At 40.0% G+C, this 243,793-nt stretch overlaps 4 protein-coding genes and 1 long non-coding RNA gene across 18 annotated transcripts; 4 read left to right on the top strand and 1 right to left on the bottom strand.

Annotated features, from left to right (window-relative positions):
• The first annotated feature begins 9,128 nt into the window (after positions 1-9,128).
• On the top strand, positions 9,129-44,102 carry ENTPD3 (ectonucleoside triphosphate diphosphohydrolase 3). Of its 3 annotated transcripts, XR_013162840.1 has the most exons (12): positions 9,142-9,367; positions 9,934-9,985; positions 12,844-12,971; positions 21,199-21,316; positions 28,843-28,993; positions 31,096-31,255; positions 32,232-32,465; positions 39,379-39,651; positions 39,815-39,925; positions 40,372-40,509; positions 42,583-42,666; positions 42,799-42,910. XR_013162840.1 is itself a non-coding variant. In XM_077129720.1 (11 exons), the coding sequence occupies exons 2-11, from the start codon at positions 9,946-9,948 to the stop codon at positions 43,033-43,035; spliced, it is 1,590 nt and encodes a 529-aa protein (XP_076985835.1). In that variant the 5' UTR covers positions 9,129-9,226; positions 9,934-9,945; the 3' UTR covers positions 43,036-44,102. The 3 variants fall into 3 exon arrangements, 2 of the variants coding, with proteins under 2 accessions (XP_076985835.1, XP_076985834.1); XM_077129720.1 differs by lacking the exon at positions 42,583-42,666 and having other exon boundaries at positions 9,129-9,226; positions 42,799-44,102; XM_077129719.1 differs by lacking the exon at positions 42,583-42,666 and having other exon boundaries at positions 9,145-9,367; positions 42,799-44,102.
• On the bottom strand, positions 12,467-127,827 carry LOC143657392 (uncharacterized). 2 transcript variants are annotated; one of them, XR_013162841.1, is made up of 5 exons: positions 127,573-127,827; positions 83,511-83,640; positions 51,032-51,156; positions 35,561-35,596; positions 12,467-12,992 (listed from the first exon to the last, which is right to left on the bottom strand). It is a non-coding gene; the product is annotated as an uncharacterized LOC143657392 (long non-coding RNA). The 2 variants fall into 2 exon arrangements; XR_013162842.1 differs by lacking the exon at positions 12,467-12,992 and adding an exon at positions 28,471-29,090.
• Positions 74,747-78,722, top strand: RPL14 (ribosomal protein L14). The gene is made up of 6 exons (XM_077129734.1): positions 74,747-74,825; positions 75,307-75,408; positions 75,998-76,092; positions 77,558-77,657; positions 77,741-77,794; positions 78,396-78,722. The coding sequence occupies exons 1-6, from the start codon at positions 74,823-74,825 to the stop codon at positions 78,678-78,680; spliced, it is 639 nt and encodes a 212-aa protein (XP_076985849.1). The 5' UTR covers positions 74,747-74,822; the 3' UTR covers positions 78,681-78,722.
• On the top strand, positions 100,787-125,376 carry ZNF620 (zinc finger protein 620). 3 transcript variants are annotated; one of them, XM_077129722.1, is made up of 5 exons: positions 100,787-101,057; positions 101,215-101,261; positions 117,323-117,449; positions 117,930-118,043; positions 120,391-125,376. In XM_077129722.1, exons 2-5 carry the CDS (start codon positions 101,238-101,240, stop codon positions 121,395-121,397), a joined length of 1,272 nt encoding a protein of 423 aa, XP_076985837.1. In that variant the 5' UTR covers positions 100,787-101,057; positions 101,215-101,237; the 3' UTR covers positions 121,398-125,376. The 3 variants fall into 3 exon arrangements, with proteins under 3 accessions (XP_076985837.1, XP_076985838.1, XP_076985836.1); XM_077129723.1 differs by lacking the exons at positions 100,787-101,057; positions 101,215-101,261 and adding exons at positions 115,585-116,005; positions 116,323-116,443; XM_077129721.1 differs by lacking the exons at positions 100,787-101,057; positions 101,215-101,261 and having other exon boundaries at positions 116,763-117,449.
• Positions 127,719-137,560, top strand: ZNF621 (zinc finger protein 621). 9 transcript variants are annotated; one of them, XM_077129732.1, is made up of 6 exons: positions 127,792-127,955; positions 128,396-128,482; positions 128,663-128,748; positions 133,301-133,427; positions 134,370-134,477; positions 135,865-137,560. In XM_077129732.1, the coding sequence occupies exons 3-6, from the start codon at positions 128,725-128,727 to the stop codon at positions 136,923-136,925; spliced, it is 1,320 nt and encodes a 439-aa protein (XP_076985847.1). In that variant the 5' UTR covers positions 127,792-127,955; positions 128,396-128,482; positions 128,663-128,724; the 3' UTR covers positions 136,926-137,560. The 9 variants fall into 9 exon arrangements, with proteins under 9 accessions (XP_076985842.1, XP_076985847.1, XP_076985843.1 ...); XM_077129728.1 differs by having other exon boundaries at positions 127,792-128,010; XM_077129729.1 differs by having other exon boundaries at positions 127,792-128,010; positions 128,396-128,555.
• The last annotated feature ends 106,233 nt before the right edge of the window (positions 137,561-243,793 follow it).

The following is a 243,793-nucleotide window of genomic DNA, read 5'->3' as shown; positions in this document are numbered from 1 at the left end:
TTTTACACATACAGTAGAATGGCATTCAGCAATAGAAGCAAATTAACACACACACACACACACACACACACACACAGATGAATCTCATATGCACCGTGCTGAGTGAAAGCCACTAGACTCAAAAGTCACGTACTACGCGATTCCATTTACATAATATTTGGAGGAGGCAACATTTAAAGAACAGAAAACAGATCAGTGGTTGCCAGAGATTGTGAGTGGGAGAGGGGCTGACTATAGAGGGGCAGCAAAAGGGAATTTTAGGGGATGAGGGACCTGCTCTGTATGTGGACTGTGATAGTGGTTACATGACGGTACCTTTGTTAAAATTGATAGAACTATTCACCCGAAAGGGTGAATTTTACTGCATGGTAACAAACTTTTTCAACTGAATTTTAAAAACTCAGTCTTTCCGAGTTCAATAAAACAGGTTCAAAATTGGTCAAGTACATGGCCTCAACGGCTAAACAAATATCAAAGATCAACATCATACACATCAAATTCTCTCTAGTGGAACAAAACACTAAATCGGAGGTGGGGGGGAGATTTAGCCCCCAAATCTCATCCTCTTGGAAATGAAATCAAGTCTTTTCATTAATTAATGGGTAAAGAAGAAATCATAATGGAAACTCCAAAATAGTTAGAACTGAATAAAAACAGAAGCACTAAGTATAAAAACTTATGAGGTGGCTCAGTGGCAGATGCTGGAGACCTGAGTTCCATTCCTGGAGCCTGACCATGCGAAAAAAAAAACCTTATGGAATGTAGCTGAAGCAGCACGTGGAGTGAAGAATCTAGTCTTAGATGCAGATTTAGAAGACAGGAACTTTTTAAAATAATAAGCTAACCATTTTCTCAAGAAATTAGAAAAAGAACAATGAAAATAAATAAAAGGAGAAAAAATGGGGGAATTAATAAAAATAAGAGCAAAATTAGTTGAAATTGTGAACAAAGACACAGTAGGGAGAAGATTTCTAATAATATAACAATAGAACCGTGGCTGAGAGCCAAGCTAGAAAATCACAAAAGATGCGGACTCCAATCAGATGGGAAAAGATCAATTGAAGCCTGTCAAGTAGAGAAGAAGTACAGAATTTCCAGCTAGTACGGACAGATTTTCATTTTTCAAATCAGGTGATAAAAAAAAAGAAAGAGGTTACAATTAAAATTGGTCTGGATAAAACATGCAAATTGCCCAAGGACATGGGAGATGCCTGTTTGTAAAACTCAATTCTACCTAAAAGGCTTTTGCTAGGCCTGCCTGAGCCTGCCTCTCCCCAGCCTGACCAGGGGCTGATATCAGCTCAGTGTGAACTAGTCTATATCTCCAACAGAACTGGCCTAAAACAGCAGTTCTCAGGACCTCTGGGAGATTTTTTTCTGTGAATTTTTGCTATTGATACTTCCCATATTAGAATAACCATAGGGATTTTTAAAAATATTTTTTAATTCATTAAAAAATTAAATAAACCCACTTACATCATTGCTTATTTATTTATTTTTGTTAAAATGAGTTTAATACACTTTAAAAATAAAAGAGGTGTGCAAGTAACAAAAGAAAATGTGTATAAAGCATTAAAAAAATGGGAACAACCCAAATGTCAACAAATAGGGAAAAGCATAAGTGAACAGGAGTCTATTATACAACAGAATACTATATAGCTTATTTTTAATGAAATCTATAGATATCAATAGGGCTAAAACTTTTTGAGTGAAAAGGGCAAGTTACAAAAGAATAAGATATGCAATATATTTTAAGTAAATGTTTTTAAAAGTCTGAAAGGAATTCATTGGTAGATGTGGATCTTTGAATGCCGGGCTGAATGTGGACTTGTTTCAGTAGGCAATGAGAGTTCATTGTTGAATGAATGAGTCATTAGAAGATATTGGGCAGGAAACCCACAAGACTAGGCCCCTGCTACAAGGAGATTAGTCTAAGAGAATTCCTAACCTAGGGGACAGAGACAGAATTCAGGGGGACCATGTCCTTGAATGGCAAAAAAAATGCATCTTTAATTTCAACCACCTCTAACTATAATGTAGTATTTCCTTCAACTACAGGGAAAAGCAACAATACACAGTCATAATAGGGGACCTGGGACTTTGTCTCCAATAAAAATCACAGATACTTTTATATCACAGTACGATTGTGGTTATGTCTAGGAATATACTTTAAGCTCATCACCCTTTAAAACTAGAGGAGGTGTAAGACTTTGTGCTGGTTTGAAAGGATGTATGTCCCCTAGAAAAGCCATGTTTTAATCAAAATCCCATTTTGTAGGGGCAGAATAATCCCTATTCAAAACTGAATGTTTGAATCTGTAATTAGATCATCTCCCTGGAGATGTAACCCAATCAAGAGTGGTTGTTAAACTGGATTAGGTGACAACATGTCTCCACCCATTTGCGTGGGTCTTGATAAGTTTCTGAAGTCCTATAAAAGAGGAAACATTTTGGAGAATGAAAGAGATTCAGAGAGAGCAGAGCAGAATGGTATAATCACAAGAAGCAGAGTCCATCAGCCAGTGACCTTTGGAGATGAAGAAGGAAAACGCCTCCTGGGGAGCTTCATGAAACAGGAAGCCAGGAGAAGAAGCTAGCAGATGATGCCATGTTCGCCATGTGCCCTTCCAGATGAGAGAGAAACTATGAACTTCATTGGCCTTCTTGAACCAAGATATCTTTCCCTGGATGCCTTAGATAGGACATTTCTATAGACTTGTTTTAATTGGGACATTCTCTCGGCCTTAGAACTGTAAACTAGCAAATTATTAAATTCCCCCTTTTTAAAAGCCATTCTGTTTCTGGTAGATTGCATTCTGGCAGCTAGGAAACTAGAACAGACCTGTCACTGGATCTCATTATTTAGTGACTTACTAAAGAAGCACACACATATTATATCACAAATTTGATTTTTAAAATGTTTGCTAATGCATTTTGATATAAAGGTTTACATTGTGATTCTGTTTCATTTTATACATTCAAAGACATTATTCTGGGGATGTTCTGTAAGCTTCACCTGATTGCCAGACGGGTCTAAGGCACAGAAAAGTGAAGAACCAAGGAAGATGGCTAAGAATGGGGAACAACTGGAGGCTGATCCCCAGAAACCTGTTGCAGGAGCTAATCAAGTGATAACAGCGCCCAGAAGAGGACGTGTGCAATAGGGCAGGAATGAGCTCCATCCCTTGAGTACCTGACTCATTGCCTGCCCGCCCGCAGCACCCAGCACAGTTTTGGCACACAGGCACTGCCGAGTCAAATATGTCAAATACATGCAACATGGAGCTGATGTAGGAAACAACTGTGTAGTTGGATAGACTGAGTTGGTCCAGTGAGTGGTTTGATGAGGCTAGAAAGAAGGAATGGTCAGAAAAGACTAAAGCTGGTGCAGCATCCCCAGATGTGTTCCCGTGAGGCCTGGCACCGGGTCAGGTGTAGGAGCTCGGCAGACGCACAATGAATCATCAGAGGAAAAGGCTCACTTCCCCTTCCACACCTCTCAGACTGCCCGGAATCACATATTCATCTTAGCTTCCTCTTTCACTGATAAATGTTCCACATTTGCCTTTTTTTCCTTTATACAAGGGACTCTGCTGAGCCGTTGTCACGGGCACATTTGTCTGGCCTCCTGGATGTCTTCCACAAAGGCAAGTTGGGAGGAGGCTTTTCCTGGCCCAGAGCTTCCACTGCAAGTGACAGCTTGACCCGTAGATGCCACCCAGGCTGGACCTGACATGGGCCCAGAATCACAGAATTAAAGAAAAGGCCATTGGATTCTTAAAAATAGCAGATGGAAATGATCTCTGTCTACAGTTCTCCACTTAACAAAAATGTCATAAAACTATAATTTTAGGGTTTTTTTCCTGAATCACAATCTTAGAACAAAACAGCTTGCTCCTTGTGCTTTGTTAAACCTGCTGGACCAACAAAAGAACATCAGGAAAAGTGAAGAAAGTAATGAATTTCAGTTGTTGTTAAGTTTGGCTGAAATAGTGAGGCTGAAGACTGCTTTGTAGGGGAGTCTGCCCCCCCACACACACACGTACACACATACACTTACATACACACACACGTACACACACGCACACACAAACCTGCTCCATTACCTCCTCAGCCTCTCTTCCTAACCTCTGGCAGTCTGACCTCCACCCTGAGGCTCCACCTTTTCTTATTCTTTTTTTTTTTTTGCATGGGCAGGCACCAGGAATCGAACCTGGGTCTCTGACATGACAGGTGAGAATTCTGCCACTAAGCCACCATGGCCCACCCCTGAGGCTCTACCTTAACGCTTTACTCTTTTGGTCATCTCTGGTGTCCATCCCAAGTTCCAGCTATTCCCACTATGCTAATAATATACATCTTTAGCTTTGAGCTTCTAAAAATACTGGAATAATAACCAAGAGTCTGATTCAGCCCAATGGTCATTGCACAGACGAAAAAACCAGAGGTCCTAGAAGTCTAGAGATGTGTCCAGGGTCATGAATCTGCTAGTGATTAGTGGAGTCAAGACTACATGTCAGGTTTCTAAACCACAGTCTAGCACTCTCTCTGATAACCCCATTGTCCCTCTGGTCTCTATTCAAGTCAGCTATTATTTTAGTTCCCTTGGCTGCCAAAGCAAATAACATGCAGTGGGTTGACTTAAACAACAGGAATGTATTGGCTCATGGTCGTAGTTTAGGAGAAGTCCAAAATCAGGGCGTCATTAAGGCCATGCTTTCTCCCGGAAAACGGTGACATTCTGGGGCTGCCTGCAGAGTTCTTGGTCCTTGAGCCTTAGCTTTTATGTCACATGGTAGCCTCTCCTGGCTTCTCAGTTCCACTGACTTTCAGTTTCTGTGGCTGCTCTTGCAGCTTTTTCTTTCTCTGTGACCTGACCTAAAATGCATTCAGTAATAGGATTAAGACCCATACCAACTCAGCTGGGCCATACCTTAATTGCAGTAACCTTATTAAAAAGTCCCACTTACAAGAGTTCATACCCACAGGAATGGGCCAAATTTAAGGACATGTTTTTCTGGGGTACAAAGCTCCAAATCACCACAGCTATAAAGAATCTCCAGTTAGATAGCCTCTGCTCAACTCAAATACCACAAGCTTCAACCTACAGTCAAAGAGACAGCAGTCACTTGTAAAAATGTTCCATCTTACATGGAAAACTGGGGAAAATGATTTACCATATAAGACAGTCAAAGGGTTAATGTCCTTAATATATAAAGAGCATCCCATTCATTCCATACGTATTTAATGAACGCCCACTTGGTTCTCTGTGCTAGGCATTGAATACAAAGGTGAGTAAGAGCAGCGCGGCTCCTGCTTACATGGGGTTTATTCTGCTGGTGGACAGAGACAGACTAGTCAGAGAATTACGTAAGGAGACACTAACCAAAGGAAAGGCATACCTGCTAAGGGAACTGACCTAGGTTGAGCGTGTGACCCAGATTGGCGAGTGAGTCAGGGCAGTGTCAGTGAAGTAGCTGAGCTGAGATAGAAACTTTATAATCAGGAGCTAATAGAGGAGGACGGAAAGAGGAGCAGACACCTCAGGCAAAGGAAATATCATGCAAAGGCCTGTGACAGGAGAAACCCGGTACATTTGTAAAACTGAAAGAAGGCTGGTATGCTCTCAAGGCATACTGTGAGAGAAATCTGGGGCTAAAAGAGACTAGAAAAGGAGGTAGACACCTGCCCATGCAGGGCCTTCTAGGTCATATTGAGGATTTGCCTCTCTATTCAATGAGAAATGCACAGGAAGCTGTTGACACAGTGAGTTTTGTGTTTTAAAGAGACAAGGTTGGTAGTAGTGGGGAAAATGGATCAGAAAGGGAGAAAGTAGACAAGTGAGGTTTTTATCAATGTCCAAAAGAAAAAGAATGATTAGACCAGTGGTTCTCAATGGGGGACAGTTTTGCCCTCCAGGAGATAATTCAGCAATGTCTGCACAGGGGAAGGGGAAGATAGTATTGGCATCCAGGGGATGGAGGCCAGGGATGCCACTAAACTTCGTACTATGCACAGGACAAATAATAATAGGGCCCAAAATGTCAAAAATACCTAGACTGAGAACCCCGGGTTTAGACCATGGTGGTGGTAGAGATAAAGAAAAGTAGACATTCTGGAGACATAATTAAGAAGTTAAAATCAGCAGTAATTAGTCATTGATTGAATATGAGGAATAGGGAAAGGGTTATCCAAGCAAACCCTCAGATTTCTGGCTTGTTATCTGGATGAGTGGTGATGCCATTCACTTAGACGAGAAATGCTGGAAGAAGTGACAGTTTGCTGGGGAATGATAAAGAGTTCAGCCTGAGACCTGGTATCATCCAAGAGAAGGCAAACAGGCAAATCTCTAGGTCTTCACCTCAACAGGGATGCCTGAGCAAAAGACGTGTTTTTGAGATTATTCTGTGACTAGGAGAACAGGAGTATAGATGAGAGTGAAGAGAAAAGAGGACTCAGGGCTGAGTCTTGAGAAACTCCTGGGAGAGGAGCATGAGCCTGCAAAAAGAGAAAAAAGAAGGGAGTATCCACAGAGGTGGGAGGAAAATCAGGACATGCCACATCCTGAAGCGTGGAGAAGGCCTATTGCCCCATATCCTTACCAGTACTAGTGATCTTTTTAAGCTTGCTAAGCTGATCAGTTTTTTAAAAAGAAATTTTCTTTAAAGATATCAAGATTTTAATTGGCAAGTCCTTGATAAGTAATTATACTAAGCATTTTGCCATGTTTATTGGCCATTTATATTTCTTTTGTTAATTTTTGCTTAATTTTGGACATTCATGTTTTTTCTATAGATCTACAGAAACTCATAATGTTTGATAGTTTTTAATTCTTTGTTGTCACATTCTTAAATATTTTCCTACAATTTATCCTTTTATGTCTTTTCCACACTGTGGTTATGAATTTTTATTGAGTCAAATTTGTTGACTTTTTCTTCCAGCTATGATCTCATGATAGAAGAGCATTTTCCTTCCCAAGGATCATGTTTGCCTGTATTTTCTTAGAACATTAAATCTTCTTTGTATTTAAACTTTAATCCATCTAAAATATTTTTGTATGATGAGCAATCAGGATTTTTTCCAAATGGTGAGGTAATAGTTTCAACACCAGTTATTGAATAATAAGTTCTTTCTATCTCCTCTTTATCCTCCACTAAATCCCAGATTCATTAGCCTCATACTGGACCATCTCTTCTTTAGATCTCTTTCTCTCTATGTGTATACTCCTGTGTCTGTGCCAGGTTGTTTTAATCACTGTAGCTTTATAACATATTTTCATCTCTGATAAGGCAAGACTGTATTATTTTATAATCAAGAAAGCCATAAAGGTTTTTGTGCGTGGGTGTGTACATGTGTGTATTTGTTCTTACATGTGGAGGGTTGATGATGACATGTCTTTGAATGATTAGGGCTGGTCTGGGAGCTGTGAAGACAGTGCTGTTTGAGACAGTGCCTGGAGCAGAAATATTCCAGTGAGGTCTGGAAAAATGAAAGGAGAATTGGAGACCTCAGAGTACAGAAAGGAAGCTGGTACTCATGCTTAGGAGGCCTGTAGATCAAGACAAGCAGAAAGGAAAGCTGGGGCATGGACTGATCTCTGCTGCTTTTAGACACTAGTGTCAGTTGCATTTCAAAGCTGTCTAGGCCTGGGGACCTTCTCCCAACTTCAAGAAAATCACGGGGAGTGCCAAGGTCAGCCATTCACCCCCTTAGGATTGATACTACTGACCTCAGGTCTGGGTGCAAAACCAACAGCGGTTTGTGGGCTTCTGGCCCCTTGGGAGCTCTGGGTCATAAATGCCATCTCTCTGCCACATATCTTATCTTCCATTGGCTCGCCACTTTCAAAGAAACAAGTCTCGCCTTTCAGCAAGCATTTGTTGACTGGCTGGCACCCCAACGTGGACCCTGTACAAATACCCCATCACTACCCAATTCTGGGGAGTGACTGCAGCGCTTCTGCAAATACTCTTAGACAGGAATGTGCCTGTGTGTGCACACATACAAACACACACACACAACTGGCTTGGGAACCTCTTGTTGGAGCTCTGAGGCAGAGGCGTTCCTCTCAAGGCCTCCTTAAGGTAGGCCGTCTGGTTCTCAATTGCACAGAATAAGAAACTTGGAACACCAGGCCTAGATCTCTAGGAGAACTTAAGCAAGCCAGACGGAGCCTGGGCCTCAGCTCTGTGTTCCCAACATTTAGAAGCCACAAGAGGAATGGTCCCATTGGAGCACTCTTAGGCCCCTGGCTGGGTCATTGCAAGAGTCCCTGAGGTCACTCAGAGGAGCTAGGAGGCTGTCTGCTGCTGCATTAGAAACAGACTCCTGGGAATTTGGATCATTGCACCCCCATACTGCATTTTTTGATGTCTTTCCTATTTGGCCTCTTCCAGCCTAACTATCTTGGGTTTTTACCTAATGACACACATGTATAATGGGGTCTGGGAGCATTGGTCTCAGAAACTAGTGAGAATGCCCCTGAGAGTGGTCAAGGTGGTTCTGCTTGAGAAGGACTATATGTAAAGGAGTGTCACTGTGTCACCTTGAGCTCCTGGTCCAGATGACCCACAGATGAGCCCACCTGCTTGTCCACCCCAACCCCAACCCACCAACACTGCAGGTGTTTCCCATCTCCACCCCACTCCCAAGGAGAGTTGGGGTAAAGCCTTGACACAGGGGCCACCCACACGGTGCCCCACGAAGCACCTACCTAGAGCCCACTCTGCCGGATCCCTCCACTTGAAGTTGAAGGGATGATGTGTGAAGGGAACTGGAAGAGAGGAAAGCCAAAGGTTCTTGGCTTTGACACTGACCCAAGAGGGAGGTGTCGCCCCTCCCCCGCACAAGGCAGGCATGGTCAATTTCAGGGAGCGAAGCCTCATCCCCTCCACTTCCACTGCGGGTGTTCTTGATGGTGGAGGGTACTGGGAGAGGGAAGGTGAAGTGCTGCTTGGTCTGGACCCCTTGGGGCAGGCAGGGCAGGCGTTCACTCCTTCCTTCCCCCTCCATGAAGGCCGGGGGATGAAGGTAGGAGGAACCAAAGGACGGAAAGTGGAGAGGAACTTGGCTTTGACATCGACAGGGGTGCGGCCCCGGGGAGACCGCCCCGCCCCCGCCCCGCCCCGCCCCTTCTTCCCAGCGACCCGGCTGACGCCTCCTGCGAGCAGGCCACCGGCTGCCACTGCGGCAGCGCCAGTCGCCTTTCCCGACCCGCCGAGCACAGGTAAGGGCAGGGGACCCGGTGTCGGCGCCGCGGAGGAAGGAGCGGAGAACTGGGCGGGATTGAGAGCTGAGAGGGAGAGGACGGAATCGGGTGCACGTAGAGGGCTGGAGGACGCGAGCCCCAAATCCTCCGGCACAGAAGGTGGTCCCTGCTATGCCCCGGAGGGGAGGACCTGTCTTTACCGAGCGCTTCTGCGGGCCGGGAGATGCGCTGGGTGCTTGGATGCTTTTGGCTGAGTAGGCACGCAGGCCAGAATGGGGTTCCCCAGATCCTTTGGGTGCTGGACTCTGGGGACGGGACTGCCCTTTGCAGTTCATTTTCAGCCAGCGGCTGAAGATACCCGTGCTGGTGTGTTTTGAAGAAAATCCTTATTTCAGACCGTGAATATTAATAGCAGGAGGAAGACTTGTTCTAGTTGTGTACACTGGCCTTGTAGAGGTGGAAAAAGAAAAAGAAAAAATACTGCTTAAAAGATAGGATTATTTTTGAAAATGTTTTCTTTTTTCCATCCTCGTCTTTGGATAGTCTAAGCCCTCACTTTGGGTCTGTCTCGGAAGTTCCATCTTCGGGCTCATTTCCTCCCCACCCCCCCATAAGGTTTTGATGTGGAGGGAATGAAGTGGGTTTGGGTTTTAACGTGTGCGGGTGCTTTGAACTTAAGTCAGGGGCCAGGGACACGTTGCCATTCTTTGTTTTCTCACCTGCAGCTGGGAGCAAAGATGTTCACTGTGCTGACACGACAACCCTGCGAGCATGCAGGTTAGTATCTCCCAGCAGGCAGCAAGTGTGGTTTTGCCAAACGTCATGAGAATCCCAGCTTCAGCCCACAGCTTTTCGTGCATGTCCCCTGCAAAATGGGTACTTAACTTCGTTGGTTTGGGAGTCAGATGCTCATGAGGGTTTCACCATGAGCATTCCTCAGATAAAAGTAATGCTTTTCATCAAAGCCACACAAAACAAGGATAATCGTGCATGTTTTGAATATATGGCTTTTCCAGATTGTATTATAAATTAATTTGGCTGCGATGATTTCCCCTTCATAGCCATGTGTAGGGTGTACTTTAGAATATTGTTGATTTTGTGATATATTGTAAAGTACTTGAGTCTTTCCTGTATTTCCATTCATGTGTTGTTGCTGGCACAGTGCCTATAGCACCTCCCCGTTCCCCCATGTGTCAGTGTTATTATGGTTAATCCTGCAGGCACACATCAGAATTCACACACACAAACACACACACACACACACACACACACACACACACCGCCTGCCTCTGAAGCTGTATTTGCAATTGCTTATGTGGAAGCCCAGAGACTCTGGCCTCTCCATTTTCAGGTCTGCACCTTGTAATTATAGTGTTTGTCTCGCTCTAATGACAGCACAGCTCTGAGCCATGTTCTTTAAATGAATGGGGCCTGATCTAATTCAGTTTGCTTTGTTAACAACATTTTCTGCTGGGGAAAGAATTTGTTTAAGGTAATCATAGCTTTTTACCTGAAAACTGCTGAAGCCCTGAGGAGTTCCAAGGCCAGTCACGTGGCTGTGGTCAGGCGACTGAATACACATTGTTCTTTAATTGTGTCTCTTAATTGGGTATTATGGTATTCTTGTCTTCCGAAAGGAGATATTTTTAGGATAGCAGGGTTAATTTTTATGAATTGTTTTGTTTTTGTGTGTTTGTTTTGGTAAGGGAAGTTGTACTTAAGGAACTAGTTTACTTTGATTTTCCAGTTTTCTCCAAAATACTTTAAAATTTTACCACATCACACATATATTTTGACTTGCTTTGCATTATTTGTAAAGGACAAGTTTAACTTAGCAAACTAAACCTCAGGTCACCTACCATGTGTTGTTAGAGGGGGGAAAAAACCATAAACGTTTATAACTGACACTGACCCAAGCTTTTTTAAAAAGTTGATGCAAAAAAATGCCTCTGTTCCTGACTGGTTCATGTACTTTTATTCAGACCCACAGAAAAGTGGTCAACTTTCCCTGTCCCTCCAGTTGTTAATATAAATGTTGCTCCATGAGCAACCTTGTGTGTAAGTCCTTTACACACATATGGCTAGTTCTTTGTGATAAATTCCCAGAAGTGGTACTAGAAGTCAGATGGCACTTCGATTTGCAATTTTGCTTGACATTAACAAATTGTCCTCCACTGATGCCCTACCAGTCTACACTCCCACTGAGAAGGTAGGAGAGGTAAAGTGCTATGCGACCACCTCTGGCCTCAGGAAGTATCTAGCTGCAGCCATACTGCAGGAGAATCAAATGGGGCAGAAATAAGTTGACAGCTGTGAGTCACTGAGACCCACCTAATGACTGCCCTTCCAAGTTGCAGGTATTGAGATTAGCTATTAGGGCTGAATCTAATTCTACCATGGTGGCATATGTGTATCTTTCTTTTCTTCCAGGAAAGTGCCTCCTAGAAGTCCTAGAAGTTATGAAGGGGTAAAACACAGGTTATGATGACCAAAAGAGTAAATGTTCTGGAATAGGACAGGATCTTCCCCATTGCTATTCAATAGAACTTTCTGTGATAATGGAAACCTTCTATAGCTGAGCCATCCAATATAGTGGCCATTCACCATATCTGGTTGTTGAACACTTGAAATCTGGTTAGTACGACTAAGGAATTTAATTTTTTTATTTTATGTAATTTTAATTAATTTAAACTTAGATAGCCAATCGGTGAGAGATGCAGTTGTGATTAAAGTACTGGTCTCCTCTGATTACGGTGATTTTTCTCTTTTGCCAGTTTTTATCACATTTCAGTTATTTGGGTCACACCATTAGTATTTATTTATTTAGTGGTTCTACCAAGACTATTATTTACTCAATATTTTTAATTGAATGTCTTTTTATCTTTTTAAAAATTGGGTATAATTTCATACACTGAAATGCATAGATCCTAAGTTGTGCCCCTAAATTGGGTGTGCTTGTGTCCCAAAAGGAAGTATTTTTAGGAATTAAGGCAATCTATAAGAATCTCTCTTTTTAAGGGAAATTGTACTGAAGGAGCTGGTTTTCTTGGATTTTCAGGTTTTCCTCAAAATATTTTGAAAGTTGTAAAGAGTTTTGACACAATCAGAAATAGCATTTCCATCACCCCAGAAAGTGCCCCATGCCCCATCCCAGTGAATCCCTCACATGCCGCTGCAGGTAACCGCTTTTCTGATTTCAGAAGTTCTCAGAAATGGAATGATTCCAGTGCAGTGAAATATGTACTCTTTTGGGGAAATTTCTTTTTGCTTAACTCAAATTATATTTTAATGAGATATTTGATCACTTCCTTTAATGGAAAACCCGTATTTTTCTAGGCCACATTAAAACAAATCTATGGTAAATCATGTCAGGGACGGCCAGTGATATGTGTAACACACTTTGGGCAACACCAAAAAAAACAAGACCATGCATGCCTTCTCTGCAAACACTTTGGGGGAAGGATAAATGGGTATTGGAGCCCAATTGCTGCTCCACCTTAAACACGGGGATTTCATGAAAGCCAGAGGAAGTAACCTGTGCGCACAGCATCAGCCCAGTCCACGGATTCCACAGAGAAGGCCAATGCCTGGTTCCTACTTTCCTCTCATTTGTCTTATGGGTTTTCCCCTTATAGGCCTCAAGGCCCTCTCCCGCACTCCAGCAATTGTTGCTTTGGTGGTCTTGCTTGTGAGCGTTGTGGTGCTTGTGGCTATCACACTCATCCAGATTCACCAAAAAGAGGTCCTCCCTCCAGGACTGAAGGTAAGTGTGTAGGGATTGGCACTAGAAGGAAAAAAAATAGGCTGTTCAGAGGTCAGAATGACATCAATTATTTTAAAACTGTGAATTCGAAAAAAAGAAACCCCTCTTCGCGCTACCTCTGGCTAAAACTAGCAGAAGATGGTATAACGTGCAAGAGAGAAGGTCTGGACAAGCTGGATTTGTAAAATTTGAGGCCATAGGTTGATGGTGTCCAGACCATCTCCCAGGATTGCATGTTCTTGCTTTGATTCCAAACTGAGGGAACCAAACCTAAAATTTGTGGCCATGAATTGCAGATGGCTACCAAAATTTTATCATTCAGTCCCAAGTCCTCTTTTTACCAGTTTGTCCTTTTCCCCAGACCTCACAACTCTATCATGAGTAGAGTCTGGAAGACCCAGTCTCCTATTCTGGTCTGCCCCGGGTGAATAAAACATTGAGAACTTTAGAAGGTCTCCTGGCACTGTATTTGTGCCGCCTCTCTTGGGCCTAGGACATGTGCCATGAGCCTTCTGACCTTCTCCCACTAGAATAACTCAGGACCTATGGTCTGCCTCAGAGTCCTTTCTCAGCCCTTGATGAGCCTAGGCCCACATAGCATCATAGATAATGACTGGTAGGATCAAAGTCATCATCCTTCACCTGCGTGGACCCCAGTCTTACCTCTGAGGATGCCCTTGGAGATAGGAAGTGATCTCACAAGGGACTGTTAAATGAAAGCTGAGAAGAGTCAGAGTCCTCAATTTGAACAGGGGTTAGCAAAGTTTGAGAGTAAATATTTTGGCTTTGAGGGTCATTTATAGTCTCTGTCATGTATTTTTCTTTGTTTTTGTTAACTCTTTATAAATGTAAAGCCAATTCTTAGCTAGAGGGGCACAGGACCAGGGAAATCAACCAAGTTATTTAAATGTCACTTAGCATTTACATTTGACTTCAGAAGTCCTTTCTACATCTTCCTGCTGTTAGTGACTGTTCAAAAGCTAGAGCTGAAATAGATGTTTTCAAAAGATAAGAGGGAAATTAATATTGTCTTGGCTCTGTGGATGGGTTTCATCTACCATTCCCAAGGCCACTTTTCTAAAGGATTAAAGTAAAATCTCCTTTAGATAATGGCATTTGGTTTCTTGCCAGAACATTTTACTTCAGAATCTCAGGTCCCATTAATAATGTGTATTAACAGTAGAAAGTAAGAGGGTGCAAGGGTAGTTCAGTGGAAGAATTCTTTCCTGCCATGTGGGAGACCCAGGTTCGATTCCTGGCCCATGCACTTCTCCCTCCCCCCACCCCAAAACACGCAACAAATGGTGCTGCAGTAACAGGATTGTCACATGGAAAAAAAATGAAATGTCACCCCCACCATACAGCATACAAAAAAAAAAGTAGAAAAGGAAAAATCTATATGCACTGTCCAATTATGAAAGGAAAACAAATTATCTGGTTATCCAAAGACATTATCTGAACCCTAGAGAAGATGCTTTTTCAAGTTCCAAGCATTGCCTTCCTAGGTAAATTATGTAAAATCAGCACTGCACCCTACACTTTGTAAAAAGCTGGTCAGTTTAGTGGGCACTTTTCTCTGCATTATCTCATTTAACCCACAGCAAGCAACGTGACTGCCATTTTGAAAATGATGGCAGCACCAGATCTGAAACTTGGTCCTTCTGATCTCAAGGTCAGGGCTCTCTTCACTTCACCTCCCATCTCTCCCTGATCCTGAACTCTAAATAGAGAACCCAGGAAGGCAGGATTGGCCTCTGATAGGAAGAAATACATCCTCATCTGCACAGAAAGGAAAGTAGGGAAGATGGGAAAGATGCCAGAAAGTTTGTTGAATTGGGGATGGAAATGAGACCCTGGTTACTGGAGCTTTGCCCTGGACCTCACACTTTAGAGGGCCCAGCTCTCTCTCTCTCAAACTTCTTTGCTGTCCTGGAGACAAGGAAATGCACCTACCCTGAGCCCCTTCTAGAACACACGGTGTTCTAGAACACACCAGGATTCCCTGCCCTAATGACCGTGAGTCCACTTCCAGGGACCATGTGGGGCATCTCCTGAGGGTGGACCTCACCACTGGTCTGAAGGGTAGCAGGGGGCAGCCGCTTGCAGGAATGGAGGCAGATCTTAGATGCATGGTCTGACTATCCATATGCAGATGCATGAGGCTTCTCCCTCTGTGGATTTGCCAGGGGTGAGAAGAGAAAGCTTTGGGGTGGGGGTTGGGGTGAGGGCAGGGCAGATGTCTCCATTAAAAATTTTTGTCTCAGGCCCTATAAATGTTAAAATTGAGCTCATTAAGGTAGTTGCCAGCTGATGGCTTCCACTTTTCCTGAGATGTCAGAGGTAAACCCTCAGTCCATATGGGAGGGAGATGGAGGAACTAGTTAAGATTAGAAATGTAAACTGAGTCGAGAAAAGTAGATCCCAGGGCAGTTTGGAGGGCACCATTGAAGGAGGGGACCACATACATTGAATACTATATTCTTCTAAAAACAAGCCCTAAGACAAGGCCATGGGTGAATGTAGTTTATCTGGGACTGATCCCAGGAAGCACAGATAAGGGAGTGAGAGGTCTAGACAGGAGGAAAGGCAGCTGATAGAGGGGATGTTATTCAGCAGATTATCACTGTGGGCAACTGGGTCTCAGTCTTGCTGGGCACTCTGGGAGTCAGTGCAGAATTCAACTCAAGAGGGGTATAGAAGGCTCCTGCCCAAAGGGGGACTTCCATCAGTCATTGATTAAAGGTTATTCCCTGGGAGACATTAACTCTATCACTTCTGGCATACTGTGTGCTCAGTAGGCTGGGGACCGGCCATTAGAGAAAACAGGTGGAGGTGGGAGGTAGATGGGTGGGCATCACAGATAGAAGGTAAGTTCTGAGGGGACATGGACAGGAAACCCTCGTGGCTGTTCCTTATACATACCATCCTTATTATAGCCATTTTGCAGATGAGAAAACAGAAACAAAGAAAGCAAAAGTCTTCCCAAAGTTACACAGAATGAAAATAGTGGGGCAGGTATAGAGGGAAGGAGAGACAGCAGAGGAACCGCCTTAAGTTAAGGTTTGGATGGATCAGAAGAAAGAACTCCTAACACTTTGGAGATAATTCAAAGAGGCTTTTTAAAGGCAATTTTATTGAAATATATTTATATACCATATAATTATCCGAATTATAAAATCAATGACTCACAGAATCATCATATAGTTGTACATTTATCACTACAATCAACTTTAGAACATTTTCATTACTCCAAAGAAAAAAATAAAAATTAGAATATAAAAGAACACCCAAAACATCCCAAGCCCCTTATCTCCCCTATTATTTATTTACTTATTTGTCTTTATTTTCTTACTCATCTGCCCACATGCTGGATAAAGGCAGTGTCAATCACAAGGTTTGCCCAAACACATGGTCACACCATAAAAGCTATGTAGCTATACAATCATCATCAAGAATTGAGGCTACTGAATTACAGTTCAACAGCTTCAGATATTTCCTTCTAGCTCTTCTAATACACTAGAAGCTAAAAAGGGATAGCTATAGAATGCATAAGAATAACCTCCAGAATGATCTCTTGACTCTATTTGAAATTTCTTAGCCATTGAAACTTTCTTTTGTTTCATTTCTTTTCCCCCTCTTGATAAAGAAGGATTTCTCAATCCCATGATGCCAGGGCCAGACTCATTCCTGGGGTCACGTCCCACCTTTCCTGGGAGATTTATATCCCTGGAGTCATATTCCACATAGCAGTGGGGAGGATAATGAGTTTATTTGCAGAGCTGGCTTAGAGAGAGAAAGGCCATATCTGAGCAACAAGAGAGGTTTGCTAGGGATGACTCTTAGGCATAATTGTAAGTAGACTCAGCTTCACCTCTGCAGGAATGTTTCATAGGGGCAAGCCCCAAGATCAAGATTTTGGCTTGTTAAATTGCGAGAATATCAGGAATTCCCCAAGTGGGGAAGTCTAATATTTCCACATTTTTCCCCAGTCCTTCAAGGGGACTTTGTAGATACTTTTTAAAATTTTCTGCCCAAATTACTCTGGGATGTTTCAGGTTATGGCATTAATCTGTGCAAAACAACAAGAACGCATTTCCTACTCAAGGTTTTGTGCAATTATGTTTGAATAAATTGATCATACAGGTTAAATTAGATAGTGTGCTACGGGAAATATAAATTTTGTACCAAATAAACATCTTCAGAGAGATTTTTAATCTCTTCAGAATCTTGATATCCTTAGTCACAGCAGTAGGGAAGAGCAAGTTTATAACGTGGGAAGATTGACTCAGAAGGCACTAGGTGCAAGAAAAGACAGATGTCTGACCAGTTGAAGCAGGGACAGAATGCTGGCCATGGAAAAGACAGTCCCACATGAAGCTTTTCCAAGGGCATTTCCTTTGGTTTTGCAGAGGGTCCTAGAAGCAGGGAAGGGCAGTTGTGGGGGTGAACTAGTATGAATATGAGGGCCTTTTGATATGTTTTTAATGCTTATGTTTTCATACCTCAGCCCTGTTTTGGCTCTTTTTTTTTTTTTAAGCTGACAATTGATTATGAAGGGTCAGTCACACAGCTGTCTGGCTGGAGGACCCTGGAATGTTCATCCAGGCTCTCATGAAAGCTCATGATATCTGACTATTAAACTCAACCTTGGCTTATTCAACCTCGGTTTATATGAATTTAAGAACAGAACTATTAAAACTAAGTCAACAGTCAAAAATGTCCCCAGTCCCTTTTTCCTTGTGTTACTAGTCTGACCTGCTCCACCAGCTTGAAGAGTAAACATGGTGACATCACTTCTGTTTTTTCACTCAGCCCCCCACCTCCCCTATCACTACTAAATCCAATAACTTCCTCTCAAGGCTACTTCCTCCCCACTCCCAATCACAATTGTCCCAGATCCCTGGAACTTCTCAGGCCACTTTGATCAATACCCCATTGCCATCAACTCTTCAGTCACATGGTGTCACCACTGAAGATGTGTCCTGCACAGTCTCACGATTTCAGGGATGGGACGTTTTTACTATGACCTGCTCAAGCCATATTAGATCCCCATGTTGACTACTGCAGTTATAGGCCTTTTTAGTCCACGCTCCCATGCTCAGTCATTGCTCTCCACAGCACAACCACTAGAATGGGCTATGAAACGATTATATATTAAACTACTATATGAAACTCTTCCCTTCCAACCTTCATTTTGAACCTTGGTCATTTCTGGTGCCTTGTGGCCCATCCTCATCTACCCTTTGGAGAACGAGAGTTGGATAATTGATTTCTTCCTTTCCAGCTTTCCAGAGGGCCCTGGGCTACTTATTCAAATTGGTCCATCTCCTCCCCAGCCAAATCTGCATACTGCTTAATTATGTGTTTGCTTTTGAGGGGCTTTTTGTCTGAACAATGAATCTGTGATGCTGTATTAGGAATCTTAATTCTAGGTAGTCACCCATTCACCCCATTAGATTTCGTTTCCTTGGGACTTGGTAGAAAGCATGGGGGCTGTGAGTCCAGGTTCAAGGTCAGCTAGATTCGGGCTTGATCCCCAGTCTGTGGCCTTGGATAATTACTTACCTCTGTGAGACTCAGTTTCCCCATCTGTCAAATGAGGATGATGAGAGTAATTATCTTGTAGATGCAATAACAATTATTAAAGCACTTTGTGCAGTACCTGGCATAAGTACTCAGTAAGTGCTCATTGCTACTACTATTCTTAGTATTATAGTCATAGTAATAATAATAATATAGTCATAGTAACAAATCTAAGAAACCTGACTTTATGACCTTTAATTTGTTTTTGTCAGAAGATAACCCAGGCCTTACGTTTTAGACCAGGGGGTTCAGTACTGAAGACTGTTTCCTTTTTGTTAACCCATGGAGTGTGTTTTCAGATCCACATTCACACTATGTGTGTTTTGTCTTTATTTTTTTGACACTACATTAAACAGAGGATTACTTATTATTTTTCATCCGCACACTACCCACTGAGCTGAATTAATGAAATTTGTTTCCATCCCCTCCCCAATGGGACCATAGTGAATTCTACTAAGCTAAGCAAATGAGCTCTGAAAGCTAGTTAAAGACCAATTTTCCTGTGTTGAAAATGTCAATGAACAATGGTGGAAGTAGGTAAATGTTAGTCCGAACATTTGGCCTCAAGGCTGGACGCTGTCTCACATCAGCACGGGCCAGGAGGGGCAGCCGTTTCCCCATGCTCACAGAGCAAAGTCTCTAGCTACCCCAGACCTTGATGAAAGCTGGATCCTAGTCTGAGTTACAAACGAGAGTGGACACTCTTTCTGCTTTCTGATCTTAGCCCAGCATTCTGGGGCTTCGTGCACAGGGAAGGCACACATTCTTTGTGAAAGGGAGAAGTGAAGCTTTGGGAAAAGGCGGGGACCTCTGGAGGAGTTTGTTCTTTTAGTCTCTCTTCTTGTTTTTTGGATCAGCACCAGCCATGGGGTGGGGGTGAGGCGGTATGGGGGTGACTGGGTCACCAGTGGGGTGGGGGGTGGGGAGAAAGCAAACTGATAATGTGGACATCCAGCCCTCTCCAGTGCCTGTCTTCCTTCTTGCCTTCAGTTTCAACTTGCATTTTAATCTCACTGTGAGTGCTTGCCAGAGACAGATTGTGAACAATGCCCACCCTTGTTTGCCTTGCGGGGTGTCATGTCAGGATTCCAATCAAGAATTGAGACTAAGAAACCGTCCAAGTTTAAATACAATATACACAAGATGTTTTATCTTGAAACAATGGAGAAGCTTTGATTCAGGGCTGAAACAACATTTTTTTAATTTGGTCGCATTCCAAATGAAGCAGTTATCTGTAATAATAGAAAGTTGGGGATCTCCTAAATGTCTAGAATCAGGGAATTGGTTAAATAAATTATTCTGCTTTTCACAGTGGTTATGATGAATGTACTGAAAATGGTGATAGTTTGTTTTTATTGTCAGGGAAAGATTTTCGTGATATACCTATTAAGTAAAAAAAGGGAGTCGCAAAAGACGTTGAGTCTATGCATAGTTTCATGTTAATTTAAAGATAGATATGTCTAGAGTTGTCTAAAAATGCCCAAGAGGTTAGGCATTTTACCTAAGGTCGCAGACGTGGCCATGCTGAGAATCCATAACATTCAGCCTGCCTCCAGAACCCAACATCATCTTCCTCATTGGTACAAACTGGAATGGGGACAAGCCAGTCCCAGAAGGCCTCTAGATGTCCTGGGCTAACTCCAGGCATTACTATATGCTGGGCTTAGACCAGCATTAAACTAATTCCAATCCCCGGAGATTGCTAATACCTATTCTTTCCTGGGCAAGTTTGAGACCTAAATTGGGCCAAACCATCAGGTGAAGCTCCCTGGTGCCTGCCTCAAGCCTGGCTGGATGGTCCAGGACTCCCAGCTTACTCTGCTGTGCACAGCCAGCCCCGGCAGTGCTCCATTGCTTCCCAAACTACACCCTCCTGTCTGGTTGTTCACGTACATAATACCCAAGTGGGAGCAATATAGCACTGTTATTTTGTTCCGTGTGTTTTTCCTCCTTAATATGAATATTTCAATTCTGAGGACTGGTATTAATGTGTCTTTCCCTTGTGAGAACTTCTTACTGATATAGTTTCCCTTCGGTGGTTTATTCCTTGTCTGGATAAGCCAGGATGTCTGATGGAGACTAGAGGGCAGCCAGGTGACTAACCACACATTTCCCTTCTGGAGGCCAATATCTGAGACTCATCTGGCTACAGTCCCCCACCTCAAGGGTCTAGATGAGGGGGAAATCAGAGGACTAACATTTGTATGCAAGATCTTTATAGTAGTAATTCTCGATATTGGCTGCACATTGGGACCACCTGGGGAGCTTAAAAAAAAAACCTTGGTGTCTGGGTCGACTCCTGGAGATTCTGGTTTAATTAGTCTAGGTGATGGCCTTGGCATTAAGAGTTTTAAATTTTTCCCAGGTGATTCTAATGTGTGGCCAAGCCTGAGAAACACACCCTAGAACACCTGACCTACTACACCCATCCCATTCCCCCAGAATCCGAGGAGATGCTCATTTGGAGAACATAGTTTTCCCTTATTGGTCAGCCCTACTTAAGTTGAATCTGTGGATTAAGCTGTCATGGGTATTTGTATTTCTCAGTGATCTGCTGGGAAAAGCAGTCCTTGGAGAAGCCCAGCTAGCCAGGCTGCTCTGAGGCCCAACCTGTTTCTGACTCTCTCTTCCCCTTTTTGTTTAGTATGGAATTGTGCTGGATGCCGGGTCTTCCAGAACCACAGTCTATGTGTATCAGTGGCCAGCGGAGAAGGAGAATAATACCGGAGTGGTCAGTCAAACCTTCAGATGTAGTGTGAGAGGTAAGTCCCAACAGTGTCTGAGAGGATCAAGGAAAAGCAAGGTAAAGTTCCAGCTCCAGAGGCCTGCATAGGTCCTGAGAAGCTTCCCAGGGGAAGGAAATGAATTCTGGACTGGAAATCAGGAAAATATGAGCTCTTGTACTACTGCTAGTACTCATCAGTGGGGTGACCAGCCACTTCCTTCTCTGGGCCTGAGTTTTTACACCTGTTGACATGGGGGGCATGTCAAGAACTGTGAATGGTCTGAGATTTTACCCTGCCACATTTACATGGATGCTGACAGAAGACATGAAACTCCTGGATCGGAAATGAAGGACAGTTTATTATTCTCAGAAATAGCCATTGCCAGAGTAGCACCTTTTCCTTGTGCACAGGTTCTCTGAGCTCCAGTTTGCACAGGGTGATGTGAATAGGGCCAGAAAGTACCTTCTTATGCAATGGGTTGTATTATAGAAGAGGATCCTGAAATTAGGGAATCTGGAATTAGCAATGGACAATTTTATAATTGCTCTTGAGGGAGACACTCTCTCTGTCTTCTGAGATTGTTCATTGTACAAACATCCTTGAGAAGACAGTCCGGAATAAAGACAGTTAGTACCTCTGCTTGCAAGACATACAGAAACATGAGGCCCATGGATAATTGTCTTCCAACAGGGGCAAGGAGTAGCTGTGTATGTGAGGGAGTGGGGTCGGGGTTGGGGTGGCTAGAATGAACAAATGGGCATGGCTGTGTTCCAACAAACTTCATTTATGGATGCTGAAATTTGAATTTCATGTAATTTTCAAGTCATGAAACACTGTTCATCTTTTGATTTTTTTCCGACCATATAAATATATAGAAAAGTATTTTAGTTCATGAGCCATTCAAAAAAATAATAATAAGGCAGAAAATTGGATCTGACCCATGGATCATAGTTTGCCAAGCTCTGAAATAGAATATTATCAGCATATTTAATGACTCTTCCATGCTACTCATTGATTGCACCTTCCTGATTGCAGCTCCCTGCTTCCCCCACAACATATCCTGAATTTTATAACTGGTTTCTTTTTCTTCTTTATGGTTTTGTCTTTATTTATTTTTTCCTGTTTTTGAAAATGGCATCAAACATATATTCTTCTGTAATTTGCATTGTTCACTAACATTGGGTTTTTGAGATTTATGGATGTGGATTTGAGTTGCTATGTCTCACTCTAATGCACTTCTCTGTTTACTAATAAGGTTGAGCATCTTTTCATATATATATTGCCATTTCTGTTCTTGGTGAAATGGCTATTCATGTCTTTTCCTCGTTTTTCTATTGGATTGTTAGACTTTTTTCTTATTGATTCACTGAAACTCTTTATATATTCTGAATATAAATCCTTTGCTAATATTATTATTCTATCATTGCTAATATCTTCTTACAGTTTGTAATTTGTCTTTTTAGTCTCTTCATGTCTTTTGATGGATAGAAGTTTTAAAATTTTATTTAGGTACAATCTTCTTCTTTAAGCTTTGCTCCTTTGTATGTTTTAATAAAGAAATCCTTCCCTATAAAATATTCTTCTATCAAAAGTGTTTTTCCTGTTACAGTTAAATCTTTATTCCATATAATCAAGCCCTGTAAGCAAGTGTGTATATATATGTCTGTGTGTCTTTTTAAAATCTACCCTTTTTAGAGCATTATGATCTTTGAATTGGCCTGGAGATTTCCAACCAGCATGTTCCAAACGGGTTACAGGACTACCCTCAGCGCACAGGGCAACAGGTTAGAGTCTGAAGCAACCAGAGACTCTTAACTGGCCCTCCCAGTCCTAGGAACCTCCTTCCTTCTCTCATGAGCTCCACAATATTATAATGTGTATGTGGGGGTGGTGGGGGGAGTGTCATGACATTTTAAAAAGTTGGAAAGCATAGTTGTGGCTTAGACCAATGGCAACTCCCAAGACTGCAGTCAGGAGCGCGCTGCCCCTGATACACAGGTGTTGCAGGTTAGGTTCTATAGACGCACATGCTGAGACAGAGTTTGGAATACAAGGTATTTATTAGTGATCCACACCTGTGGAAGGGAGTGGGCAGAAGAAGGATTGGACAGAGGGAGAAGTAGAATGCAGTACAAGCCTAACAAAGCTTCAGCCAATCAGTCTTGTCCTGTGTTAGGCTGAAGTGGCTGTGATATGATACCTCTGTCTCGATCATTGGCTGTTTGCCACCCAGGGAAAAGCGAGGCCTTCCTTGAACAAGGCAGCTCTCTGCAGCTGAGGCAGACCCTGGAGGCTCTGACAACTGGAACAAGTCTTTCTTTGAAGGGGCATCTGCAAGGCACGTCTTTGGGTTCACCACAGCAAAGGGCTGAGGCATTTTCTGAGTGCTGCTCGCATTGTAGTACAGAAGCAGCAGAGCTCCCTGTTCTGTTCTCCTAAGTTCTGAGCCATTTCCTCACTCCCAAACATGAAAAAAGGCAGCCAGATGCACCTTTAGAAAAGAGAGACCACCACTTCTAGAAAAGACTGGACAGTGTAAGATAGTCATTAAGACTTCACCTCATCCCTGCTGCATGAGCTCTGGAAAGACCACTCTGAGTCTTAGCCTCCTCATCTGTAAACTAGGAATAATAACAGTCACAAGGACAACAATAATAATAATACCTTTCCCAAAGGAATGATTTGAAGATTAAATGACATAATATTTTTAAAGCATATGTTTACAAATATATAGCAAATGCCTGGCATACAGTAAGTACTCAATGAGTGTTAGCTATTACTTTAATTCATGGCGCCCCACACCCAGATCCCCTGGTGAATCTTCTTGCAAAACAAGTACTCTAACCGACTGTTAAAAGAGCTTTGTCTTTATTTCACAGAGAGAACTTCAGCTAAGTCAGTTCTGATCGACTGTGAGAAGAGGTGGACTTTCATGAGGAAGGATCAGGCAGTCCCTTAGTGAAGTGATCCTTTGCCCACCCTGCATGGCATATGTGATTTAGGGGAGGGACAGGGTCATGGAACCCATTCCACATCCATAAATGGATCTTCCCTTCTTTGATCACAAGTCACCTCAGGCATCCAGATATACTTGGAATGACCAAAAGACCACAAACTAAAGCTTAAATTAGAGAGTTGAAGTGCGACAAGTGCCATCCTACCAAGGGCACATAGCTTCTCCAAAATGATTTGGCTTTCTGGTTTGTCCACAAGCAAATTCCCCCAGGACTCCTCTGCTTTGGTCAGTGTGAAGGAGTGGTGAACACTTGCTCACCCAGCAGTGTTTTCCAGGATACTAGACTCTCTGAATTCCTTTCTCTTGAAATCCTCAGTGGGTATCAATCCTTAGTTGCTGCCATTTTCCATGAGTTCACTGGGCACCACTTTTGCTATTGGTGCCTGTGCTGGTGTCTGTAGCTCTGGCTTCTTGTTGCAAATCCATCCCTTTAAGTGGCCTTCTTCCCTGTATGCCTTTCATCTCTTTTGCTTTGCCCATGCCTACTGCTGCTTCTCATGCAAGGGACCTTCAAGATATCTTTCCTTTAAATCAGTGGTTAAAAATTCTTTAAGCTCTGTTGGAGCCTAAATTTAACTATCTCTTCCATTGAAATATCCCAAGGAATTGCTTCCGGGGCCAGGCCCCCACACTGTTGAAAAGCATCCTTTGCTAATAGTCGGCCAGAGCCCAAGGCCAGGAACGTACATGTCTTTTGCTCCTTTTCCACCACAAGTAGGTTCTGTGCCATTTTTCCAACCTCCTCGCCCAATTGAAAGGGGAACTTCTGCTCTCTTTGGTTGGGATTGTGAATTCCAGTATCACCTGAGCTTTTAAGCCACCATCTCCATTTTCCCTCCAAGTGGCTTAAGGGACCTTTTGCAAATAGACCCATGCAGACACTCCAGACTTCATTCAATCCAGCTCCTTGCCAGCTCCTATCCAGGCACCAGTTCTCCAGAAGATATTTCATTTGCCCGAGATTGGATTACATGATCCTCTTGCTACAGTATAATCTTATTGAGTGATTCGTTTATTCCATTAATTAATATTTGTGGGGTGCCTGCTATTTTCCAGAAATTGTACTTGGCACTGGGAATTCAGAAATAAAATATGGAACTTACATTCTAATGAAGGAAATAAATGGGCAATAAATAAGTAGATATACTGTGAAGAAAAGTCAAGTGGGGCAGGGGTAGATCATACTGAGGGGTAGATCATGCTGTTTTAGTCAATATGGTCAGGGGAGGCCAAAGAAGGTGATAGTTAAGCAGAAATATAAATGAGGTGAGAAAGTGAGCCATGCAGATGTATGGGGAAAGAGTACACTGAGCAGAGGAGGGCAAAACAAGGGAACAGCCCCCAAATAGAAGCTGCCAGGAATATCCTAGGCAGAGCAGAGGCTTGTGTGGCTGGAGCTGAATGAGTAAGGAAAGGAGAGGTGAGACAGGAAGCTAAAGCTGTAGCCAGGGCCAGTTCATGAGGACTCTGAGAGTGTAACAGGGATTTTTACTTTTCTACAAATGAATTTTCTTAAAAATATTTTGGGATGCCATTAGAAGGTTCTGAGCAAAGAAGTGACATAATATGACTTAAAATTTTAGTTGACAACTCTTGATGGAGAACACACAGTCAGAAGTTAAGATTTAAATCAGGGGAACTAGTTAAGGGCTTTTAGAACAGTACAGTATGAGATGATAGGATGGTGGTTTGGCTTAGATTAATGGTTCTCAAACTGGGGAGATTTTGCCCCTCGGGGCACATTGGCTGATACCTGGAGACATATTTGATTGTTACTGCTGAAGATTGTGGTGCTATTAGCATCTAATGAATAGAGGCCAGGGTTGCTGCTATACATGGTACAATGTACAGGACCGCTCAGTACAACAAATAATTATCTGGTTCAAAATGTCAATAGTGCGGTTGAGAAAGCTTGCTCTAGGATGGTTCTGGTGAGAAGTGCTTTGATTTTGAGGTATTTTGAAGGTAGTGCTAGCAAGATTTGAAGATGGATTGAATATGAAGTGTCAGGTTGATGATGCCAAGATTTTTGGCCTGAACAATTGCATAAATGATGGTACCATTTATTGAGCTTTGGAAACATGGAGAGAGAAAAGGTTGGGGACAGGACAAGAATTATAAAACTGTGTTTTGGACATATGGCTTGAGATGCCTATAAGACAGAGGGGTCATTTTCCTTGTGTCCTCCTTGTCCTGCACATTTCCTTTCCTGAGTTGGAATTTACTTAAAATCAGATTCTGAACTGATAGGATGGATTACATTACATTCACACAATGGCATCCAACTGTAAAAAGAAATGAGGAATCTGGATATACTGTTATGGGGTGATCTCCAGGAATTGTTGTTAAATGCAAAAAACAAAGTGGAGAATAGAATATTAGTTAGCTACCATTTATCTAAAATGGGGTAGAGGTGATACAAAATATATATGTACTTGCTTATATTAAATAAACTAAAAAATTGAAGAAAAAAGAAAGCTCTACCTCCCTCTAGAGGGAGAAAACAGGGATGAAAGCTAAATGTCTGGTTATATTCAGTTTTGTACATTTTATTTTAGAGCCACATAAATATTTTAATAATTATAAAAAAAAATTAAGTTGAAAAAAAGAGAGCAAGCCCTAAAATTCAAAAGCATACCAAAAAAAGGAATCTAATTTTGTATCAAGTTGGTGGTATAACCATATGGAAAAGAATTGTTTCAAATGATTAAACATGGTAATTTGATTGGACATCCCTAGTGGGAGATAGTATAAGGACAAAAAGAATGAAAACAAAATAAAACAACAACATTAAAACCTATTTTCAATAATCATATAGTTGGTGATAGTGCTGATATTTTACTCTGACACTGTTGTGTGTGGATTATGAAATAAAGCAAATGAGTTATTTGCTGGAGTTGCTTGGAAACAGGATTTTTAACTTAGGAAAAGGAAGATAAAGATTAAAGAGGTTAAATAAGAACTGGTAGTCTTGAATTTGAATCAGAAGTGTCAATAAGAACTCATAATATATTTTATCTTAAAATAAGTTTTTCCCTAGTTCTGTTCTCTAAAAAGGCTTTCAATGAGTACCTTTGCTTCCAGGTTTGGGAGAATGAATACCATTTCTCACTAAAAGGTACCATGGTCCTTGAAGATATGGCTGTTTCCAATTTGAGGCAGGAAATTTATAAGGTCATCTGATTCATCATATTACATTAGAAAGCAAAGAAGCTCTCAATGTTTCCTGGAATCATGTTCAAATGACTCAGTGGCCAAAGTGATGGGGACCATTTGGGCATAAGACTGCAATGAATTGAAACACATGAATGTTACTTTAAATTCATAGGTTCCTAAAGATCCAACAAACAACAAAATCCCTTCTTGGTTAAATTAGGAAGATGCTAGAGATTCAATTTGTATTTTTAAAGCTTGTAAAAAAGGGAAAGAATCAAACATCCTGCCTTTCCTGTACGAACTGTACCTTAGGGTAACCAACTAGTTAATAAGTGGAAAGTTTTACTCTTATAAAAGTATTTTAGGTAATAAATGGAAGAATGATGGAATTAAAATATCCCCATTTTGCAGCTCCTAATGGAATAATGATCAAAGTGATAATTGTTGATAACTAGAAACATCACAGAAAGAGAGAATACCAGACATTATGTTCACTCTGTTGGAAGGGTAGATTAGTCCCTATAAGGTATTCTTACCAAAAAACTTCAACCTGAATTTGGTCAAATGTCTACATTCAATTATCAATTTATAGTAAATACAAGGAACTGAGCAACATGTAAAATGAACTATGGGGATGCAATCAGCAAACTCTGGACTGCATCAAACTCTACATGGCAAATGAAATTGCAAGGTTTTTTTTTAATTGCAAGGAGAAATAGATAAAAGGGATGAGCAGAAACAATAGATTAAAATAGATTTAAGAGATATGTCAACCAATTACAATGTATAGTTGGTATTTAGATCCTCGAGCATACTAGAGAGAATAAAAGAAAGGTTGGGGAGAGAGAAAATATGAATATGCAGGAAATATGAACCTTAACTAGATATTTGATGATATTAAAGAATTATTTTTAATTTATATGGTATAGTAATAGAATTTTGGTTATACTTCTCTATAAGGATTCTTAATTTTTAGCAATACATTACTGAAATTTCAAATATGAATTAAAGTGGGAAGAATAGAATAATAAATCTTCATGCAACCATTGTAGAAGCTGAGAGATAGAGGCATAAGGATTTACACCATTCTCCTTATTTTTATTTATATTTGTAACTTCCAAGATGAAAACTTTTTGCTTTTGTTTAAAAAAAAAAAAAACAGAACAAAACAGGTCCTGTCTCATTTTTTTCACCTTTTTAATTCCTTCCTTCCATAGATTGAGAGGGAACTGACTGATCAGTGTGACTACATGGAACTTGATGCATCTCCTGGTTTTCCCCCTACCAAAGCCCATTAATTTTCAAAACATAATTGTTTTTTAGTTTAAAAGTTGTATTATGATTGTTGGTTCCTGGGAATGTTGAAAGGCACGGGCTGCTTTCTCTTCAGGTTCTGGGATCTCCAGCTATGGGAATAACCCCCAAGATGTCCCCAAAGCCTTTGAGGATTGCATGCAAAAAGTCAAGTTGCAGATTCCAGCCCAGCTCCACAGGTCCACCCGCGTCCACCTGGGGGCCACGGCTGGGATGCGCTTGCTGAGGTAAGGGCTGGAATGGCGCAAAGCAGCCCCTTTGACCAAAATAGCCAAGAATTTGTTGAACCTTGCCAAGAATGTGGCTCTGTTTCTGGGAACAAATCTGAAAGAAAGAAGCCCATGTTCTGCCATTAATTTAGGCTCACAACTTTGGGAAACTTTCAGACTTTATTTTAGTGCCCATAAAGAGGCAATTCTAAAATTGATTCCCTTTCCCATGGTGATTTTACTGAGAATTCTGGGAAAAAGGGGAGGGAATGTGAAATCTGCTCATGGGGTACCCCTCCAGTTCCTTAGAGAAGTGGAAGCTACTTTTGATGCACGGTATTTTGACACTGGTTAAGTAACTCCACCACGTACATCCCATAGCTATAAAGCTCTTGCCCATATATGAAATGTCACTGAAATCTGTTTCTAAATAGTGGAATGTTTGCCCCTCAAATTAGGCAAAGCCTTTGGGATTATGATGAAATGAACATCTCATTTCATTCAACTGAGCAGTTTGTTCTAAATCTGTAGCTATGTTTCTGAATGCTTTCTCTTAATTTTTCCCCTCCATTTCAGTAATTCCTTGAAATAAAAGAAACATAGTTCAGAGAAGAAATCTCAAACTTAAATCTATTCATGATAAAGCCTGCCCTGGGCTGTGGAAATAAGGCTTTAGCAGAAGAAGACACTCATTTGCTTCAAAGTCACTTTGTCTATGACGCCAAAAATGTAAAATTATACATGTGCAGGCATGGAAAAGAAAAAAAAAAACATAAACAGACAGAGCCACCTTATGTCCGATCATATTGGGGAAAAAAAAAATCTTTAAGTGCCCCTTCCATTTGATTTGGCCTTTTCCTTGAGTTTTCATATCCTTGTTTCTATTCTGATGTTTTGGTAGAATGTGGAAGGCACTCATCTTTCTCTGCTCATTATTGGAATCTTCAGTATATTTCAAAGTTACTGAGTTTCCCTGAAATAGAAACAATCTGAAAAGTCCCTCTTTCTGCCCTTTTTTTTTTTCTTGCAAAAACAGTTCTAAGGAACCCAACTTTTTCTCGGTGGCTTTTTCCCCCAGTCCTCTCCATGAGAAATAATTAAAAGGCTCTGCACTTTATAGCCCTGGACACAACCCATAGAACAAGAAAGCTTACCACCTGGGAGAAGAGTGAATATACCATTTGAATAGATTAAATAGTGACTACTTCTTGTATAACTTTTCTTATGGTGATCAATTTCCTCAGAGGAACTAGCTGAAATTTTAATTGCCAGAAAAGTCAAATGTAGAAAAATAATTAATGAAAATCAGTTGGGATGGGAACTGATAAAACTAGGAAAACAGAATTCTTTTCTAATCAGTGATAATTTGCCACCAAATTAGAATGGACTTCTGCGTTATAGTATTGTTCTTTCCTCTTCCTGAGTCAAGAAAAAAGGGGAAACCCAACAAAAGGGAAAACAATCTCCCAAGTGAGTTTCTTCCATAGGGTAAAAAGGCAGCAATTGAATGTTATGGGTGGTATAATAATGCTGTATTGCCACTCTTCTGTGGATCAGAACACTGATTTTTTCAATCTAACAATGGCCATTTGTCCCAAAGTAGGTATCCCCCATTCTGAAGCCCTCCTAAAGAATGAAGAAGGGGCAGCTTAAAATCAACCCTCTTTTTTTTGCCTCCTTCCTCCTAAGCTGCCCTTCCTTCTGGACTAATGAGAGCTTCTTTATATGGTGCCCCATGACATTATTTCTGCCACTCCTATGCGTTCACCAGTCTCTTCTCAACTGCTGAACTGAGATAGAGGAACAGTGGTTAAGTAAGGAGCTCCTTTGAATAGCTGGTTGCTAGACAGTAGGACAAGAACAGGTAGGATGGGAGAACAAGTGATATTTTTACTGGATCTCTTTTCTTTCTTGGCAGTTTGACAGGTGACAAGTACATCTTGCTTTCGTGGTTGCCCTGGGAAGCTTCAACTTGCAAAAGGGGTTGCTATGTATTGCACACATCTGGAAAAAGTCCCTGCCATCAGGTGGGGGGGGGGGGTGTATTTTCACCAGAGTAAGACTATTTTAAGACTGTGTTGTCAGGGGACTCAGTCTTTTGTGTTCTGTGCCTTGCATAGGTCGCAAAATGAAACAGCAGCTAATGAAGTCCTTGCAAGCATCCAAAACTACTTCAAGTCCCAGCCCTTTGATTTTAGGGGTGCTCAAATCATTTCTGGGCAAGAGGAAGGGGTATATGGATGGATTACAGCGAACTATTTAATGGGAAATTTCCTGGAGGTGTGTGGAAACAAATGCATGGTTTTTGATCTTGCTCTTTATCTTGTCCCCTGGGGGTGATAGCTTGAGCAGAGGTGCATGCCGACAGGGACATCTATCCAGTATCATTCCCATCATGTAATGTATTAGGGAAATACCTATGAGATGATAGCTGAGAGAAGACACATATCTCTGTGTATAGCTGGAGCAAAAACCTGGATCACAAACAGAACCATCACTTTAATAGTCTGTAAGAACTGGTGTTAGTGGTGGTGGTGGTGGCTCTAAATCTAAAACTGGACTAAGGGTCTCTTTTGAAGGGCAGATGGAGCATTCCTAGATGCTCCATGGCCATCTGTAACTTAGAGAGCCCCCAGATGTTCCACTTTCCAACTCATTCTGTGTCCCTAGGGCTCCTTATCCTCTGTTCCCCATACTCCCTCCTCCTTTGATGCAGAGGAAATTTGACTTTAAGAGAAAACCCCCATGTTGCAGAAGGCACACACTGAGGGCACCCAGTCTACATCTAGCCCAAGATCTGTTTTGTTCTTCTCAAATGTATTTAAAAATTTAAATTAATTTCCAACTGTTAATATTTGGGAAATTTCACATAAAAATCCATATTCTAGTCTCTTGACCCCCAAAAATTAAAAATTGGAAGAACCAGTTACAATGGACTCACATACTTGTATAGCAAAGAATCAGTTGGAACAGAGTGCCACTCATGTACCCTCTAGTTTGCCGCAGTCCCCACTACTCTCTATTGTCCACACCTAATCTAATTTACTCATTATTACTCATTTACATTGTCTGCCCAGCCCCTGTAAGCATTTGAGTTCTGAGTTCACTACCCTGGAAACAAAAGGAGGGGCATGGCCATGAATGCCCCCTGTGCCATATTTTGTAGTAATGGGAAATAGATCTTAGATGGAGAATTCTGGGTAAACAGAGATGGTGCCTTTGGTCTTTTTCCTCGCTTCCTCTTCCCCCTGTGCAGAAGAACCTGTGGCATATGTGGGTGCATCCGCATGGAGTGGAGACCACAGGTGCCCTGGATTTAGGTGGCGCCTCCACCCAAATATCCTTCGCAGCAGAAGAGAAGATGGGACTGAACACCAGTGGCCTCATGCAGGTATCCCTGTATGGCTACGTGTACACACTCTATACACACAGCTTCCAGTGCTACGGCCGGAACGAGGCTGAGAAGAGATTTCTGGCAAGGCTCCTTCAGGTACCTGGGCCGGGGGTGGTAGATGGTCCCTGAGCCAAGGGAGCATATCCTCCCTTTTGGGTCTGTCTCTCTCTTCCACTGAGAAGGTTAATGGAGAACAACAGCATTTCCAGTTTACTCCCAGGGATGCAAGCTCTAAGTCTGTTTTACTGACCCCTTCCAGTACTTTTTTTGTATTCCTTTTATTTTTTTTTATTGTGAAAAATAACATATATACAAAAAGCAATAAATTTCAAAGCACACCACAACAATTAGTTATAGAACAGATTTCAGAGGTTGGTAATGATTATAGTTTCACAATTTTAGGTTTTTCCTTCTGGCTGCTCCAAGACACTGGAGACTAAAAGAAACATCAATAAAATGACTCAGGAGTCATACTCATTGGTTAAATTCTATCTTCTCTTTTATAATTCCACCTTCTCCTTTGCTCTTTTTTAAAATTATTTTTATTGCTATATATTAATTATTCACAGACCATGTAATCATCCAAAGTGTACAATCAATGGTTCACAATATCATCATATTATAGCCGTGCATTTATCATCACAATCAACTTTTTTTCTTTTTTGTGAAAAATAACATGTACCAAAAAGCAATAAAGTTCAAAGCACATCACAACAATTAGTTGTAGAACAGATTTCAGCGTTTGGCATGGGTTACACTTTGACAATTTTAGGTTTTTACTTCTAGCTGCTCTAATATACTGGAGACTAAAAGAAATATGAATATAATGATTCAGCAATCATACTTATTTGTTAAACCCTACCTTCTGTGACTCCACCATCACCTTTGATCTTTCTCCCACTCTTTAGGAGTATTTGGGTTACGTCTGTTCTAGCATTTTCATGTTGAAAGGGGCTATTGATAATATGAAATGGGGGGATGGAACTAGTTGATGCTCTGGAGAGGCTGGCCCCTCTGCATTTCAGGACTTATCTGGTCCAGGGATCCATCTGGGAGTTATAGGTTTCTGGAAAGTTACCTTAGTGCATTGAACCTTTGTAGAATCTTATATAATGCCCTAGGTGTTCTTTAGGATTGGCAGGAATGGTTTTGGTTGGGGGTTGGCAAGTTATGATAGGTAGCAATGTCTAACTGAAGCGTGCATAAGAGTGACCTCCAGAATAGCCTCTCAACTCTATTTGAACTCTCTCAGGTTGATACCTTATTTGTTACACTTCTTTTCCCCCTTTTGTTCAAGATGGCATTGTTGATCCCACAGTGCTAGGGCCAGGCTCATCCCTGGGAGTCATCTCCCATGCCACCAGGGAGATTTTCACCCCTGGATGTCATATCCCATGTAGGGGGTGGGACAATGCTTTCACCTGCAGAGTTGGGCTTAGAGAAAGAGGCTGTATCTGAGCAACAAAAGTGGTCCTCTGGAAGGAACTCTTAGACATACCTATAGGTAGGTTAAGCTTCTCTGCTACATATATAAGCTTCACAAGAGCAAGCCTCAAGATAAAGGGCTTGGCCTATTGATTTGGGTGTCCCTAATGTTTGACACAGTATCGGGGGTTTCCCCAGTGGTAAAGTTGAACAGTTACATAATTTTTCTCCCATCCCTCAAGGGACTTTGCCAATACCTTTTGATTTTCAGCTTAATATACTCTGGGATGTATCCAGGCATTGCATTAAGCTATATACCCTTCTATCACATTTGAATGAGCAGTTCAGAAAGTCTCAGAGTTCTAGATGCTTTGTAAATGATTCAAGACCTGAGCTCCCTTTATGGACACAAATTGTTTTAAGCCAATGGCTAAATAAGCCTGAGAATTTTGAGGCTCCCCTGGGTGTAGACAAAATAATAAAAGTTGCCACTAGAGAAATGTTGCTGGCAGGGGAGAAGTCAGAGCTGTCCCCAGGCTCAGCCTCCCTTAAGACGGACCTATATTAGGCAGGCTTGGTACCCTTTACATGGTGGGATTTTAGAGCAACCTCATTCCATCACATAGATCAGTAATTCAGCTGGTGACTATTCTGGGGCACAGATGGCTGGCTACCTTCGCTGTGAGCTGAAATACTGCCATTAATATAAACTCAATGTCGGTGCAGGGTGTCAGCGAGGGCAGTTGTTTCAGACCCTGTCCCCAGTGCTCAGGAGACATCAATCCCAGCCATGGCTGGGCTGCTGTGTTGGAGGGGAGATCCTTGACTACTTAGGGGTGGGAGGCCAACCAAGGGCCACAGATCCTGACTGGAGCAGGGGACTAGGGCCAGGTCTGCCTGTGTGCAGAGCAGGCACAGCGTCAGTGGGTTTACCATCCCCTGCAGCCCACCTTGGTCGTGGAGGAGGGGAGCAATATTTCCCAGCCATTGGCCTGAAAATAATTGGGCTGGTTCACAAAAATGTTAGTTCCAGCAGACTTCTTTGACCAGACACCTGCATTTACCAAGTCGTCATGTAGTGTGGGTTTTGGGAACTCACCCTCTAGTTCTGGCCCCCCTCCCTAAAACTTACCTCTGAGCCTTGCAAGAAAGCCTGGAGCCCAGTACGTATGTGAGTGGCATTTATCGTGGAGAGAGACTGAGCACTCCTCCGAGAAGGACCAAAGTGGGAACCCTGCAGGGAGCCCTCAGACACTTTTCCATGGCTCGAAAACTCAGCAACCATCCCAGACTCTCACACCCCACTCAGCCAAACCATCCCCACAGGTAACCTGATCAGCCCTCCTCAGCTTAGCCATGTAGCAGTTATCCATTGTTGCCCAAGCACGCTCCTGGCAGGGATCTTAGTATCCCTGCCATTCTCCCTACTTGCTTATTAAAATGTTTCAACCAACATGTTTCTTTCTGGGAGAAAAGGTCTGGCAAACCCTGTTTTCTCCATCACCTTTAATTTCTAGGGATGCTTAATGCCCCAGCCCCAACTTTGACCCTGGGGTGGGGGTGGGGCTCTCTGAACTTCAGAAAAGGAAGTAGAAACATGTGAAATCATCCATTTTCCAAGGAGAGTGAGGGCCAGAGAGCTAATGTCTTAAATTTGGGTGGCTCTGGGTAATGAATATATATATAAACACACACTCACCTATAATATTTATTAAAGAATGATTATGGACAGCAGTGCAAGGGTAGCTCGGTGTTAGAATTCTCACCTGTCATGCCGGAGACTCGGGTTCGATTCCTGGACCCTGGACATGTCAAAAAAAAAAGAGAATGATGACGTCTATTTCCAAGAGTCTACAGGAGAGAAGTAAATACTTCACCTTTCTGAGGTCTCGATTACATTTGGAAGCACAGGGCTCAAGGTGTGAAACCAGGACAAGGAGCAGAGGAGGGAGACCCCAGCCTCTTACTCTGGGTGGTGAGCTCCCCGGGTGGGGGCAGGTGGGGAGGAGGGAGTGGCTCTCCCAATGGCCCAGTCACCTCCCGACGCCTGAGAGGGTGCCTCTGTCCCAGAGCCCTAGACCTCTGGCTCAAGTAAAGGGGGGAATCCATGTGTGATGAGGTTCACCCACAAATGCATGGCCAGACCTTTCATGCACCAGATATATGTGTTACCAAGCCTTGACTTGGAAGGCTCATCCCGAGAACTGGCTGAGTAATTTAAATTCCAGCCATCTGGTTAGGTTTCCTCATGTAGAATAAGAGGCTGCCTAGTGTAGAAAGAATGATATCTGAGGTATATTTTGCAAATATTTAGCAACAAATCTCTAGCTGCCCCAGGTTCAAGCCTCATCTTGACAGGGATGTTAGATATTAAGGACGTGAATTTACTTTCTTTCTTTCCCATTTCAAGTAAGATTTTTCTTCTGGTCTTAAAGTAACATATGTTTGGTGGGAAAAAATAAATAGAAAACACATACAATAAAGTATGAAGAATGAAACAAAAAAAACACACAGAATTAATTTCTATTAGCAATTGTTCCATTTGTTTTTTCATGTAAGTGCATTTGTATTTACAAATCTGGCTTCATGTGGTATATTATAGTTTTATATCTAAGTTTTTTTCTCCCACCTAACAATGTATCATGAGAAAGTTCTGGTGTTAATCCTTTAAATATCCTTTGAAGTTAAGATTGTTATAGGTACGTAATGTTCCAAGCAACATCATTTCAAAAGAAAAGCTAGATTGACTATTTTATTACAAAAGAAAGTGCATTATTTTAAGTATTTCAAAGCATAGAAAAGGGTGTTAGAATAAAAATCAAAGAACCTCCTTCCAATCCCATTCTTTGAATGTCACCATTGATCACAGCTTGCTGTGATATTCTATACTTGCCAGGTCAATCTATAATGTACTTTCTTTATTGTTTACTGTTTCATGATTTGTCAACCATTCCCCTCCTGATGCACACCAGGCTATGGCCTGCTTTGTTGCTATAAAAATAATACAGTAAACCTTCCTGTACATATAAGTTTATGTACTAATAATTTTTCCTCTGTAGAAGAGGGTCAAAAGCTACGTGTATTTCTTATATTTAAATGTACAAAAGCCAGGTAAATTTCCAACAGATTAAAACCATTTAGATTCCCATCAGCATATTGTGATGACTTACTTCTGATTCCCTATAATATCTTATGACTTCAGAGATTCCTAGACATTCCAATAATGAGAACTTGGATGACGAGGATCTGTTTCTGGATTTTCTGGTCTGTTCTGTGCATTCATTTGTCTACCTTGGGCTAAAAAACATACTGTTCTAGTTGCAATAGTTTTGGTTTTTTTCCCCCACTCGCAGACATTTAATTTGAACTTCAAAATCATTTTAAATAGTAACAAAAAGAAAAAGATTTTCATTGAAACTGTTTTCAGTTGCATTAATTCATAAATTAATTTGGTTTAAAAATGGTTTATTAAAGAGTCTAAGTATTTCTATCCAGAATTATAGAATATCTTTCCCCCAGTTCTTGGTTTATATCCTTCAATAAAATTGGTAGCTTCCATCATTTGTCCTGCACCTTTTTAGTTCAATGTAATTTCTATGTATATTTTTCAATAGTTTCTGTTACTATTGAGGATAGTGTATTTTTTTTCTATTTATAACAGGTATTACCTCTAAGATTAGATTATGCTCTAGTTTCCTAGTGGTCTGTTTTGTCTCTGAAGCATGTGGGTTGACCATTTCATGATGGTGCCCTGCAAACACTAAGTTTAGTAAAGATTTGTTGAATATTGCATGCCTAAATAATTTGACACATTGGCAAATTATATTTCAGGGATACCAGAACAAATAATTCAAACTTGAATGGGAGAAGATAACTACTATTTACTGAGCTTCTCTCTTGGGCAAGCTAGAAATAAAATAATACTATTTTAATCAATAAAACATGTCAGATTTAGAGGGAATACTAAGTAACTAGTTGATTATTTTTTTCTTTCAACCTATATTTCAGCCATAGGGTGGCCCTGGTGTGATATGTTTTAAATTAAACATATTTCTATTGTTTTGGAAATAATAGATTTTTTTCACAACATTACGGCAAAAAGGGGCCTATTTACCTCCTCTGCAGAGTCATATTTAGACCTTTCTTGAGAGACGTTCAGGTGAATTATAACTGTTGGATTGTTAGAGGGTTCTTTGCAGAATCCTGTCACTGATCTTTGTTAAATGAGTACATTATTTAATGTGTACCTCAGCTTTCAGTTTCCTCAACAGTGAAATGAAAAGTTTGGGCCAACTAGTCTGAATCAAAATTTTCTGTAAGGGAAGCAGTATGATGACATGGTGACTTTGAAATTAGACACACCTGAGTTCAAATCCAATTCCTTAGTAAAGAGAATCCCTAAATAGAACCAAATGCATTTTGGAATTTAACATAAGATAAAAAGAGTACTTTGCACCAATGGATAAAAGGTTGGGTAAATATCTTGAAAAAGCAGAGTCAGATCTCTCCTCAGACTTTATACCAAATAAATTACAAATGGATCAAAGATTTATGTGTAACAAGGATATTCATTATAGCCTTGCTTGTAATGGCAAAAAATATAAAACCACCTAAATTTTCATCTTGAGGAGATTCTCTAAATAAATTAAGGTGCATTTGTACAGTGGAATACTATGCAGCTGTTAAAAAGAATGAGGCTATATCTCCAAGATAGATTTTAAGTGAATAAAGTAAGGGACAGAAGAGTGTGTCTAAAATACTACCATTTGTGGTTGTTTTATGACAGAGAGCTAGGGGAGGAGGGAGAAAATGTATTTGTATATGCATAGAAGATCTCTGGAAGATACACATGAGACTAAAAGTGAGGTTGCTTCTGGGGAGGGGAACTGGAGGCTGGAAGTGAGTTGGGGGGAGACTTCATTTTCATAATATACATATTTATGCCTTTTGGGTTATTTAACTAAGTGAATAGATAGCCTATTCAAAATGATACATTAAACTAAAGACACCTTGTTTTTTCATTAAAATGGAGTTCATCAAAATGTTAAAACAAATTCAGTTTGAAATAGTGGTAAATGAAAGCGAGGGGTAAGGGGTATGGTACATATAGTTTTTTTTTTCTCTATTATCATTTTATTTTTCTATTGTCTTTTTATTTCTTTTTCTAAATCGATGCAAATGTACTAAGAAATGATGAATATGCAACTACGTGATGATATTAAGAATTACTGATTATATATGTAGAATGGAATGATTTCTAAATGTTTTGTTTTTTTTTTTAATTAATAAAAAAAGTTAAAAAAATGGAGTTCATCAAACCTACTTCATAGGGCTTTTTTAAGGCCAAAATTAAATAGTGAGAGAGAACCTAGCATTGTGCCTGGCACACACGCAATAACTGTCACCCCTGTCCCTGCCTTCCCTTAACTCATCCAAACAGCCCAGAAAGTGCCTTCAAGTACAGATTTCTCTCTTGACATTCAGCTCAATGGAAGCAATAGTGAAAATCTGCTAAAGGGAAACACTTGGTCCTCTATAAATTAATGTTTTGTTTTTTTTTTTTATGCCTCCCTCATACCTACAGAATTCTCCCACCAAAACCAACCTCACCAACCCCTGTTACCCTCGGAATTATATTACCACCTTCCCTATGGGTGACATATTTAACAGCCTGTGCACATTAGACCTGAGCCCAGCAAGTTTTCACCCTGACGACGACATCACTTTTGAAGGAACTGGGGACCCACCCCTGTGCAGGGAAAAGGTGGCTGCCCTATTTGACTTCAGAGCTTGCCATGATCAAGAAGCTTGTTCCTTTGATGGAGTTTATCAGCCAAAAGTTAAAGGGCCATTTGTGGTAAGAGAAACCCCCACTGAAAATTTCCTTTTCCCCCCTTATCAAATGTTTATTGCTCACCTTTCTGTTTCTCTTCTGCTGACCTGTCTCCCATTCCCTATTCCCCCTTTCCATATTATATCCCATTCAGAAAACTAATTTCCTCTGTATTACTTACTTACAGGCTTTTGCAGGATTCTACTACACAGCCAGTGCTCTAAATCTTTCAGGTAGCTTTTCCTTGGATGCCTTTAACTCAAGCACCTGGAATTTCTGCTCACAGAATTGGAATCAGGTATTGAAAAAGAAAGGATCCATGTCAGTACAAAACAGTGTAGCAGGGTGTGCTCTGTGGGCATGTGAGTCCATGTGTATTCTGAATTTGGGCTTTATGCTGTTTTACTTTTCAATTGCATCTATAAAATGGGGGTAGAAAGGGAACCCAGCTCACACCCATGGCGTGGATTTATTCCCTAACCACATACACAGTGGCTTGAACAATGTTTGGCCCATAATACACACTGGATAAATTGTAAAGGTTACTATTACATGCTATTGTATAGTGATATTTAATTACTACTTATATAATTGTATTATTTTATAATATAGTAATTTTGTATTATTAAATTCCAGATTATATGATTCTTTAAAGTACCACAGCTGACCTAAGATTCTCTAAAATGTGCATTTTAAACCAGGCCTGCCTGCCCTGCCTTTCACATGCTTTGAACTCCTTTTCAGCTCCCGCTGCTGCTCCCAAGGTTTGATGAGGAATATGCCCGCTCCTACTGCTTCTCAGCTCACTATATATACCACTTGCTCGTAAATGGATACAGATTCACGGAGGAGACCTGGCCCCAAATAAGTTTTAAAAAAGAAGTAAGTCAAAGCACAAATTGTGTTCTCCTCTTCCTTTCAAAATAAAAGTTTTGTGCATGTGCATGGAAGAAATGTATGAGATAAAAGGTGTTGGTGATTTAAACTCCCTGGTGGACACTGACCAGAGTTTGATCACTTCTGAGCTTCTCAGGAGAAGAGATAGCAGAGAATTCAGAGATGATGAAAAGGATTTGAAGCCGAGAGCCAGCAGACTGTGACTCCTCCAAGGCAGGGACTTGTTTTAATATTTTTGTATTCTTTAGCACACAGACTAGAATATAGCAGCTGCTTGGTAAATGTTTGTTGAATAAATAAATGTTAAGTGCCTGAGACTTTTTTCCTGAAAAGATGCAGCAAATATAACTTAATACCTTTTAAGATGATAGTAATTAATTGCTCTCCATTTTATATAGATGTCAGAATAAGCTGTAAGCTTTAGAGCATGAGGAATTTATTTTAGCATTAAGAATTTCCTCTTTGAATGAGCCTGAGGTCTCTGATGTTACTAGAGAAGACTTAGGGTTTGGGGAGGATCTTCTTTGCTCAGGGTTACATACAGGGTATGTACATACAGGGTAGACTGTTAAGTGTCCAGAATGGTCTGAGACTAGAATCACAGCTGTTACCAGGTGATTTGGGGGGAAAGTAGCTTCTGGGCCCTGTTTTCAGGAGCGACTCAGCCTTGCAAATGTGTTCAGCCAACAATATGTTCTCCAGGTTCTGGGGGAGTTTTCTTGTTTCATGAATATCTGATGTGAAGCCTGAAGGATATAGGAGGCAGTCTGTTCAATACCAGCTTCAGCAATAACTAGATTAGACCAATCAATATCCAGCATAAGTCCTGTAACTGTCTACTTCTATATGAATAAAATTGAGTAATCTACAAAAAAACCAAGAATGTCTGGAGACATATAAGGACTGTTAACGGCATGTGCCCTCTAAACTTTGCTGTAATGAAACTGAGTACCAGTAAAGTACATTATACAAAGGGAGGATGGTTCTCCATTGAATACCAATTTGGGTGGATATAAAATTCTAGGTTTAAAGTCCCTTTCCTTTAATCACAAGGCATTTTATAGCTAGCCAAATTGGAATTCAAATGTGAAGGTATAAAATGACTTCAGAAGATTTGCCAAAAAAAGAATTACACTAAAATATTTTTGGAGAAAGTAATCACATATGAAGAGAAATAAATCCATGATATACTGTAAGAATATAGGAAGTAAGAGTAAATTATATTGTGACCTAAATTTTAAATTAAAAAAAGAAAACAAACATGAAAAGCAGAGAAAAGTTCATCCATAACAACCCAGAATTCAATGACAGATAATATCCAAAATGATGGGGCGAGGTAAGTAAGTGGTGGTTATAGGATACAGGGACATAAGAGTGGCCTAAAGTTCCCATCTTGTAAAGGAGGAGACACAGCTATCATTTTTAAGGCAATAAAGGACAAAAAAGAAAAATGGAAAAAATGGTACAAATTGAATATTAAAAGTAAGATGGTAAAAGAATTCCAAATAGACCAATAATTATAATAATCATAAATGGATTAAACTTACCAGTTAAAATGCAGATGTTGTCAAATTGGATTTAAAAAAGCAAGGTAATAGCTGCATATGAGAAATACTTATACTTGAAGCATAAGGACATGGAGAAGTTTAAAGTAAACTTAAAGTAAAAAATTAAAAAAGTTTTTTAATCTAGTAGCAAATACTACCCCTCCAAAAAAAAGCTGGTATCTAACAAAATAATCTTTAAGACAAAGAGCATCGATCAAGACATAGAGGGTCACAATTTAATGACAGAGTTCAATTCACTAAGGAGATTGCAGGTTTCCAACATTTATATAACTGTAACTACCAGAAAAAATAGAGTCTGTTTCCCATCTGGACTGATCCCCTGTACTTAGAACTAGTCCTGGGTTCAGTAAACCAGACATTGCCATGTTCCTTTTGCTACAGAGAAATTGTACTCTATTGTACTCTTGGACAATAGAAAAACTGTGCCTCCTTCACACTTGCCTGTGACAAGGTTATGAGGATTTAGTTCTTTTGACTGTTTTCTCTGCAGTGCTGGAGGTGGGATTCTTGAACCTCTGTGGTCACCGTGACCTGGGTTCTAGCCCGGTCTCTGCCACTGCATTTCTGAACTTGGGTGAGTCCTGTGACCTCCTTAGGCCATGGTTTCCTGTGGGAGTTTCATGAGGGTGACAGTGGTGTGCCCAGGTATATAATCCCTTATCCTTTGCCCTGCATTGAGAACTGAGCTATCTGTTTTACCCCACAGGTGGGGAACAGCAGCATTGCCTGGTCTCTTGGGTACATGCTCAGCCTGACCAACCAGATCCCAGCCGAAAGCTCCCTGATCTACCTGCCCCTGCAGCCACCTGTCTTTGTGGGCATCCTCTCCTTCTTCGCAGGGGTGGCCTTGCTGTGTCTGGCATTCCTTGTGTACCTGTGTGCAGTTTCCAGGATACATAGGAGCTCCCGGCATGCCTTCGACCACGCGGTAGATTCTGATTGAGCCTTGTGAAGCAACTTCTGGAGCCTGAGGGCTGTCTAGAGTCAGGGTGGGTGGTACCAGACAATGCAAGAAAAATGGCCACCTTCAAGAAACACAACTGAAGTTAATACATAGGGCATGTGCCTCTCAGTTATTGATTTCTGCCAAAGCACCTCTTGGGGAGGCCCTCAGATTGCTCCTTCAGAGATTCCACCACCTACCTGCTCATCTGCTAGGGAACAGAGGAAAGACAAGCTGTCAAGTTCAGGTTCTTTATTCCAATCCTCCCAGAGCAAGTAGAGGATATGATAGTTTGATGATGAAGAATTGACCTCAGGGCTCAGTTTCCATTGTCCCTCCTTCAGCATTCTTCTAGTTTAGAAACTGGTGGACAACCATTAAGACCATCTGACCCAGTCAGATGTCTCATTGTATGGGTTCCTCCCACCGGTTCTTAACTAAGATCTTCCTTGAACAGTCCCATAAACATTGATCTTCTTCAGATCTGTAAAATATAGTATCTGGGGAACAAAGACTCCTTTACCCCAAGGGAAGTAGCCACTGCCTGACTCTTGTCATGCAGGTAGAACCTGAAGCACAGAGATACACAGAGTCTCTCAGAAAATTTCAGGACATTTCTTAAGTGGAACACCCACTCAAGGTTCTGATCACTAGATTGCAACCTGTGAGTGTATCATTATCCCCATCTCCCCATCACAATGCTATGCCCTCCAATAAAACACATTTAGTCTTAGCAAGGTTACTGCATTCTGGATCATATTTCCTTTGCTAGACTTTGCTAGGGCTTCCTTACCATTGCTAGCACAGTGCATATATTTTGTCTGCTGTTTCTAGAAGTATACTTGATGTCATCATGAGACACCCTTACCTGTGACCTTCCCAGATTGTAGGCCTCTCGGCATAGCAGCCATAGGTTTTTATTTTTTAAAAAAGGAACTGCAGGAACCCCAAAGTGGGATGACAAAGAACTCTAGCAAGTACACCGATTACAAACTAAAACTGAACATTTCAGATTGCTGTTTGTGACATTGTCCATATATGGAATAAAGGACTAATTTTATTCTGGCTTACAGTGTGTGTGTCTGTTAACTTGCATATGACACTCTTTTTCTTAAGGATTCAAAGTATTATTTATAAGAGCAAAGCTTTAAATTAAGAAAATGTTTTCCCTAAAATTAAAAAATTATGCATTAATTTCACTGGCATTCTATAAAGTTCAAACTGCTTTCACTTTGTTAATCCTTTGGCAATAATTGAATCAAAATTTTTTTTGGTTGTTTGTTTTTGACATTCAAAGTCTCTGTCACAGAGAGCTGCTGAGAGCCCAATCTGCCAGCAGCAGAGACCAACACTGAGTCTCTGATATGGAACCATTCCCTGGGTGATCAGCCAACTACCTGGTGATAGAGTGATCACATTGGATGGCTTCCATCATGGAAGGGGCAGAACTGTGTTCTAACCGGAATAGACATTTACTCTGGATATGGATTTGCCTTTCCTGTATTTTTTCCAAAACTACTGTCCATGGGCTCACACAGTGCCTTATCCGCCATCAAGGCATTGCTTTTGATCTAGGAACTCACCCTCAGATCTGATTCTGTTCTTTTATATCCAACATTTACCAAAAATTTGCTCACATGGTCCTCCCTACCTAGACTGTGGGTTATCCTCCCACCATCCAAATAATAACATATTTCTCAAGGTCCAATTCAGGCTCTGTATCTTCTTCCCCCTTACACACACACACAATGATCTATCCCCTGGACCACTTTTTAAAATTCATGTGCATTAGTATATTGTTATTTATCTTTGTGTATCTATATAGCTTGCTTCTGAAAGATACTGTAGGCTACTCAAAGGCAAAGCCTTGTTATTCATCACTCATTTATTCATTAAACAGAACTCTAAGAAAAAACTACTAGGTGCTTGACACCATGCCAAGTGTAATCTTGTATTTGGATGAGTACTATGCATGTGGTAGATACCCAACACATTTGTAGAATGATGTGTCCATAAATGATTGAGGGGTGGGCAATGAACTATAGAGATATCAGATAAAAATAGCATTCAAAACACCAAGTCTGCAAGAGATTAAGGACATTTGTGCAGAAAAGAGGGCCAAAGCTCCACTAAGACAAGTACTAGTCAATGTTTCCAGCCCATTTGGGGATTTGGCATAAAATGATGAAATATTTTAGGTTTTGTAGCATACAGCAAAGAGTTCTTATCAGATGGATCATCTTGAAATCTGTAGTTCAAGTAATATACCTAGAACTACCATGGTCCCTATGACCTTACCTCCTGGTATTGCTTCTATGATTGTGTTGTTACATGGCAAAAGGGATTTGCAGGTATTATTAAGCCAACTAATCAGTTGACCTTAAAAAGTTATCTAGATAAAAGGATTAAAGGTCCTCATTCTTAAAGAAAAAAAAAAAAGAAGTTATCTAGGAATGTTTGATAAATAAAATTTTTTTGAATAGTTATTTAGATAGGCCTAACTCATTACATGAAAAGGCAGAGCATTTTCTCCAGAAGAAGAAATTAGAAGCATCTGAAGCATGGGAAGGATTCAGTGAGCCATCGCTGGTTTGAAGATGAGAGGGTCATGTAGATGAGAGTTGCTTTATGAGCCAACAGCCATTCCCAGCTAGCAGGCAGCAAGAAAATAGGGACCTTAGTCCAACAACTGCAATGAACTAAATTCTGCCAACAACCTGGATGAAACTGGAAGTGCATTTTTTCCCTAAAGCCTCCAAGATAAGAGCCCAACCCAATGACGCTTTAATTTTGGTCTCATGAGACCCTAAGCCAAGCACTTAGTTGAGCCCATCTGGATTTCTGACCAGTAAGTGGACGTTGTTTTAAGCTGATAAATTTGTGATGCAACAATTGAAAACTGATACAACTACAGAACTTCAAGCATCAAAGCTCCAATCAGAACAGGTCATTGCATTTGAAATATGTGGTGAAGATAAAAGTGATCAGGTATCATAGATATGACTGTCCCTCAAAATAACCATGCAATGTGGGGGAATGGTGAGAAAGAGGCAGAATTCAACTTTCCCCTTTGGAGAATTCCTGATATTCTTGCAAGCAGAATGAACAACAAAATCAGTAGGCCAAGACCTCAATCTTGGGGTTTGTTCATATGAACCTTATCCCTGCAAAGGATAGACTAAGTCTATTTAAAATTAGGACTAAGAGTCACCTCCGAGAGAACCTCTTTTGTTGCTCAGAGGTGGCCTCTCTCTCTCAGACAACATGGCAAACTCACCGCCCTCCCCCTCTCTATGTGGGACCTGACTCTCAGGGGTATAATCCTCCCTGGTAATGTAGGGCACAATCCTAGAATGAGCTGGGATTCAGCATCAAGGGATTGAGAAAAACTTTTCCACCAAAAGGAGGAAGAGTGAAATGAGACAAAATAAAGTGTCAGTGGCTGAGAGATTTCAGAGTCGAGAGGTTATCCTGGAGTTTATTCTTAACGCATGTATTAGTTTTTGTAATTCAGGTTAGACTTCTGTTCCCTTGACCTAGAACTCTTTTGTTTATACAGCTCCAACAAGAATTTTGTAGACTGCCCTTCTATTGTATTTCTAGGCACCCCATGACTTACTAGCCAATGCCACAAATCTCTGCGTGTCATATAATTTTGATGCCTCCTTTGAGTTTGTTGTCTATTATAATACCCACGTCTACCCTGTCTTTGGTGATTAAGTGCTGCCACCTGGCTTCTGCCAACTCGGGATCCTGTCATCCCCATTGTGTTTAAGGATTCCAGCTCAGTGACAGCAGTTCCTACAGTAATATCTGACCTACAGAGAAGTGCAACCACAGAGCTCTTGAGGGATGATGGTGCTAGTCTCACAAATTTATTTCTCACTGTTCTGGTAAAAGGTGCATCCTCTGGACATTCCTGGGGTGTAAGAGCAGGCTTTGCATGATAAATCCACTCTAACATTCCAATCTCTCTAAGCCTCTGGATCCCCTCATCTACATTATACCAGGGCAGTTCTGGCATTTCAACCTCAGGTAATGTTGGCCACCTTTTGATCCATGTTTCAACCAACCACCCAAACAAGCTGTTAACACCTTTTCTAACTGCTAGAGCTATACCACTGAATGCAGAATCTCTGCTTAGTGGGCCCATATCAATAAATTCAGTCTGATCCAGCCTTATATTCCTCCCACCATTATCCCACACTCTTAAAATCCATTGCCACACATATTCCCCTGATTTCTGTCTATATAAATTGGAAAACTCACACAGTTCTTTTGGAGTATAACGTACCTCCTCACGTGTGATACTTTGTACCTCACCTTTAGGGGCCTGTTGGGACTTTAGTCTAGTTATAGGTCTAGAAGAAATGAGGGGTGGTGGGGGTGGGTCATGAAAAGAATTAGAAATATCTTCCAAGCCATTTGCTTCAGGGCTTTCATTTGCAGTTTCATCTGGTGAAACAGGATTAATAACTCTAGGGCTAATCCCTTCAGGAGGAGGTTGGGTGGCCAATTCCTCAAGGCAGGCTGGAGGTGGGGCAGCTATGTCCTCAGGGCAGACTATTACAGGGTTATCTAAAGAAGGCTCAGCATGGTCTAGGGTTTCAACCTCACCCCCAACATCATTATCAATCCATATGTCACCATCCCATTTTTCAGGGTCCCACTCCTTTCCAATCAATGCCCTCACTTTAACGGCAGACACCATGCAAGACTGAGATTTCAGTTTACGTTGTAAAGTTGCTACTCTAACAATAAGATTCTGAGTCTGATTTTCAGAGATCTCAAGTCTACGGCTACAGGAAATAAAATTTTCCTTCAGGATACTCATAGAAACCTCTACATCTTTCAGACGGCACTTAAGCTTCTTGTTTGAAGCCTTAAGCCCATCCCTTTCACCCTTTAATGTAGACAGTGTATCTAACAACAACCAACCAACATCTCTATAACTCTTATTTCTACAAAACTCTGTAAAGGTGTCAAAAACATTATCCCCCAGAGTCTGGCTTCGTACAAGCGAAGCATTAGGAGAATCAAATGATGATATTTTGACTATCTCCTTTGCCAACTCAGTCCATGGATTGGGAGTGTCATTCTGATTACGGGAATCAGAGTCCTTAGTGTCTCTGAGCCCAGTCAGAGTAGAAAACCATTCATAAAAACCCATTTTTAAGATTCTGTTCCTTAAGAACCACTCCCGGTACCAAGATGTATTAGTTAGGGTTCTCTAGAGAAACAGAATCAACAGGGAACACTTGCAAATATAAAATTTATGAAAGTGTCTCATGTGACGGTAGGAATGCAGAGTCCAAAATCCACAGGGCAGGCTGCGAAGCCGACGACTCCAATGGATGGCCTGGATGAACTCCACAGGAGAGGCTCACCAGCCAAAGCAGGAATGCAACCTGTCTCCTCTGAGTCCTCCTTAAAAGGCTTCCCATGATTGGATTTAGCATCACTAATTGCAGAAGACACTCCCCTTTGGCTGATTACAAATGGAATCAGCTGTGGATGTAGCTGACGTGATCATGACCTAATCCTATGAAATGTCCTCATTGCAACAGACAGGCCAGCACTTGCCCAATCAGATGAACAGGTACCACAACTTGGCCAAGTTGACACCTGTCCCTAACCATGACAACGCATTTTATAGATATCCCCTCTTTAGTTTAAGGTATTTTAGAGAGGCTAGAGGGAAGTGCCTGAAACTGTAGAGCTGTGTTCCAGTACCCATGCTTCTTGAAGATGATTGTATAATGATATAGCTTTTGCAAAGTGACTATGTGATTGTGAAAACCTTGTGTTTGATGCTCCTTTTATCTACGATATTGACAGATAAGTAAAAAATATGGATTAAAAATAAATAATAGGGGGAACAAATGTTAAAATAAATCGAGTAGACTGAAATATTAGTGAACAATGAAAGGGACTGGTAAGGGTTATAGAAAAAAATAGAAGAAACAAAGGTGGATGGAAATACTAGTAGTCAACGAGAGGGAGGGGTGAGGGGTATAGTATGTGTGTTTTTTCTTTTTTACTTCTTTTTCTGGAGTGATGCAAATGTTCTAAAAAATTATCATGGTGATGAATATATTACTATATGATGATATTGTGAGGTCCTGATTGTATACAATACATGGAATGTTTGTACGTTAAGAATGTTCATGTTTGTATGTTGTTTGGGCTTGATAGTACAAAATAAATTAAATTAAGAAAAAATAACCATGCAAGAAAGATACGGGCCCAGAGGTAAAATAACTTACCAACCTCACCCACTAATAAATGTTTGCAGAGATAGGGATTGGGAGTTGAGAATCTGGCCTGGTGAACTCAAAGCCCTTGATCCTCCATTAGAACACATTGCCTTTTACATAGAAAGGCGGTATTGTGTGGTAGTTAAGAATTTTGTAGTCCCACCTATCCATTCATACAGAGGCACCTGTTTATGACAGAGGTGTCCCTTCAGAGCAGTGGGGAAAAGATGTGGAACAACTGAATAGTCATATGAGAAAAAAAAAGAAATTGGACTCTTTCCTCACACTTTTGGTAGAAATCAATTCCAGGCAGGTTAAAGACCTATTTGTGAAAGATAAGCCTATAAAGGTTTTAGAAGAGAATACTGGAGAAAATTAACCATGAGAGAAAAATTGGCATTTTTGATTACACTAAAATTAAGAACTTCTGTTCATCAAAAACACCATAAAAAGAGTAAAAAGACATGCCACAGAATGGAACTAGATGTTTACAATGCATATAACCAATAAAGAACTAGTTTTCAAATTATATAAAGAACTACAAATCAATGACAAAAAGGCAGAAATCCAATTTGTCTAATAAAATTGGCAATTCCAGTCCAGGATATAAACCTTAGAGATATGTGTTCTTATGTACACCAGAATTCATGTGTAATGAGGTTCTTAGCGTCAACTTTGATGCCTGTCAATAATAAAATGGATGAATAAATAGTGATATATCTGTTCTAGAAAATACCAAACAGCAGTGAGAACAAGGGAGCTACCAGATACATGCTTGATATAGATAGCTTTTATGAACAACATATTGAGTATAAAAAGAAAATTACTATATATATAGTATAATTCCATTTATATGAAGTTCAAAAATAGGTAAAACTAAACACAGAAGGTAAAACTTCTAAAGAAAAGTAAAATGATTACTCTAAGTTTGGGGCAGTTGGGGCTTGCGTTTGGAAAGGGATAAATGGACTTCTAGGGTGACAGTGATGTTCTATAACTAAGTAGTAGTTTAGGTGTTCCCTTTATTCAACCATTTATGCACGTTCATATGACACTTAATAAAATTACAGATCTGGGTTAACAATATGCCATCTTTGCTACCGCTGTGATCTTCATAAAGACTCTCAACATCTTTAAGCTTTAACTTCCTCATACATAAAATGGGGATAATACTCAACTTGCAGAATAGTTATAAGAAAAGATAAATATAGCATTTAACCATTGCCTGGCAGAATAAAGCCAATAATGCAACAAATCAAAGTTTTTAAAGTATTTACTTCACTTATTCATCCATTCGCTCATCCTACATTTACTGAAAGTCTACTATGTGCCAAGACTGAGCTAAGTGACAGAAGTTACAATTATGGGAATACTTATAACTTATTTCCTCTTGGAATGCATGAGACATGAAGGCCCTCTGCTGGAGCCATGGGGAATATCCTTCCAAGGTTTAATTAAAGATGCTGAAAAAAAAAACTAAAAATAATGTTTTAATATAAAATCATGAGACAATTGTATCTGAACATCTGACTATTTGATGATGTCAGGAATCAAGGATTACTGTTCATTTTTGTGTAGGTGAGTTAATGGTAAGGTAGATGGTTATGTTTTGTTTTTAAAGAATCCTTATCATTTAGACACTTGCTGAACTATTTCCAGATGTATCTAGTGTATCAGTCACAGAAACAGAACCAGTAGGAGATACATATTAAGAGATTTATTGCAAGGAATTGGCTTACCTGATTGTGGGGCCTGGCTAGGCAAGCCCAAAATCTGTAGTGCAGGTGGTCATTAAGGGCAGGCTGGAACTCTTGGGCAGGAACTGAAGCTGCAGTCCACAGGCAGATCTGTAATTGTGGTGGAACTGACAAAAGAACCATCAAAAAAATGAAAAAGAGGCTGCTGATATGGGAGGAGGCCTCTTCAAGTATGCCTGGGTCCTGGATAAACTGAAAGCTAAGCATGATTCTGGATCACCACTGATATCTTCCTATGAAAATCTGAGACTGGCATTTGTTATGTGACCATCACTGGCGAATGAGGACAGAGACTTGATTAAAAACATGATTATAGGCACATCTCAGGCTGTCTTGATTGTTGCTGACAATGTTGGTGAATTTAAAGCTGGTATATAGAAGAATGAGCAGGCCCGATAGCATGCCCCTCTGGCTTACAGACCGGGTATGAAACAAATAATTGGTGTTAACAAAATGGACTCCACTAAGCTATCCTACAGTCAGAAGAGATATGAGAAAATCACTAAGGGAGTCAGCACCTACATTAAGAAAACTGGCTCCAACCCTGATACAGTATAGCATTTGTGCCAATTCCTGGATGCAATGGTGACAGCATACTGGAGCCAAACACTAACATGCCTTGGTTCCAGGAGTGGAAAACAACCTGAAGGATCGCAATTCCATTGGAACCAAGCCGCTTGAAGTTCTTCATGGCATACTGCCACCTACTTGTCCAGCTACAAGCCCTTGTGTCTTCCCCTCCAGGATGTCTCCAAAATTGGTGGTATTGGTCTGTTCCTATGGGCTGAGCAGAGACTGGTGTTCTCAGACTAGGGATGTTGGTCACCTTTGCTCAATTGTTATTGATAAAACATTACTTCAGCTATGTAATGTTGAAGTAAATGCAACGTGAAGCTTTGAGTGAAGCTTTTTCTGGGGACAATGTAGGCTTCAATGTCAAGAACGGGCTTATAAAGGATGTTTGCTGAGGCAATGTGGCTGATGACAGCAAAAATGATCCACCAAGGAAGCAGCTGGTTTCTCTGCTCAGGTGATTATCCTGAATCATCCAGGCCCTCCCTGCTGGGTTGTTACACAGCTCACATTGCTTGCAAGTTTGCTGAGCTAAAGGAGAAGATTCATCACTACTCTGGGAAGAAGCTGGAAGCTGGCCCCAAATTTCTGAAATCTGGTAATACTGCCATCGTTGATAGGGATCCTGGCAAGCTCATGTGTGTTGAGAGCTTCTCTGACCGTCCTCTTTGGAGTCATTTTGCTGTTCCTGATGTGAGACAGTTGCTGAAAGTGTCATCAAGGCAGTGGACAAAGGCTGCTGGAGCTGGCAAGGTCACTGAATCTACACTGAAAGCTCAGAAGGCTAAATGAATATTACCCATAACACTTGCCACACCAGTCTTAGTGGTGGAAGAATGGTCTCAGAACTGTTTGCCTCAACTGGCTACTTAAATTTTATAGTAAAAGACTGGTTAATGATAACAGTGCATTGTAAAATTTACCTTCAGAAGGAAAAGAATGTTTTGTGGCCCATTTGTTTTGTGTGGCAGTTTTAAGTTACTAGTTTTAAAAATCAGTACTTTTTAAAATATTTTTATTGATAAAACTGATACAAATACTTTTTTAAAAATTTATTTTATTTATTCAATATACCAACATACAAACATATTCTTACCATATGATCTTTTCATTCTACACATATAATCAGTAATTCACAATATCATCATCATGATCATTTCTTAGAACATTTGCATCAATTCAGAAGAGAAATAAAAAGAAAACAGAAAAAAAACATACATACCATACCTCTTACCTCTTCCTTTCATTGATGACTAGCATTTCAATCTACTAAATTTATTTTAACATTTGTTCCCCCTATTACTTATTTATTTTTATTCCATATGTTTTACTCATCCATCCATAAGGTAGATAAAAGAAGCACCAGACACAAGGTTTTCACAATCACACAATCACATTGCAAAAGCTATATCACTATATGCAAACAGTCTTAATACACAAACATTTCATACATGGTGTACAGTCAATGGCTCACAATATCATCACATAGTTGTGTATTCATCACCATGATAATTTTTTTGTATATTTGCGTCACTCCAGAAAAAGAAATTAAAAAGAAAAAAGAAAAAATTCATACACACCATGCCCCTTACCCTTCCCTCTCATTGCCCACTAGTATTTCCATCTACCCAATATATTTTAACCTTTGTCCCCCCTATTATGTATTTATTTATTGGCAAGTGCAGGGTCCAGGAATCAAACCCAGGTTTCCTGCATGGCGGGCAAGAATTCTACCACTGAATTACCCTTGCACTGCCGTTCCCCCCCATTATTTATGTTTTATCCGTATTTTTTACTTATCTGTCCATACTTTAGATAAAAGGAGCATCAAACACAAGGTCTTTACAATTACAGAGTCACATTGTGAAAGCTGTATTGTTACACAATCATCTTCAAGAAACAAGGCTACTGGAATGCAGCTCTACAGTTTCAGGCACTTTCCTATAGCCACTCCAATACAAAAACCAGTACTTTTTACATGGAAACAACCTGACTAAAAATCTGTTAGGATTTTCAGGCCCACTAAAGCAAAGTTTAATGAGAAACCTGTGTCTTCTTTTGAAAGGTCAACCCTGAATAGCTTAGGCAAAAGACTTAGAGTTGCCTGTTATCTATTTTTGGCGTTCCATCTGCTGAAATCTGATAAGAATTTGATAGTTTGGGGTTATCAAATTTTTTAGGGCAGGAATTGAGGTGTTTTTTTTACCTGTGGCTTAGGGTAGGAATCCTTACTTAAGCTGATACAAGTATTGAGTAAAAAGCTCATGGGAATGATTGTCATTTGCAACACCTGGTTAGGACAGAAAAGCAAAGCGTAACTTGTAATGTTCATAAGCTATCTTATAAGAAGGACATGTTTGATAATAAAGGCACCATGTGTTGTATATAGAATTTAAATTTAGTATAGTTATATTAATATTGAGTAAATTTGATCCTAATTGTATCTGGAATCTAGGAAAAATAAAGTTACTAGAAAGTGAAAAAAATTTTAAATATACTTTAAAATACACTCAGAATCTCACTGCTTCATATTTTATATATTTCTGTATCTTTTTATCTACACATTTTTACATGGGTAAGATTATGCTAGACAGAATTTTATATTTTACTTCTTTCATAACATCATACCATTAGCACTTTTCCTGACTCATTAAGGTGATTGCTATTTTATGCTAGTAGGTATAAGAAAGTCTTTTCTGATAAGGTGACTTTGAAAAGACTTGAAGTGAAGGAGTCAGGCATTTGAAAATCTGGTTGAAGAGCATTCTAAGCAAAGGAAACAGCTTATGAGTCTACCCCGAGGTAGAAAGTTGTTTGAGGTCTGACAGGGAGGCCATCTGATTGCAGCTGAATGAACAATTGGAAGAGTAGCAAGAGATGAGAATAGAGAGTTAACAGGAAGTAGACTATGCAAGGGGGAGCCACTGGATGATTCTAAACAAAGAAGGGACAACTTGCTTTTGTTTTAATGGGTTTACTCTCTAGCATCAATGAGAAAAATAAATGAAGGAAGCAGAGAGATCAGTTAGAAGGTGGTCGGAATAATCCAGGCTTGGATGAGGGGGTGGCAATAGAAACTATGAGCTATGGTCAGATACTGCATATATTTGATAGTAGAGCCAATAAGATTTGTTTATGGATATATATGGAGTGGGAGGAAAGAATGCCTGCTATCACCATTGCTATTCAGTATTGGACTGGAAGTGCTAGCTAGAGCAATTTGGTAAGAAAAAGAAATAAAATACAACCAAATTGGGAAAGAATAAGTAAAGCTATCCCTAGTTGCAGATGATATGACCTCATATAAAGAAAATTCAAGAGAATCTGCAAGACTGTTAATAGAACTAATAAACAAATTCAGTAAAGCAGTGGGGTACAAGATCAATATATAAAAATTCCCGTACTGTTTTTTATATACCAGCAATGAACAATTCACAAATGCAATCAAGAACAGTTCCATTTAAAATCACAACTAAAAGAATCAAATATCTATGAATAAATTTAACCAAGAATGAAAGGACTTGTATACTGAAAACTACAAATCACTACTGAAAGAAATTAAAGAAGACCTCATGGATTGGAAGACTTATTATCATTAAGATGTCAATATTATCTAAATTGATTAACAGATTTAATGAAATTTCAATAATTTTCTTTGAAGAAATAGTAAAGCTATCAAATTAATTTGGAAGGGGAAGGTACCTTGAATCACCAAAGCCATCTTGAAAAAGAAAATCAAAGTTGGAGGGCTCACACTTCCCAATTTAAAAACTTATTACAAAACTACAGTAATCAAACCAGCATGGTATTGGTTGTTAAATAAAAATAAAATAGCCACCTGCCAGGAGTGGCCCCCCTTTCCAAGACATTGCAGGAATATTTTTAAAGAGAAAAACTGACCAAGGATGGGCCTTTCCATGAGATGATTGGCTGGTCTGGATCTGGTAAGGAAAGCCTGTTAAACGTGTGCATATATACCATCTATTGTAACCTGCCAAACCCCAACCAGGACCATTCCGGTCAATCCTAAAGAACATTTAGGGCAATGTATAAGATTCCACAAGGGTTCCATGCACTCGAATAACTTTCCAGAAACCTACAACCTCCAGATGGGCCCCTGAACCAGATAAGTCCTGAAACCTAGAAGGCCCAGCCTCTCCAGAACATCAGGTAGTTTCATCTCCCTACCCCATGACAGACTCTTTCAATATGAAAAATTTAGAATTGCCACAGCCCAAACACCCCTAAAGAGAGGGATGGAAAGATCAAAGGTGATGGTGGAGTTATACAGTGAAGATAGGATTTAACAAATGAAAATGAATGCTGAATCATTAAATTGATATCACTTTTAATCTCCAGTATCTTAGAGCAGCTAGAAGTAAAAACCTAAAATTATGGAATTGTAACCCATGTCAAACTCTGAAATATGTTCTACAACTAATTGTGGTACTGTGCTTTGAAATATGTTGCTTTTTTGTATATATGTTATTTTTCAAAAAAAAGAAGGAAAAAAGTCGATTGTGATGATAAAAAATATTTAAGTCTTCTAGCCTCTTATATTCTAGAGTAGCTAGAAGGAAAAATCTGAGAGGATCGTATGGTAGCCCATGACAAACTCTGGGATCTGTCCTTTAACTACTTGTTGAAGAGTGCTTTGAAAACTATTGCTTTTTTCTTCCATTGCTTTGTATATATGTTATACTATACAATAAAAAAGTTTAAAAAAGAAAAGTGTGTGCGTATATCACACTAATCAATGTATACCTGTTCCCCACTTTATAAGATTCCCCCTGCGTAAAATGGAAACACCACATCAGCAGATCAACACTTCCTCACCTGCTTCTACACTGGTCCTACATAAGCTCCCCCATTCCACCCCCTTAGCAAAGTTCAGTTCTCTTTTCTGAATGGGGTGCTCCCTGATTCATAAATTGCTGAATAAATGTGTGAGATCTAAATTTTCATGTTGTTAAAATGTTTTTCACTTATCCTGGCACAAGAACAGCCATACAGACCATATGGAATCAAACTGAGAATTTAGAAAAAACTCACAGATCCTTGGCCAATTGATTTTTTACAAGGAAGTCAAGTCAATGGGGAAAGTATAGTCTCTTCAACAAATAGTGTGTGGAATGGCATATCTGCATGAAAATAATTAAAGTGGACCCCTACCTCACTCTATATACAAACAATAAATTCAAAATGGATCAATGACCTAAATTTAAGAGCTATGGCTATTAAAATCTTAGAAGCAAACAGTGAGAAATCCCTACAGCACTTTTTCTTAGGCAATGGATTCCTAGACTTTACACTGTACATATAAGCAGCCAAAGGGAAAATTAGATAATTTAGACTTCATCAAAATTAAAAACTTTTTTGTATCAAAAGACTTCATCATGAAAAAAAAAAAACCCTAGAGAACAAAGGTTTACTTTCCAGGGTTTATAAAAAAATCTTATGTATCAATAACAAAAAGACAAACAGCTTAATAAAAAAATAGGACTTGAATAGACATTTTTCCAAGGAAGATCTACAAATGGTCAAGACACACATGAAAAGATGGTGAAACATCATTAGCCATTAAGGAAATGCAAGCCAAAACCACAGTGAGATACCACTTCACACCCACTAATATGGAAGCTATTAAAAAAAAACAAAACGAAGTATTGGAGAGGATGTGGAGAAACAGAAACACTCCATTAGTAGAACTGAAAATCGTGAGGCCGCTGTGGAAATTAATTTGGCAGTTCCTCAGAAAGCTAAGTATAGAATTACTATATGACCCAGAATTCCCACTTCTAGAACTATACTTAAAAGAATAGAAAGCAGGGAGTTGAACAGATATTTGCACACCAATGTTCATAATGGCATTATTCACAATTGCCAAAAGGTAGAAGCAATTTAAATGTCCATCAACAGATGTATGGATAAGCAAAATGCATATATGTGTGTGTGTGCATGTGTGCGTAATAGAACATTATGCAGTCATGAAAAGGGACAAAGTTCGCAAAATGCATATATGTGTGTGTGTGTAATAGAACATTATGCAGCCATGAAAAGGGACAAAGTTCTGATACATGCGACAACATGGATGAAACTTGAAGACATCATATTGTGTGAAATAAACTAGACACAAAAGGATAAATATTGTATGATCTTACTGATAAGAAATAATTAGAATAAGCAAGTTCATAGAGTCCGAAAGTAGACTTAAGGTTACCAGGAGCTGGGGAGGGGGTAAGAAATGAGGTTTAAAGCTTAACTGGTACAGAGTTTCTGCTGGGTGTTGTTTCAGTTTGCTAAAGCTTCCAGAATTATATATACCAGAAATGGATTGGCTTTTACAAAGGGGATTTATTAGTTACACATTTATACTACTAAAGCCGAGAAAATGTTCAAATTAAGGCACCACGAAGAGGAAATCTTCTTAGAAGAAAGGCAGCTGGTATCTGGGGAAGGCATGTGGCAACATTTGCAGTCCCTATCTCCAAGTTTCTTATTTCAAACTGCTCTCTCAGCTCCTGTGGGTCCTTCTGACTTCTGGGGCATTTTTTTTCTCTCTTAGCATCTTTGAGCTCTCTCTTATAATCGGCTCCAGTAAAAGATTAAGACCCATCTTGAATTGGCTGTGTCGCATCTCCACGGAAACACCTAATCAAAAGTCCCACCCACAATAGGTCTACACCCACAAGAATGAATTAAAATAGCATGGGGTATATATCAGTTTCAAACCAGCACAGAAGTGATGGAAAAGTTTTGGTAATGGTCAATGGTGATGGTAGTACTACACTGTGAATGTAATTAACAATACTGAATTATATATTTGAATGCGGTTAAAGGGGGAAATTTTAGGTTGTATGTATGTATGTATGTATGTATGTATGTGTGTATGTGTGTGTGTGTGTGTGTGTGTGTGTGTGTACATATAAAACTGAAAACAAAACACCACAATGAGATAATGCCTCACATCCACTAGAATGGCTATTTTTTTTCCCCTTTCTTTGCATGGGCAGGCATCGGAAATTGAACCGAGTCTCCAGCATGGTAGGCAAGAATTCTGCCACCAAGCCTCCATTACACTACCCTAGAATGGTTATTATTTTCAAAAACAGAAAAAAGTAAGTGCTGACAAGGATACATAGACATAGAAACCCTCATATATTTCATACATATGATGGAATATTATGCAGCATTAAGATGAAATGACGTCCTGAAGCACATGACAAGATGGCTGAAACTAGAGACATAATGCTGAGTGAAATAAGCCAGACACAAAAGATTAGATACTATATAATTTTGCTTTTACGATCATAGTAAAGTCAGAGGCTTATAATACAGAATGTGGGGAACCTAGAGATATACAGAAGCTAGAGATGGGTGAATGGTTAGCTAAAGAGGTTAAACTTAAATGTAGGAGAATAGATAGATGTGAAGGCCGTTCACCAGTGGGTCTATATTGCCACAGTGAAGGTGAATATGATTGAAAGGGGTTGTATAGAGCCATGTATCCCACCAATTAACACTAGAAATATAAATAAATTCTTGTATGAACTACTTCAAAGGTATGAATCTTGTACAAAGAGTTTATAATTTCAGGGGATGGGGGAGAACTACCACTGCATGCTATGGACTATGCGTAACAGGAGGACATCAACAGTACCACAGCAATACCAGAGATAAATAACGGGGTGGGGGGGGGGGGACAACAGTTAAAGAAAGGTTTGGATTTTCTATTTGGTAAGTGTTCTGGTTTGAAAGGATTATGTGGCCTAGAAAAGCCATGTTTTTTTTTTTTAATCTTGCTCCATCTTGTGGAAGCAGACATTTCTTTTAATCTCTATTCAGTACTATAGTTTGGAAACTTGGTTAGATTATCTCCACAGAGATACGCACCTAATTGTGGGTGTTAACATTTGATTAGAGCAAAACATGAGTCCACCCATTCCAGGTGGGTCTTGATAACTTTACTGGAATCCTTCAAGAAGGAACCATTTTGGAAAACACTTCAGAGCCACGAGAACCATGAGAGTCCATGCAGCCTTTGGAGATCGAGAAGGAAAATGCCCCCCTGGGAAGCTTCATAAAACAAGAAGCCTGGAGAGAAAGCAAGCAGACATCACCATGTTCACCATGTATCTTTTCAATTGAGAGAGAAATCCTGAACTTTATCAGCCTTGCTTGAGTGAAGGTAACTTCTTGGTGGTACCTTAATTTGGACATTTTTATAGATATGCTTTAGTTGGGACATCTTTATGGCCTTAGAATTGTAAATAGCACCTTAATAAACTCCCCTTTTTAAAAGTCATTCAGTTTCTGGCATATTGAATTCCAGCAACTAGCAAACTAGAACAGCGAGGGTGTGTTTATCAGTTATTTTTCTCTTGAAAGCAATGAAAATTGTCCAAAATTTAGAGTGTTGATGGACTGTTGATTTTGGACATTATACATGATGCCCAATGGATAAAGGAGGCTGAAGGATACACTGACTGAGAAGTAGAATGATGAACGTGGTATATACATATAATCAAATATTGTGATGCTACCGAAAGGAACAAAGTTGTGAGGCATGCAACATTGTGAATGAACCTGTGGGATATTATATGATGCAAAATAAGTCAGAAACAAAAGAGCAAATATTGTATGGTCTCATTTAGAAAATTGGGGCCTAGATTGTAAGCTCTTATAGCAGTCACATTTAGTCTAGAGCAGTAATGGTTATTTCTAGAATTTGAGAGGTTGTGCTATTTATATATAAACTGAACATGTGTGACACCTAAGACTCAGAGTAGGAGTTCTGTAGTTCTGAAGGTCACATTGCCATATGCAACAACTGTTAAAGAAACTGAAAAAGAGATCAGTATTCAATTAAAGATAAAAATGAAGCTGATCTGGTCAGGACCAATGTGAATCAGAATACAGAGGTAAGGAAACATTATCTGTATTTTAGAACTTCACCTACTCTATGAGACCAAAGGAAGAGAGATTTATTTTGTCCAGAAGCTAAGTTTTCTGCAGCACATACTCTAATTCAACTTGTTTGGATAGATCATTTAAACAACCCAAACACAGGGAGCCCAGAATGGGAATGAAGGCTTGTAATTTTGTACAATTAATGTAATGCCCAGATACATCTCAGAGTATTTTGAGCAGATAATTAGAAAGTATTGGCAAAGTCCCTGGAGGGATGGGAGAAAAACATGGAATTATTAAATTTTACCTCTGGGGAAACCCTGATACTGTCTCAAACATTAAGGACTCCCAAGTCTATACTGATCTTGAGGTTTGCTCTTGTGAAGTTTATGTAGTGAAGAATCTTAGTGTGTTAGTCAGGATACTCTAGAAAAATAAACTGATAGGAGAGACCTTTAAATATGAGGTTTACAAAGGTGTCTCAACAACCGTGGGAATGGAAGAGTCCAAAATCTGTAGGGGAGGCTGTGAAGCTGGTAGTTCCAATGAAGGGTCTGGACAAATTCCACAGGAGCAGCTCACTGACTGAAGAAGCAGTGAGTCTCTCTTTTCAAAATCCTTCAACTGATTGGATTATCTCATTGTTGGGAGACAGCACCTCAGTTGATTGCAGATACAGTCAGCAACAGACGCAATCAACTGACTGATGATTTAATACACCACCCTTTCAGTTTATTAACCAGCCATGAAATATTCTTGCAGCAATGGTCAGGCTACTGCTTGCCTGACCAGACAACAGGGCACAATCATTTGGCCAAGTTGACACCAGAACCTAACCATCACACTTAACCTATCTATAGTTATGCCTTAAAGTTACTTCCAGAGGACCTCTTTTGTTGCTCAAGTGTGGCCTCTACTCTCTAAGCCCAACTCTGAAAGTGAAATCATTACCCTCCCCTCTGTGGGACATAACATCCAGGGGTGAAAATCTCCCTGGCAATGTGTGATATGACTTCCAGGGATGAGCTTGGCCCTGCCACTGTGGAATTGACAAGACATTCCTGACCAAAAGGGGAATAAGAAGTTTAACAAATAGGGTGGGCCACGGTGGCTCAGCAGGCACGAATGCTTACCTGCCATGCCAGAGGACCCGGGTTCGATTCCCGGTGCCTGCCCATGTAAAAAAAAAAAAAAAAAAAAAAAAGAAGTATAGCAAATAAAGTATCAGTGGCTGAGAGAGTTCAAGTAGAGTTAAGAGGCTACTCTGGAGGCTTCTCTTATGCAAGCTTCAACTAGACATTACTACTTAACATGGTTTGCCAAACCCCAACCAAAACCATTCCTGTCAACCCTAAAGAACACCGAGGGCTTTTCTGAGATTCTGCAATTTCCATGCGCTATTATACATTGCAGAAACCTACAACCTCCAAATGGGTTTCCAGGCCAGCTAAGTCCTGAAACCCAGAGGGGTCAGCCTCTCCAGAACATCAACTAGTTCTATCCCCCTATCTCATATTATCAATACCTCTTTCCAACATGAAAAAGTTAGACTCGACAGTCCAAATACCCCTAAAGATTGGGAGAAAGATAAAAGGAGAAGGTGGAATTACAATAGAGAAGATAGAATTTGATCAATGAGTATGATTACTGAATCATTATACTGATATTTCTTTTAGTCTCTGGTGTCTTAGAGCAGCTAAAAGTAAAACCTGAAGTTGTGGAACTGTAACCCATACCAAACTCTGAAATCTGTCCTACAACTAATTGTTGTGGTATGCTTTGAATTTATTGCTATTTTGTATATGTTATTTTTCAAATAAAAAAATTGTATATGTACTGTAAGCTTAATATTTTATTTCATTTTTTGTAAGTTTAATATTAATATTAAAGCTCTTAAACTTGAAAATTGTACTTAAGGTAATTACATAAGTGAGTATCTTTGTACATGGAAGTTTTATGTGTTCAAGGATTATGATGCATTCAACCTGCCCTCACAGAAAGTAGATAAATAGGTAGATGATGATGATGATGATGATGATGATGAAGATACATAGGTGAAAGGAAGGAAGGGAGGGAGGAAGGGAGAAAATGAAAAGAGAAGAGAAGAAAGATTCTGCAAACATGGCAAAAATGTTAAAATTAGTAGATCTGTGGGTATTGGGGGGCATACTGGAGTTGTCTATACGAGAGTTATATTATTTTTTGCAAATGTCATGTAGTTTGAAGTTATTTCAAAATCAAAACTTTAAGGAAAAAAATCTAAGTATTTTACTCCATGGAAATCATACTTTAATTTTTAAGAGAAAAGGAAAAGAGTAATCTGAATTTCATAAAAAGGAAAAGACAAGAGAAAAAAAAAGTCTTAAGATATCTAATCTGAACTCACTACTGCCAACATTCACAGGTGTGTACTACTCAATATGTTTATTTTTGCTTTTTCCATAGTAGTAGTACTAGAACTTCCATTTTTTAGCAAGGGACATAGCCATACAGAAAAAGAGAGTATATTTCCCAGAAGTGTTTGTAGATAGGTGTGGAAACAAGGCTGGGTTCTGGCCAAAAGGAAGGAAACAGAAGTTTTCCTGAGATGGCTAACAGAACTCTTCCCGAGAAGACAGTGGACAACACTCTCTGCCTTCTACTATCCTGCTGCCTCTGGGTCACAGCAAGAGCTACTGGCTTTGGATAGTGAGAATAAGGGCCACTTCATGGAGATTAGGGTTGGAGGAGGAAAGGTCTTTGAACCAAGGTACCAGCCCAGGACTGTCCACAGGATATGGAAATGGATGTTTGACTACTTTAGGCCACAGTTATTTAACTCATAGCTAAAATTGGTGCAAACTCACTGCCCTGCACAATCCTTTTATATGCCCTCCTGATGCCTTTTCTGGGTCTGCATTTCATGGAACCAGGCGATCAGAACTGAATGCAATCAACTTTACATTCTTATGTCTCTGTTCAAATTTCCTGGGCTCTCAATATCCTAACTCTTCTCAAACTCCAGTTTGAAACCCATTCTTTCAGAATGGTCAGTAGAGATTTTTCTTTCTAAAAGTATGAGGAGGGCTTTTGTGCACAGAATGGATACTCACTTGAGATTAAAATATCCCTTTTTTTAAAGTTTTATATTTATAAAACCTAAATTTTTCTGAAACTTCTGATTTCAACTTATAAATATTTTATTCTATTTTGTACTTAATAATTTCTATATAAACTAGAAATAACTTTAGCTTGCTGTATGATTAATGTTCAACAATCAAGTCTAAGAAATTAAATTTTCAGAAACATGGCACCACTTGAAAATCTTAAGTTCCCTGAAAATTTTAAATTTACCTCATAAATGTCATATATTTCAATTTTTCAAGCACTTCATGTCTCATATGTCACACTTATAAACCAAACTGATCATTATAATAAACACTAAAGAAAGTCATTAAGGCATCAGATAAAACTTATAATGTAGTAAATCAAGTTCTCCTAAACATCCCAAAGTTGTCTACAAATTTAACCAAATTATCATAAATATTTTAACTTAAAATCCAAAGTCTAAAATCAATTACACATTTTTATTTGAAATTACATAATGAAACTTTTTAGATTTTCTTAAACATTAAAGATACTTTCATGATAAATACTCAGATTGATTACATTTAATGCAAAATTTTACATTTATGGGTTTGATTTATTTAATCATGGCTAGATGCCTTCCTTGCATTGTGGGATCTCAAACTCAGTTTTAAGATTACAGCCTAGATCATAGGTGGGCTGTGATGAAAAGGTCAGAGAAGTAGGACAGCAGAATAATTACCCACAGGCCAGATACCTGAGACCAGGACACAGGTTCTGACTCCACATATTTCAAACATGATTCCACCAAGCCACAAGTTGGAACACAGAAACTTCTGTCTGCTCTTCAACAAAGTGCTCCACACATTTCATATAGGATTTAGTTTCACAGTTAATAAACTATGTAATTCATTTATTGAACAAAGATTTATCGAGAGCATTCAATTGAATGAGGCAATGTTTGAGGCACCTGGTTTACATCAATGAACAAAACAAATTTTCTGCCTCCCTGAAGCTTAAATTTTAACAGAGACAGAGCAGGGGAGGGACAATAAAATAATAAATGTAATAAAGGTATAAATTATTTTGTGTTAGACAATAGTAAGTTATATGAACGAAATGAAGATTCAGCAGGGATGCTTGGAGGGAGAGGATGCAACCAAAGGACAATGGCCTGAATAGGTCTCCCTAAGAAGGTGACATACAAGCAAAGTCTTACAGAGTGTTCTAGGAAGAGGTAACAGACCGCACACAGGTTTTAAGGCAGGAGCTTACCTGCTACACCTGAAGAACATCAAGGAGACCAGTGTGGCTGGAGAAAATGAGCAAGGAGGGGAGTGATAGGAGGTGAGAAAAGAGAGTGACAGGTCAGATTGTGAAAGGCCTTTTTGGCCACTAAGGAGACTTCTGTTTTAAAAGGATCCCTCTTGCTGTGCTAACAATAGACAGTAGAGTGACTAAGGCAGAAGGAGGAAGACCATTTAGGAGGCTGGATTAGTTATCTATTGTTACACTTCCCCAAAACTGAATGGGTTCTAACAACAGCATTTAGTATCTCAGTTTCTGTGAGCCAGGGATCTGGGCACAGTTCACCTGGGTCCTCAGGCTCGGGGTCTCTCACAGGCTGCAATTAAGTTATCAGGAGGGCTGCAGTCATCTCAATGCTCTACTGAGGAAGGATCTGCTTCCAACCTCATCCGGCTGGTTGTTGGTAGGATTCAGTACTCTGCAGCCTATTGGGCCGAGGACCTGAGTCCCTGCCTGGCCAACGGCCTGCATCTCTTTGCCACATAGACCTCCCCATAGCACAGCTCACAATATGACAGCTTGCTTCTTCAGAGAAAATAAGCAGGTGAGAGCAGGAGAGAGAGAGCGAGAGGGCGGGAGAGCGAGAGAGCGAGAGAGCGAGAGAGAGCGAGAGAGAGAGAGAGCGAGAGAGCGAGAGAGAGAGAGAGAGAGAGAGAGAGAGAGAGAGAGAGAGAGAGAGAGAATGAATAAGTCTTTTTAACCTAATTTTGGAAGTGACCACTTGCCATTTTTGCCATATTCTATGCATTAAGTCCAACTCTCTCAAGGAGAGGTAATTCTACAAAGGTAGTGTATTAGTTAGGGTTCTCTAGAGAAACAGAATCAACAGGGAACACTTGCAAATATAAAATTTACAAAAGTGTCTCACGTGACCGCAGGAACGCAGAGTCCAAAATCCACAGGGCAGGCTGCGAAGCCGATGACTCCAATGGATGGCCTGGATGAACTCCACAGGAGAGGCTCACCAGCCAAAGCAGGAATGGAACCTATCTCCTCTGAGTCCTCCTTAAAAGGCTTCCTATGATTAGATTTAGCATCACTAATTGCAGAAGACACTCCCCTTTGGCTGATTACAAATGGAATCAGCTGTGGATGCAGCTGACGTGATCATGACCTAATCCTATGAAATGTCTTCATTGCAACAGACAGGCCAGCACTTGCCCAATTAGATAAACAGGTACCACAACTTGGCTAAGTTGACACCTGTCCCTAACCATGACAGTCCACCCCTTGTCAACTTGGCACCTATATATATATCACCATAAACCATACTTAACTTCCAAATGAAAACAAATAAGCACACATTTTTTTTCTTTTACCTGACAATACTCAACTGTCCTGCATATAACTGGAAACACATTAAATCTCGAATAGGGTGCAAATCTTTGGGCAACATTCATTCTTAAACTTGATATCTTACAACTTAAATAGTAAAACATGAACAAAACAGCATTACAGTCCTCGTTTCTATAACTGATCACGTGGTCGAAGTTCATAATTATCACTATTTTCTTCCACTACCCATTCCATGTTTCCTTTACCCTCAGCAAGCACTTCAGCTGGCCGTGGTTCTTTGCCTGGTAGGGTGACCCAAACCTTCATTCCTGAATTTTCAGAGCCATTAGTAGTCCGGCCTGGTTTGTGTTGTTGCAGTTTTCCATTGATTTTTAATCACAGGGCATGGTAGTACTAATAGACGCCCTAGGGGATCTCCTATATTCCAAGAAAACTCTTCTTTACCTCCATTATGTAGTTGCAGTCCTACTTCCTTCTGATAGTCAGGGTCAATTACCCCAGACAATAATGTAATCCCCTTCTTGGCTTGTTGATCCAGAGGCATAAGTAGCCCAAAGTGACCAGGTGGCAATCTTAACTTCCAGTTCAGTGGTATCACTGTTGTTTCTCCTGGAGAAAGCACACCCCGTTTTGGAACTAAAACCTGTAGACCAGCAGAGCTCAGGGTCGCAGGGACAGGGAGCAAAAATTTTCCTAGTGGATCATTAGGGGTAATAGTGAGTGGTACCACACCCATTTCCACCCCTTGGTTCCTGGACCCATGGATCCTGGCTATGGGAGAAACAGCACCATACAGTGGACGCTGATTCAGAGCATACACAGCTTCCTGGAGAACATTACCCCAGCCTTTCAAGTTTTGCCACCTAGTTGGCACCGTAATTGAGTTTTCAAAAGACCATTCCACCGTTCTATCAATCCAGCTGCTTCTGGATGATGGGGAACATGGTAAGACCAGAGAATTCCATGAGCATGTGCCCATTCCCACACTTCATTTGCTGTGAAGTGTGTTCCTTGATCCGAAGTAATGCTATGTGGAATACCATGACGATGAATAAGGCATTCTGTAAGCCCACGGATGGTAGTTTTGGCAGAAGCATTGCATGCAGGGAAAGCAAACCCATATCCAGAGTATGTGTCTATTCCAGTTAGAACAAATCGCTGCCCCTTCCAAGAAGGGAGTGGTCCAATGTAATCAACCTGCCACCATGTAGCTGGCTGGTCACCTCGGGGAATGGTGCCATATCGGGGGCTGAGTGTGGGTCTCTGCTGCTGGCAGATTGGGCACTTAGCAGTGGCTGTACCCAGGTCAGCCTTGGTGGGTGGAAGTCCATGTTGCTGAGTCCATGCATAACCTCCATCCCTACCACCGTGACCACTTTGCTCATGAGCCCATTGGGCAATAACAGGAGTTGCTGGGGAAAGAGGATGACTGGTATCCATAGAACGGGTCATCTTATCCACTTGATTATTAAAATCTTCCTCTGCTGAAGTCACCCTCTGGTGTGCATTCACATGGGACACAAATATCTTCATGTTTTTAGCCCACTCAGAAAGGTCTATCCACATACTTCTTCCCCAGACCTCTTTGTCACCAATTTTCCAATTATGGGCTTTCCAAGTCCCTGACCATCCAGCCAAACCATCAGCAACAGCCCATGAGTCAGTATACAAACGCACCTCTGGCCAGTTTTCCTTCCAAGCAAAATGAACAACCAGGTACACTGCTTGAAGTTCTGCCCACTGGGAGGATTTCCCCTCACCACTGTCCTTCAAGGATACCCCAGAAAGGGGTCCACTTTCGGTTGGTACCTGCATATCGTGCTGAACCATCTGTAAACCAGGCCCAAGTTTTCTCTTCCTCAGTCAATTCACTGTAAGGAACTCCCCAAGAGGCCATAGCTTTGGTCTGAGAAAGAGAAGGTAATGTGGCAGGAGTGGAAACCATGGGCATTTGTGCCACTTCTTCATGTAACTTACTTGTGCCTTCAGGACCTGCTCTGTCTCTATCTTGTATATAATATTTCCATTTTACAATAGAGTGCTGCTGTGCATGCCCAACTTTATGGCTTGGTGGGTCAGACAACACCCAACTCACGATAGGCAACTCAGGTCTCATGGTAACTTGGTGGCCCATGGTTAAGCATTCAGTCTCTACTAAGGCCCAGTAGCAGGCCAAAAGCGGTTTCCCAAAAGGAGAGTAGTTATCTGCAGCAGATGGTAAGGCTTTGCTCCAAAATCCTAAAGGTCTGCATTGTGATTCTCCTATAGGGGCCTGCCAAAAGCTCCAGAGAGCATCTCTATTTGCCACTGACACTTCCAGCACCATTGGATCTGCTGGATCATACGGCCCAAGTGGCAGAGCAGATTGCACAGCAGCCTGGACCTGTCGCAGAGCCTCCTCTTGTTCAGGTCCCCACACAAAATTAGCAGCTTTTCTGGTCACTCGATAAATGGGCCGGAGTAGCACACCCAAATGAGGAATATACTCTTGCCAAAATCCAAAAAGACCAACTAGGTGTTGTGCCTCTTTTTTGGTTGTGGGAGGGGCCAGATGCAGCAATTTATCCTTCACCTTAGAAGGGATATCTCAACATGCCCCACACCACTGGAAACCTAGAAATTTTACTGAGGTGGAAGGCCCCTGTATTTTTGTTGGATTTATCTCCCATCCTCTGACACGCATGCCTTACCAGTAAATCTAGAGTAGTTGCTACTTCTTGCTCACTAGGTCCAATCAACATGATATCATCAATATAATGGACCAGTGTGATGTCTTGTGGGAGGGAGAAATGATCAAGGTCTCTGCGAACAAGATTATGACATAGGGCTGGAGAGTTGATATACCCCTGAGGTAGGACAGTGAAAGTATATTGCTGACCTTGCCAGCTGAAAGCAAACTCTTTCTGGTGGTCCTTACTAATAGCTATTGAGAAAAAAGCATTTGCCAGATCAATAGCTGCATACCAGGTACCAGGGGATGTATTGATTTGCTCAAGCAATGATACTACATCTGGAACAGCAGCTGCAATTGGAGTTACCACCTGGTTGAGTTTACGATAATCCACTGTCATTCTCCAAGACCCATCTGTTTTCTGCACAGGCCAAATAGGAGAGTTGAATGGGGATGTGGTGGGAATCACCACCCCTGCATCTTTCAAGTCCTTAAGAGTGGCAGTAATCTCTGCAATCCCTCCAGGAATATGGTATTGCTTCTGATTTACTATTTTGCTTGGTAGGGGCAGTTCTAATGGCTTCCACTTGGCCTTTCCCACCATAATAGCCCTCACTGCACAAGTTAGAGAACCAACGGGGGGATTCTGCCAGTTGCTCAGTATGTCTATGCCAATTATACATTCTGGAACTGGGGAAATAACTACAGGATGGGTCCAGGGGCCCACTGGACCCACTGTGAGACGGACCTGAGCTAAAACTCCATTGATCACCTGGCCTCCATAAGCCCCCAATCTGACTGGTCCAGAGTGACGTTTTGGATCCCCTGGAATTAATGTCACTTCTGAACCAGTGTCTAATAATCCCCAAAATATCCGATCATTTCCTTTTCCCCAATGCACAGTTATGTGGCATAATTTTATTTTTGGACTGGTAGCTTAGTCTCTTTCTCTCCCTCCCTCGCCATTTTGGCACGTCCGGTTCTTCTAGACCTCTAAATTACAGGCCTCACCGGCGACTAGTGATGATGCAGCCTTGTCTCTCTAACCCTATTGGCCTTCTCCTTAGTCCTCCACCTACCCAACATCCTCTGCTACGGGTACACTCAGGAACAGCATCTCTATGGTCACAGTCACTCATCCGTCCTCCCTGTGTGATTGGCTACCCTCCCCTGGAGGCCACGCCCTAACTCCGCCTCTCCTCAAACTGTATATAATCCAGGGCTCGTCAAGCCTCCTGGTCTTTAGCTACTGGCGGCCCTGGCATAAGCGTCTACCAACAATAAAGCTACCTCGCTTCATGCCTTAATTGACTCGGCCTCTAGTCCTTTAGACCCGCAGCGAGGTCTCCTGCGTGCGCCCCTTGGACCCAGACCCCAGGCTCGAGCCCCTTTTCTGCGTGCGGCAGTGTCGTCTAGCAAGCAGTGAGAAGCTGAGGAGTAGAGGGTCCCTGATAGTTTAGCGGTTGGGCCAAACCGCACAGTTACCCTGGTAAAAGGCCATCGGTCTCCTTGGGGAAGACTTAGAGAAAGATTAACAGTATAAATTTGTGGCAGTGTAACAGGTTTCTCCCCCATAGGGACCTGGCCTCCCCTTCATTCAAGGGGCTCAGGGTCTGTAAACTGTTTCAAGTCTGGAAATTGATTAAGGGGCTGTGATTCCGTGTTTTTGTAATTCAGGTTAGACTTCTGTTCCCTTGACCTAGAACTCTTTTGTTTATACAGCTCCAACAAGAATTTAGTAGACTGCCCTTCTATTGTATTTCTAGGTACCCCATGATTTATTAGCCAATGCCACAAATCTCTGCGTGTCATATAATTTTGATGCCTCCTCTGAGTTTGCTGTCTATTATAATAGCCGTGTCTCCCCTGTCTTTGGTGATTAAGTGCTGCCACCTGGCCTCTGCCAACTCGGGATCCTGTCATCCCCATTGAGTTTAAGGATTCCAGGTCAGTGACAGCAGTTCCTACAGTAATGTCTGACCTACAGAGAAGTGCAACCACAGAGCTCTTGAGGGATGATGGTGCTAGTCTCACAAATTTATTTCTCACTGTTCTGGTAAAAGGTGCATCTTCTGGACATTCCTGGGTGTAAGAGCAGGCTTTGCATGATAAATCCACTCTAACATTCCAATCTCTCTAAGCCTCTGGATCCCCTCATCTACATTATACCAGGGCAGTTCTGGCATTTCAACCTCAGGTAATGTTGGCCACCTTTTGATCCATGTTTCAACCAACCACCCAAACAAGCTGTTAACACCTTTTCTAACTGCTAGAGCTATACCACTGAATGCAGAATCTCTGCTTAGTGGGCCCATATCAATAAATTCAGCCTGATCCAGCCTTATATTCCTCCCACCATTATCCCACACTCTTAAAATCCATTGCCACACATATTCCCCTGATTTCTGTCTATATAAATTGGAAAACTCACACAGCTCTTTTGGAGTATAATGTACCTCCTCATGTGTGATACTTTGTACTTCACCTTTAGGGGCCTGTTGAGACTATAGTCTAGTTATAGGTCTGAAAGAAATGAGGGGTGGTGGGGGTAGGTCATGAAAAGAATTAGAAATATCTTCCAAGCCATTTGCTTCAGGGTATTCATTTGCAGCTTCATCTGCTGAAACAAGATTAATTACCCTAGGGCTAATCCCTTCAGGAGGAGGTTTGGTGGCCAACTCCTCAAGGCAGGCTGGAGATAGGGAGGCTATGTCCTCAGGGCAGACTATTATAGGATTATCTAGAAAAGATTCAGCACGACCTAGGGTTTCAACTTTGCCCCTGACATCATTATCAATCCATATGTCGCCATCCCATTTTTCAGGGTCCCACTCTTTCCAATCAATGCCCTCACTTTAACGGCACACACCATGCAAGACTCAAATTTCAGTTTACATTGTAAAGTTGCTACTCTAACAATAAGATTCTGAGTCTGATTGTCAGAGATCTCAAGTCTACGGCTACAGGAAATAAGATTTTCCTTCAGGACACTCAGTAACTTCTACATCTTTCAGATGGCGCTTAAGCTTCTTGTTTGAAGCCTTAATTCCATCCTTTTCACTCCTTAATGTATCCTGTGTATCTAACAACAACCAGCCAACATCTCTATTCCTCCTATTTCCACAAAACTCCGTAAAGATGTCGAAAACAGCGTCCCCCAGAGCCTGGCTTCGTACAAGCAAAAGTTCAGAAGAATCAAATGGTGATATTTTGACTACTTCTTTTGCCCACTCACTCCATGGATTGGCAGTGTCATTCTGATTATGGGAATCAGAGTCCTAAGTGACCTTGAGTCCAGTCAGAGTAGAAAACCATTCATAAAAACCCATTTTTAACATTCTATTTCTTAAGAACTACTCCTGGTACCAAGTTGTATTAGTTAAGGTTCTCTAGACAAACAGAATCAACAAGAAATATTCCTAAATATAAAATGTATAAAAATGCCTCACCTAACTGTGGGAATGTAAAGTCCAAAATCTGTAGGGCAGGCTGTGAAGCTGACGACTCCAATGGAGGGTCTGGATGAACTCCACAGGACAGGCTCACTGGTCGAAACAGGAATAGAGCCTGTCTCTTCTGAATCCTCCTTAAAAGGCTGCCAGTGATTAGATTAAGCATCACTCATTGCAGAAGACACTTCCCTTGGCTGATTACAAATGGAATTAGCTGTGGATGCAGCCAACGTGATCATGATTTAATTCTACGAAATATCCTCATAGCAACAGACAGGCCAGCACTTGCCCACCAGACAAGTACCACCACTTGGCCAAATTGACACATGAACCTGACCATGACACAAGGTAAGCTGGCGTAGATATTAGAGGCAAGGTTTGAAATATATTTGGGAATTATCAGCAAAAAGATCAGTATCTTAAGTGATAAAAACAGTACCATACTGAAACGAAGATACTGCATAATTTATGATTTGATGCATCAAAAACACAGCATTTACAAACAAAATGCGTAATGTGAATCTAAGCACGAGGAAAACTCCAACAAATCCAAAATGAGAGCCATTCTACAAAACAACTACCCTGTTCTCTTTTAAAATGTCAGTATTATGAAAGACAACAAAGGCTTAGAAACTGTTAGAAGTTTTAAAGGACTAGAGACATGATATTAGGTGTCTAATATGCATTGGATCATGGAACAGGAAAAAATCTATTTCATCTGCTCTAAAATGACATTAGTGAGATATTGATGACATCTGACAAGCTGTGCAGATTAAATAGTACTGTACCAATATTAATTTCCTGGTTTTGATTAATGTACCATGATTACATAACAGGATGTCCTTATTTAAAGGAAATATACATTAAAGTGCTGGTATCATGTCAGCAGTTTACTCACAAATGATCCAGAAAAGAAATGAAAGAACAATAAGGCAAACTTAGTAAAATGTTAACACTTGGGGAAATCTAGGAGATGAGTTTCAGAATTATTTGTACTAGTTTTGCAACTTTTCTAAAAGTTTGAATTAGCTTAAAATTAGATAATAAACCAAATTACTGTGGTCACTTAGGGAGAGAATACAAGGAGGGGGAAAATACCTAGTACTACAGGTTATCACGATGCCCTGATACCTCCCAGAGTGACCTGGGCAGAAGATAAAAAAGCATTTGCAAATTCCCCTTGAGGGACTGGGATAAAAAAGTGGAAATATTGAACTTCCCCACCTGGGGAAAACCTGATATTCTCACAAGCATTAGGAGCTACCAATTTAATAGGCCAAGACCTCCATCTTGGGGTTTGCCCTTAAGTAATTTATTCCTGCAAAGGAGAAGCTAAACCTACTTAGAATTATGCCCAAGAGTCACCCCAGAAAACCTCTTTTGTTGCTCAGATGTGGCCTCTCTCTGTCTCTCTCTAAGCCAACTCAGCAGATAAACTCACTGCTCATTCCCCAATGTGGGACATGACTCCAGAGGTCTAAAGCTCCCTGGCAACATGGGACCTGACTCCTGGGGACGAGTCTGGCCCTGGCATCATGGAAATGACAGACTTCTTGACCAAAAGGGGGAAGAGAAATGAAACAAAATTTCAGTGGCTGAGAGATTTCAAATAGAGTGGTGAGGTCATTCTGGAGGTTATTCTTATGCATTATATAAATATCCCATTTCAGTTTTCCCTGTATTGGAGTAACTACAGTGAAAAGCCTGAAACTACTGATCTGTAGTCAAGCCTTGATGCTTGAAAACGACTGCATAACTATGTAACTTTTACAGTGTGACTATGGTGGTGAAAACCTTGTGATTGCAACTTCCTTTATCCAGTGTATGCACAGATGAGTAAGAAAATAAAGACAAAAAATAAATAGAGGGGTATAGGAGGTATGGGGTGTTTGGGGTGTTCTTTATTTTTATCCTTATTTTCATTGTTTTTGGAATAATGGAAATGTTCAAAAATCAATGGTGATGATGAAAGCACAACTATATGACAATACTGTGAACCATCGATTGTATACTTTGGATGATTATATGGTATGTAAATATATCTCAATAAAATTGCATTTAAAAATTAAAAATAAAAATAAATACAATTAAAAACAAAAACCTAGTACCAGCCATGAGGAACAACATTTAGACAAAAATTTCGACACACACACACACACACACAAAAAGAGGAAAGTTAAAAGAAGTCGAATGGCTTACGGACAAAATATAATCTAGATCCTGTGCTCTTTATCTTCATCCTAAAGCCAAAAGAAACGACCCTCCTGTGAATCACCAAACCGGATCACCGATGTCAATCTCACTTCACCGCCCCGACAAACAGCTGCCATTTCCCAGTAAGAGCCATCATGATTTCCCAGTGGGCATGCGTGTGTACGCACACCTGCCCCAACCAATCGGTGCTCACGTCGGCGTCGCTAGCCGAGGGGCGGGGCTAGCCTCCTACACATGCGCACCGTTGGGCGGGCCTTCTTCCTTCTCGCCGGACGCCGCCGACATGGTGAGTAGTGAGGCTGGGGGCTCCGGGTCAGGCGTTTGTGACACTCGATCTCCCTTTTCGTCAAGAAGCTGAGGTGCGGGACGGGCCCCAGAGGGTCCTGGGCAGCGCCTGATGAGGGTTTCCAGACGGGCGATGCGCGGGTTCAGGCTCTTTCTGGACGCCGGGACCCGCCGACGGCGAACGCGTGAAAGATCTGGCAGGCCCGGCGCGCCTTGACCTGTGCGTGCGCGTCGCCGCCGCGTGGCTTGGTCCCGGCCGAGCGGAGCCGGGGTGTGGAGTCTCTTTCAGCCTTGAAGCCAGTACGAGCAGGGTTTTCTCTGTCGCCACGGAGGGTTTTGTTCAGCTAAGTCTGCGCCTGGCGCTTGGACGGGTTCCCTCTTAGGATCTTTTTCGCTGGGCTTGGCCGTTTTGATTTGAAGCAGTAGAACCTGATAAACCAGAGAATATTTTGAATAAGTTTCACTGTTTTTCCTCATTTTAGGTGTTCAGGCGCTTCGTAGAGGTTGGCCGGGTGGCCTACGTCTCCTTTGGACCTCATGCCGGGAAGCTGGTCGCGATTGTAGATGTGATTGATCAGAACAGGGTAAGAAAAAAAAACTGATGACTTCTTAGTCACCTGGTGGTGAACTGGTTTATTTTACCATGGAGGAAACCGACGGTGTAGAGTTGTCTTTTTAACACAGCCAGAACTATTGGGTTTGAGAAGACCTCCGCCACTTAAACTGGGCGAAGCTAAAACGTTTGTGAGATTTAAATGAGTTGTGTGTAAAGCGAGTTTGGAACAGCGCATAGGACGCATTTGTGCTTATTATGGTTCATGTTTGAGAGCTACAAAAAGGTATAAACCATTCCCGGTGCCTGCCCATGTTAAAAAAAATGGTATAAACCAAAGACTGAATGGACATAAGTTTTTAGTTGGAAATGTAAGGATTAAAGGCTTAAAGTTGATTAGTAGTTTATTTACTATATTGATGATGGTATCTTTTTAGAGGCATGTATAGTCCAAATTGAATTTGAAGATGGCTGTAAAATAGAATAATCTTCCTTTTTCCTGATCAGTTAAATATTAGTAAGGATTTAATGACCTGAAAAGACAAGTGATTATAGAGAAGAGCTGTCCTTTTGATTACTGTTATGTTATGTAGTGAAATCCTTGATCTTATGCATTCTAGGCTTTAGTTGATGGACCTTGCACTCAAGTAAGGAGACAGGCCATGCCTTTCAAATGCATGCAGCTAACTGACTTCATCCTCAAGTTCCCACACAGGTAAATCAACCATTCTCTCGTCTTTGTTTTTACTAGCAAAAGTTTGCTTAAATTCAGAAGTTTTTTTTGTGAGAATGCAGTAAATGCTGAAGATTGGGAGAGATTCAGAAGATGAGTTTACATTGTACAAGTAGACCAGGCAGCATTTACTTTTAATATGTCCTGTGATCACTTTTCCACTGGATAATTCTGTCTTTACCTTTGTTTAGACCTAGACTCACCATTCTCTTGTTCTTCTTCCGCATTTAAGATTTCAAAAAGTGTGGCCTCCCTAAGGAATCCTGTTTTCTCCCTGATATATTAATCACTTTAGCTTTAAAAGGAAAAGTAAAATACTGTCTCTTCCAATGTTAGCTGTCGTTATTAAACTGTGACATTCACTATATGAATAATCTTCCCAGCTTATATACATAAAATTGAGGCAACAAGGCAAGTCTTTTGACAAGTTGTAGGTTATTAGGACACTGGCGTGTTGCTGTACAGTTAATAGTTGGTTTCAGGGAACATGTACCGTGACCCATCACAGATAAAGTAGATCTAAATTGTTGAATTTTGGACATCTATATAGTGTTCCTGAAGATTTTTTTCCCTCCAGCTAAAACAGTTGGACAGAACTGCTACAAACTCGGCAGTTCATATAGTGCCTGGCATAAGTACAATAGACATTCAAATACTGGTTTTTAACAGCTGCCCATCAGTTTGGAGCGAACAGATATGTCCATGCTGTTAACTTATATTTATTTGGATGATAGTGGGAATTGCAAGGGTAGGTGTATACATTTGAAATGTTTATACCACGATGCTTCCCCCAAAGGGAAGTTGTTGAGTTTTGCAAATTTTATTTTCCATAACTATGGATGAATTGGACATTTATTCCTATTTATTGGTCATTTGCATTTCTTCCATGAAGATGCAGTTAATTTCCAGGCATAGATTATTGATGCATGAGTATAGGACTAGACATTTGAGTACCTACTGTACAATGTTTGAGGCACAATTAGGGATAAATCTTGGAATGCTTGTCAAATTTTTTTTAAAAGCATACTATAGTTTGATAGTTGAAATATTGAGATCTGAAAAGAATTTCAAAATGGTCATTCTTCATAAAAAGGAAATGCCTTCTACACATCTGCTGCCCTTAGTAGTATATACATGGTCAAATGTGACTTTTTTTAATCCATAAAATACATGTAGTTTGCAATTTTCATTAAAATTTAGTGTTTGACATTATAAAACATTCTGGTTTGGTGGTCACCATTCAAATGAAAGTCAGAGTATGCCAGGTGTGAGTGTTTCGGAGAACATTAAAGCTGAAACTGATGTGAAAGGTGCCTCTAGAATCATGTTTACAGTTTTAAAATGGGAGAGTGTGTGTAAGTTATGTTTTTCAGAGTATGTAATGCTGTCCTTTATTCTCTGTGACTTCAAAGCTGATTCCTTCATCTCTGGTCTTGGTTCTTTCTAGTGCCCGTCAAAAGTATGTCCGACAAGCCTGGCAGAAGGCAGATATCAATACAAAATGGGCAGCCACAAGATGGGCCAAAAAGATTGAAGCCAGAGAAAGGGTAATGACCTGGAGTCATTTGAATAATTCTGACCTTTTCTGTTTTGGAGGATAAGAAGATAATTATTTTTTATTTTTTAACAGAAAGCCAAGATGACAGATTTTGATCGTTTTAAAGTCATGAAGGCAAAGAAAATGGTACAGTTTTTAAAGTTTTTGATGAAAATAATAAATTTTAAATTAGGATCTGCATGTTGTCGAACTTTGCTCCAGGGTAGTAGAAATCTGGTAATCAGTTCCCATTTCAAGCTGCTAACTTACTCTTAAGTGCTTTGTGTGGAAAGGGTGGAAAGGGAGAATTTATACTCATTATGTTGGACAGTGTCCTTAAGGAATTATATTGCCTTTGTTTAGATTTAGTTTTAAAGGACTAGACTACTTAATGCCCTTTCTAAAACAAGCTTTACCAAGTAAAAGCAAACTCCAGTCTGTTTCTTTAATTCATTGTATTTTAATTCTGTTACAAATACTGCTCAAAATACCTAGAATATTTTATTGTATGAGTAAATAAAGTGACTTCTTACTAAAGATAGGGAATTTTAAAATTTGTATGGGATTGTTGCATTTCAAGCCTAAATTTGTCTTTTAATTTTGCTTGCCTGAGCTTGATAGTCCAAGGTGGACTTCATAGAAATCTTAGACAGAGGGTTGTCTTCTGTAATGTGCCTATAGGATGAACAAAATTACAGTACTTTGTATGCATACATAATATCTTCTTTCCTGTTTTGAAATTTTTCAGAGAAACAGAATAATTAAGCATGAAGTTAAGAAGCTTCAGAAGGCAGCTCTCACGAAAGCCTCTCCTAAAAAAGCAGCTGCTGCTAAGGGAACTGCGGCACCTGCAGCAGCTGCTGCTAAAGTACCAGCAAAGAAGCTGACCACTGTGGGCAAGAAGGCTTCAGCCCAGAAAGTTCCTGCCCAAAAAGCCACAGGCCAGAAGGCAGGGGCTCCAAAAGCTCAGAAGGGTCCGAAAGCTCCAGCTCAGAAAGCACCTGCTCCAAAAGCATCTGGCAAGAAAGCATAAGAGGCTGTTATAAAAGTAATAAAGATTCTTTTTGACATTCTGGCACTGCTTGCATCTGTGGATTAAAACCTGTTGCTGGGGCCAGGATTAGGAGGCAGATTGAGAGAATTGTTACTCCATCCTTTAAAAAAAGCACTATTCCTTATTCCCACCTTTGCCCAGACTCAGTTGGATGGTAAAAAGCTTTCATAGTCCAAAAGGCATAACTTGTTAATGTTTTTGTGGAAGGTGTTAATAGTTAAGTGCTGTGATTTTTCATATATTTTTCACAAATATTTAAATTTCAAGGTTCTTGATGTTTGAGTCTAGTAAATTTCCCTATAAAATACACTAGAAAAGAAGACAAGTATACAAATGAAGTATATAGTTGGTTGGTTACTTGCAGGTAAGGAAGGATTGTAAATGGAAAGGATTGGCTAGAAGCCAAGAAAAAAGTGGTTAGTGATTACATTGTTGGTAGAGGGCAGTAGAAAGCATTGAAAAGTTTTTCTTATACTGTTGGACTGAATCTTAGGGGAGCAACACCGGGAAGGGATAATATTCTTAAGGTTGACAGTATTCAGTTACAGCCTGAACTGGGGAAATGGCAATGGTGATGCCATTTACTACTAGGCCTTGACTGATTTAGGTCTGGAGGGAAAAAAACAAGTGTGATGAGGGTTTCTGGTTTGTACTACTGTTCATTGGCTGTGAGAACTTGAGAGGTATAGCAAGGTTGGCCAAGATTTGAGTTTTAGACACTAGCCAATGTGGATATCTGGACAGATGATGTTAGGATGCAAAGTTAGGCTTTGGATTTGGGCAGCCTGTGATTTGGGCATGTTCTGTAACCTCAATCCATTTCCTCATCTATGTTGTATCTGTCTAAGGTGGCTAAGGAGTAATACCTATAGGCCAATCACTGGATCGTGATAAACTGATGAGGACAGGATTTGTAGGCATGTAAGTGGTCACTGTAAGATTGCCCAAGAAATGAAGTGAATATTGATCATTGAAAGGAATAGAGGAAGAGGAGACTGGGAAGGAAGGAGTGAGAACTAGGGAGGGGCATGGAAGCCATAGGAATAGCATTTTGTTTGAGATTGTTAATATGAGAAGGGCAATAAAGGCGATGTAACGGCTGGGTTTGGAGGGTTTGTGTTTATAAAGTTGAACATGTTTGAATGCTGGAAAAGGAGCTCGTTGGAGGTGATGAGAAAACTGCATGGAAAGGGATCTAGAACAGAGGAGGAAGGATGTCCTTTTCATGAGGAAGAAAGAAGGAAGTCTGGATCCCCTAAGTACAGACACAGAAAATTGAGGAAGTTTCACTTTGGTTTTTGAAATTCATTGGAATTAGGAAACAATGTCATATGCTGAGAAAGTAGATTGAGGAATGTAAATTTGCAAAGGATGTAGGTTTGAAAGTGTTAGTGTAGGAAAGGGGAAAGCATTTGTCAGAATACCATTGTTGGATGTATTGTGGCTCTAGTCTGAGGGTGTCCTCTGATGAACTGGCTGAAAGTGAAAAAGCTTCAGGATGGAAGCAGCATTCAAGCTGTACAATTATTTGAAATTGGAAATTACAAGTTAGGTGGGGTCAGAGGAAAGTTTTGGAATTAGGGAGTAATCTTCATGAAGATTACTGGCAGCATGCCCTGGGTTGGAGTTGGGGTGGGCTATTAAAAATATCTGGGTACATGATAATCCACTCTGGTTGTAGAGAGTTATTAGAGATGGCACAGGGAAAACAGACTGATTTTAGAGACAGATCTAGGTTTAAATCCTACATTCAGTCTTAGGTCATTCTACTTCGTCTGAGCCTCATCTGAAAAAAAGACATTGATACCTGTCTAAAAATTGTAAGGATCAAATATGAACATAAAAGAATAAAATCTATCTTCAACACATGGTACAATATTTTTACACTTTAGACACTCAGTGATTTTTAGCTAAAGTGTGTTGTGCTAAACTGGCCCTATAGGCAAAACTGGGAAGTTGGACAGTTTGGTTTTCAGAAGGCCTCGCCCCTTTGGGCAACCTCTGACTTCCAGGTAGTTGACACTCAACTGACACCCCACTAAAGCTTGTCTTGTATTCCATTTCCTCTAATTCATGCTGTCCTTCCCTCATCTGTTGGGTGAGATCTTAGTTATCTTTAGGAAGCCTTGCCTGACCTTCCGGGCTGAATTCTTGCTTAGCTCCTACATCTTTTTTACAGACAACCTTGGGCTCACAGCTAGCTGATTTTGTTTTTAAATCCAGAATAAATCATGACTATATTTTTATAAGGAAAAATTGAGTCTAAAGGGCCCTTTGACTATCTTCCCAATTCCAGTGCCCTCTGCATAGGAAACTGCCCTTCCAGACATATACCTATGTATTTGCAATGTATGTACATAAAGATAGTTTGTTTTTAAACAAATGGTAGGTTGTATGTGTGATGCAATTTGCTCTTTCTATTAATATGTTCTAGAGAGGTTACCTAGTTAGCTCTTATTCATCTACGTAGTTCTTTTTTATGTTCTGCATAGCAATTCATAATACGGTTGATTTAACCATTCCTCTCTTGATAGGACTAACTTTATTTAACTTCTATTAAGGATGGTGCTAGTTTATTTTTTTTTACTTTTTGCTATTATAAGCAGCGCTTTAATGAATGTCTTTGTATATGCTTACTTTTCTATATATCTGTGTTTTGTCTGGGGGTCATTACCCATCAGTACAATCACTCGTTTGAAGGATGTCTTTATTTTTTATCACCTCTACGGTAAGCTCTACCAATTTAGACTTCTGTCAGCCATTGAATGAGGATACCTAATGCCTTGCAATCTTGAACTGATACCTTTTAAAATTTTGCCAATTCAGCATGTGAAAAGTATCTTTAATTTGCATTCCCTAATCCAGTGTCTGTCTGTTATTTGCCCTGGCTCTGTTTTCTATTTAGGTAGCCATTAAGGCACATCCTCACTTATAGTTATTTAAAAAAAAAAAAAAAATTCCTGAATCCCTTGCAAATTTTCTCTTTCAGATAAAGTTTTAGCATTACTTGTCAAATTACTTAAATCCTGCCATGATTTTTGGATTACACTGAATTTATAGATGTATTTAAGGACATTTTCACATCTTTACAATACCAACTCTTCCATCCAAGAACGTGGTATATCTACAATTACTTGATCTTCCATGCCCTTGAAATTTTTTTTATATAGATCTTGATAATTTCTTACTAGGTTTATTCCTAGTGATTTTAAATAGGATCAGTTTCTAATACCTTTTCTAACTGAACGTTAATGGATATTAAAAAGCTATGGATTTTGGTATGTTTATCTTGCATGTGTCCATGTTGCTGAACTCTTTTAGTTGTAATTATGTTAGTTGATTCTCTTGAGTCTTCTATGTAGATAATGATGAAAATAGCTTCTCCATAATAAAATGGTGTTACATATCAGTAGTTAAGTGAAGTTAGTCTTAGTGAAATGACAAATCCTTAGATGTTTTAATGGGCAAACATCGCAACGATGTTCAAATTACATATTATCCCCATTCCTTTCAAATAGCTGTTTTGAAGATTTCCCTCTGCCATGAGTACCAGAAAGTCTTCCCATACCTAGTCACAAGGGCCTCAAGATCATCCTAGGAAAAGGTACTCATTTTATATTTCTTGTTTAACTCTCATCCATCTCTTACAGACAACCCTGGGCCCACAGCTAGCTGATTTTTTTTTTAATCCAGAGTAAATCATGAAGACATTTTTATAAGAAAAAGTTAAGACTAAGAGGCCCTTTGATTATCTTCCAATTCCAGTACCTGTAATGTTAATGAATAGGAGTGTGGAGGTTATCTAGCCACTGACTGGTGAGAATTCCTTTTTCTTTACTGCAGTGGACTTTTTATGACAAAGTCTTAAAATTCTAATTCTGTAGCCTTTTCCATATGATCTGCAAATAATAATTCGATTTCCTATTTTGTAACATTTTTATTTGTCTTACTGTTTTGGCCAGGACCTCCAGGACCATGCTTATAATGAATGTGAGTGTCATGGTTTGGAACTGTATGTACCCCAAAATCATGTTCTTAAAGCTAACCCATTCCTGTGGGTTTGAACCCATTTTAAGTAGGATCTTTTGATGAAGCTACTTCAGTAAAGGTGTGGCACACCTCATTCAGAATGAGCCTTTATACTCATATTGGAGTCTTTATAACTGAATGAATATGGGAGCAAGAAGAGGAAATCAACGGAATCCAGAAGAGATGGGAGAGATGAGCAGATGCCACCATGTGCCTTGCCATGTTGCAGAGCACCAAGGATCACCAACAGCCGGTCTTCAGAAAGAAAGCATTGCTTGATGGTGCCTTGATTTGAACATTCTCATGGCCTCAAATGTAAGATAGTAAATTTCCATTGTCTAAAGCCAACCCACTTCATGGTATCTACTTTGAGCAGCCTAGGAAACGAAAACAGTGAACATGAGCAATCTTGTAGAACTTTGAAGATTTCTAATGTTTCCCCATGAGTTTGAAGGGTTTTGGTGGTTCCTGCCTATTAAGAAAGTTTCTTTCTATTCCTGACATGCTAAATCATGTATTTTTTTCTTGAGATAAAAATCAGTAAAAGATTTTCCAATATTGAGACATTCTTGCATTCCTGCAATATATACTATTGTTAAATTTAAAATTTTTGCATTAATGTTCAAAAGTGAAATTAACAGTTTTCTTTTCTTAGGTTGTTCTTATCCAGCTTTAGTATCAGTTGTGCAGTCATCATAAAATGATTTGAAAATTTTTTTTATAAACTTTGGAAAGTATAACATAGGACCTAAATATTTTCTAAAAGTATGGAGGACTCACCTGCTATAAATTGTTCTGGGACCAACACCTTTGAGTAGATCTTTGACAATCTTTTCCCCTCTCTTGTCTGACTTTATTGGTCTCTTCAGGTTTTAAACTCCTGTACTCAATTTTGACACTTCCTGTTTTCCTGAAAAATAATTTGATCTATATTATCAAATTTATTGATATAAAATATCCTTATTTTATACATCACCATGTCTGAAGGGACTTGTCCTTTTTCTTGTACTAATTATTGTTTATGTGTACTTTTTCTCTCTTTTACTTGAAGCATGAAAGTTAAACTTTTTACTGGTCTTTCGTAAGAACCAGTTATTGTAGTTTGTCTGAGTTGCTATGGCAAATGCCACACAATGGGTTGGCTTAAACAACAAGAATTTACTGGGCTCATGGTTTTAGAGGCCAGAAGTCCCAAATTAAGGCATCGTCAGAGCCATGCTTTCTCTTGGCGTCTATAGCAATCTGGTAATGGCAGTCCTGAGTCTACACCTTAACTGATAATACATTTTGAAAGGTCCAGTTTATAAACGGTTCATGTAGATTAAGAACTTATTTTTTATTGAGGTATAGAATTCATTCTACCACACCCACTTTTAGTTTATTATTTCCTTTTTAGCCTTATTTCATTATTCTTCCTTCCAATTTATTGTTTCTATCTTTACAGATTCATTCCTTATAATTTATTTGTGAATATTTTGTTATTTTTTTAGTTTTTGGATAATAAGCCTGTCATGGTCAGGTTCATGTGTCAACTTGGCCAAGTGGTGGTACCTGTTTGTCTGGTTGGGCAAGTGCTGGCCTGTCTGTTGCAATGAGGACATTTCATTAATTAAATCATGATCATGTCAGCTGCATCCACAGCTGATTCCATTTGTAATCAGCCAAGGGGCGTGTCTTCTGCAATGAATGATGCTTAATCTAATCACTGGCAGCCTTTTAAGGAGGATTTAGAAGAGACAGGGTATCTTCCTGCTTCGGCCGGTGAGCCTCTCCTGTGGAGTTCGTCCAGACCCTCCATCGGAATCATCGGCTTCACAGTCTGCCCTGCACATTTTTGGACTCTGTGTTTCCACAGTCATGTGAGACACTTTTATAAATCTTGTATTTGCAAGTGTTCCCTGTTGATTCTGTTTCTCTAGAGAACCCTAACTAATACAACTTGGTACCAGGAGTGGTTCTTAAGAAACAGAATCTTAAAAATGGGTTTTTATGATTGGTTTTCTACTCTGACTGAACTCAAAGGCACTAAGGACTCTGATTCCCATATTCAGAATGATGCTGCCAATCCATGGAGTAAGTTGGCAAAAGAGATAGTCAAAATATCACCATTCAGTTCTCCTAATGCTTCACTTGTGTGAAGCCAGGCTCTGGGGGTGATGTTTTTGACACCGTTACAGTTTTGTGGAAATAAAAGATATAGAGACATTGGCTGCTTGTTGTTAGATACACCGGATACATTAATGAGTGAAAGGGATGGGATTAAGGTTCAAACAAGAAGCTCAAGTGCCGTCTGAAAGATGTAGAAGTTTCTAAGAGTATCCTGAAGGAAAATCTTATTTCCTATAGCCATAGACTTGAGATCTCTGAAAATCAGACTCAGAATCTTATTGTTAGAGTAGCAACTTTACAACGTAAACTGAAATCTCAATGTTGCATGGTGTCTACCGTTAAAGTGAGGGCACTGATTGGAAAGAAGTGGGACCCTGAAAAATGGGATGGTGACATATGGATTGATAATGATGTCAGGGGTGAGGTTGAAACCCTAGGTCATGTTGAGTCTTCTCTAGATAACCCTGTAATAGTCTGCCCTGAGGACATAGCCACCTTACCTCCAGCCTGCCTTGAGGAGTTGGCCACCAAACCTCCTCCTGAAAGGATTAATCCTAGAGTGATTAATCCTGTTTCACCAGATGAAACTGTAAATGAATACCCTGAAACAAATGGCTTGGAAGATATTTCTAATTCTTTTCGTGACCTACCCCCACCACCCCTCATTTCTTTCAGACCCATAACTAGACTATAGTCCCAACAGGCCCCTAAAGGCGAAGTACAAAGTATCACACATGAGGAGGTACATTATACTCCAAAAGAACTGTGTGAGTTTTCCAATTTATATAGACAGAAATCAGGGGACTATATGTAGCAATGGATTTTAAGGGTGTGGGATAATAGTGGGAGGAGTATAAGGCTGGATCAGGCTGAATTTATTGATATGGGTCCACTAAGCAGAGATTCTGCAATCAATGTTATAGCTTGAGGGGTTAGAAGAGGTATTAACAGTTTGTTTGGATGGTTGGTTGAAACATGGTGTGCTGGTTTGAAAGGAAGTATGCCCCCTAAGAAAAGTCATGTTTTAATATAAATCCCATTTCATAATGGTAGAATAATCCCTATTCAATACTGTATATTTGAAACTGTAATGAGATCATCTCCCTGGTTGATGTGATTTAGTTAAGAATGGTTGTTAAAACGGATTAGGGGATGACATGTCTCCACTCATTTGAGTGGGTCTTGATTAGTTTCTGAAGTCCTATAAAAGAGGAAATATTTTGGAGAGAGATTCAGAGAGAGCAACACTACAAAGCAGAGAATCCACCAGCCAGCGACCTTTGGAGATGAAGAAGGAAGACGCCTCCCGGGGAGCTTCATGAAATAGGAAGCCAGGAGAGAAAGCTAGCAGATGACACCGTATTCGCCATGTGCCCTTCCAGCTGAGACAGAAGCCCTGACTGTGTTCGCCATGTGCCTTCTCACTTGAAAGAGAAACCCTGAACTTCTTCGGCCTACTTGAACCAAGGTATCTTTCCTTAGATGCCTTAGATTGGACATCCTATAGACTTGTTTTAATTGGGACATTTTCTCGGACTTAGAACTGTAAACTAGCAACTCATTAAATTCCCCCTTTTTAAAAGCTATTCCGTTTCTGGTATATTGCATTCCAGCAGCCAGCAAACTAGAACACATGGATCAAGAGGTGGCTGACATTACCTGAGGTTGAAATGCTAGAACTGCCCTGGTATAGTGTAGAAGAGGGGATCCAGAGGCTTAGAGAGATTGGAATGTTAGAATGGATTTATCATGCAAAGCCTACTCTTACAACCCAGGAATGTCTGGAAGATACACCTTTTACCAGAACAGTGAGAAATAAATCTGAGACTAGCATCATCATCCCTGAAGAGCTCTGTAGTTGCACTTCTCTGTAGGTTAGATACTACTGTAGGAACAGCTGTCACTGAACTGGAATCATTAAACACAACGGGGATGACTGGATCCTGAGCTGGCAGAAGCCAGGTGGCAGCACTTAATTTCCAAAGACAGAGTGGATGTGGCTATTATAATAGACAGCAAACTCAAAGCAAGAGTCAGAATAGTCTGACTCACAGAGATTAGTGGCATTGGCTAGTAACTCATGGGGTACCTAGAAATACAATAGATGGGCAGTCTACTAAAACTTGTTCAAGCTGTATAAACTAAAAGAGTTCTAGGTCAAGTGAACAGAAGTCTAACCTGAATTACAAAAACATAGAGTCACACCCCTTAATCAATTCCAGACTTAAGACAGTTTACAGACCCAGAGCCCCTTGAATGAAGGGGAGGCTAGGTCCCTTTGGGGAAGAATCCTGTTACACTACCACAAATTCATACTGTTAATCTTCTTCCAAGCCTTCCCCAAGGAGACCGACGGCCTTTCACCATGGTAAATGTGCATTGGGGAAAAGGAAATGATCAGATATTTGGGGGATTATTAGACACTGGTTCAGAAGTGACATTAATTCCAGGGGACCCAAGATATCACTCTGGTCCACCAGTCAGAGTGGGGGCTTATGGAGGCCAGGTGATCAATGGGGTTTCAGCTCAGGTCCATCTCACAGTGGGTCCAGTGGGCCCCTGGGCCCATTCTGTAGTTATTTCCCCAGTTCCAGAATGTATAATTGGCATAGACATACTGAACAACTGGCAGAATCCTCACGTTGGTTCTCTAACTCATGCAGTGAGGGCTACTATGGTGGGAATGGCCAAGTGGAAGCCATTAGAACTGTCCCTACCTAGCAAAATAGTAAATCAGAAGCAATATTGGATTCCTGGAGGGATTGCAGAGATTACTGCCACTGTTAAGGTCTTGGAAAAAGCAGGGGTGGCGATTCCCACCACATCCCCATTCAACTCTCCTATTTGGCCTGTGCAGAAAACAGATGGGTCTTGGAGGATGACAGTGGATTATCGTAAACTCATCCAGGTGGTAACTCCAGTTGCAGCTGCTGTTCCAGATGTGGTATCATTGCTTGAGCAAATCAATACATCCCCTGGTACCTGGTATACAGCTATTGATCTGGCAAATGCTTTTTTCTCAATAGCTGTTAGTAAGGACCACCAGAAACAGTTTGCTTTCAGCTGGCAAGGTCAGCAGTATACTTTCAATTTCCTACCTCAGGGGTATATCAACTCTCCAGCCCTATGTCATAATCTTGTTCGCAGAGACCTTGATCGTTTCTCCCTCCCACAAGACATCACATTGGCCCATTATATTGATGATATCATGTTGATTAGACCTAGTGAGCAAAAAGTAGCAACTGCTGTAGACTTACTGGTAAGACATTTGCATGTCAGAGGATGGGAGGTAAATCTATCAAAAATACACGGGCCTTCCACCTCAGTGAAATATCTGGGTGTCTAGTGGTGTGGGGCATGTCGAGATACCCCTTCTAAGGTGAAGGATAAGTTGCTGCAATTACTCCTACGACCAAAAACAGGCACAATGCCTAGTTGGTCTCTTTGGATTTTGGCAACAACATATTCCTCATTTGGGTGTGGGCTGGTTTGAAAGGATGTAGGTTCCCTAGAAAAGCCATGTTTTAATCAAAATCCCTTTTCGTAAAGACAGAATAACCCCTATTCAATACTATATGTTTGAATCTGTGATTAGATCATCTTCGTGGAGATGTAACCCAATCAAGAGTAGTTGTTAAACTGGATTAGGGGAGATGTGTCTCCACCTATTTGGGTGGGTCTTGATTAGTTTCTGGAGTCCTATAAAAGAGGAAACATTTTGGAGAATGAAGGTGATTCAGAGAGAGCAGAGAATGCTGCAGCACCACGAAGCAGAGTCCATCAGCCAGAGCTTTGGAGATGAAGAAGGAAAATGTGTCCCGGGAGCTTCATATAACAGGAAGCCAGGAGTGAAAGCTAGCAGATGACACTGCTTGCCATGTGCCCTTCCAGCCAAGGGAGAAAACACACTGTGTTCACCATGTGCTTTCTCAGATGATAGAGAAATCCTGAACTTCATCGGCCTTCTTGAATCAAGGTATTTTTCCTTGGATGCCTTTGACTGGACATTTCTATAGACTTGTTTAATTGGAATATTTTCTTGGCCTTAGAACTGTAAACTAGCAACTCACTAAATTCCTCTTTTTAAAAGCCATTCCATTTCTGGTATATTGCATTCCAGCAGCCAGCAAACTAGAACAGGGTGTGCTACTCTGGCCCATTTATTGAGTGACCAGAAAAGCTGCTAATTTTGAGTGGGGACCTGAACAAAACAGGCTCTGCAACAGGTCCAGGCTGCTGTACAAGCTGCTCTGCCACTTGAGCCATATGAAGCAGCAGATCCAATGGTGCTGGAAATGTCAGTGACAAATAGAGATGCTGTTTGGAGCCTTTGGCAGGCCCCTATAGGAGAATCACAACGCAGACCCGTAGGATTTTGGAGCAAAGCCTCACCAACTGCTGCAGATATCTACACTCTCCTTTTGAGAAACAGCTTTTGGCCTGCTACTGGGCCTTAGTAGAGACTGAACGCTTAACCTTGGGCCACCAAGTTATCATGAAACCTGAGTTGCCCATCATGAGCTGGGTGTTGTCTGACCCACCAAGCCATAAAGTTGGGCACATGCAGTAGCACTCTATTACAAAATGGAAATGGTATATACAAGATAGGGCCAGAGCAACTCCTGAAGGCACAGGTAAGTTACATGAGGAAGTGGCCCAAATGCCCATGGTCTCCACTCCTGCCACATTACCTTCTCTTTCCCAGATCAGAGCTGTGGCCTCTTGGGGAGTTCCTTACAGTGCATTGACTGAGGAAGAGAAAACTTGGGCCTCGTTTACAGATGGTTCAGTATAATATGCAGGTACCACCCGAAAGTGGACAGCTGCAACACTATAACATGCCAGCAACATGGTGGCAGGTTGATTACATTGGATCACTCCCTTCATGGAAGGGGCAGCGATTTGTTCTAACTGGAATAGACACATACTCTGGATATGGGTTTGCTTTCCCTGCATGCAATGCTTCTGCCAAAACTACCATCCGTGGGTTTACAGCATGCCTATCCATCGTCATGGTAATCCACAGCATTGCTTCTTATCAAGGAACACACTTCACAGCAAATGAAGCACAGGAATGGGCACATGGTCATGAAATTTTCTGGTCTTACAATGTTCCCCATCATCCAGAAGCAGTTGGATTGATAGAATGGTGAAATGGTTAAGAATGTTTGTGTGTGTTTGTTGTTTGATCAATAAAAATTTTTAAAAAGTCTATTTTATCTGATATTACTGTAGTTTACTCCTGCTTTCTTTTCGTTACAGCTTGCATTGAAGATCTTTTTCCATCCTTTCACTTTCAATATAATTGTGTCCTTAGGTCTAAGATTTGTCTCCATTTAGATGGATTATATTTTTAAATCCATTCTGCCAATCGGTGTCTTTTTTGGGGGGGGGGATTACATGGGCCAGGAATTGAACCCAGGTGTCCCATATGGAAGGCGAGCATTCTACCACAGAACCACCTGTGTACCCCCTATCTGTATCTCTGAATTGGTGAGTTTGGTCCATTAACATTGAAAGAAATTATTGTCAAAGCAGTTCTTGAATCTACCATCTTATTCTTTAGTTTTTATTTCTCAGATCTATATATTATTTTCCCTCTCTCTCCTTTTATCCTTTAAATTACCATTACTGGCACTTTTTAATTCTGTGTCCTCCTCCAGATCTCCCTTCCCCTGTCTTTTTTTTCAGCTGACAGGACTCCCTTAAGTATTTTTTATATGGCAGTTCTCTTGTTGACTAGTACTCTCATTCTTTGCTTGTCTTTGAAGATTTTAATCTTTCCCGCTGTTTTGAAGGAAAACTTGGCTGGATAAAGAATTCTAGGCTGGAAGACTTTCTCATTCAGGATCTTAAATATATTACACCACTGCCTTCTTGCTTCCATGGTGCCTGTTGAGTAGTTTGAACTCAGTCTTATGTATTTTGCTCTTATATGTAGTAATAGCTTTTCTTGTGCTGCTTTCAGGACTTTGTTTCTTTTCAACATTTGACAGTTTGATTAGATGTGTCTTGGAGTAGGCCTATTTGGATTTATTCCATTTGGAGTTCATTGCACTTCTGTGATTTGCATGTTTCTGTCTTTTATAAGGTTTGGGAAGTTTTCCCTGATTATATCTTCAACTAACTCTCCTAGCCCTTTATCTTCTCTTCTCCTTCTGGGACACCAATGATCCTTAATGTGTGCGCCTCTTCTTGTCCATCATTTCCCTAATATTCAGGCCCATTTTTTCCCATCCTTCTTGCCATTTGTTCTTTTGTGCGCTCTAATTCAATTGTTCTGTTTTCTACCTTATTCTTCCTTCTGCTTCTTTGAATCTGCTATGATGTGTGTGCTTGTTTGAAAGGATGTATGGACCCTAGAAAAGCCATGTTTTAATCAAAATCCCATTTCATAAAGGAAGAATAATCCCTATTCAATACTGTATGTTTGAATCTATAATTAGATCATCTTCCTGGAGACGTAACCCAATCAAGAGTTGTTGTTAAACTGGATTAGGGGAGATGTGTCTCCAGCCATTTGGGTGGGTCTTTGACTGGTTTACTGGAGTCCTATAAAAGAGGAAACATTTTGGAGAATGAGAGATCTCTGAGAGAGCAGAGAATGACATAGCCATGAGAAGCAGAGTCTACTAGCCAGCAAACTTTGGAGATGAAGAAGGAAAATATCTCCTGGGGAGCTTCATGAAACAGGAAGCCAGGCAAGAAAGCTGGCAGATGACACCATGTTCACCATGTGCCCTTCCAGCCGAGAGAGAAGCCCTGACTATGTTCACCATGTGCCTTCTCACTTGAGAAACTCTGAACATCATCAGCCTTCTTGAACCAAGGTATCTTTCTCTGGATGCCTTTGATTGGGCATTTCTAGAGACTTGTTTTAATTGGGACATTCTTTTGGCCTTAGAACTGTAAACTAGCAACTTACTAAATTCCCCTTTTCAAAAGCCATTCCATTCCTGGTATATTACATTCCGGCAGCTAGCAACTAGAACAATGTTGTCTCTAGAACATTTTTATTTTGGTCTACTGTATATTTTATCTCTGTGAGATTTGCCATTTTTCTATTTAATTTGTTGGATTTTTCTTGATGCTCTTTCAGTGTCTTCCTGATATCCTTTATTTCTTTATAAATATCCTTGAATAGATGTTCCATATTCTGTGCCCCCTTCAGAGTTTTGATTTGGTTGCTTGGCTGGGCCATTTCTGCTTGGATCTTCACATGCTTTTTGATTTTCTGTTGTGTTCAATACGGTTATTTTGCAAGTTGGTTTCCTTGTCTTAAGTTCTGTATGTACTTGATTTTGTGTTGAAGGTTTCCTTTTACACTTGGTTTGTCAGTTATTCCCGACCCAAATAAGGCTCAGCTGAGACCTCATGTAGGGGGTACAATTCAACTTGAAGGTCTATTAAAAGCCAGGCGGGGTGCATGGGTACTTCAGTGGCAGAATGCCCACCTGCCATGCAGAAGACCCGGGCTTGACTCTAGCCCATGTAACCCCCAAAAAGAGAAAGATAGAAAAAATAAAATAAAATAAAATAGAAATATAATAATAATATGAAACAACAAGAACAAAAAAAAACAATCTCAACAGTAGTAGGCCCCAGTGTCAGAAGGAGAAACCCCAAAATATATTGGGAATGAACTCAGACTGCGCCCATAGAAGAGAGAGAAAAAAAATAAAATAAAATACATAATATATATAAAATAAGAAAAAAATAATGAACCAATAAAATATTTATATAAAATACATGTAAAAGTAAAAAATAAAACCAACAACAATGATGCTACTAATAAAAGAATACATGCAGAAAAATATATTGAAAAAAACAAGGAAAAAAAAAAACCCAGGCAGACAGGGAGCTTGCCTGCCTGCACTTACTCCTTCTCATCAGCAGGTGGTGCTCCAGAGGCACCTCCTCCCCTCAGGCCTGCCCCTGTACTGCAGTGATGGCTGGAGATGGTATGCACGGCAAAGGTGCTGCTTCCCACTCGCAGTGATGGGACAGCTGGTCCCAGCACATGGGACAGGGATGTGAACAGCACCCAGCGGGATCAGCTGACCTGCAGCACCCAGCAGATCTACCACATACTGTGCCTGCCAGGATGGCTATTACTGGAACCTAGCTGTGCAACTGCTCTCAGCACCTGGGGACGCAGCTTTCGTGCTGGACAGCCATTCCTGCCTCCAGGCTCCCAGTGGGCGCTGCCAGCTGCCGAGCCACTCAGGGAGGTGACCCCAGTTAGCAACTGAGGCAGGCTGAAGTAGAGGGACAGTCAGTTCCCTCCTATCTGCACCTCCCCGTGCCCGGTAGCCTGCCCCCAGTGATGATTGTGGTCAATCCAACCCACCTAGCTCCCCTCATTTCAATCCTCCTGCTTCTTTCCTCCTCCCAACCCCCCTGGAGACCGTCCTTGATTACTCACACCCCAAGACCACAGTCCCGGTCATTCTCTCCCCATCCCCTGTCTTGTCCCATGGGGTAGGGATGAACTCCACTCTGTTCTGCCATCTTCCCTGAAGTGTCTTATAGTTTGTACTGTTCAGGTTTTAACTCTATTCTCAGATTTATCTCTAAACAGTTCTTTCTTTTGTTGCTAATATGAATAGTACATTTCCAATTGTTTATTGCTAGTATATAGAAATACCACTGAAATTTTTATATTGATCTTGTATCCTGCAACCTCCCAAACTCACTTATTTGTTCTAGCAACACTTTTGTAGATTCCATTAGGTATCTACATTGAGAATAATGTCATTTGAAAATAACCATTTTTCTTCTTCTTTTCTAATTCTGCATGCCTTTTATTTCTTTTTCTTGTCTTACTGTACTGACTAGCCTGACATTGGCCAGGTGAGGGACTTTTGGCCCCAGCCACTTTTATTTTGCTGATACACTGAACAATTCCCTGGTAGCTGAAATGGCCAGACTTCCCATCTCTTCTGTTCATTTTTAGCTGCCTCTAGAGTGAGCCCCTCAGAGAATGCACCCAGATTTCTCCTCTGACTGCCCATGATTCCAGTCCTTATTCTCCCAATTTGGAGTTTTATAGGTGGGCCTACCAAAGCTCTTTAATTTCTTTAGCCTGCATCATAATACCCAATACAGGCACTGCAGATCCTCTTTTATTCCCCTCTACTTAGCCCTAATTGTATTAACTGCCTGATATTATTTAGAATTTAAGAGAGGGGATGGAATCACAGAACTTATGGAAGTGAAGGATAAAGTAGAAAAGATGGAAAAAACAATGGATACATACAATGATAGATTTAAAGAGACAGAAGATAGAATTAGTGATTTGGAGGATGGAACATCTGAATTCCAAAAAGAAACAGAAACTATAGGGAAAAGAATGGAAAAATTTGAACAGGGGATCAGGGAACTGAAGGACAATTTGAACCACACAAATATACGTGTTGTGGGTGTCCCAGAAGGAGAAGAGAAGGGAAAAGGAGGAGAAAAACTAATGGAAGAAATTATCACTGAAAATTTTCCAACTCTTATGAAAGACCTAAAATTACAGATCCAAGAAGTGCAGCGCACCCTAAAGAGAATAGACCCAAATAGGCGTTCTCCAAGACACTTACTAGTTAGAATGTCAGAGATCAAAGAGAAAGAGAGGATCTTGAAAGCAGCAAGAGAAAAACAATCCATCACATACAAGGGAAACCCAATAAGACTACGTGTAGATTTCTCAGCAGAAACCATGGAAGCTAGAAGACAGTGGGATGATATATTTAAATTACTAAAAGAGAAAAACTGCCAACCAAGACTTCTATATCCAGCAAAATTGTCCTTCAAAAATGAGGGAGAAATTAAAACATTTTCAGACAAAAAGTCACTGAGAGAATTTGTGACCAAGAGACCAGCTCTGCAAGAAATACTAAAGGGAGCACTAGAGTCAGATACGAAAAGACAGAAGAGAGAGGTATGGAGAAGAGTGTAGAAAGAAGGAAAGTCAGATATGATATATATATAATACAAAAGGCAAAATGGTAGAGGAAAATATTATCCAAACAGTAATAACACTAAATGTTAATGGACTGAATTCCCCAATCAAAAGACAGACTGGCAGAACGGATTAAAAAACAGGATCCTTCTATATGCTGTCTACAGGAAACACATCTTAGACCCAAAGATAAACATAGGTTGAAAGTGAAAGGTTGGGAAAAGATATTTCATGCAAATAACAACCAGAAAAGGGCAGGAGTAGCTATACTAATATCCAACAAATTAGACTTCAAATGTAAAACAGTTAAAAGAGACAAAGAAGGACACTATCTACTAATAAAGGGAACAATTAAACAAGAAGACATAACAATCATAAATATTTATGCAACGAACCATAATGCCCCAAAATATGTGAGGAATACACTGCAAACACTGAAAAGGGAAATAGACACATATACCACAATAGTTGGAGACTTCAATTCAACACTCTCATCAACGGACAGAACATCTAGACAGAGGATCAATAAAGAAGTAGAGAATCTGAATATTACTATAAATGAGCTAGACTTAACAGACATTTACAGGACATTACATCCCACAACAGCAGGATACACCTTTTTCTCAAGTGCTCATGGATCATTCTCAAAGATAGACCATATGCTGGGTCACAAAGCAAGTCTTAACAAATTTAAAAAGATTGAAATCATACACAACACTTTCTCGGATCATAAAGGAATGAAGTTGGAAATCAATAATAGGCGGAGTGCCAGAAAATTCACAAATACGTGGAGGCTCAACAACACACTCTTAAACAACGAGTGGGTCAAAGAAGAAATTGCAAGAGAAATTAGTAAATACCTTGAGGTGAATGAAAACGAAAACACAACATATCAAAACTTATGGGACGCAGCAAAGGCAGTGCTAAGAGGGAAATTTATTGCCCTAAATGCCTATATCAGAAAAGAAGAAAAGGCAAAAATGCAGGAATTAACTGTCCACTTGGAAGAACTGGAGAAAGAACAGCAAACGAATCCCAAAGCAAGCAAAAGGAAAGAAATAACAAAGATTAGAGCAGAAATAAATGAAATTGAAAACATGGAAACAATAGAGAAAATCAATAAGACCAGAAGTTGGTTCTATGAGAAAATCAATAAGATTGATGGGCCCTTAGCAAGACTGACAAAAAGAAGAAGAGAGAGGATGCAAATAAATAAGATCAGAAATGGAAGAGGAGACATAACTACTGACGTCACAGAAATAAAGGAGGTAATAACAGGATACTATGAACAACTTTACGCTAATAAATACAACAATTTAGATGAAATGGACGGGTTCCTGGAAAGACATGAACAACCAACTTTGACTCAAGAAGACATAGATTACCTCAACAAACCAATCACAAGTAAAGAAATTGAATCAGTCATTCAAAAGCTTCCTAAAAAGAAAAGTCCAGGACCAGACGGCTTCACATGTGAATTCTATCAAACATTCCAGAAAGAATTAGTACCAACTCTCCTCAAACTCTTCAAAAAAATCGAAGTGGAGGGAAAACTACCTAATTCATTCTATGAAGCCAACATCACCCTCATACCAAAACCAGGCAAAAATATTACAAAAAAAGAAAACTACAGATCAATCTCTCTAATGAATATAGATGCAAAAATCCTCAATAAAATTCTAGCAAATCGTATCCAACAACACATTAAAAGAATTATACATCATGACCAAGTAGGATGCATCCCAGGTATGCAAGGATGGTTCAACATAAAATCAATTAATATAATACACCATATCAACAAATCAAAGCAGAAAAATCACATGATCATCTCAATTGATGCAGAGAAGGCACTTGACAAGATTCAACATCCTTTCCTGTTGAAAACACTTCAAAAGATAGGAATACAAGGGAACTTCCTTAAAATGATAGAGGGAATATATGAAAAACCCACAGCTAATATCATCCTCAATGGGGAAAAACTGAAAACTTTCCCCCTAAGATCAGGAACAAGACAAGGATGTCCATTATCACCACTATTATTCAACATTGTGTTGGAGGCTCTAGCCAGAGCAATTAGATAAGAAAAAGAAATACAAGGCATCAAAATTGGAAAGGAAGAAGTAAAACTATCACTGTTTGCAGACGATATGATACTATACGTCAAAAACCCGGAAAAATCCACAACAAAACTACTAGAGCTAATAAATGAGTACAGCAATGTAGCAGGTTACAAGATCAACATTCAAAAATCTGTATCATTTCTATACACTAGTAAGGAACAAGCTGAGGGGGAAATCAAGAAACGAATCCCATTTACAATTGCAACTAAAAGAATAAAATACCTAGGAATAAATTTAACTAAAGAGACAAAAAACCTATATAAAGAAAACTACAAAAAACTGCTAAAAGAAATCACAGAAGACCTAAATAGATGGAAGAGCATACCGTGTTCATGGACTGGAAGACTAAATATAGTTAAGATGTCAATCCTACCTAAATTGATCTACAGATTCAATGCAATACCAATCAAAATCCCAACAACTTATTTTTCAGAAATAGAAAAACCAATAAGCAAATTTATCTGGAAGGGCAGGGTGCCCCGAATTGCTAAAAACTTCTTGAGGAAAAAAAAACGAAACTGGAGGTCTCGTGCTGCCTGACTTTAAGGCATATTATGAAGCCACAGTGGTCAAAACAGCATGGTATTGGCATAAAGATAGATATATCAACCAATGGAATCGAATAGAGTGCTCAGATATAGACCCTCTCATCTATGGACATCTGATCTTTGATAAGGCAGTCAAGCCAACTCACCTGGGACAGAACAGTCTCTTCAATAAATGGTGCCTAGAGAACTGGATATCCATATGCAAAAGAATGAAAGAGGACCCGTATCTCACACCTTATACAAAAGTTAACTCAAAATGGATCAAGGATCTAAACATTATGTCTAAGACCATAATAAAGTTAGAGGAAAATGTAGGGAGATATCTTATGAAACTTACAATTGGAGGCGGTTTTATGGACCTTAAACCTCAAGCAAGAGCACTGAAGAAGGAAATAAATAAATGGGAGCTCCTCAAAATTAAACACTTCTGTGCATCAAAGAACTTCATCAAGAAAGTAGAAAGACAGCCTACACAATGGGAGACAATATTTGGAAATGACATATCAGATAAAGGTCTAGTATCTAGAATTTATAAAGAGATTGTCCAACTCAACAACAAAAAGACAGCCAACCCAATTACAAAATGGGAAAAAGACTTGAACAGACACCTCTCAGAAGAGGAAATATAAATGGCCAAAAGGCACATGAAGAGATGCTCAATGTCCCTGGCCATTAGAGAAATGCAAATCAAAACCACAATGAGATATCATCTCACACCCACCAGAATGGCCATTATCAACAAAATAGAAAATGACAAGTGCTGGAGAGGATGTGGAGAAAGAGGCACACTTATCCACTGTTGGTGGGAATGTCAAATGTTGCAACCATTGTGGAAGGCAGTTTGGCAGTTCCTCAAAATGCTGAATATAGAATTGCCATACGACCCAGCAATACCATTTCTGGGTATCTACTCAAAGGACTTAAGGGCAAAGACACAAACGGACATTTGCACACTAACGTTTATAGCAGCGTTATTTACAATTGCAAAGAGATGGAAACAGCCAAAATGTCCATCAACAGACGAGTGGCTAAACAAACTGTGGTATATACATACGATGGAATATTATGCAGCTTTAAGACAGAATAAACTTATGAAGCATGTAATAACATGGATGGACCTAGAGAACATTATGCTGAGTGAGTCTAGCCAAAAACTAAAGGACAAATACTGTATGGTCCCACTGATGTGAACCGACATTCGAGAATAAACTTGGAATATGTCATTGGTAACAGAGTCCAGCAGGAGTTAGAAACAGGGTAAGATAATGGGTGATTGGAGCTGAAGGGATACAGACTGTGCAACAGGACTAGATACAAAAACTCAAAAATGGACCGCACAATAATACCTACTTGTAAAGTAATCATGTTAAAACACTGAATGAAGTTGCATCTGAGCTATAGGTTTTTTTTTTTTGTCTGTCTGTTTGTCTTTTTTTTTGTACTATTATTATTATTTTTATTTTTTCTTTATATTAATATTCTATATCTTTTTCTGTTGTTTTGCTAGTTCTTCTAAATCGATGCAAATGTACTAAGAAATGATGATCATGCATCTATGTGATGATATTAAGAATTACTGATTGCATATGTAGAATGGAATGATTTCTAAATGTTGGGTTAATTTCTTTTCTTTAATTAATAAAAAAAAAGAGGGGATGGTATGCAAATATGTTCCTATTGTGCTATTATTCTTGGAATAAACTTTACAATGAAAATATTAAAGATTTCTTAAAATAGACTTTTTCTGTGGCAGCTTAAATTCCTATGGAAGCCAGTCTCCAGAATGACCTCCAGTGATCTTCACACCCTAGTGTTCACATCCTTGTGTATCTCTTTTCTAACTAAATCAAGACTGGCCTCTGATAATATATTAATGATGGCTCATGACTTCCACAGCTAGCTTATCAAACACATTGCAGCTTCAGCTTTGACTGCTCACTTTGGGGATAAGCCAGATGCTATGTTGTTAGGGTGCTCCCATAGAAAGAAACTAGGACTTCCTGTCAACAGCCAGCATTACATTAATTTGACAGCCATATGAGTGATCCAACTTAATGGCAGATCCTCCAATCTCATGGAAGACTTCAGATGACTTCATTCCAGGTGATAACTGACTGCAACCTCATTAGTGACTCTGATTTAGTACCATCCCAGCCAAGCCACTCCTAAATTCCTGAACTTCATATACCATGAGAGATGATAAACATTTATTGTTGTTTTCAGCCATAAAGTTTTAGGGTAATTTGTTATGCCATAGTATACACCTAATATAATCTGTATGGGAGGATTTTTTTGTATCGTAGCTGGTGGGTAAGTCTAATTCCAGTGGATGGAGTGAGAAACTCCAAGGGGGACCCTGATGATACAGCAATGTCCAAAGGTCCAGGATCACTTATCCTACTCCTGGAAAGGAGAAAGTAAAGTCCTCTATGTAGCACAGTGGTGCTTGGCAAGTAGGAGCCATGTCTCTGAAGCTGTGTCCAAGAGAAGTATTAGAGCAGTAGTCTTTCCACATTGACATTCTCCAACATGAGCTTGGGAGACTCGGATTGCACATAGTATGGGGAGCAAATCATGGAATGGGTAGTTTTGGAAGACAAGCAGAGGAAGAATTGCAGAGCATTCATACCAAGGTAAGAAAAGTTTAACTTAGTTCCAAGGCCCCAGTATTCACAGGACAGGCTGCTGCGCCATTATCTGTCTCTAGGCTGGGCCTGGACATCCTTTCAGATACAGGGTAGGAAAGGTCATAAGACCAATGTTAACAGCTCTTTCCCTAAACTCTACCACATACTGGAGCCCTAGAAGCACTTCTTTTGTGCCTTTAAAAAAGTAAATAACACATTCCTGGAGCTTGCCCATGCAAGAAAAAAAAAAAAGTAACACAATTAGATGACAAATTGACAAGCACTTATAATGTGCTTGGTACTATTGTAAACTCCTTGCCAATCCATTAACTGATTCAATTAATTAACCATCAACAGCCCTATGAGGTTGGTATAACCATCAAACCCATTTAACAGATAACGAAATAGAGGCAAAGAAACATGCTGCAGGTCACAAAGTTTTAAAGTGGTGCAGCCAGGTTTCTGGAGGTAGGTAATCGATACGCTCAACTGCTATACATTCAGCCTTTGGAAATGGTGGTGTCCACTTCTCCCACTGCAGCACAGCCACAGAACCCAGGCTGCTTCGGCCCAGCTGTAATAATTGTCCTCTTAGTACTTTGAAGGACAGACAAAAGTAGCAAGAGCCAGAGAACTATGGGTAATTCACAGCACTGTTACCATTCTGTGGCCTTAACAGGCCAGACAGCAACTGCTGGAGAGCAAACGCGCCAGCCTAGGACCAGCACCTGTGGTTCACGTTGTTCGCAGGACCGACCAAAGAGCAGGAGCGGTAAACCATTTGGTCCCAGTGTCTAGAGAGGAGGGTCGCTAGATGACGCAGTTCCGGCTGAGGCGGACGAAGTTTTCCCACCAGCGAGCGGGGGTTAGCGTTCCCAGGGCTCCTTTGCGCCTGCGCCGCCCGGCGTTCGCGGCTGCCTGATTAATCCGGTCGTTTTCTCCGGGCCCGCGAACCGAGGTCCTGTGTTTTCGAGGTGAGGGAGTGGTGGGGTGGAGAGAAGCCCGACGCGGGCAGCAGGCAGGCATGTGTGTGGTGCCGCGGAATATCGATCTCACACGTGCCTCTCTCTGTTCTCTGTCTCACTTCTCTTTCTTTTCTCTTATTCTCACTTTTCCGAACCCCGAGGGCAGTGTGTGAAGCGGGGACGCCAGCGATGCTCCAGACTGCTTGGCGCCAGGTGAGCGAGCATCTATCCTCAGTGTCCGTGTTTCACCTCCCCATCCCCACTCTCCACAGCTGTCAGGAGAAAGCAGGTGTCAGACTTGACTAGCTAAGCCTGTGCCTTCCACTGAGCATCAGTCACTGTCTTGTGTATTTGCGGGCGACGGGAACGGGGAGGTCTGGAGAGGTGAGAATGTCCAAACTATGAGATGTATGAGATGATTGGTATGGAAGGAACAGGCGAACATGGGAATTGATTGGGACAGATTTGGCGATTGGCGCCTGGGCCTCAAAATTTTCCTGAAAAATGGAAAACTGCATGTCAGCCTACAACGAAGACCACTCCTACCCGCATCCATAAGATTGGAGAGGTCTTTCATTAGACAAAGCAGTTCTAGTGACTTTTTTTGGTAGGTTCCATTGATTTTTTACATATACATGTCATCAATGAATAAAGCCGGGTTTTACTTCTTCCATACCAGTCTGGACGCCTTTTTTTTTCTTGCACTGGCTAGAACCTTCATTTCAATATTTATTAGAAGTGGTGAGAACTGATATCCTCATCTTATTCCTCACGTTAGAGCACACGCCTTGTTTTTCTCCATGTGATATTCACTCTAGGGTTTTTATTTTTTAGTAAATTTGAGGAATTTACCTTCTATTCCAAGTTGCTAAGAGTTTTTTTTTTAATTGAATAAAAGCATTGCATGTGTCTTTTTTCCTTGCATACTTGTTTCCAAACTTTTTTCAAAAATTGAAATAATTGCAGTTTAATACAACATAATATTTTGAAAGTGTACAATTTAGTGACATTTAGTACATTTACAATGTTGTGTAACCATCACCACTATTTAGTTACACAACAGTTGATCACCCCAAAAATAAGCTTGTGCCCACTGAAACACTTCCCATTTATCCCTGCTCCCAGCCCCTAGCAACTTTTAATAGGTTTCTGTCTCTATAGATTTGCCCATTTTGGATATTTCGTAAAAGTGGAATTATATGATATGTGCCCTTTTATATGTAGTTTCTTGCACTTATTCAACAATAATATTCATCCATTATGTAGCATGTATGAGAACTTTTGATGGCTGAATACTTTTTCATTGTATGGATCTACCATATTTTTTTATCCATCAATCAGTTGATGAATATTTGGGTTATGTCTGCCTTTTGGGTAGTGATTGGATACCTGCTTTCATTTGTTTTGTTTATATAATCAGGAGTGGAATTACTGGGTCGTATGGTAACTTTATGTTTAACTTTGAGAGGGGCCTCCAAACTTTTCCACAGTGGCTGTGTGATTTTATATTCCCACCAGCAATGTATGAGGGTTCCAGTTTCCCCATATCCTTGCCAATGCTGGTTATTTTCCACTTTTTAAGAATGGGTTTGAAATGTAGTAACACATGGTGGTTTTGATTTGCATTTTTCTGTTGGTTAATGATGTTCAGCATCTTTTCATGTGCTTATTGGCCATTTGCAGATCTTTGAAGAAATGTCTATTCAAGTGTTTTGCTCATTTTTTATTTCGGTGTTGATTTTGGTTGTTTGAAGTTTTTTTTAAAACTATTTTTTAATAGATATTCTGGATACCTTATCAGATAAGGTGTGGAATTATCAGATAATTCCAAATATTTTAGACTGTTCTGTATATTTTCTCTTTTACTTTCTTTTAATGTCCTTTGATGCACAAAATTTTTTAATTTTGATGAAATCCAATTTATGTATTTTTTTACTTGTGCATTTGCTATCATATCTAAGAAACGATTACTAAATCTAAGATCATAAAAAATTTACCCTAAGTTTTCTTCTAAAGCTTTGGCTCTAATATCTAGGTCTTTGACCCATTTTTAGTTCATTTTTGTATATGATGTGAGGTATGGGTCCATCTTTATTCTTTTGTATGGGGATATACAGTATTCCCAGCACTATTTGTTGAAAAGACTATTCTTCCCCACTGAATGATGTTGATACCTTTGTCAAAAATCGGTTGCCTAGGGCAGTGTGACGGTGGCTCAGTGGCAGAATTCTTGCTTGTCATGCCAGAGACCTGAGTTCTATTCTCAGTACCTGCCCATGCCAAAAAAAAAAAAAGAGCTGTTAGGATTTTGATAGATATGCACTGAATTTGTAGATCACTTTGGGTAGTATTGCTATCTGAACAACAGTAAGTCTTCCAATCCATGAACACAGAATACTGTTCCATTTATTTAGGTCTTGAATTTCTTTCAGCAATTCTTTGTAGTTTTCAGTGTGCAAGACTATTGCAACACAAGACCTGCACCTCCTTAGTTAAATTTATACCTATGTATTTTATTCTTTTTAATGGTATTTTTAAATGGAATAGTTTTCCCAATTTCCTTTTTGGTTGTCCTTTGCTAGTGTTGTAAATATAAGTGATTTTTAAGTGTTGATCTTGTACTCTACACCTTTGGTGAATTCATTTATTAGCTCAGGGTTTTTTGTTTGTGCATTCTTTAGGGTTTTTCTATACAGGCATATCTTGGAGATATTGCAGATTTGGTTCCAGACCACCACAATAAACAAGTATTACAATAAAGTGAGTCACACAAATTATTTTGTTTCCCAGTGCATATAAAAGTTATATTTTCACTACATGTAGTCTTTTAAGGTTACAATATTTGTTTCTAAAAGACAACAACAATGTACGTACCTTAATTTTAAAAATCCTTTATTGTTAAAAATGCCAACCATCACCTGAGACTTCAGTGAATCATAATCTTTTTGCTGGTGAATGGTCTTGCCTCAATGTCCATGGCTACTGACTGATGAGAGTAGTGATTACTGAAGGTTGGGGTAATTGTGACAGTTTCTTAAAACAGAAAAACAGTGAAGTTTGCTGCATTGATTGACTCTTCCTATCATGAAGGATTTCTCTGGAGCATGCAGTGCTGTTTTATAGCATTTTATCAGAATAGAACTTCTTTTCAAAATTGGAGTCAATCCGCTCCAACCCTGCTGCTGGTTTATCAACTAAGATTATAGAATATTCTAAAGCCTTTGCTGTCATTTCAACAGCACTCACAGCATTTTTACCAGGAGTAGATTCTGTCTCAGGAAACCACTTTCTTTGCTCAACCATAAGAAGCTAAATTTTTATCATGAGATTGCAGAGATTCAATCATATTTTTGGGCCTCACTTCTAATTCTGGTTCTCTTGCTCTTTTCCACCACACCTGCAGTGACTTCCTCTACTGAGGTCTTGAACCCATCATAGTCATCAATGAGTGTTGGAATGAACTTCTTCCAAATACTCTTAATGTTGCTATTATTGACCTCCACCATAAATCCACGAATATTGTTAATGGCATCCAGAATGGTGAACCCTTTCCAGAAGTTTTTCAGTTGACTTTGCCTAGATCCATCAAAGGAATCATCAGATCCATCAGAGGAATCACTATCTATGGCCATTATGCTTTATGAAATACATTTCTTTAATAATGACTTCAAACTCAAAATTACTTCTTGATTCAAGGGCTGCTGAATGGTTTGTCGTGTTGGCAGGCATGAGCTGCCCCCATCTCCCCACCCCCAGCTCTTGAGAAGTCAGGTGCATTGTAAAAGAGCAGTGGTATTTTGAAAGTACTCTTTTTTTCTGAGTAATAGATCTCAACGGTGGGCTTAGAATATCTAGTAAACCATGTTGTAAACAGATGTGCTGTCATCATACTTCGTTGTTCAGGCAGAATAGATTTAGCATAATTCTTAAGGGCTCTAGGATTTTCAGGATAGTAAATGAGCAGTGGCTTTAACTTAAATTAACTGGCTATGTTTACCCCTAAAAAGGAGTCAGTCTGTCCTTGAAGCCTTGAAGGCAGGCATTGACTTCTCTTCTGTAGCTACAAAAGTCCTATATGGCATCTTCTTCCAATGGAAGGCTGTTTCATCTACATTGAAAATTTGTTGTTTAGTGTAACCACCTTCATCATGATCTTAGCCAGATCGTCTGGATAAGTTGCTGCAGCGTCTGTATCAGCACTTTCTGCTTCAACTTGCTTTTTTATGTTATGGAGATGGCTTTTTTTAATTAAACCTCATGAATCAACCTCTGCTATATTCATATTTTTATTCTGCAGCTTCCTCACCTGTTTGAATTTTCACAGAATCAGAGTTAGGGCTCTGGATTAGGTCTTGGCTTAAGGAAATATTGTGGCTGGTTTGATCTTTCTCCAGACCACTCAAACTTTCTTCATATCAGCAATAAGGCTGTTTTGTGCTCTTAGCATTCCTGTATTCCCTGGAGTAGCACATTTAATTTCCTTCAAGTTTTTTCCTTCACATTCAAAACCTGGTTAACTGTTTGGCAAAAGAGGCCTGGCTTTCAGCCTATCTCAGTTTTCAACATGCCTTCCTGATTAAGCTTAATTTCTAGCTTTTTATTTAAAGTGAGAAATGTATGAGTCTTCCTTTACTTAGAGGCTATTAAACAAGGTGATTTTTTAAATGCAATTTTATTGAGATATTCACATACAATGTAATCCATCCAGAACATATAATTAGTGGCTCACAGTATCATCGTACAGTTGTGCATTCATCACCACAGTCAATTTTAGAACATTTTCATTACTCCAAAAAAAAAATAAGAAGATAAAAGAACCTCCAAACATCCCATACCTCTTATCCCCTCCTTATTATTTATTTGTGTCTTTATTTTATTACTTATCTGCCCATATACTAGTTAAAGGGAGTATCAGTCACAAGGCTTCCATAATTACACAGTCACGTGATAAAAGCTTATATAGTTATACAGTGATTAAGAATCATGTCTACTGGATACTGGATTGCAGTTCAACAGTTACATGTATTTCCTTCTAACTATTCTAATACACTAGAAACTAAAGAGAAATATCTATATAATGCATAAGAATAACTTCTATAATGACCTTTTGACTCTATTTGAAATATCTTAGTCACTGATAGATTTATTTTGTTTCATTCTTTATCTTATTTTTCCCCCCTTTTGTCAAGAAGGCATTCTCTATCCCACAATTCCAGGGCCAGGTTCATCTCTAGAAGTCAAGTCCCATGTTGCCAGGGAGACTTACCCCCTGGGAGTCATGTCTCACATATGGGGGAGGATAGCAAGTTTATTTGCAGAGTTGGCTTCAGGAGGGAGGCCACATCTGAGCAACAAAAGAGGTTCTCTGGGGGTGACTACTAGGCATAATTCTAAATTGGCTTAGCTTTTTCTTTGCAGGAATAAGTTTCCTAAGGGCAAGCCCCAAGACTGAGGGCTCAACTTATTAAATTGGTAGTCCCCAATGCTTGCAAGAATATCAGGAATTTCCTAAGTGGGGAAGTTTAATATATTCATATTTTCCCCCAGTCCCTCAAGGAGACTTTGCATATACTTTATTTTCTGCAAGAGAATATTTTTTATTCTCTGGAATGTATTGGAGTATTAGATTAATACAGAATAATAAGATCTCATTCCCTATTCTAGGTTCCATGTAAATTTGTTTAAATCAACTGGCCATACGTGTTAAATTAGTTAGTGTGCTATAGAAAATATAAATTTTGTATCAAATAATCATCTTTTCCTTTGGTCTCACACAGAAGTTGAAGTTTTAAGATATGTCAATATCATCCTTTACCCTGTATTCTGATTTACCTTAGTTCTAATCAAGTCCATTTCATGCATATCTCTAATTGAAGTCTGACCTCATTTTCATTTCTTTAGCAGTTGGTGTATGGAGTATAATGCTGACTTTCAGAGCTGTAGAACTTTAACTCTGAATTTCAGATGTCACACAGATACCTGAAGTTCCAGAGAACTACCATGTTATACACAAAGAGCTCAGCATCTCAGAATTTAGAATTAAACAGTTAAACCTCAGGAAGAGATGTGACCACTGTAGGGGCTTACAATCTAGGAACCTTTACAATAAGCCTTATTGAACATTCAGTACCCCTTAATCATAAATTGTCTAATCTCTGCCCATGCTCTATACCCTGATAACCTATATTGCAGGATTAATTGGCCTAATTTCAGTATTGTTGTGTCTCAGGAAATAGGGAGTTCTGAGGAAGGAGAGAGATGGGGCAATTGTCAATTGGCAGAGCAGTCAGAACACAAAAACATTTATTAACTTTGTCTTTTTATATGGGCATGGTTTGTGGGTGCTCCAAAACAATTACAGTAGTAACATCAAAGATCACTAACCACAGATCAACATAACACATATAGTAATAAGTTTGAAATATTGCGAAAATTACCAGAATTTGACACAGAGACAGGAAGTGAGCACATACTCTTTGACAAATTATGCTGATAGACTTGTTTGATGCAGGGGTCACAAACCTTCAATTTGTAAAATGTACAGTATCTGCAAAGTGTAATAAAGTGAAACAATAATGTGAGGTATGCCTGTATATAGAATCAAGTAATTTAAAAATAGAGATACCTTTACTTCTTTCCAATTTGGATGCCTCTTATCTAATGGCTATGGCTAGAACTTCCAGTACAATGTTGAATAGTAGTAGTGAAAGCAGGCACTCTTGTCTTGTTCCTTATCTGTGGAGGAAACTTCAGTCTTGTATCATTGCGGTTTTTCACAAATGCCCTTTTTCTTGTTGAGGAAGTTGCCTTCTATTTCTAATTGTTGAGTGTTTTTTAATCATGAACAGTTATTGGATTTTGTCAGGTACTTTTTGTACACTAATTGAGAAGATCATGTGTCCTTCCCCCCATCCCCCTGTTCTATTTAATGTGGTGTATTACATTGATTGATTTTCTTATGTTGATCTGCCCTTGTATTCCTGGGATAAATCCAGGAATATCCTTCTAGTAGTCTCTTTAGTATACTTTTATGTAGATTTAGTATAATTTTATGTGGATTTGATTGGCTCATATTTTGTCGAGGAGTTTTTTAAAATCTATTTTCATAAGTATTTTGGCCTGTGGTTTTCTTTTCTTGCAGTGTCTTTGTCAGGCTTTGGTATCAAGCTAATGCTGGCCTCATAGACAAAGTTAGGAAGTGTTCCTTCTTCGTTTTTGGAAGAGTTTGAGAAGTATTGGTGTTAATACTTCTTTAAATGTCTGGTAAACTTCATCGGTGAAGATTCTGGTCCTGAAGTATTCTTTGTTGGGAGGTTTTTTTATTACTGATTCAATATCTTTATATTTTATAAGTCTCTTTGGATTTTCTGTTTCTTGTTGAGTCAATTTTTGTAGTTATATCCTATTCAGAATTTGTCCATTTCACGTGGGTTATTTAATTTGTTGGTTTACAATAGTTCATAGTTATCTTCTTTGAATCTTTTAAATTCTGTAAGATTGGTGGTAAAGTGCCAGTTTTCATTTTTTATTTTAGAAATTTGCATCTTCTTTTTCCCTTTGTCAGTCCTGCTAAAGGTTTGTCAATTTTGCTAATCTTTTCAAAGAACCAACTTTTGGTTTCATTATTCTGTCTATTGTTTTTGTACTGTTTATCTTCTCTCTAGAGAAGCTTTTGCTAGCTTTTGGTTTTGTTTGCTCTTCTTTTTCTAATTCCTTTCTAATTTCTATTTCCTGTATAATTAGGTTATAGATTTGAAATCTTTTCTCTTTTTAAATATAGCCCTTTATAGCTTTAACTTTCTCTCTGGGCACTGCTTTTTCTGCATCCCATAGTTTTGATATTTTGTGTTTTCGTTTTCTTTAGACTCAGAATGTGTCCTAATTTTTCTGTGATTTTTTTTTTCTTTGCCTGATTGGTTGTTTAAAAGTATATTATTAAATTTCCACATTTGTTAATTTTCCAATTTTCATACTGTTACTGATTTCCAGCTTCATTACAATGACATCTGAAAACATACATCAGTGAATTCAGTTTTTTTAAATTTATGAGTCTTGTTGTGTCTTAACATATGGTCTATCCTGAAGAATGTTCTCTGTGCACTTGAGAAGAATATGTTGAGGTGTTAACAAACCAAAAACACAATTATACTGGCTTTTTATTTACCTATGTACATACCTTTACAGATGTCATTTAATTCTTTGTATGACTTTGAATTAGTTAGTGTCATTTCACATTAGGCTCAAGGACTTGCTTTAGCATTTCTTATAGGGGAGGTTCACCAGGAACAAACTCCCTTAGCTTTTGTTTATATGGGATGTGTTAGTTTCTCTTTCATTTTTAGAAGGAGAGCTTTGCTGGATATAAAATTCTTGCTAAACAGTTATTTTTCTGTCAGCAATTTAAATATGACATCCCGTTGCCTTCTGGTCTCCATGGTTTCTGATGAAAAATCAGCTGTTAATCTTATTGAGGATCCCTTATATGTAACAAGTCACTTGCTACTTTCAAGATTCTCTCTTTGTTTGGCTTTTGACATTTTAGTTATATCTTGATGTGGATCTCTTTGTGTTTAACCTACTTGGGTTGTTTTGAGCTACTTGGATGTGTACATTTGTTTTTCATCAAATTTGAAAAACATAATTTTTAAAATTATGCTTTCTTCCCTATTTCTCTCTCTCTTATCTATTTGGGACATCATTATGCATAGGCTTATTTGCTTGACGGTGTTCAACAGGTTCCTTAGGCTCTGTTCTTTTTTTTTTTTATTCTTTTTTCTTTCTGTCTCTGAAATTGGATGATTTCAAGCAATGGATTTCCAATTTCACTCATTGTTTCTTGTACCTCCTAAATCTGCTGTTGAACCCCTCTAGTGAATTTTTCAGACTCAGGATTTCTGTGTGGTGGCAGTGGTGGTGCTGCTGCTACTCCTCCTCCTCCTTCTTAATAATTTATCTCTTTACTGATATTCTCTATTTGTTGGGAAATCTTTCCTCCTGCCTTCTTTTAGTTCTTTGTTCATGGTTTCCTTTAGCTCTCTGAGGATGTTTAAGACTGTTGATTTAATGTCTTTGTCTAGTAAGTCCAATGTTTGGATGACTTCCAAGACATCCAAAATTTCTTGTTAATTTCTTTTTTTTCCTATTAATGGCATATACTTCTTGTTTCTTTTCATACCTTGTAATTTTTTGTTGTTGTTGAAAACTGAACATTCTGAATATACCAATTTGGTAACACTGGAGATCAGATTCCCCCTTCTCTACAGGTTTGCTGTTGCTGCTTATTGTGGGTTATGTTTGTTGTTTACTGAGTTTTCTATGTTATTTTTGTAAAGACTGTTTTCTTTGTTATGAGTGGTCACTGAAGTCTGCTTTGTTAGCTTGGTAGTCAGCAATTTGACACAGATTTTCATAAATACCAGGAGCCAAAAGAAAATTTAAAAAACACAACAAAAGTACTCTCTTGGTTTCTGCAGATTGACTCTGAATTTGTGCATTTGTACAACACTTAGCCAGGCTGTTTATACTTCTGCCTTAGCTTTCATTTCCTGCTCACATAGTACCTAAACATCAGCCAGAAGTGAAAGTCTAGGGCTTCTCAAATCTTTTCTGGACGTGAATCTAGCCCTGGACATATGTGGGGCCTTCTGGATTCCCTCATGTTCATGGAAGCTTTTCAAAGCCCTTATTCTCCCATGCATCTCTTTTCCTAGCCTTTTTAGTGTTTTTGTTGCTTTCTCAATATGCTATTCGTGCCAGGTTGCTGCAGCTAGTAAATGTGACAGATGCCTCTCAGGAGGTGGTTCTAGCCCAGAGAGATTTCCAAGGAGGATGAAACAAAGGCAAGTCCTATGCCAATCCCTCAGAGACCTGCCCAGCAGGTTTGAAAATGTACAGTTACAGCTCTTTGAGAACAAGGTCTGTTTTGCCCCTTTCTGCACAAGCAAGCTGACTTGGAACATGGGCTGCTTTCCCACAACCACCTCCATGGTTGGCAATGGGGGAGGGCAGATAGGCAAATAAAACCCCCAAAACACTTTCCTACAAAATTAACCAGCTTCTTTCATCTTTAAGCTCCCCTCAGGTTTTTAAGTTCTTGATTAGATTCCAGATTTCTGAAAAAGTTTCTGTCAGGTTAGTTGTTACTTTAGAGGAGTGATCAATTTCTGTAACTCCCTACCTTTGACATTTGTATGACATCACCTCACCTTTGCATTTTTTTTCTTTCTTTCTTTCTTTTTTTTTTTTGCATGGGCAGGTACTGGGAATTGAACCTGGGTCTCCAGCAAGACAGGTAAAAATTCTGCCACTGAGCCACTATCGCACCGCCCTCACCTTTGCTTTTTTTTTTTCCATCCCTTTCATTGATCACTAGCATTTCGATCTACTAAATTTATTTTAATAATTGTTCCTGTTATTAATTAATTAATTTATTTATTTATTTATTTTTTTTTTAAAGGAAAGACAGAGAGAAGGAAGGAAGGATAGAAGGAAGGAAGGAAGGAAGAAAGGGAAACATCTTTAAACATTTTCTTGTTTTATTGTATTTTGTTTTTTTGTTTTTGTTACATGGGCTGGGGCCGGGAATCGAACCGAGGTCCTCCGGCATAGCAGGCAAGCACTTTGCCCGCTGAGCCACCGCGGCCCGCCCCTTTATTTTTAATCCATATGTTTTACTCATCTGTCGATAAGGTAGATAAAAGGAGCATCAGACACAAGGTTTTCACAATCACACAGTCACACTGCAAAAGCTCTATCATTATACAATCATCTTCAAGAAACATGGCTACTGGAGCACAGCTCTACATTTTCAGGCAGTTCCCCACCAGCCTCTCCATTACACCTTAACTAAACAGGTGATAGTTATTAAATGTGTAAGAATTACCTCCAGGATAACCTGTTGACTCTGTTTGGAATCTTCCAGCCATTGACACTTTATTTTGTCTCATTTCACTCTTCCCCCTTTTGGTCGAGAAATTTTCCTCAATCCCTTTATGCTAAGTTCCAGCTCATTCTAGGATTTCTGTCCCACATTGCCAGGAAGGTCCACACCCCTGGGAGTCATGTCCCACGTAGACAGGGGGAGGGCAGTGAGTTTCCTTGTCATGTTGGCTGAGAGAGAGAGAAGCCACATCTGAGCAACAAAAGAGGTTCTCTTGGGGGTGACACTTAGGACTAATTTTAAGTAGGCTTAGCCTATCCTTTGTGGGGTTAAGTTTCACATGAACAAATCCCAAGATTGGGGGCTCAGCCTATTGCTTTGGTTGTTCCCATTACTTGTAAGAATATCTAGAATTCCTCCACTTGGGGAAGTTGAATTTTCTCCCTTTCTCACCATTCCCCCAAGGGGACTTCGCAAATACTTTTTTATTCACTGTTCAAATCACTCTGGGATTTATCGGGACATCACTCTGGACAAACTTAAAAAATCTCATGCCCTACTCAAGGTTCCAAGTATTATAGTGTTCAGTTAAGCTGTCCACATAAATTATATTAGAAAATGCACTAGTCAAAATATAAATTTTGTACCAAATAAACATTTTTGCTTTATTCTCATGCAAAAGTTAAAGTTTTAAAATATTAATTACCATCTATTTTCAACACCCTGCAGTATTGACATTCCTTTGTCTTCCTTCCTCATGCAAAAACATTTTTAAATCTGTATATTTAGTCACTGTCATTATACACTCTAGGCATTCCTAGATTATACCATCTCAGTCTTTATCGTCTATCTTTCCTTCTGATTTCATTTGTACCCCCAGGACTCCTCTTGCTATCATTCTCACATTCAGCTTCATTCAGTCTTCTAACATTATTATATTATAGTTATCACCTTTGCTTTTAAAAGACATTTTTGCTAAGTACAGAATTTTAGATTGACAGTTACATTTTCTTTCAGGGCTTTAAAGATGTTGCTCCACTGTTTTCTTGTATTTCTTATGAGAACTTTTAAGTCACTTTTATCCTTGTTCTTTAGATAACATGTCTTTTTATTCCCTCTTGCTTTTTAAAAGATATGCTCTATTACTGATTTGGGTCAATTTGTCAATTATGTAACTTAGTATAGTTTTCTCATGTTTCTTGTGCTTAGGTCAGTGAGTATCTTTGATTTGTGGTTATATTTTTCATAAAGTTTGGAACATTTTTCAGCCATTATTTACTGAAATGTTTTTTTCTCTCTTCTTCTCTGTCATCTTCAGGGACTCCAGTTGCCTGTATATTGATATTGGGCTTCTTGATGTTGTCCCACATCTGATGATCTGTTCTTTTTGCCTTCTGTTTTCTCTCCTTGTTTCATTTTGGATACTTTGTATTGCTGTGTCTTTAAGTTCACCAGTCTTTTCTTCTGCAAAGTTTAATTTGCCAAGAAGTATAGTTTTTCATCTCAGAGATTGTCATTTTCATATCTAACAATTTGATTTGGGCCTTTTAACATATTCTATATCTCTATCTCTTTGAACATGTGGAATACAGCTATAATGACTGTATTCATATCCTTCTAACATTTGTGTCAGTTCTGGGGGTTTTTTTGTATGTTGTATGGTGGAGTCACATTTCATTCTTTTTCCTTGTGAGTATCCAGTTTTTGCAGCACCATTTGTTAAATTGTTTGTTGTTTTTGTTCATTTCTTTGTTTGTTGGGAAGTGCATGGGCTGGGAATGGAACCTGGGTCTCCCGCATGGCAGGCGAGAATTCTACCACTGAACTACCCTTGCATCCCCTCTGGATTGTTTTAACTTTTTCTTATTAATTAAAAAAAATTAAACAAAACATTAAGATATCATTTCATTCTACATATACAATCAGTAATTCTTAATATCATCACATAGTTGCATATTCATCATTTCTTAGAACATTTGCATCAATTTAGAAAAAGAAATAAAAAGACAACAGAAAAATAAGTAAAACGATAATAGAGAAAAAAAAAGATTATACATACCATACCCCTTACCCCTCGCTTTCATTTACCACTAGCATTTCAAACTAAATTTATTTTAACATTTGTTCCCCCATATTATTTATTTTTATTCCATATGTTCTACTCTTCTGTTGATATAGTAGCTAACAGGAGCATCAGACTCAAGGTTTTCACATTCACAGAGTCTCATTGTGAAAGCTATATCATTGTTCAGTCATCATCAAGAAACATGGCTACTGGAACACAGCTCTACATTTTCAGGCTGTTCCCTCCAGCCTCTCCACTACATCTTGAACAACAAGGTGATATCTACTTAATGCGTAAGAATAACCTCCAGGATAACCTCTCGACTCTGTTTGGAATCTCTCAGCCATTGACACTTAGTCTCATTTCACTCTTTCCCCTTTGGTCAAGAAGGTTCTCTCAATCCCTTGATGTTAATTCTCAGCTTATTCTAGGGTTTTTCTCAGTCCCTTGATGCTGAGTCTCAGCTGATTCCAGGATTTCTGTCCCACGTTGCCAGGAAGGTCCACACCCCTGGGAGTCATGTCCCACGCAAAGAGGGTGTATTAGTTAGGGTTCTCTAGAGAAACAGAATCAACAGGGAACACTTGCAAATATAAAATTTATGAAAGTGTCTCACGTGACCGTAGGAGTGCAGAGTCCAAAATCCACAGGGCAGGCTGCGAAGCCGATGACTCCAATGGATGGCCTGGATGAACTCCACAGGAGAGGCTCACCAGCCAAAGCAGGAATGCAACCTGTCTCCTCTGAGTCCTCCTTAAAAGGCTTCCCATGATTGGATTTAGCATCACTAATTGCAGAAGACACTCCCCTTTGGCTGATTACAAATGGAATCAGCTGTGGATGTAGCTGACGTGATCATGATCTAATCCTATGAAATATCCTCATTGCAACAGACAGGCCAGCGCTTGCCCAATCAGATGAACAGGTACCACAACTTGGCCAAGTTGACACCTGTCCCTAACCATGACAGAGGGGGAGGGTGGTGAGACTGCTCGTCATGTTGCCTGGAGAGAGAGGCCACATCTGAGCAACAAAAGAGGCTCTCTTGGGGGTGACTCTTAGGCCTAAATTTTAAGTAGACTTGATCTATCCTTTGTGGGGTTAAGTAATTTTACATTACTATAAATATCTTGAGCATTTTATGGAATACAGTTCTGTTGTTTGGAAATAATTTGTTTCTTTCTGGTCTTGCTTTTATGATTTGTTAGTAGGATCTGGAGCAGTGCTCACTTTAGGGACACTTATTCTCCATCACTGAGGTAAGATTTTCCGGAGTACTCTATCCATTGCCCCTTGAATTGTGAGTTTTTCCAGTCTGGCTGGTGGGAACAGGCACTTTCTCCATCAATGTGTGAGCCTGGGACATTGTTCCCTCCAGCTCTTTCAAATGATTCTTTTTCTAACCGTGCTGGTTTGAAACAATTACGTACCCCAGAAAAGCCATGTTCTTTCTTTTTCTTTTTTTTTTTTTTTTTACATACGCAGGCACTGGGAATCGAACCTGGGTCCTCTGGCATGCAGGTGAGCATTCTTGCCTGCTGAGGCACGGTGGCCCGCCTAAGCCATGTTCTTTTAATCTAGTCTTTTTGGGTGCAACCTCTTGATTAGGTTATTTCCATGGAGATGTGACTCCACTCATTCAAGGTGGGTCTTAATCTGCTTAGTGGAGCCCTTTAAAAGAGAGACATTTTGGAGAAAGGACAGATGCATGGAGATAGAAACAACCCAAGAGATGCTAAGCAAGGACTTGCTGAACCTGAAGGATTCAGAATCTGGAGAGACCTGATAGAAGCTAAGAGATTAAATCCATAGTTTGCCCCAGAGAAGCTGAGACCCCATAGAACTGAAGAGAGAAATGCCCTAGAGATGCTAAGAGTAGATCCGCAGGACCACTGGAATCAGAAGCTGAAAGCAATGAACTGGGAACAAGAACCAGCAGACGCCAGCCACATGCCATCCTTCACAGCTGGCAGAAGTGTTCCAGATACTTGGTGGCCTTTCTTCAGAGTCCAGGTATCATCTTGTTGATGCCTTAAATCTGGACATTTTCATGGCTTTAGAACTGTAAATTTGTAACCTATTTGTAATTTCTGGTATATTACCTTCCAACAGCTTCAGCAAAACAAAACAGTGACCTCGGGTAGTTTTCTCACAGCCATGCACTGATCAGTACATTGTTGAATACTTGAGGGGGTCCTTTGGTAGATCATTGGAATTCTTTCTCTGTGCAGCTCTCTCCTCTCTGGTAATCTGTTCTATACAGCTGTCTTTCTGGACTCTGCCGGGGAATCTTCTGGACTTTGCCTTATTTCCTTCTCCCTGTGTTGCAGCCTGGAAACTCTTGCAAAGTAGTAAGCTTGGAGAATTGTGGGGCTTACCTCGTTTCCCATCTCTCACGGATCACTGTCCTTTGTTGCCTGTTGGCCACCATCTTGAAAACCATTGTTTCAGGTAATTTGTCTCATGTTGTTCAGTTGGGAGGGTAAATCTAATCCCTGTAACTCCATCTTAATGAGAAGTGGAAGTTTGCTCTAGCATTTTGAAAAGTATTTCTCCTTTAACTTCTGCTGTTTAGTCTGTCACTATCCTGACTTCCTATCTTCAAATGTGAACTATTTTTTCTCCTTTGGAGTCCTTTAGGATCATCTATGTACTCTCAATCTTCTGAGACTTCTCAGTGACACCTTTATTTAGACATTTTTCATTTATTGTCTGAAGTTCTTTGTAAGCTGTCCCCCCACTGTGGTGCTTTTAAACATATAGAATACCAAGTTATAAATAGTAATGCATACTTAACAAATCCTTGTCCTTGGTCTTATAGTATTAATTGGCCCCCTCTTTGTTTGCTTCTCCTTCCCTCAGCAGTTAAGATTCAGTTTTTTCTGCCTTCTAAAATTCTGTTCAACACCTCTAGTCTATTTTGACTTTTTTTGTTGTTCTGTTGTCTTACTCTCACTTTAGTGGTGATTTGAGAGGGAGTCGAGATGAGTGTGAAATTGTTGTTGGTTGTGCTTATACAGATGCCCCGTGCTTGTGCACATGAAATTTATGTGGGGGGAAGGAGCCAGAGGGATAGACAAGCACATAGAGCAGGGCACAGTAGAACTGATGCAGAGACTGTCGAGAGAAGGAAGGGCTATTTGCTTGGGATGACCACAAACGGGTACAGTCTTATGACTCCTCTGTTCATGAGGGCAACTGTGGCGGCCCTTGGTGAGGGGCTGGATGACTCTGAATTGGAAATACCATCAGACCCAGCAGGTCTCTGCCTCACTGCTTAGGCTGTTCTTTGTCCTCACACAGTATTTGAGCAGGAACCTGTTTTTTCAGGAGCCAGTGACCTTTGAAGATGTGGCTTTGTACTTCACCCAGAATCAGTGGGCCATCCTGGACCCTGAACAGAAAGCCCTGTACAGGGAGGTGATGCTGGACAATTATGCAAACATAGCTTCCCTGGGTAAGACACTCCTTTCTCTGCCTCTGCCCTTTGAGAATCCTGGCTTCTTTCTTCCTTAGACTTTGTGGAGTCTCTGATAACCCTCAGGGAATATTGTTCCAAAGCCTAAGCTCCCCAGAAGTTACTAATGAGAACCCTGGGTTCCCAGGTTTTAAAATAGCTGTTGCTCTAGCTCCATGTTTGGGTTTTGCTGCAAACAAGGAGGGAAATGAGGAGCTCTTGGGAACCCTTTGTGCCTGCATCTTCCCAGTTCTCCGAAGTTTTGGATTCCTTGATGTGAATGTGGGATTATTCTGGGACTCTGTCCTCCTTTGTAGGAATTTCCTGTCCTCTTACATGGCACTGGCTATCAAGTTTTTTCCTGACTGTACTTTGTCTCTCCCCATCTGGCTTAGCAGAGAAAAATAAAGAGGGCTGAAAGGAGACCCAGCATCGTGATTCCTTTTATCTTTTTGTTTCTATTTCTTTCTCCCTGAACAGTTTTTCCACTCAATAGACCTGTTCTGGTCTCCCAGCTGGAGCAAGGGGAATTACCATGGGGCCTTGATCCCTGGGAACCTGTGGACAGGGAGGTCCTCCGAGATGTCTGTCCAGGTGAGCAAGAGAACCTACCAGCTACCTTTTTTGCTAGGCTTGCTTTCTTGTTTTCACAGTCTAACATGTAAGAAGTATTTTTTTTCTTGGATGACCAGCATGGGGGAGCAAACAGCTTTATTTCTTGTGGAATTGTCACATGCGATTCTCTGGGGTCATGGTAGTGACCTACTTCAGGTGGGGAAGGGCTAGTTTCTTACAAGAAAGGCACAGCTCAAGATATCATCACATGTTCCTCTTTGGCTCTCTACCTTACCACCCTTCAGGGGAGACTTTCTGACTGAGAAACTTTTAAACTAGCTCCTACCTTCCCTGTCTCATGGAAATATTTTATCTTCCATCAGTTTGTTTCTGTAGAGTTAAGGATGCCAACCACCTTATAAGAAAAATAGTGTTCTGGGGGCCTATTTGGCCAGCCACGTATCAGAGTATATTGTTTCTTTGGACAATTAAATTGTGAGTACACAAACATTGACTTTAAAAAATCATACTTAAAATGGAGGATTTCAAATATATGCAGACACCAGCACAAGGTACCCTAAATATCCCTCACCCAGTCTCAACAGTTATCAATATCTTGCCAGTCTTGTTTTATCTCCACCCCGACTCTGCATACACATACTTTCTAAAACATTTTTAACAGATGAACTTTTGAATGAAAACTTGAGTGTAAATTAGATGTGAATAGCTTTCTCATTTTGAAAGGTGCTAATATAATTTAAAAAATATATAGTATATTTTATTGCTCCTCTTATTCTGCTTCACCCCTGTTCTGTCTGTTCATATTTCTTATGTTCTTCATAGTCTTTGCAGAGAATGCCCATTTCTTATGAGAATGCCACCACCCTTGTGTTAATGTTGGGTCTTTTTGGATAAGATTAGGACTTCAGGCTATCTGGGTAAAAAATATGTACTAAACATTTTGCTTTTAAAAACAAAGGATTAATAAACAAAAAATTCAACAAATGGTGCTGCAGTAATGGGATACTTACATGGAAAAAGAATGAAATGTGACCCCCATCATATAGCGTACAAGAAAAAAAAATTCTGCCCTGCTGCACTGAGGAAGATTTTATTAGCCTCTTAAAGGCATCAGTAGTGGAGAGAAAATAGACTTTGTTTTTCCCCTTTTTTAATATGTTAGTTTAGAATTCTATATTCCATACTATGGCATTAAACTATATTACATCCCGTATGGCCTTTTAGGGAAAAATCCTGCTACCTGGTCCTCTCTGACACTGCTATCTATTTTTGGAAGGGTTCTTCACATTCCCAGTTCTCTTTTATTTTAGAGACACTCTTCCAAGTTTTACTCTTTATTCTAGATGCTTTGGTGTTGGCCATGTGTGGTCCCTTTAGCCATAACATAGCAGCCTGCTGCTTTCCAAACCAGCTTTTACTAGAGCCAACTTGATACTCTTTTCAGAGTATGACATGGATATGTTTTAAAATAAGCAGCTCTTAAGGAATTTTAAATGGCTTTACAGCTTAGTGGTTGGGCCATGAGATCCACAATTTGTAGCGTTTGAGCTGTTCAACCTGTCCTTTCTTTTCTAATCTTCATGGTTGTTTTAGTTTTCTAAGGCTGCTGGAATGCAGTACACCTGAGATGGATTGGCTTTTCTAAAGGGAATTTATTTAGTTACAAATTTACAGTTCCTTAGAGGAAAGACAGCTGGCTTTCCCTGTCACATGGGAAGGCAACTTCTGCTGGGCTTTTCTCTTGGCTTCTGGGTTCAAATGGCTTTCCCCACAGTAATTCCTTTCTACATTTTCAAATGTCTGGGTCTGTGTCGGCTCTGAGCTCTGAGCTGAAGTGGGTTGAGCTGTTTCTCTCTGACTTCTCCTTTTAAGCCTTACTCATTGCACTCCACTTAGCTAACCATGGATGGCATCAACCATAGATGAATTTCACATGCTGATGATTTAAGTCCACAGCAACATAACAGCTGGGCACCATCACCTGGCCAAGTTGACACCAGAATCTAACTGCTACAGTGGTCTTTCGCCTCACTTCTCTAGGTGACATACTTTATCAACCCATTCACTTTTCACTTGATCTTCTTACCTTGATTAATAGTGTTTGCTGCTTCCTAGTCTTCATACTTTCTATGAAAATGCCTTCTGGCCTTGCTTGCCTTGTTTGCCTGTCTCCCCCAGTCTTTATTTCACTGGTAGGGCACCATTGTGTGATGACTTTTAGTAGCCATTTTTTTGGCATATTGGAAAATATCCATATACTTGGGGCAAATTAGAACCACTTGATCCAGTTTCTTCTCCGGCATTGGTATTTTCTTATTGTGCCATCAGGGAGGCTAAAATTTGTTTTCTCTTTGTGTGATACCAGGAGATAAGACTGGAATTGAGAAGGGAAAACCAACTCTAAAGCCACACATTTCCAAAGCTACAGAGTCCCACAGACTGACATCAGGAGGGCTGTTAGGAAATGTTCCTCAGTATCCTGACTTTGAGAGCAGCCTAGAAAAGCAACACAGTCACTGGACAGTTAAGAAGTCCAAGTCAAAGAGAAGAGTGTTCACAATTGTGTCTGCCGAGCCTCATGGGATCTGTGCTGTTGAAAACAGGAAGAAGTGTGACAAATTAGGAAAAAACGTTCATGTCCACACACACCTTACTAAAAATCAGACAGTTCCTACTAGTCAAATATGTTATGAATGTGGAAAATGTGACAGATATTTCAGTAGAATGGTGGACTTTCATCAACATCAGAGACATCATACTGGTGAAAAGTCTTACGGATGCAAAGAATGTGGAAAAGACTTCAAATATAATTCATTACTTATTCGCCATCAGATAATTCACACTGGAAAGAAACCATTTAAATGTAAAGAGTGTGGGAAAGGTTTAAGTTCGGACACAGCCTTGATTCAGCATCACAGAATCCACACTGGAGAGAAGCCCTATGAATGTAAGGAATGTGGGAAGGCTTTCAGTAGCAGCTCAGTGTTCCTTCAGCACCAGAGATTCCACACTGGAGAGAAACTTTATGAATGTCAAGAATGTTGGAAAACATTCAGTTGTAGCTCAAGCTTTATTGTTCATCAGCGAATGCACACGGGGGAGAAACCATATGAATGTAAAGACTGTGGGAAACATTTAAGCTCCAACACAGCCTTGACTCAGCACCAGCGAATTCATACTGGTGAGAAACCCTTTGAATGTAAGGAGTGTGGAAAGGCGTTCAATCAGAAAATAACTCTTGTTCAGCACAAGCGAGTTCACACTGGTGAGAAACCATATGAGTGTAAGGTGTGTAGGAAAGCCTTCAGCTGGTGTGGAAGGTTCATTCTCCATCAAAAACTACACATTGAGAAGACACCTGTGCAAGAATAGCCGTCCACAGCTAGGCCCACCCTGCCTCTCTTTGTTGCTCCACAATTTCATGCTCTTCTGTTGTGTCAATGTCAATCTTCCGGGACTGTGCTAATTCTTACCATCATGCCTCTGTTCCCACAGTGCTGCATATCCAGAATGCCTGCTTCTTTACCTGTCTCAACTTTCATCGTGAACTCTTCCTCAAATTCTCTCAACCATTCTTTTCTGGACATGAACATTCTTTACAAGTATAAAAGGCAAGCAAAACAAAATAATACTGAAAATTTACTAACATAAAAGGAAATGTTACGTTTCCCAGTTGAAAGATACACTGAATGCCCAGCAAGATGAGTGGGTGAGGGAGCCCACATCAAAGAACATCACTGTGAATTCTCAAAACACACACACACAAAACATATAAACAGGAGATGTAAAGCTTTCTAAAGAGAGAAAACCAAAGACAAGGAATAAGAATAGCAACAGATATCTCATCTTTGGTGTATGCCATCAAAATTCTGGGGGGAAAATTATTTTCCTTCCAGAATTTTATAGCCTCAATTGTGAGGGTATAGGCATTTTCAGACCCCTTAGATCTCAAAACTTTTATTTCCCATCCTTTGTCTTATGTGTACCACCAAAGAAGTGGGTAAACCAGGAAAGAGAAAGATCTCTGGACACTCTGTTACAACCTATATATCAGAAGTCTCCCAAACTCAGAAACAGAGGGCCCCTGTGCTTGAATGGAGCCATTGGCATCTTGGAATACATTCCTAATAGAGTGCAAATTTACAGAGACCTACCTCAGGTGCAGTACCCATCTACCCTACTTCTTACTTTGCTGTTACTCTTCTTAACCACTCACTTATCTGTGCCTTTGCAAAAGTCAGGTTATATACTGATATTCATATGCAAGGCTCCAAGTCCTTATGGTGACTATGTCCTAAGTATTGTTTGCTCAGAAATTGCCTCTGTTTTCTACTTGTCACCACTCCTTGGAGTCTTCCTTCCACATATGGCTTTCTTGCCATTTGTACCTTTGGCTCAGGCCTAGTTGTCTTAAATGGATATATCTCATTGCCATTCCAACTGACCTCAAAGCAAGAAACATTTCTCTGCAACTTCATCTAGTTATTATTTTTTAATGATCATGGAAGAAACTACCATTATTTTCTGTTATCTGTGGAAATGAGGGAGGATGTGTTTTGTTTTAGCATCTACGTTTGCAGACAGCTTGATTTTGCCTATTTCAGGAAAAGAGGGTCGTGGTTAGTACAGAGTGAGACAGACTTTAGTCCCAGGTTATGTGACCTTGGTTAAATTACAGAAACTCTGTGTGCTTATTTTCTTATCTGTAAAGTGGGGCTAACAATTGACCTACCTCATAGATTTCTGTTGAGTATTACATGCATCATTAATACCTGTAGAGTGCTTAGACAAGTGACTGGTACATACTAAACTATAAAAAAAAGTTAACTAGTATTATATTGCCATTGATAGTTTTGATGTATACACCCAAATAATCATTACAATCAATATAGCCATCAACTCCTCCCCCCCCAAACATTGCTTGTCTCCCTATGGAGTCCCTTTTTCTTATCCCTCACCAGGAAACTACCAAACTGTTGTTACTGAGGCTCAATTTTCCTTTTTTAGAATTTTATATAAAGGGAATCACACTGTGTGTACTTTTTTTTGGGTCTGGTATCTTTCACTTAGCATAATTATTTTAAGATTCAACCATGTTGCATATATCAATAGTACATGTCTTTCTAGTATTGAGTAATATTCCCACTATATGGATATAGCAGTTTGTTCATTCACCTGTTGTTCTAGTTTGCTAGCTGCCGGAATACAATATACCAGAAATGGAATTGTTTTTAAAAATGGGAATTTAATAAGTTGGTAGTTTACAGTTCTAAGGCTGAGAAAATGTCCCACTTAAAACAAGTCTATAGAAATGTCCAATCTAAGGCATCCAGGGAAAGATAGCTTGGTTCAAGAAGGCTGATGTTCAAGAAGGCTTGATTCAAGAAGGCTTGGTTCAAGAAGGCCGAGACAGGGTTTCTGTCTCATCTGGAAAGGCACGTGGCAAACACGGGTCATCTGCTAGCATTCTCTCCTGGTTTCCTGCATGAAGCTACCCAGGAGGTGTTTTCCTTCTTCATCTCCAAAGGTCACTGGCTGGTGGATTCTCTGCGTCTCGTGGCTACGTCATTCTCTGCTCTCTCAATCTCTCCTTTTTTCAAAATGTTTCCTCTTTTATAGGATTCCAGTAAACTAATCAAGATCCACCTGGAATGGGTAGAGACACATCTCCACCTAATCCAGCTTAACAACCACTCCTGATTGAGTCACATTTCCAGGGAAATGATCTGATTAAAGTTTCAAACATACAGTGCTGAATAATTATTAGAAGAAAAGGCCGCCTTTATACAATGGGATTAGGATTAAAACATGGCTTTTTTAGGGTACATACATTCTTTCAAACTGGCACACCTGTTGAAGGATAATTGGCTTATTTCCAGATTTTAGCGATTACAAATAAAGCTGTTATGAACATTGGTGTTCAGTCTTTGTAATGATATGTGTTTTCACTTCTCTTGGTCTGTTAATATGGTGAATTATATTCATTCATTTTTTTTTACATTGGAATAAAGAAAATTTTTAAAATTTTTAATTTTAATTAAAGAAATTCTAGGTTTACAGAAAAGTCATACATAAAATACAGCGTTCCCATATGCCACCCTATAATGCACATTGCATTAGTATGGTACATTTGTTACAATTGATGGAGAACATTTTTATAACTGTACTATTAACTACAGTCCATGGTTTGCTTTAGGGGTCACTGTTGTGTTGTAAAGTTCTATAAATTATTTTTAAAATGTATTCTTGTAACCTAAAATTTCCCCTTTTAACCACATTCAAATATATATTTCAGTGCAGTTATGTTCACAATGTTGTGCTACCATCACCACCATCCTTTACCAAAACTTTTCTGTCATCCGAAATAAAAATTATATATTTTAAGTATTAACACCCTGTTACCTCTCCCACCCCAGCCCCTGGTCACCATATTCTAAATTCTGACTCTACAATTTTTTTATTTCTCATATTTCATATTGTTGAGATCATACAATATTTGTCCATTTGTGTCTGGCTTATTTCACTCAACATGATTTCTTCAGGGTTCATCCATATTGTTGCCATGTATCAGAACTCCATTCCTTTTAATGGGTGAATAATATTCTATTTGTGTATATACCAGATTTTGTTTATTCATTCTGTAGTTGATGACAGTTGGGTTGCTTTCATCTTTCGACAATTGTGAATAATACCGCTACAAACACTGGTGTACAAATATCTGTTCAAGTCCTTGCTTTCAATTATTTTGCGTATATAACTAGAAGTGATTGTTGAGTTATATGGTTCTAAATTTAACTTTCTGAGGAACTACCAAACTGTCTTCCACAGCAGCTGGACCATTTTACATCCCACCAGCGATGAATGAGTGTTTCTCTTTCTCCACATCCTCTCCAACACTTGTACTTTTCCATGTTTTTTATAGTACAAAAATACTGGCACTTGAATGCTGAATGTCACCGTATGCGTGAAATTATATATTTCAGGGTAGTGTAAGCTTTTATGTTGTCATATTAAACTCTTAAGTCAAATTAAGCAGAGCTGGCATTGGCAGTGTAGCCATAACTTTCTCATGTTAGTAAAAACAAAATTGGCAACTTGAAATTAAAACATGCCAAGGTTTTGACACACTTAAGATATTAATGAAACACTTCAAAATGAAGTGTCCGTATTCTCAGGTGTCTGTTGCATGAGTTTTGTTTAGTTGTGTATTTTTTCAGTGAATGTCTGGCACATTAAAATCCTCAAACATTTGGTTATCTTTGTTGTATTGGCAAAGTCGGTGACTTGTATATTCAGCAATATCATTTGAGCAAGTTTTATCAGCAAGCAATATTTTCAGTTAATAAGGTTTAAAAAAATCATGTAAGAATGGATTTAAACTTGTTGAATGTAAAGACTGAACCTCAAGTCACTGTAGCTTTAGTAACTGCTTTTTCTATTAGTTTAGATGGTAATACTGCTGTGCATATTCTGATTTTATTAAAATAAGTTCAACTGCAAGAAAATTTAAAAATCAGGCAGCAGGTTGGAACTGGCTTGAGTTTTCTGACCCTTCATCTATAATATTTGATGAATACTAAATGCCATAATAAATGAATACTAAAAAAAAAAATCACAAAAATCCCTTAATCACTCAGTTAAAACAGTACAAATGTTGAGGTAATTGAATAATTTCATGACAATTACTTCAGTATCAATAGAAAAGACATCAGGTGCTGTTTGAGCAACTGTATGCAGAATATGGTGAGGACAGCCAACACCTTCCATAGAAGCATGCATGCTTTGCTTTGAATAAAGCTTTGAATAAAAACTGCCTACACTTTTATGCATACATCCACCAATATTGTGTTATCTCTATAAAAACAGCAACATTTTCCCTATTAATTCCCAACTCAGTAACAGTCTCTAGAAAAATTTGCTATTGTTTCTGATGTCTCATCTGGAAGGAATTTTACTTGGAATAGCCCAAAAGTAAGCCTTAGAAAAGAAAAATACTGTATAAGAATTGAGAAAATTTTTTTCTGCATTGTGATTACCTGCATGCATAAATATGAGGTAAAAAGGTGAGGCATTTAGATATTTGATAACCTCTGCAACAGAACACGTGGAGCCATTACACTTTTAATTATGCATTCGGTTTCATCCTGGTACTTGAAAACTTACTTGAAATTTTAGAAGGAGAAAACATCTCTGGTAGGAGTTAAGTTCAAACATTTATTTGAACTGAAAGCTTAAAGACAGTATGGAAGACCATTACAACTTCTGTTGTGATTATTTTCATCTGAATTTCTCTTAATAAAATTTGTTAAAAATAACTTTGATTCTAATTGGAGAAATCTCATGTTTAGTATTAGTATATGTTGGTTTACAGCTGACTTCCCATTTTTGAATATTGAAATTGTATATGCTGCACAAAGATTTTCAAAAGGACTTTTTCCTTTTTAATAAATATCCACTTCAAAAAATTCATCACAAAATTTACACTTGTGTTTTGGCATTTTGGGGTTCAAAAATACACACAAAACGGATAACTGCAACTCCCACAAGAATTGAAAAGAATGAATTTGATAATCTCACGGTAGTATCAGTGCATCTGTCACTCACTGTCAACTCATAACTATTAACAGGGATTTAATTGTTGAAAGGGTTGCAAATTTGCCAACCAATAATTCATTAAACTTGATCTCTGATCCAAAAAAGGTGAAATTCCTGTTTCCCTGCAAGGGAGAGCTGTACTTCTAGGACAGTCTTCTAGAACAAAGACAGATAATTTAATGTAAGGTTTTGGGAAGTCTGGCATTCAGGAATTGTTAGACTTTTGGGGAGTGTTTAGGGATTGCGGAAGATTTAGCTGTGTTAACTAAAAGTATGACTACTGTTGACCATAGTTGACTGTCAGAAGCCAGGCATTTGCTGACCGGCTGTTTTCCAGAAACGTGGAGCTGTCACTGATTGGCTGATTTGTGGTATTGCGTGTTTATTTTAATTGACTCATGTTTGGAGGTTTGGGGCTGCCATTGATTTGCAAGTTTAGGAAGTACTTTTAATCGTCAGCCCTCCTTTTTGGTTTTCTTTCAGCTAAATTTGCATGAGAGACCATAAGGGATTCTGCAGATCTTTGGGGTTTGATATTTCAGCTAGTATTACCATTTTAGTTATTCAAGTGCCTGTTACAGTGATGGAAAAATAGCTTTAACTGCTAAATTATTGTTATTGAAAAAAGCGGAATGCCACAGGACATTTAGGATGTCAATACAGGTTCCAGGTCAAAATTATTAGGTACAGGACATGTCCTGTATATACAGGATGTCTATTAATTTTAGTCACGGTTATTTTGGTTGCTCAATGAATCTGTCCTAAACGGCCCGGCACACTTGTATAGGTCTGGGAATGGAGTGGGCTAAAAGGACAGAAAAGAGGTCATGGCTTTCCTAAAGTCTGTCTAACCTAGGACCCAAGCAAGAGCCTTCACTTGGACCTCTAAGAAATGACAGGTGGCGCCATTTATCAAACCACACCACACAGCCCAGGCTTATAGGTGACTCACGGAGTAATGGCGACCCACAGCCAGAGGGGCTCTCGACCCTGGAGACGTAGTCCGTTAATTGAGGTCCCCTCTGTACCCCAAGGGCAAAGTCTGGATGGAACGAGCCTGCATCAGTGTCGTCACATTTCAGCCCCGAGGCGGTTAGGACGGTTGCCGTGGGAGGAAGCAGCGGCCGGTAGCGTTGCAACTCCGCGGTGGTCACTAGCGGCTCGGGTCGGTACCCACTCGGCTCTGCAGCTCCTCCTCTTCCGCAGGTCGGGGAGAGTCACGTGGGGGCCTGGCTGCGGGGACCACCGAGATGCGCGGCCTCCCCGCTGTCTAGAGCGCCGCTGGGAGCAAGCTGGCTCTCGCTTCCGGATCGGCTTGTAGTTTCCAGCTTCTAGGTAGTAGAAGGGAAGGATGTGGGCTTCAGCAAGTTCTCCGTGCCAAGTCCGCCAGGTGTCGGCTTCTTCTCTGATCCTGGTGGCTTGTCCGCGCCCCTTCCCCTGAATTGATCTCAATGGCGGCCAAGCCCCCACCTCACCCGGAGCTCGGGCGTCTGGGCCTCCCTACCTACCGAGGCGCGAACCTCTTTTTTGTACTAAGGAACTTGGCCTGACGGCCTCCAGCCCCCGGCACTGAGGTTTCTAATGTTTGGGTCGCCTGGATTGCGTTCAGATCCCGGTTGGTACCCGATCAGCATCACCCATGGGACACTTAAGTATCTAGCACTTAACCCGCTTGGTCCAGCCATCCGTGCCCTTCTTTCTCTCCAGAAGCACTTTTTTGTGTGTGTCCTATAGTCCCTGTAAGCATTCTTTAAAAAAGTTTTTCCGTTTTACAGAACCAATGCTGTAAGACAGAGTTCTTGGATCCCTCAACCTGCTCTGGCGTTTAGGAAAGCTCTTCGGACCAAGCAGACAAATGGAAGGTTGTCCTGAGGGACCGGGCTGAGCAATTAAAGAGAAAGTTGGGGCCGATCAGCGTGAGAACAGCTAAAAGTGGTGTGACAGAGATGCCTTCCAGTGCTGGAAATGAGACTTCCAGAGGTTAGCGGTGGGCGATGCCTCAAGACAGGGTCCGTCGCACTTATGGCTCTTCCTTCTCTTAGCTTCTAAGGTTCTGGCTTTTTCAAACCCAGAAGACAGTGCATGAAGCCAGGGAACATCAGCCATGATCCACACAACTTGGCCTCAGGTGAGCTGAGCTTCCCTCCAGACTTTTTTACTCACATTAGCTCTCACTAAGAAGACTTAGTTTGGCTGAGATTAGAGTTTCTTCATTGAAAAGATTACCCCACAAATTGTGAATAAGACAAGCATTATTTTTTCAGTGTACAACAAAATAGTTTTTAGCACTCTCTAAATGCTCGGTAATCCATAGTAATGAATAATGCAGACTGTGGAGGAAACTGTTAATGGTATAGCTTGTCTCTAAACAAATGAATAAATTAATATTGTAATTACATTTGCTATAATTGCTAAAGTACTGTCAAAATATGGTCCACCGACTGGCAGCATCAGCATCACCTGGGAGCTCATTAGAAATGCAAATTATTGGGTCCCACCTCAGGCCCAGAATCAAACTTTCTCGGGGTGAGCACATCAGGAAGCTGTTTTAAAAAGCCCTCCATGTGCTCCCTGACAGCATCGGGGATGGCTCCAGGGGATGGGTTTGGTCCTGGCACCGTGGGGTCAGTGATGCCATACTGACCAAGGAGGGGAAAGGAGGTATGGCAGGTGGGGTGTCAGTGGCTGGGAGAGTTCAAATTGAGTCCAGAGGCTACTCTGGAGGTCACTCAAACACACACTTCAGTTAGACATTGCTACCTTCCATAACTTGCCAAACCCCAACCAAAATCATTCCAGCAAGTCCTAGACTTAGGACTCCATCTGGAGGTTGTAGATTTCTGGAAAGTAACCTTAGTGTGTGAAACTTTTGTGAAATCTCAGATAAAGCCCTAGGTGTTCTTTTGGGCTAACAGGAATGGTTTTAGTTGGGGTTTGGCAAACTCTGGTAATTAGCAATATCACAGTGAAGTTAGCCTAAGAGTAGCCTTCAGAATAGCCTTTCAACTCCATTTGGACTCTCATAGCCATGGATACCTTATTTTGTTAAATTTCTTTTTCCCCTTTTGGTCAGGAAGGCATTGTTAATCCCATGGTGCCAGGGCCAGACTCATCCCTGGGAGTCATGTCCCACATTGCCTGGGAGACTTTTACCCCTGGATGTCATGTCTCAAATAGGGGGGGAGGGTAATGATTTTACTCACAGAATTGGACTTAGAGGCCACATCTGAGCAACAACAGAGGTTTTCTGGCAGTAACTCTTAGGCATAACTTTAGGGAAATTTAGCTTCTCTGTGACAGAAATAGGCTTCATAAGAGCAGATTTAAGATCAAGGGCTTGGCCAATTGGTTTGAGGATCCCTAATGTTTGAGACAGTATCAGGAGTTCTCCCATGGTGAAACTCAATAGTTTCATATTTTTTCTCCCATCCCTCAAGGGACTTTGCCAATACTTTTTAATTATCTGCTCAACATTCATGTGTATAATTTTTTTTAATGTGCTGTTGGATTCAATTTGCAAGTATTTTGTTGAGGATTTCTGCATCTGTATTCGTGAAAGATATTGGTCTGTAATTTTTTTTCTTATAGTATCTTTGTGTGGGGCTTTGGTATTAGGGTGATGTGTCATAGAGTGAATTTGGTAGCTTTCCCTCCTCTTCAGTTTTTTTGAAGAGTTTGAGCAGGATTCACACAGATTTACACGTGAAGCCATCTGGTCCTGGGCTTTTCTTTGTTGGGAGGTTTTTAATGACTCCATTTGGACTCTCGTAGCCATGGATACCTTATTTTGTTACATTTCTTTTCCTCCTTTTGGTCAGGAAGGCATTGTTAATCCTATTCAGTCTCTTTACTGACCTATGGATTTTGAACTCTGGCATCCCCATGGTTCCATGAGATACTTTTATAAATCTCATTTTTACAGATATCTCCTGTTGGTTCTGTTTCTCTAGAGAACCCTGACTAATACAACATATAAAATCCTAAAAACAAAATTGTAGAACGAAGTAGGGCCTCTGAAGTAACATTAAATGTTAATGAATTTAACTTCCCAGTCAAAAGATAGAGCTGGCAGAATGGATTAAAAAAACAGGACCCATGTATATCCTGTCTACAAGAGACTCACTTTAGAGCCAAGGAAAAAAATAGATTGAAAGTGAAAGGCTGGAAAAATACAATTTATGTAGACAACAACCAGAAGAGTGTGGGGGTGTATACTAATATCTGACAAATTAGACTTCAAATGTAAAACAAGAGACAAAGAGGGAGGATGTGTATTAATAAAAGGGGCAATTCATCAAGAAGACATGCTAATCCTTCTGCCTCTTCAAATGTGCTGTTATATGTCTCCAATGTTTTTCGTCTCTTCTGTTGTGTCTTTCATTCCCATAAGTGCTGCCATTTTTTTTCAAGCTTTTGAATTCTGTGTGGTCACACAGTATCTTCTTTATGTCCTTTATCTCTTTTGCCATATTTTCCTTCACCTCATTGATTTGATTTTATATTTAATTTAGAAGATGTGTTTAAACATCTTTGGTTTTTTCAGCTCCTCTATCTTGTTTGAAGTGTTAGTTTATACCTTTGACTTGGCCATATCTTCATTCTTCCAGTATGATTTGTGTTTTTTTGCTGATGTCTAGGCAACTTATTTCTTTGCTTAGCTTACTCTGGAGGTTGTTTTCTCTCTTTTAGCTGGGGTTTTCTTGTTGATTGGCTTTGTTCTCTATCTGTTCTTTGACATTCAGTTCAATTTAGACCTCTACATAGTGTCTGTTTAACTGATCAGAATTTTTCAGCTCTTGTTTTTCTGGTTCTTGCCCTGCTAGTTATGATTGACCCCAATCAGATTTTCCCAGACAAGACAGGCCCAGACTCAGAAAAAAGGGTGTAATAAGTGTCAGGTTTCCCTGAGGATGAGACCCAGCAGGCTGCCAGTGTTTCGTGTGAAGCCTCTTGCCTCTGTGCATTTTCTATCCTGCCCAGCAGGTGATCCTTGTCATCCTGAAGCTCCCCACTGGCATAAAGTAGTGTAGTGCCTTTAATTTTCAGCAGACCCTGTCCCTGCCAGGTGCATGGTTGAGACAGAGGCTGAGGTAGAAGGCGGGCTTAAGCTGTTTCTGTTTTCTAGTCCCTGGGGTCTAAATTCTCTAAATGAGAGCCACCACATGTGCTGGTCCCTGCTCCACCACCATTCTTGGGGAAAATACACCCTTTAGGGATTTATCTCCTTCACCTGACTAGTTACTTGGTCACTCAGACATACCTTAACTCCATCCTTGCCTGAGTCAGTGCTAACATTTGGAAATGCCTGAGGCTTTGTTTAATGGACTGTTTAAAAAAGTTAAAAAAAAAATCCTTTTCAGAGCAGGTCCCCATGCACCCCACCAATCAAGAGCCAGAGTTGATACCTGGCTCTGTGTACCCCTTTTTCTAGGGGCATAGCAGTTTTCATGTATTCTGAGCTCAGCTGACTCCAAATGCCTCTTTTTTTTTCTCCATCAGCCCTGCCTCCTCTCTGCTAGAAGAGGCCTCTGGCTTCCTTGGGTGCTTGTTCTGGGTTTAACCATGTTCAGAGCTTGTATTCAGCAGCCTGAATTTGTTCTCTAAACCAGCAACTGGAGCTCACTTGATCTCTCCTTGCTTTGCTCCTAGTAGATACTGCTTCTTTTTCCTATGGTGAAGTGTCTCCAAAACAGCATAGTGTGCCAGTGGGGAAGGGCTACCAGCCTTCACACTTTGGGATACTTTACTTACAGTTCTGTGCTGTGATCTTGGCCCTTCCACCCAATCTAGACTGGCGTAAAATGTGTATTCAGTCACAGAAGTCCCTTAAACAGTTTTTCCAGACAGTTCCTGTATATTTACTCCCTGCCCTAGAGGACACTAAATTCTATACCTCCTTATGCCACTGCCTTTCCCAGTGTTATTTCCCTTTATTCTTGAGAAGTGGAAATGGCTCTAGAGGGAGGGAGGGAGGTGCACAGCTAATGAAAAAGGCAGATTCGGCAGGTAGGATGGAGCTCAGAAGACTGGGGTGGTAGATCTGTGCACAGGGACAGGGTTCTGCTATCCTGTCTGTGAATACGTGCTTGGGAGAAAAGACCAGAACAAAAAAGCTGCAAGATTCCTTCAAAAAGGAAGAAATATGGAGATTTCTGGGGATATTTCTGAGGAGAAGATAGTCTGCATTTAGTGGAAGATGCTGGGAAAGACCAAATACAAGCCAAGTGAAGGGAACAATGGGAGCTGTATGTGTGCTTTGGATAGGTGTAGACAGGGTGAGTGGCAGCTGTCTGCAGTGGTTGGTTTATAGAAAATAAGGTGATGGGATTGTAGAGTATATGTGGTAGAAGTTGCCAGAGGGACAGATCCCCAGAGCCAGGAATATTGGGGTTGATGTGTTATCAGGCAAAGCATCCAGGTAGCAAGCACATAGCTTGGTATGATAGTTTGGGGCCCCAGAAATATGCAGAATTTTGACAGGATGTCAGGGTTCCCCATTAGGGGGTGGGAGCATTGGCTGAGGGCTGGTTCTTAACAGGGGTGCTGGGTACTCTTCTCACTATAGCAGGCATCCCATAAGGCTCAGATTTAGAGGCCCTGGCAAGTCCATCCCTTCCCTATAGCTCAAGCTGCTTCCTACTGCCCCCACTCAAGGCCTAAGCAGGATTCTTTTGTTTTAGGAGCCGGTGACCTTTGAGGATGTGGCTATGTATTTTACCCAGAATCAATGGGTCAGCCTGGACCCTGCACAGAAGGCCCTGTACAGGGAGGTGATGTTGGAGAATTATGCAAATGTGGCTTCCCTGGGTAAGGCCTCCCATCCAATGGCCCTTTGTGATAACTTCTTCCTTAGATGCTTTGGGATTTCTAGTAGCTCTTAAGTTTGTTGACTCCAGAGGCTGAGTTCTGTACTCATCAACCTTGGGATGCTGGGTGAGGAAAATCCAGGTTCCCGTTGATTTTGGAGGGGACTTTCCTATACTCCAGGGAAGAATGTTGCTTAGGGCTCTAAGGGAAAGCACTCTTCCTCGTGCCCTAGGGGAGCCCTGTGTTCCTCCATCCTTCCAGTTTTCTGGAGATGTTGGCTCTCCTCTTTTTTTTTCTTTTTTTACATTTTTATTGTAAACCTTAACAAACAAATAAGCATTCTTGACATACAAACATTCTATACATGGTGTACAATCGGTGGCTCATAATATCATCACATAGTTGTGTGTTCATCACCATAAACAATTTTTTTGCACATTTGCATCTCTCCAGCAAAAAAAATAAAAAAGAAAAAACTTGTACGTACCATACCCCTTACCCTTCCCTCTCACTGACCACTAATTCAATCTACTCAATTTATTTTAACTTTTGTTTCCCTCTATTATTTATTTTTTATCCATATTTTTTACTCATCTGTCCGTACCATAGATAAAAGGAGCACCACACACAAGGTTTTCACAATCACACAGTGGCTCTCCTCCTTTTGGAGAAGTTTCCCACGATAGTGATACATACATGCTTCCCAAGACTCTGTTTTCTAAGTCAGGGCCAAATTGCAAAGTTTCTTCCTGGGAAGAATTGCTTTCTTGCTGGCTTCACCTTGTGGTACAGTTTGCACACCTTTCTCAGAGCCCCTTGGTAGCTCATTTGGTCTCCTGGGCATGCCATTTCTCTCCCCAGCTGGCCTGTGGACAGAAGACTGAGAGAGGTTTCAGCAACAACTTTGCCCCTTAACTTGTCTTTCTTTTTCTCTTCCTGAAGTAGCATTTCCATTCCCCAAACCTATTCTGATCTCCCAGCTGGAGAAAGGAGAAGTGCCTTGGGGCCTGGATCCCTGGGAAGCAGAGGTTTTGAGAGGTGTCTGTCCAGGTGAGTAAGAGAATCTATCAGTTTCGTTTCTTGTTTTTCCTTCCTGGTTTACAGTGTAAGAAGTATTTCTTTTGCAGCAGGGAGCAAAGCGCGCAGTCTCTGATAAGCCAGTGCTCTCTGGCTTCTTAGTCAGTAACAAGCCTGAGGCTGGAAAGATGAGGCCTAGGATTGTGCCTCCAAACGCTGTCTACACATTCATGCGGCCATCCTCCCAAGCAGAAAAGCTATCATCTAGCCGCTTCTAAACCACTGTTTCTTTTCTTACTTACCAGTAGAAATACTTCATTTTATACCGCTCTTCCTTACAAAGAAATGGGGTTTCAACCATACTGAGGAAAATATGCTTCTGTGGGCCAAACTGATTTGTGCCATAGCTATGAGTTTTATTTTTAGACCTTTAGCAATGAAAGGAATGGTTTTAATTTGCCTGTTTAATATCTGAATCATCTAAGTTCCATATGCTTTAGTCTTTGGGTGTACATTGTGTTTGTCATATGTGGAACTATAGGAAAAGGCAAGGAGTGTGCCTCCACCAGTGCCCCCAATACACACACACACACACACACACACACACACAGAGAGAGAGAGAGCCTAAACTTACCCTGAGACTGCTTTCCAGTCCTGGAACCTTGGGTTTTTTTTTTTCTTTTGGAAACAGGTTTCAAAGCTTTGCTTCTCCTACGTGCTGTGGTTTTAAAATAACAGTTTCTTTACCAATAGAACAACAGTAGCCTCCACTCCGGCTTCTTTTCCAGTTGACTTTCTGAAAGGAATAATTTATTTCAGAATGTTTTGTAGGATATTTAAAAATGACATTATTAAGAGACTATTTAGAAGTTGAGGTGGTTTCTTAGGTTACAGTTGGGACCTGAGGATCAATTTTTTTTTTCTAGTTTGTATGTCCTGGCCTGCTGGACTTCTTGCATTGTGTGGCTGCTCACCCACTCTTCCCCACTCTCACTGATCTCTTTTGATTCTCTGTTGCTTTGCTTCTTCTGCGTATTTCTCTCTTTTTAATCTTTTCCATTTCTTGTGGATCCCACCTATCTATTCCATTCTTTTCTCTCTCTCTCTTTTTATCCTCTTGCCTACTTTTCCTTTCCGTTCTTGAGGTTCTTAATCTTCCCATCTCACCTGCCTTAGTTCACTTCCCCAGCCTTCCTTGTAGGAGGCACTTCCTGTCCATCTTACCTGATGGGTTTCTAATGTCTTCTCTTCTCTAGTTGTATACCATTATTTTCTCTTTCTCATCCTCCTCTATGCATGCTTATAGCCTTTTCATGGGTCTGTTTTTAAATCACATAATTCCAGAGGAAATTAGGACCAACCACTGGATCCTGTTTTATTCAGTTTGGTAATTAGGAATATTTGTGGTTTCTTTGGTCAGATGGTGAGTCCTGGATCAAAAATGAAGAGCCAACTATAAAGCAGGAAGTCTCTGAAGAAACAGAATTGCAAGGAGTGCCAGTAGGAGAACTCCTCCGGAATGTTTCTCAGCACGTTGATTTTAAAAGAAAAGCAACAAGACAAACTTTCAGTCCAAATCCGAATTTGATACTTCGAGGTGGAATGAAGTTCTATGAATGTAAAGAATGTAGGAAAATCTTCAGATATAATTCCAAACTTATTCGGCATCAGATGAGTCATACTAGGGAAAAGCCTTTCAAGTGTAAGGAGTGTGGCAAAGCTTTCAAGTCCAGCTATGACTGTATTGTGCACGAGAAAAATCACATTGGAAAAGGGCCCTATGAATGTAAGGAATGTGGCAAAGGTTTAAGCTCCAACACAGCCTTGACTCAACATCAAAGGATCCACACTGGAGAGAAGCCTTATGAGTGTAAGGAGTGTGGAAAGGCTTTCCGGAGGAATGCAGCCTATCTTCAGCATCAGAGATTACACACTGGGGAGAAACTCTATAAATGTAAGGAATGTTGGAAGGCTTTTGGTTGTAGGTCGCTTTTTATTGTTCATCAGAGAATTCATACTGGAGAGAAACCCTACCAATGTAAGGAGTGTGGCAAGGCATTCACTCAGAAAATCGCCTCCATTCAGCATCAGAGAGTTCACACTGGGGAGAAGCCTTATGAATGTAAGGTGTGTGGGAAAACCTTCAAATGGTGTGGAAGCTTTGTCCAGCATAAAAAATTGCATCCCATGGAGAAGAAGCCAGTGAAAGTTCTTAGGCCATCCCTGATCAGTCCCCAGTGTTCCTCTCCAGCCTTATCTCCTATTCCTCTCCAGGGCTCATGTTCTTCTCCAGCTTTGACTGTGCCTTCACTGACCTTTCCACATGCTGTGCTCATACCTACCTCTGGGCCTGTGTTCATGTTGCTGCCTGCGTCGGGAATGCCTTCTTCGCCTGTCCAAATAGTACATGTCTTTCAGGGTATTGCTCCCACTGTGAAGCCTTCCCCAGCCATCGTGACCCCTACTTCTCACCCCTCATGAGCCTTATCTGGACACTCCTCTGGCTCTCATGTTCAGCAAATATTCAGCCCAATTTGAATTTCATTTGTATTTTTTCTCCCCTCATGTGTGTTACAACTGTATCAGCCTAATGCATATATCTAAAAACTGCATTGATGTCATATACTCTCTTTTCTTCTGGGTAGAAAAGTGGAAATACTTGACCTTTGCATCAGACCCTTTTAGTCTTGAACAACAATGGCTGTGCCTGCATTGTGAGGATCCTGGTTTTGAAACTGCTGAGAGTACTCTTTGGAGTGTTAAGGATGTTTGGCAAAAAGGAAATCCCTTTATTAGGCCATTGTGATTAAAGAGAAGCAGCCTGGGAGAAGCAGGAGCCATACAGGACCTTTGGGAGTAGAGAAATGGAATATGCTTTTGACAATGGATTTTAGAAAGTAATGCAGATTGTTTAGTGGCCAATGGCTAGGTGGTATATTAATGCAATTGAAGTTGTTTTGCCCTTGGCATGCAACATTGAGGATCCTGTACATCTATGCAAAAGAGCATGTGAAATAACCAGAAAAAAATAAAAGATACGTATGCATTGAAAACAATGATAGCAGCCATTTACATAATTGATAATGAGCATATAAAATCACGTCTTTAAATATAAAGGAGGTTTTGTTTGTTTTTCTTTTGTTCTTGATGTCTAGTTTTTTTATGGGGGGGTGGGCAGGAAGTAGACTTTATTTTTACTTTACTTTTTGAGCCCATTTTTAATTTTACAATAGATTTAGATTTACAGGAAAGTTATGAAGGTTCTACAGAGAGTTTCCATTTACCCTTCACCCAATTCCCCTTTTATCAACATCCTACATTGGTATGGTACATTTGTCACAATTAAGGAGCCAGTATTGATTCCTTACATTATTACTAATTAAAGTCACACTTGATTCAGATTTCCTTAATTTACCTAATGTGCTTCATGTTCCAGGATACTACATTACATTTTCTAGTCATGTCTCCTTAAATTCCTCTTAGCAGTAACAGTTTCCTATTCTTTCCTTATTTGGTGACAAATATTGGTGACAAAATTTTGACAATTTGGAGGAGTATTGGTCAGGTATTTTGTAAAGTGCTCCTAAATTGGGGTTTGTCTGATTATTTTTTCTTTACAATTAGACTGGGGATTTGGGTTTTTGGAAGAAGATCACAAAAGTGAAGTGCCATTTTCATCATATGATATTGTATCATATCACATACATACTATCAACATGAGTTATCACTGTTGATGTTGACCTTGATCACCAGGCTGAGGCAGAGTTTGTCAGATTTCTCCCCTGTAGAGTTACTCTTATTTTCACCGTTTTCATACTGTATGCTCTAGTCACTGTGCAATTCACACTTAAGATCCATCTCTCTGTGGGCAGAGTATCTACATAAATTATTTGGAACTCTTCTGCATGGGAGATATATCTATTCTGGGGGAGCAGACTTTTTTTTTTAAAGTAATATTAAATTTACAAGGAAGTTGCAAAAATAATACTGACACTATATAGATTACTCTTAACATACTCTCAGATACCCAACACCACCAATTTTAACATTTTACCACCTTTGCTGTATCATTCTGTCTTCTAAACATCTGAGAGCAGGTTGCACACATCATACTTAATATTTCTATGACCATTTCCTACAAAGAAGAACATTCTCTTATATAATCACCTTAAGTGCAGTTACCAAGTACAAGAAATTTAATATTGAGATAAAGATTACATTCTATGTTCCAATTTTTCTTATGTTACAATAATGTACTTATGAGCCTTTTCTCCTCCATTCTTTTTTGTCAGTATTTACATTTTTTAATTAATTAAAAATTTTTTTAAATACCAAAAACACCAAACGCAAACATTCTTAACTTTTCATCATTCAGTTCTACATATACAATCAGTAACTCACAATATCATCACATAGTTGCATATTCATCATGATCATTTCTTAGAACATTTGCATCTATTCAGAAAAAAGAAATAAAAAGAAAACAGAAAAAATTCATACATACCATCCCCCTTACACCTCCCTTTCATTGATCACTATTCTCCTCCATTCTTCGATCCTATCCACTTCAGGCGTATCTTGGAGATATTATATGTTCTGTTCTAGAATACCATAAAGTGAATATCACAATAAGTGAGTTACGAATTTTTGGTTTCCCAGTACATAAAAAAAGTTATGTTTATACTCTGTTATAGTCTATTAAGTGTGCTGTAGCATGTTGAAAGAAATATAATGCATATACCTTAATTAAATATTGCTTAAAAATGCTAACCATCATCTGAGACTTCAGCGAGTCTTAAGCTTTTTGCTGATGGAGGGTCTTGCCTCAGTGTTGATGGCTGCTAACTGAAAAGGACTGTGGTTGCTGAAGGTTGGGGTAGCTGTGGCAATTTCTTAAAAGACTGCCACATTGACTCTTCCTTTCATGAAAGATTCCTCTAGCATGCAATGCCATTTATTAGCATTTTACCCGCAGTATAACTTTCAAAATTGGAAACAATCCTTTCAAACCCTGCTGCTGCTTTCTCTAGTAAATTTATTCTAACTCCTTTGTCATTTTAACAATGTTCACAGCATCTCCACCCAGAGTAGATTCCATCTCAAGAAACCACTTTGTTTAGTCATCCATAAGAAGCAATTCTACATCTGCTAAAGTTTTATGGGATTGCAACAATTCAGTCACATCTTCAGGCCGCACTTCTAATTCTAGTTCTCTTGCTATTTCCTGTGCATTTGGAGTGACTTTCTCCACTGAAGTCTTGCATCCCTCAAAGTCATCCATGGGGACTGGAATCATCTTCAAAACTCCTATTAGTGTTGATATTTTGACCTCCCATGAATCATAAATGTTCTCAATGGCATCTATGATTGTGAATTCTTTCCAAAAGGTTTTCAATTTACTTTGCCCAGATCCATCAGATGAATCACTATGGCAGCTATAGCATTACAGAATATATTTCTTAAATAGTAAGACTTGAGAGTCACAATTACTCGATCCATGGGCTGCAGGATGGAAGTTGTGTTAGCAGGCACGAGAACAAGAAGAATCTGATCTCCTTCAGAGCTCTTGGGTGACCAGGTGCATTGTCAGTGAGCAATTATGTTTTGAAAGGAATCTTTCTGAGCAGTAGTCTCAATAGTGGGCTTAGAATATTTACTAAACCATGTTGTAATCAGCTTTATTCCATTTATAGAGCACAGGTAGAGTAGTTTAGCATAATTCTTAAGGGCCCTAAGATTTACAGAATGGTAAATGAGGATTGGTGTCAACTTATAAAAGTCACCAGCTTCATTAGCCTTTAACGAGACAGTCAGTCTATCCTTGAAATCTTGAAGTCAGGCATTGACTTCTCTCTAGCTATGAAAGTCCTAGCTGACATCTTCTAATGGAAGGCTATTTCATCTACATTGAAAATGTGTTGTTTAGTGTAGCCACCTTCAATTATCTTAGCTAGATCTTCCTGAGAACTTGCTTTTGCATCTTCACTTTTATGTTATGGAGATGGCTTCTTAAACCTCATGAACCAACCTCCTATCTTCAATCTTTTATTCTACAGCTTTCTCACCTCTCTCAGCTTTCATAGAACTGGAAGAGAGTTAGGGCTTTGCTATGGGTTAGGCTTTGTCTTCAGGGAATGCTGTGGCTGGTTTGATCTATCTAGACCACTCAAACTTTCTTTAAATCAGCATTAAGGTTGTTTTGCTTTTGTATCATTTTTTGTTCACCGAAGTAACCCTTTTATTTTCCTTCAAGAACTTTTACTTTGCATTTACAGCTTGGCTAACTGGCACAAGTAACCTAGCTTTCAACATGTCTGAGCTTTCAGCATACCTTCCTCACTAAGCTTATTCATTTCTAACTTTTTATTTAAAGTGAGAGATGTGTGACTTTTCCATTCATTTGAATTAGAAGCCACTGCATGGCTATTTATTAGTCTAATTTTAATATTGTTCTGTCTTAAGGAATAGGGAGGCCCAAGGGGAGGGAGAGATATCGGGAACGGCTTGTCAGTAGGAGAATCAGAACACAAAACATTTATCAATTAAGTTTTCCATCTTACATGGGTGTATTTTGTGGTGCCCCAAAACAATTTCAATAATCATCAAAGATCACTGATCACAGATCACCATATCATATATAATAATAATGAGAAAGTTTGAAATATTGTGACAATTACCAAAATGTGATACAGAGGAAGTGGGCATTCGCCATTGGAAAAATTGCTTCTATAGACTTGCTTGATGCAGGGTTGCCAAACCTTCAATTTGTAAAAAAATGCAATATCTGTGAAGCACAAAAAAGTGAAGAGCAATAAAACAAGGTATGCCTGTATTTAAATTTAGTTCATGCCCAGTAATATTTTTTTCATTGCTGAGCTGCTTTTGTTAAGTTTATTTGCACGTCTTTTTACATGAATTTTTGCTGCTATTAATGGTTTTCTTTTATTTTTTGTAAATGTCTTTTAAAAATAAAATCGACCTGAATATATGATGTAAAACAAAAATATAGGAAGTTGTATTCTTTGTCATCTGAATCCTTCATCCAGAAGTTTTTGTGAACAGTTAGGGTATATATTGTATTTTACAAATAGTTTTTAAAACCCCCCAAAAGATCGTAATATAGAACAGTACTCCCTGAATTTGAATGTGCTTAGGAATTAATTGGAGAGTTTTTGTTACATATGTTACCATGATTTAAAAAACAGACAAGCAACGTGAAAAGACATATGACTGGTTTTTACAATGTGACTGTGTGATTGGGAAAACCTTGTGTCTGTTGCTCCTTTTATCCAGATTATGAACAGATGAGTAACAACACAGGGATAAAAAATAAATAATGGGTGGGTGGGGGGACAAAGGGTATATTGAAATACTGAAGGTCAATGAGAGAGAGGGATAAGGGGTATGGGATGTAAGAGTCTTTTTTTGTTTGTTTATTTCTTTTTCTGGAGTAAGGCAAATGTTCTGAAATGATTATGGTGATGAATGCACAACTATGTGATGATACTGTGAGCCACTGATTGTATATTGGGGATGGACTGTATGTGTATGAAGATTTTGCAGTAAAAATACTAGAAAAAGAAAGAAAAAAAAAGACATGACAAAGTAGAAAAAAATATTTGCATTATGGCAAATAGCTAATATCCTTACATTAAAATTCTTACAATTCCATTTAAGAACAAATAACCTGAAGGAAGTATATGAGCAGACAGTTCATAAATACAAATGGCCAATTATGACGGATGAAAGGAGCACAAATTTAAAAGACGACTCTCCAAGTCTGGCAAGGGTATGAGAAGCTGGCACTTTAACATACTATCACAAGCACTGGTGCAGCCATTTTGGAAGGCAATGTGGAGGTATCCACCAGCTCTCCATCTCCAGACAGCCATTCTCCAGCAATATGGGCACATAGGGAAGTTCAATACAGCAGTTTTTGTTTTTTAATTTTTTTTACTGTGAAATATAACACCTATACAGAAAAATAAATTTTCAAGTACATTTCAACAAGTAGTTATGGAACAGATTTTAAAGTTTGGTATGGGTTACATTTCCATGATTTTTCATTTTTTATTCTAGCTGCACCAAGACACTGGGGACCAGTAGAAATATCAATATAATGGTTCAGCAGTCGTACTCATTTGCTAAATCCTGTCTTCTCTGTTATACTCCTCCTTCTCTTTAAATAACATATACACATAAAAGCAATAAATTTCAAAGTACATTGCAACAATTAGTTGTGGAACAGATTTCAGAGTTTGGTATGGGTCACAATTCTGTAACTTTAGGCTTTTATTTCTAGCTCTTCTAAGGTACTGGAGGCTAAAAGAAATATCAGTATAATGATTCAGCATTCAAACTCATTTGTTAAACCCTGCCTTCTCTGTATAAACCCACCATCACCCTTGATCTTTTTCTCCCACTCTTTTTTTTTTGATTTTTAACTTTTTCTATTGTGTAGTATAACATCTATACAAAGCAAAGAAATAAAACAGCAATAGTTTTCAAAGCACTCTTCAACAAGTAGTTACAGGACAGATCCCAGAGTTTGTCATGGGCTACCATACGATCTCATATTTTTCCTTCTAGCTGCTTCAGAATATAGGAGGCTAGAAGGCTTAAATTTTTTTTTATCATCACAATTGGCTTTTTTCCTTTTTGTGTGTGTGTGAAAAACAGCATATATACAAAAAGGCTATAAATTTCAAAGCACCACAGTTACTTGTAGAACATTTTTCAGAGTTTGGATGGGTTACAATTCCACAGTTTTAGGTTTTTACTTCTAGCTGTACTGAAATACTGGAGACTAAAAGAGATATCAATTTAATGATTCAGTATTCATATTCATTTGTCAAATCCTATCTTTTCTGTATAACTCTACCATCACCTTTGATCTTTCCATCCCTCTCTTTAAGGGTGTTTGAGCTATGGAAATTCTAAATTTTTCATTTTGGAATGGTCTGTCACTAATATGGGGTAGGGAGATGGAACTATTTGATGTTCTGGAAGGGCTGGACTAGGTTTCAGGACTTATCTGGACCAGGGACCCATCTGGAGGTTGTGGGTTTCTGGAAAGTTACTCTAGTGCATGGAACCCTTGTGGAATCTTATCTATTGCCCCAGATGCTCTGTAGGATCGGCTGAAATGGCCCTGGTTGGGGGTTGGCAGATTATGATAGGTAGCAAGGTCTACCTGAAGCTTGCGTTAAGAGTAACCTTCAGAGCAGCCTCTTGATTCTATTTGAATTCTCTCTGCCACTGATACTTTATTAGTTACAATTCTTTTCCCCCTTTTGGTCAGGATGGAATTGTTGATCCCATGGTGCCAGGTCTGGATTCTTCCCTGGAAGTCATCTTCCACGTTGCCAGGGAGACTTTCACCCCTGGATATCATCTCCCATATAGTGGGGAGGGCAATAATTTCACTTGCAGAGTTGGGCTTAGAGAGACTGAGGCCACATCTGAGCAACAAAAGAGGTCCTCCAGAAGTAACTCTTAGGCATGCCTATGGGAAGTCTAAGCTTCCCTGCTACCTACACAAGCTTCACAAGAGTAAGCCTCATGATCGAGGGCATGGCCTATTGATTTGGGTGTCCCTAAAGTTTGACACAGTATCAGGGGATTCCCTGATGGTAAGGTTTGATAGTTTTGTGGTCTTTCTCCCCTCCCTCAGGGGACTTTGCCAGTACTTTTTGATTATCTGCTTAATATACTCTAGGATATACTCACGCATTAAAATAATGTATACAGGATTAAAGGACCTCTTTCTTGTTCTGTGCTCCCTGTGTTTCAATTGTTCAAATGTGCTATACAGATAGGTTGAATTAGAGTATGCATACAGAAAATTTCAGTTCCAGACCAAATAAACCTTTCTTCCATTGGTCTCAAAGAGTATATGTGGTTTTGAAATATAGACACTGCCTTCCTTACCCCTATGTTCTGAATTATATTAACCCCAACCTGTTTGGCTTCATTCTTATCTCTAAATATCAGGTTATATATACATGAAGCAGCATCTCAAAATCCAGAAATAATAATCACCACTCTGAACTTAATGTGTCTGCTCTAAAAGCTTACAATCTAGGCCTCTGTTTTCTTATAAGCATTTTCTAAAGGTGACCATACCATTGTTGTTTTTTGTTTCTGGCATATTTTGTCTTATCAAATGTCCCTGTTCATTCACATCATTGTTCATTCATGCCTCATGACTTTGCATGCCTCATGACTTTGTTCCTTTTAGTACCACCAAAACCTTTGTTCATAAGTATACACTATCGTTCGCCATCTATTCTCCAACAGTGCATCCTTCAGCCACCTTATACAAGTATTTTTATAGCAAACCATTAGGAAATCAATAGGGGAACTATGAAATACATGATAAAATACCATGAACATCACTGCTATTTTTTAAAAAGGAGGCATATATAAATGCACTGACATGGAGAAATACAGAATTAATATGATACCATCCCAGTTTTACTAAAACTGCAATGAACAGCAAAAATCCCCCCAAAACAAGGAGTATCTATTTGTATGGCCGTAGAAGAAAATTTAGGAACTACATTAAACTATCAACAGTGGGGTACCTCTGGGTCATGGGACTAGAAGGAAGAGTTTTCATTGGTTTACATGAAATATTTTAAATGGTTGCGCTTAACTACCAAAGATAGATTCTGTCCTTTGAGGATTCCCTTCAAAGTCCCTTGAAGCTCAAATGGCCATGGCTTCCCTATTCCTAAGAAGAGAGATTTTTAAAGACACCTCTTCCCTTTTACATTTGGTAGGAGAAACTGTACAGTTTCACCACTGCTTCTTTTCAAAAAATCCATTTGTAATCTGAGAAACAGAATATTTAAAAACACAAATCACTACCTTTGGCCTAAAATATACCAGAAGAAACCTAGTTGTTTACTATATTGCATTTAGTCAACACAATTTCGGAGACAATGCAAATAGCATCAGCCACAAAACTCCCACCAGCACAACTATGCAGAGTAGGAAGAACATCTGCTCTGTCCCAGAGCGCGGCCCTCAGCAGTAGAGGGAACAGCAATGTGAGTCATGGGCTCAGGAACAGAACCAAATTTGGGACCTGCAATGTGCTCTTCATTTTCTTTCGTCTATTTTCCTCCAGCCAGACCCTGCCCTCTCACTGAGTTTCTAAAACTGGCTGTTTCTTACAGATGTCTAAAGCAGCTTTACATAGAGGTGTGAGACACCACTACAGACTACAGAAGGAAGGGCTGCTTGGGTCTAGGTTGGGATAAAAGTGGTGGCATATGTAAACTCACATTTTTTCTTAGGAAAAGAAACCTAAAACTTTCATTGGCATGTTCTGCCTTACCACACTGAATGTTCGAGATCCAGAGTCTCAAAATATCAAATCTGGAGTGACCAGTGATTAAAATTGAGATGTTGAGCTTGAGACCCCTAACATCCCAGCTACCATGGAATCCTGTTGGAGCTGGTCTACAGAAGCAAGATGTATTCTGGGGAGTCACATGTCGCATCAAAGGAACAACTGGTGAGTCTGCTTTTTTGGAGCATCCTCTCCTTTTCATCTTCTCCTCCTTGGCTCCCTGCCATGCTGAGGCCATTTTGCAGATGGCTTTTTACCCCTGGAGAGCTTCTTAAACACAGATGTCATTTCTATCTCTTAGGGATTGAGTTGGCACCCAAAGTGTACATTTCTGCACATTTCCTTGTGATGCTGATTTTGCTGGTTTAGGGACCATACTTTGAGTGACAAGTCTATAGATTTACAAATGTTTTTGTTTTTTTTTTTCACTCTACAATATATCATTGACATTCTTTTCAGGTAACTCAGGTATCACATATAGATGACCTCTTTTTAAATATTTACATAGTATTTCATAGATATACTAAATTTTATTCAATCCACTTCTCATTAATTAAAAAACCTACAGGCTTTCCAATGTTTTAGTATTCTCAAAAGTGTTGCAGCAAAATTCCTTGAAAATCTTTGCACATTTATGCCAGTGTACCTGCTGAGTAATCCCTGGAAGTGGAATGGCTGGCTCAAATGACAAACTTATTTGCTCGACAGATAACAGGGTGTCCCCTAACATTGTGGTAGTGAAGTTTTTCACACTCTGCTTCCACTTCTTGACAAAACCTCTTGTCAAATTGGTGATTGTGCACATATGTTCTGAGAAGCTGCTGCCTTTTGCAGTAGTGAAAATTCTCTCAGGATTGTAAACAGAGCCTTTGCTACCAGTGCCCAAAGAAGAAAAAATTGAAAAACAAACAAACAAAATCAAACAATCAGATGTGTTGCTAAAAATTTGTAGGCACTCCATTTCTTTTCAAAGAATTGGTTTTTTTTTCTTACAGATGAAATTTTACTTGGCAAATATCACTTTTATTATTTTGAAGACTTCATACTAAATTTCTCAAAGAAGGCTCATAAAATAGTCTGCATTGAGAGCACCAGTGTATTTATAAAGCTAGATGGCAAAAGTTTTGGCTAGCTGTCCGCTGAGGGTAGGTGGGAAAAAGATAAAGTTTTGTATCAAATTATAGAAGAAATGCCAGTTTTGGTGGATTGGATTATATCCTTTGAAACAGACACTACTTCAATTTTCTTTCTGTAGTAGGTATAAACTAGTTTTCCACTTCCAAGGTCCATAGTCAGTTTATCAGTTATTTATTACTACATAACAAACCACCCCCAAATTCTTACATAAAACAGCAATCATTACAATTGCTCATACTTCTGCAGATTGACTGGGTTTGGGTGATCTAGCTTGAGCTCAGCTGGTCACTTTGCTTCTCACTGCAGGTCTGTAGGTTGGCTGGAAATGGCTCTTTTCCACATGACCCTTAGGTACCTTCTGGGACCAGTGGGCTAACCCAGGCATGCTCTTCCATTGCAATGACAGGAGTACAGGAGAAAAGGCGGAAGCATGCAAGACCAGTGGATTGCCCAATGACTCTGGGCTTGTAGGAAATATCACACTTCTTAATTTCTCGAAATCAATTAAATCTGACTCAGGACCCCATCACTAAGTCGATGAAAAGTTTAATATTGGGGCAGTGTGATGGTGGCTCAGTGGTAGAATTCTCACCCGCCATACTGGAGACCCGAATTTGATTCCTGGTGTCTGCCCATGCAAAAACCAAAACCAAAACCAAAAGCAAACAAAACAAAACAAACAAAAAATCTAATACTGATACATTTTCAGGCCTCCCTCTACCTTCTTTGAATCCCATGAAAACTTGCAATGACTTACTGGATCCCAGAAACTATGGGAAGACTCTGGTCTTTAGTTTGTGGTTCCAGCAATCTATTCATTCCTCATGCTTATGCAGTTCATCAAAGGGTGAAGAATAGCCTCCTCTGGACAAATGTCAGCCTCACAGGGATCTTGATGGGATTCCCTCACTGAAGGGCATATGGCCCAGTTCTCCCAGGTACTAATGGATAGAATCCTGTCACCTCAGACTTTCTGAATATGCATGGCTCGTGTTCCCGTCCCTCTCGCTTCTCTTTCCAGTCCTGGGGAAACAATCATTTCCATTCTAGATTCCCTTCTTCAAACAGAAAAGCACAAACCTGAATTGCATCCTCTCCCCAGTGTAGTTAATTCCCTCCCTAACCTTAGATTTTTAACAACAAATGTCTGTTTTAGAGATTGTTTACATGTCGATCCCTATTGTGCAGTTTCTTTCTTTTCTCTTTTTTTGAAACGCAAACACCGATCAACTGCCCTCAAGAGGGAGGAAAATCCAGATTTTAGTAACTGAGATATTTGGCTATTATCTTGTGAAAGGAAAAAAAATCTTTCACTGTTGATGATTGATTGACAGCAGTAAAACCAAGAAAACAAATCACAAGCCGTTTTCTTAATCACCCTGCTACATCCAGAATATGCCAGATATTACACAAAGCTCTCGTAAGATCCATCAGGAGAGCCTTTGCATGATATATTCTGCATTTTCTTTGACTGATTTACTATGTCTTTTATAACTTATCTTTTCCCGTAAATGACTGCATGCACATTCTTTATGATTTTCTACCTACTCCAAAACCTAGATTGTTATAGAGATATTGAGGAACAGGTTGGCAGAGACCTCTAGGGAATATCAGCAAATCTGAGTCTAAGATAATAACTGTTCCTTAGAGATAACCCTTTTCTAGGAAAAAGTGCTATTTCCCTAACACCAATGAGATTCATGATAGTTGATAACATATTGGTGGATCCAGCAAACAAATGTATTCGTTCCTTTTTTTTTTTCTTACAAGGACCAATTTATTCAACAATAGTTTATTTTCTTCTCTAGAGCATGGACCTCATTATTTCTTTCTCCAGTACTCGTGCTTTGGGTGTAAGATCTATGAAACCACCACCTATGACAAGTTTTATAAGATATTTCCTGACATTGTCTTCTAAAAATTTTATGGTCTTAGGTCTATTGTTTATGACTTTGATTGATTTTGAGTTAGTTTTTGTATAAGGTGTGAGCTATGGACCCTCTTTCATTCTTTTGCATGTGTATATCTAGTTCTCCAAGCACCATTTATTGAAGAGACTGTTTTGTCCCAGTGAGTTAGCTTGACCACCTCATCAAAGATCAATTGCCCACAGATGAGAGGGTATATCTGAACACTATTTGACTCCATTGGTCAGTATATCTATCTTTATGCTGGTGCCATGCTGTTTTGACCACTGTAGCTTCGTAATATGCCTTAAATTCAGGTAGTGTGAGACCTCCGACTTCATTTTTCTTTCTCAAGATATTTTTAGCTATTCAGGGCACCCTGCCCATCCAAATAAATGTGGTTATTGGTTTTTCTATTTCTGCAAAGTAAGTTTTTTTGGATTTTAATTGGTATTGCATTAAATCAATTTAGGTAGAATTGACATCTTAACTATATTTGATCTTCCAATCCATGAACATAATATGCTCTTCCATTTATTTAGGTCTTCTGTGATTTCTTTTAGCAATTTCTTGTAATTTTCTTTGTATAGATAGGTCTTTTGTAGCCTTAGTTAAATTTATTCCTAAATATTTTATTCTTTTGGTTGCAATTGTAAATGGAATTTTTTTTCTTAATTTCCCCCTCAGATTGCTCATTACTAGTACATAGAAGCAATATAGATTTTTGAGTGTTGATCTTGTAACCTGCCACGTTGCCATACTCATTTATTAGCTCTAGTAGTTTTGCTGTGGATTTTTTTTTTTTTTTTTGGATTTTCAACATATAGCATCATATTATCTGCAAATAGTGAGAGTTTTACTTCTTCCTTTCCAATTTTGATGACTTGTATTTCTTTTTCTTATCTAACTGCTCTGGGTAGAACTTCCAACACAATGTTGAATAGCAGTGGTGACAGTGGACATCCTTGTCTTGTTCCTGATTTAAGAGGGGAAGCTTTCAGTCTTTCCCCATTGAGGATGATGTTAGCTGTGGGTTTTTCACTTATTTCTTTTAACATGTTGAGGAAGTTCCCTTCTATTCCTAGCCATCATCAAGAAAGGATGTTGAATTATGTCAAATGCCTTTTCTGCATTAATGGAGATGATCATGTGGTTTTTCAGCTGTGATTTGTTGATATGGTGTATTATATTAATTGATTTTCTTATGTTGAACCATCCTTGCATACCTGGAATAAATCCCACTTGGCCATGGTGCATAATTCTTTTAGTGTGCTGCTGGATTCAATTTGCAAGAATTTTGTTGAGGATTTTTGTATCTATGTTCATTAGAGAGATTGGTCTGTAATTTTCTTTTCTTATAGTATCTTTGTCTGGCTTTGATATGAGGGTGATGTTGGCTTCATAGAGTGAGTGAGGTAACCTTCCCTCCTCTTCAATTTTTTTTGAAGAGTTTCAACAGGATTGGTACCAATTCTTTCTTAAATGCTTCGTAGAATTCACATGTGAAGCCATCTGGTCCTGGACTCTTCTTTGTTGGGAGCTTCTTAATGACTGATTCAATTTCTTTACTTGTGATTGGTTTGTTGAAGCCATCTATTTCTTCTCGAATTAATGTTGGTTGTTCATACCTTTCTAGGAAGTTGTTCATTTCATCTACATTGTCTAGTTTATTAGTATAAAATTGTTCATAGTATCCTCTCATTACTTCCTTTATTTCTGTGGGGTCAATGGTATGTCTCCTCTTCCATTTCTGATTTTATTTATTTGTATTCTCTCTCTTTTTCTTTTTGTCAACCTTGCTAAGGGTCCATCAATTTTATTGATTTTCTCAAAGAGCCAACTTCTGGTTTTGTTGATTTTCTCGATTGTTTTCATGTTCTCAATTTCATTTATTTCTGCTCTAATCTTCATTATTTCTTTGCTTTTGCTGGCTTTAGGGTTAGTTTGCTATTCTTACTCTAGTTCTTCCAAGTGAACTGTTAATTCCTCAATTTTTGCTCTTTCTTCTTTTTTGATATCAGCATTTAAGGCAATAATTTTCCCTGTTAGCACTGCCTTTGCTGCATCTCATAAACTTTGATATGTTGTGTTTTCATTTGCCTTGAGATATTTACTGATTTCTCTTGTAATTTCTTCCTTGACCCACTGGTTGTTTAGGAGTGTGTTGTTGAGCCTCCATATATTTGTGAATTTTCTGGCCCTCTGCCTGTTATTGATTTACAACTTCATTCCTTTATGATCCGAGAAAGTGTTTTGTATGATTTCAGTCTTCTTAAATTTATTGAGGCTTGCTTTGTGACACAACATATGGTCTGTCCTTGAGAATGATGCATGAGCACTTGGGAAAAAGGTGTATCCTGCTGTTGTGGGGTGTAATGTTCCATAAATGTCTGTTAAGTCTAGTTCATTTACTGTATTATTCAAATTCTCTGTTTCTTTATTGATCCTCTCTCTATATGTTCTATCCATTGATAAGAGCAAGGAATAGAAATTTCCAACTATTATGGTAGATGTGTCTATTTCTCTTTTCAGAGTTTGCCTCATGTATTTTAGAGCACTCTGGCTTGGTGCATAAATTTTTATGATTATTATGTCTTCTTGTTGAATTATTCCTTTTATTAATATGTAATTAATACTATTTTATTAATAGTAATTAATTAATTACTATTAAATAATAATGTCCTTCTTTGTCTCTTTTAATTGTTTTACATTTGAAGTCTTATTTATCAGATATTTGTATAGCTACTCCTGCTCTTTTCTCTTTTTTAAATTTACTTATTAATTAAAAAATTAAGAACAAACAAAAACATTAACATATAATTCCATTCTACATATATAATCAATAATTCTCAATATCATCACATAGTTGCATATTCATCATTTCTTAGAACATTTGCATCAATTCAGAAAAAGAAATAAAAAGACAACAAAAAAGAACTAAAAAATAACAGAAAAAAAAGATTATACATACCATACCCCTTACCCCTCACTTTCATTTATTACTAGCATTTCAAGCTAAATTTATTTTAACATTTGTTCTCCCATTCCTTATTTTTTTGTTTTTTGTTTTTGTTTTTTAATTTATTTATTAATTTAAAAAATTAACAAACCGAATAAAACATCAACATATATAATCAGTAATTCACAATATCATCACTTAGTTGTATATTCATCATTTCTTAGAACATTTGCATTAATTCAGAAAAAGAAATAAAAAGACAATAGAAAAAGAAATAAAACGAACATGGGAAAGAAAAAAAAAGATTATACCTACCATACCCTTACCCCTCACTTTCATTGATCACTAGCATTTCAAACTAAATTTATTTTAGCATTTGTTTCCGCTATTATTTATTTTTAATTTCTTTTTTTATTATTAATTAACAGAAAAAAAGAAATTAACCCAACATTTAGAAATCATACCATTCTACATATGCAATCAGTAATTCTCAACATCATCACATAGATGCATGATCATCATTTCTTAGTGCATTTGCATCGGTTTAGAAGAACTAGCAACACAACAGAAAAAGATATAGAATGTTAATATAGAGAAAAAAAAAAGTAATAATAATAGAAAAAAAAAGACAAACAAGCAACCAGACAGACAAAAACAAAACAAAAACAAAAACAAACAAACAAACAAAACCTATAGCTCAGATGCAGCTTCATTCAGTGTTTTAACATGATTACTTTACAATTAGGTGTTATTGTGCTGTCCATTGTTGAGTTTTTGTATCTAGTCCTGTTGCACAGTCTGTATCCCTTCAGCTCCAATTACCCATTATCTTACCCTGTTTCTAACTCCTGCTGGACTCTGTTACCAATGACATATTCCCAGTTTATTCTCGAATGTCGGTTCACATCAGTGGGACCATACAGCATTTGTCCTTTAGTTTTTGGCTAGACTCACTCAGCATAATGTTCTCTGTTTCCCCTATTATTTATTTTTATTCCGTATGTTCTACTCATTTGTTGACAAGGTAGATAAAAGGAGCATCAGACACAGGTTTTCACAATCACACAGTCACATTATGACAGCTATATCATTATTCAATCATCCTCAAGAAACATGGCTACTGGAACACAGCTCTACATTTTCAGGCAGTTCCCTCCAGCCTCTCAAATTGCATCTTGAATGACAAGATGATATCTACTCATTGCATAAGAATAACCTCCAGGACAACCTCTCGACTCTGTTTGGAATCTCTCAGCCATTGACACTTTGTCTCATTTCACTCTTCCCTCTTTTGGTCGAGAAGGTTTTCTCAATTTCTTGCTGCTAAGTCTCAGCAAATTCTAGGATTTTTCTCAATCCCTTGATGCTGAGTCTCAGCTCACTCTAGGATTTCTGTTCCACGTTGCCAGGAAGGTCCACACTTCTGGGAGTCATGTCCCACGTAGACAACTGCTCCTCTTTTCTGATTGTTGTTTGCATGAAATATCTTTTCTCAACCTTTCACTTTCAACCTATGTTTGTCCTTGGGTCCAATATGCATCTCCTGTAGACAGCACATAGATGGGTTCTGTTTTTTAAATCTATTCTGTCAGTCTATGTCTTTTGATTGGGGAGTTTAATCAATTAACATTTAGTGTTATTATTCTAAGGGCAGTACTTTCTTCTACCATTTTGCCTTTTGGATTTTATATGTCATATCTACATATTTTCTCTTTCATCTTTACTTATGGTCTTCATTTCTACACTCCTCTCCACACCTCTCTCTCCTGTCTTTTCCTATCTACCTGTAGTGCTCCCTTTAGTATTTCTTGCAGAGTCAGTTTCTTGGTCACAAATTCTCTCAGTGGTGTTTTGTCTGAAAATGTGTTAATTTCTCCCTCATTTTTGAAGGACAGTTTTGCTGGATGTAGAATTCTTGGTCAGCAGTTTTTCTTTTAGAATCTTAAATATATCATACCACTGGCTTCACGTCTCCATGGTTTCTGCTGAGAAATCTACACATAGTCTTATTGGACTTCCCTTGTATGTGATGGATTGCTTTTCTCTTGATGCTTTCAAAATTCTCTCTTTCTCTTTGACATCCGTCATTCTGATTAGTAAGTGTCTTGGAGTATGTCTGTTTGGATCCATTCTGTTTGGGGTATGCTGCACTTAGATCTATAATTTTAAGTCCTTCATAACAGTTGGAAAATTTTCAGTGATAATTTCCTCCATTAGTCTTCCTCCTCCTTTTCCCTTCTCTTCTCCTTCTGGGACACCCACAACATGTATATTCATGTTCTTCATGTTGTCATTCAATTCCCTGAGTCCCTGCCCATATTTTTCCATTCTTTTCCCTACATTTTCTTTTGCTTGTCAAATTTCAGTTGTCCCATCCTCCAGTTCACAAATTCTTTCTTCTGCCTCTTGAAATCTAACTTTGTAAGTTTTCATTGTTTTTTTCATCTCTTCTACTATGCCTTTCATTCCGATAAGTTCTGTGATCTGTTTTCTCAGACTTTCAATTTCTTCTTTTTGTTCACCCATTGCCTTCTTTATATCCTCCCTCAACTCACTGATTTGATTTTTTTCACCCATTTTATTTTAATCCTCCACAACCTTGATTCCCATCTGGTAGCAGAGGAGATCCTTTATTTGATTTTTGATGAGATTTTCCATGTCTGTAGAACGGCCTGAATAAATTGTTTCAACTCCTGTATCTCATTTGAAGTTTTGGTTTGTTCCTTTGACTGGACCACATTTTTTATTTTCCTAGTATGACTTATTATTTTTTGCTGGTATCTAGGCATTTGATTTCCTTAAGTTGTTTATTCTGGAAATTGTTTTCACTCTTTTACCTAAGATTTTCTTGTTAGATGGCTTTGTTCTTTATCTGTTCTTTGGCATTCAACTCAATTTATTCTAGACCTCAAGCATAGCTTCTCTTTAACTAATCAAAATTTTCAGTTCTTGTTTTTCTGTTTCTTGCCCTGCCTATGTGAAACCTCTTTTTCCTTTTGAGGAGGGTCTCCTCAGATATTATAGACCCCAGTCAGATTTTCCCATACTGGACTGGCCTCCTTGCAGGAGAAAAGAGTTGCCTGCATCAGTTTTCCCTGAGAGTGAGACTCAGCAGGTTGACAGACTTTCCTCCATGTGGCCTCTAGACTCTGCTTTTCCTATCCTGCCCAGCACGTGGTACTTGTCTGCCAAACTCTTTTCCAAAATGGCTGCACCATTTTATATTCCCACACCAGCAATATATGAAGGTTTGTTTCTCTATATCCTTAACAACATTTGTTACTGTCTGGTATATATATTTTTTTATTGCAGGCATTCTGGTGGGTGTGCAATGGTATCTCAATGTGGTTTTAATTTGCATTTTCCTAGTGACTAATGATGTTGAGCATCTGTTCCGTGTGAAAAGGATTATACACCCTAGAAAAGCCATGTTTTACTCCTGATCAATCTTGTGGGAGCAACTGTTTCTTTTAATCCTCATTCAGTAATGTAGGATGGAATCTTCTGATTAGTTTATATCCATGGAGCTGTAACCCACCCAATTGTGGGTATTAACTTTTTGATTAGATGGAGATGTGACTCCACTCATTCCAGGTGGGTCTCGATTAGTTTACTATAATCCTTTGGGAGGTCTTGATTAGTTTACTAGAATCCTTTAAAAGAGGAAGTATTTCGCAGAAAATTTCAGAATGATGAAAGCAACAGAGCCACTAGAACCATGAGAACCCATGTAGTCAGAGAACTTTGGCAATGAAGAAGGAAAATGTCCCTGGGGATGATTCATGAAACAAGAAGCCTGGAGAGAAAGCTGGGAGATGTTGCCATGTTCACCATGTGCCTTTCCAGTTGGGAGAGAAACCATGAACTTCATCAGCCTTTCTTGAGTGAAAATAACCTCTTGTTGGTGCCTTAATTTGAACATTTTTATAGACTTGCTTTAATTGGGACATTTTCGTGGGCTTCAGAACTGTAAACTTGCAACTTAATAAGTTCCCCCCTTTTAAAAGCCATTCAATTTCTGGTGTATTGCATTTTGGGCTAGCAGACTAGAACAACATCATTTCATGTGCTTGTTATTTGTATATGTATGTTCTTTGGTGAAGTGTCTTTTTATATCTAGCTCATTATTTGAGTGAGTTTTTGTCTTACAGAGTTGCCTGAGTTCTTTGTAAATTCTAGGATAAGTATACCTTAACCTTTACTTTTTCCCTATGCAAGACTCAAAACCTCTGCCACAGTTGAGTGGGTAGAGTACTCTCAGATTTTTTTTTCACCCAAACATAGACCTGCACATGTGTACAATCTTATAGGCACCCAGAAATCAGCTTTTCAATACTGCCATGGACATCTTGTTCCCCAGATCGTCCTCTGAAAATTTTGGCCAGGCTCTTGTTTGCCCCAGCTGATATTGCAGCCTTAGGCAATTTCAATGTTAAAAATTGCCACTGATTGTTTTGTCAAATGCCCTCAACATAGGGCTTTTTTCCTAGGAGTGAGTTCCTAGTCAGGTGAGATAAGACAATGCCCTGAGAATGGGGCTTTTCCAGCAAGCTGTGAGACAGGTAAAATAGTAACAGTGTTCTGGGGATGGGGCTTTTTGAAGAGGTTGATACCCAGTGTGCCCCCTCTGTTAGCTGTGTGGTTTCTGGGTTTAGTTTCTACCCTAGTTGTGAAGCTGCTGGTTATTAAGGCTACTAGGGAGCCAGGGAGAGGGGGTTGGGAGTGGGCCAAGTTACAAGTTAAAACACTACAAGTTCCACTGTTCTTACTGAGGTTTAGTCATTTTATTTGAATAAATGTTATTCAGGTTGTTGTAAGCCAGAGCTCTGAAAAAAGTTGATTTTGATCATTTTTCCAGTATTTTCATTGCTTCTATAGAGAAGTAGATTTACAGAAGTCTTCACTTTCCCATCTTTGGAAGGCCTGCTGATAATGGCTTTTTGAAGAATTGTCTTGTAAAATGTCCCTCATTCTTGATTTCTGGCTTTACTTCCTCCTCAGGTTGTTTAACTTTTTCCTCTCTTCTCTGTCTTTTCTATAAGCTGGGAGTCAGGTCTAGAAGTTTGATTAGTTCTGGGTAAACATTTCTGGCAAAAAAAGAATTCTTAGATGATGTTGTATCCTTTGTATTGCATAATTTCAGGAGACATTTAATGCCACAATGGCTTATTATTAATGATGCTGAATTTGATCACTAGGCTAAAGTGGTAACTGTTAGATCTTTCCATTATAAAGGTACATTTTCTTTTTGAAATTGTTTATGGGCTGGTATTCTTGGCACCATATTAATTTCTTATTCCCAGTTTGTCCCTAATGCATCCATTTATGATCTTTCCCAATTTTAGGGGGTTAAAGTGAGTAAATCAATTTTAGGAGTTTAAAAATGAGTAATTTTCTAATTCTGCCATTTTTTCTACATTTATTAGCCAACATTCCCCTTAAAGAAAATCTTTTCAATCCCTTCCACTTTGAATATCACTGTGGGCTCATGTTTTTCTAAATTATTCAATGTGTTACAATCAATTTCAGTTATAATTCTTTTTATCCTTAACTTGTTTCAAATTTGCTGCTGGGAGACCTTTCAATCTGGCTCCTGTGTTTTTTCATGTTTGCATTAGTCTTTGAGCTTTCTGGTATGGCAAGATATCCCATGCTTAGCTAGTATTTCCCTGGCTTAGACCTGGAATCAACCATTTTTCCAAGAAGCACTGGTTCCTTTTAGTGAAAAATGGTATTTTGAAAAGAAAGCTTGGAACTCTATGTTTTGTGTTATCTTGACCATGGATTACCCTAAACTGGCATTTGATGCATTTAATCCAGTTACGTCTGTTGGATTTTCTCTGACTTCTCAACTCTAGCTTCATGTGGAAACCCAAACTGTCTGGCAAGGTATAACTCTGATCATGGTGCTGAGAGGTAATAATCAAAGAGAATCAACCTTTGGTTCTCTGGAACCTGTAGCCATCATAATGTTTTCTTCAGCATAACATATGAGGGAAGAAGCTATGATTGGCCAACATGTCCACTTCATCTCACTATCTGATTCCCAAATAGCTAACAGGATGTTTGGCATATCAAAGGCTTTCAATAAGTGCTATCTGAATAAATATAGTACTAAAGCATCTTTGTATAGTTACTGCCTTCATCATAATTCAAGCTACAGCTTAATGTCCTCAGAAGAATAAGCAGTAAACATATAGAGATTCATGAGCTATAAATTATTTAAAAAGGCCTCATTATAGATTAAAGATGCAGACAAATAAAATCTGTAAATTCTGGGTTGTTTTTTAGATGGAAAAACTACTCCCATAATTATAAAATTGCTTTAAAGACATGCGGCAAAAAATTATCTTACAACATTAAGAATTATATATTGGTAGGTAAATATTTGTCATTAGCAAAAAGGAGAGTGATCAGTATGAGAAGCAGTATGTGTAGTCTTTCCTATTATTAGGGGATGTGCCAATTCCAATCTGTTGTGAATCCCAAAATGACAAGTTCTTTAATCCTCTTTCAATACTGCTGGGTGGGTGCATTTGATTGTTTCCATGGAGATATATCCCACCCAATTGTGTAACTTTTGATTAGATGGTTTCCATGGAGATGCGTCTCCACCCATTCAAGGTGGGATTGCTTACTGGAGCCCTTTAAGAGGGAATCATTTTTGGAAAAAGCTTTAGAGACAGGAATGCCCACACAGCCAGAGACCTTTGAAGATGAAGAAGAAAAATGCTTCTAGGGGAGCTTCAGGAAACAAGAAGCCAGGAGAAAAAGCTAGTAGATGTCGCCATGCTCACCATGTGCCTTTCCAGTTGAGAGAGAAACTCTGAACATAATCAGCCTTCTTGAACCCTTTACCTAGATGCCTTACACTTGACATTTCTAAAGTCTTGCTTTAATTTGGACATTTTCACAGTATTAGAACATGCAAACTTGCAACTTAATAAATTCCCCTTTTTAAAAGCCATTCTGTTTCTATCACATTCTGACAGCTTGCAAACTACAACAGTGGAGAAGGGGGTAAAATTAAGCATTGTTTTCAATTTAATTATTTTATCTATGCCTGGATTTTGAGAAAATTGTATTTCTAAAAAAAGTGGCAAAAAAACAGAATATCTTCATTCTTTTATAAACAATTAGTGTTAAGGAAATAAAGTGAAAAGACGAAGGTGATTTAAGCCTTTTCAATTCAACCAGCTGGACACACATAGACACAAAAACCAGTTCATTTTGCCCCTACTGAATCAAACGAGAGGTCTTCCGACTCTTGTGATTTGCTAAAAATCCTGAGAGGGGATTGATCCCTGATCAGATCTATACTCTCATTTTCACCACATTAAAAAAAAATTGTTTGCACAAAGAGTGATACAGATTCATCAATTATTTACATATTTGGCTTATTATTCTCTCCCCATTCCTCCCCCCCCCCCACACACACACCTTTTTTTTGTGAACCGTTTGGGAGTACGTTGCCCTTTCACCCCTAAGTACTCCCATGGGTGCAGCCAAAGAGCAGTAAGAATACCTTTTGTAGCCTCAATATAGTTATCGCATTTTGAAGAAATTTAACATTGACAGTTTTCTAATTTATGATTTATTTTCTAATTTTACCAGTTGTCCCAATAATATCCTTTTACAGCTATTTTTAATATTCCACCCAGGATCACATATTACACTTAGTTTTCATGTGTCCTTAGTCTTCTTTAGGTTGAAACAGTTTCTCAGCCCTTCTTTGCCTTTCATGGCTGATACTTTTTTTTTTTCATGACAGATACATTTTAACTTGGGTTTGGCTGGTATTTTCTCATTATTAGACTGAGGCTGTGCATGGTTAGCAGGAATGCCCCAGAAATGATGTTGTGCCCTTCTCAGCGCATCATATCATGCAGCATAAACTGTGGGTTTGTTCCATTAACGATGACGGAAACTTTCATTGTTTGGTTGTTGTGTCTGTCAGATTTCTCCACTGTGACTATTTTTCCTTTTGTAATTACAATTTTTGTGAGAGCTATTTTAGGTTTCAATAAATATCCTGTTCCTTATCAAACTTTCTCTTATTGTTGGCTGAACCATTACTCCAATATTTAAATATAGATGATATCTGTCTATCTGTACAATCTGTGGAGCATGAGACAGAACCTGAATCATGTTTTGTAATTCTAATAAATTATCCTTGGCAGGTGAAATGGCTGCAGAATGCCAGCAAACTTCAGACTATTTATTCAGTAGACTGGCAAACAAACCAATCAGGTGAAAGCTGCCAGGTATTTTTAAACAGAGCTATAAACAAGAACAGAGAAAGAAAGAATAAATTTAGGCTGAGGCTGGAGTCTGTTAAGTCTTAAGGACATGGTTCTCTTGCTGCTCAGAGCCGGGTCAGTTTTGGCTAGCTTGAACCTCCAGGGTTTCCACCATTATTCTCTGGAATGGGCAGACCCTTCATCTTTCTGTTGAGTTACTGAACATTTATTTTCAAAATATACTTAGTTTCCAAGTGTGAGGTTCTTTCCTGGAGAGAATCTTTCTTTCTTAACAGACAACCCTTAGACTTATAATAGGAGTACACAGGTCACATGCTTCCTGGTTTCCCTCCAGTGCCTGGCAATGGGTTTCTGCTTTCTCTGGCTCACTGCATACCGTGCCTTTACTCTTCTCGAATAAGAAAATTTGTTTTGTGCTCATTGGTGTTCTGTGTGGTGTGGTTCCTTTATATACATCATCTGAAAAAGTGGTGATTCAAAAAGATCTCAAACCAGATGGTTTGTCAGTGACAAAGTCCTGCTGGGCTTCTCTAAGTATCTGTGACTCCCTGATGGAATTGTCTCATAGCTAAGTAACATTATTTTCATTCATTTGTATACTGGCAGGAAAATCAATGCCTACTGGCTTTTGCAAAGATTCATATGTAAGAAGAATCTCCATGACATTAATCATAAAGAAAATTGATGATTAGGTTCAGTGTTCCTTGAGCTCAAAAATAGCTAACACGGGGTGGGCAATGGTGGCTCACTGGCAGAGTTCTCGCCTGCCATGCCGGAGACCTGGGTTCGATTCCTGGAGCCTGCCCATGTTAAAATAAACAAATTAATTAATAACACGATGGAAAGAGAACAAACCTGGTTTTAATGAAATATAATTAGTAGATACACACATCTTAAGCACTTGGCAAGTTTTGACAATTGTATACACCCACATACCACCACCAAAACAAGGTATAGAATGTTATCATCACTCCAGAAAATTCCCTCCTGACCCTTTCCAGTCAATTCCTACTACTCAGAGGCAGCTTCTGTTTTGATTTCTATCATCATATTTTCCTGTAAAATCGCCACTATTCTAACATATCAAAATAGATTGGTTTTGCCCATCTTTGAACTTCAAATAAAGGGACTCATACAGTGTATACCCTTTTGGGGCCTAGTTTCTTTACTCAACCTTTTGTCTGTGAGATTCATCCATGTAGCTGCAATTCATTCTTTTTTTTTTATTATTCCTATGTAATATTCTTCTATATTATTTTGAATTAAATTCCAGATACCACACAATTTCCTTCACAACTATTTTCATAGGTAACTCCAAAAGATAAGGGGTCTTAAAGAATCCCACATTATCACATCAAAAAGAAATCCACACAAATGCTCTGAGATAATTCTGACCCTCTGTCTAGTAGGACTATTGGGCATTGTGGTCTAGGATGGTGAGGGAGACTGGGGATTTGGGGCCTGCCCTTGGCAGGCTGGGGGGAGAGCATTGATGAACTGCAGGGTGCTGGGGAAGGGAAAGGAGGCGAGAATGAGAGAGGGGGGAGGCTGACATTATAATATTTATTTGGAGCCTGATGAACATATGTGGAGTAAATGAATGACACCTTCAGGGACATTGGAAGCCCAAATGTCTTATTTTTCAATCCTTCTGTCTTTTACTTCTAGATTTTCAGCTGTTCTACCCTACATCTTAAAAAAACATTTATTCTTTGAAATGTGTTTATCATGCTTGGCAATACAACTAGTCTGCCAGGAGACACAAAATGTCTGAATCTGAAGTGCCTTTTCTTCCCTTTGTTTAAAATGAATCCTGCCTTATTCAAATGCCCAGCTCTTCTTTTTATCCTAATATAATGTGACTACCAGAGATGGTTCATTCCCAGGTCACCATGAATCTGCCTACATACCATCTTTTCTTGTTCATTAACATTTTTTTCATTCCCATTTTAATTTCTATTCTGAAAATGGTGTCTATTGGCCCAATCCTACATGCAAATCAGTAACACCACATTTCATGCTCTTGCCTGTGCTTGCCTCTATTTCTGCAGCCCTCCTGCTGTTTTCCTGCCTGTGTGTTCTTTTATTCTGTTGATAGCTTTCATTTTGGTCTCCCCTTCGCATCTGGCCCCTCAAGCTGGGCTGCGGTTCTGCGCTGCGGATGGGCTGTTCAGCGATTGGACTCTGTGCAGCCCCCACCAAATGCTGTCTCTCTGTAGCAGGAAGATGAGCTTAGGATGCCTTTCTTATGGTGCCTTGAATGACATGTGTCTTGCTTTTGGCATAAGTGCCCATACAAGCTTGAAATGCTTCTGTGCTCTGTACTTAATAATAATAATGGTAGAAAAAGCCACACACTTTTAAACTATCTTCGAGCAGAGTCTTCTCTTCTGGCTATTATCTTTCAATAGTATTCAAAAAGGCCTAGAGATTATTTTGCAAAATGTCTTTGGGAATATTCTGTTCTCTTAACTTGCCTCCATTTCCCCCTTGCTATTATGTGTTGTATTATTTTCCCCTTTCAAAAGAAGCAGAATTTTAAAAAAATTAGAACTCATTTAGCTCATGACCAGAATAAGTGTTCTTTAAGTTAAAAAATAACTACTCTGATGGCAAGAGAGTAAACCTAGTTTTTATTGATATATAATTAACATGCAATGAAATGCATGTATCTTAAGCAAGTTTTGACAGTTATACATACTTATGGACCACCACCAGAAGTTACAGAATATTTCCATCACAGCAGAAAGTTCCCTCTGATGTCACCTTCTAGTCAACACCTGCCACCCAGAGGCGGCCACTGTTCTGATTTCTATCCATCACCATAAATTAGCTTTGCCTGTTCTTGAACAATGTATAAATATAATATGAGTGCTTTTGTGTCTGGCTTTTTCATCTATCATCATTTCTATAAAATTCAGCATGTTGTTGTGGGTATCTATGCTTCCTTCCCTTTACTGTTGAGTAGTATGCCAAGGTTCATTCACACAATCTGTTTATCCATTTGTCTGTCGATGGGCAATTGAATTATTTCCAGTTTGGGACTATTTTGAATAAAGTTGCTGTGAACATTCTATGTGTAACACTTTGTGTGGGTATGGAATACAGACTCTAAGACGGCACCCCCTCCTCCCTTGTGTAATTTCCTTCCCATGAGTGTGGGCAAGACCTGTGACTTCCTTTTAGTGAGTAGAATATGGCAAAGGTGTTGGGATGTACTGTCATGGCTGTGTCACATCAGATTATAACTTCTTTCTTACTGGCAGGTTCTCTCTAGTGAATCTCAGGAAACTGAGGCTCTCAGACCGACAGCCTGCAAGGAACCGAATCCTTGAAGATCGAAGGCTCAGCCTATTGAATCGGTTGCCCCCAGTGCTTGTGAGAATATCAAGAATTGCACAGATGAGAGAGTTTGATATTTCCTCCTTTTCCCCAAGTCCCCAATGGAGACTTTGCAAATATATTTTTATTTATAGTGTGTTTTGAAAGCATTCTAAGCAGCTATCCTTCAGCTCTCCCCAGCAACCTCATGTATACCCTCTTTGTATCCCTGTTCCTCAGGTGTATATGAAAGGGTTAAGTGTAGGAGTGCCCACTGCATAGAAGAGACCAAAGAACTTCCCCCTTTCTTGGGCATTGGGACTTTTTGGGCTGGAGGCAGACAGCAATGACCGAGCTGTAGAAGAGGGTGACCATGATGAGATGGGAGGAACACGTCCCAGAGGCCTTCCTCTGCCCTTTTGTGGGGTTAATCCTCATCACTGCTTGGGCAATGGCACTGCAGGAGACAAGGATGATGGTGAGGGGCATGAAAAAAAAAAAGGAACTAAATCCTGCCTATTGCCATGTGGGCTTGGAAGTGGTTCCTACCCTAGCTGAGGGTCAGATGAGACCCCAGCCCTGGCTGGCACCTTAATGGCAGTCTTGTTAGAGGCACTGGAGCAGGCAACCCAGCTCAGAAGTGTCCAGACCCCTGGATCACAGAAACAGAGAGATCATAAATGCACATGGTTTCAAGCTGCTGAGTGTGTCGTAACATTGTTACGTAGCAATGGAGAACTTGAAGTAGGCATGCGCTTCCATTTTTCTTGAGTAAATATCTAGAGGGGGAACCGCTGGATCACATGGTAGCTGTATATTTAACTTTTGAAGAAAATGCCCAACTGTTTTCCAAGTGGTTGTATATTTTACACTCCCACAGGCAGTGTGTGAGAGTTCCATTTGCTTCACAGCCTCGACAACATTTGGCATTGCCAGTCTCTTTGATTTTCCATTCTAATGGATAGGATATGTTACTGTGGTTTTGAATTTGCATTTACTTGATGACTAATGATGAATAAGCCTATTTTTAACCAGGTATGCAACTTGTTCCAATTTTGCTTTTCTGTCTGTTGTCTTAATTTTGCTGTTATTATTTGAGTTATACAGAGGAAAAGGCAAGACTCCCATCTTTAGAAAACTCATAATATAATGAAAACACAAATATATTAATATATGTAAAATATATAATGGGGAGAAGAAAGGACCCGAGGTATATGGCCCACGTTAATGAAATGTAGAAAAATGAGTAATTCTGTGACTCATTGCTAGGTAAGGTAACAAGGCCCCACTTTGCAATGAGCTGGTATTTGCAAATTCCTGTGTAGGTAAGGAATCTGAGGCAGACAATTAACAGTTGAGATGGGCTAGGCTGTGCTGCGGTAACAAACAGCCCACCACATTTCAGTGGCTTAAAACCCATATTCATTTACAATGTCCGTTGTTGACTGGTTTGGGATTCTGTTTCACATCATTGCCATTTTGTTTTGGGACTCTGGTTGACAAAACAGCTACCACCTGGAATATTGCTGCTCATCAAAAGAAAGCATAGAAAGCTCATACAAGCTCTTGAAACTTTTGTCTAAGAGAAGCTCATGTCACTTCTGCTTGTTTTTATTGGTCAAAGGAATGACCCCAATGGTGCAGAGAAATGTCATCCTTCTCTCCAGGGGTTAAGTGATTTATCCTAAAGGGCAGAATCAGGAGTTAAACCATGTCTTATGATTCTAAACTTAATGCATTTTCCCCAATACCACAGTGTACCAAATGAGCCTTGAAATAATATAATTTCCTTACTGTTTTACTAGTTTTTTGTTCTATTTCTAAGGACGAAATATTCCCTTTTCATTTTTCATCAGGAGGAGCCAGCTACCTCATGTAAAAGAACGTATTTATTTAGCATACCTGCATATTTTGTTTATATACAGATAGATGCGTATTTTCAATTTTCTCCTTTCTATCTCAGAAAGCTCTGTGGGTAATGAATTTTCATTAAAGTAGTACAAGATTGGAAAATAAAATAAGCTTCGACACATTTTCCGACATAATCAACACAAACTGAATGTGAGAACCAAACAATTATTACCTTCAGAATCAGCCCCAGATTATTAAAATGCAATTATCCTCAGAAAAGTAACCCAGCAGGGGTCCATGTTTATTTTTTTCTCTGTCATCTTCGCAACAAATTTTCTTAGTGAACAGGAGACAACCCCACTCACTTCTAATATCTGAACAGCCATGTAGATTCACCTGGACTCAAGTATAAAAGAATTAGTTTTTTCTCTATTTGATGTACTTCTATCTGATATACTAAATCAGATATGGCCAGATGTGATCTGCAGATATGCTTCATATAACTCTTATAGTGTTTAACATTTAAAAAAATTAGCTACTAATACTTAAGAATCTTACTCAGAAGTTTGAATTTACAGCTTCTCTTGGAAAACCAGATGAGCTGACTGCTCTAGGCCCCCTTCCCATGTTGCAACACTTGGCTCATGTGGCGCAGTGGCTGCCCTTTTGGGAGGACCATGTGCTCTCCAGATCCCCACAGTCTGCACCTGGGGCCTCGTCCCTCAATGGAGTTTCCTATAACTAAGGGCAGAGAGGAAGTGAGGCATTTCCCAGTCTCTCTCTCTCTCTCTGAGTCTCTCTAGCCTTCCCAGCTCCAGCTGTCGGAAATCACTCGATGCTTGGAGCTGCTTGTTAGGGGAGCTTCCCTAAGAGCTGCCTGCAGGGCTAGGAGACAGGTGCTATAGCAGCAAAGTCCTAGTGAATTCAGCCTGCCCCAGAGCACGCATTCCCCTGGCTCCTGTCATGGACTTCGGGGCCATGCCTGGCGTTTTGGTTTGCTAAAGCTGCTGGAATGCAATATACCAGAAATGGGTTGGCTTTTATAAAGGGGATTTATTAAGGTACAAGTTACAATTCTAAGGCCATGAAAATGTCCAAATTAGGGCACAATAAGAGGATACCTTCTTGGTATCCTCCTTCTTGGAGGAAAGGCGGCATCCGGGTCCTCTGTCACACGGGAAGGCACGTGGTGATGTCTGCAGGCCCTCCTGGGGTGGTCTCACAAAGGCTCTCTCAGCTCCTGCGGGCCCTTCTGGCTTCTGCCAGGAGGTCTTCCTTCTGCATCTCCAAAGGTCTGTGTCTAGGCGTCTACTCTCTTTATCGGCTCTCAGCTTTCTGTCTCCATGAGCCCCTTTAAGGATTCCCGTAAACTAATTAAGCCCACCTTGAATGGGCGGGGTCACACTCCCTCTAATCAAAAGTCCCACCCCCAAATGGGTGAGTTACATCTCCATGAAAAACAACCTAATTAAAAAGTCCCACCCAGACAATATAAATAGGTCTAGCCCCACAAGATTGGATTAAAAGAACATGGCTTTTCTGGAGTACATAACAGATTCAAACCAACACGCGTGGGCTCCTCCCAGACTTGTAGTCGTGACAGCGCACACCACTTGGTGGTCCCATGAGGTGCACGGGTTCTCAGAGCTGGCTGTGCCCTTCCCTTCCTTGACAGGGCTCCTTTGGTGGGGACTCTCGGCTCCCTGTGCACCTGCGGCTCCCTCCGCAGCTTCGTCTCACAGTCTGGCCACATCCTCTGACAATGTCTGCAGGTCAGACTCTCAGGTGAGCCTTGCACAGCTTAAAGTTGTTATTGGCTTCAATTTTGTTATTTATTTGCTTAGAGGAAGTGTGCAACCGAGTCCAGTCCTTAGGAAGCGGATGATGAACTAACCCATAGAATAGAATAGAGGGTCCAGAAACTGGCCCCCCCATATACAGCCCATGGATTTATGACAGCAGTGACACTGCGGTGTGGTGGTGGGTAAAGGATGGTCTTTTTAATGAAAATGTTGGGTCCAATTATCTATCCGTATGGAAAAAAAAATCTACTTTACTTCAACCTTACACATACATAAAAGTCCATTCCAGGTGGGTTGTAATAAAAAACAATAAAGCTTCTGGAAGAATGCATGGGAGGGCATCTTCATGACCCAGGAGTAGCATTTGTTTATTTAGTTCCTTTATTTAGTCACTCACACAACAGACGACAGATCCTACTTTACGCTGTGGCTCTGGGCTGGACAGCAGAGATACAAGAGTGAAAGAGGCACAACCTCTGCCCTCAAAGATCACACGGTGCAGTTGGTAGAAGAAACAAGGAAACAAATGATTATATCTCAGTGTGGGGAGCCCAGAGGTGGGCTTGGATGCCCAGTTCTGCCTAGGGGTGGGGTGAGGGAGGGCTTTCTGGAGGCAGCAATGCAAGAGGGCAGGCTTATCTTCCAAGGAGTTAGCCAAGAGGAGTGGGGGAGAAGGGCATGCCAAGAAGAGAGATCAGCACATACAAAGGCTGTATAGACACATACAAAGGCAAGGAACAACAGGGCAGAAGGATTGCTGCCCATTTCCTAAAAACGTCCAGAAATTCTTACGATTTACTGGCTTCTTGCTGAAAAATATTGTGTTCGTCTAGCACTTTCACCATGACATGATGCAATTTCCAGAATGGGTATTATTATTGTAGTTTCACAGCTGGGCACAGGAGGACTCAGGGAAGTTGGGTGACTTATCCAGGGCTACTCGGCTAGCTGGTTGAGATGATGAAATTAGAAATCTGGTGTTTTGGATGCTTATTTTTGTATTTTTTCCATTATGTAATGTTGTCTCCAGTTCAGCCCTGCCCAAGCTTTCGGCGTATCCTAGAGCAAGAGGAAGGATGGTATAAACAGTCTCTGGGCACGTTAACAATTAGCCACGTTAGTGCCTTCAGCCTTCCTAGTGTGGCTAAAGCTATGGGCTAGATGTCAGTTTGTATAGAAAAGATCACAGCGGGCCAGGGCCAAGGACATGTTACGTCTCGAGTGCCCATTCTACATTACATGACTAAATGAGAAGAAAACGCACACTTGGACGACATGCCCAACACCTGCCACTAGGTGGAGCTCGGATACAGCCAGAAACTAGAAACCTGCAATTTGAAGGTTTTGCAGTGGCAACACCTCCACACACAAGACAACAATCTCTACTTGTGGTCCCGCAAGAGCTGGCATGGTCTATTTGCAACCCCCTGGACTCAACATCCCCTGTGGATCCTGAAACCAGCAGGGAAACTGGAAGCAGATTGTGGGCCCCTATCCTTTTTCTGCATTTAACTACGGGAACCGCAAGCCGCAGGATTTGGACTTTAGGGAAAGACTATGGTGTCCCCTTTCTGCCCCCCAACCCCCACCATCTAACTAAAATGAACGCAACACTGCTCCTCTGACCCCAAACGTGCATGATACCAAGGCCCGTCTAGATTTTTTGATTGTGGAATTCTGGATAGGACCATCTCACCTGCCTTCCTTTTCTCCTTTGCTGGTGTCATTTTGCCATCTAATGGGAAATCCATGCAGATGCTCAGCAAGTCTCTTGGCTCAGTCTCTTCATCTGCCGCATAGGGAAAATTATAACTCCTGTCTCACAGGGCCTCCGTGAGCACGCTGCCAGAGAAGAGAACCAGGAGAGCATTGCAAACTGTAAAGGGCTGTGTCTGTGTGCCCTGGCTCACGTTTCCACCTATGGCAATATGTCTTCCCTTATGCTGTTCATTCCTCCTCCTCCTAGGAAGGTGTATCATGTGCCTGGCACGGTTCTAAGTGCTTCGTCATTTAACAACTCTCCCCAGCCTGCAAGACAGGGCTTCTGCTGTCCCTACCAGACTAGTGGGTGGCAAAGGGTTCTTCAAATCCAGGCTGTGGCTTCAAGACTTAGTCCTCCCCTCTACCCCAAGTGGCCTCTTCTGATCAAAGAAGATTGCTTCAGTGGAGAACCATGCACCTTATCTGCCACATTTTCACTCGTCACCAGACAGGCTTAGAATTACTTCTCCCTGTGGGTCTCACCTCTCTTATCAAATGCCCCTGTCCTCAAGGCTCCTCTTTTGGACCCAGTATTCTTCATTCCCCATTTAATTCTCTCTACTGGGATGGAGTGGAAGAGAGGACAAAGATGGAGCAGCGGGTGTGTGTGTGGGGGGGCGGCTGGAAAAGCAGGCTGGAGGTGCCCTGCTCTCAGTGTGTCTTGCTTTGGGGAGGGTGAAGTTGCCTTTACAGGAAAAAGGAAGAGTTGAGGCCACCCCCACCCCTGGTACCATGTGGCTTCTCTTAGGGAATACAGCACTTCCAGGGTATATTTGTCCCTTGGTATCAGGCCCCATTGGCTAGAGTCTTGCCAGGCATGCAGAGTTGGAAAATACAACACTTCTTCAGCCTTCTCGGCACCCAGAGTTGCCACCTCCTCGCCTCCCATTTCGGTGGCCTATGAGAGACCCTCCCTCCTGTCCCGTTTCCCCAAAGGCCTAAGGGGGCCTGGCTCCCTCCCAGGTCACAGGGCTTTACCTATGAGGTGGGGGAGAAACTGCACCAGGCAAGCATTAGACCTGGTACCTTTTCAGTTTTTATGATTTCGTGGAGATGATGCCTGTTTTTATGAGATTCATGGTTAGGCTCTGAATTTTAAATGCAGTAAAAAAGGAGGGGATATCAGAAGGGTGAGGGATACAGATGTATTTTGTTGATGTGCCAAGACAGCACCAGCACTGAATTAAAGGAAGGAGGCCAGCCACACAGAGCACTGGTTGTTAAGGCCCCTTTGGTCCTAAGATTCTGGGATTCAATGACGGGACCATATCCATTTATTTTCATCAAAGTGTACTGATGAAATTGATACACTGCACTACTATTCTTATATTTCACGCAGGAACAATAAAGAAGGCTTCTCTTTGCCAATTTCTCCAGATAGTGGTTCTAGGGGCAAACAACAGGAGCTGAATTGCTGTGGGGAAGCTGTCCCTCAGCTACTAGTGGTATACTTGAATAACCTTGGCCAACGCTGCCAGGACAGAGGCAGCTCTAGTGGGTCAGATGGGCCCTGGGTGACCCAGAGCCAAGGGCTGCTGACACCTCCCTGGTCCTGCCCCTCTGGACACCTGGACCAACACATGCTGGAATGATACGGTTGGCTCCTGTCCCTGCCACCAAGGTGCCCTGGGGAGGGAATGGGGCCGGAAGGAAACCTCTTCTCCCAGAACGATGGCAAAGCAAATATTTAGTCCTGTGGCTTGGCAAGTGTGGTCCCTGACACGGGACAATCTTGTCCAGGTAAAGTGATTAGGTCATCAGACAAATGTTTGCTAAGGGCTGAGGGAGATGGGTGCATGGCCCAACAAGTGTGTGGTGACAATGCCATCAAAGGAATGCATGGGCAGGCGGTGCCGTGGGGTGAAAGCGGGGACACCCAGCCTGTACCAGAGCGGGGAGGTTGCCGAGTGGTCTGTTCCTGATACTTGGCTGACAAGTTGGAGGCCGGCAAGCCTTGAGGGGGCAGAAGAGCCTTCCTGGCAGAGGACCAGCCTGTGCAAAAGCGCAGACAGAGGCGGGAGAGCCGGGCCTACGCTGGGCCTGGCAGGCAGCTTTGCTTTGCTGGAGGAGCCTGTTGAGAGATGAGCCAGAAGGTGAATGGGCCACTTAGAAAGGTTCTGAAAAGGAAGGCACACCCAAGGGCATACTAAAGAGTCTTAAATCAACAACAGCGCTAGAAAACCAAACACTCTAGCTAAGCCCCTGGTCCTGCCTGACATCCTGAACCAGGAGGCCAGAGGCTCTAGAGCAGGGGTAGGAGATAGGGCAGGGGTCTGTTCACACAGGATTAAACATGAGTCACTTGGAGGGTCCTTGCCACCCCAGCCTCTTCTAAAGGTCACTGATCCTGGTGTCCAGCCTTGTGATTCGTAGCTTCAGCCAAACGGGAAGTCTCTGCTCCGGGGTCATGTTGGCGAGGTGCTTGGAGAGTTGGTTCCTGTGGAAGGGGGCACAGCCTAGTGCATCCAGGGCAGTGGAAGCAAGGTGGGGTCATCAGGAGATTCCAGAGGGTTTGCTCTTCAGACCCTCCCTGAGCCCTGGTGTGGAGCCTGGCCCTGTGCACGGGGCTGGGTGCAGCCTTCCTGAACCCAGGACCAGGCTCTGCTTAAGGCGACAGGGCCGTGAAGAGCCCCACTTGGCCCTGCGGAACTCACAGGCAGGTGTCCTTCTTACCAGTCAGTCTCGTTTGGGTAATGGTCATATCATTCCATCTTCCTTGAGACAGAAATCCTGGCACTGATGGGACCACACGGTTCGGGTTATAGCCGTGCACTGGGTTCAAATATCAATGCTGGGTAAACTCGTTGCATCCATCCTGCAAAACCCCCAATTTCTCAGGACCTGTGATTTCTGTGAAATGGGTCGGCATTTCCGTCCTGTAGGGTTAAGGATTGAGTGAGACAGTGTGTGTCATCCAGCTCCCATGATCTCAGGTCAGTCTTTCCACTTCTAACCTGGCACCTCGCAGAGAGAGGCTCATTCTCTTGCCACCCTGGCCCAAGTGGTCGGAGAGACTCCCCCGGCCTGGCACCGGCCTGGCGTGCTTCCCGCTGTCCTGGCTCGCGGCCTGCAGGGGGCAGTGGTGGGATGTGCAGGCGGAGGCAGGGCCTGTCCCCAGCCAGGCTGCCTGGCTCTCCCTGCAGAGCCTGGGAGAGAAAGTTCTCCTTTGCTGCAGCATAGGCAGCTTGGGTCGATCTGTTTAAGTGGGTGATAGCTGAGGTTCCTTTATGAAAGCCCTTCCCATCTGGCATTCAAAGAAAATAATCAGACTAGACTATTGGGCCGATAGCAGCACGTATTGAAATTTGGGCCCTTCTTTCCCATAAAAGTGCCTTCCAGCTCCAGTCCGGCGCGCCCACTCTCGCTCCCCTCCTTCTCTTCTTGTGACCTTTTATCTCAGCGGGAGCCCTGACTAGAAAGAGGCTTCTGGAGATGTGGTGTGTTTCTCATTAAGTTTCTGCAGCCTAAAAGTCACATGATACAAAGCTCTTTCCCCACCTTCTCCTTCTTCTTTCCCTACCCTACATATCTGCAAGAACTATATCCTGCTGCTTAGGTTTTATTTAATTTGAGATGATTGAAGACCAAAATCTTGTTGATGCAAAGATTTAAAAAAAAATGTTTCTAGGGTGCTGGTGGTATGTTTGGTTCGTTTTCCTTTGGCATCGAAGTGGTTAAATGGAAATTTCAAGTCGAATCAGTCCTCTGCTAGGGCCCAAATGCCCCTCTTTGCCTTCACTTTCCTAATCTGTAAATTTCTTTCTTGAAAATTTGAGGCTGTGACTTGCGGTTTGGGAGATTTTAAGGTTGGAGGCTCCGGAGGGGCCCTGAGGCATCCTGGGATCTGCAAGGAGGTCTCAAGCTCTGAGAGAGGTTAAGAGGATCTCATCGAGCCCAGTGGTCTGTGCTGATGGAGTCATGGGAGATGGGGGCAGAGGAGAGGGGAGGGGAGGGCAGGGGGTGGGAGAAGAGAGCAGGGGAGGGTAGGGGAGGGGAGGGGAGGTTAAGTGAGGTGCAGTGGGGACAGGACCTGGGAGAGGAGGGAGGGAAATGGCCCAGATAGCTGAGCAACCTCTAAGGACCACAGACCCTAACAACTGCCTGATCTTCTTTATCTGCCTCTGTGGCCAATGGCTCACCTTCCCCATGAGGCTGCAGCCCCATGAGGCCTTTCATGAAATGTTAAGCTACAGTCTGCAGCAGTCTGTGCAGCTGGTGGTGCAAAACGGGCCTGCAGTTCAGTGCCCGTGGGGCCTTGAACAGTGCCTCTGTGAACCGAGTCACACCTGTGCAGGTGAGTGCCACTGACTCGATCTGGCGGGGGCTGGGGAGGGGATCGGAGTGTCTCTCCTCACCATTGCTCTGCAGCCCTCTGTCCCGGGACTCCTCTTCCCCTTGTACCCTTCACATTGAAGCATTGGGTCGGCTTCACCTTCCGGGCCTTAGATTTCATGAGGAAGGGCCCCCACTCCTTGCACTGCCACAGAGAGGCAAGGAAAGCTTTCCTGCTTTCTTTTGCCTTTCCTTACCCTTCTGGGGCTTCACCCCCATCACCAATATTCACAGAAGCCCTTACGATTCGTTCCTAGTCACTTAAGCTTCAGCACTGAGCAATAGATTAGAAATAAGGAGTCTGGTTCCATTTCTGCTTTGGCAGCTAACTAGCTGTGGGTCCTCCCCACCGTCCGTGCCTGTCCTGGGATTGGGTCTGATGTGTGCCAAACTCCCTTCCAGCTCAAATAGGCCGTGGTAGGGGTCATTGCCTGCAGCTGCCTGTTTTTGTAAGTAAGGTTTTATGGGAACACAGCCACACATTACACATCGTCTAGGCCACTTTTGCACTACATCAGCAAAGCTGAGTTGCTGCAACAGAGGCCTCATGACCAACAAAACCAGCAAATATTTACTATCTGGCCCTTTATGGGAAAAAAATTTGCCAACCTCTGGTTTATGGCTTCAATTTTATTTTATTTTTCCCAGAGCGAGGCAGAGTTGTTCCCAGAGCCACAGTAATTTTGCTTTGTAGAGTGATATCCTGGTGACCCTTCACCAAGGAGGCTGCTCCAGGATCATTTGAATCCATCTCTCAGGAGACTTCCTGATTGTGCCGGCTTGGCAGATAGAGAAACTAAGGCAGTGGGAGTTCAGATGTTTGCTCTGCCTTAGGACGGGCTCCCCAGGAGCAACCCCTGGTGCATGGAGGAGTGTGCCCTGGGAAATGGGTAACGGGAGGACAGGCAAATCCCACAGGGGGCAATTCCATCCTGGTCCTGCAGGGGCGCTCTGGAGCATAAATTCTGGTGGTTATGAAGTACTTACACCTGTTAGTCACTGGCCAAGGGCAGCCTTGGGGGGATGTAAACGCACAGGCATTTCCACATCTCTGCAGGTGTGGGCAGGCAGCTCTAGTTGCCTGAAGGCATGCCTCCAAAGGGAGCTGCAGGTGCACATGGTAGAAGTGAGGTCACCCAGAAGCCAGGGCAGGGCTGCACAGTGGATGCAAAAGGAATCTGAGGGTGTCTGGGAGGAGCGTTGGCTGTATTGCCACATCCCATAAAGACAAGTCTGACTAAACTATGAACTGCACACTGAATACTGCAGTGCCAAGGCTCAGTCTAGCAAAATAAAATGTGGCACCTGCACAGCGTTCTATGTTCTCTGCTTCGAGTCCTCTGAGGAAGGGGGTAGGCTTTTTGTACTTCCATATTCCCAGGCTCGACACAGAGTAGATGCTCACTTGGGCTTGATGACAACTTGGGAAGCTGGGTGAGCAGATGTGTTGGAGAAGCGCTGGAGTCCGGCTTGGAGAGCCAGGCCCATCCCCAGACCCCTCCTCGCAGTCAGGAAACCCACCTCAGACCTGACAGTCCAGGAAGGTTTGCCCATTTTGGTCCTAACAAAGGATTTTTCTAAGACTGAATTTCAAAGACTTTCTTCTCCTCTCAGGAAGGACAATAGCCTTCCCCAGAGGCTGCAGCCAGGCCTGTGGGTGCTGGGGGTACAGGAACCCCAAAACGTCAGGGGTGAGGGGGGTGGGAGCAGATCACTCACATGTGGCACGGGTGGGATTTTGTTCCCATCTTGCTTTTCACACATCTCTGAACAAATAGTGGCTAATTTCATGTGTCTTTGTCGGTTTTGTCATATTGCTTAAGTTCTTTTTTTTTTTTCTCCTTTGGGAGAATTGAACTGAAAAACTATAAGAAATAATGAGAGTTCTGTAAGGCGGCCAGTTAGAAAATAAATGCACAAAAATCAATAGCTTTCCTATTTCCAACAGTGAATGCTTAGAAAAAATAATGGAAAAGAAAGGTCTCATGCCCAATAGAAACAAAAGGTATTTACCACCTCAGAGCAAAGTGACAAGATACATGTGTGGCACATTTCTCCCGCTGCCTGTGGTGGGAGAGAATTGTTTTGGCTATGGCTTGGGCTCCTGCCCCTTCTCAGATCTTTGCCTCAGGAGGGTTGGGGGACAGCATCCTCCAGCTCACTTGGGGGTGATTTTTGCCTCCTCTGAGGCATATTGAAGATCAGCTCATGACAGCTGAGCTGGGCAGTGCCAAGGGACTGTGGGGCCTGCCGGTTGCCCACTGTGGTTACTGTGGGTGGTCAGCAAAACCCAGGGCAGGGCCTGGGTTGCAGGGTGTTAGGTGGAACAAGATGCCGTAGGAGGTTCATTTTCTGGAAGGCCGGCTGACCCTTGGGAGGTTGGACCACTTCAGTCACTCGGGGGATGTCTTGTTGATGCACAAGTTGGCTATGACAGGTTGGGTGTACAGGGCTCGAAAGATATCATTTGGTTATAGGGTTTCTCCTGTAACCAGCCTGATATCATGTATGTGTTGAGATTAGATGAAGGAAGAAATCCATAGCTGTTTTATCCTAGAAACACTCTAGGGTTACTGAGGCTGACCCTGACTTGGATGGAAGTAGCACATATGTTAGGATGCCTTTCTTTGCAAATGGCAAAAAACCCAGGTTGACCTGCTTCTCCCCATAAAACCAAACCAAAACCTCAGCTCCCTGTGCCTCAACTTGACTGCTGACTGCCAGTGCCTGAAACTCTGCCTGAGGCGCCTGCTTAGACAATTCTCACAGAAGAGGCACAAAACCCACGGGGAACAGCCTGCCACAACAACAGGCCAGGGAAGGAGAGTGGGCCAATATCTCAGCGACCTTGCCTCTTGAATGGGATGGCTCTGAAATGTGTACTCTACATAGTTTTCAAGAGTTCCCAGGTGAGACTGAGCCCCAGTTGCCCTTTAGCAGCAACCTACTCAACTATTCACCTTCTGTTGGTTTCCTTCTTTTTTCTATCTTAATTTCACCATTTCCCTTCTGGTGTTCTCTGGGATTATTTCTTGAACATATTACTTTCATGTAAATCTTTATTTCAGGGCTTTCTTTGGTGGTGGTGGTGGTGGGTGTGCGGGGCTCAGCTAAGAAAGAAAGAAATAGAGGGAAAGAATGAGAGAATTTAATTTGGCTTCTGTTAGGGTTGGACCCAAGGGGCTCAGGTAATGGCATTAGCGCTTGATCTTTCTCTTCCTATCGCTTGGTTCTGCTTTCCTTTCAGGCTGACTCTCTCAAGGCTTTCAGTGGTTCCAGGCTTATATTCTCCCAATTGAACTACCTTAGCAGAGATAGAGAACAGTTCCAAGGAAATCCTGCAAATCACTGCTTGACTTGCCTGCCTGTGAACTAATCACTGAGGCCCAGCGAATGGGATGCCCTGATTGCCTGTGGTTCCCCAGCAGGTTATCTGCTGGGCTTCCCGTTTTACTTCTTCCATCCACTCTATTTGAATACGCTGCAGAGAACAAAAGAAGGGAGGAGGGGCTTGTGTATTGGAGGTAGTAAACACTTGTTCATAAGCATCTGCGGATATCTGTCTATTTGTAGGAGGGAAAAGACATGAGTGTTTCTGACACCTCAGAATCTGATCACTTGGCAACTTTCAGACCATATTGGTGAACATTTTCAGATAATTTGAACATAAGTCAGACCACTCTTTTCCTCAAAGTTAGATGATAAAGAAAAAATGGACACTCCAGGTGAAGTACTACATCCCACTTGTTTTCAGTATGAGTGGTTTCTGTAGTAGAAACAAATCTTCAGTGTGACAACAGATGGGAAGATTGGCATCTAGAGAGTGACTACTGTGTGCCAGTCATTTTCATAGCACCATATGAACGAGACTTCATTTAGCATCAGTCCTGCAACATTTATCTTACAGAGGGGCACACTGAAGCCGGGAGATGTTAAATCAGGTGTCAAAGAAGCAAAACTGGGACTCCAAGCCTGGACCGTTTGACGCCTCAGCTGTGCATTTCCTCTACTCTAGATGCCTTCCTTTAGAGAGTCATGTTGGAAGAGGGAATTCCTCTCTGTTGGCTCTGTAGATAAAATAAACTCTCTTCCCACCTGTCTAAATACTATGACATTGGGAAGGAGAAACTTTAATCAAATGGGTTAAATAGCCATACACGGTGTAAGAATTAGGAGCAGTCCATCAGTGCTTATGAAGTAACAATTGTGGTTTGCTCAGATCTAGGCTGGAGAAAACTGCCAATGTAGTCCACAGAACAGGCAAGAGGAACAACAGACAGCTCAACTCCAGGAGGGCAGGGATCCTGCCGGCAGCTGTCATGGCAGCACTCAGGGCCCAGCACAGAACCTGGCTCACAGTGGGTGCCTAGTACATATTTGGTGAATAAGTGAACAAATAGATGCACATTGGTATTCTTCAAACAATACTATCTTGCAAATGTCTTTCCATGACAACAAATAAATAATTTCTGATGGTTGCATAATAGTTTTAAATTCAACTTATTTAATGCTTGATTGAATTAATAGGTCATAATAGTTTGATATGTTTAATTCCCTATTTTTGAACATTTGAGAAGTTTACATTTGGGGGGATATTAAACAATGTTGTGAAGGAACACTTTTGCATTTACATCTTTGTAAATTTTCATATAACCTTCCTAGGATATAGGAACAGAAAAGAATTGATTGGCTAAATGGTATGCATGTTGTAAGTCTTTGAGGAGCTGTGGTAGTTAGTATGCAGCTGTATGTACCCCGGAAAAATGTATTCTTAAACTTAATCCATTCCTGTGGGTGTGAAGCCATTTTAGGTAGGGTTTTTTGATGAGGTTACTTCAGTTAAGGTGTATCCCACCTCAATCAGGATGGGTCATTCCTATTACTAGAGTCCTTGGTAAGTGGAATGAAATTTAGACAGATAAGAGAAAAGCCATGGGAAGTAAAAAACTGAAATTCAATGGAAACTTGAAGAGAAACGAGAGGCCAGGAGAGCAGCCTTGTGCATTGCCATGTGATAGAGCACCAAGGACCAAGTACTGCCAACAGCCAATCCCAGAAAGCCCCGGTCTTCTGGAAGAAAGCATTGCCTTGAGGATGCCTTGGTTTGGACTGTGTCCTGGCCTCAAAACCATGAGCCATTAAATTCCTATTGTCTAAGCCATCCTTTTGCATGGTATTTGCTTTAGCAGCCAAAGAAAACTAAAATGGGCATGAATGTAGCAAATATATATCCATATATAATAAGGAAAAATCTCATTTATTTTTAAAATTAAATAGAGATTGCTCTTAACGCAGTTTTGGGTTAGGCCTATCAATCTTGGTATATGTTAGCAATCCAAAGCTAATTAATTTTTGTGGAATATTGCTTTAGGTAATTGGGCCACTGGATAAGATTTGAAAATCCTTTGCTTGCCTTTTATTTCCACCATACTTTTGTAAATCTTCGGTAAATCTCTGGAGAGAATGAATAGCTTATCTTTGGGCCTGCAGGGCCATGTCTTATGTAGCTTATATCATGCTTGGCCTCCTCTCCACCCCCATAACCTCATTAGTGTCTCTCTCACAGAGAATTCAAATTCCAAAAATACTTGTGGACTTGAGTGTTGGCAAGAGTGTGGGAAACCCAGACTTGCACACACTGCTGGTGGGAGTAATAATTGGTACAGCCACTTTGAAGGTATTTGGCAGCATCTATTAAATTGTAATGTGCATACCCCATGATTCAGCAATTACACTTCTTCGTGTCTTCTTGAGATAAACTTTTGCACAAGAGCAGGACATTCACTGGACCACTAATTGTAATAGTGAAAAATTGGAAATAATCCAAGTGTCTATCAGTAGGGGAATGATTGATAAAACTGAAAAAATTCTGTACTTTGCAGCAGTTAAGGAGAATGAAATAAATCAAAGACTGAAAATTGGAGACTGTGGGCCAAATCCAGGCTAGCAGACATGTTTTATTCACTTTGCATAGTATTTTTTCTCCTGTATAATCTATAACTATTTCAGTATGTCTCTGTAAAAGATGAGAACTCTTTTAAAAACATGACTTCAATCACTATTATTACTTCTAGATTTCTTAATTTTATTGAATGTGCAATCGAAGTTCACATTTTTCCAACTGTAGTTTATATAATTCCTTCTTTCCTTTTCTTCCTTTTTCCTTTTCTTTTTTCATTCCTCCCTCCCTTCCTTCCTTCCCACTTCTTCCTTTCCCCTTCTTTCTTTCTTTTTCTTTTTCATTTGAATTAACATCCAAATACAGTCCTCACTTTGTGATTGACTAATTTTTAATCTATGGGTGGTTACTTTCTCTCTTTTATTTTTCTCCTTGCAATTTATTTGTTGAAGAAACTAGGTTATTTGTCCTATAGCATAACTCATTGTCTAAATTTTGGTGATTGCATCCATGAAGTATCTTTTAATGTATTTTTATGTCTCCTGCATTCCCTATAAATCGGTAGTTTGATCTAGAGGCTCAATCAGGTTCAAATTAGATTTTTTTTTTCAAAACTCTTAATGGGCAAATTGCATACTTCCACCAAGAGGCACTTGATGTCTGGCTGGTTTTTAGTTCGTTTATGTTTTTAAGTAATTAGCAGTCATTGGTTATTGTTTCCTAAGTCCATTTTGTTGGTGAGCGGTGCAAAATGATGAGATTATAATTCTATTGTTATCTTTGTTTCAATGCTTCCATAAATAGAAACTTCTCCTTATCACCTATTTGGTTACCCTGACAGACAGTTTGTATAGGAAAGGAAGAATAAATGTTTGATTCTTTCCCTTTATTTACCCGTTTTCTAAATAATTAATGCATTCCCTAATAGTCTCCAACATTGAGCAATTAGGTTTTAAAAAATTCATCATGAATTCATGGATTTAAGCATATTCAATATGTTTAAATCTATTGCAATGACTATTATGGATGATCAACTTTTTCCATCTTTGGCCAATGGGGACTTTTTCAAATTGGCATAGCCCCAGTTGTCTTTGATAATTTTCTTACTTTTCTAATACAATATGATGTTTCAGGCTCCTCTGTTATATCCAGCAGCTTTGGTTCCTTTTTGTGAGCAATGGTGCATAGAGACTATGTTATGACTGCTAAAGCTGATCATGTCTAGGCACTTATTCTCAGAAATCACCTTGAACTGTGAGATTAGTTTGTTTCAGGTTAAACCCAGTAAGGTGATGGTGCAGATGTAAGAACTTTTTGGAGTGTTTTGTCTCATTTAACCTCACCAGTATTTATACCAAGTCTTCGGGACTCAGAAGAGGAAGGTTCTGTGTGTCCCAGAAATGCTGAGTTTTGCACACACAGCACCACTGACATATAGCTCTTGACTGAGAGCATGTGAGAAAAATCTCAGTAGACAGACTTGGAAAAGGACAGGAAGTGAGAGAATGATAGCCTGTTGGTATGTTAGGCACTCTACACTCTGTGTTTTCATAGCAGCTGAGACTGGGATTCTCTTCTTCTATCACACTATTTTGCAAATATTCCAAGGAGTGTTTGTTCTAAATATCCATTGATTTGGCACAGCTCTGCATCATCAGAACTGGCAGCAGGAAGAAGAACTGAAGGTACTCTGCAGTGGGGGCTGATTTCTTAAATGCTCATAAATTCTACATACCACGGAAACAACAAAACACATAACAAACACATGCTCTGAAATTCCTCTTATGAATTCTTTTTAATCTGTGCCTTTGCACAAAACAGGGGAGCCATGTGGAAAATAATCACCTAGTTCTCCCTAATCCACATTTGGATGTACCAGGGACCGGTAGGCTTGACTCCCCAAACTTGAGTCCAGACTCCAAGTTTCCAACGTGAAAAGCCCAACTGGAGGGGTCAAGTGGGGTGATTGGAAGAAAGAAGGAGAAGGAAGAAAAAAATTATAATGCCAGTCTCCCACAGAGACAGTGCTCCTCCTTGGTGAAAGAAACTTGTGATGAGGGTGCAGGCAGTAGCAAAGCACCATATCATAGTGCAGCCATGCACTATGAACCATAGGCATGGTTCTAGAGCCAGAGAACTGGATTCAAACATGAACCCTGCTTCTTACCAGCTGCATGATTTGAGGCAAATTATCTCACTCCCTAAGCCTTAGTTTCTTTCTTTCTTTTTTTTTCTTTTTGGTATGCTGTATGGCAGGGTCACATTTCACTATTTTTGCACATGAGTATCCTGTTATTGCAGTACCATTTGTTGAATTTTTGTTTGTTAGTTTTTTGGGAAGTGTATGAACCCGGAATTGAACCCAGGTCTCCTGCATGGCAGGCGAAAATTCTACCACGAAATTACCCCTGCACCCCCACTTAGTTTCCTTTTATGTACAACGAGAATAAGAACTATCTAATAAGATCGTGGGCTGTGATCATGAATATGAAGAATATAAGTGCTAGTTGCTATCACTGTTATTTTTATAATAAGCTTGATTGCAGCCCTGGGAAGAAGACGGACAGGCATCATTCCTACCTTCTGTGAGGGTGGTGGGGAAGGGAGACAAAAAGAGAAAAAAGGTTCTGGGGCCCTGTGGCCCTGTGAGTCAGTAGCAGGGTGGGTCTGAGAGCTGAATTCTTGGCTCCTGATCCAGCGCTCAGTCTAATTAAAGGGACTAGATTCCTGATAAGCTATTGCCCAAATAACTCAAGAAACTGGACCAGCCCTGGGGAGAGACATGTTCTTCATTCTCTGACCCTAGGTCACCTTGTCCAGGAGAGGAAAGCTGAGCACAGGGTAGCCTTGTTTATCTGACCTCTGCTTATCTGGGCCTTTGGTTTACCTGGACAGAGTCCTTCACTGGCCGGCTGGTGTCCCTTCTGCATCTCCTTTGGGACACAACACTGCACCCTTTGAGATAGTGAATCTCCATTTAAATGGACTTCTCTGGCCTTAGGTTATATTTCCCTTGGGTTACTCAGGATTGTGTGTGTGTGTGTGTGTGTGTGTGTGTGTGTGTGTGTGTGCATAGGAACTAAATCAGATTAATATGAGGTCATGGGCTACTGTACGAAAGGTACAAAAGCCCATACAGAAAATGAATCAAAGAGAATAATCACTTCATAAGGAATTTTTCTCTTCTCTTTCTTTCCCTCATTCTCTCCAATGTTTTGATAAACTTGATGCTAATTCCAGCTGTGGCACTGTGGTAAAATCTTGGCCTATCTACACTGTCCTTGAAGGTTGCATCAGAGCCATTTTATCCTTATAAAGGGGAGGTACTTTGAAGAACTGAGCTACCCAATGTGAAAACTCCGCAGTGTGGAGTAACGGCAGAGACAATGGATTTGGGTACAAATGGCCTACGTTTGCATCCTGGACCTATATAGTTCCTGAGCAGTGTGACTTGTGGTAAATTACTTACACGCTTTGAGCCTCAGTTTTCTCCTTTGTGCTGATGATCTTGGTTTGCTCACTATCTGTTTGAGCCTCACTTTTTTTTTTTGCTGTTGTGGTGGTTGCATTCTGGTTGACATTGGAATTGTTATATGGCTTGAACGTCAATAAATTCTGATCATTGATCATGAAATGTTGGGTGACTGATTATAATCATACCTTGGAATGTTGTGGGTTATGTCAAGGTGTCAAGGAAGAGGTCAAAAATTTCCTGAGGTTCTATGCTGCATAGAAACAAGAGGAACTGAAGGTTTTTGGATAAGGGAAAACAAATGAATGTCCTTAATTTCTGATATCAGGAATCAGAGCGTTGAAGGAATTAAGATCCTATGCCAGGTAGAAATACCAATCAGACCCAAATTCTGCTCTCCTATGTTTGCTCTCCTCAAAAAAGAGGTGCAATGGGTTCCATGCAGCAGAGGTGTTCTGAGCTTGTGGAGACCTGTGGTTAGAGAAGTCCTTCTTTAGGCACAGGGCAGTGGGGGAATGGTAGAGTGTCACAGTTTTCATTGTTGGACTGTGTTCCCCGATAATCATTTCTGCTTTAGGAGCCTGGAAGATGGGCCAGTTAATGGGAATGGGAAGGTGCTGGGCATGGGCTCTGATGGACTTAGGCTGAATCTATGGTAAAATGCACTGGAAGACCAGAACCAAAAATCAGTGACCCTAAAGAACTCCCAGTGTCCCCATAGATCTTGGAAAATATGATGGAGCTGGATCCAAGGAAAGGAGGAAGCAGAAGCTTCCTGGATTCCAAGTGATTTGTCAAAAGTCTATTTCAAGGAGGCTTCTTTATATTGTTGTTGCTTCTAGGTCTCCTGACCCCAGGGGGATGCTCTGGTACTCCTGCCAATTGCTCCCTAATCCAGGGGTCCCTTTGGTGCATGTGTCAAAGGGAAAAAAAATAAGTAGAATAGAATTACTTTTTACATTATGCCCATTTATGCAACTTAAAGGTGTTGTAACTATTATTATCATTGCACTGATTTTCAGTGGAGATTATTTTAATCACAAATAGAATATAGAGTATACCTTCCCTTGATAGTTGATGCAAATCACTGTGCTAAGGAGAAAATTGTCCCAGGAATGTACCTTCATGGAGAAATATTTTCCTGATGATACCATTTTTCTCTAAAAGTTTACTGGCGAATCCCCTGGAGCAATATTATCCCCAAGATACCTTAAGTATGGGTAATATCCAACTGTTACTCCTTTTAAATGGCAAACAATCTTGGTAGTTGCTTCCATTGTGATGTATGTGACTATATAGCATCTTTACTAAGCACCAAGGGGAGTTTAGGAAAAGAGGCGTTTTCTGTTGTCGGCAGCATGGAAGGTTTGAAATTCTAAAACCCTCCTATTATCAAATAGCTAAAAACATTTGATAAAATATAAGAAACTTCATTTTAAATGCATGGATGACCTTTTGAGAAAATGAAGGAAATTCTCAGAGACCAGGGGTGAAGTGGAAGTGGGAATGAGTCCAGCGATGTATGTGAATTCTGAAGTTGCCGGTTGCCTGGAGGCATTCGCCCCCACAGACATGAAGAGACACTGGCACTGGGCCTGGGGAGAGGTGGAGTATAGTCTCCTGTCCACTTCCTATGAAGCTATGATCCACAAAAGGCTCCACGCGTAGGTAAAAATGCAAACAGGAAAAATGTTCCTTGCAGAAGAAAAATGCAAGGAAACTTTCTAGCTCAGCTTTGGTTCTAGATAAAAGGGGGAAAAAACATCCTCTGATAATTTGTGGACACGGGTTGGCTCTGGGTGGGTTTGATGCCTGATTGCCCATTATTTACAAGGTTTAAAAAATAAACAAATTTTAATTGAACAAAGTAACAGAGCCCCTGATACCTAGAAGAAGCAAATGAAGATCCTTTCAGCCTCAAAGAATTCCTCCCTATGGACTTCTGGGGAATTTGGGCTCAAAAATAATTACAAAAATTACAAGGAAACAGGGCACCTCTAGAAAGTGAGGGCAATGTATCTTAGAAATACTTTCAGGAAAGTGTCAGTGATCAGAATGGTCAGATATAGAATATAAAATAAGTATTCCTATCCTGCTTAAAGAAATAAAAGAAGTGAAACAAGGTGTTAGAGACCACAGAAATAATCAGATAGAACTGAAAAAGAGCCAAATAGTACTTCTGGAAAAGAAAGTAAAATCAAGGTCATTAAAAACTAATGGAGGGTGGGCCACGGTGGCTCAGCAGACAGAGTTCTCGCCTGCGATGCCAGAGACCCAGGTTTGATTCCTGGTGCCTACCCATGCAAAAAGAAAGAAACTAATGGAAATTAATAATGAAAATTTAAATCTCAGTCGATAAAAGTAGCAGATTCAGCACAATTGATGAGAGATTAGTGAACCTGAAAAAACATGAAGACATTACAAATAATGTAGTATAAAAAAGAACAAGAGATGGTCAAGAATTATGAAAGTACTCATGAGAAATAAGAAGGAGACCATGCATCTAATTTGAATTCTAATTGGATAAAATGGGGGGATGCAATGGTAAAAAATAATTGCCAAAAAATTTCCTGGATAGATGAAAAACACAACATTTTAGATTCAGGAATGCCCCCAAATTCCAAGCTAGATAAATAAAAAGCAACCACATGTAGACATCACAGTGAAACTACAGAAGAACGGAAACCAAGACAAGATCTTACAAATAGCCAGAGAGAAAATAACCTACAAAGGAATGACAAAAGAATAATAGCTGACTTCCAACAAAAATGAGGAAATCAGAAGCTAGTTGAATAATATATCCTAAACATATTTATAGCTAAAATCCTGGCAATGAGTAGCTTGTAAGTTGGAAGAAGAGTAATTTGAATTACAATATTCATTCTTCTATATTTTTGGAAAGAAGATAAAAATGTGCTAAAACTTAAGGGTATACACTAAAGAATAGAACCGATGTATATAGATTCCAAATGAATGAAAGGAAAAAAATAGGGCAGTGATTTTGTAAAAAAGGCCAAATCAATTAAAAAATACCTAAGAGAATAAGTCATACGCACATTATCATACACAAAGGAAAAATGTAACAAAAAACAAGTAAAAAATAAAATGGTAGAAATAACTCCAAATATATTAGTAATCACAGTAAATCTAAATGAACTCTGCTGAAAAGACATAAATAATAAGACTAGAGAAAAAATACAACTATATGCTGCTTACAAAAGAAAAATGGGAAGGAAGCAAAAAGTTGAAAAATAAATCATGGAAAAATTGATAAAAGGAAAATAGTAATAAAAATAAAACAAATTGAACAATATTAATATCAATAAAACAAACTTTAATGAAAATTAGTTCTAGAGATTGAGAATTCTTATATAAAAATGCAAGTTTTACTTCATTAAGAAGGCATACTATTTCTAAGCAATTAAGTATTCAATAACATAGCTTCAAAATCTATTAAGCAAAAATTAACAGAATTGCAAATTTTCCATTACAGTGGACAAGATAATCAGTAAGAAAATGGAAAATTTGAACATAAATTCATTCATTCATTCAATATGTGTTTATAGAATACCTGTCTATTTCAGGCAGTATTTAAGGCATTGGAGAGATGGTAGTGAAAAATTGATATTAAATTTTATTGAATTTTTGTGGGAAGGGACAAATAATAAAAATGTAAGATGTAGTCTTCCAGTTGGCCAAAAATGTCATGGAGAAACAAAAGGGAGTGAAAATGATAGAGACAATTGGCAGGACTGATGTGGTAACCATTTACAGAACACTGCACGCCAATTCTTTTCAAGTCCACAAGGAATATTTGAAAAAAATTAACCAGAAACCAAATTTCAATTATTGCTATCTTATAGAGTACTTTCTTTGACTCAATATAATTAAGAGTTCAAGAACATAAAGATAAGCTTTAAAAAACTGATAAATTTGGATATCAGGAAAGCATAGTCTAAGTTGATTAAAGAAGAAGTAACAGTGGATATTAGAAAATATTAGAGCTAAATGATAAAAATACTATATAGCAGAACTTGTGGGATGCAACTAAAGCAGTACTTGGGAAATGTATAGCTTTAGCATGTGTGCACTATTTAAGAAAGGCTGAAATTCAATGGATTTGAAATATAATTTAAGAAACTAAAGAAGTAAATAATACAGATAAAAGCTGAGATTAATAAAATAGAAAACAAAAATACAAAAGAGAAGATAAAGTAAAAAGTTTATTCCTTAGAAAAGTTGAAAATTTGCCAAATATGTGGGAGTATTTTTCAAAAAATCAAAGAGCAAGAAGTCAGAGATTAACAATATCCAGATTGAAAAGGAAGGCATGATTAGAGATTGTGCTGGTTTGAAAGGAAGTATGCCCCCTAGAAAATCCATGTTTTAATCAAAATCCCTGTTTCATAAAGGTAGAATAATCCCTATTAAATACTGTATGTTTGAAACTGTAATCAGATCATCTCCCGGAATGATGTGATTTAGTCAAGAGTGGCTATTAAACTGGATTAGGTGACAACATGTCTCCACCTATTTGGGTGGGTCTTGATTGGTTTACTGGAGTCCTATAAAAGAGGAAACTTTTGGAGATTAAGAGATTCAGAGAGAGCAGAGAATGCTGCAGCACCATGAAGCAGAGAGTCCACGAGCCAGCAACCTTTGGAGATGAAGAAAGAAAATGCCTCCCAGGGAGCTTCATGAAACAGGAAGCCAGGAGAAGAAGCTAGCAGATGACACTGTGTTTGCCATGTGCCCTTCCAGATGAGAGAGGAGCCCTGAACGTGTTCACCATGTGCCCTTCCAGAAGAGAGCGAAACCCTGACTGTGTTTGCCATATGCACTCTTACTTGAGAGAGAAACCCTGAACTTCATCGGCCTTCTTGAACCAAGGTATCTTTCCCTGGATGGATGCCTTTGATTGGACATTTCTATAGACTTGTCTTAATTGGGACATTTTCTTGGCCTTAGAACTGTAAACTAGCAACTTAGTAAATTCCCCTTTTTAAAATCCATTCCATTTCTGGTATATTGCATTCTAGCAGCTAGCAAACTAGAACAGAGATACAGCAGTTACTAAAAAAGATAAACTAATACTATATGAATGTTTGTTTATAAATGGGTGAGTTCCTAGAAAAATAAAACACATAAATAAATAGACAAAAGAATATCTCTGGTAAAAATTAAAAGACATAAATGCACAAAAAAATGATAAATCTTGGGTTTTAGACATACAATGTATACAAACATAATTTGTAACAAGTGCAACAAAAAGGTGGGGGGTAGAGAGGCATAGGATCAGTGTTTGTGTATGCTATTAAAGTAAAATTGGTATCAAACAATTATTATAGATTTAGGATATTACATTCCAGCCCCATGGTAACCACAAAACAAATATGAGGAATATACATATAAAGAAATGAGAAGGAACTCAATATGGTATATCAAAAAAAAAATCTAATAAATATGAAAGTAGATTTTATAGGAAGAATTGAGGGACAAAATAGTATAAGATTTACAATGACCAAATAGCAAAATGGCAGAAGAAAGTTCTGCATGATCACTAGTTACTTTAAATCTCTCCAGTCAAAAGGCAGAGATCGGCAGAGTGTCTAAAAAAGCATGATCCAACTATATGCTATTTATAAGACTCAACTTAAATTCAAAGACATAAGTAGGTTGAAAGTGAAACGACGGAAAAACAGATCCCAGGAAAATAGCAACCAAAAGAAAGCTGAGAATTTTAATTTAACATGAACCCCGAGTGATAGAGCCCCTGATACGTGGAAGAAGCAAATGAAGATCCTCTCAGCCTCAAAGAATTCCTCCCTATGGACTTCTAGGGAATATGGGCTCAAAAATAACTACAAAACTTACAAGGAAACAATGCCACAGATATACTGTATAGTTGTTTCGAAATGGGGTTAAACTTCACAGGGCCACAAACCATTGTCATATCTAAGATTTTTTTCAATCCCTTGCAGTCAATTTCATCCCCATTGAGAATGCATGAATTAGATGTTTAAGAAGGTCGCTGTATATGAGATTAATATATAAAAATTAACTGCATTTCTATATACCAGCAATAATCGATTAGAAATGGTAATAAAAAAAATACTAATTAAACTAGCAACAAAAAGATGGTGAGATTTGCCTAAAGATACTAAGACTTTTTACAGAGAAGAGTAATTAAGACAGTGTAATACTGAATAGACATAGAATGACAGACCAGAATAGAGTATCCAGAAGTGTCCCATGCATATAGAAACTTGATATTTGAATAAGTTGGTGTTAGAGAACAATATGAAAAGATGACCATTCAATAAATGGTGCTGGAGCAATGTGTTATCTGAAAGTAAAAAAAGTAAATTGGATCCACACTCACAGAAACCTGGAAAAAAATCCCATATATCTAACTTTAAAGCTTGTAGAAGGAGATATAGCAGAATATCTTTCTGATCTTAGGGGTAGGGAATGATTTCTTAGACAAGATGTAAAAACATACACCATAAAGGAAAGATGGATAAATATCACTACATTAAAATCAAGAACTTTTGTTCATGGAAAGATACTAAAAAAATTGAAAACTTACAAGCCAGACTGGGAAATGGTATCTGCCAGACATGAGACTGACAAAGAATTCAAAGCCAATATATAAAGCACTCCTAAAAGTCAATCATTCTCTTCTGTTGAGCCCTGAGGCAGTGTCAGTATTCAGGAAAGAACAGGCGTTTGAAATTCAGAGACCAGACTTTGAAGACCAGTGTACCACTCACTAACTAGTCCTAGGGTAAGAATACCAGTGTGCCACTCACTAACTAGCTCTAGGGTAACCAACTGTTCCAGCTTTCCCAGGGCTGAGGAGTTTCTTGGGACTTGGGACTTTCAGTGCTAAAACTAGTAATTCAGGGGTTGGTTATTCTAGGCTACCCCTAATCCTCAAAGCCTTAAGTGGGACATGAATCCCTACCTTGAGAAATTGTGAGGGTTAAATAAGAGGAACGGCATGAAAATGCAGAGTATATGTTCATCAGACTATAAAATTTTCGGCATAATTCTGCTCACCAGACATTAATGGAATACATATAACAATAGCTGCCATATAACATTCATGAAACAAGGTAGCCTTCTTAGCTCTAGCTATTCGAAGTGTGGTCCTTGTATTAGCAGCCTTGGCGTCACCTAGGAGCTTATAAGAATAAGCATTTCAGGCCCTACCTTAGTCCTGATGAATCAGAATCTACCTTTGAACAAGATCCCACATAATCCATATGCATTTTACAGTGTGAGAAGTGCTGTTCTAAGTGCAGAAATTAACTCATTTAATCCTTAAAACAACTCTTTTATTCAAATCCTGGCTCCAGTGCCCTCATCAAGTCTTGGAGTCCAAGAACCAAACACAAAGTCTGGCCCAGGTGTTGGTCCTGAATAAACGTACAATTTTGCTCTTATTTCTGTATGGAAGAGTTGGGGAGAAAGCTGTTGAGGGGAAGATCAGATCTGGGAAGGGTCTACGAGCCACAAGGTTTAGGGGGAGCTGAACCCCTGAGCCCCTGGGCTTTATTTACTTCAAGTTTATAGTGGAACAGAGCGAAAATCTGTAGGTCCTTTACACTATAGTCCTTGCAACTGCTTTTTTTTTTTTTTTTTTACATATTCAAAAAATAGAGGATTTATTAAAGGAATTATGCCGAAGTAAAAGAAAAGAATAGAATACTCTGCAGCTATCACATTTTAAAAATTGCTTTACAACATGAACAAATGCTCACATTATATTTAGTGGGAAAAAGAAAGTAGATTTCAAACTTACAATGGCATCACAATCCTTTTTTAAACAACAAACTGTATAAGTGGATAAATAGAAGTAGATAAGTAAGAGGGATGAGAGTGGGGGAGCCCTCATTCAGACGACACACTCAAAATGTAAAAAAAAAATGGTGTCTTTGTTTTCTTGCAACCACTTTTAATCCCAAACTGCATAGTCAATTCTTGCAAAGGAAGCATTAGGAGCCAGAGTCAGGAGATTATCAAGGCTCGGTGGCCCAGTCTTTCTCATTTGATAGGCATGTGTTTTTTTTGTGGTTGTAAAGGTAGGCAACGGTATCCTAGATGAAGGTGTCCTTAAAAGACAACAGCTCTGGAGGATCTGGCATCATTTGTATATTGATACCTCAGCACTTGCCCAGAAGGAATCATTAATCAGCCCAATTGTCTTAATTAAAGCCCTCTAATATTTCATTGGAGATTAATATTTACTTGCAGAGAGCTGAAGTTTCCACCATTAGGTGCAATGGGCTCAAGCTCTGATTCTCCGATGATGCTAAATTCCATCAATACCTCCAGGGCAGAGCAATGTATAGGTTGACCTTGAAGGTCTTTATGTGCATGGAATAATTATTACTACTAATCACCATCACCATGTCCATTACTAACTACCATTACTAAATAATACCAGCTACTGTTACTATGCACCAGGCGATGTACAAAGTATTTTTCATGCATGATATTTCATTTAATCTTCACAACCATCCTATGAGTTAAAAATTATTATCCCTTTTTCACAGATGAAGCAATGGAAGTTTCAGAAGTTTAGCTAACATGCCTAATCATAGAGCTAGTGTGTTTCAGACCTGGGATTTGAATACAGTTCTGAGTCTATGTCCTTAACCACTGCTTGCCAAGATGCCAAGTTTTCACTATGCTCCTCTCATATTTTCAAACTCATGATATTCCTACAAAGATCTTTCTTAGCCATTTCATTAGTGAAGGGATTGTATCTGTTGAATTTTTTTCTGCAGCGAATATTTGAGAATATGAATCTATCTGACTTGAACTATCAGCCAGTGGCTCTGTGGTTTGGTGTCTCCGTGATAACTCTGGCTGGACTTTTCTCTGTGTGGAGGCTTTATCTTTAGATGGGCTTCCCTCCTGGTGTAAGTAGCTGCAGCTGCCCCAGGTTTTGCTTCTGTACTCCAGAGGAGAAGACAGGACTACTAGGAGTGCTCTGTTTAGGGTAAGGATACTTTCTTGCCGGAAACTTTCAGAAACCTGCACTCATGTCATAATGGCCTGAATTTGATCATCTGCACATTCTTGAACAAATTCCTTAGCTCAGAGGAATGACATGAGCTGACTGGCCTGGATGAACTAGTCCCATAATTTTGTTAAGGGTACAGGATTAAGCTGGTTAGGTTAAAAACAATAAGAACACCGTCCTACCCCCCAATCCACAGACTCAGACCAATGGTCCTCCAAACTGCCTGGAAACTATACAAGAGATAGAATGAAAAAAAGGTTGGGAGAGTAAACACAATTTCCATCATACAGGTATGATCCCCAAACCTCTCTTTGAGTTTCATTTCCTTTGTGCCTACTCAGGATTTTGCTGGCCTGAACAGAACAACCTCGTTCTTTCTCCCAGTTGTTCACTTGGCCACGTTGACTCTCGGCAGGACCTGCCCTAGGTACAGCTGTGACGTGGGCATACCCAGTCTCTGGTGTCCTCTCACCTCCTCTTTGGGGGCTCAGCTATCCTGGAAGATAATATTTATTGTCATCTTATTCTTTAAACCAGGCCCACCCTGCACCCCACCAGCATTGCTATGTCCTACCATGCTCTCCTACTCCTGTTCCTATTCTCTTGGGCTTACTATATAACCAGTGAGAGTTAAGTGAATGGCTTTGTTCGTGCTACCCTCTGGTGGGTGAGATGGATCCATGAGCTGTCGTTCTAACTCAACATGGGAAATCTATGGTCTTAACTTGAAATAGAATCACAAGTAAACTATTGGCAGTGTGGAAGTGGGGGTGTTATATTTTGAAAAAAGAATCTTCTGATATTCCTCATTTCAAAAGTATTTTTGGATGGCTAAAACAAACTTGGTAATCCTGTAGAAAGAATACTAGACAAGGGTCTAGAAGAACAAACAAAATGATAGATGTAAAGGAGCTAGCCAGAATTTGATACATTGTGGGTGTTCAATAAATGCTAGCCACTATTATCATCATTACTTCCTTATTGGTCTATTTATGAACTTCTGATCTTAGACAGGTCACTTAAACTCTGAGCTGCTATTCCTTTCTCAAGAGGTTTGATTGCTCTTACCTGTAAAATGGAAATAGTACCACCATGCCCTATCTTGGTTGAGTTAATGTGTGGCTCAGGTGAATAAAGGCTGTGAACATGCTTTGTAAACATAACATATTTTCAAATGTGTAATAATATCAAGTTGCTTTGCCAGTGCTTTGCTTTGAGGAATGAATCAATATTTTCCACAATGTTAACTGAATATCCACTATTGGAGAATCCTTAGTTGGAGGCACAATGTTAAATAAAGATCTGCTTTTGCTCCTTAGGCACTCCCAGTCTACCAAGGGACCCTGAGAAGTGCCCAAGGAATTACAATAAATGCTGTGGGAGAGGACAGCTCAGGGCCCTTGGAGAGCCCAGGGGAGGGCAGTAAACTCAATTTGGGTGCAGTCAAGAATGGGGTCATCAGGACAGGACACTTAAGTTGAATATGAAGGATGAATTGGAATTAACTGGGTAGAAGTTGCAAGAGGTAGTGAACACTTAGGCCGAAGGTGTTGGGGGTGATGGAACTGGACCATGTTTGGCCTGGCTGGAATGTGGCCATGGGGGCACAGGGAGAGCAGGCAGGTGACTGGCAGCAGCAGATCACACATGCCATACCGAGGACTTGGAATTTATCCAAGGGTGAAGGCCTGGCTGATGGCGTGGAAACCTGTGATCACTTGAACTGCTTCGTGGAAATGGTTTGAAGAGGAAAAGACTGCAGGCAGTGAGACCTGCCAGGAAGCATTGAACAAGAAGGAGGGAAAGAAACATATTTGGATGAGATTTAGGATGTCACTCAATAAGAGTTGGTGATTGCTTGGATAGAGGGGTAGCAGAGAGAAATGTGTGTCACCAGGTCTCTTGCTTTGGTGATCGGTTGGAGCCATTCAGAGAGATAGATAGGGGAAATAGGAAGAGGAACCAGCTAAAGGAAGCTGTCCACTTAACAGGGGTCCAGTGGTTCTGGAGGCCACTGAAGAAAACCTCCTCCCAAGGAAGGGCTTCATGAAAATCTGGACTTAGAGTTGGGGCATCACAGTTTGTCAGATTCTTTGTACTCTCTGTGTCCTCGGTGGAGTTGGCCTGGCGAGCAGGACAAAGCAGAGGCTCACATGTGTGTTGAGTCCATAGTTGCTGACAGTTGGTATTCTGTCAACCAAGACGGGCAGCAGGAGGGCTTTTGTCTGTGTTTTTGTGGCATTTGCTTGGGGTGGCTCAGAGCGATTTAAATGTCTCTTGGCAGCTTTGCAGATGTGGCTGCATGGTAATGTTTTCCTTTGTCTTGTCCAAATATTAATAAAAATATTTTGCATAGAACTGTGGGTGCCTTTCTGGAAGGTCTAGGGGCTCTGAGCAGGTTCTGACTGAGGGAGAACTGATCTCGGCAGGGGAGGAAGCTGTATCTCTGTGTTGCATGCTGAACCCTTTAGCTGAGGATTTCAGAGCTGCTAGCAGTGCAGGGAGTAGTGTTCACTCCATTTTTCAGAGGTGATTGCATCTCCCAAGATGATGCAGCTGCTGTACCAGGATGGGAGTCTGCACATCTGACTCTGATTTGAACTGAGCCTGGAAAGGAGAAATTATACCCACCCAAATGGAGTCATGCTTCGTTCATCACAGGCAGCATGGTTTCTGTGCACCTCTCAGCCCATTGACCACTTCTCATTTTAAATAAGGAGCCCTGGGTGGAGAAGCAGAAAGAAATATAGAAGGCGTGATATGGGCACCAGCCTAGATGTTCAGATTTGTTCACCCCTTTAATTCTCAAAACAGCCCCAAAGGAGACATTGTCCTTCCACTTAGAGATGAGGAGCTAGAAGTCCAGAGAAGCTAAGACCTTGCCCAAGACCACACACTCCAGTGAGTCTTAGAGCTGTGATTTCACCCCAGGGTTGCTGATTTTAAAACCCATGCTCTTTTTCAAAGAAGGGGAAAGAGAAAATCCACAGGGAACCAGGGTGGGAATTCTGATTCCTAGTGCAGACTTAAGGCAGCACCTCAGGGTTTCCCCCAATCCCCAGCAAGTTGGCAAGGCTCTGCTGAACCCATAGAGACCAAGAAAAGGAATGACAGAGCCAGAATCCAAAATGACCTCAACAGGCTGATCAAAGGCCAAATCTTACAGGATGATCTGAAATGAGTGCTAATAGTCAGATTCTTGAAGGTAATACGGAATAAAGCTGCCCAAGCATTGTTACATATGATCTCACATATAATCTCATGTGCAATCCAGAATACTACCTTTTGAAGTTGGCACTGTTTATCCCCATTTTACAGACAAGAAAATTGAGGCATACGGAGGCTAAATAATTGATTGTCATGCTGCTAAGTAAATGGTGAAAGTTGGATCTGACTCAGCACTAGGTAATTTGATCCAAAAGCCCATCATCTTGACTGCACTGCATTGTTACCTTCTGAGAGCAACTAGCTCAAAACCTGCCTATGTGGAAAATTAGATGCATTCCCAATAACATCAGGGAGGAAATCAGGCTGCTCACCACTGCTGCTGTTAATTAACAATTAAAAAAAAAAACAAAAAAATAGAGAAAATAAAACAAAAGACTAAACAGAATTAAAGCTGGGTTAATCATTATTTACAGATGATTTTATTATCTAGCAAAAAACAAGAAATACAATGGAAAACTATTTATAATAATATAAGATTTCAATATAAAAGTTAGATAAAAAATAAAAATCAGTGATTTTTCTATAGCAGCAATAATGACTTAGAAACTTTAACCTTAAAAATCCCCTTCAAAATAGGAATACAAATTTAAAAGTCTTATGGATAAACTCAACAAGAAATATACAGACATAATGTATAAATAGACAATAAAGCATTATTGAGAGAAATAAAAGAAAGCATGAATAATTTAAGAGGCATGCCATGTTCCGGAGTGGAAAGACCCAAGGCTTACGGGTGTCAGTAATCCCCAAATTAGTTGTTGAATTGCAATTCTTTTAACTACATGTCAATATGTTTTTTTTTTAAAACTGAGTTCATACACATTCATGGGATAACAATAATCCTCAAGTTAATTGTTTAACATAATTCCTTTAACTATGTGTCAATGCAGGGCTTTACATTGAGGTAATAACATGCTCTTGGTTAAAAAAACTGAAATTGTACAAAAGGCTCCTAATGAAAAGCAACCCTTTTGGCTTAGGGTTCCTTCCCTGAGCCCCACTTTTCAGAGAGAACTCTAATTTATGCTTGTAGCAATTTCTTCTGAAAGTTATCCCTGAATCTTTAAGTATATTTTGCTGTGGTTTATAGAATGATCAATTTTGGACATTATTTATTAACCTCCAGCTGTGACAGATGATTTAGCTCCCTTCTACCACCTATCCAACTCTCCTCCAGCCAACCCAATAGAATATCCCTCATTTCTTTTGGAGGTAAGAAGGAAGGCATTTGTTCGTTTCAGTGATGTACTTTCACTTTATTTCTCTTTAGGTTGACAATAGTGTCTTCTGTCACCTCTTCATTTTGTATGATGGTGTTACGATCGCTACAGATCTCCCAGCTCGATCTTCTGTACTTAAATGCGCACATTGGCAAGGTAGAGGATATTTATATTATGTTCTTTTACCCTAATGTCTTTTCTTTTTGGTCTCTTGATCAATCTTAAAAGTTGGCAGTCAGCAGTGATCCCACTGCTATGACCGTGCAAGCACTGCTCGCAGCAGAGTCACATAGTGTGCTGCCCTGACAGCTCCTTTCTTGAACAATCATCTGTTTTTAATTTTCCTGGAGTTAAAAAAAATCCTTTCTTTTACTTCCATTGTTTGCCTTCATTGTCTTCTTAAATTCACATTCTCTTGGAAGGATAAAATCTCTCAAATTTCCCTGCCCCCAGCCCCAAGCTTTCCATTCTTTGTTTCTATTGTGCCTATTGCTTACCTCTCTGACTTCCCTGTACCTTCTCTGTGGGCTCAATTGTTTCCCAGAGCTCATGTCTACTCCTTTGTTAGTTACAACTTACATCTAGTGACTTCCTAAGAAAGGGCATCAGACAGATGGGAGGTAAATTTCCTCATCTCTACTTAACTAAAAATGACCTTATTCTACTCTCAAACCTAGTAGCTTTAACTTTTATTGATCAGGCTTGTGGGAATCATTTAATTCATTCAGGATTGCAAAACTGGAGATTTTCTAATTCCATCATATCCTTCCATATTTATTAGTAGGCATTGTTCCATAAAAAATTTTCGATCATCAACTAGGTATAAACGACTAACTCTTAAAAAAGCAGAGGAAATGCTTAATTCTTTTCCTTTCATTCCTTTAACTGCCAATTTTCGGAATAAGGAGTTAATGGAAGAGTCACAGGCCAGGCTTTTTTGTTGAATGGATCTGTTCGACAGCAAAAGCAGGGCTGCCTTTCTGTGGGGCAGACCCATAAGCAATCCTCTGTGATTTTTGGATTTCTTCCAATTTGGGAATCAGAAGGGCAAGGAGAATCCGACACCAAATAGTTACAAATTCCAAGTGTTTGCTTAAGTACAGGTAGAGGAGGAGGACAGGTTTTAACTAGGAGAAGAGCTTTCGGGCTGCTCCTGTGGCGTTGCACAAGGAATATCCTCAGCACATATCAGGCCCACTGTAGTTCTGCTGTCTTAAGATTTCATGCTCCAGATGTTTTACAATAATTACTGTGTCTAGCAAAGCTGTGTCTGCCTCAGCAAAGGTTGCCTCCTCCTCATGCTCTCAACAAGCCCTGTCCTTGCATAGGGGCATACATGAAGGAAACAGATCCGCCAGGATTTCCTAGTCATATTTGGTAAATCTGTTGCACCTCTGCAAATACCCCTGGGTGTGGAGTTTGTTGGAGTTTTGCAGTAAGAAGAGAAAAGGAGGCCATTTAAGATAGTTTATAATTCTCTTGTCAATGTTCACGATTTCTGGTTCAAAGGGACTCTAACATAGACAGTCTGCCTTGGTTTATTTGTCCCGGGGGGGAGAAACACAACCAACAGCCCAAAGTGGCCTCCTTTCTAGTGTGTGCGTGTGTGTATGTGTATCTATACGCTTTCCTATTCCTCCTTGGATCTAGAATTCATTCCTTTCTCAACACAGACATGGACTCTGTGTCTCTACCAGGCCCATGCTAGACAGGGGAGGGTGGAGATGGGACGCAAAGGGTGTGATCACATCCCAGGGTGGAAAGGTATTTCCACACATTCCCCCAGGAGAGAGTTTCTGTAGACAAGTTACAACTGCTCCCAAAGAGTTTTCTTATCAGCAAAAACATGAAGTGGGACCAGGCAGAAGTACTGTTCACAAATTGTGCTGCACAGCTTGGGCACGGAACAGGTATCACGAAATATTACCTCCCCCCCTCCCCCCCACAAAGGTGACCTTCAAAATCTCTAGATCTGCAGCTCTATGCCTCTGTCTGACCGATGGTGTGATAATGGGGATCAAGCGAAAGGTCATGTGAGGAAGGAAAGGGGAAAACTCTGCTCCTGCACAGACTTTACTAGTGCCATTCATTACTGGGAAGAACTTTGGAGCAGATGTTCCCAGAACCTCACCTTGTCTGCACAGGTCAAAGGGAATGTTTTCTTCTTATCGTAGGGAATGAGGACACCAGAAACACAGAGCTGGACGTAGGAGTTTGGAAAGGTGGCCTGGAATGCAGGCCTCGTAGATGCTCTGCCAGATACGCTGTGGCTGATGTAGTCCAGAGAGGCTGGTGTCCTTAACCCTTCTGGAGCTTCTACTTCAGGAATTCAGCCCTCCCATGGCTGTCATTTACTTTGGTAATTTTTATTTCTTTCAAAATGGAACAATCTTTATGTACTTTTTTTCTGTTATTACTTGAATGTTGTAAAAATTTCAAACACAATAAAGTTCAAATTTTTCCCATGGAAGAACCACTATTAACAGCTGGGTTTATAGTCTTTGAGACATAAAAAATGAATATATTGAAATATGAATAACAAATTTTTTTTATATAAACGGAATCTCTTTGATCCTCTGCTATACACACACATATATACAAACATACATGCATATGTATTTCACCCTGCTTTTCTGCATTATCCTATATCATCAGGGCTGCCCATGTTTACACAGAATTCTATAGTCTGGAATCTAAGATACCCCTCTTCCTCCTTGCTTATCTACAGACTTGATACCAGACACCCAATGGGACTTTTTTGTGAAGTTATTGCTGACTTCTCAGCCCAACATGCTTTCCAAGGAAAGAGAGTTGGGAATGGGCATATATGTGTCATAGCAAAATTTTCCTCTTTGTGCCTATAAGCCATGGTGACAGTGTGAAAAAGGGAGATGTGGAAAGGGGAGGGTCCCCACAGCACTGAGACAGACCCTGATTTGTCTTGGGAGTCCTACTATTCACGAAACACTCCAAAAAGTTCTAACTGTGTCTCTGCTCCTATGTTCTGGCCTCAATTTCTTTTCTTTCTTTTTACAGTCAAGTGTAGATATCTTAAGCGAAGAGTACATGACATTTACAATGTCAGGTAAATGGTAACAGAACCACCCGTGTAACCATCACCCAGATCAGGGCACAGGACGTTCTGGGGTGGCCGGGCCTCCCATTCCTGGCGTCTCTCTGCACTGGACCATGTGTAGGAAGTCTTCGGGCTCTCTGAGGAGCCAGCAGCATTGGCAAGCACCTTGCTGAGCCACTGCATTTCCTACCCACCAGACAGCACATCCTCAACCCTCCTGGACCTTTTCCAGAGTCACCACCCTGAGAGTGTCAAATAAAAAATCTGGAATCGTAAGGAGAGATTTTATTAATAGCAGTTATTGCAAGCGGGAAAAGAGCGATTGTGGTGAGTGTCAGTGGTGGGACCATTGCCATGGGGAAGGCTCTGACAGTCATGTCCACAGGTGTCTCCAGAGCTGGGCAAAAAGGGTTTTTTTTTTTTATAGAGAGGAAAAAATGGGGGGGTGGGGAGGTGGGATGAAAGGTTGGTGAGATGAGACAGTAGATTTGAGAATATTTTATGCTGAAACAGCCTATTTTCTGGGAGGCACCTTTAAAGTTCAGGGGCCTGAAGGATAAAGAGAACCTTTACCACATTTTGGTGACCAAGCATTTTGTTCTGACTGAGCAGTGGGGACCAGCAGTTCAGCTGGTTATTTATGAGGCAAAGAATGGGAGTGTGGAGAGACTGGGCCTGGCTTGTTATAGATAAACAAGGAGGCATCCTTGAGTCCTGTCTAAGTCATCTGGGGGAAGAGACTTCTTTGCCATAAACTGTCTTCTGGAACGCAGAGGATGGGGAGATTTCTTAAACTTCTCTGCTTTCCAGAAACATAGGACTTGGGTAAAGTTAACCAAAGGAACCAGCCTCTTTCCTTCAGCTTCTTGCTTGGTTCTCCCTAACTCCATTTTCCTCACATCCCTGCTGCATCCTGGACCCACGTCCAGACCAGAGCTCCCAGCAGCAGCCACCACCCTCCAGCCTTGATATAGTCCAGAAAGGGTTAAACTCAGGCAAGCACCAGCTTCATGCAGTTAATCCCGGATTCGCTGCACCATTCTCTGTGCCTGTCATTTGCATTTCTCCCCTTTGTGCGGGCTTTTCTTCTTTCCTCTCCCCCATCCAGGCACCCGCATTAGCATACTGTGCCCTGCACGCCAGCTGCAGGGGGCCCTCCCGCTGTGTGCCAGCCTGCACAATCTGCAGGCGCCATCAATTTTTCAGCACTTTTCTCATTTCTCATTACAGTCAGGCCCATGCGGCTCCCCACTCAACACCCTCCTTAGCCATCCTGCCGGGGCTATCACACGCTCCCCCACCCTTCTGAGCCTGCACTCGCTTGTTGAGACTCCCACCATAATTAATCACAGTATTAATCCTGGCCAATCCTGCCTTCCTGAATCATTATGTCAAGGCCCGACAGCAACCTTGAGAACTAGACTACATTCCTGCCGCCAGCCCTGCCATGGAGGCCTGGGCTTCTTGCCCACTCCTTCTGCACACTCAAGTGCCAGCACATACATACATGCACACATGCCAGCTCTCACACATGGACAGGCACACTCAGTGGGCAAAGCCAGAAGGCATTAGAGAGGAGCAGAATGGTGGAACTAAAAGTAAACAAGATTTCTTTCCAAATAAGGAAACATGGCCACACAATGAAGTTATCTTTAGGTACCAAAGTGGGTGGTTGTCATAGCGATGTGTGCATTATTAAGAGAGTGTTGTTCATCCCGGCAGCTAATCTTATAATGAGGTTGGCTCATTATCAGGTTGAAGCAAGTTGGCTTTTGCTCTCCTTTTTGCTGTAGATCTGGAGGCCAGCAGGGACCCCAGCTCCAGCTCCAAGCTGGATCACCTCCTCTCAGCATCTGTCTTTTATTTGATTACCCCAACCCCTTTCCTTGTTCATCTAGGGGGACAGATGCAGAAAGGCCCTGGGTAGGGTTCCTGGTGCGATTGCCCATTGTATGTTCCATAGCTGGGCACCTGCTACAGTTTGTGAAACACTTTACACTACCAAGGAACTACGTTGTCCTAGGCAACAAGGATCTGTGTGAATTAAAATTGCACATTGGCCTTTAAAACAATCAGTTCCTTGGCTTTCTTTCTGTGCCTGGTTCTCTTGCTTACTCATTCCCACGAAACCAACCTTAAGGACCAAATATTACCTTTTGTGTAATGTTCAACATTTGATGGGGTCTCTTTTATTTCCCAATGATCACTGCAATATTGTGAACCACAAGGTTCATTAAAAGTCCATCATTAACTCAAGTTTGGGTGCCTGTTGATTCTTTCACATTAGGACCAGATGTCCTAATTTTAAATCAGTTTGTGGGGAGGTTGTTTTCTATTGCTTTTTTTGTCTGTCTATTTTTTCTTTTTATAGGACTCATGCTGAATTTTAGATTTCATGTTGCCTGGGATTTTCATCCAACTCCTTTCATTTTAAATTAAGCTGCTTTTAATTTTGCTCTTTGTTTGGGTCAGAGGAGCATCTTCTATGAGGAGAAGGGAGAAAGTAAACAAAATAACTCACCAGCTAAGCTGCTTCATCCAGTGAGATGGTAGCTATAGACGAGATGTGAGTGGAGGAACGGACAGGTATCTTATTTAATACTAGAGTGTCATAGTGAGTAGAGATGCTGACCTCCTAGGCAAAACCCTTGGTGATGCTCAGAGACCCCTACCTAGCACAGCAATCTCCAATGCAACAGTTCCTTCAGAGCCTTTGCAAGGTGCCCTGTGGCCCAGTGAATGGCTAGCATTGTATGGTAAATGTTCTCAAAGTGCAGCCCACTGAGGTCAGAATCACTCAGCACAGATTAGAAATGCAGATTCCAAGGTCCACTGACTAACAATAGGGCCATTTTCAATAATTAAGTAAATTCCTCAGGTAAATATCATGCACACAGATTTTTTTCATGAGCTTTTTTGTTTGCTTCATTTAATAGTGTTTTTTTTTTAAGTATAAGTATAAACGGATTAGGGAAAATTATTCAAACAATGAAAAGGAAAAATGGTTTCCAGTTCCCCACTGTCCCTCCTGAGGGACTTCTACATTTTTCAGCTTCTTTGTATATCTTTCCAGAAATATTCTTTATCCATCCATCTATCTATCTATCTACATCTATCTATCTATCTATCTATCTATCTATCTATCTATCTATCTATCTATCTATCTATCTATCTGTCATCATCTCCACTAAAGTCCACAAATGGCAGCATCCTAAATACACTGTTCTGTCACTTACTTTCTTCAATACACAGTATATCTTGGCTATGACTTTGCATCAACATATTGAGATTGTCTTCATTTAAAAAAAATGGCTGTGCAGTATACTTTGTATGGGGTGTACTGTGTTTTATGGATTTTGAATAAAGCTGGTGTCTGCTCTAATCAGGCCTCTTTCTCTCCCTGGGCTTTAAGAATATAGCCTCATAAATCTGTAACAGATCCTGGTAAAGGGGAGGCAGTGATTTTTTTTTTTAGCCCTATTCTTGACCATAAGGAAATCTGTCTTGGATTGGGTCCCTCTGGTAGTTAGGTTCAGGTGTCAACTTGGCCAAGTGAAGGAGTCTTGTTCTATTGCTGTAGACATGAACCGATGGCATATGAAGCTCATCTGTCACTGATTACATCTGCAGTAGGCTAGGAGGCGTGCCTACTGCAATGAATGGTGTTTGATTTAATTGGCTGGATGCTTAAATGAGAGAGTTCAATGTAGCACAGCCCAAGCAGCTCATCCCAGGCCTTTGGAGATGCAGAAAGGAATCACAGGGAAAGTTGTTGGAACCCAGAGGCCTGGAGAGAAGGCCAGCAGAGATTGCCCTGTGCGTTATCGTGTAAGAAAGAACCTCAGTTGAAAGTTAGCTGCCTTTCCTCTGAAGAACTATGCGTTAACTAAATAAATTCCCTTTTGTTTAAATCAGTCTATTTCCGGTGTGTTGCTTTCTGGCAGCTTTGGTAGACTAGAACAGTCCCCAAAGGCAGAGCCTCAGACCTAGATGCCAGTGTGAGTAGTATATCTGAGAGTGATCCCAGAAAAGACCTGTAGGAGTGTGGGGACATGAGATGGGAGGGAAGGTGGCCACTAAAATCGTGTGTTATCAAGCATGTTACCACCGTGGGCAACTGGAGCTTAATTCCCTTGAGGACCTCTTGGAGCCAGTGTAGAGCACACCTCAAAGCTATCCCACCTGAGGGAGACGACCTGGGGGGCTTGCCTACCAACTCCCATTGGTCACTGGTAGAAAGCTGGTCCTGGGAGATGGGGGGTGCTAAATCCCCCTGCATTTCTGAACTGCCTCAGGGGTGTGCCAAGTGAGCTCCAATGGCCAGAGAAAGCCGTCATGCAAAGAGATGCAGGGGCCAACAGCTGGCAGTCAGGCAGATGTGCACTGAAATGGTGAGGGCGCGCATTACAGGCAGGTACCAACAATGGCTGCTTCACGCCTAGTGGCCGAAGCTTCCAGATCCATCCATGTACTCAAGAAGAGTGGCAGACATGGAAGACATGGACGTGTGGTGCCAGAAAAACAGATTTTATTCCTGGCTCTGCCTCTACTGGTTGGTGACCCGGATTGAGCTGAGCCACTCATCCTTTTGGAGCTTTACTTTTCTCTTCTGGAAAATGTGGTTAATATGTTCTGCCTCTCCGGATTGCTGTGAGAATTAAATGGGGATTCCTATTTTGGGAAAAGGGCATCAGAGCCCCTTGTGCTGGTGATTGCTGTCACTGTGTGGTAACTGGCCCTTGGGGGATGGCAGCAATTAGCATCCTTCAGAAGCTGTCAATCTCCACTTCCTGCAGTCATGCAAGTTACTCCTAACAATGCCAGAAGTCAAATTCAGACTAACCCAAATGGTACCAAGATGCCAATACACACGGGAACAAAATGATTCCCAGGGAAATCCTTTCCATGAAGAGTGCAGCAAACTCTTTAATCTTGAAAAAGAAGGGCCAGCTTGTTTGCTTTTCACAAACAGCCTAGGTTTTAGAGTCAGAAGGATTCTTAAAGTTTGTTTAGTTCACTGGTTTCAAATATTTTTAGCTGTAGAATCTTTTCTTTAAAGAGAGTGGTATTCAGAAACTTTGTAAAACAAACTGGACTGAGTACTCCTTTGGTGGGATTTGGTGGGGGATCTAGGCATTTCCTTTGGATCTTGTCAAACACCACTTTCTTGGATCATCCCTCGCAGATGCCAGAATCCCCCAAGGCTCCACAGAGTGCAGCATGGAGAACGACCCGTCTGGTGCATCCCTTTTTATTGAATGAGGGAAAAAATGGGTCCCCTCATTTTTCCATCCTGAAACCTCTTCAGATGAGTCCAGGAAACTCAGACCAAGGCACTTTGGGATCCCAATCTTGGAAAAGATGAAAATGATAAAGACCTCCACCTCCTTGCTCTAATTCTGTACTTTAAGAATAAGTTCTTGGGTTCCTCTTCCTCAGATCCCCTTTGATTCCACAAAGATCCCATCTACCTTTGTGCCAGTATCATGCCCTTTTTTCTGTGTACAAGTCTTTTACAACTTTGGTTAAATTTATTCCTAGATATTTGATTATTTTAGTTGCTATTGTAAATGTTTTTTTTTTTCCTTGATATCCTCCTCAGCACACAATACTGATTCCAAACTAAACACCTCCTTCTGGCATCACTCTTTGTTCTCTGGCACAACAACCCACTGAGATTTCTGCTTCCCACATGGCCTTGAGGGACTGTCCTGCTGGACCAATCCTACTCACCAAGACTGCTACTTAGGGGAGGGAATGGGATGTCCAGAGAGGTGAGGTGATTTGCCTAGGCAGTAAAGCTGGAATTCAAGCCCCTGGTGCTAGCTGTGATTCTCAGTTGTCCCTTTATTTTTTCTTTCTTTTTAAATTAATAATCTTGTTTTTGTGATAGAAATTGTAGGTTTACATAAACATCATGTATAAAATAAATAAAGTACAGAATGTCCACATACCATCCTATTATTAACCCTTTGCATTAGTGAGGTACATTGTTATACTTCATAAAAGAATATTTTAAAAATTATACCACTAACTGCAGTCCATCACTAACAATAGGGTTCATTGTATTGTATAGTCTGTCTTTTCTTTTACATTTTAAGCTAGTAACATATATGTGACCTGAAATCCCCCCTTTTAAACCATATCCACGTATACAATTCAATGCTGTTAATTATAGTCACAATGTTGAGCTACTATACCACTACCCATTATCAAAACTTCACAATCAACCTAAATAGAAATTCTGTATAATTTAAGTATTAACTCCCCATTCCCTACTCCCAGTCCAGCTCCTGAAAGCCTCTATTCTAGGTTGTGACTTTATGAGTTTGCTTTTTCTAATTATTTCAAATTAAGGAAATCATTCAATATTTGTCCTTTTGTGTCTGGCTTATTTCATTCAACCTGGTTCTTCAAGTTCATCCATGTTGCAGCACGAATCACAATTTCATTCCCCCTTTTTTTTAATGCTGAATAGCAGTCCATTGTATGTACATATCACATTTTGTTTATCCATTCACCTGTTGATGGACACCTGAGTTGCTTTTATCTTTTGACAATTGTGCATAATGTCACTATGAGCATTCGTGTGGCAAATATCTGTTCAAGGCCCTGCTTTCAATTCTTTTGGGTATATGCCTAGTAGTAGGATTGTCCAGTCATGTAATAATTCTATGCTTCGGGTTTTGAGGAATTGCCAAACAGTCTTTCACAGCAGCTATACCATTTTACATTCCCACCAGCAATGAATGAATGTTCCTATTTTTCCACATCCTCTTCAACACTTGTAATTTCTTGTTTTTAAATCGTAGCCACTCTAATTAAATCTGTACACTCTTAAATTGTACAGAATTTCTATTTAGGTTGATTGTAAAGTTTTGATAATGGACAGTGGTATAGTAGCTCAACATTGTGATTGCAATTAACAGCATTGAATTGTATATCTGGATTTGGTTTAAAAGGGGGAATTTTAGGTCATATATATGTTACTAGCTTAAAATTTAAAAGAAAAAACATACTATACAATACAATGAACCCTATTGTTAGAGAGTGAAATGACATCCCATTGTGATTCTGATTTGCATTTCCCTTATGGCTAGTGATATTGAGTATCTTTTCACGTGCTTTTTAGCCATTTGTATATCCTCTTTAGAGAAATGTCTATTCATGTCTTTTGCCCATTTTATGGTTGTGTTGTTTGTCTTTTTATATTATTGAGGTGTAGGATTTGTTTATATATTCTGGACATTGAACCCTTATCAGATATGTGGTTTCCAAATATTTTCTTCCATTGAGTAGATTGTCCTTTCACTTTTGTGATGCACAAAGTTTTTAATTTTGAGATCTCATTTATCTATTTTTTTCTTTCATTACATGTGCTTTGGATATAAAGCCTAAGAAACCATTACCCAACACAAGATCCTAAAGATACTTCCCTACATTTTCTTCTAAGAGTTTTGTAGTCCTGGCTCTTATATTAAAGTCTTTGATCCATTTTGAGTTAATTTTTGTATATGGTATAAGATAAGAGTCTTCTTTCATTCTTTTGAAAATGGATATCCAATTCTCCAAGCACCATTTAGTGAACAGGCCATTTTTTTTTCCAATTGAATGGACTTGGAAGCCTTGTCAAAAATTACATGGCCATGGGTGTGAGTGTCTACTTCTTAACTCTCTATTTAATTTCATTGGTTACTATATCTATCTTTGTGCCAGTATCATGCTCTTTTGATCACTGTCACTTTGTAATATGCTTTAAAGTCAGGAAGTGTGAGTCCTCCAACTTCTTCTTTTTCAAGAAGCTTTTTGGTTGTTTGGAACCCCTTACCCTTTTTAATATATTTAATGACTGGCTTTTCCATTTCTGCAAAGTAGGCTATTGGAATTTTGATTGGGATTGCATTGAATCTGTAGATAATTTTGGGTAGGATTGGCATTTTAATGATATTTAGTCTTCCAATACACAGATGTGGAATATCCTATTTATTTAGTTTTTTTAAAAATTTCTTTAAGTAATGTTTTATAGTTTTCTATGTAGAAGTCCTTTACAATTTTGGTTAAATTTATTCCTAGATATTTGATTATTTTAGTTGCTATTGTAAATGCTTTTTTCTTGATATCTTTCTTAGATTGCTCATTGCTAGTGCATAGAAACATTGCTACTTTTTGTGATTGATCCTGTACCCTGCCACTTTACTGAATTTGTTTATTAACTCTAATAGCTTTGTTGTATATTTTGGAGACTTTCTATACAGAATCATGTCATCTGAAAATAGTCAAAATTTTAATTTTTTCCTTCTGATTTGGATGCCTCTTATTTATTTTCCTTTCCTAATTGCTCTGTCTAGAACTTCTGGTTATTATTGAATAACAGTGATGACAGTGGTCATCCTTATCTTGTTCCAGATCCTTCTTTGACCATTGAGTATGTTAGCTGTGGGTTTGTCTTGTATGCCTTTTGTGATGTTGAGGAAGTTTCCTTCTATTCCTATTTTTTCTAGGTATTTTTCTCAAGAAAGGATACTGAATTTTGCCCAATGCCTTTTTGTGTGTGACATTTGAGATGATCATGTGGTTTTTCCTTTGTTTTGTTGATGTGATGTATTACATTGATTGGTTTTCTTATGTTGTACCACCCTTGCATACCTGTGATAAAACCCACTTGATCATGGTGTATAATTCTTTGGATGGTTGTTGGATTCTGTTTGCAAGTATTTTGTTGAGGATTTTTGCATCTATATTCATAAGCAAATTGATCCATAATTTTCTTTTCTTGTAGTACCTTTATTTGGCTTTTTTATTAGGGTGATGCTGGCCACAAAGAATGAGTTAAGGAATGTTCCTTCCTCTTTAGTTTCCTGGAAGAATATGAGCAGGTCTGGTATTAATTATTCTTGGACTGATGGTAGAATTCACCTGTGAAGCCATCTGGTCCTTGGCTTTTCTTTGTTGGGGTATTTGAGGACTGATTCAAGCTCTTTGCTTGTGCTTGATCTGTTGAGGTCTTGTTTTTCTTGTAGAGTCAATGTGGGTTGTTTGTGCATAGGAATTTGTCCATTTCATCTAGGTTATCTATTTTGTTGTCATGCAATTGTTCATAGTATTCTCCTTTGAACCTTTTTATTTCTTTAGGGCCAGTAGTAATGTCCCCCCTCTCATTTCTGATTTTATTTCTTTTTTGTCAATTTTATTGATCTTTTCAAAGAGCCAGCTTTTGACTTTGTTAATTCTATTTTTTTTTATTCTTGATTTCATTTAATTCTGCTCTAATCTTTGTTATTTCTTTCCTTCTGCTTGACATTGGGGTTAATTTGCTGTTCTTTTTTCTAGTTGCTCCAGGAGTGCAATTAGGTCTTTCACTTTATCTTTTTCTTTTTTAATGTAAGCATTTATGGCTATAAATTTCCCTTTCAGTACTGACTTCACTGCATCCCATAAGTTTTGATATGTTTATTCTCATTTTCATTTGTCTGAAGATATTTATTGATTTCCTTTGCAATTTCTTCTTTGACCCACTGATTGTTTAAGAGAGTGCTATTTAACTTCCATACATTTGTGGATTTTCCTGTTCTCTGCCTGTTATTGACTTACAGTTTTATTCCATTATGGCCAGAGAAGGTGCTTTGCATGATTTCAATCTTTCTAAATTATTGAGACTTGTTTTGTGTTCCATTGAATGGTTTATCCTGGAGAACCATCCATGTGCACTTGAGAAAAATGTGTATCCTGCTGTTTGGGGGTATAAAGTTCTGAAATGTCTCCTAAATGCATATTAGGTCTAGTTCACTTGTCATCTTATTCAGGTTCTATGTTTCCTTATTGACGTTTCCATCTAGATATTCTATCTACTGATGGGAGTTAGAATTCTTTAACTATCATTGTAGAGGTTTCTAACTCTCTATTCAGGTTTGCCATTGTTCGTCTCATATATTTTTGGCCACCATGGTTAGGTGCATAAATAATTATGATTGTTATTTCTCCTTGGTAGATTGCCCCTTTTATTAATAAAGTGTCCTCTTTGTCTCTTATAAACAGCTTTTGACCTAAAGTCTATTTTATCTGGTATAAGTATTGCTACCTCAGGTCTTTTTAGTTAAAATTTTTTGTGGGATATCTTTTCCCATACTTTCAATTTCAACTTGTGCTTTTGGATCTAAGATGAGTCTCTTTAAACAACATATAGTTGGATCATGCTTTTTGATCTATTTTGTCAACTTGTTTCTTTTGACTGGGGAGTTTAATCCACTAACATCCAGTTGTATTACTATAAAGGCAGTACTTACTTCACCCATTTTGTCCTTTGGTCTTTATATGTCATATGTATATACTTTGCCTCTCTTTTTTTTTTTATTATAACCTCCTTTTCTGTGTAGTTGCTTTTTGTGACATATCTGACTGATCATTTTCTCATTTCTGTTTCTGTATATTTTTATATGCTTTCTTTGTAGTTACCTTGTGCTGTATATTAGAAAACCTACATCTATAATCTACCAGTTTGAAAATATACCAGCTTAGCTTCAATTACATACATGTTCTCTGCTCCCTTATCCCTCTATTTCCCCTCTTATGTTGTTTCTGTTGCACTTTACCACTCTGTATGTTGCATGTCTGTGATCAGGAAATATGCTTTTTCCTTGGTTAATTGTATTCTGATTCTTACATAAATGAAAGAGTAGAGTTGTATATTGACGATACAATACTATTGGGTTTTCATTTACCCTTTGAGTTACTCTTACTAGTGGTCTTCATTTCTACACTCTACTTCAAGTGCCTCTCTCCTGTTTTTAACTTTTGACTTGCAGAAGTCCCTTTAGTAATTCTTGTAAAGCAGATCTCTTGTTCACAAACTCTCTTAGTTTCTGTTTATCTGTTCATACTTTAAACTCTCCTTCATTTTTTTAAAAAAATTTTTATTTATTAATTAAAAAAATTAACAACAAACAAGCAAAAATATTAACAAATCATTCCATTCTACATATACAATCAGCAATTCTCAATATCATCACATAGTTGCATATTCATCATTTCTTAGAACATTTGCATCGATTTAGAAAAAGAAATAAAAAGACAACAGAAAAAGAAATAAAATAACAGAAAAAAAAAGATTATACATAACATACCCCTTACCCCTCACTTTCATTTATCACTAGCATTTCAAACTAAATTTATTTTAACATTTGTTCCCCCATTATTTATTGTTATTCCATATGTTCTACTCGTCTGTTATATGGTAGATAAAAGGAGCATCAGACACAAGGTTTTCACAATCACAGAGTCACATTGTGAAAGCTGTATCATTGTTCAATCATCATCAAGAAACATGGCTACTGGAACACAGCTCTACATTTTCAGGCAGTTCCCTCCAGCCTCTCCACTACATCTTGAACAACAAGGTGATATCTACTTAATGCATAAGAATAACCTCCAGGATAACCTCTCGACTCTGTTTGGAATCTCTCAGCCATTGACACTTAGTCTCATTTCACTCTTCCCCCTTTTGGTTGAGAAGGTTTTCTCAATCCCTGGATGTTTCTCAATCCCTTGATTCTCAGCTCATTCTAGGGTTTTTCTCAATCCCTTGATGCTGAGGCTCAGCTCATTCCAGGATCTCTATCCCACGTTGCCAGGAAGGTCCACACCCCTGGGAGTCATGTCCCATGCAGAGAGGGGGAGGGTGGTGAGACTGCTCGTTGTGTTGGCTGGAGAGAGAGGCCACATCTGAGCAGCAAAAGAGGCTCTCTTGGGAGTGACTCTTAGGCCTAAATTTTAAGTAGACTTGACCTATCCTTTGTGGGGTTAAGTTTCATATGATCAAATCCCAAGACTGGGCACTCAGAGTATAGCTTTGGCTGTCCACACTGCTTGTGAGAATATCGAGAATTCAACTTGGGGAAGTTGAATTTCTCCCCATTCTCACCATTCCCTGAAGGGGGCTTTGCAAATACTTTTCCACTCACTGATCGAATCACTCTGGGATTCATCAGGGCATCACTCTGGACAAACCAACAAAATCTCATGTCCTGCCTGAGATTCCAAGTACTTATGGCATTCAATCAAACTATCTACATAAGTTATATTAGGAAATGCACTAGTCAAAATATAAATTTTGTAACAGATAAACATTTTTTGCTTTAGTCTTACACATAAGGTGACATTTAAAAATATTAATTACCATCTATTTTCAGCACCCTGCAATAATGACATTCCTTTGTTCTTCCTCATGCCAAAACATTTTTAAAATTTGTACATTGTACATTTCACTATTATTATACACTCTAGGCATTCCTAGATAATACCATCTTGATCTTTAACATCTTTCTTTCTGATTTCATTTATGTCCCCAGCCCTCCTCCCTCTATCATTCTCACAGGCAGCTTCATTCAGTGTTTTAACATAATTATATTACAGTTAAGTAGTATTGTGCTGTCTATTTCTGAGTTTTTGTATCCAGTCCTGTTGCACAGTCTGTATCCCTTCAGGTCCAATTACCCAGTATCTTACCCTATTTCTATCTCCTGATGGTCTCTGTTACCAATGACATATTCCAAGTTTATTCACTAATGTCAGTTCATATCAGTGAGACCATACAGTATTTGTCCTTTAGTTTTTAGCTAGTCTCACTCAGCATAATGTTCTCAAGGTCCATCCATGTTGTTACATACTTCATAAGTTTATTCTGTCTTAAAGCTGCATAATATTCCATCGTAAGTATATACCACAGTTTCTTTAGCCACTCGTCTGTTGATGGACATTTTGGCTGTTTCCATCTCTTTGCAATTGTAAATAATGCTGCTATAAACATTGGTGTGCAAATGTCCATTTGAGTCTTTGCCCTTATGTCCTCTGAGTAGATACCTAGAAATGGTATTGCTGGGTCATATGGCAATTCTATATTCAGCTTTTTGAGGAACCGCCAAACTGCCTTTCACAGTGGTTGCACCATTTGACATTCTCACCAACAGTGAATAAGTGTGCCTCTTTCTCCACATCCTCTCCAGCACTTGCCATTTTCTGTTTTGTTGATAATGGTCATTCTGGTGGGTGTGAGATGATATCTCATTGTGGTTTTGATTTGCATTTCTCTAATGGCCAGGGATGTTGAGCATCTCTTCATGTGCCTTTTGGCCATTTGTATTTCCTCTTCTGAGAAGTGTCCGTTCAAGTCTTTTTCCCATTTTGTAATTGGATTGGCTGTCTTTTTGTTGTTGAGTTGAACAATCTCTTTATAAATTCTGGATACTAGACCTTTATCTGATGTGTTGTTTCCAAATATTGTCTCCCATTGTGTAGGCTGTCTTTTTACTGTCTTGATGAAGTTCTTTGATGCACAAAAGTGTTTAATTTTGAGGAGTGCCCATTTCTTTCTTTCTTTCTTTCTTTTTTTATTAATTAAAAAATTAACTAACACAACATTTAGAAATAATTCCATTCTACATATACAATCAGTAATTCTTAATATCATCACATAGATGCATATTCATCATTTTTTAGTACATTTGCATCAATTTAGAAAAAGAAATAGGAAGACAACAGAAAAAGAAATAAAACGATAATAGAGAGAAAAAAAAACTATACCTCAGATGCAGCTTCATTCAGTGTTTTAACATAATTACATTACAATTAGGTAGTATTGTGCTGTCCATTTCTGAGTTCTTGTATCCAGTCTTGTTGCACAGTCTGTATTCCTTCAGCTCCAATTACCCATTATCTTACCCTATTTCTATCTCCTGATGGTCTCTGTTACCAATGACATATTCCAAGTTTATTCTCTAATGTTGGTTCACATCAGTGGGACCATACAGTATTTGTCTTTTAGTTTTTGGCTAGTCTCACTCAGCATAATGTTCTCTAGGTCCATCCATGTTATTACACGCTTCATAATATTATTCTGTCTTAAAGCTGCATAATATTCCATCGTATGTATATACCACAGTTTGTTTAGCCATTCGTCTCTTGATGGACATTTTGGCTGTTTTCATCTCTTTGCAATTGTAAATAATGCTGCTATGAACATTGGTGTGCAAATGTCTGTTTGTGTCTTTGCTCTTAAGTCCTCTGAGTAGATACCTAGCAATGGTATTGCTGGGTCATATGGCAATTCTATATTCAGCTTTTTGAGGAACCGCCAAACTGCCTTCCACAGTGGTTGCACCATTTGACATTCCCACCAACAGTGGATAAGTGGGCCTCTTTCTCCGCATCCTCTCCAACACTTGTCATTTTCTGTTTTGTTGATAATGGCCATGCTGGTGGGTGTGAGATGATATCTCATTGTGGTTTTGATTTGCATTTCTCTATTGGCCAGGGACATTGAGCATCTCTTCATGTGCCTTTTGGCCATTTGTATTTCCTCTTCTGAGTCTTTCTTTCTTTCTTCAGTGCTCTTGCTTTAGGTGTAAGGTCTATAAAACCGCCTCCAATTATAAAATTTATAAGATATTCTCCTACATTTTCCTCTAACTGTTTTATGGTCTTAGACCTAATGTTTAGATCTTTGATCCATTTTGAGTTAATTTTGTATAGGGTGTGAGATATGGGTCCTCTTTTATTCTTTTGCATATGGATATCCAGTTCTCTAGGCACCATTTATTGAAGAGACTGTTCTGTCCCAGGTGAGTTGGCTTGAATGCCTTATCAAAGATCAAATGTCCATAGATGAGAGGGTCTTTATCTGAACACTCTATTTGATTCCATTGGTCAATATATCTATCTGTATGCCAGTACCATGCTGTTTTGACCACTGTGGCTTCATAATATGCCTTAAAGTCAGGCAGCGTGAGACCTCCAGCTTCGTTTATTTCCCTCAAGATACTTTTAGCAATTCGGGGCACCCTGCCCTTCCAGATAAATTTACTTATTGGTTTTTCTATTTCTGAAAAGTAAGTTGTTGGGATTTTGATTGGTATTGCATTAAATCTGTAAATCAATTTAGGTAGAATTGACACCTTAACTATATTTAGTCTTCTAATCCATGAAGACGGTATGCCCTTCCATCTATTTAGGTCTTCTGTGATTTCTTTTAACAGTTTCTTGCAGTTTTCTTTATAGGTCTTTTCTCTCCTTAGTTAAATTTATTCCTAAGTATTTTATTCTTTTAGTTGCAATTGTAAATGGAATTCGTTTCTTGATTTCCCCCTCAGATTGTTCATTACTAGTGTATAGAAACACTACAGATTTTTTAATGTTCACCTTGTAACCTGCTACTTTGCTGTACTTGTTTATTAGCTCTAGTAGTTTTGCTGTGGATTTTTCAGGGTTTTCAATGTATAGTATCATATCATCTGCAAACAGTGATAGTTTTACTTCTTCCTTTCCAATTTTGATGCCTTGTATTTCTTTTTCTTGTCTAATTGCTCTGACTAGAACTTCCAACACAATGTTGAATAATAGTGGTGTCAGTGGACATCTTTGTCTTGTTCCTGATCTTAGGGGGAAAGTTTTCAGTTTTTCCTCATTGAGGATGATATTAGCTGTGGGTTTTTTCATATATTCCCTTTATCATTTTAAGGATGTTCCCTTGTATTCCTATCCTTTGAAGTGTTTTCAACAGGAAAGGATGTTGAATCTTGTCAAATGCCTTCTCTGTCTCAATTGAGATGATCAGGTGATTTTCTGCTTTGATTTGTTGATATGGTGTATTACATTAGTTCATTTTCTTATGTTGAACCATCCTTGCATACCTGGGATGAATCCTACTTGGTCATGATGTATGATTCTTTTAATGTGTTGCTGGATTCAATTTGCTAGAATTTTGTTGAGGATTTTTGCATCTATATTCATTAGAGAGATTGGTCTGTAGTTTTCTTTTTTTGTAATATCTTTGCCTGGTTTTGGTATGAGGGTGATGTTGGCTTCATAGAATGAATTTGGTAGCTTTCCCTCCACTTCAATTTTTTTTGAAGAGTTTGAGCAGGATTGGTACTAATTCTTTCTGGAATGTTTGATAGAATTCACATGTGAAGCCTTATGGTCCTGGACTTTTCTTTTTGGGAAGCTTTTGAATGACTGATTCAATTTCTTTACTTGTGATTGGTTTGTTGAGGTCATCTATTTCTTCTTGAGTCAAAGTTGGTTGTTCATGCCTTTCTATGAAGTTGTCCATTTCATCTACATTGCTGTATTTATTAGAATAAAGTTGTTCATAGTATCCTGTTATTACCTCCTTTATTTCTGTGGAGTCAGTAGTTATGTCTCTTCTTCCATTTCTGATCTTATGTATTTGCATCCTCTCTCTTATTCTTTTTGTTAATCTTGCTAAGGGCCCATCAATCTTACTGATTTTCTCATAGAACCAGCTTCTGGTTTTGTTGATTTTCTCAATTGTTTTCATATTCTCAATTTCATTTGTTTCTGCTCTAATGTTCATTACGTCTTTCCTTTTGCTTGCTTTGGGGTTAGTTTACTGTTCTTTCTCTACTTCTTCCCAGTGGACAGTTAATTCCTTGATTATTTGCCCTTTCTTCTTTTTTGATATAGGCATTCAGGGCAATAAATTTCCCTCTTAGCACTGCCTTTGCTGCATCCCATAAGTTTTTATAGGTTGTGTTTTCATTTTCATTTGCCTTGAGATATTTACTGATTTCTCTCGTAATTTCTTCCTTGACCCACTGGTTGTTTAAGAGTGTGTTGTTGAGCCTCCACATATTTGTGAACTTTCTGGTGCTTTGCCTATTATTGACTTCTAACTTCATTCCTTTATGATCTGAAAAAGTGTTTTGTATGATTTCAATCTTTTTAAATTTGTTGAGACTTGTTTTGTGACCCAGCATATGGTATATCTTTGAGAATGATCCATGAGCACTTGAGGAAAATGTGTATCCTGCTGTTGTATACTGCTGTGTATCCTGCTGTGTATCCTGCTGTTGTGGGGTGTAATGTCCTATAAATGTCTGTTAAGTCTAGCTCATTTATTGTAATATTCAAATTCTCTGTTTCTTTATTGATCTTCTGTCTAGATGTTCTGTTCATTGATGAGAGTGGAGAATTAAAGTCTCCAACTATTATGGTAGATGTGTCTATTTCCGTTTTCAGTGTTTGTGGTGTTTGGCACATGTATTTTGGGGCGTTCTGGTTTGGTGCATAAATATTTATGTTTGTTATGTCTTCTTGTTGAATTGTTCCTTTTATTAGTACATAGTATCCTTCTTTGTTTCTTTTAACTGTTTTACAGTTGAAGTCTAATTTGTTGGATATTAGTATAGCTACTCCTGCTCTTTTCTGGTTGTTGTTTGCATGAAATATCTTTTCCCAACCTTTCACTTTCAACCTATGTTTATCTTTGGGTCTAAGATGTGTTTCCTGTAGACAGCATATAGAAGGATCCTGTTTTTTAATCCATTCTGCCAGTCTATGTCTTTTGATTGGGGAGTTCAATCCATTAACATTTAGTGTTATTACTGTTTGGGTAGTACTTTCCTCTACCATTTTGCCTTTTGTATTTTATATGTCATATCTAATTTTCCTTCTTTCTACACTCTTCTCCACACCTCTCTCTTCTGTCTTCTCATATCAGTCCTTAGTGCTCCCTTTAGCATTTCTTGCAGAGCTGGTCTCTTGGTCACAAATTCTCTCAGTGACTTTTTGTCTGAAAATGTTTTGATTTCTCCCTCATTTTTGAAGGACAAGTTTGCTGGGTATAGAATTCTCGGTTGGCAGTTTTTCTCTTTTAGTAATTTAAATATATCATCCCATTTTCTTCTTGCCTCCATGGTTTCTGCTGAGAAATCTACACATAGCCTTATTGGGTTTCCCTTGTAAATGATGGAGTGCTTTTCTCTTGCTGCTTTCAAGATCCTTTCTTTCTCTTTGACCTCTGACATTCTGACTAGTAAGTGTCTTGGAGAACGTCTATTTGGATCTATTCTCTTTGGGGTACACTGCACTTATTGGATCTGTAATTTTAGGTCTTTCATAAGAGTTGGGAAATTTTCAGTGATAATTTCTTCCATTAGTTTTTCTCCTCCTTTTCCCTTCTCTTCTCCTTCTGGGACACCCACAACACATATATTTGTGTGCTTCATATTATCATTCAGTTCCCTAAGTTCCTGCTCACATTTTCCATTTTTTCCCCTATAGTTTCTCTATGGATTTCAGATGTTCCATCCTCCAGTTCACTAATCCTAACCTCTGTCTCTTGAAATCTACCATTGTATGTTTCCATTGTTTTTTTTCATCTCTTCTACTGTAACTTTCATCCCCATAAGTTCTGTGATTTGTTTTTTCGGACTTTCCATTTCTTCTTTTTGTTCATTCCTTGCCTTCTTCATATCCTCCCTCAATTCATTGATTTAGTTTTTGATGAGGTTTTCCATGTCTGTTCATATATTCTGAATCAATTGTTTCAGCTCTTGTATCTCATTTGAACTATTGGTTTGTTCCTTTGACTGGGCCATATCTTCAATTTTCCTGGTGTGATTTGCTATTTTTTGCTGGTGTCTAGACATTTAATTACATTAATTGGTTTATTCTGGAGATTGCTTTCACTTATCTTACCTAGGATTTTCTTGCTAGATGAGTTTGTTGTCTATCTGTTCTTTGACCTTCAGTTCAGCTTTTTCTGGGCCTTTAGCTTAGGTTTTGTTTAACAGAGGAGAATTTTTCAGTACTTCTTTTCTTGTTTCTTGCCCTGCCTGTATGGTGCCTTTTCCCTCCCCACCCTTAGGAGGGTCTACATAGGTATTATAGACTCTAGCCAGGTTTTCCCAGACTAAACTGGCCTCCTATCAGGGGGAAGTAGTCACCTGCATCAGTTTTCCCTGAGGGTGATACCCAGCAGATTAAAAGACTTTCCTGTGATGTCTCTGGGCTCTGTTTTTCTTACCCTGCCCAGTATGTGGCGCTTGTCTGCCTGCGAGTTGCACCATCAAAAGATGTTACAGCTCCTTTAACTTTGGAAGACTCTCCCTGCTGGGGGCATGGTGGAGACAGAGGAGAGGTTGTAGGCTGGTTTTAATGGCTTCAAATTGCCAAGCCCTGGGGTCTGAATTTCTTGAGGGAGGGATTCCACCTGAGTTGGGCCTCAACCCTCCCCTGGGGAATGCACAAGTGGGAGACAGCCCTGAAAGCTGTTTCTCCCTATGTCTGGGACAGTTGCAGCCCGAGAAATTCCACCACTGAATCCAGAGGCTGCCAAGTCTCCATAGAAACATAGCCACTAAAACCTCTGTTTCCTCCCCCTTCCTCTTTTTCCATGAGCCCAATAAGCGACCTCTGCCTTGACCAAATTTAGAGTCTCTTTCCTTTCCCTCTGGGAAGCCACCTGTTGGGGAGGGGAGCTGGCCGCCATGGCTTGGGGAACTCACAGTTCTGGGGAGGCTCATAGCTGGTCCAGCTGGTCCAGACTGGGGTACTCTGTGTGTCTGGTCACTGACATGGCTCCCAGAGCTGTTCTGTATTGTTTCTGGTTATTTAGTAATTGTTCTGGAGGACGAACTAAAACACGTACATTGCTAAGCCACCATCTTGGCCCCTCCCTCTTCCTTCATTTTTGAAGGAAAGTTTGCTGATAATGAATTTTGGGCTGGCAGTTTTTCTTTCAGTACCTTAAATGTATCATATACCACAGCTTTATTGCCTTCATGATTTCTGATGAGAAAATGACACTTAAGTCTTATTGAGGATCCCTGGTCTGTGGTGAATTGCTTTTCTCTTGTTGCTTTCAGAATTCTTTCTTTATCTTTGTCATGTGACATTCTGATTAGTATTATCTCAGAATAGGTCAATTAGGATTTCTTCTGTTTGAAATAATTTGTGTTTTTTGGACATGTCTATGCCTTTCACAAGAATTGGGAAGTTTTTGGCCATTATTTTCTCAGATATTCTTTCTGCTCGCTTTACCCTTATAGGACATCCATGACACATGTCTGCGAGCTTCATGCTGTCACACAATTTCCTGAGACAGGGCTCAATTTTTCTATTATTTTCTCTATTTGTTCTTTTGATGGTGCCATTTCGATCATTCTATCTTCTAGTTTACTGATCTTTCTTCCCCCTGTACAAACCAACTGTTGTATGCCTCTAGTATATTTTTAATCTTTACTATTGTGTTCTTCATTTCTATAATTTGTTGTTTCTTTTTATACTTTCAAATTTTTTTTATGCTCACATGGTTTCTTCATAATATCCTTTATCTCTTTATGCATGTTTTTCTTCATCTCCTTGAGGAGTTGATTTAGGAGATTTGTTTAAACATCTTTGACTAATTGTTCCAACTTCTGAGTCTCCTCTGAACTTTAAATTTGTTCCATTGACTGAGCCATATCTTTCTGTTTCTTAGTACAGCTTGTGAATTTTTGTTGCTGTCTAGATTCTCTTGATGGGCTACCTATGAAGCTTTATTTCTCCCTCTTGTCAAGGGTTTTATTGTTGATTGACTTTATGTTAAGGGTCTTCTTTGATGCTTGGTCTAATTTATTCTAGGCCTTCGAGTAGCCCATGTTTAACTGTTCAGATTTTCTCAGCTCTTCTTCATCTGATTCTTGTCCTGGATATGTGGTATAATTTTAAGATTGCACTTTTAGTGCAATTGTTTCATCTCCAGGAGAGAGCTTCCTTTTCTCTGTTCCTTGTTCAATGTTCTGGGAATATTGTTCTTTCTCTCTTTTTTTTTTTTGTGCAGAAGTTTCTCCCCATATGCCACAATTTGTTTAAATTCTCTCCCTCATTCAGTGTCCTGTTTTCCTTACATTTTTCAGTTCTGGCACCTGTCATATCTTACAGTCATTCAGTTCAACCCTTCCTTTTTATTTTACTCTGGGAGGCTTTCCAGTCTTCAGTTTCTTCCCTGTTATGTACTCCCATCCTAGAGAAAAAGATGGGATGAATCCAGAAAGGCAGGTCACTTCAGAAAAGTCCATATTACCTATAAGTGGTCCAGCTGACCAAAACTGGATTAGTCACAACAGTTCTTACCAATTTTTCTATGGTGGGCTTTTCCCCTGCCCCCACCCCACCCAAAGACCCTACTTTTGTATGCAGCATTCCTCAGCTGCTCATGTTTCACACTGGGTCTCTGTGAACTTAGGTCTCTTGGCCTGGCTGTGCTTGGAGTTCTAACTCACTGCTGTGATTTGGTCTACAGTCTGTCTGTGATGAGAGGAACTCGGGATTGTGATGCTTTTGTGTCATTCCTGAGCCACATGGAACTGAGTGAGGAGAAGGGGAAATAGGATCTGGGATGAACTTTTCCTACTTGAGATTTTTCTGTGTCTTTGATTCAGCATTTGGGGAATTGTTGTCCAGTCTCTACCATTCTTCAGAGTTCAGGGCAAGTAGAATTTGTCCTTTTATTCACTAATTATCTGGGGAGGCTTTTTCAAGGGCTATTTACATTGCCATGTTGGTGATGTCTCCCAGTAATTTTTAGTCTGCTATTCTCTGACATTTGGTTTTGCCTTTCTTCCAACCCAGGTTAGCTTCCTCTAGGAGGCCTTGTCATTACTCTGGTAATTAGCCAAATGGCAGCAGGGAAGGGTAAATTCTTGGCTATTGATGGACACATCTGTGGTCTAGGGATAGAATGAACGGAAATGGAATTGGATGTTCTGATATGGGTTGCCAAGAACTACACCATTCTTCATGTTGTAAACATACTACTTCCTTGCAGACAGGCACCTGGGCTTCAATTTCCCCATCTGAAAATTGGGGTTGTGATACTTTCTACCTTAGTTAGTTTGTCACAAAAACAAAGAGAAATGACATGTGTGGAAGGGCTTTAGAAATAGCAAAGGCTACAGCAATGGGAGGAGTTATTTTATTATGATACCTTGTTGATGGTCATGGAGGTGCATTGCTTTAAGGCTGAGACCAACCTCATAACAAGCCTGGCATTGAGTGCCAAACGTACCTGCTTTTCTAGACAACTTCAACAATCCATGGAAATTGGTGGATAAATGCCTCAGCCTTTTAGTTCCCCAATGGGATGGTTCTGAGGCCTGTCCTCAGTGTCTCAGAGGGTCCCCAGCATGAGTAAGCCCCAGTTGCGCTGCAAAAACCTGGACATTGACACACCAAATATTGACATTCCTCCCTTTTCTGTTTCACTTTCTCCTCCTCTCCTCACTCTTACTTCCTCGGGTCTCCTTCCAAATATTCAAGTCTTTATTTCAGAGTCTGGTTTTGCGGGAACTGAAACTAAGACAAACATCCACTTGGGCTGCAGTGGGAACAGGGCTGAGAGAGGAAGTAGGGAGATCAGAGAAGGTCAAGTCCTTTCACAACCAAGAGAGTGACAGGGTGTCAGGGAATAGAATGCTTTGCTGAGCATCCAAGAGGGATTGTGTGATAGCTGTCCCTTTGGAACTGGTACCAGCTCCCCCCTGCTGAAGCGACCTTGAGTGGAGTCTAAAGCATCCATCTCTGGGATAGCTGTCTTTAGGGCCTTCTCTGCCCAAGTCCACTCCCTGCCTCTCCCATGGCCAACTGGGATGGGGACAGAACCCACAGATGTTTCAAGCCACAGAGAAGGTTCAGTGTCCCAGGGCTGCATGCCTGCTGAGCACCTGTGCCAGGAGGAGCATTTGGTGCTGTGCACAGAAAGCGTTGGAGAATCTGCTGGGAATGTGTCACAATAGAATGCCATATGTCATTCTAAACAACAACAACAACAAATGGGGAAAGGGGAAGAAGAAACATAGAAATTGACTTACGCATGAACTTGAACAAGTCTAACACTTTTGGCCCCTATTTCCCATCAAGAAAAGGATAGGATGAGACTGGAAGATGTCCATGCATTGTCCCAGCTCTGAAATGTATACATGGCTTTTGCTCATTTATTCCATTACTAGGTTTACTGGGTAGAGATAAATTGAAAAATATGTGAAGGTTAGCTGCCAGCTCATCTCCAGTACCTTTGAGAGTATTAAATTTTCATAGTTCTCAGCCTGGACTGACCTTGATGCAAGTTGTTCTACTACCTATGGGATCCGTACTATATTGCTTCCTACTGGAGTCTCCAATTATAAGGCTCTGAGGTCACATTCTGCAGGTACAGTCAAATAAGACCTTTTTCTGTCCTTTATCTCTCCTCTCTCCCCGACTCTGCCCTGGAAGATATGGCAGCAGCATTGAGAGTGGGAAAGAAGATGAATGAGATGGAGAAGTAGTGAAAAAGCTGACTCATCTCTCTTCCCTTCACCACTCCAGGTTGCTGGCCCTATGTCAGTCCCAGGATGGGGAAAGAGGAAAAACTTTAAAATTTTGGTGTCAGCCTGACTGGGATATCTCAATATCTAAAAATGAGGTTTTTTTAAAAAATACTTGGAGGTACCCCTATAAAACTCTTGAGTCTACCTAAAATTTCACAAGGGAAAAGCTGGCGTGTATGTGTGTATTGGGTGCTGTAATTCCAGATTTAGAAAAATATGGTTGCTTCATTTTTTACACCCCAGTGAGCTTAGCTCATTTAATAAATCTACTACACATGCTTCAAGATTACAGTGAAGACAAATGAACTCTTACCAAGGGTCAAGTTTAGGGAATGCTACTGACAGAATGTGGCCTTGAAGGAATTACTTGATACTAAGTCATGAGAGATGACTTTACTTTGGGCTCCAAAACCTGGAGCCTTCATGGGATAGAGCAAACTCTGGGCATTGACAAAACTTTCAGGAGATAGTACCACTAGTGAGAGTATGGCATTTGAAGAGAGAGGCATTCTCCCAGAGACCTGAGGTTCCTAGGGTTGAGGAGGAAGGGAGCTGGAAGCAAAGTGATGAAAGCACTAATGATCTTAGAGAGAGGGACCTTGTTCTGGTCTCTCAATAGAGCATTGGGGAGGCAACTGAAGCCAGCATAGGCAGATGAGATCTGAGGGGGAAGCTCTATGTTCTGATTCCTGGGAAGGTCCTAGAGGGGCAGAAATGGCTGCATGGTATATTTAGACAGCCTGATAGATTCTGTTGTTTCCACATACTAGTGTTCACAGGGAAGTAAGCTTCCAGGCCTGATGACTGGGGGTGATAGGGTGGGGATGTCTCAGCTTATAACTAAGGGGACAGATGACTTTCTGATAAGTTTTTCATCCCAAACTGCCCTTACCATGCCTGAGCCCCACAGATGTTCTAAGAATTAAGCTATCTGAGTTTGGGTCTCCCCAAAAGCAGAGCTCAAGGCAGATTTGTGTGCAAATAGTTTATTTGGGAGGAGACGTCCAGAAGCAAAAGTGAGGGAGTGGAAAGAGTGAATCAGAGAAGGAGAAAAGACGATAAGGGGGCATGGATGAGCAAGTCACCATTGCGGCCAACTGGGGCTCAGTTTCTCTAGGGATTCTCTGAAGAGTGAGCCTCAAAATTTTCTTACCAGAGGACAGGGAGGCTGGACACCTCCCCATTGAGACAACAGAGCAGAGAGTCATGGCAGCACGTGTTTGTCCTGGGGCACCGTGGCAGCATGGGTGAGCCTGTCTCTACACTTGGGTGTAATCAAGTACATTGTAGGGAGGTTGCATGGAGCATCCCCAGGGTCTGCTCTGCAGCTCTGGGAAAGACAGAGGCAAACCACTGCCTGAATTTAAGTTTCCATCTCCCTGATGGAATGGGCTTGAGAGATAAATTAAGTTGAATAATAGAAGATTAAAGAAAGTTACATTGTACAGATGGTGATTTATATCTGTTTTATATAAAATATTAAGGTTGACTAATATCAGTTGGTATAATGGAAAGAATATACATTTTGGAGTTTAGCCAGCATGGGATTGGAATTGCTACCATTTACTAGCTGAGTGACTGGGAGTTTATCACCTCAGCTCTCAGACTTTCCATCCTGCATTTATCAGGTATGGTGACAATTTCCTCAAAGAGTTGTTAAGGGATTAACAATGACTCATATGAAAGCCCCAATGGTGGGTTCTTAACAGATGTCTTTATACTAAACCTTAGTTTCCTTTACATGGTGTTGGTCCACTTTTTCTTAACAGAATCTTTTTGTCATTACAAAAGTTGTTAGTAAAGATATTCCTTTAGGTACAGTTATAAATATATTTAAATGGGGTGAACCTCTGCTGGTGTCATTGTCCTCATACCTCTGGAGTCTGGGGCAGCCATACTGGAAAGCAGGTCACTCAAAGAGTGGAGGCAGAACTGCCTTGGGCTTCTTTCTCTCTGGCTATGACACATATTGCACTTGGGCTCAACTTCCCAATTGACCTCTGGGAATTAAGTATTTTTCTTTGGTGTTTGTTTTTGGGTTGGAATCAATATAGTAGAGGAGTTCCCTTCCTTCCTTCTTTCCAGCCTTTTTCCCTACAAGCTAATAAAGCCTAAAGCTTCCTCAGTTCCTTGCTACAAGTTGTGAGAAATGCATCTGTATTTGCAAATGCTGAATCAACTGCAGCTGGATAAAGCTGTGAGAGAGGCTATAAAAAGCAAGGAGGTGGCAGCCAGCCTGGTGCACAGCAGTCATTAAAAAATGGCTGACTCAGTGGAAAAATTCTGGCAGACAGAATGTCTGCTCTCTCAGAGAGGCTGGGCCAGGAGTGCTTTGTAGTCTTCAGTACTGACAGCAAGGTGTGGATTGTTGCACAGGGGCCTCTGCTGTGGGCTTCTTTGTCCCCACCCCCACCAAGGTTCCAAGCATAGTGGTCTTTGCTCCAGTGGGTAGCACTCACCTTGGGGGCACCTAGATTGATGTATAGTATCTGAGCACACTCAAAACTCTCAATAGCCCCCTTCTCATTCACAGTGGAAGCCTCAGTCATGCCATGAAAATTCCTGGAAACCCAGCTCTAGTACCTGGCAAGGCATCATTTCTAATTTCTCTCCTGAACTCATTTAGTCTGGTTTGGTGTCCTCAGTTTCTCTTCCAGCTGGAGTCTGTTTTCTAATTTCTTCTGGCTGAATATCTGTTTGGCTTTTGTGTTTTCTTTTAACTTCTTCATGTTTTCTTTTAAGTGAACTAGTCTTGCTTTGAATTGAGAGTTTATCCCAATCTATCACCACGTGTATCGGTCAGTTTTTATTGCAGAAAATGCAACGTAACAAACAATACATGTCTATTGCTTTTGCTCAGCTTGTGGGTTAGCTGTGAGTTGCCCTGCAGCTCTTTCTTCTGGTACCAGAGATTCTGGGGAGCCTGCTCCTCTCATGGCAGATGACAAAAGGGTCAAGAGCCAAGACAAATGAAACAAGTGCATTTCGAGCCTCTGCTCACTTGATTTTCACTGACATTCCATTGGCAAAGCAAGTCACAAGGGCCACACCCATTGTCATCAGGGTGGAAATATATACCCTGTCTCATCTAGTGGGAAGGACTGCAGAATCATATGACAGAGGACATGGGTACATAATGCTCTGGTAGGGAGAAGAGTTGGGAACAGTAATCCAATTTACCACACATTTCCAGATCCTGAGTTCTAGGAAGCCTCTTCTCTGGGAGAGCCAAACATCTAACTTTCAAGGAGATGCATTTCCCTTTGGTTCATGAATCAGCTTTCAGCAAATTGCAAAAAAAAGTCTCTTTGGCCACATCAATAATCAAAAGTTCTCCTTCTTCTGGGTTAGTACAGACCCTAGTCTGGGTACTTAGCTTGGCAAGCAGAGGATGCTCTGGACTTCAGCCCTACTTGATCCCTAGGTGAAGACCCTTGTGTACGAAATAACCTGCAGATCTGTGTGCTGTGACCCTGTTGCACTGAGGGAGTGGCTCAGGGGGTCAGGAAAACCTCTTTTTGTCAATATGTACACCAAGCTATGGAGGTTGCGGCAGTTTGGGGTAGTTGTCTTTTTTTATTTTCTTTGTTGTCATCCAACTCAAAAAGCTAGTTTCTTTTTGACTACACTTTCAGAAAAGTATTGAGGATTTTTTCTTCCCAGAAGTAGCTTTTTCAGCCAACGACATAGGCCAAAGCCAATGCCAAGGAAATGAAAATGGTTATGATGCATTCATAATTGTAGAGTAGCACACATATGCCTTTGAAGAAAGGCCTTTTTCTTTCCCCAGGAATGACCGTACAACCTGCAATTACATTCACATTCCAACATCAGAGGAAGCACCACACCTCTTTGGACAACAGTAATAGCCAATTCTGATGCTACAGGCCCTTGAGTGAAATGGTCTACTTTGACCAGCTCTGCAGTGCAAATAAAGTGGGGGTGTACTTTCCACTGTCTTATAGTTTCTAGAGTGGCCAGATGTGGGAGCATGCCTTCATACTTCTTAATTATCAGAACTGTAAAAGATGTATTAAACTCCAGAGTCCCCATCAGCATGGCTTCATTTGGAGCTTAGATGCAAGACCCAGGCTTTAGTAGATGGAATTATTGGCTCTAAATTCTTTACTGAGCCCTACATCCTCACCATTGCTATGGCCTCATTGTGAGCGGAGTGTAGCTGCCCACTCCTTGACTTAGGGCTTGGCTAAGTGACTTGCTGAGGTCATTGACCCTTGGGCAGATGTGAAGGTTTACCAGAACTAAGCCTAAACTTTAAGAGGCCTCAGATTTTTCTTCTTTTTCTCTTGTGCCTTGGAGAAGACCCTCTTCTGGGGAGTGTGTTCTTATTAGCCTGGAATGAATACATTGGAATAATATGAGATGAACATCAGTGAGAGCCCAGACCAGCTACATCTGTGGCCTGAAGTAGAGCTGCCCAGCCGAGCCCAGCCTCAATTACCAACTGCCAATTCACCTGCAGACCCACAGACCCACAGACCCACAGATAGGAGAGTGAAATTGAATAATTAATGCTAAACTTTGGGGTTGTTTGTTATACAGCATTACTGCAGCAACAGTTAACTGATACACTCATTTTCTAATAGAATGTCAAAGCATATTGATTGACCTTGGACACCAGACATGACTGGGGTATAGGAAGCACACCAGTAAAGAGGCCATTCTCTTTTTGACTTTAGGGTTGGGATCTGCATGAAGGAGAAAGTGTGACTCAATTAAAATGCAATTAAGATCCTTGTCCATCGTCTCCCTTTTATCTACTGTCCTCATTATCCTGGTTCCTTTCCTTCTTATCCTGGAAGTGTTGCTGCTATTGCATGCTGATGAGCTTGTCTGTGGCCTAACTTCTAAACTAGAGATGTCTGGGTAATTAATTTGGATTTAAGCTCTTTCTGTCCAGCTCTTGATAGACCCATTGAATTTCTCCTGGGCATGGTTTGGGTGCTCAGAGGTCAAGAGTCATTTAGTACCTGTCTATCTAAAATCAGTCTCAAAGTGAGTTTCGAAAAATGTATGAAAATGTAGGATTGTATCAAGTGGCTTGGCTTACTCTTGGGAAGCCCCCAAATGCTATGAAGTTTTTGCATTTAATCTCTACAATTTGGCCACAGAGCAATATTCCCTCACGAAAGTGTAGAATATTTGCTGGGCATCAGGGCTGGTTGGAGCTCAGGCAGAATATGGGCTCATTGATACAAGGTCCTCATTGTAGTAAGGTGATGAGCAGGTGGAAATAAAAATGCAATTCCAAAACTCAAGTGTGGAATGAACTCAAGAAACAATAACCCAAGTTTTACATTTCACTGTTTTTGAATGTGCAATGGCTTTCCAACTTTTTATACTTTTTTGCCTTCTTTCTACCCTATATGAATCTCCTCTGAGGTCTTATCTCTCAACCCTAATCATCAGAGTTGAGTGAAACCATCCTCACAGTGAAATCCTGTGGTGCCTACAATGCTGGCTTTAAATTATTTTTGCTGTGTCCCATAGTAGGAAATGCAATTTTCATCACTTCCTAACACACACATTTTTATATAAGCCTTAAGTTTTATTTTCTGTTTTATTCTGGGTTCACCCAGAATCAGACCTTGAGACAAGGATTCCTGTGCAGGTGATTTCTTTGGGAGATGATGCCAGGAAAGAACACTAGGAGAGTAGAGAAGTGAACCAGGAGGGGGAGGGAAGACATTAAAGGATGTGTTATTAACAGTAGCTTAATCTCACTGGGGAACACTAGGGAATAAAGTATGTGGTAGCCAACTTTCAAGTTGTCCCCCCCCCAGCCCCCTCGCCACTGGTCCTTGCCTCCTGGTATTTATGCTGTTTTGTAATTCCCATGCATACTGAATTATGTGTGTGGCCCATGTGTCCAACAGAATATGGCAGAAATGATGTGGCAGGAAGCCTCTGTGATGGCCCCCACATCCTGGCAGTCATGACCTGTGAAATCCCTTCTCCTGGAGTATGGGCTGGGTCTAGTGACTCACTTCTAGCCAACAGAATGCAGCAAAAGTGACGGGATGTTACTTCTGAGTTCGATTATGTAAAGGCTGTGGCTTTCTCCTTGCTTGGTCTCTTTTTCATTAGCTCTGAGGGATGCCAGCTGCCATACTGTGAGCTGTCCTATAGAGAGACCCACAGGTTAAGGGACTGATGTCTGCAGCCAACATCCAGTGAAGACCTGAACTCTTCCAACAGTCATGAGAGTGAGGTTGAGAGCAGATCTTTCTCCAGTTGAGCCATCAGATAATCACCGCCCCAGCTGACACCTTAATTACAGTCTTGAAAGAGTCCAAGTTCCAGACCTTCAGCCAAGCCACGCCCAGATTTCTGACCCACAGAAACTGTGGATATTTGCTTTTTTAAGCTGCTAAGTTTTGAGGTAATTTGTTGTGCAGCAACAGGTAACTAATGCAGCATCTTGAGTCTTGATGCTAGATCACGAGACACTACATTTCCACTTGGGTCTCTCTTTCTTTTGCACTACTGTCCCTGGGGGAAACCAGCCACATATTGGGGGGATACTTAAGCAGCTTAATGAAGAGTTCTCTGTGGTGATGAACTGAGGTTTCCTGCCAACAGTCAGCACCAACATACTGGATATGTGAGTGAGCCATCTGGAAAGCAGGCCACTTAACCTAGGTCAAACCTTCAGTTGACTGCAACCCCAGCTGACATCTTGACTTTATCTCAGGAGCAACCTGGAGCCAGAACCACCTTATTAAGCTGCTCCTGAATTCCTGTCCCACATAAACTGTGATATAATAGGTAACATAATAAGTAATAATAAAATGTTATTATTGTTTTAAGCTGCTATGTTTTGTGGGTAAATTCTCACGCAGCAAAAGATAACTAATACAGTGTAGAACAAACAACTCAGAGTTATTTTGTCCAAAGGATAACGAAACTGGAGGAGGGCTGCTTCTACAGAGCCAAAATTTTCCAGCATCTTTTGGGGGGCAGACAGGATTTCAATGGTCCTCAGGCAAAGAGATGCAGGTGCTGGCAGTGGGAAGTCAGGCCTGTGATGACTGGAAGATAAAGGAAAGGGGATATGAGTACAGGTGCTCACAGGGGCTGCTAAACTCTAAAACTCAACTTACCTCTCATATGCATTATTTCCCTTCCCCAGGGTCTGCTTGGAACATCTGTTCCTTCTTCAGGGCCCAGTCCCTCCAGGATATTGTCACTGGAAGAAGGGAGAGGGAAAGGACAAGCATCTCTTTACCTAAGTACCCATCTGTAGTGTTGTATTTGCTGGGTATTGTCTTTTGAGCCAACTCTGACTGCTGGTTGTTGATATTCTCTGTGACAGGTGTTTAAAAGCTAGGCTTTCTTTTGTGGTGCTTGTCTAATCCTTTGAACAGCACCGTGGTAATTCCCAGATGGGAACTGACCTCTTCCACCTTTACTCAGCTTCTACTACTGGGATCTACTCTACAGCATCCAGCTGCCTGCATGCCTTTGCCCAGTGGGCAGCTGGTCCTGTTGGGTGTAGTATAGGAAAGGCAAATCAAGTCTAGCTACTTTCTGTAGTGTCCACTTGACCTTTGGGGTCTTACATTATCAGCCTTAACAAACAGCTGAGGTGTAAGTTGTTCCTGGCTCTCCTCCTCTGCTCTGTGTTCCCTGCTCAGGTGGACACAGGACATCCTTGGGGGATGAAGTGTCCATCTCTCCAACTTGCAGGAATCTCAGGTCTTTACCACCGATTCTTGGCACTTTCTCACTTGACTTTGAGGTGGCAAGAACATTCACACCCGTTGGGAGGAAATCGCTTCTCACATCCAACACTACCTTCCTTGTATTGGCAGCTCAGCTGTGGGTCCTAACTTCTGTTTTTGGAGTTCACCCAGCACCCTGTAATGCAAATAAAATGCCTTCCACAATGCTTTCCAGTACTCCACAAATGTGCATTTCCTTCCTCTCCTCAGCGTTGACAATGGAGGATGCACCAATGTGTTGGTCTGAAGACATGATTCAAAATAAACATAGGTCCAGGAGAGAGAGAAAGAGAAGGAGAAAGAGGGAGAAGGAGAAAGAGGGAGAAGGAGAGGAAAGGAGAGAGGGACTTAGTTCATGCATTTCTGGCTTCTAGTGCAGAGCCTAGCATGGACTGGATGTTGTAGGAATTCATTGAAAGGATGAAAAACAGAGCCCCTATAGGAAATTTTTCCACAGAAAGCAAAGACATGGAGGCACAGAGGTCCACAGCATTGCCTTCAGGTGCTTGTGAGGGAATATGAGGTGGTGGCCGCACCCTGTTCATCAGTGGCTGCCCCACCCCTCCCACTCCTCCAGTCCAGGGGCCTTTCCTTCCCAGCTGGGCTTCTTCTTAGGCACTAAGCTGCTGCTACCCGCCATGTGACTTCTTTTTTTTGTAAAATGTGTCCAGACCTTCACCATGTGCTCTCTGCTTTCCAAAGGCTGCCCTGACTCCCTCCCCCTTCCCTTTCTTCCTTCCTTTCTTGTTCCCTCCATATATTTCTGTATCTACTACAAAGGTCAGAAAAACAAATCAATGACGAGAAGGACCCAATAATCCTGAGACCTGACTCTGGGAAGGGAGGTGGGGAGAGAAGCCGCTCAATAAAATGAAAGAGAATTTAAAAATTCCCTGAACAAGGCACAGCAGGGGGTCGCGATCAAAGGACCAGGGAGCTTTGGTGCTGTGTGCGTGGGCTGGATGCTCTGAGCCTGGGGGAGAGACGTGCTGCCGGGCCTTATCCCCCTCCCCACCTCCTTCCCATCACATTCATGCACACACACACTCCTTGGACCACCTGGCTGCTAAGGAATGACCTGGTGATGGATGTACGGAGTCTGCGAGTTTCAGAGAAGGCATTGGTAACCCACTCAGCATCCCAGCAGTGGGCTCATGTGCCAAGACTGTGTCCAAGACCCCCACCCACTAACAGAGAGGTCAAATGTCCTTTGAGGGAAGACAAGAGTACATTGGTAGTGAATGAAGAACAGGATGTTCTGAGCCTTCCCTGGCTTTGTTTGAATCAACCTAGGAAAAGGGTAAGAAAATCAAAACCCATTGGCTGTAGAGAGCTGAATCATTATTATTATTATTTTTACCGTATTATTTGTTTTATAAAAGTGTCAGGTGACATTACGAAAGAAAACCCTACAAAACGTCTTAGGGGAAAAATTTATTAATCAGTCCTGCCCCACTCCCTCCCACCTTATTTTCTCCAGTAGTCCATTCCTTATCTTCTCCAGTAGCTACTTATTTTCTCTAGTAGCATCTAGACCATTTAATGCATTTGTGTGTGCTTTGTTTTTTTGTTTTGGGTGCATGGGCTGGGAATTGAATCCAAGTCTTCTGAATGGCAGATGAGCATTCTACCACTGAACCACCTGAATACCCTCTATATATGTTTTTAATGGGAACCTACTGTAATACTGTTATCATATGGGGCTTTTCACTTAAAAGTAAATGGGGGCGGGCCGCGGTGGCTCAGCGGGCAAGGTGCTTGCCTGCTATGCCGGAGGACCTCGGTTCGATTCCCGGCCCCAGCCCATGTAACAAAAACGGAGAAACAAAATACAATAAAACAAGAAAATGTTTAAAAGATGTTTCCCTTTCTTCCTCCCTTCCTTCCTTCTATCCTTCCTTCCTTCTCTCTGTCTTTCCTTTAAAAAAAAAAAAAAAAAAAAGTAAATGGGTACCTTCCTATGTAAGTACAAATTAATCTACCTCTTTCTTTGAATGGATGAAGGGTAATTCATGTGATATATGTACAAAATGTATTTAGCCTCCCCTATATTGTAGACATTTTAATTGTTTCCAAATATTTACCATGGCCAAAAATGCTGCCATAATATCCTTATACACATGCCTCTGTATAATTCAGCAGTTTTTTTTTTTCCTTTATCAGAGAAGTTCTGGGTTTACAGAACAATCAGGCATAAAATGCAAGCTTCCCATGTGATTAACACCTTGCATTGATGTGTAACATTTGTTACAAGTGATGAAAGCAATTTTTGTAATGGTAATATTAACTAGAGTCCATGGTTTAACTTAGTGTTCACTGTGTAGTGCAGTTCTGTGAATTTTTAAAAAAATTTTTATTCTGTTACTATATATATATAGTACAACATTTCCTCTTTTAACCGTATTCAGATATATTTTCCAGTCCTGTTAATTACGTTCATAATGTTGGGTTTCTATTCTATTTTAGGAGGGCCAGTGATGAGATAGATCCAGGGGCAGATTGGCTGAGCTCCAATCAAGCCATCACTCCTTATTGGCTGGGTGATCTTGGACAAATGACTGAGTCTCAGTTTCCCCATATGCAAAATGGGGTCAATAAATGTATTTCCTTTTTTCACAGAGTGGTTCTTCAAATATTTAAAGACAGATTTTCTCCTTCAAGCTCAACGGCCTCTGTTCTTTTCACAATTATTCACATAACATGACATCCAAAGATTGAAAAATGTTTTGAGCAAGGATAGCATTGTCAGAATTAAGACAGAAGCTCTCCACTTTGGGGAAACTCACTTGGATGTATACATTTGCTATAGCTTGTTTGGTATCAAGTGACTCATCACATTGTATTATGCTTATTGTACGCAAATGTAGAAAATCTGTAGATCTCCATATATTCATAAGTGGAGAAGCAATATATATGCATTCTTGAGTTTGTGTGTGTGAGTGTGTCTGTGTGTAGTTTGTGTGTGTGTGTGTGTCTGTGTGTATGGGTGCATGCGATTCTTTTCCTGCTTATTTCCAAAGGGCTTTGCAGTGGCTTGCTGATCTGAAACAGAATAAAAGACAAGTCACATAATAATAAATTGTAATGATAAATTGTTTAATATATTATTAGAAGGATGCAGAAGTAGATAATTTCAGATTTCTGAACTGAACAGGTTAATAAGAAACAGATAACAAATTGGGCTGTTTCTTGAAAGTTAACACTCTAAAGCAAACCCTTTTGGTTACGTTGTGCTTTGTTATTTGGCAAAATTTATTTTATTTCCTGCCCCTAACTATTTCTTACCTATAATAGGACAGAGAAATAGCAGCTAGATACAGGACAATGAGAAATTTTGATAGGTTTAGGGGTTGTATCTTTTTTATCACCTACCTTTCCTTTGTCTTTTTTCTTATCTCAACAGCAACAGAGACAGAAATAAATGCTTATATTTGTAAGCTATTTTCCACATTCTTCTTCAAACAGCTCTGCTTGTGGCATGAATGCTACTCTTCACATAAACTGAAGCTGCAGAGAGGTTAAGAGTGCCTTGCCCCTTGTATGGTTACACCACATGTGTTAATCCATTCTCTTATGGATGAACATTTTGGTTGTTTCCACTTTGGGGCTTATGTAAATAAAGCTGCTTATGAACATTCCTGTACAGATCTTTTTTATAGACTAATGTTTTCATTTCTTGAGTAAATACTTGGGCTATAGAATAGGTAAATGTCTAAATTTGCTAGAAGCTAAAAAACAGTTTTTCATGGTGATTATTCCAGTTTGCACTCCCACCAATGGTGCACAAGAGTTCCAGTTTCTCCACATCCTCACACAATTCTTGATATCGTCAGTCTTTGTTTTTAGCTATTTCTAAGGGTGTGGAGTAGCATCTCATTGTGTGTTTTTGCATTTCTCTGATGACTAATGATGTTGAGCACCTTTTCATATGCTATTTGACTGTTTTGAATATCTTCCTCAGCCCCCAAAGAATGATACCAACACCTACACTAACATGGATTAATTCCAAACATATTTTGTTGAAGCAGAGACGCCAAACACAAGAAGTGCAGATTGTCTGATTCCATTTTTTAGGAAATGAAAGAGCAGACAAAACTAATATTCCATGATAGCAGTCAGGAAAGTGATTGCCAGGAGAGGAGAGTGTATTGACTGAAAGGGGAAGGAGAGAAGTCTCTGGGGGTAATAGGAGTATTGTTTATCTTGATCTAAGCAAAGATTATACAGGATTTCTCCTGGCTCTAGGAGCTCACCCTAGCCCTTTGCTGGAACACCTGTGTGTGCTCCTGGGCACAGGAACTGTCATACCTGACTCACCAACTCAAAAGGGGACTTGAGAAGGAAGCCTGGCAAAACACAGAACCACATTCTGTCTCCTCCCAAGTTTCTAGCTTTTGGTTCAGCATACAACTAATCAAAGCCACTTTAGCCAGTTGTTCATTTGTGCATTGCACAAAGGTACCTGGCAGACAGCGAGAAAAGGGACTGGAATCCAAGTTGTGGTCCCTGACTGTTCAGTCCAAAGCAGCTGCCTTATCCTAATCAGTGCTCCAAGGCAGTAACCATTATCTAATTTTGTAGAAAAGTATCCTTTAAGCCAGCAATGGTCTTTTACCCATTCGTGAGCATAGCTTAGTTTGTTCCTACTGAAATGGCAGTTTCTGATAGCTTTGGTGGGAAGGCATCTTTTCCTAAAGACAGAAGCCTAATTTAGTTTGTTAGGCATCCTCCCTCCCTTCCATCCATCCATCCATCCATCCATCCATCCATCCATCCATCTGCCCAATCAATATATCCTGAGTACCTACACTAGTGCATACTGTGAGCTAGGCACCATACTACCTGCTAGGGATGTATATATTTTTTCTTCAAAGTTGGGAATGCAATGGAATTTTTGTTTTTATGGTTCTGATTCTGACTCCCCAGGACTCTGACATATCTCTGGCCAGGATGGTACAAGACATCTTTGATTTTCTATCTGGAGAGCACAGCTCTGCCCTTGGATATTATGTACAAGCTGAAGAAGGCTTCATGAGGCAGTGTTTTCTTGGCACCCTCCGTCCATACCTGCCTATGGTTAAGAAAGAGTCCTGCCTTCCTGGACTCATCTGTGCTGCTGCCTCCTTAAGTCTTTGGCCATCAGAGGAATACTTGGAAGGACTAGGGTAAAATACAGCCTCTTCTTCCAGTATAGACTCAATTAGAGGACAGTCCTGCATTCTGAATAGGAAAATAATTGGATGGGACACCATGATAATCAAAGTGATAATTCCTTACATTCGTATATAGCACTTGAACTGTTTCCAAATAATTTTCATATTAAATATTCCTATCACCCAACGATAAGGGAAAAGTAGATGTTATTAATGCACATAGGAACCCCCATTGGATCGACCAGCTAATCTCATTCTATGGCCTACTAATCAATCTTGGGTACTAATTTCTGGACTTTATGAAACCCCAGAAGAAGAGGAATGTTGCTCAGTTACCTTGAAATTAGCCATTAACCCTTAGCATCCCTTCACAAGCACTTCCAAACAGCTGATCTGGGAGCTAGAAATCTAGGGAGGTGATGGGGAGCTGGTAGCCCTCTCTCATGTGATATACTTGAGAAGCAGAGCAGGGAGAAAAGAAATAAAAGGCTGAGAGAGACAGTGACTCAATAAATGCTTCTTGCTGGGTCGACCACAGAGCCAAGAACAGAATTTTATATGATCAAAGAGTACAATTTTTTTTCCATAGCAACTGACCTCATGTTGCATTGTGGGATTTTTGTTTCAAAAGAAAGATTTCAGCTATTTTCTATTAATCCTTATATTATCTTCTAGGAATGGATGTTTTAGATGGATGTTTTAGAAATAAGATGATGTCAGTGAGCCAAAGATTTCACTTAAAGAAAAATGGTCCTGATTCTTGGCTGAGGCGTGTGTGTTAATTCCAGGTTGGCATGGGACAGGGGTTAACAAAGAAGGGCCATAGTTACAGTTGGAAAGTGGGAACAAGGGGGTCCTATTGGTTTCTCCTGCCACTCAGACTGGGAGGCCTGAGTGGGCTAGAATTGACTGAGACAGTATGAAACTAGATGATGCTTGAATTAAAAAAATGGTTGTCTTCATTACAGCGAGAAAGGACCTTAGAGTGGGGCAATTATGGAGACGTGAAACTCGAGCTGGAATAAAAGGTTGACTTGGCAGCTAGGTTGATAAGCAGGTGTCCAGGATGTAGGCAGCCATGGAGAAGGCATTGGAAAACTCTGAAGCCTCATGGTAGAGAGAACTCTTAAGCCTCTATATCATATAGTTGAGGTTTTAGACATGGTTCTCCCACTTAAGCTTTGTGACTTTGAGCAAATCAGTAACTCACTCTGAGCTACTAGATTAAATAAAATCATATACATTGAAGGAGCCTAACAGATTGCTTGGTGTATAATAGGCCTGAAACATACATTGGCTCCCTAAAGATGTTGTAGTAGTCAAAGTTGAATGAATCCAAACAACCACAGGCCAATTCTAGAACATTTGTATAAGAAGTAGTTAGATCTTTGCAATAAGCTGGCTTATGGCTTCTTTGCTATAAAGAATTGTGGATCCTTTGATTGAAGTAGGGACAAGGCTCTTCTGCATTGCTATTTCTCCCTAAATGGATACATGAAACACTTTCCTGGAACCAATATAGTTTCCAGCAACTCAAGTTTGAAAACCACTGATTAGATGATGTATAAGGTCAACTTCAATTCTGAGAGTCAAAGAATTTTATTATTATCAAATTTCTCCATGAGTTATCTGTTGCTTTGTCATCTCCTGAGGTCTCCTGGGTTTATTCTAGTACTGATAGCTTAGTTATATAGATACTGGGTCAGGATGTCAGATAACAAGGGGACAGACCAATCCAGCACTTTCTAGCAGAAGACTGTCATTGCAGTCAGCAACTTTATCAAGAAGGCTTAAATATGTATATGAATGAATAATTTTTGTTTTATTTTGTTGTCTAAGGCTTTTGAACAGAACCTTGGTAGAAGGCAAACATGGCCTGTAGTTGTATCCCTTTATAATGTGATTTTGCAATTCCTCTCACCAATATTTCCCACTCTTTGAATCTGCGATGGTCCTGTAACTTGTTTTGACCGATAGAATGTGGTGGAAGTGACACTGTGCCTGTTCTGACCTGCACCTCCACAGATCTCATAGATTTGCTTTCAACCTTTGGGAATCCTGACTAGCCGTGACATGTACAAGTCCAGGCTAGCCAGCCAGAGGATGGGAAATCATGCAGAGTAGAGATAAGCCATCCTAGCTGAGGCCATTGTAGATCATATAGTTCCAAGCCAACCTGGGACTCATCAGAGGCATGAGTGAGAGCAGACAAAACACTTAACTCATTTGAATTTTTTTAAGCCAATAAGTTTTTAAAAAAAAATTATAAAAATTTTTGGTTTACAGAAAAATCATGTAAAAAATGCAGCAGTCCCATATTCCTCCCTATTGTTAACACTTTGCTTTAGTGTGATAACTTTGTTACAATCGATAAAAGAATATTAAAATTGTACTGTTAACTATAGTCCATAGTTTACATTAAGATGTATTTTTCTGAATATACCACCCTATTATTAACACCTTGCATTGCAGTGGTACTTTTGTTATAATTCATGAAAGAACATTTTTATAATTGTACTATTAAGTATAGCCCATCATTTACACTAGGGTTCACTGTGTCGTGCAGTCCTATGTTTTATCCTTTAATTTTTATTGTAGTAACACATATATGACCTAAATCTTCCCCTTTTAGCTACATTCACTTATATAATTCAGAGCTGTTAATTGCACTCATAATATTGTGCTACCATTACCACTACCTACTACCAAAACTTTACAATCAAGCTAAATAAAAATTCTGTATAATAAAGCAATAGCTCTCCAGCCCCTACTCCCAGTCCAGACCCTGATTATCTCTATTCTAGATTCTAACTCTATGGGTTTGCTTATTCTAATTATTTTTTTATCAATGAGCTCAATACAATATTTGACCTTTTGTGTCTGGCTTATTTTACTCAGCATAATGTTGTCAAGTTTCATCTATGTTGTTGAATGTATCAAGACTTCATTTCTTTTTTTATTTTAATATTTTTGTTGTAAAAACTTAACATGCAAACATTCTTGACATGCAGACATTCCATACATAGTGTACAATCAGTGGCTCACAATAATATCACGTAGTTATGTATTCATCACCATGATCATTTTTTTGAACATTTGCATCACTCCAGCAAAAGAAAGAAAAACTCATACATACCATACCCCTTATCCCTCCCTCTCATTGACCACTTGTATCTCAATCTATTCAATTTATTTTAACCTTTGTTTCCCTATTATTTACTTATTTATTTTTAAATTGTATAATATAACACATATACAAAGCAAACAAAGAAAAAACAATAGTTTCAAAGTACTCTTCAAGTTGTTACAGGACAGATCCCAAATTTGTCATGGGCTACCATACCATCCTCTCAGATTTTTCCTTCTAGCTGCTCCAAAACATAGGAGGCTAGAAAAAATAAATATTTGTTTATCATCACAATCGTCTTTTTTCTTCTTTTTTTTGTGAAAAATACCATAGATACAAAAAAGCAATAATTTTAAAAGCACAGCACAATTAGTTGTAAAACATATTTCAGAGTTTGGTAGGAGCTACAATTCCACAATTTTAGGTTTGTACTTCTAGCTGCTCTAAGATACTGGAAACTAAAAGAAATAGCAATTTAACGATTCAGCAATCATATTCATTTGTTAAACCCTACCTTCTCTGTATAACTCTACCATCACTTTTGATCTTTCTATCCCATTCTTTAGGGGTATTTGGGCTATGGCCATTCTAACTTTTTCATGTTGGAAGGGGCTGTCACTAATATGGGGTAGGGAGATGGAACTAGCTGATGTTCTGGAGATGCTGGGCCCTCTAAGTTTCAGGACTTATCTGGTCCAGGGACCCATCTAGAGGTTGTAGGTTTCTGGAAAGTTACCCTAGTGCATGGAACATTTGTAGAATCTTTTATATTACCCTAAGTGTTCTGTATGATTGGCTGGAATGGTTTTGGGTGGGGTTTGGCAAGTTATGATAGGCAGCAATGTCTAACTGAAGCTTGGGTAAGAGTGACCTCTCAACTCTATTTGAACTCTCCCAGCCACTTTTACTTTATTAATTACACTTCTTTTTCCCTGTTTTGGTCAGGATGGAATTGTTGATCCTATGGTGCCAGGGCTGAACTCATCCCTGGGAGTCATCTCCCATGCTGCCAGGGAGACTTTTACCCCTGGATGTCATGTCCCACACAGGGGAGAGGGCAATGATTTCACTTGCAGAGTTGGGCTTAGGGAGAGTGAGGCCACATCTGAGCAAGAAAAGAGGTCCTCCATAAGTAACTCTTAGGCATGCCTATAGGTAGTCTAAGCTTCTCTAATACCTACATAAACTTCACAAGAGTAAGCCTCAGAATCAAGGGCTTGGCCTATTGATTCGGGTGTTCCTAATGTTTGTCACAGTATCTGGAGTCTCCCCATGGTAAAGTTTAATAGTTCCATATTTTTTCTCCCATCACTCAAGGGACTTTGCCAATACTTTTTGATTATTTGTTTTATATATTCTAGGATGTATCTAGGCATTATATTAAGGTATTCAGGATTAAAGGTCCTCATTTTTATTTTGGGCTCCCCATGTTTCAGTTGTTCAAATGAGTTATCCAGACAGGTGAGCTAAATTATGTACTACAGAAAATTTAGGTTCCAGACCAAACAAACTTTTCTTTCTTTGGTCTCAAAGAGTAGGTCCAGCTCTAAAATATAGACCAGTGTCTTCCTTACCCCTGTGCTCTGAATTACCCTAATCTCAACCTGTTTGGCTTCATTCTTATCTCTGAATACCAGGTTATAGTTATATAAAACCCCCTCTCAAAATCCAGAAATAAACGTATCTGATATAAGAGCTTACAATCAAGGCCCCTGTTTTCTTACCAGCATTTTCTAAAGGAGACCATACAATAGTTATTGTTTTGTTTCTGGCTTATTTTGCCTCACCAACGTCTCTCTGGTTCATTCACATCATTGCATACCTCACGACCTCGTGCCTTTTTGTAGCAACACAATCTTCGTTCATATGTTACACCATCATTCACCAACCTAGTTCTCAGTCAGTGTACCCTTCAGCAACCTGCTTTCATTTGGCATCATGTAGAGGGCCCAAAGTCCACAGTTCATCAACACTCTCAATTTTAGATAATTTCATTGTTCCCAAGAGAAAGATAACCAATAAATACACTCTCACCAATAGGAGATCTAAACCTCCCCTTAACTCTTGTCCCTCCCTCCATTATTTACACCTGCTGTTGCTGTGGTACTGCTGATGTAAAGTTCTCTAATACACAAAAGTGCTTTATTTCTATGAGATTCCATTTATCTACTTTTTCTTTCATTACTTGTGCTTTAGGAATAAAGGCTAAAAAACCACTGCCCGGCGTAAAGATACTTCCTTACATTTTCTTCTAAGAATTTTATAGTCCTGGCTCTTATATTAAGGTCTTTAATACATTTTGCGTTAATTTTTGTATATGATGTGAGATAGTCTTCTGTCATACATTTGCCTATGGATACCCAGTTCTCCCAGCACCATTTGTTGAAGACACTATTCTTTGTTAGTTAAGTGGACTTGACAGCCTTTTAAAAAAGCAATCTACCATAGATGTGAAGGTCTATCTTTGAACTCTTAATTTGATTCCATTGGTCTATAGATCTATCCTTGTTATAGTACCATGCTGTTTTGAGCACTTTTGCTTTGTAATAAACTTTAAAGTTAGGAAGTGTGAGTCCTCCAATTTGTTCTTCTTTTTTGGATGTCTTTGGCTATTCAGGGTCCTGCAGCTTTCCAAATAGATTTGATAATAGGCTTCTCTATTTCTGCAAAGTAGGCTGTTGGAATTTTGTTTGCAGTTGTGTTGAATCTGTAGAACGTTCTGAGTAGAATTGGCATCTTAATGATATTCTGTCTTCAAATCCATGACCATAGAATGCCGTTTGACTTGTTTAGATCTTCTTGGATTTCTTTTAGCAAAGTTGTATAGTTTTTTATATTAAAGTCCTCTATATCTTGCTTAAACACATTCCTAGATATTTGATTCTTAGTTGCTAATATAAATGAAATTTTTTTCCTGATTTCCTCCTCAGCTTGCTTATTACTAATGTATAGAAACATTGCTGATTTTTACAAGTTGATTGTAAAATAGTACCTTGTCATTTTGCTGAACTTGTATATAAGCTCTAGTAGCTTTGGTGTAGATTTTTTGAGGCTTTCTCATATAGGAACATGCCATCTGCAAATAGTGAAAGTTTTACTTTTTCCTTTCCAATTTACTAATTCTTTTATTTCTTTTTCTTGTCTAACTGCTCTGGCTAGAATTTTTAGTCAGTACTATGTTGAATAATAGTGGTAAAAGTGAGCATTTTTGTCTTGCTCCAGATCTAAGAGGGAAAGCTTTCAGTCTTTCACCATTGAGAATGATATTAGCTGATAATTTTTTAAAAGTATATTTTTATTGAGATATCTTCATATCTATTTTATTGAGATATCTCTGATATATCCCAGAGTAATTTGGACAGTAAACAAAGAAGTATTTGCAAAGTCCCCTTAGGGGACTGGGGAGAGAGGAGGAAATATCTGTTCATACATTAAGCTATACAAAATTGCAAGCCCTACTTCTCATTCTGGGCTCCCTGTGTTTGGTTTATTTAAATGATCTATCCAGACAGGTTGAGGTAGATTTTGTGCTACAGAAAACTTAGGTTCTGGATAAAATAAGCCTCTCTTCCTTTGGTCTAAGGAAGGTGAAGTTCTAAAATACAGACATTGTATTCCTTATCCCTGTGTTCTGATTTACCTTAGTTTCAACATGATCAGCTTCGTTCTTATTTCTATTATGACAGCTTTTGACTTGAAGCCTCTGTTGTCCGATAGTAGAATAACTACCCCAGGTCTTTTTTGTAGTATAACTACACACATCCTTTCACTTTCAAACCTTTTGGGTTTTAGGTGATTCTCTTGTAAACAACATATAGTTGGATCATCCCTTTAAAAAAAAATCTGTTCTGAAAATCTGTGTCTATTGAATGATGAGTTTAATCCATTAACTTTCAGTGTTATTACTGTAAAGGCCATTTTATCCTTTGTTTTTCATATGTCCTATCTTTTTTTTTTTTTTGCCCCTCTTTCCTTTTATTGCATCTTCCTTTTGTGTACAATTGGTCTTTTGTGATATATCTGACTGATCCCGTCCTCATTTTTCTTTCTGTACATTTAAAAAATTATTTTTTTTGTGGTTACCCTGCAGTTTATATTACACAATCTACTTTATAACCTACTAATTTGAAATGATACCAATTTAGCTTCTATAGCATGCACATCCTCTGTGCCTGTATCCCTCTGTTTCCTCTCTTCATGGTGTTTTCCTTCCCACATTATCTCTTCATATTTTATGGTCCATTCCCAGGACACATGCCTTTTCCTTGTTCAGTTGTATTCTGACTCTTATATAAAGTGCATAGTAGAGTATATATTGAGGACACAGTACTATTGACTGCATTTACCCTTTCAATTACCTTTACTGAAGATCTTCATTTCTTCCCACTACTCCAAGCCACTCTCACCTTGAATGGAAACCTTTTGAGCTGCAAAACTTCTGTTAGTAATTCTTGTAGGGCAGATCTTCTGATGATGAACTCTCTAAGTTTCTGTTCATGAATATATTAAACTCTCCCTCATTTTAGGAAGACAGTTTGCCAGAGAAAGAATTTTTGGCTGCAAATTGTTCTCTTTCAAGTACCTTAAATATATCATACTAGTACCTTCTTGCTTCCATGGTTTCTGACAAGAAATCAGAATTAATTCTTGTTGGGGACCCCTTTCATGTGACAGATCACTTTTGCTGCTTTCAGATCATCTCTTTATCTTTTGCTTTTGACATTCACATTAGTATACGTCTTAGAGTAGGTCTATTAGGATTTATTCTGTTTGGAATACATTGTTTCTCGGACATGCCTATTTATAGCTTTCATAAGAGTTGGGGAATTTTCAGCCATTATTTCCTGAAGTATTCTTTCTACCCCTTTTCCCTTCTCTTATCCTTCTGAGACACCTATGGCTCATGTTTGTGCACTTCGTACTGTCACTCAGATCTTTGAGATCTGCTCAAATTTTTCCCTAGTCTTTTCTCTGTCTGTTCTTCTGACTGTGTATTTTGATTCTCCTGTCTTCTAACTTACTGATGCTGTTCAAATCAATTCTGTATGCCTCTAGTGTATTTTAAATCCCCATTATTTTGCCTTTCATCTCCATAATTTCTGTTTTTTTTTATACTTTTGAATTCTTCATGCTCACACATTGTCTTCTTGATATCATTTAGCTCTATATCCATATTTTCCTTCATCTCCTTGAATTGGTTTAGAAGATTTATTTGAACGTCTTTGATTAGTTGTTCCAAATTCTATGTCTCATCTCAAGTTTTAATTTGCTCACCTGACTGAGCAATATCTTCCTGTTTCTTAGTATGGCTTGTAATTTTTTTACTGATGTCTGGGCATCTGATTATCTTGATGAGTTAACTCTGAATGTTTGTTGCTCCCCCTTGACTAGGGTTTTACTGTTGATTGGTCTTGTGTTAAGGCTCTTCTTTGATGCTTGGCCCAAATTACTCTGGACCTTTTCTTTTGGTGAAATATCTGTGTTATATACCTATTTTTGTATGTTAGTGGATTGTTGATTTTTTTCCATTTCTTTGAGTCATAGCAATAATAAATCAGGTT

This window comes from Tamandua tetradactyla, chromosome 15, assembly GCF_023851605.1.
Source record: "Tamandua tetradactyla isolate mTamTet1 chromosome 15, mTamTet1.pri, whole genome shotgun sequence".
In the NCBI taxonomy this organism is placed as follows: domain Eukaryota; kingdom Metazoa; phylum Chordata; class Mammalia; order Pilosa; family Myrmecophagidae; genus Tamandua; species Tamandua tetradactyla.
This window is presented reverse-complemented; position numbering and strand designations above follow the sequence as displayed.

Bases quoted from the DNA above. Each gene is read 5' to 3' on its own strand.
- ENTPD3 (XM_077129720.1), top strand. From the start codon at position 9,946: ATGTTCACTGTGCTGACACGACAACCCTGCGAGCATGCAG. The intron at 39,652-39,814 runs GTAAGAGAAACC...ACTTACTTACAG, and splicing joins AAGTTAAAGGGCCATTTGTG to GCTTTTGCAGGATTCTACTA. The intron at 39,926-40,371 runs GTATTGAAAAAG...ACTCCTTTTCAG, and splicing joins GCTCACAGAATTGGAATCAG to CTCCCGCTGCTGCTCCCAAG.
- ZNF621 (XM_077129727.1), top strand. From the start codon at position 128,725: ATGATCCACACAACTTGGCCTCAG. The intron at 128,749-133,300 runs GTGAGCTGAGCT...CTTTTGTTTTAG, and splicing joins TCCACACAACTTGGCCTCAG to GAGCCGGTGACCTTTGAGGA. The intron at 133,428-134,369 runs GTAAGGCCTCCC...CTCTTCCTGAAG, and splicing joins TGCAAATGTGGCTTCCCTGG to TAGCATTTCCATTCCCCAAA.
- ZNF620 (XM_077129721.1), top strand. From the start codon at position 117,218: ATGACTCTGAATTGGAAATACCATCAGACCCAGCAGGTCTCTGCCTCA. The intron at 117,450-117,929 runs GTAAGACACTCC...CTCCCTGAACAG, and splicing joins TGCAAACATAGCTTCCCTGG to TTTTTCCACTCAATAGACCT. The intron at 118,044-120,390 runs GTGAGCAAGAGA...GTGTGATACCAG, and splicing joins CCTCCGAGATGTCTGTCCAG to GAGATAAGACTGGAATTGAG.
- RPL14 (XM_077129734.1), top strand. The intron at 76,093-77,557 runs GTAAATCAACCA...GGTTCTTTCTAG, and splicing joins ATCCTCAAGTTCCCACACAG to TGCCCGTCAAAAGTATGTCC. The intron at 77,795-78,395 runs GTACAGTTTTTA...GAAATTTTTCAG, and splicing joins TCATGAAGGCAAAGAAAATG to AGAAACAGAATAATTAAGCA.